Below are 288,358 nucleotides of genomic sequence, written 5' to 3' on the forward strand. Positions count from 1 at the left end.
AAATTGTAAACATTATAAACCTTTGACCCTTGTCCTGAAGTAAAATATCTAGTCTTTAAACTGAGTACTTTTGATAAAACATAGGAGGCAATTTATATTTTTAGATTTGAAATGAACAGTCTTAAAATTTTAAAAGCTTCAATTAAGGTCAGACGTCAAAACATTCTTATTACTTTTCATTGCGAAAAAGGAAAAATAAATTCCATGCAAATTTTTAAATTACAGATGCCCGATCGACAAATACCCGTTCTACATGCTGATCGAAACTTCCGGCAGCAACATGAGTCATGACGAGGAGAAGCTGACGACATTTTTGGAAAACACCATGGAAAAGGGATTAGTCCTCGACGGAACTGTCACAAACGAGACCACTAAAATGAGAGTAAGTATGAATCCGCAAACATATATTTCAGAAAAAACATAGATAAATTTTTTATTTATCATTTTTTTTTCAGAGCATCTGGCGCTTGCGGGAATCTATTCCGGATAGCTTGCTGAAGGACGGTTATTGCCACAAGTACGACATTTCTCTGCCACTGGATAACTTTTACGACATCGTGCTGGCAACACGGAAACGGGTCGGTTCGTTGGCCACCAAAGTCACCGGCTACGGTCACGTGGGAGATTCCAATTTGCATTTGAATGTAACGTGTCCTAAATTTTCGCCCGAACTCTACAAACTGTTGGAACCATTTGTGTATGAGTACACCTCGAATGTTCGGGGTAGTGTTAGTGCCGAACACGGAATAGGATTCCTGAAAACGAAATACCTGAAATACTCTAAACGACCGGAGGCACTGGCTGTGATGGCACAAATGAAACAAATGATGGACCCGAATGGGATTCTTAACCCGTATAAAGTGCTTCCACAAATTTGATTTTAATAAATTTAAGTTTATATGAAAAAGTTTTGTTTTATGTTAAGATCTATGCTTATTCCGAACTTCTAATTTGTTACTTAATTTATCGGTGAAAAGTGATGTCCTTTTGAGTAAGGACATCTGAGGATTGTGAAATTTTATATATGGACAGAAAGAAGAAATGAAAGAGGATGCAATGAACGGGTAGAATTTATTTCAGGAGCATTATCAAGACATATCAAATTTTTGTTCAGCACGGGCCAACTACTATGAAGTGAAGTGGTAGATACAGATAGAGTTGCATTAACCATCACATATTAGTAGGCCAAGCGTGGTTCGCCCCATAAGCAGAAAACTTGCAGTGCGAACGAACGAACATAATTTGGCATAAATCGAATTGATTACGTATAGGTATATTTTATCATACACTGAAAAAAAAGTTCCAGATATTTATGAGAAAAATTCAAGTTTATGTCTTAAACGCCAAAATTGTGATCTCCATTCTTTGTGAAAAATGAAAGGCTACAAGCTCCAGTTGTTTGGACTTCCTAAATAGAATATATTATTGTTGGAATTCGATGGACTAAGCATTTCTACACTAAAAATACCGAGAGTTATACTGGTTAATGGTTATACGGTTGTACTGTCGCTCCCGATAAGATTGCCTCGTATGTAAAAAGATGAATCGAAAAAACGGTTTTGAAGATTATTAAAAAAAAATTCTCGGTTTCTGGGATTACTGGGTTGAAACTTTATCTTTATCTGTTTCTCTCTTCACAGATATAATTGTTGTAAATTATCGTTCATTGTTTTTTATGCTTATCCGAGCCACCAATTTATACAAAATGTTTTACCACCGCGATATATTGTTAAACTCTTAACTTTTTTTTAGAAAAAGTTTTCAAACATTCATGGGTTTAATTGTTCCCAAGAGTTCAAAGAGATTTATTTTTCTTTTAAATGGATTTCGTTCGTTGTTTAGCACGATAGATACCTATATTCATCGAATAACTTATATTAATTTAGTAATTGCCTGGTAAAATGTGCTTATAAGATTGATGTTGATACTATGACTTAAAAGACCTATTGTCTTTCTGTTTGGTCTGATTTCAGTCAAAGGTAAGGGTGGAAAAGGAAAAGTGTTCTATTTCGTCTATTCGGTCAAGTATCTTTCTGATGTTTAGATTATAGAAACTAGGAATAACGGCAATTAACTTCATTCCTCCAAAACGATAGGATTTAAATAAAAAAAAAGGTCAAGTCTCCTCATTCTCCCCTACTATTTTAACATTTTTTACATTTACTAACAAAATGGCACTGTTTTATGGAGGAGGCAGCTATCTTAAATCCCCCTCACCGACGAAAAGCCTTTCCAAAATTATTCCTACCATCTCTTAAATACAAAAGTTTAATTTGTATAACTAGTCATAATGTTTTTGCAAATAAAATCAAAACAAATTAAAATACTAGGGTGAGTGTTCCTAATTTCGCATGTGTGCCTAATGTTAACATACCGTTTGATATTGACTGTTTGTGATACTGTTTTCCACTCATCACAACCATTTAAAAAAAGATAATGTAAAGGATCATGTGAACTTTTAAAAAAATATTTTCTAACTCACAGGATTTTTAGAATAATTCGGATTGTTTCAAAATATGTCCAAATTGAATGGAATTATTAGCATTTTTAGCAGTTCTTTAGAAATGAAAGATTAAAGCCGAGTTTGTCAACCAATTTTTTTGAAATTTTTCGTGTGATTGTTTTTTATCATGATTTTAGTAATTAGTATGTTGGAAGCATGTTTTTTTCATGTAAAAACTAAAAAAAAGGTTATGTCCACAATTAGGAACACAATTTTCAATGTGTTCCTAATGATGGACATAGTCAAAGTATTCCGTACTATATCAAAGTGAAATGAATATAATTGACGTAAAGTTGATAAAAAACTCAATTTTCTACGAACTGTTGAAGTAAATTGTTTTTACTTAAAACATGATATATTTCCTTTACTTTAGTATATTTCAATATTCCAAAGCTAAACATGTCGAAAATATATTTTGGTCAGGTTGTATAGAATGCACCCTACGCGACAGAAAAGGAAACCATCAAGATTCAGAGAGCTTCTCAAGAACAGATTCGAAAGAAAAAATTAAAAAAAAAATCTTAATAAAATACGTTGTATACCGTCAACTGGGGCACCATGCAACACTTTTCGACTTCAACGGCTTTTGAAAAATTTATTATCCACAAATAATCATACTGCTCGTACTAACTTAGTAGCTTGTACTACTGCTACTAAGAAAAAGGAGTAAGTTGCATTAAACTTTGCTTTGATGAAAAATTAAATGAAAACGTTTGAAAATTTATAATTTTGATATATTTGTGATGTACTAATGTACTTGTGATTTGTAAAGCATCAATTGCATATATTTCTGGTTTCGTTCGAATTAAATTTTAAAATTTTGATGTCAAAAATGTTTTTAAAGAAAAGGCATAAGGGTCCTGCATACGGAGTCAAATGAGTTTCCTTAAGGAAGAGCAGGCTTTGGTAAAGTGGAAAGGAAGCGTTTTTTTTTCGCATGTCAAAATGGTGAAAATATTAAATTGAAAAATTATTAAGTTGACGACTTCGGTGATTATTTATGATGGACCGGGATCCACAGGAACAGGCAAAATGTTTGAAATATGGCGCGAAGACATTCAACTGGAAATGATCTGAAAATACGAATTCATGAAAAGCGAAAAAAGGCAACCATAACAACAGAGCAGTACATTCAGCCGGATGAAGAAAGATAGCTGGATATTTGGAATGGAGCATATATTTCCTTTATAGGGATGTTATTACCGAATGGTTCAACGACAAATCGAAGTTAAGTATCGTTTATTTATTTTCATTACTTGAATGCTGGCGAGCCTTAGTGGAGGTGCATGGGCACAAGACTTTTGACTGATTAGGATCAACAATTTTGGTCAAGCGTTTTTTTTCTTTCAATGTGCCTGGGCCACAGGCGGATCTATTTTGCGAGATTTTGTACATTTTCTGTTGTCTGTTAAAGGTCCATTTCGTAAAACAGATTGGAGAGCACTTTCAAATGTGTTGTTTTTTTATCCTAATTGTTTCTCTTACTTTGCCTCTTTTTAAAAAATTACCAATGAGATCCAACTTAGCAAATTCGTTCTAGTATATTATTATCGTTAATTCCTATTTTTGTTTTAAGTAGATCATAGTTGATAGAAGGGTTAACCATTTTTAAGATTTATTTTTTTAAAAATATTTTGCTTTTTGCATACGATTTTTTTCAAGTAAATCAAAAATCAATGTTACACCACAAAAACGAAAAATAATTGTTTTATTATTTTATCGAAACCTTCTAAAATAGGTTTTTTTCACAAAAAAATTGAGTTCTCAGAGCTGATTAAATCTAAAAATCGAAAAACAATCACATTTAAATATTTGGAATCAATATCTTCACATTTAAATGCAAAATTTAACCATTTAACCATCATATATTTGCTAACAAAATTTTATTGTTCAGGTTGAATAACAAAAGTAATCTACGCATCCCTCTTAAATCTGAACGAACTTAGGAATTGCCGATTTCGTTAAATTAGTTAATGAGTGAAATGCAGAATAAAAGTTCATTATATAGTTTACTAGCTGATCCCATACGAACTCCGTTTCGCTTCAAACTTGGAATATGTTATGAACAGTTTGTATGAAAGTCAATTGCCAAGCATTTTCCAGACGTATTTCCGAATGCATTGTTAAGTAATAATCGCAAAAATATTAGACGATCACTTTTCTGACGTCTGCTACTTAATTTGAAATCATGAATCAATTGACCGTGGCGAAAACCCCCGTGAATAAATTTCGACTCGATCGTTGCATAACAACGCAATTATTGCCAAAAAAGTAAACCCCTTTTGGTGACCTCTTATACAATTTTTGATATCTGAAATCGATTACCCTTCCCTCAAAACTCCCGTGTGCAAATTTCGTAAGCAATCAATTGCACAATAACGTCAATATTGCTAAAAACATTGGAAATTTAATTACTGTGGACGACTCCTTTCGTCGACCCCTGACAAAACATTTGACAACTGAAATCGATTGCCCGTCCCTTAAAACTACCGTGTGCAAATTTTCATCCGAATAGTATGTAAAATAACGACGATATTGCAAAAATATGGAAAGGTTAATATGGACGACCCTCTTTGCCGGCCCCTTACACAGAATTTCATACCTGAAATCGATTACCCGTTCCTCAAAACTCTCGTGTGCCAATTTTCATCTGAATCTGTTGTATAATAACTACAATATCGCTTTAACAGTGAATTGTTAATATGGACGACCCCTTTGGCCGACCCCTCATTTTATTTTGGATAAGTGAAATCTATTGTTTGTCCATAATAACTCCTATGTGTAAATTTTCATCCCAATCCGATGTATGAAAACGTCACTATCGCTAAGATATTGAAAGTTAATATGGACGACCCCTTTGGACGACCCCTGACTCCGCATTTAGCATCTCGAATTGATTGGTCGTCATTCAAAACTACTATATGCAAAGTTTCATCTCAATCTGATGTATAATAACGCCAATATCGTAAAAACGATAAACAGTCAATATGGACGACCCCTTTTGCTGACCCCTGACACAAAATTCAATACCTGGAAACAATTCCCCATGTCTCAAAACCTCTATGTGCAAATTTTTGTCATAATCCGACGAAAAATAACGTCAATATCGCGAAAACAATATTAGTCTTGTATGGACGACCCCCTTCAGAAGGGGTCATCCGAAAATCCGAAAACATTTTTCATCATTCCTGGTCCTAATGAACATACATGCCAAATTTCAGCTCTCTAGCTCTTAAGACGGCTGAGTCTATAGAGGACAAACAAACAAACAAACAAACAAACAAACAAACAAACATACAGAAATTGCTTTTTATATATATAGATATAGATAAATTAAAGTTTATTATATTGTTCATTTTTTAAGTATAATTTGGATATGATGATTTCAATTTGGATATGATATGATGGTGGATATGGATATGATTTAAAAAACTGACGGAAGTGGTTTAAACAAGTCGAAATAATTTCTTCAACTGTAAATGATTTTTAAGATGAGCTTATTGAAAAAATGAAAAGATCTCCATGACATGTCCCCACGAATTCATTAATTTTCGATACATAAATTAGTTAGCTCACCTACAATCAAGAAAGAAAAAGTCAAATAATGTGGACTAGTAATCGAAAAATTAAGGCTTTTAAATAATTTTAACGATTAGACATTTCTTTTATAATGGCCCTTTTAATTGATGAGAAATATGAGATATTTTTAGGAAATTCTCAAAAAATAAATATTTTTTTTGAATATTTTGATTAATAAAACACCTATGTAAAACAGTGTTGAAAATACAAACAATTAGGCAATAAATTAGGGTTTCAGTTAAAGCAGATTTACATGGTTTACTAGATCGCACTGGTCAAAAGTGTTTCATGATCATATCCTTTAACCCACACTCCCAAAAAATTGTTTGCTAGGATGCAGAGGTGACCTCGGTCCTAAAGCACTAATTATTTCTTTTATCCCTTTCTCTCTTTTCCAAACTATCTTTTGACTACTAGGACGTGGCCGGCGCCGTTATTGATGATTAAAGAGAGAGCATCAGTTTTGGGCATTGTGAATGTGCTGTCAGTCCCAGACACCATTATTTGACCTTTGAACAAAATTGGTGGCCTCGGTCAATCACGGAGTAGCAACCATTGGCGATGTGGAATTCGTTCTACTGAGCCACGCCTGCGATCATGGTTTTCGAAATGCATTTATTTTAAAACAATAAAAGATGAACAATCATATCACTAATAAACTATTAAATGACGAAAAACCATTTCTATGAAAATCTTTTTTTTAAATAGTAACAGAGCATTTCGGGTTCACTGATTCAGGTGGATGTGAGTAGTCAATCAAGCTATCAAGCTAAGCTAAGCTAAGCTAGAAGGCATAAGGGTCCTGCATACATTTAGGGGTAAAAACTTCTACAAAAATTTTACTAGTTGAAATCATGAAGATTTATGATCTTTGAAATTTACAAACGCGTGATGCAATACAACCATATTTCTACATATGGAAAAGAGATTTAAAGGTGAATCTTTGATTTGCTTTTAGATGCACTGGTAACTGGTAACTGGTAACTGAGAACCAAGTTGGCCGTGCTCGAATACGGTCGCATATTTTTCCGCGGTCGCGTTTTGTTTCGTAAATCCTCGGAATAATGAAGTTTTACTAATTCGATCAGTGCTGTGAATTGTTCTACGAAATTAATCATTCCCCGATCGGAAATATAAACGTTCATGGCTTCGACGGCTAAAGAAATCAATTGTTGCAGTACATTTGTGTTATTCTGAGGACGAAATGCACGTTTTTTTTTCAACACTGGCTCGTGTAATGCCGTTTCTATTTTCGCGTCGCTAACCTGAGGACAACATAGACGGAAATTGGAATTTGAAAGAAAAGAAAAACATCCTTGTTTTGTCCAGAAGAACTAATGTGTGTGGTGAAATTAAAAAACGTTCATGTGATTTGTAGTGTTCAAAAGAAGATAATCCGATTGAAATGTCTACAATAATGCGAAAAACATCGGGTGCAAGGACGACAAACGCACGAGAGCTTGGTGAGAGCTTTCCGATTTTTTGCTAATCCATGAACATTTTACTCGACTATGTGAACGCGGCTTTGGCTGTTGTATTTTTTAAATTATGTTTAACACATTGATTATGCCAACATCGTATAATCAACGTTGTCCCTGATAAATATCGTAAAGTCTGTTTCTAGAAGCTGGTGTCATCCCAACAGACTTCGATTGCTTTGATTGTTAAAATTATGTACATAACTATTTTTTATGGTTTTTATTCTGTTTGAATGGAACATTTTCTCGACAACCTCTATGCAATTTTTATAAATAAGTACTAGCTGATCCCATACGAACTCCGTTTCGTTTTCAACTTGGAATATGTCATGAACAGTTTGTGTGAAAGCCAGTTGCCAAGCATTTTCCAGATGCACTTCTGAATTCATTGTTAAATAATAATTGCAAAAATATTGGACGATCACTTTGTCTGTTGTCTGCTACTAAATTGGAAATCAAGAATCTTTTGATGGTGCCAAGAAACCACGTGTATAAATTTCGACTAAATCATTGCGTAACAACGCAATTATTGCTAAAAAGCTAAACCCCTTTCGGGGGCTCTTATACAATCTTTGATGACTGAAATCGATTGCCCTTCCCTCAAAACTCCCGTGCGCAAATTTTCAAATCAATCCATTGTATAATAACGTCAATATTGCTAAAATCAGTTTAAAATTTATATGGACGACCGCTTTTGTCGACCCCTGGCAAAACATTTGACATCTGAAATCGATTGCCCGTCCCTGAAAACTACCGTGTGCAAATTTTCATCCCAATCCGATGTAAAATAACGACGATATTGCAAAAATATTGAAAGGTTTATATGGACGACCCCCTCTGCGGCCCCTTACACTGAATTTATTACCTGAAATCCATTGCTCATCTCTCAAAACTCTCGTGTACCAGTTTTCGTCTAAATCCGATGTATAATAACGACAATATCGCATCAACAGTAAATAGTTGATATGGAAGACCCCTTTGGCCGACCCCTGATTTTAGTTTGGATAAGTGAAATCAGTTGTTTGTCCCTAATAACTCCTATGTGCAAATTTTCACCCCCATCCGATGTATAAAAACGTCAATATCACTAAGATACTGAAAATTTAATATGGACGACCCCTTCTGCCAGCCCCTTACACTGAATTTGATACCTCAAATCGATTGCACGTCACTTAAAACTATTGTGTACCAATTTTCATCTGAATACGATGTATAATAACGTCAATATCGCAAAAACAGCGAACAGTTGATATGGACGACCCTTTTGGCTGACCCCTTACACAAAATTTGACACCTAAAATCGATTGCTCGTCTTTCAAAACACTCATGTGCAAATTTTCAACACGATTCGATGAAAATTAACTTCAATATCGCGAAAACAATATTTGTCTTCTATGGACGACCCCCTTCAGAAGGGGTCATCCGATAATCTAAAAACATTTTTCATCTTTCCTGGTCCTAATGAGCATGCATGCCAAATTTCAGCTCTCTAACCCTTAAGACGGCTGAGTCTATAGAGGACAAACAAACAAACAAACAAACAAACAAACAAACAAACAAACAAACATACAGAAATTGCTTTTTATATATATAGATTAAGTATTTATAGTTTGAGCTTATTAAATGGATAACTGATGAAGAAAAGCTGCGTTAATGTGAATTATTGTTTTTAAACAACAAAGAAGAGCAAATAGTTCATAGTATTAAATTTTTATATATTCATATATTCAAAATAGCTTAACTCTATTCAAGGGGATTTGTGGAGGGTTGGACAGGGCATTGAACGATCGGAAAACTGATATACAATGGATTGTGGGTTGAAGCCAGCCGGAGTATCTCGGCAAATTTGGAATTCTGATAAGGATCCATTAGAACCTTTTTAGAAATCTTTATTTGTTCGAACAGTTGGAAGGGAGTGAGATGAGCCAAACCTGTCCCAAACCAGTGGTAACGGACCCCTTGGTAGTGCTGCAATTATTGTTAATGAGTTAAGCATGAACAATATTTGAATGTGCGATCGAGACTTCCCGTACCGCCTCGGGTCGAAAGACCTATCAGCCACTGGTGGGTTCAACTACATACATACATACATACATTTTAGCCCAGACTGGTAACCGAATTTTAAAAGTATTTATTCAAAAAAAATATCATTAACAGGTTGGTACAGAATAATAAAAGCAATATAATTTTTTAGGTGATATCATTAAGCCAATCCGTCATACTGAGTAAAGTTTTTCACGGCATTGAAAAATGAAAAAAATGTACATCTATAGCCGATTTTTTTAAATTTTCTATGAGAAGCAAAACTTTCTCAACGATGATCTATGGCATCATCATTTTGTTATTATTAAATGGTAACTCTATTAAATTTTATTAAAATAAAAATTTGATAAGTATTGTGGTACACAAATGTTGCATCATACCCTGCTGTTGCATGGTCATTTGACGGTATTTATTTGTATCCATTACATTGAATTTTCAACTTATTGAAATATAATAAAAGGAAAAGGTAAAATTTAAATTTTAAAAAGCTCAACATCCACTATTTTCTTCAAAACTAGCATACACGAATATTGTGTAGGATTTTAATGGTCCTTATTTCTCTATTCATGCTTCAAAAACGTTAAAAAGTTATTAAAAGGGATTTTAAGGATTTTTCTCATAAATGTATTAAAAACCAGACCCATTAGCCAAATCAGGAACAAATAGGTTGAAATTGGGTACGCGGATACATTTTTCCTCATATGTCCATAATTAGAAACACCCATACGTTAACATTCAGAACAATTAGTGCCAAATTAGGAACATCGAAAATCATTAGAAAACATGATATTTTTCGTAAATGGAATTTCTAAGAATAAAAAATTTTGCCTATTTATACCAAATCTGAAATTCTCTGACAAAATATAACGAAATTAGACTCATCCACCCTAGTGCCACTTTGAAAAGAATCAACCTGAATGTCCCATTGCGGTTTTATGAATCATGAAAAGCTGTAGGTAAAACATATATTAGCGATCTTGGACACAATGACTTTTTAATTGTATTAAATTAGGCTGGAACAAATATCAATTTCTTCTATCTTCATATGTATGCAAACCCGTAAAATTAATGATATAATATAAGGATATAAATAAGAAACTGGAAATGAATTCCCTATATTACCTTCAATCAAGGCCTTGCGAACGGGGTGGGGGGGGGGTTTGGAGTTTAACCCCCCCCCCCCCCCATTAAGATTTTTAACAAGTAAAATTTTCACCAAAGTAACAAAAATTACTTGATGTTAAAATGTATTTGAAAAAAAAGTGTTAACAAGCAAGGCAGAAATTTAGTCTTAAATCACCCTTAACTTGAGACATTTCGATCTACGATACTATCCGACGTTTACGAATTGAAGCTAACTTTTGTTCTGAATTGCAATTCAATTATTCTTTTTTATAGGAACTCAAAACTTGATATACAAAAACCCTACCTCGTCTTCAGAATTGGTTTTTATTAAGAAGTGTAACTAAATATGAACAGAGTTTGAAACGAACCATTTTTATATTTAAAAAAATCGTTATTTTAATTTACAAATATTATGCTGATATGAAATATTCTTCAAGAAACCAATTTCGACTAAATTTTTTAGGTGTTTTTTTGTTTTTTTTTAAATGCTCATCACAACACATAATTTACACAAGGCCACAAAATCTACATTTTTCGGAGGAACAATGAATTAAAAAGGTAATTTCGACTAATTTGGGTACCTTGAATCTTAATATGCAATATTTCGATCAGCTTTATGTATTAAAATGACTTTTGAAAATAATTAAAAAGTATTTGAGTAATTTCTATATTGTTTATAAAAAAACTCAAATTAAAAACATATCATTCAAAAATAAAAGTGTTTAATGAATTATCAACTTTCCTCAAGAATTCAAGTTTTTTTGAGATCTTCGAAGTGATAGAAGTTTTATGTTTTTTTTTTTACTTTTTTTCATTTATCAAATTTTTAAGAAGTTTTAAACTAAACTGAATTTTAGATATTTTTACGAAAACATGTAACCTTTTTGCAGGTTTCAAAAAATGTGTTGAATGAAATCAATTTTTTTTTTACACTTTCTACAGTTATGTCAAAAGTACTTGTAATGATATCTTTCCATTTTTTCAATTGTTGAATTTTACATTTTTAAGATCATGCATTTTTTTCATCATAATAATATCCCTTAATTGTATGAAGTAAACAGAATCAGAATCAGATTTTTTCGTATATGTAGGTTTTTGGTTAATCAGTTATCAATATTTGATTTTACTTAAAACTGATACATTTCGAATCTCCTTATCACCAAAACTCAAAGTGTTCGACCAAATTTGATAAAAGATTCGATTTCATAACGCTAAAATTTACTAAATCAATCATTTAAAGAAAACATCAAAATGATGTTGCCTTGAGACATCAATTAAGTTATGTAAATTCTCATGGTGAAATGTGATCTCCTGAAATGTTTTAAAAAGATTATCTTTTTATTTTCATATTTTGTTTGAATGTTCATATAAATTAACGGAAATTCAAGGTACAGTATTTTTTCCAATTCTTTTATTTGCTTGCCGAATTTTTTAGTCGAAATTTTTAAATTTAGAAATAATTTTAACAAATTTGTTATATTTTATTCTGAATTTTTGTGTACTTGACACATAAGCCCTTAAGTCTTAATTCAATTTAATAAGAAAATCAAAGTTTCAACCTTCTGTTCTTTCTAGGACCCAACATTTCAATCGAAAGTGAAAAAATACTCTAAGCTTGTAATTTTAAACTTTAAAACTTGTGATTGAAAATTTAAAAGCTATTCATCAATTTTTTAAAAATAAAATCGTCTTTTTTGAATCAATCATGATTTTTAAAATAATCTTCAAAAGTTTGAAACATGATTTGAAATGGGTCGCAACTTTGAACTTAATTTTAAAGCGAAATGTTAACTAACTTTGTATTTGCTTTGTACTTACGTTCGTTGTAACTTGGAATTTCTTATCTTTCAATTTTTATCTATTTTCATTGATCATTCATGAAATTACGCATTTCCTAACATTTTCTTGTAAGTATAATTGAACATGAAGTTATTATTTTGAACTTCAAAAATGAACTATTCAAGCCATTTATTTTTCTATGGATAGGTTTTTTCTCTGACTTTTTTCACTGGCACTTTTCAAATAATATTAAATATATCTATTCTTCTTTTTATCAAATTAATTTAAACCATCAATCATTGAATAAATTCTCCAAAGCTCAAATTGGATTTTGCAGTTATCGAAATTTCACATTTTTAATCGCGATATAATATTTTTTTGTCAAAATTGAAAATACTACAGCAGAATTTTTCAATCACCTTTTAGTTGAAAATAAAGAACTAAATTTCAATTAGGATGAATAAAAACTAACAATTATTATCATTTTCCTAAAAACTAATCATGGTTAATTTTTTACCTGATTGGATATTTATTTAAGAATCAAGATTTCTTTTAAGCTCTGTGTTTTGGAAACGTTTATTTTAAATTGTCTTAGAAATTCTTTTGAAACAAATTTCTAGTTCATAATAAAGAACATAATTTTGAAAAATTATTTTATAAATTTTGTTTTTTACTATCAGTCCAATTTATTTTTAGTTTGTGTGGTAATCATGAGTGAAAAACGGTGTTAGACATTTCTTTCCTATTTTTATTGCATTATTTTTGGTATTGCTATTATGTTTAGCTAAATTTGAAATTCGAAAGCACCCCCCCCCCCCCCCTCCCTTGGGCGGGTCCTTCGCACGGGCCTGCCTTCAATTAGCCATTATGTCTGCTTAAAAGGTAATTTCTGGTATCTTCAACCAATAATTGTTAAAACCACCTAATCGAAAACAAAAGCTTTGATTACAACTGTAAAATGTAAATGTAAAATTCAATTCTCAATTTGCTCAAAAATTTAATCACCACCTTAATTTCTCCGTTTCAGTAAAAAATTAGAGATTAACACATTTATCATTCCACCATTGCATTGATCGCTTGATGCTTCATCAAAAGCAGGAATAAATTTTCCTTTAATGATAATTGGGTGGTAACATAAAGATTTAAAAATAGGAATCCTAAATTAAAAGAATAAAAAAAAGGAATAAATTAATATTCTATGGGGATACAAATATAAGAGTTCAAGAGTAAAATTCAAAATTCAAAATTAATAATTGAGAAACAAATTACAGTATGTTCAAACCAACGCGAATTGAACAAATATTCGAAAAACTAATTCTAGATGGCTCGGGTTGTTTCATTTTATTTCCAGCTCGAGTTCGAGAAAACTCAAAATTTCAAATAATTTCAATATTCTTCTTCACTTTCTTAAAAATTATTTTTTAACTCGTATAATACACGACATTTACTCGGATATTGATAATTTTAGAATGTTAACTTTAAAGTCTTCTAGTTATTTTAGGTAAACATGAATTAATTCAGAAATGACATATTTAAAAAAAATTGTACTTATTTTCAACCTATTTGGTACTGCAAATCTTATCACAAAAACTGACAATTAATGAAATTTATTCAAAATTAGTCGAAGGTTCAGAAAAGTTACTCTACCGTAAAAGCCGTTTTTTTTAAATAATCACTGGACTCTGCTTAGATTTTGCTGAGGATTGTGTGTTGAAATTTTTTAAATGCCCATATTTTGAGAGATTTTTTAAAAAAAAGTTAAGATTTCTAGAACTTAACACAGTAGGTTTAAAGTAATGTTAAATTTTTAATTTCCTCGGGGGGCCGGGGCATGTCCCCCCCCCCCACCTCCCTTTAATCAGACCTTGCCTAACACATAACATAAGATCTATTAACTCTTCGTTTCATAAAATAACAAATTTGCAACAATTAATGTATGGAAAATGTGAAAAATCGTATTTTATTTTAATTTTTTTTCTTGATGTTCTCATCATTTCCAACTGTTAAAAATGATTTTTAAGGAAAAATAAAAATCATGAAATTAAAGGTTAAAGTCATTTGGAATCCAGATGAAACCTTCGATTGTCCAATATCCTTTCTTCTCCATAAGGTAATTGTTGAGGGTCTTAAATTGAAAATTCAAGTCCCGAACCAAGTCCGATTGAGATATAATTTTGCACAGGTCAGTTTTTGAAGCCAATCACGAAATTTATTCAAATTAACAATGTCCTCCACTTCCAAACGAATAACTAATTATCATGATTTAAACCACCATAATCAAAGTCAAAATCATTAAATGACCCCTCTGGACCCCCCTGGAATCCCTCGATTTGCGTTTGTGTATAGCTTTCATTAACAATTTTCATTTTTATTGCTCATTTTAGTGTCCTCAAAAAGGCATTTGTATACTAGGTATCATTACAATCAATGTTCATGTTTATTACAGGCTCAATGAACCCAACACACAGACTGTTAATGGTGCGAACAGTCGCATCACAAATTTTGAGAAAAAAGCTGCACGATATTCCATTGTCGAAGGTAAATAATACGTGAACAAACGATCTGAACAATTAATTTCTCATGCTAAACTTTGAAATAAAAGCTTAAGATTCAACACTTAAAAATTAGGAACTAAGCATTCAAGTTTGAAATTGCACTCCAGTTATGAGTATTTAGCTAAAATTTAATAGTTCCGGTTTCTCAAAAGAGAGAAGTATTAATAAATTTAGGAATTTCAGAATTTTTTAAGATAATCTCTTATTTGAAATAAACCTGATTAATTGTCTATCAGGCATTCTAAAGCTGGAGAAACTAGCTTTAGAATATATTCTTAAGCTGAAGAAACTAGCTTTAGAATGCATAATGTGTGACTTGCATAGATAAGGTTTGATAAAAGAATTTAGAACTGGATTCTCCAAACAACTATTAAAAATCTCAAACGGTGAAACGAATCCTTATTTTTTTCATCGGAAAAATTGCACAAAACAACCAAATATTGAAACCAGACTTGAAAACTTTCAATAAAAATTATCTGTACATTTCCGCAGGACCGCTACAACCTGAGGCGTAAATCTTATGCTACAATAACCGGACAGGACATCAACTTTTTCGAGCGAACTCTTCCCACCAATAATCAAGTTCTTCGAGGTGAAACGGAAGCAGCTGGCTATAATCGTGACTACTTCCGGTACGTTCGAGGCATGTCGTCTCTGGTTCTGAAACCACGATCAGCCCAGGAAGTAAGTTCGATTTTAAAATACTGCAATGGACGCAGATTAGCGATTTCGATTTTCGGAGGCAATACCGGCGTGTGTGGAGGATCTGTTCCAGTTTTCGACGAAATTGTACTATCTCTAGAGCTGATGAATCGAGTCGAAAGTATCGATAGATATTCGGGGACTATGCTATGCGAGGCCGGTTGTATCCTAGGAAAATTGGAACAAAATTTGTCCGAAGAAGGTTTGATGTTGCCCCTCGACTTGGGATCGAAAGATTCCTGCCAGATTGGAGGAAATGTGTCCACTAACGCCGGTGGCATTCGATTGATGCGTTACGGAAATCTCCACGGTTCGATTCTGGGTTTAGAGGTTGTTCTGGCCGATGGAACCGTTTTGGATTTGATGAGCACTTCTAGGAAAGACAATACCGGTTACCATTTGAAAAACTTGTTTATCGGAGCAGAAGGAACTCTGGGTGTGGTCACAAAGGTCGCCATTTGCTGCCCACCAGCTACTGTTACCCAAAATGTGCTATTTTTGGGACTTAAAAATTATGAACACGTGCTTAAGACATTCCTCGAAGCAAAAAAGCTATTGGGAGGGATTCTAACGTCTTGTGAGTTGATGGATCATTCGGCTTTGGATTGCTGCATAAAGCATCTCGAGGCAGAGGCTCCGTTGGGCGAGTTTCCGTTCTACTTGCTCATAGAAACTACTGGTCAACATAAGGAACACGATGATGAGAAAGTGGAAATGTTTTTGGAACAGGTTCTGTCAACAGAAATAATACAAGACGGCATTATGACAAGTGATCCCTCGAAAATAAAGGTAAGTTATTTTTTCCAAATATGTGTTATCTTTTCAAAACTATTTTTTAAATTACTTATCAGACAGAACATTTTTTTGAAAACATCTTGTAGCAAGGCTGAGTAAAATCCAAAACGATACATGTATTTTGCAGACATCAGTTTGGTTGACTCAAGATTAACTTTGCTTAAAAAGTAAGCCGAAAACACGTGCTTTATTAAGTTCAATAAGATTTTTCCTCAAAAACTGGTTTTCACTCATTTTCACGCGTGTCAAATTTTGGTCAATACACTTTACACAGACGCTATCTCAAAAACTACTTCCCGAGCAGACTTTTATGGCAAATAAATACTTAATTTTGCTATCATGCCTTGAAAGTAAAATTTGGTATCATTTTGCCCGAATAAAGGTGGTACAATGCCAAAATTTGGGTCTCACTTTTCATGGAGAATTGGATACCTCAATAATCCCAAGTGTAGGTTTCACTGAAACCTCAATGATGCCTTGTTTAGCAACATTTTCAAACGAGTTTTGAGAGCATAATGATGCCTCTTTAGGGTATAATTTACGGTCAAAATTTGACATCGTTGTGCTTTCAAATAGGATGGTTAAACAAGGTATCAAAATGGTGCTTCCTGTGAAACCAAAATTTGGTTGAACTGTGCTGTTCGTATAAAAATGAGCGCCAAATTTTGTCATTGTAACACAATTTTTCGAAAAAAATTATACCTGATTTCACAAAACAGGCATGATAGCTAAAGAACTGATTCCAATGGTTCACTCCAACTGGCCGCACATATGGTTGCATAGATAAAGGCGATTTTGACACCTGCACGTCAGCATTTCAAAGTGCTGGAAACATTCATGATAGGTTTTACTGTATTGTTGAATTATCTGGAACGAAATAGTAATTTTCATTTAAAATAAATCCAAGTCAAGTCAAGTTATTTTTCAAGGCGTGATAGCAAATTTTTGCTATAAAATTGCCTTAAAAATATGCTCGGATATATTTCCGGATCGGGATGTTATGAATTTTGCAATACATAACATGAATATCGCCTTCAATATTCAAAACATACGTGAAGGCGATTTTCACTATGCACATAACCACCATACCATGTTAAACTTCGGGTGATAAAAAGCACCTTCATTTATGCAATCACAAGTGGTGATTATATTCAAAATACATGGCGAAGTTCATATTATATGAAAATTTGCGCCTTTGTTTATACTACGAATGAATGTAGATGAAAATACACTTGCTTGGTCCGTTTGTTTCCTCAGAAATAATAAGATCTGGCTTTTATCTGGCGAGATTTGAGTCGAATCATTTGACGTTTGTTTTAATGTTTTCGACTTAAGAAACAGCACTTCTACAAAAAATGGACTTTTTGTAAAATCTTGATAACTGGAAGTGAAATAGTTGATCTAAGTATAATAAAAAAGATCGAAGAAAAATATCATTTCGGTAGAAATTTATGGAAGTGCAAAGTTTGGTGACCTGTGTGAGTGCGCCCGGGTACAGTTAATTTCATGCCTTACTGTATGTACCTATCTTAAAATAAATTTTGAACGGAATTTGTTAAGGTAACACAAATCAAGATGATCTAATTATTCGTTTTATACATAAAGGCGCAATTCTCATATTATATGAACATGGTCATACAATGAACATGAAGCTCCTAAAAATCGTTGGAACAATTTTTGGTTATTTGGAGGAGAATTCCAAACGCATTATATAATAAATATAATCTCGGTTGTAAATGTATCTGTAAAATTTGCGCTTATCAGTCAAAACCTCTGATAACTATCGGCACTATCGTCGTTATTAAACTCTGCCTCATTGTTGCCTATCTGCCTAACGAGACGCTCGCCGAAACACTGAAGGCCGTTGGGCACTTGACGCGAGGGCACGGATACTGCGTGCGAGCGAGAGGAGGCCGATGCGCAATGAGAGATGAACATATATTGCAGCACTGACGGTCAATCGAAGGTTGATGCTAACGTGCAAGATGCACTGCGATAAATCCACACCTTACATTCTCCCTCTACTCTATTAAAAACAGAAAAAAAAGAAACTATGTCAAGTTAAATCGTGTGCAAGGGAGTACGAATGACTCATTAGGCATAATTAATCTTAAAAATGGCAATCAGCAATAGCTTCCTAATTCGTAAAGCTGGGATGCTCATTGAATTGTCGTCAGTTATAGTGTATCAACTTATAAATTGGGATTGGGCCTGCTAAAAAGAATAAAGCCTGCTCTTTACTCTTACATAGATTTCCATAAGAATGACAGCTAATCGGAGTGAAATTGGAGTGAAGGCTATTTCTTTCTCTGTTTAACACACGAGAAATCGTATATCGGGAATGCGAGCGCGCCCATCGCCTATAGCATAGAGAAGATTAAATAGCTATACATGCATCTATGCCAGCTTAGTCCATCCTTTACGACCCTCTTCTCTTCAAACGGTTATTTACAATAAAAATGCAATGGTTGAAATAAAACTAAAACATTCAATTCTAATTTTTAGTAAAATATTTAATACCAACTGGTTAGTAATTATCATTTTTGAGAGTGAAATATTTTTCCTGTGTTTTTTTACTGGGTGTATTTATATCAAATTCGCATACTTTGGGTTTACCGTGAACAAACGTCAACATCAAAATAAACAGGAGATCGTTCAAATCACGTTCACATTCACGGCAGCTGGGCAAAGCAAAAACTGTGCCTCTATCAGCGGTGCAAAACTTGTTTCTTCAGACCGAAATCGGGTACAAGAGTTCCTGTGGATTGTACCGTTTCCCGCAGCTTCATGTGTTTAATCAACGGAAACTTGCATACGATATCGAACCCGAATTTGGTATTAATTTGGTGTTTGCTGTAAGGTTCCTTGCTAGATGCTCAGAAGTGTCCTTCCGTTCGCTCGCTTTTGCTGCCCCAAGACAGCATAATCAAGATGCCAGACTATGCACTCAAATCTCTGCAATCTGCGCCCCAGATGGTATTCCGCTCCAGTGGCTAGAAACTTAGGAACTCCATTCATCATTTCTTGGTCTACGATCCACAATCTTTAATATTCCTGCGCAAATCGGGCCATTGAAACTGTCCCTCCAGCAACTCATTTGAACCAGACAAAGTACAATCCGCTAGCACGCTTCACCTGACGATAAGCGATGTCACAAGTGTCCGCCATCAAATTTCATTGATTTAGGCTGTAGCCCAAAAGCAATCGTTTCAGCATCTCAATGACTGCATGGGTCCATATAGCGGATATTTCCCTTTCACGAAAAATCAATCCAACCCAGGGAATATGTGGTTGTGAGACCCGGCTTCACAATATAAAGTCGATCGTCATATAAGTCAAGTGTCCTCGAGCGTCGAATTCACAATAGCACCAACAAAACTTAAAACACACATTTTAGCTCCAACTTCTTTATAAAGAAGTACACTTCTCAAACCAAATTCATTTCTCAAGGTTTTACGATAAATCGCTTCCAGTACATCAATACGAATTTATACCTGTGCATGCCAAACGTGGCTTAAAGTGGCGTTATGCTGTTTCTGGGATCCCAAACTGTTCGAGTTCAAACATTACTCTTAAACAACTTATCAAGAATTACTACAAGCCCTTCCTTAGCTTATTCGGTTACGTATTAATGCATTATTTCTCCAATTCAGCACTTGGTAACTATAGGAATTACAAATGAGGCCAAACATTGACTTTTGTTGAAGAAAACTCATACAAGGGAAAAACATGACACCTGTGGAACGAATTCAGTGATCACACTGCTCCAGTTATAGACTGGATGACTTGACCGCTTATTGGGTCCGGAAATGGGTTACGCACGAGAAGTGGTCAGACATTATCGCCAGTATCCCTTCCAAAACACCATGATGGACGAACGCTTTGTACATTTGTTTGTGAGAACAGCGAGTAAAACCATGTGCTGCCATCAAAAGCATACAGAAAGCCAGCTTTCAATCGTTCGACGAATACCGTGCGAGAAGTACAATTTTTACGCATGGATGCTACCAATTTTAATCCTTAAACACATTGTTGTACAAACTGGGCTTATTGCAATCTTTATCGAAGGATCTGGGAAAATTGAAGTGCTGAGCCCATAAAAACTCCATTCGCCACTGAATCGCCCCGGCGTAAGTTGCTCTAATGAGCACACATTTGTACCCGTTATGACCCTGTCGAGTTCGAAATTTCTTATAGCGTGGCAAAACTTAAGATCAGCTTGGTTAAAATATGCAATTGGGAAGTTCTGATTTTATTTTTCAGCAATTAGTTCGAATCAATAAACATGCTCAAAGATTCTACCGCTAATTAACTTCAAGGAAAACTTTATTTTTGCTGTTATCTAGACGTTTTGTACAATTTTTTTTATTTTTTAAATTATCATCCAAAGTATTCAGACGGAATATGCTATGAGGCTTGAATATTGTACACATTTAAAGGTCTACCTTAATCCAACTAGCTAACTTTGTTTGCTCGAGTTGTTGGCCCTGTTGTTCGAAACCTTGTAGGCAATCATCGCAAACAATCATTCCTCTCGCAGCTGGTGTATTTGTCCTTTCGCAAAGCCAGACTTAAAGGTTGTATCGACTGACTAACTTGCTCGACTTAAGTTAGAACCATAGTTGTCATACTCGCCTAAATTAAAATTTATTCAACAATAAAACTTGCCTTACCCAAAACTAGCTAGCATATCAAGCTACCATCGAAATTAAACTACAGTACTCTATAAACAATTCAGTAAATATTCAACTTTCGCTGGCATACTCGCCTGGTTGGAACAAGCTGGCGTACTTGCCTGATTACAATTAGCTGACGTAGTTATTTATATACTGCAAAATTTCAAAAGTTTCGGTTTGTAACAATATCTCTAGGGCCGGGAAGAAATGGAACGCCAACTCTTGTCCAATTTAATCTCCATTGTTTAATTTTTCGAGGGGAGAATTACTTCAATACGAAAACACCTACACCAACCACACTGGATTTGGATAACGGGTCGTGTCACAATTTTTTGAAAACTCAAAATGCGCTACCGAGAGCTAACTATAACCTGTGCTATAACTATAAGCACGTGGTATTGTTAACGTAAATCTAGGCTTGAACATTATTCTTGGAAATATCTGTTCACTACAAAAGCATTGGTTTATAAGCTGTACTGTTAGATCTCCAACCTATTTAAAGTTTTAAATTTGCTTGCCAAGAGGAAATCTTATATGAAATCACTTTTATAGCTAATACTTCGCGGTAACGTCTGATAATCAGAACCACTTTTCAAGTGAAAACGACCATTCGCTGTCGATCATAGCCAAATACAAATTTCATATTTTTAAAATCATTACCTGGCCTGGCCGGCTGGCCGTCTCGGAACTAGCGTGATCCACCTGAGCTGGTAGACACTGGTATTTCTAGCAGACGTTGGAGTTTTCGTATCAGAGCTTTTTTGCCACGGATGCTGGCGTTTCCGCCTGGGAGCTGATATTTGAGCCGGGATGCTGGGGTTTCTGCCTGAAACCTGGAATTCCTGCCGGGACGCTGGCGTTTCCGCCTGGGACCTGGCATTTCCGCCTCAGAGGTGGCATTTCTGCAGGGACGCTGGCGTTTCCGCCTTAGAGCTGGCATTTCTGCCTCGGAGCTGGCATTTCTGCCGGGACGCTGGCGTTTCCGCCTGGGAACTGGCATTTCTGCCTCAGAGCTGGCATTTCTGCCTGGGACGCTGGCGTTTCCGCCTGGGAGCTGGCATTTCTGCCGGGACGCTGGCGTTTCCGCCTGGGAACTGGCATTTCTGCCTCAGAGCTGGCATTTCTGCCGGGACGCTGGCGTTTCCGCCTGGGAGCTGGCATTTCTGCCTTAGAGCTGGCATTTCTGCCTCGAAGCTGGCGTTTCCGCCTGGGAACTGGCATTTCTGCCTCAGAGCTGGCATTTCTGCCTGGGACGCTGGCGTTTCCGCCTGGGAACTGGCATTTCTGCCTTAGAGCTGGCATTTCTGCCTCGGAGCTGGCATTTCTGCCTGGGACGCTGGCGTTTCCGCCTGGGAACTGGCATTTCTGCCGGGACAATAAAAAAAAATAGATACCTGATAACATAAACAACTGCCATTTTGGTTTTGGCTCCTTTTCGAAGTGATCGGTAAGTTTTCTCATTTAATCACTAGAAAAACTTTTAACAGTACACTTCACTATTAAAAATCTGGCAGGATCGCCAATGTAAAATTTGCGCTTATCAGTCAAAACCTCTGATAACTATCGGCACTATCGTCGTTATTAAACTCTGCCTCATTGTTGCCTATCTGCCTAACGAGACGCTCGCCGAAACACTGAAGGCCGTTGGGCACTTGACGCGAGGGCACGGATACTGCGTGCGAGCGAGAGGAGGCCGATGCGCAATGAGAGATGAACATATATTGCAGCACTGACGGTCAATCGAAGGTTGATGCTAACGTGCAAGATGCACTGCGATAAATCCACACCTTACAGTATCTTATGTAGGTATTATGAATATAGAATCATCGCACCACTTGGATAATGGACGTTAGAAATATGAACTTGTATAACGAATCTGAATTGTGAATTCGGAATCTGAAAACCTTGTGCGTCAAAATCTAAAATCTATTACTTAGGTGAAGTTTTTTGTTTTGAATTATCATTCGAAATCAAATTACATATAATTATTTTGTACAATTTTCAAATTCAATTATAAAATCTTAAATATATCTTACTTAAATGGATAGTGAGAGTTGGCAGAATACTTTTGAAAAGCAAATTGATATCTGAGGTAGTCTACGTGAATTGTTAACAAAAGTTCGGATTTGCACAATTAAATCTCTAACTCGTTCATCTGCCTCTGCCCGCAAAATTGTTGCGATAAGGATTGAGCAATTAGGATAATATGAAATTTAAATCCATTGCTTATTTATGATACTGTTTTACTGATACTAAATTGTTATTTCAATTGTTTTAAACAATTATTTTGTAGAAAAAAGTTGAAGAAGCTCCAAAAAATTAAAATAGCCTATATAATCAAATTTGTTTGCATAAGGTCAATTTTGTGTATATACCTTTTTCAAAATCAATGTCGATATTTGAATAATGTAATGGTAAATTTTTTACTTACTTGAACTCAGTGTTTGAACTATCGGAAATTTTCATTATAGATCTTCGGAACTTCTACGGTAACATTCAATTCTAGCACTTCTAGCATTCTAGCAATTTTCGCCGTAGGAATGTAGTTCTTCTCCATCATCTATCTGGAAACTGTTGTAGCTCTCTTTTTGGCGACGATAATAATGGCCTGACTGTCGGCTCCTCCTGCTAGAGTAGAGAGTGATATGATCCTACCGATACTTTTTTACCCGTGGGTACCTCTGTTTGAATAACGGATGCTTCATATTGGCAGTTACCGACGCTGATAAAAGTTTCCCTTCTTGTCCATATTTGGGTGTTGCATTGGAGTGATCGCCAGCAGCAGCAACCTGTAGAAAAATACACTAATCACATTCTTTCTATCCAACTAATAATCCATCTATGATTAGTTTGTTTCCGTACTCACCTTCTTCCTCATCGGCCAATATTGGTCGGAACAAATCCATCCCCAAGTAACACAGATCAAGCCAATTGGCTTTTTTGAGTTTTAATATTGTTTTATGAAGACTTTTCGATGGCATTCAATTTTTAAAACGGTTTTATTGTAACATAGGAAATGCTTCATTTATCGTGTGTTTTAAAAGAGCCCTGAAAGTTTTGCTAAAACTTGATTAAAACACTATCTTAAGAGTGTTGTAAAAAAATTGCAAAAGTATTGCTAAAGATTCAATAAAACACATATTTTCCTGTTTTTATTAGAGCTTTGGTACCAGTTTTAATAATGCGCTCAATGCGCTTTTAAAACTAGCGTTCAAGCCAAGTTGAAAAACTGTTTTATTGGAACATTGGATGTAGGCATGATAAAACTAAGTGACAGATTATTTGACAATCGAGAAGAACGTATACACGCTTAAACTTTTTTACCTCTTTTTGAGATAGCATAACCTGTTTTGAAAGGATTATCACTCAAAATTGAGAAAAGCGTGCTATCAAAATGATATAAATTAACACAGTCTAATTCATCTGAAAAATAAAAACAACTTTGTTGTATCCGCATTCATATTTCAAAACAACCGCAAATCAGTCCACATCATTATTCGCTCAATTCGAATAAAAGCCTACTGTGAATAAACGGTTTTTGTGATTCGATAAGAATAACTGTATTAGAAAATTCATTTACAAGTATGCCTTTTAAACTACTTGTTTTATTTATCCATCTCTGTCTCTCAATGCGAAGTTGATCTTTATTTACGTCATCCAATCTAGAACTAACAAAATTATTTTCAGATCAACCGTCCTTGAATATTTCTAGAAGACTGCAGAAACCGGCTTAAACTCAGCAAAAACGGAGAAATTGAGTTTCATCTCAAGCGAAAATGCTCTTTGTAAATCAGCCTCAACAAGTTTCAGATGATATATTCAGAATGAAGACCACTAGCATTGGCCGATCATTGAAAATAACGATTTATTTAAAGCGTAATGCAGTTCTGGTAATAGTAAGCAAAACATCCGAAGGACGTTTTAAAAAATCGTTTTATCGCTTCCAATTGTTTTCCCATACAACTGTTTTAACAGTTTTTAACTGTTTTACATAACCTAACTACACATTCAAAATTCAATCATTTCGGAATTCACGATTCAGGCAATGTTTTTACAATTTCAATAATCGTTTTCTAAACGTTTTATTGCGCTTCAAAAATCATTTGATTATAATCCTCATTTATGCGGGTTATCATTTAGCTTTGAGGCCAGGTTTTTGATGACAGAAAATGTTCTATTCCAAAACAGTTTGAGATTATTTGATAGCAATACCTACTTTTCATTTAAAGATAATTGACCATCCTCTAATCATAGTTAAAAGGAAACAAAACAAAAAGTTGCATGAATGCCTTTTGCCAAGCAACAAATCGAAATGTTCTCATTTATTGCGAAAAACTTCTCTCTCTCAAAAATGGATAAATCCATCATGAGCGTGTATTCCATTAAGAGAAACGTCAAACGAAGCTGTGATTCAAGGTCTCTTAAAACCATTTAAAAACTGTTTATTGAAATTGTTTTATTACCACATTTTTCTAACAGGCATAAAACCATTTTAACACTGTTTTACAACTGCCTTATGATTCTCAATATTAATTTACTGAACGCCATGTTGATTTTGAAATTGAATCGAAATTACTGACGCCAAGTTGCTGAAAATAATACTTTAATAATAAAAACTAGACATTTTCATCAAATTTGACAATGTTGGCGGTACTATTTGTTGTATAGGTGATGAATTTCAACGCAAAACTAAAGTTGCATCTTTTGAGCCAATTTATTTTTTTCCTTTAATTATAATTTTTTTATTTAAAAAATGCTTAAAATATGGTCAACCTTGATTTTCTTTGAGGCGCGCTTAAGTTTTGATGCTATTTCGTATATACTTCACCAGAAATCTGAGGTTGCAGGAAGTTTCTTGCTTAGATATATTGAAAATGAGAATGAGAATATTTTTAAAATATTTTAAATGGAATCTTTACCTACCATCAAATGCTTGGGAGAGTAAGTGATAAAACGAGAAAAAACACGGAACAGAAAGCTCCCACAGTAAAATTTCTATTAGATTCCACAGCTGCCACAGTAAAATTCCTATCAGATTCCACGACGTAGTTTTAAAAGAGCTGTGGATAGTCTGAAGAGGGCTCTGAAAGGTTTCTTAAAGCTATGTCTATAAGGTCGAATAAAACTATTCTGTTGGATGTTTTATTATAGCGTATAGAATTAGCTTTAAAAACGTTAACAAAATGGGCCCTTTTGGCCATATGTTAGCTTTAAAGTAGTTGTGCCAAAGCGTAGAATGCGCTTTGGCTTATAAAGTAGCTTTAGGAAATAGTCTTAAGCGAACTGTTAAGGTTGGAATAAAACTTAAATTGTTACTTGGGATCATTTTGCTGTAATTACTGCCTTCTTCTTCTTCTTCTTCTACTTTGGCTGTGAAGCCATGGTTGGATCGGTGACGGTGACCATATATCCAGCGGTATTCGGTTTATAATATTGTCACAGCGAGGCTTATAGAGGTTTTAAGAGGTTTTGTGTTTTCCACTAATAGTCTATATGCTCATATTGGAAGCTTTAAGGAATTCAATTATTTCTTTGAAGTGCAATGTATTTTTTGTTTTCAGTAAATCTGCAATAGTTTGGAATTTACAGTCAAAGTTGAATTTTGTTCGGATTGTGTTGTATCGGTGGCAATGAAGGATAATGTGTTCGGCGGTTTCAGGTTGATCGCAAGTTTCACAATTAGGAGTATCTGCTAGTTTCATTTTGTGTAACCAGTATTTACTATAATCGTGTCCGGCCATTAGTCGATTCAGTGTTCGAGTTTCTGTATTTGTCAAATCTAACTTGTGAAACCAAGGCTTCTCACAAAATTGCGGTTGGATGTTATAAAATTTGAGTCCTTTTGAATGTTCTTCGGCGTAGTTACGGTACCAGTAGTTTGTTTGAGTTTGTTTTGATTTTTGGAAATAAAGGTAGGAATCTTTTAAAAGCATAGAGTTTTGTAGTTTTTCAACGTTATTTGATTCCGCTCCGTTTTTGGCCAGTTCGTCAGCTATGTCATTACCCGGGAGATCTATATGGCTGGGAATCCATTGGATGTCTATATTTAGTTCTTTGCATGCTTTGAGGATGTCATCTATGATTTTGCTGCGGCTTGTTCGATTAAGATTGTTTTCCAGTAATGTGCATGACGACAGTGAATCTGTTAGTATCACAGATTTGTTCAGACGCGCTCGTCGTATTTCGTCGGTTGCGACGTTAATAGCAATCAGTTCGGCAGTCATGATACATGTCTCTCTATCCAGTGCTAAGGTCACCTTCCGTTTGTTGGACTCAAGGTAGATTCCTATTCCGCATCTCTCGCCAATCTTAGATGCGTCTGTGTAGATTCTATGAAAACGATAGTAACGACTGTTTAATAAGCCTAAAACTGTTTGTTTTAGCACTCGAGGATTCGTATTTATCTTTGAGGTATGGATTCCTATACCTGTAGATACATTTACATCTGTTGTTGTAGTTTTGACCATAGGACTGATGGACTTAAAGGTTTGTTCATGTTTCAAAAATAGTTTTTCCATATAGCTCATTTTTTTGGGGTCGCATTCGAGTCCTATAACTTTTTCTAGTTGTTCGTTGACTGGGTTTTTGTAGTGTACGATTCTTGCAATTTCCTTACAGGTTACGAAGTCACTCCTTATCTGCCATGGTTCTTGACTAGCGATAGCGAGTAATGTATTTCGAGGTGTAGTTTTGCTACACCCAGTAGCTTTACGCATAGCGTCGTTAAGGGTAACTTGTACTTTGTCTTTGTTGGTTTTGCTTGAATTTCCTACTACTGAGGCTCCATATTCGGCAGTACTGCGAAGAAGTGCATTGAAAACAGTTGTCATAGTGGTGGGGTGACCTCCACCACGTATGCTACAGATGACTTTCATTATTTTTAATCGTTCTTGGATTTTTTGGATATTTTGTTTGACGTGACTGCCGAATGTTAAGGTGCAGTCTACAAGGTTTCCTAAGTATTTATGGTTTCTGACCATTTCCACTGGCTCATTGTTTATTCGTACATGTAATTTTCGGTTTCCTCCAAGAAAAAGCAATGTTTTTGTTTTTGATGGATTGATTTGGAAGTTCAATTCATTGGCTTTTGACACAAACTTGTCTAACAATTCCTGAGTTTTTTGCTCAACCGCTTGCAACGACTTCCCTCTAGTTATCAGAGCAAAGTCGTCAGCGAATTGAATAAGTATCGCGTTTTCTTCTTGTATCAGGTGGAGCTTGGATGTGTAAATATTGAATAACGTCGGAGACATCACATCTCCCTGGGGTAACCCATTGCTTATAGTTCGTGTTACGCAGTTTTGACCAACTTGCATGGTTAATTTCCTGTTTCTAAGGAATGAGCCGACCCACACCACAAGTTCTGGTAGAAATCGTCGTTCACCCATGATGTTTTCAAGGATTTCGGTTTTTACAGCATTAAATGCATTAGTTAAGTCAATGAAGACAGCTGCTGTGATAAAGTTATTTCTCTTGTTTTCTTTCACGGTATTAACCAGAAAATTTACACAAGTTGACGTTGATACTTTCTTACGGAAACCGAAAGAGTTTTCTGGAAGAACGTTGTTATTTTCGATGTGGGTTTGGAGTTTTTCCAAGACCGCACTATTTAGAATTTTTGTTAAAGTGGGGACAAGTGAAATTGGCCTTTTACCTTCTATGCTGCACTGATCTTTACCATGTTTTGGTATGGCAATAACTTTAATTTCCTTCAACTGAACAGATAGCATTCCAGCTATGAACATTCTGTTCAAATCTTCAATAACTATGTCTCTGATTGAGGAGTTGAGGTGTTTGAGCATACCATACGTTATCTTGTCGCTGGACGGAGCAGATTTGCTTTTTTTTCGATGTAGAATTTGGTTCCATAAGTCTGAGTTTAAGATGTTATATTGGCAAGTTCGTCCATATGTCGAAGGAATGTCCATGTCAACATCATTACTGCCAAAATGGAGATCCATGAATTTTTCCCCCATATTAATGTCCTCCATTACGGGGTTAGTGACCTTACGTTTCTTGTTGTTACCTGCAATTTTGTTAACCTTCTCCCAAAGTGTTTTTGAACTGATCTGTGGATCGAGACTTGAAGCGAATTTTTCAATGCTTTTCTTCATAGCCTCCCTTTTAGTTCTAATAAATAATGCTCTCGTTTTCTTCACTAAAATCGCATTCTCAATTGTACTTTGGGTGTTGAAGTTTCTGAGGGCATCAGACTTCTTCTGCCATGCCTCTTCAACTTGCGGATCCCACCAAATTTTAGGTACATATTTGCTCTTTTTCCTATTGTTCTTTATTGTTCTGTTAATAACTTCCTTGAGGTCATCCAATCCTGATACTTCCCAGCTATTCAGAGAATATATATCCTCGTAAATTTTAAGAGAGTCTGTGTAGAAACGAGCGTCATTGGACTTGCAACATGTTAATTCCATTTCAATCAATAGGTGCTGACTGCAACCAATCGACTGATTATGAATTTTCCATGTGACTTCATTGAACAAACTCGCAGAGCACAACGAAATGTCAATTGCTGTTGACCTTCTACCTGTTTCCAATGGTACATAAGTTTTTTCGCCTGTATTTGTGAGTATTAGATTTGAACAGTTGATTTCACTTATGAGGATCGAGCCTTTTGTATCAGCCCTATCGTCACCCCAAGCGGGGTGGTGGCAATTAACATCTCCGCCTAGGATTACACGTGGGTATTGACTTAACTTGCGGAAGATAGATTGAATATTGGTCTCAAATTCATTCCTATCGATGTGAGGAGCAATATATATTGCTGCAATAACTATATCGAATTTTGTAAGTTTGATAGCTGCCATTTGAATTAAATCGGAATTTACATTTAAAGAGATTTTCAGGTAATTTAGTGAATGTTTCAAAATATCCCCACTCCACCGTAACCATCTTGACGGGAAACAAGGATTCTGTGAAAACCGCTGATGTTGTACTCTCTTTTATTTTCGTCCCCTGGTTTACTCCATGTTTCTGACAGTAATGCAATTTCATAATTATTTCCTGATAGTACTCGGAATACTTCTTCCTTGTTTTTATTCAAACTTTGTATATTTGACTGTATAATTTTCATATTACTATTGCGTATTATTTACATTGCTTGATTTGTTCATGAATTCCAGACTATTAGGGTTTAACTTACCTCTATCTATCATGCCTGTGACAAATGACGAGAACTTTTCTCCTTCGTAGAATGCCTTGCCGTCAAGCCGTTGCTGTTTGCTCGATGACGGTATGGCTGCAGTTTCTTCGGATGACCGGATGGTGGATGTCTTATTTTGCTGCATTTTCCTTAGGTTAGCCTTGAAGCGCTCTGCGTCAGTACTTCTGTATTGATTAAACAGCGCCACTCCGTTACTTGGATTACTTTGGTTCGCCTGCTTCGAGCCATCTCCGAATACGCGTACTGTGTCACTTATAATCGGGGACTTCGATCTTTCCGCCTCTCTTTTACGTCGAATTGCTCCTCGCTCTGACTTTCGCTGATATTTTCCTGCTGTCATGCTGGCATATGACTCTCCCGGCGTCGGCTCTTGTGTAAATTCCACTAGAGCTTCATAGTAGTTCTGTGTTTTGATTGGGAGTTGTTCTAAAGCTTCAACCGTAGTCAAACTGGTACGAGCCAAGATAGCTTGAATGTTATTTTGTCGATTTCTTTCTGGGCATTTCGGGTCCGTAGTGGCGTGGTCAGTGCGACAATGGAAACACTTCACACCTAGGACGCAGTTCTCAAATTCCTCTGCAGTCTTGTGAACCTGGGTACATTTTTGGCATCGTTGCTTGCTCTTACAGTTATCTGTGCGATGGTTGTATCGCAGACAGTTAGTACAAAGTACCGTTTTCCTGTAAAAGGCTCTTACATGCACTGAGCAATGAAATATTTTAATCGATTCAGGCAGTTTTTTCGATCTAAAAAGGATGCTAATCCTTTGTGTTGGTTCTTTATCTTTATTGACCCAGCGAGTTAAACGTTGTACTTTTAGGACAGGGTACTCACATTGTATTCCGTCTAAGAGATCCTGCTCCGAAATGTCCTCAGGGACTCCAGCAACGACACCAGATACAGCAATCAAATGCTGAGGTATGTATGCCCGATAATTTTGTTCTTTAAGTAAACTATCATTGGTTAGGCGGTTAGCTATTTGAAAGTTGTTCAAATACACCATTACTTTATGACGACCGACATGTTTAAGATCCAAAATATGGGCCTTATAGACAATCATTTTCCGTAGGACATTGGCCAGAGCTAGCTTGTTGATCTGGTTTTCTTCTGATTTCTCAATAATTTCCACTAGCACTCTGAACGGACCTTGTTCACCGGCTTCATACTGGTAGTTGGTTTTTTCTTTACGAACTGATCTTTCTTTTTCACCGAATTCGCGATTTTTGGGGTTTGTTTTATTGGGACGTTCCATTTCCTGATCTTTTTCATTAGAATCAGCCATCTTCTTTTCTTAATTTTTCCACGTTTTCATCGTAGAAGAAATTATAACCTCACTTTTGCTTCCCAATATCACTGGCGTCTATTTCGCCTTGATGGCAATTTGAATTGAAAAAATGCACTCAACTTTGGTATTATCACTCAATACTCGTTTTCCGATCCTCCAACACTTTTATTTTCCCGGCAACTTAAACAAATTCGAACGTCCACTTCACTCGCATAAAATTTTTCAGAACACGTACGCTCGCCTCGACGGTTTAACCGAAAAAAAAGTGGTAATTACTGCCGGAACTGCTTTTTGCTAGCGATAAACGAAAGAAGAATGTTTGTTTACATTCTTTAGCGTTTTCGTTGTGCCAGGGCGAGTACAGCTACGGGTGCAAGCGGTTTAAGCAAAAGTAGGCAAAGGGTACCAAAAGTTTCTCAATGGTGGAATGGTGGAGACGGAGCACTAAATTGTGACAGCCAGTTGTTTGCCTACAAGCCTTCGCTGGTTTGTACTGTAAACATTACAATTACCTGTCACAAGATGGTCGATTCCGTGTTCTGGTATCCTAACACACCCGTAGCTGTACTCGTCCTGGTCGTGCATCAAGAGTTGGATCAGTGAAACCGAATATATGCCTAAATGATTTGTTTGACAGAGAGTGTTGTGCGATGGCACTGACCATCAGTTGTGATGGGTGAATAGGTAAACGGTTTCCAATAAAATTTTGCATACAATTTATTGTAAACAAAAATATTACATAAGTAATCAACATTCGAATGAGGATTGTTAAGTATGAATTGTAAAAATTTAATAGCTTTAAAATTAAAAAATTAAAATGTTACGGTAATTTGAAAAATGTCTGTTACAATATAAGCATTTCGATAACGAATTTTTAAAGGAAAAATGTGCCAGAATCTCTTTTTCGAGTAGATTGCTACTGACGTTTATCGGCTTCTCAACCATCAAGCAGAAATATATTTTTTTTTGTCTAAATTTCTGTTATTCTAAATAGTCTTCCGTAAGTTTATTCGTTTTAAATGAACGTCTTCCAAAGTACTATTTTACCGATAACGCGCGGGCGCATTCGCCCTTTTAAAAATTTGGATCGATAAATTTGTCTATCGAATAGAACAGTCAAATGCCAACCCAGTTGAATGTTCGATTAATTTGTGAACACATGTTGAAACAAGCTCTTAAATTTTAAAATTGGCGCTATTGTTCTGTTTTTTTCAGAGGTGCATTTGAATAAGGTGATAAAGTTGATTAATGGAAAAAGACTCATTTAATATTTTCGGTTAAAAATTTCTAAGGTACGTAATTATAAACCTAAAATACTGTATTTTTGTATTTTTTATAAATTAAGGAAACCCTATTTATGCCTATTTATTGTTAATTTTTGTTTTGCAAATTAACCTTGTGTTTAAAAAAGTAACAAATTTACAACAATTAATGTATAGAAAAAGTGATAAATCGTATTTTATTTTAATTTTTTTCTTGTACTCAAATCATGAAATGAAGGGTTAAGCTATAATGTGGTCTAAGTTTTTTATTCTTAATATTTTAGAATACCGAAATTTTTGTATCAAATTGAATTCTACAACAAATTATTATCCCAGTTTGTTGTTGATACTCAAATATGGTCTTAGTTTCTATCCAATAAAAAATGTTGAAACCTATGTCATGCCTAGTTTAGCTATCGTTCAATAATTCATAGGGGAAAGTCGGGTAAGACGGACACCCTAAGGTAGAATCGCAATAGAAAATCAGATATTGCTTTTTTCATCGCAGTTTTCATGCAGATGGGCAGTTTAGGTTGTTTGCTATCGCATTAACCATTAGAATTTGTAAACTTCCTTCATCAAGACTGTTTTTATAGCAATCTAAAACATGCTTGCAAATTACACTTTTCAAAAATGTTCGGGTAAAACGGACACTGCTCAGAAAAGGTACATTATGTTGCAAACATTGCTTTTTAAGCAGGTATTTGTGTGAGTTAAGTATTTGAAAACGTTTTAAAATCGAAATGGAACCAACTGGTCCGAATCCAGAAGCGAAACAGTGTGGTTTCGTATTCCGTATTTTATAGGCGCTTTTTTAACCGGAGGTCCTATTTTTACAGTTTTTATGGCCTGTTTGACATGCCGAGTGCTTTTCGACCGACAATTGCTCTTGCCAAGGTCTTTCGAAGGCGTATGGATGATCAAAACGATGAAAAATTCAAAATATCTGGAGTAACTTATGTATCCGTTTTACCCGACCTTGAGGTGTCCTTCTTACCCGCCTTAGCAACTTTTTTTTCAAAACGTTTATTGTTCAAGCCCTTTGACGGAAATTAGCTGATTTTCCTCCAGATGGTTAAAAAGAAGCCTAACAAACACTCTACCTTTGAGAACGGTTGAAATTTTCGAAACTTTTGCGAGTTATCAACTATTAAATGAGGAGAGAAAATAACATCAAATAATGGATCCTCAAAGTTTTTGTTTGTTTTGTTTACTGTTATGGGACCTTGCTTGCTATAAATAAACAATGAGTCTCGAAAGTGTTGATACACTTAGGCGAACATATTCTCATCATTAGATTTTTGCCAAACATTGTAATTTTCGAAATATCGAAAGTGTCCGTTTTACCCGCTGTGTCCGTCTTACCCGACTTTCCCCTACCTATAACTGAACCTAGCAATTTGCTGTTAGCACCTAATGTAGGCGAAGCTTCAAAATGATATAAATTGAATAGTTATGACTATAATGATGAAAATTATTTGGAGAAGATTGATCGTTCAACTGATATAATTGTGATGCTGTGAACTTGATGATGCCTAGTTTTGATATTACCGAAATGTCAAACCCCAATTAATGGCCACACTATACTGTTAACTAAATTGTATGTTTGTTTTCAGTTCGATTAAATTAATTTATTTATCGCCGAAAATGGAACACCAAATCATGATACCATTTTCATCTCGCTTTTCTACTTGATGAAAATAATGAAACCTTGGTGATGCCTTGTTTTGTTATCTTGGCAAAAATAATACCAAATAGTGCTTTCAATTTGCTCTCAAGGCCATATTTAGGTATTGGTTAGGCATCATGTTTCGACATATTGATGCTTAAACGGAACCTCATTTTGCCATCGGTAAAAATGCGACACTAAATTATACTATCGTTTTGGCATTGATAGCTCATTTTGGTCACTGTTTGCTATCGATTCAGGCATCAAAGTCTGCTCGGGAATTGACAGATCGCCACCAAATTCTACACATGTCAACACGTTACTAGATAGAATCACTGAAAATTTCACTGAAAGTTTTGCGCTTTTGTTGAACAGTATTTTCAGGAATCACAGCGAATTTCTTTTTGGAATTATTTTCTGCTTTATCGGTCAGAATTAAAGAGTTGAAATGAATGGCAGATAGAACATCAGAAGTAATTGAAAATGAGTTTTGAAAAGAGCGTAGAGCATTTGAAATAGAGGCTTGACCACATATTGAATTCATTGTCCCGAGATATAGGGGAGGGGCGGGCTATATGCGCCTATTAAGCAAAATACTGATTTAATCAAATACTACCTACATCGAATATGTGTACAAAAACCATATACACATGAGCAGACATCTGTTTTCTATACATTGAAGTAATTTTGTTGTTGTAATCTCTTTACGTTTTTGAGAAATTGATTTTATTATAACTGTTGTCAAAATTGCCGTTCCTCAAACCATGTGGGCTAAACGCGCCTATTTATGTTTAAGCTAATATTTCTGTTTTTTGGCAATACTTCCGTATAATTTCATTGGAAATGCTAGAAATTGATAACTTTCATACAACAAAGCTAAAGTTTTTTAAAAATCTATGTCTCTTATAACTTTATGGGATAACCAAAATTTAGGGTTGCCAACATATGGAGCTATTTCATTCCTAAGATAAATTTTATCAACTCAGTTTTAAGATCTTCGATTTGCTCTTAAGATATTACTTAGAGCTTAGATTTGAAGTTTTAATGATAAAAATCATATATTTATTATATTTCACCTGTTATTTTAGGGTAATGGCATTTTACAAACATGATGTGGGCATACAAAAACACTCTCTTATGCCATTTTCCCATCATTATGAAACCATCATAAAAGCTTAAATTAGTTTAACTTCTAAGGTTCATTTGAATAAGAAACAAAAACCACCCAACTTTTTGTTTTGAGCTTCTTTACGTATTATTTTAAAATTCAAAATATTACATCAAAAGGTATCAAAACCTTGTATGAATTTTCAAATTTTTTTGAGTAGGTTTATTCATAAAATTCTTCTTTGCCTTATGTTCAAAGCGTACCACCCTCAAAATGCATTGATTAGTCTTGTCAGTCATTTCGTCAAACGGCCGAAGGCGCATTTAACCGGATGGGCATATTTAGGAAACCTTTCCCCTAGTCTTACGACACTATCCACTACCTCCCCTCATTCCTACGCTAGTTTATTAAAGACGTAGGAGGAGTGTATTCGAAAAAAACTGCAACACTTTGTATTGTGAATAACTTTTGAATGCATTAATGAAAAATAATAAAATTTTCAGCGAAGTTACTTGGTAATGTAATATTTACATATGCAAATTTTTGTTTGTGATGTTCTGTCAAGTTTTTTTTTGAGATAGCTTCCTGTGAAGAAATTTTTCGACTTTGATTTTTGAGCAACACTTACGCTATCTATAACGCATACTAAGAAACACCTTTTTTTAAATCAAGGCAATTTTTGATTACGTTTGCTGTTTCCTGAAGTTTCCTGACTTTCAAAATTTTGAATTTGGTCAAAGTTATAACAAATTTAGCCGATTGTTCTCCTTCGGCACAAAAACAACATTTTTGACTTTTTATCACTCCATCACAGTTTTTGCGTAATGGCATGATTCCAGATCCAACTTAAACAGAGTATAAACTTTGTGGGAGCTATTGAAGAGCTTTGCAGAGAAAACTGTCGCATTTGGAGACAGTTTTCTTTGTATATTTATCCATTCGCCGTGTCAATCGTTATGAAAGAATCAGTAATTTGCAGTTTCCGCAGATCGTTAACCTCCTCAAGTACTAGACATTAAATTTTTCATTTTTTTATCCTTGTTTATCTCCGGAAAATACAAGCAAGACTTGTTAACAAAAAGTTTCTAGTTGGAAACCTGCCAGGTGACTGTTAAAGAGTTCGTTTTGCTGTCCATTAAAAAAATTTTCAATATATCTCTCCACAAACAGTTCAAATATTTTAGGCACGATTTTACCACCTTATTTTGTTTATTTCACCGGTGAGCAGCTTTTTTACCTTAGAGAAATGAATTCAAGTTTTTTCATAGTTTTACCAAGGTCTTGCATGCAAAATTTTTAAAAGGAAATTTTATAAATTACTGTTTCAACTAAGCTCTTCGATAAGGGGTATTTGATAAATATTTTTAAATTAGGTTCTAAAATCGTTAAGAATGTTGTTGATAGGGTAAGAATAATCGACTACACCAAAGGCGTCTTCTTCTTCTTCTTCTTCTCTTCTTCTCACACCAACATGGCCAAAACTTGTAAGCATCCTGGAAAATGAAAAACTTGCGTTCTTGCGCATTTTTCTTTTCAACATAGTATCTGATACATAGAACATGCATTGCAGATACTACTACGGCCAGGCCAACCATGAGATGTAAAACGCAAAAGATACAGGTTCAAGGGAGGAATGAAGCGTGGAGTTCCCTACCAAACGCTTCATATGATTATATAGAGTTTTAGTTATTTGGGAGAATAATAAGATAAAAAAAAAACAGAATAAAAATAATACAGAACGAGCTCACCGAATCAAAGGGAAACGATGATTACGGATTATTCCAGACGCAGAAATAGATTCCACTCCTGTAAGAATTTCCGGGAACATAACTTGACTGGATCAGGTGATATTGGGAAAACTGCCGGCTTCGCTTCTTCGGAGGAACCAAGGCTAGATAGTAGGTCTTCTTTTGGGAGGGGCACTGGTCGGTTCCATTTCTCGTATTTCAACCACCATAAAAGCTTCGTTTCTCAAATTTTTCACCAATATCACAAATTTAAGAAAACTTTCCTATCAACAAAAATTGTCTGCTTTCTTCGCCTAATCGACTACACCAAAGGCGTCTAAAGACATAATTTCAAAAATGGTAGATAACATAAAAAACTAATAACTTACCTGTTAGATATTCCGGAAATCAAATTACGCTCCATTTTCTGGCGACGTAGTTCCTTGCTGAGTTTTTGTAATGTTACTGCTATTCAGGTCATCATAGCATCATTAATTACATTTTTAGCTCGGAAAAGGAGAAAATGAAAAAAAAGGTTTATTAAATTTATTCAAAATATCAATGAAAACTAACGATGAGCAGAGAGATAACAAGTAAAAAAATTCTTAGAATTTTACTTTCTTTTTTAGAAAATTTGGCAACTCAGAGAACATATCCCGACGGCCATTTATAGCAACAATTTTTGCTTGACCTACGACCTTTCGTTACCGTTACGTCATTTCTACGACATCGTTCCCGAAACCAGACGCTTTGTGGGAGATGCGGCCAGCCTGGTGTGTGGCTTCGGACATATTGGTATTAAACTTCAATTTACGGTTTACAAGTTTCTCAGTGTCTTTTTCGATTGTTTTAATTCCAGGAGATTCTAACATCCATCTTACAGTTGCTGGCGATGAACTGACCGACGAAATGCATCAACAAATCGATAAGTTTGTGTACGGATTCACTTCCAACCTTCGAGGAAGCATTAGTGCGGAGCACGGAATAGGTCTGCTGAAGACCAACTATTTGGAGCAATCAAAATCGGCTCAATCGATAGCGCTAATGAAAGATATTAAATATACATTCGATCCCAATCATATTCTGAATCCCTATAAAATATTCAACTGACAACTTGATTTGATGTTCGGATACAATAAACTGAAGCATTCCATAAATCTAACAATTTATTGTTCTTATTTTTTGTCACCCCCTTAGTCTACAAACTAGGTAAACTTGGCATAAAGAAAAAAACGCAGTGTTCAAAACGAGCTTTTGTCATCAGAATGACGTTCGATATAATGTGTAATACATACATAAACTACTAGTTGTAATTGATCGTTTCTTAAAAGATTTTAATTGGTTTTTGTGGCTTAGCAAATTTTCCTTTCGAAAATTGAATAAAGAGAAGCAAAGAAAAACTTACGTTCCAGAATTATTTGAGTGATGGTTCTGCAATAGCTCGCCGTTCAATTACCACTTTATTGTAACGATCATCTACTTAACTACCCCCAATAGGTTGTCATTCGGTCGTCACCATTCTAGGGCGATTGTGAGCTGCCACTTTGTTCGATGACCAGCTTGTCTGTTTGGTAGAGCTGGCTGACCAGTACCTAAAAGAAGAAAATTATTTAGACTTCCTTGATGATTAAGTAGGATTTATTTAGGGCTTTTGACAGTTAATTTGAAAATATCAAGTTTTGAGGCTAAAATTAAAATGATTAAATTGAATTATGAATCCGGAATTCTATCAGATTTTTTCAATTAAGAATTTGAAGTCTTGGTCTATAGGTAAATAGATAATTTTAAATGTTAATGCATAATTTAAAACATGAATTCCAGAGGTGAAACAGCCTGTGGCTGAAAACCTCTTAAATAAAGACAAAAAATATATATATATAAATTGACAATTTAAAAAAAATAAAATTCTGAGTCTTAAATGAAATGCTTGAATATTGAAGTCTGAATCGAATTATGAATTACAAAAATTTTAGTTGAACTCCTTATATGGATAATTGAATGCTAAATTACTAAGAGATAGGAAAGAATAAGTTCACAATTTTCGTTTTTCTTAAATGATGATTGTAATTTGTAATTTATTGTTTATCAACTTCTACGCAGCCTAAATGATGATATGAAATTTTTCTTATCAGATGTACAACCTATGCGTAAAGAAGCTTATTTCCTGAAGCGTTCAAGCCGTTTGATAGCGACTGATAAAGCCACCCGACTAGTGGTTGTTACATCACGCACGTAAACAACGTGGAGATCGTTGAACCACTGCCATCGTCTATCTTACCTGTCGCCTAATCATCTCCAGATTCTTCTGTCCGAATTGCAGCTGGCTCTCGATCAGTGCCGAATCATTGAGCGCCTTATTGTCCCGGAACGAGTCCCGAATGCGTCTCAAGGCGTAATTTCTGTTGAAAATTAACAAAAATGAATAAAACGAATTTCAATCAAATCAACCATCGCTTACCGGAAATTGTAGGAGGTGAACTTTTGCGATTCACGAATCAACTGTCTATACAACGAAAGAACCTTCATTCTGGAGATGCTTCCGCTGGACATAGCGTCCGGCAGTCGAGGGTCGCAAACGTACGGGCGAATAACCGGGAGAGCAACTTGCGAAATCACTGTTATCGGCAATCACAAACAGGAGATTACTTGCGAGAAATGCAACCAAAACAAACCGAAGGATGAAACTATTTTGACATCGCGACGACGAAAACCGGCATGTGAACCGCATGAGCGTCGCCATAAGAGGGAGCTTCAATTGTTAGTTCTGATAATTGACACGAGAGGCGCTTCGGTAGGTAGGAAGAATTTTTATCAGAGGTATCAGAAGGGTTTTAAAAAGACTGTAAAAGCAAACTATTTATCAAGGTTTTCAAATAATTCTGACACTTATCATCTGTAACTGTATTCTTCACAAGTGTGGTTCATTATTCTTTTATATTGGTTTGGTGATTCTTGTGAATTCAACTGGATAAAACAAAATAGAACAAGAAAAAATAACACAAGACACGAAAAAAATCAAGATAAAATAAAATAGAACAAAAGTAAACAAGAAGACAAAACGATCAAACTAGAAACAACAACATATACTAGTAAAACAACAAACAAAAAGATAAAACATCAGAATATAACAATATAAAACAAGATAACACACACATGAACGAACAAGATGAAAAAAGAAATAATAATATAAACTAAATAAAACAGAAACTAAAATAGCTCGATAAATCAAGGAACAATGAAATGGAACAAGATAAAATAAAACAAGTAAAACAAAAAAAGAAAAAAGAAGACGAAATATGATAGTGACAAAAAGGTCTACTAAAGAACAATTCCAAATAACAGCAGATATTACATGTTTTGCATTTTTAATTATTTTGGCATTGAAATTTACATTTTTTTTTTTGATCAATCAACAAAATTTGAATAGCCACGGCCATTTTAACGGTCAACCTGGATTGTCATCATTAACAGAAACATAAAAAAATCTTTAATGAATATTCATAATGAATTTTATATAAAAAAAAAACAGGAAAGAATTTTGATTCCTAAACAAATGAACAACAATAAATTACGCAAATTGAGTAGTACCACAAAACACTGATGGGTAGTGGGAATGTGTGAATGACAGAGGTTCTATGCGCCATTTCCTTAAGCCAAATAGGTACTGGCGGAAACGTTTCCACCCTTTCCGGTCCAGTTGGTGTGCACGAATTTGCCTTCCTTGCCGAGAATTTCGTAGGTATGGGCTCCGAAATAATCACGCTGAGCTTGCAGCAAATTGGCAGGAAGCCGTTCCGAGCGATATCCGTCGAAGAAGGCCAGGGCAGCGGACAAAGCTGGAACCGGCACACCCCAGAGAACGGCCTGGCTGACAACCTCGCGCCAGGATTGCTGATTCTTGACGATGGCATCCTTGAAGAAGTTGTCCAGCAGCAGGTTGGAAAGTTGAGGATTGCGCACAAAAGCATCACGGATGTTTCCGAGGAAGACACTTCGAATGATGCACCCTCCTCGCCACATCAGAGCGATACCACCGTAGTTCAGATTCCATTTATACTCATTCGCAGCTTCGCGCAGCAACATGAATCCTTGAGCGTAGGAAACGATCTTGGCGCAATACAGGGCATTGCGAATGTGCGTGAGGAAAGCCTTTTTGTCAGCGACCGAAGGCTTCACATTGGGGCCGGCCAACTGTTTGCTGGCTTTGGCACGCTCTTCCTTCAATGCCGACAGGCATCGCGAGAACACTGCTTCACCGATCAGAGTTACTGGCACTCCGTGGTGCAAAGCAGCGATGGCAGTCCACTTACCAGTTCCCTTCTGTCCAGCAGTGTCTCTAATACGCTCCAACAAATAACCGTCTTCATCCTTGTAGTTCAAAATATCTCTGGTAATCTCGATAAGGAACGAGTCCAAAACACCCTTGTTCCATTCATCGAACTCCTGCGCCATTTCCTTTTGGCTCATTCCGAGGGCCAACATCAGATGGTACGCTTCGCAGATCAACTGCATATCACCGTACTCAATACCGTTGTGAACCATCTTGACGAAATGTCCGGCACCACCTTCTCCCACCCATTCGCAGCAAGGATCACCGTTGGATTTGGCGCAAATGGCCTGAAATTGAAAAAAGGACATAAAATAGTGAAACTCTTCTTCACAGAATTACTAAAAAACGAACCTGGAAAATGTCCTTGATCAGCGGCCAAGCATCCGGATGACCGCCGGGCATGAGTGAGGGGCCATATCGTGCACCTTCTTCGCCGCCACTGACACCGGAGCCCACATACAGGATACCCTTGGCCTTAAGTTCCTCGTAGCGGCGGGCCGAGTCCTGATGTTCGGAGTTGCCCCCATCGATGATGACGTCTCCCTTCTCGATGAATGGCAACAGCTGGTTGATGAAATCATCTACCGCACTTCCGGCTGACGAAGATAGTAGGAAAAAAACTTATGAGCCTAAGACAAGATCAGGGATTCAGTTTTCTGATATCATATTCATATTTTAGAAATCCTGAATCATTAGTCAGTTTTCATTATTTTTCCGACTATTTTTTTTAATTATAAAAGGGAATTTTTTTTAATATCTAACACTTTGAAAACTTTATCAAAGTTAAAAATTTGAAAAAAATAAAATAACAGTTTAATTTGCAATGTTTTTATGAAAAGATTTCAGATTGATGTAACACTTAGGTAAATAGCGATAAAAATTAAAAATTTACCGGCTTAATTTTGAATTCAGATTATTCCTTTTCTCGTTACGTCTTTGGTTTTTATTGTAGGTTCCTAATGCCGAAAATAAACCCCATTTTATTTAATTGATCAGAACAACGAATGTAGGTATCATACAATATTTTAAACACGCGCATATAAAATTTAAATTCATGCTTATTGAAGTCTGTATTGCAGATTTTTATTGCGAATCTGAACTAAAGAATGAATTTCCAAGTGGGCGAAGTGCATTTGATTAACGATGGCTCCAGGCTCCAGAGAAAAACATCAGGAGCCACTTTTGTTTTGAAACACATCTGAACTGACCAACACCAAATTAAATTGAATAAAGGACGCACCCTACGCGACAGAAAAGGAAACCATCTAGTTACAGAGAGCTTCTCAACGAGAACAGAATCAAAAGTATACATAAAAAGAAGTTCTAAATAAAATACGTTGTATACCGTCACCTGGGGCATCATGCAACTCTTTTCAACTTCAATGGCTTCTAAAAATCTAATGTCCACAGATAATGAATCATAATGCTTGTACATCAAAAGGTCTAAGGTTGATGGGACATCAAATTGACGTAGACAGAATAGTTATTGTTTTCACCATCAATTTTAATTTACTAAAACATGCGAGTTTCGCCCTACTAAGAAAAAGGGGTAAGTTGCAACAACCTTTGTTTTAATGAAAAATCAAATGAAAAAGTTAAAGTTTTTGATAAATTTGTGATTTTATTACGTATAAAGCACCATCTGCAGTTCATAGTTTTTGATATATTTGTGATTTCTTCTTATTCTTCTTCGTTTTAGTTTATTTTGGCCAGAGAATGGAACTCTATAACACCACTTTTCACTACTTTGATTTTAACTTGCACGGTTTTAACTTGAGTATAGTGTTGCCAATTTTGTTTCTAGATTTTGAACTTTACTTTTTCTAGAAAACTTAAAACTTCTTTCATTCTTTTTTTGTCGAAGTCTCGAATAAGTTCGAGAAGATTGCTGAATTTTTCCCAATCGTAATAGTTTCGTAAGTGATTGTAGTTTATGCAGCTTAAAATGGCGTGTTCGCTGGTGAAAGGTTCTTCACATAGCTCACAACTCGATGTGTCACGTACTCTCATAATACCAAGCCAGTAAGGTGAGAAATCGTGACCACTGAACAGTCGATTCATTGTTCGAACTTGAATATTATTCAATTTGGTATTCCAATACCATGGTTTTTCGTGAAAAGCAGATTGAAATCGATAGAACTTCGTTCCTTTATTCGTGATGTTGGTATATTCTTTCTACCATTCGTTAATTGAAGTGAACCAATCTTGTTTCGTTTTGAGTGTTTTATCACTTAAACGAAATTTGTTTATCATCACACGTGGACTTGATAATTCTTGCTTTGCTAAGTAGTCTGCCTTCTAATTTCCGTTTATTTGGATCACTGTATCGTCGTTTTTTTTAACTCAGAAAGAGTTAATATTTTAAAAGTCAGTTCATCAAACTCATTCGTTTCTAGATGTTTTTTTAAAATCATACATGATGCTTGGGAGTCTGTCGGGATCAAATTTCTGTTTGTGTTATCAGGCTCGATGACTTCCAGTGCTGTTTTGATGGCAATCAACTCAGCTGTAGTTATTGAAACTGCATTTGCCAACTGTATGCTGATTTCTTTATTGTTGTATTTTTTTTTTTAAACTCCTATTCCACATTTATTCTCGCTTTTAGATGCATCCGTATAAATTAAATTATAGCATGGGTATTGTGTATTGAGCATGTTCATAACTTCTTTCCTCATACCATCTGCTGTCTGTTGTTTTTTTTTCGTATTTGTGTGTTTATTATTTGATCCTGAACTGATACTGTAAATTTCCTGTTGGATTTTCTAACGATTGTACCTAGTTGTTGTGCAATAAGATCGTTCCGATAGATATGATGCATTATTCGTTTTTTTGCCAGGTATTCTCTTTTCATGTATAATGGACCTTCTCCTGCTATTGCTGCCAAAGTGTTTACAGGCATCGATTTGGTACAGCCAGTGGTGATTCGAAGGCATTGTCTGTTTGTGATTTATAGTTTATTGATGTAAGTTTTATTTGTTCCTCCGTAAATTGTTGATCCATAGTTTAAAAAAAAATTCCCATATAGAGCTTTATGGTATAACATCATTATACGGGGGGTAGCTCCCTTTTTGATGGTTCCAATAATTTTAAGCATGTTCTGTCTTTCATGAACTTTTTTAATTATTGTTTTCACATGTGTGCCATATTTTAGTGGTTGATCTAATGTTATGCCCAGGAAATTGTATTTTCTGACCGTTTCCAATAACTCACCATTTATCTTAAGATTTAAAGTTTTATCACTGTTTTTGAATATCATTGCTTTTGTTTTTGCGCAATTAATGATTAGTCCTAGTTCTGAGGCTTTCCTAACAAAAACATCAATTTGTTGTTGCATTTTTTCTATAGCTCGTTTTTCATTTTTAAGTCGAACTAATTTGAAAAAATCGTCGGCGAATTGCAGTTTTATTTCGATTGGGTCTAAGTTTGTTTCATGGAGGCTTGAGGTGAAAATATTGAAGAGGGTTGGGGAGAGAACATCTCCTTGTGGTAATCCACTAGAAACTACGAGTTCCACTCGTCCTTCTTCCGTGTATATTATGATTTTTCTATTTATTAGAAAATTATACATCCAATTTGTGATTTCGTTACGCATAAAGCACCATCTACAGTCAGGCTTCGAACGCACTCAAGAGACCAACAAGTGCGGTGTAAAAATCTGCTCCACTCTTTAATCTACATTTTGAGCAGAGCGAGAGTGGTCGATTGAGTGAAAGTTACAATACACACAAGGAGCTTTTTCCGGCACTCACACTACACTCAAAAACGAAAACTAAAAAGTGCTCTGAAAGTGTACACAAAGTGTTGTCAACAAGTTGCTGGCGTTGTTTTGCGTTTCTGCTATGTCCAAAGGCTTTTTATTTATTTTTTAAATGAATCAACTGAAAGACATTGATGTAATGTCGAAATTTTCTGAACGTCAAGGAATTGACGGGAAAAAAGTGATGATATGCAATTTATATGGAGATTCATCCAGAATTTTCACATGCATTTCTAAATTCAATCTGGCTCGGCATTTAAAAAGCAGCCACCCCAAAACTGCTGCAGAAATGGGAATGATGGAGAAAGAAAGTCTCACAGTGAATTCTCCTTCACCAAAGAAAAATTAAATTCCAGTGGATTTGGACCGGGAGACATATTATTCTGCACTGGTTGGTTGGGTTACTGAATGTAATATCTCGTTGATTTTTTTAAATAAAAATTCTAAATCGATTGGATGAGGGCCTAAAACTTCCTCACACAAATAGCACTGACCATACAAATAGTAAGAACATATCCAAAAACGTGGAACTGGTTGCTTCAGGATTGAAGCACTTCATCGAAGAAAAGCTGAGGAATAAAAGACTACAGTTAATCTACAGTTTTATTTTCGATTTTGTTCGAATAAAATTTTATATTTTGTTTGTGTCAAAAATTGTTTTAAGAGAAAGCATAAGGGTGCTGAATTCATTTACAAAAATTATACAAAATAACTTACTACCTGAAATCAAGGTTGCTGAAATCATAAAAATTAATGTTTGGATGGATGAAATTTTGAAAGAAACAAACGCGTGGTGCAAAACAATCAAAATATAATGATTTGCCAATATTCTGCTCCAATATTCAAAACGAAAACTTTGGTGTTCGCTGTTTTTAAAAGCCTGAAAAGAATTACCTTGTATGTACCCTTCGCAACCAACGATCTATACGAACCGATTATACTATAATATTAATCTCATGATACTTTTGCTTCGTTATTGTCTGGTTTTACCAGCAGAAATTCCATTAAAAGCGTTTTTAAATGGCTTGAAAATAATCAAGTTTAGATAATTTCGAAACAGCTGTATCCACTGAATTGCCCTCCGTTTCTTTTAAAAGAGATGTATTGGACCGAAAAGTAGCAGAAATTGAAGGAGAATGATACAGCCACCTAGAATACAGATTAGAGGAATTAAAAGTTGGAATAACTGACCAATATCTGAAAAAAGTGTGCGCCAGCCGATGGGAGATACCAAGAATAAAGTAGAACTTTTTCTTACAATAAACGATAAATATTTTTTTCAATTTTTTTTGGAATGCACGCATTCGTAACTGCCTGACAATTTCTAAAAGAATCAAGCCTTACCAAATCTGAAAACCTCTGACAAAATATAGCGAAATTAGGCTCACTTACCCTAGGTGTTTTTTAAAAGTACGGAAATTCTACTGTCACCCTGTACATTTAAAATTAACTGTTTTGATAATGAAGATCCATAGCAGCTAAAACTTGCTTCATGTAGGATTGGAACAAATTTTTGCCCATACAGTGAGCGAAATAAGAATAGTACCACTATGTGTTTTGCTTGTTAAAAAGGATTGAAAATCACCAAAGTTTTCTTCTACAATTTGTTATGAATTGTTTAACGGATAAATCAAGCATAAGTTTAAGTTTTTGTGACTTAAAACTAGAGAAATAGTGTTTGACTATTTTAAAACATTAGTATTGTTGAATTTGAAGCCTGTTTTTTTTGGATTCAAATTCAGCCTCAAATCTATATTTGATCATTTTGCATCATATTTATTGATGTTGATGAAGAAATCAAACAGTTTGATTAAATATTATAGCTCAAATATCAAATTCCTTAGTTCTAGAAGAGAATCTCTTTAAACCCTTTTTTAAAACCTTTGAAATTCTAGAAAACCCCTTAAAATTCAGTTATCTATTATTCTATTATTATTCTCTTTTACATAATTAATTTTTAGAAATAATCTTGATTTGGTCGAAAAACACAAGGCGTACTATTCTTATTTCGCACCCTTTTTTCATATTTTTGGTCCTCAACGCTAATTGCTAAGTCCAAAAAAAAAGTAAACTTATGCTTGAATTATCCGTCAAACAATTCATAACAAATTGTAGAAGAAAATTTGGTGATTTTAAATCATTCATATTTTAACACATAGTGGTACGTGGTACTGTTCTTATTTCGCTCACTGTATTGTGGCGCTCCTGGTGGACGGATTTGAAAGGTTTTGACATTCCGCAAGTCGATTGTACTTTGTAAACAATGGAAGACGAAAAAAAAATTGAGCACAGTTATTTGGCAAATCCTGCATCTTAGGTAAGCTAAACAGCTGAAATTGCCCCGAAATACCGTATGGCGCTTTATCAAACGGTAAAAGAAAACATTGACAATGATTTGAAGACCGGGAACTGTGCGGTAAGATTTTGAAGACGATTCAGAGAAATTCGACTCCAGGAAGGAATCAAGTCGTAACGAGATAGCAAACAGCCAAATCGGACCATAAAACACAATAGTATGGCCAAAATCCGTGCTCGGAAGCTTTGGCAAGCTGTCGTTACAGCAAAGTCGTTCAAGAATGGTATGCAGAGAAACGGTCCAGTTTCTTACGAAAAACCTTAACCCACCCAACTATCCCCAATTCCAATTCTATGTTCCAATTTTATCTGAAGCAAGCTTTAGATATACCCGATAAGCTTTCAATAAATTTCTAATAATCTTGAGGAAGACTTTTTGGTCATTACATCTACCCTGTGGTTTCATACAGAATAGAATTGTGGAGGGGAGACACTCACATGATCCCGCATAAGCGCACAATAATTCATTTAGTGAAAGGTTAAGACTGCGTTTCTCACGACGATCACTTGATCTTGAACAGGTCAAAAATCTTGGTAATACCTACTCGAGGCCATACTAGCTTTGAAAGTAAGCTTATTGAAACGTCACCATTAAGCGGCAACAAAATCTACAGAGGTACCTACCATTGCAGGCTTTAAGGTTCTAATTTGCTAATGAGTACCTTATGCGTGCAACAAAGTGAGGTAGGTACCATTCGCGTAACGGCATTTTATTCCTTTAGCCAGTAATCAATTGCTACAAAAAAAGTACCGATTTACAATAATCGAAAGATTTTAAGCACATTATCACATTAATATTTACATACTGTGTGTTCCTAATTGAATCATTCTGATCCAATTCCGAAGCTGATCGCGTGAGCTCATCACGTGACCGCCAGCCGGTCTAGGAGCCACATCGCGATGTGAAGGTCTCACCAGGTGACGTTCGAATCCCATCGGGCAAACCTAGGGCCTACAACCTGTTATGCAATATCTCTGATCGAGGGAGTCACAATGGATAGACAGGTGAAGCAGGTACTTACTAACTTATTGTTGATCCACAGGCAGTCCAACCAGGCTCAGCCAATCGACTGACCTAGTTTGTTGAGTCAATTTTTTTTTGGCGCGCATGGCTGGGTTTAAGATATCGATCGCTCAATTCTATGACGGGTTATCTTGATTTGAAACGTTTTAAACTCAACTCAATAATAATTAATTAATCGTTATTGAATTGTCAAGAGCGTACAAAGTAGAAGAGCATCATTTATTTTTAAATTCGGTGATACCTAGTTATGGAATACAAGTAATATCAGGCTCTTATGTCGCTCAACAGTTGAGGGGGTGATTCAACTCGCTGTTTATGTCATTAACAATCTACTGTAAGCTGCTGATCATTGGGATTGGTCACATTTCCAATCTTCATGGTCATCCGTTCGAATATTTATTATGTTTATTATAACATTTCCAATCTTAAAATTTGTATTGAGACTAATTTTAGTTTCAATTTATAAGCTTTGTATGAAATCTAGAATATTTTGGCGTTGAACCAGGCTGAAACAGCGATGTTCTACGGTAATTTGCCACACTAAGCTATAGGCTGACGACGCGGCGTCTGGCGTTGGCCTTGCCTGGATCCTTTCAAAAAGCCGGTTTCTCGCATGACGGAAGACGGAATCAACGTGAGAAAATCACTATTATTTTTAAATCTTAAAAAACAACAAAGGTTTCGATGTTTACTTATTGTGTTCTAATTTGAAGTTTTCAAAAAGTAATCAAATTTATTCCTGAATTTCGGTTAATTTTGTGTGTTCTTTTGATAAGTGTGAATATTTATTAGTCATTAACTTGAACGATTTTTTTCAACAAAAATGATGCGTTATCAGTCCAGTCCTGTTTTGCAACAATAAGCTGCAACCTACTATCTTGCCGAAGTTACTGGCGTATCGTTGCATAGCTCAATCGAGTTTGTATTTTTTTTTCTTCATTCCATTCAACCTCTAAATGACATTTAACTGCTGCAGCGAAGGAGCGGTCACAACGTTGTTCAACTTTCGAGTTGTGTTGCTACATGTAACTAGAACACGAGACCCACGACTCCACTTTCTTGCGGCGGCGGCGAAGGCCTTGTTTGCTTGAATAAAAATAAATCGAATCGCGCAAAAATCTTACCTTTGACCAGCAGCATGATTTTGCGTGGCCGCTTCAATTTGTTCACCATATCCTGCAACGAGGTGGCTCCGATGATTTTCGTTCCCTTAGCTTCATTGGCGAGGAAATGTGTGACCTGGGGAATGAAATTAAAAAAAAATCACTGTTTAAAACTCATCAAACATGCTCCTTATCTAAGGTTAGAAATCGTGCCATGTAATGGTCTGCCGATCTTGTGTCACGTCACTTCGCGTTGTTAAGAAAGTGAGTGGAATCACTTCTTATCAATTGATCAACTACCTAGGTGAATGAAATAATTCATTATTGTTGGGATTTAGAACTCACCTTGTCCACCGTTCGGTTGTAGGCGCACACAACGAAGCCCTTTGAGTCCATGTTGAGAATCAAATTTTGGCCCATCACGGCCAGGCCGATCAAGGCGATGTCAGCTTTCCTGTGGGATTTGAAAATTATTTGGGTAAACTGTGCTACCTATATATAATTGTTTTAATCGAATCAATGCTGTTCAAGAATTACACTCGGCCCAGATTCGATACTCAATATAGAAGTTCTCAGCGAAGCTCTAAGCAAATTTTTACTTCTAACGATATTTCGTTGTTGTGTTAGTTAGGATTGGTTGATCAAGATCCAAGGATCGATCTTTGAAAGAACATTCCTTTCAATTTTCAATTTTGGGATAGATTCTTAAGCCTTAAAAAATTGATTTGATCGGTTAGATTTTCTATTGCCTCTTTGTATTTCTTAAATGCAAATGATTCTGTAAGTGGAATTAAGTTATTTCATATTTTTTTAGAGGACCCTGTCCCTTGCCCTTGAATGGGAGCTTGAAAATTCGAACAAAAGATTCAACGAATTTAGTATTTCTCTTGACTTTAAAAACCCAAGCATTAATTTCAATTTCTCTAGGCCTTGTACGCAAGTGATGGCGTTTTATGAAGAATTCTTTGTTGTAAAACGTATTTCAATAAAACCCTGTATAAATGCCATTCATGCCTTCTTTAAAACTAATGCAAAAGGGTTAAAAGTTCTTAAACCCTCATCCGTCCCAGAAAATTTTATCCGTTACAACTATACAGAAAAAATGTATAGTTTACATAGAAATATGTAAAAAGTACATCAAAACATAATATCAAATCAGCTTGTCAACTTGAATGGGGATTAGTCTTTTAAAACTTAAAAGATTGCAGGAAAATATTTAGTTATTTTCTGGATGCAGTTATATTTTTTATGCAAATTCAAAGACATGTTTTAGAAAAAAATGTTTTTGTTTAGATACAAAACAATGAATAACTTTAGTAGTGCCCTAGTGATTTGAACTAAGGATTCGTAAAAATATAGAAAATTGTATATAAGACAGGGCTGAACTTTAATCGTTTGAATGTAAGATATTATTTTGTATCAGGGTCAAGACCTTAGATTTCGACAGGAGCTTCTTTTCGATACAATTTTTACATAAGACATATAAACGAGAAAAAATGTTCAGTCTTTTGGACTCTCACTTATCCAGGTTCAACTGTAGTTAGTTTTGTCGATACTAGTTTCATTATTTAATTAATAACATTGGAGTTATGCTGGTGAGTATAAGCACACTTGCGGAGATCTTATATTGCCCCGCAATTTGTTGAATGTAATGATTGAAAATAAGCGTTAATAAGTTTTTTGGTGTGGGGGAGTGTGGCGGGCCATTAAGGAAAAAAAAAGTTACCGGCCCAAGGGCTAATGATGGCTAAAAACTTTTAATTTACATCCTACCTTAACCTATTTCTTCTGCTGAGCACAGTGGTAGAAATAGCATAAATTTGAATTGCCTTTGAGATTTTTTTATTGTATTTTTTTTAATCACATTCTTTAAAACTATTTTAAATAGGTAGAAAAAAAGCGTTTATGAGATAAATCTATATCAAGACTGTCAAAAACTATACATAAATTTAGAAATAATTTTGAAAATATTTTCCCGGTGAGGTGCCGAAATTCCCGGTTTTTCCCCGGTTTCCCGGTGACGAGATGAAATTCCAAAGTTTTTCCCGGTATTCCCGGTTTTCCCGGTTCGCTAGCAACCCTGTTAGATTTTTTTTGGTTTTTTTTTGTGAAAATTGTGAAAAAATCCGGGCAATATCCGGACTTTTTTCACGATATCCGGGCAACCGGGCCGGACCGGACTTTCTCGAAATTTTGTATCAAATATCCGGGCAAACCCGGATAAAACCGGACAATCTGGCAAGCTTAACCATGGTCCTTTAAAAAACCGTTTTGGTATCCGACTCCTCACGCTGCGCATTCGAACTTGAAAGACGTTTTGTCCTTCACGCTGTCGCGTGGCGGACGGGGCTAAGAGATCACCTCTAGCTTTCACGCAGACCTAGGAAGCCCCGGCAGACCTATACCAATGTCTTAGGGCCGCCGCTTCCGACGGCGGGTCGGCGGCCACCTCGGATTTGGGAGCATCGGCGGTTTGTGCCGCCTCGGCCCCTTCGTCCTCGTTGGTTGTGGCTTTGCCGCAAAAAATAGTATTATGAGAATCCAATTTTTGTGGAAAAAAAATAATTTTAATTTTTTGAATTTCAGGTTGGATAAATATATTAAATTTTCTGGGAAATGGCAATTCTGGCGAAAATTTTTCTGGGAAATGGTTCATTCTGGTAATTTTTTTTTCTGGGAAATTGTTCATTCTGGGAAAAAAAAATCTGGTTAATGGTGCATTCTGGGGAAAAAATTCTGGGGAAGTGGATTTCTGGTGATTGAAATTCTGGTATTTTTTCATTCTGGGCAATGGTTTTCGGGGAAATGGAGTACAACCTTCTCTTGTTACCCAACCGATTTTTTACAGAATTTATAGTTTTGGAAACCTCGTAACGTAACTCAAATATGTTTTTCAGGCAATATTCGGTTATAACTCTTCAGTTTTCCGTTATTCAAAGTTAACCTTCCAAAGCCGTTCGCTAAATATCCGTTTCGGGGAAATTTGAGTTGTGGTTTGATTTCGTTCTCCTGGCTGTAAATGTTAACCGATTTTGATGATATTATATTCATTGTGTAGGTAATTTATTCTAATTACTCAACATTTCAAAATAAGGTTGAAATGTATTACCAGGTTATCAGAAACTGGGTAAGAAAGTAAAAAGTCCGAAAAATCAATTTTATTTTTGAAATACTCATAACTTTTGACAGCTTTTCTGCATTTAAGTGTTTCATTGATGTTTGAAATCGTCTAGAATCCATCTATCCGACAATATACAGATATTTTGGGGTGCAATGAAAGTTTTTACCGCTATCTCAGATCTTCCGGCACAAAAAAATGTTACTTAAAAAAAACGACATTCAATTTTGGCTTTGCTTAGCTGTATTTCATTTCCCAATGAACCGATTTTCAAATCTCAAATTTTAGTTTTTTGTCGTTAATTTGATCATTATTTTCATAGAACATACTTGGTCTGTCAAAATTCCCAGTTCTTCAGTATATTGGAATGATGATAAAGATGTTTGAAATGTGCGCTTCGGGTCATATTGACCCGAACAGCTTTGGAGGGTTGAAGAAAAACAAATCCGAAAAAAGACTGTAGATATATCAGCTACGGAATCTGAAGTTAGAAGCTACACGTTGCATACAAAATTTCTTTTTTTTTTTAATTTTTTAAGATCAGGACCACAAAACTGCAAGAAAGTGGTGTATAACCGTATTTCTAAATCACTAAACCGTCAAAATGGTTTAAGTCACACCGGATACATTTTGAAAAGAGGATTGAAAAGTTGACGTTATTTGGCACAGATTTCCGCAATAAATTTGTATTAATCAGAAAGGCAATTTAATACCAATTATAGTGATGTAATAACAGAAGCGCTGCGTTACTTTACAAAAATATATTAATAATAAAACTAAAATTAACGTATTTGAGTAACGAGGCTTCTAAAACTATAAATTTTGTAAAAATCGGTTGAGAAACAAAGAGAGTATAGCGGTTTTAAGCGAAAGGTGTCAAATTGACACTCAAGGCGGGAATAGGGAGTGTTTTTTCTCTGGGCTTTCAGGGTGCGTCCATAAAAAAAGTAATGATGCAAAATTAAAGATTCCAAGAATTCATAGAGGGTTCCCGAAGATTTTTTTTTTAAATTTGAATGCACCCGAATCAAGTTACAAGCCACCAGAGCAGACTTGAATAGCAAAATAAAACCTAGTTTTGCTATCATGCCTTCAAAGTAAATTTTGGTATCATTTTGCCCGAATAAAGGTGGTACAATGCCAAAATTTGGGTCGAAATTTTCATATACTCAATTGTTAGAAATAGTTAAATAGAAGAAAGGAGGTTTATATAGTTGTATCTTCAGTTTTCAAAATAATGATACCTTAATGATGCCTATTTTGGCAATCACTGAAAAATTAACACTCAAAATGCGCGTACTATGCCAGTAACGAATAAATTAGCTGTTTGTGTTCAGTTCGATTTATTTTTTAACACCAAAATAAATCAGATTTTTCATCATAGTAAATAGAATACCAAATCATGCTATCATTTTGATCTCAGTGTTCTGTTCCAACCTTAGAAAAAGAAACCTCAATGATGCCTTGTTTTGTTGTCTTGGAAAAAAAAAAACAAAATCAAAAAGTGATTTCATTTTGATCTCAATACCGTATTTAGATATTGTTTTGGTATCATATTTCGATATATTGATGCTTTGATACCTAATTTTGTCATCGTGCCAAACTTCCAACAGTGTCATATTAATAATAGTATAATATTAATACAATTAACACTCGAGAGCGAGTTAAGGTTAGAGTTCGGTATGTATAATCAGTTTTCAGTTTTTACTACCAGTAGTTCGGTGAAAATTACCGAACATCCAACGAATAATATGATTATTTCAGTTTGTTCGGCTAATATTGTGGTATTTCGGTAATAAAACCAACAAGCACCAGTTACTTTTGTAGATTTTTCAATGATACCTTCTTTACCGAAAGGATTAACGAACTAAATTACCGAACTGATTGATGTACTCCGCATGAAAATTCGTCTAGAAACTACCGTTTGCAGGGATCCCGTTTATTGTGTACTTCCTGAAAACACGCTTGAAATTGGGAGCTTTTTTCATTTTTCAAAAATATTGAAAACAAAATTTAAAAGTATTGTTAAAACATGGAAACTCACATTTGGGATTATTTTATAAAAGCGCCAGCACTAAATTTTACTTCGGAAGTCCGGACTTCTGACTTCCGAAAGACTTCCGACAAAGAAAAATTCACAATAACTAAAAATTGATCGTTATTGCACTTACATATTGCATATACTAGAAATGACTTCATGAAAAAAAGCGAGCTAAACCGAATAGATCCAAGATCAAGTTTGTAAAAAAATTTCAAAAACAAATTCACCTTTCTTGAACTCGATTATAATTTTAAAAATATTTTTGAAGAATTCCTGTATTTGTATGGGACTACATCCGAAATGTCTTAAACTCGCTGTTGTATGCTCAGCATTAAAGTCCGGTGATCACAGAGCTATCAACAGCTCTCGATCAATATCTCTCTTCCTTTAGTAATGTATTTAAACATTGATTAACATATGACTGTTGAAATTTCTTTACGGCTAAAGCTTTCTTTATACTCACCAATATGATCCGTAAAGGAGGGTCGAATTGCTATAATGGAACTTGTTAATAGTATTTCACACTACTCAAACCAGAAAAATGAAATACCTCGTGCTTAACTTCTTGATCTGTCGAAAGCCTTTGATTCTATCCAAATATATTCAAATTATTAAAAAAAAAGAAGTTTGGCAAATGACTTCAGACTGAGCTATCTAAAAAATTTGCAACAAGTGGTTAACACATTGCGGACCAACTACGAGATATCTCGCTCGCCGGAAGTGTGTTGCACTGAGATTTGGAAGCAAAACTAAAATTTAAATTAAACTGTATTCGACTAAATTGAACATAATACTTTTCGTAATTCTAAAAAGCTAACTTTGTGGACTTGAATAAATGATTTCTGAGATATAGAATGTCTAATTTCGTTGCTTCTAAGCTTAGATTTTTTTTTCTCGTTCCTTAATGTGTTAAGATCAAAGAAACAGTGAGTTCTCAATTGCCTATAAAAATAGGCGTAGGGGAGATGAGGGCATAACGAGCACCCGAGGCATAATGAGAACTACGCTTTTCTACGAAAGTGCGTATTTTCTTAAATAAATTTTCATGAGGATTTGTTTCGTACTTCCTATAGTATTAATTTTTCACAAAAAAAGGAATCTCCTTATCATTTTTACAGAGATATTTAAAAAAAAACTAGCTTGGTTCTCAAGTTACGAAAATATTATAATTTTTGAGCACCACGAAATAAGCTTTTATGATCTTAAAATAACCTTGATCTATAATGTACGCACTGCAACATGATGTACACATTGTTTCTCAATTTTTACCATCAGAAAATTTTTGATTTTTCACTTTTATCAATTTTAAAACACGTTTTTACTTAAATTTGTTGACTAGGGGCATATAGAGCACCATATTATCGAGGCATAATGAGCATTTTCTGCCGTAGAATCTAGCAGCGAATTAAAATTGATTTATAGCGCCACACCTTGACTAGTTTTCATCCGACAATTTAGCCTGTTGGTAAGGTGTCGGAGAGGTAATCAAAAGACTAGAGTTAGATTTCTGTTCGAGGTGATCTTTTTCCATTCACAATTCATGATCGATTTTTTTATTGTTACATTATACGGCTAGTAGCATCATCCTCCGAACAAAGCACTTAATGTATGAGCGTGCGTGAATTGTTTGTATTCTACAAACAGACCTAGATTATTTTGTTATTGCTTTGTTTGATGATCTACGACTCACCTGACTTCATCGAATTGAATTCGCTGCTAGATTCCCCGGCAAAAACGCACATCTTGCTCTGATTAATGGTGCTCATACTGCCTCAGGGGGGGTTCTCATTATGCCTCCACAGTGGCTGGTTTTCAGCTTTTGGCAAATTTTTTTAAAATGCATTTTTTAACGTTTTCATCTAGTTTTTCACGTTTCAGCCCGTTAGGGAATAGGCTTTTCAAGTGTCTGAACACGAAACAATAATGTAACCTCCATATTATAGCTATTTTCTATGGTTAAATAACCGTTTTCCTTAAGGTGGCCATTATGCCCCCATCTCCCCTACGTCAAGGATGTCATCTAGGATCTCTTCTTTTCCTCATTTATGTGAACGATCTACCAAAACTTACTCTTTAACAGCATCCCGAAGCTTTTTGCTGATGATACTGTTCTTGAGTAGGATTGAAACACGATTGGACTTAAAACAAAAAAGTTATTGCAGTTGAGAAATTGTATTTTGACCGCAAATTTATTGTTTAAAACGCATTGCGTAAAATGTACTGTGATGACAATTTGCGGCCAAAATACAATCTTTGAACCGAAATAACTTTTTGGTTTCAAGTAAAATCGAGATGCAGTCTTGTGGTAAAATATTTGTCTCAATTTAGGCTTAACACGTTCGTCGCCAAGAGTGGGTGACGCAAAATACGTCTAAATTTGAAAAGTCAAAACACAAAATTGGAGATATATTTTTTATTCAAAATTATCTCGGATTGTAACCATATTCTTCTCCGTTCTCTAGCCAAAATTTGGAGCCGAAACGATATTTCCTGTTGATGATATGGCCTTTCAAAGTTGGACATTTTTTGAGTGGGTGACGCTTGGCGACGAACGTGTTAAAGAAAATTTTAAGTAAAATTAAGCGACCAGTAAAGAAAAACATTATTGAAAAACCAGTATTTTTTGCTTGTCCCGAATAAAATACCTTAAAATCCCATTCCCGTTTGAGGCACAATCCCTTCCCATGGTCAGATCTGGCTGGATATAAACAATACTGTTGATCATACGTTAAAATTAAGTTCAGACTATCGACAGCCCATTTGCTCACCTCCAATATGCAAAAAGTCATGCAGTTCGAGATACACTGAGGTTTTTTTTACGCGGTATTTCGTCCCGCGTAAAAAAAAAACCGCGTAAAAAAAAACCGCGTTAATTCGAAAATCCGCGTAAAAAAAAACCGCGTTAATTCGAAAATCCGCGTAAAAAAAAACCGCGTTAATTCGAAAATCCGCGTAAAAAAAACCTCGTTAATTCGAAAATCCGCGTAAAAAAAACCCGAAATTCGAAAATCCACGTGAAAAACCATTTTAATTAAAAAAATCGCGCAAAAAAGCACGTTACTAAAAAACGCATAAGAACCATGATTATTTAAAAATTTGCGTACAATGATAGTTTATTTTTAAGATGAAAAACAAAATCAATTAGATTAATAGAATAGTAGAATATAGTGAGGCTTATTTGACAGTGTGGAATTCAGATCGTCTCATGTCTCAGGTCTCATGTTCCATGTCTCAGGTCTCATGTCTCATGTCTCAGGTTTCATGTCTCATGTCTCAGGTCTCATGTCTCATGTCTCAGGTCTCATGTCTCATGTCTCAGGTCTCATGTCTCATGTCTCAGGTCTCATGTCTCAGGTCTCATGTCTCAGGTCTCATGTCTCAGGTCTCATGTCTCAGGTCTCATGTCTTAGGTCTTATGTCTCATGTCTCAGGTCTCATGTCTCATGTCTCAGGTCTCATGTCTCATGTCTCAGGTCTCATGTCTCATGTCTCAGGTCTCATGTCTCAGGTCTCATGTCTCAGGTCTCATGTCTCAGGTCTCATGTCTTAGGTCTTATGTCTCAGGTCTCAGGTCTCATGTCTCATGTCTCATGTCTCATGTCTCATGTCTCAGGTCTCAGGTCTCAAGTCTCGGGTCTCATGTCTCATGTCTCAAATTTCGAGTCTCATATTGCAGGTCTCAAGTCTCAGGTCTCAGATCTCATGTATCACGTTCTTAGTCTCAGAGCTAAGATTTTCCCAACTACAAAAAGATTCTAAGTGTTTTCCTTTGAAAAAGTCTTAGAATATTTTCTCTCAAAAACCGCGTTAATTCGAAAATCCGCGTAAAAAAAAAAACCGCGTTAATTCGAAAATCCGCGTAAAAAAAAACCGCGTTAATTCGAAAATCCGCGTAAAAAAAGCCGCGTAAAAAAAACCGTGTAAAAAAAAACCGCGTAAAAAAAAACCTCAGTGTATTTTAATATAAGTTCATGTACATTTTTTGATTTTCCAAAATTTAATACTTGGAGCATAACTCAAAAACTGTTCTACTGAAGTTTTTCGAATATCATTTTTGGATTCAGCGCTCGATTTTACATTGAAAATATGTGTCAGTCAATAAAGTTTAAATATAACATAAATACGTTTTTTTAGGTTTCAAAATTGAAATTCAATAAAAAGAATGATCATTTGAAGTTTCTGAATAATAATATTAAATTTTTATTAATCCAACTGAATGAAGCTGATTGTTTTGCTAAAATCTTTAATATGAGAACAATTAAAAATGAAGGTGAATTTCGTTTTCTCATTAAAAATTATCAAACAAACCTTAAATTTTCAATCAAAATTTAAATCATTTCTAGTAATGGTTTGTATTTGCATAACCACGGAGTAACCACCTAAATTTTTGAAATAAGCAAATTGTCACTGTGCGAGAAATTGCTTTCCGCATTAGAACCTGTTTTTTTAGGTAGCCAATAAAGGGATTTGTATGTTTTTCAGATAAACTTGCTCCAGTTGATGTGCTTATATGGAAAAGTTTTTAACTTTTATAAAACAAAAAAGGTTTAATCCATACATTGTTGTTTTCTTGCAAGGCATCAGCTCAACAGATCAACTAACTGTCAAAAAAAAACTTCTGTATGGAACAAGTTCAAGGGTTTGAAAACTCCCTTCTTCAGATAATCTGTAAGATTATCTTTCATTAGAATTATACATACATCTAACAAAACCACGCGTTTTTTTGCTTACCAAACACGACAGAATCATTGCACGGTACGCTGAATGCGTAAACATTGAAGTATGACGACATACAATTTTGACCTCATCACTCTGTTTTTTTTTTTCGTCACGTTTACTGATAAACGTTTGCAGAAATCTTCGATCATCAGCAGCAAGATTAGCTAAGCAATCAGGAATTGGGTTTCCGAACCAACAACAGCTCAAATGACTTGAAATAATGCCTCTATCACATAGAAAAAACTGTATTGTAAAACGCTACGTCAGACTGCTCAAGTTCACTCGAAAGAGGCTTCGACGTTGTATAGTAAGTTGGTGCACCACAAAGTCACTCGAGGTGACTGGACAGAAATCGAACTGCGTCTACTAACTCAAAGCTAACACGACACTCCAGTTGCATAGATTATTTTGTGTACTTGAACATTTAAGTTTCCGGCTACAGCAAAACAGCAACCTGGGCCCGAGGTCTTGAACTTGATTCCGGGAAGTCACGCCACACAACGATATACTTACGGTTCAGCCATTCTACTGAATAATCGGAGAAATTTGGCAAAAATGGTTGCGGCTTAGTAGGATCAACTTAGGCAGCGAGTAACAATTACGAAAACACCGGTGCGCGAATCGGTGCGGAACCACTATTTTTTTTCTTTAGGGGTGATGTTTGAAGGTGAAATCGATGGGCGAACGAACGCGGATTCCGAACCGAACAGAAGCAATCTCAAACGCAGACTAAGCTCCAGACGTCGTACGATACCAACGGAGAGCCTCGTGTGAAAATTTGTTAGCTCTAGCTGGAGTCCTCGAACGATCGTCCACCAAACACAGATAGCTTTATTTACACCGGTTAGCTTCTCAAGCAAGCGCGGTTGCATTGCAATTTCGCGTTTCCAGTTTGGTTCGCTATATGTGTTGATGGAAGCGCGATGGTTTGGAGGGGGTCGTCAAGAACTGTGACACTAGCTAGGAAAGAGATTTTTAATGGGTTGAATTGTTTAGCGTAAATAGGTCTTAGTAGCCTTCTATAATTCATTGATAGATCTGTGCCTTGGTTTATGGAAGACACTGGTTGATACATAAATAAATTATAGCTATCATAAAACATGTCGCGCAACGCGAAATACGGAGGATATTTTTAATTTTGAATTGAAAAGGGCGTGAGTGCCGATATACTGAATATCAAAAAGTACAAATGTTCATTGCTAAGACTATTGAAAATAAATAAAATAAAACCAACAATTTTATTTCAATAGCCATAATTCGTTTTTTTCAAGAATGTAGCTTCAAGTTTCGTAAGAATCACAAAAGCAAATTTCAAGAAGAAAATCTAAAAAAATGAAGCTCGAATTTTGCCGCAGCCTTCAAAGGTTCATGTTCATGAACGTAATAAGACTTTGTACGACGATATGAAAAGCTAAAGCACATATCCGCCTTTAGACAGGGATCATTTCAATCGGCATAAAACCAAACCAATCATGGTTTTAACTTACTTTTTGTGCACATTTTGTAATCTAATAATCCAAATTATTGGCAACTGTTTTATAAGCATCTGTAAAGAGCTACAGCTTAAAGAAGCTAAAAAAACATGAAATAACTGGACATGCCCCAATTTTTTATTTGGTAATTATTAGCTTCATGAAAAATTATTGACAGTTTGTTCTAAAACTTACAACCATTCAGGGTTGGGTTTCGAGAAAAAAAACGTAGCTAGGTAGAAGAGACGAAATATAAACCACGTCTAAAGAAGGGGTTGGAAAAAAACGACAACCAATTGGCAAATATGTAAAGAATTTAATTTTTGTAACAGTTGAAATATCTCAGTCAATAGTAGAACAATTTTAATAAAAAAATTCTGAACTATAGCTATAAATGTTTTAAAACTTGGGAAAAAAAATTGTTGAAATGTGTAAAAATTACAAGCGAAAAAGTACCAAGAAACTAGTTTTTCAGCCCCTGTGGTTATGCAATTTTTGAAAACAAAAAAAAAACTGTTGAAAAATTTATTCCAACGATATTTTTTTTCGTAGAACAAAAGTTGATTTAAAGATTAAACTGAATTTTTGTTAATTTTTCAGCGAAAAAATCTGGCTTTTAGATTTTTAACCTTCTAAAAGCCAGATCTCGTTATAATTCTCGTACATTTTTATGTTTCTTGAACCTATTTATTATACAGAACTGAAGCCGAAAATTCCACTAAGGTTGACTGCAAGTCAAAATGCATCAATTGATGTCGCGGAGTTGATGATGTCAGACTTTCTCAAATTATCGTTTAGTTGCCTAAAGGAAATTTGCGTTCTAAAAATTGATTCTAAAGATAAGCCAACTGATCAGTATTTAACACTGCAGAACAAATTTCGTCGAGAACGCAGTGTGCTATCAGATTTTACAAAACATTTCAAACACACTATATAACGGAGGAGTTTTTCTGTTTTAAACTTTTTTTCATCGAACAAACAAAACTTTACTACAAGAATAAGAAAGGACAAGATTTAAAGAATTATTCGCATAATTGCGCATCAATCCCTATATCAAAAAAAATTATTTAGTTTAAGGGTGGTCCAAAATAGAAACTTGGTGGTCCAAAATACCGACCAGAGTAATGGTCGAAGAAACGAGTTTTTAGGCTTAAATCTTGTCACAGTGCAACAAACGACGCTATAGTTCGGTAGAAAAAGTATTGATCTTCGTAATGAACGGATAAAGCAATCGAAAATTGTGACATGTTCTTTTTTATTTCAGAAAATAGCATAGCCACTTCCCAAAGCGGCCCAAAATAGGTCCGTTACCCTATTTGAAATTGAAACTGCACAGTGAAATTCTGATGTTCTAATATACTGAACATCAGATTTTCACTGTGCAGTTGCCCGGAGAAAAAACAAAACAAAAAATGATGTTCAGTATTAAAAAAATGGAAGAATTTTTTTTTTCTAAACGTCAAAAACCTTAGAAAATTTTACAGCTCCTATAAAGTGGTTTTAAAACCATTAACTCTCTAAGACCTAAGATATGTGTTTAATTACGCTAAGGCCCGATCTCAGAAAAAGTGGGAATGTCAGATCTCGCATTCTAAACTACTAAACTGATTTTAATAAACAAACAAACGTCTCAATATAAATTAAGCAATTGATTTTTTTTGTTAAACTTCAGTATTTTGAGCTGAATTGTGAAAAATTTCGAGGCTACTTTTCTGGTTGAAAGATATTTTTTTTATTTTAGAGTGATTTTTCAAGCTACCTTACATGGCGTAGAAAAACGGTTAAAAGTGTATAGCAATTTTTTTTTTCAGTTTTCATATCCAGAGAAACATTGATGTTAAGAAGGAGTTTAATATTTTATTTGAGCTAAAAATTTTAAGTAAAAATAATATTTAAATGTTTTGAAAAACAGATTTTCGTCGACAGTCCGGATTTCGGCGGCTAAGCTTCGCCGCCACGAGTTTCTGGGTCTGCCTTTCCTTCGACGCCCCTCTGGATTCCATTCAAGCATCTCTCTGCAAATCTCGTTCTCATCTCTTCGCAGCATGTACCCAATCCATCTCCACTTCCCGAATCTCGATTTCTAGCGCCCTTTGATGACCAAACGATGTAGTTCCGAATTTGAGATCCAGTTGCCAAGCCACCACGCGCGGATGATACTCCACACCGTCACCGCATATGTGCACCAAGTTTCACACCCGTACAAGAATGCGCATGTGACGTTTGAGTTGAAGATTCGGTTCTTAGTTCGTAGAGAGATCTGGCGTGAGCGTCAGATGTTTCGGAGACTCGCAAACGCAAATCGGGCTTTTCTGATCCGGGTTTCGATGTCCTTCTTGGTACCTGTGTAACTTGTAGCTCGCTCGAGGCTGGATAAACGGGAGACACGCACCCATCCTCGCTCAAGGTCGTACGTAGACTGACGAGACGACAGCTTACGACACGACACGACGGCTTAGCCGTTGTGTGTGTGTACGTGTATAGACGAAGATGGAGGGAGATAACGGACTCGGAAAGGCCTATCGCCCGAGAGCGTGTCGCGCTTCCATCTATCGGCTACACATCTCCCCTTTACATTAAAAAATGAATGAAAACAAGTAGCGAAGCTTTGAAAATGGCTCAACTTTCATGAGGCGTACTGTATTACATTCAAAGATAATACAAAATCATAGCAGTCAGTTTTCAATTTCCCTTCCAACTCATTTAAACAAAATCACGCGTGAAAACATAGCTCATATCGATTGAACCTTACGATTGTGAGCTCAAGAATTAAACTTTTAGAACAGATTCCTTAGAGCTGTTTCATCTGACAATGTTTGAGCTAGGATGACCAAGGATGTACAATTTCCAGACCAATAAATCTTTCCCATTCTCTCACGAACGGTTTCCTGTAACATCCTCACAAAGAGACTGGATACTTTCCATTCAACATCGATAGAGGTTGAGAATTGCCCTGGATTGGCTCCTTTTTCACCTTGGATCCTTCTCTAAAGCTCAGCATTTCTAATCAACTAATTATTTCACAAGATCAAGAAGTATTTGTTTTCTTTGTCAATGGAACCTTGATAATCTTCCAACTTCAACAATGTACAAGATTTTCGATTGCCAGCCTTTTTTTTATATTTGTTTGATTCTGTCTGAATCTTCGCAATAAAGTTGGCCGGATTTTTCATTTCCTCACTTGCTTCAATTTCCCGTTCTTCGAATTCCAAAACACTTGCACTTTCCATAGATTTACTGATTTTTTTTAAGATCGCTATTCATAAAATCACAATAGTTCCACGAACCGCGAACATCACGACAATTTCGAACTATTTTATTTAGCGTGGCTTAAAACAACCGTTTTGTACTGGACTGTTGAAATGGTGATCCATAAAGTGAACCTTCAGAATATTCTTCATGTTGGTCCTCCCGATCCAACGAAATTCCATAAAGTGAACCTTCAGAACACTCTTCATGTTGGTCCTCCCGATCCAACGAAAATTCATGAAGTGAACCTCCAGAACACTCTTCATGTCGGTCCTCTCGATCCAACGAAACTCCATAAAGTGAACCTTCAGAACACTCTTCATGTTGGTCCTCCCGATCCAACGAAATTTCCTAAAGTGAACCTTCAGAACACTTTTCATGTTGGTCCTCCCGATCCAACGAAAATTCATAAAGTGAACCTCCAGAACACTCTTCATGTTGGTCCTCCCGATCCAACGAAATTCCATAAAGTGAACCTTCAGAACACTCTTCATGTTGGTCCTCCCGATCCAACGAAATTTCCTAAAGTGGACCTTCAGAACACTTTTCATGTTGGTCCTCCCGATCCAACGAAAATTCATAAAGTGAACCTCCAGAACACTCTTCATGTTGGTCCTCCCGATCCAACGAAATTTCAGAAAGTGAACCTTCAGAACACTCTTCATGTTGGTCCTCCCGATCCAACGAAAATTCTATAATAGAACATTCGATTTCACACACATTCGCCAAGTTCTAATATACTTTTTGTTTTTTTTTTAAAGCTATTTCATTTTTTTTTAAGAATCGACAGTACAATCTCATTAAACGACCATAAACTTGACTAAAAAAAATACAAAACTATTACGTTTTTTCAGTTGTTTAAAACTTTTAAAGGCGATATGCTTTTACATTTAAAATTTCTTTTATTCGTAATCAGTAAAACTTATGGCTTTACTCACTCTGATGTACCTTATTCATAATTTCCACTTTTCGGAATAACAAAAAACATTTTCCCTCCCCCAATATGTACTCATTTTAAACTGACTTGATGCAATCGCGCATCTGTATAAAAACTCATATTGCCATTTTGGCAGAACGATTTCACTACCACCAAGCTTACAGCCAGCGTTGCCAACCTTCCAGATTTTTCTGGATTCTTCCAGACTTTTTGGACTTGTGCCAGAATTGTTTTCAGGTTTCCAAACTTCCAGACTTTTGTCATTTCCTCCAGACATTTCCAGACTTTTGAGTTTCGGCATGAAAATTCAAAATTTTCGTTGCAAAATGGTAGGAAATGATTTGAATTAATAATTGAAGAGTGAGGAATTCCACGAATATGATAGTAAAACAAGAGTAACGAATAAAACGTAGTACCGCCGATATCACCACATTAATCTCAGACATTAATAGTGTATAGAATGTATGATTGTTATGAAGTAATAGGTGTTATTCCCTAAACTGCAATATTGCGATCTGGCGACCAAAAAAAAAGGTCATCACTTATAAAGTTCGCCATCCAGACTTTTCCAGAATTTTTTTTTAAATCTTCCAGACCTTTCTGAAAAACAGTTGGCATCCCTGCTTACAGCAATGAGAGGAAACACCAGCGAACGGCTAAATCTGCGTACTCAAAAGCCATCTCGTTCGTTATCCAAATACAGTTCTATGAGAATGCATCGAGCCGTGGTTGAAAGTCGTAGGGACTTAAGAACAAAAAACCAACGCGAAGGTGGTGTGGTAATGTTCGCTAAGTTTATCAATCAATGAACATTCGTTTGAATATTTTTGTATTCTAATGTACTCGCATACTGCTTGGCACAGACCAGAAAAATGAGAGAATCGTTTTTATTATGATCTTGTTCAAATGAACGGGAAGAGGAAAACAAAGTCAGAATTCTTCAAAATTCCACTTCCAACGAAAATTCCAGCTTAAAAAAGTAACCAACTAACTGCTAACACTTCGCAGTTCGCAGATAGAACATGGTTCAAACACAGCAGTTTATTTTCCAGCTGCTCAGATTCAATTCCACTCTCCAGGAATAGCAAATAAACGCTTTGAATAAGCTATGCGTTAATTTTTTTGTTTACACCATTTTCTTCCAAATTCTATTCTACATTTACTTACCGAATCAGTCACAGGTCTTGGTACACATTTTATAACACACTTCGTTTTAAAAATTCTATTTTCCACTACAAACACTTAAAGCAACTTGAAAAAACGCGCATCTCCCGTTCAGCCGAATAAATTTTCTTCCGGCAGGATGCGCCATTGTGTAACTTGTAGCTCGCTCGAGGCTGGATAAACGGGAGACACGCACCCATCCTCGCTCAAGGTCGTACGTAGACTGACGAGACGACAGCTTACGACACGACACGACGGCTTAGCCGTTGTGTGTGTGTACGTGTATAGACGAAGATGGAGGGAGATAACGGACTCGGAAAGGCCTATCGCCCGAGAGCGTGTCGCGCTTCCATCTATCGGCTACACAGTACCACCATCAGGCGTAATCTGGCTACCAAGATACTGGAAGCACTCCACTTTCTCAACTTGTTGCCCAGCTACCACGAAATTGGAAAGATTTCCTGTGATGATCTTCATCGACTTGGTCTTTCCGACATTGATTTTGAGACCTGCTGCTTTTTAGCTTCCGGTGAGGTCGTCGAGTTTGCTCTGCATGTCTTGTTGTCTTTGTGCGAGCAAAACAATATCATCTGACAGGTCAAGGCCGTTCAGCTGCTCCATTGTCGAAGAATTCCACGGCAATCCTCGGTTTGGTCGACAGTCAATCGATCCTGTTAAGATCTCATCCATTACGATGAGAAAGAGTAGCGTTGATAAGATACATCCCTGCCTTACTTCAGCAGTTACCGGGATTGGATCGGACAGAACACCGTCGTGCAAGACTTTGCACGAAAATGCCTCGTACTGTTCTTCGATGAGATGGACCAGTTTCTCTGGGACTCCTCGTCGTCTAAGAGCAGTCCAGATGTTTTCGTGGTTCAGTCGGTCAAATGTTTTTTTTCGAAATCAACGAACACCAGCAGGAGAGAGTCCTGGAATTAGTTGATTTGTTCCAGTTCGTAGCGTTGTGATGTGGTCCCCACATGATCTTCCGGTTCGGAATCCATCTTGTTGCCGTCGGAGTGTAGCGTCGATTTTCTCCTGGATCCTATTCAGGATCACAGATCAAAGTTATGCTTCGCCAGTTACCGCACTCTGTCAGGTCTCCTTTCTTCGGGACCTTTACGAGGATACCCTGCATCCAGTCGGCCAGGAATGTTGCAGTATCCCAGATGTCAGCGAAAAAACGGTGCAACATTTGTGCTGACAAGGCAGAGTCGGCTTTCAGCATTTCAGCAGGGATGCAATCGATCCCAGGTGCTTTGTTGGATTTCATGTCCTTGCTTGCCGCTTCTATTTCAGCCAGCGAGGGCGCTTCCGAGTTGACACCATTTATGCGACTTACTGTTGGCGGTTCGCGCTGCAGGTTCTGTTGGCCATCGCTATTCGTGACTCGGAAGAGTTGTTCGAAGTGTTTAGTCCATCGTTTGAGCTGATCTGTTCGATCGGTCAATAACTGACCTGCTCGGTCTTTTAGCGGCATTCTAGCATTAGTCCTTGCACCACTAAGGCGGCGAGAAATGTCATAAAGTAATCGAATATCTACATTGGCGGCGGCTCTTTCTCCTTCTTTTGCTAAGGAGGGAGTTTATCCAGGCTCTATTGTCTCGTCTACAAGCTCGTTTAACTGCCTTTTCCAGTTCCGCATATCGCAAGCGGGCTCAATTTCGACTTTTGCCTTTCTCTGATCATCGACTATCCTCCAGGTTTCCTCAGACATCCATTCACTTCTTCTTCTACAAACTTTGCCGAGAATACCATGGCTGGTCGTTATAACGGCATTCTTGATTCCACACCACTGTTCTTCGACTGTTCCATCTGTCGGCAATTTCGAGCCTCGGGATTCTAGCTGTTCAAAGTAAGCCCTTTTCGCCTCTGGTTTCTCCAACCGGCAGACATCTTATCGACATTCGACTTTCTCCTCTCGCCGCTGGACATGCGCAACTCTCAGTCGAATCTCGCCAAGGACGAGGTGATGGTCAGATGTAATGTCTGCGCTTCGTTTGTTGCGGACATCAAGAAGGCTCCTCCTCAATTTTCGGCTGATGCAGATGTGGTCAATTTGATTTTCTGTTCGGCCATCTCGGGATACCTGAGTGACCTCATCTGTCCTAGGTCATGGCGCCGCATGAGGCGCTCAAGGTCCTGATTGTCGGAGCCAATCTTTGCTTTGAAGTCGCCCAAATGGATTTGAACGTCACCCTTCGGAATTTTCTCAACCACGCTGTTCAGTTGACTGTAAAACCGCTCTTTCTCCTGCAAATCGGCAACGTCAGTTGGCGCATAACACTGGACCATTGCAAGGTTTCTAACCCGTGTTCTAAATGTGGCTACAATTATTCTTTCGTTTATCGGTTTCCATCTTATGAGGGCTGCATGGGCCCACGGGCTTAACAGTAAACCAACTCCTCGTTCCCGAGTAGCGTAGTAGTTCTCCTCGTATTCCAGAGTAAAGCAGGACTTGCCCGTACTGTGTCTTGTGTTCTCCAGTGTTAGGCCAACTGTCTCAGAAATTTGAATCTTATGAGAATGTATTTCATAAACTTTTCATTAATGCTTTTCAAGAAAATAAATTGATTTTCAAGAATTAAATTCAATTTAAAAACTGGTTTTATCTCACCGTGTGAATTTAGGTTAGAAATTAATTGATGGTTCCTCGTTGATTTTATCCATACAACTGTAATAGTACCTAAGTTAACATTTCTTACGTCTTAATATTTCATCTGAATAATAATAATATATTTTAACCTCATCAGCATTTTTCGAGAAACTTCATTTAATTAGTTCATGTTCAACATTTTAGCTAGGACATTCCGCAATTATTTTAGAGATGAATCATCCGACAGGATGAAAGTTCCAGAAAAATAAAATCTAGCCCACAATAAGTTAGAAACACTATTAAAACTTTACTATATCGAGACTGCCGAAAACTGCATTTAAATTTAGAAATTAATTTTGAAAATATTTAAATTCTTCGAAAAATTTACTAACATGACAATTAGTGGTATGAATAAGGTTTAGCAATTGCTTTGGTAGCTTTTACTTAGCTCGAAATCTATCAAAGCAAAAGTCCAAAGCATTTGCTTAGTTTGGTATGAATAAACATTTGCTTAGCGGATGTGTACTAAAGTAGGCTTCCCAGATACTTTCAGAAAAAAGCGGGACATTTCACGAAAAAAAGCGGGACACAACCAAAAAAAGCTGGACATTTGAAAAATTCTTTAAACATCCTTAATTGTTTAGCCAAACTTATTCGTATAGAAAGTGCACTAAGGTTTTGTTACACGGATTGTTTTTTTCTCAGTTGTTTTCTGACATGAGTTCTATTTTCAGGGTTTTTTTTTGCCATAAGCACGTTTATTTTCGTCCTCGCGGATTAACACGTTATTTGGAAAAAAAACTTTCAAGTCCTACATAAACTCGGCAGATTTGATACAGCGTATAAAACCTTCGTGTAATAACAAACGAACTTAAAATTTCTTTAAAAAAATTTAAAACTTAAGAAAACTACCATAATTGTATACTTTGGACAATTGAGTCTAAAAAGATGGTGAATAAAATAAGGCAATAATTATTATTAAAGATTACGTCGAGAAATTAAGATCTATAATCATTTGGAAGCAACTTGAACAATATTTTCTCCATACCAAAGTTAATTTTATTGCATTGTTGAACATTCTCTAAGAGCGCCTACTAAATCAGAATGTTACTGCAGGGCTCAGAACATTAGTGTAAATCTAGTATTGTCTAATATAATCTTTTAAAAATGCTGCTTATTTTGAAGAAAAAGACGTATTTGAAAGATTTCTGTGTTGAACCCGTCGAACCAATGAATTCAAATTGAGGCTAGAGGTTGATTTTTACTAGTGTAAGTCAGTGTACTTTGTAAAAGTATTCCGAGAAAAAAAGCGGGACATTTTAAGGAAAAAGCGGGACGGCGGGACATTCAACAAAAAAGCGGGACATGTCCCGCTTTTGCGGGACGGATGGCAACCCTATACTAAAGTCTTAGAACATAGCTTTTGCTTCGAAAAATAGAGCTATCCAACCAGCAGAATCTGAAGTTTTCTAAAGTAAAATGAAAGAAGACGATCAGAAAATTGGAAAGTACGGCTAAAGTAGCCTTGAAGTCGACGAAGCGGGTGGTGCTTGTAAGAACGACCGGATTTTTTTGTTAATGCGTGCTCGTATGTTGATGTTTAAAGAAAAATGAATACATATTCGAATATTGTCACACAAAAAATGGCCTAACTTTAATATTTATCATAAGCTCTCCCACATGTATTCGGATCGGGATAATCCGATGTATAAAAAAAATTGGCAATAGGCGCGCATTTTAATTTAGATTTTATCTTAGGATTATAAAAAAATATATAAAAATGAGAGATCTGTATAATGTTTTAAATTATTACAATTTATTTCTTACTTTGAGCCAATTGGGACTTCTTCCACTATAGCCGGATTTTTTTTTATTTGAAATATTTACTAATTGATTTGTTTATTGTCATCTTAGACGAATGATTTTATACAACGACAGGAATATGAAAAAAGTTGGATTATCACTTCGACTTTTCTTTATCCATGTTGAAAATACCTTTTTGAATTGTTTTGAAATGAAATATTGCTAATTTGATAAGTTCATGACGTTATTAAAGAATTTTTTATTGGAAAAGTCTGCTACCGAGCATGCTTAGAAAATAAAGCAATTGCTATGAGATTTGTCGAGCAATTGCTTCAGATTTGAGCTTTATTCATACCAAACTAGCTTGTTCTAAAAGTAAAAGCTCCTGACTGAGAAAACAGCTGTCAAGAAAAACTTTATTCATAACAACCGAAGCAATTGTTTTAAGCGACTGCTCGACTGCTGGATTCAGTTTAGCAAAAGCAAATACTAAGTTTTTTTCATACCACCCAATATTCCCGGTGATGTACCGAAATTCGCGGATTTTCCTGGTTTCCCGATGATGAGATGAAATTTCAAAGTTTTCCCAGTATTCCCGTTTCGCTAGCAACCCTGCACAACCAATGAATTTATTTAGTAGGAATATAGCCAAATGTGTTCTCAATTTTCTATTGCAATAATTACAAAATTCTTACCAAGAGTGAAATATATATTTGTAAAAACTTACATCAGTTGTCACCGCTCATAAATCCATCCTAGAAAGTCCTGAAATGTGGCATGGAGAGCTGTAGCTGGATCTTAAGCTGGATCCCTACTTGGAGTTTTCTAATGCTGGACAAATCTGGCCACTGTGAAAAATAAACAATAATTAAGTTTGGCCCATTTATGGATTGAAACCCGAAGTAATATCAAAATTGGATGTGTTTTTTCTTGAAAAAATCACGGAATTTGCAAGATCGGCTTTGAATTTTAAGCAAAGTTTTTTTTTAGTTTTATTAACGACACTTTACTATCCTTATGGCATTCGTGTCGAGATTTAAGCAAAGTATGTATGCCTACTGGTACGGGATTTAGTCAATTAAAAATGATTTCGAAGACCTCAAGTCTGGTGTACCATAAGGCAGTCATTTAGGACCTCTTCTTTTATCACTGATATCACGCCGATGGCTTCTTACCTTAAACAATAACGGGCAACCCTACGTTTAACCTTCTTACCATTGATCTTTGCGGCCGGTGCTTTTCCGGCAGTTTCCACCATCGTTAGTTCAAGTCAGGTCAATTCAGTTGCTATGAGCAGGACTGCTTAACGTGTTTCAGAAGTAAAGTAAACAAATTATGGGTCACGATTTAATGATTAGTATAGTCAAATAGGTATTATTAACCGTTTCCACCAACAAAAATGACAACCCACCAATGTCAGATGCGAACCTGAAGCGATTCTTACTGATAACGTTGAACAAAAAAAACCGTTCAGACTTCCCACATTCAGTTTTCCGCAATTCATTCCGTGTTAGTGACGAAAGAGGATATGTGGCGACAATCGTACATATATCGCATGTTTTCTCTAAACAAAATAGACACTTGTGCTGAATTGAATCGACATTTAGTTTAGTTTATTTACTTTCCAGTTTGTTTCTCTGTCATACAGTGAGTGTAGGGAACATGTTTCACATAATTTAATTGGTCACTACTGTTTCTTGGATTGGATTGGTTGGTTTGGAGGTTTTTAGTTTGACTGGTTTTTCGTTTGTTTTGGGTTCGGTCCAATACTGTTTGGAATAAGATTCTTTGCGTGATTGTACAAGGGTAAAAAGTGGAACATTAAATTCTGTTATGTGTGAATATATATATATTAAAATCTTAAGAATAGTATTCTATCATTAGGATTTGTTTTATACCCTTATGCGTTGAACATACTATGAATTTAATGACTATGAGATATCTCTGATCAGTATGTTTCCAAATTTATAATGTCTTATTCAGTTCATATGTTCGATGCTTCTATGTAAAGACCAATCAATATGCAATCAAAGTTAAAACCAACCAATTTAAGGTACAATTTAAATTTAAAGTTTAACATAACAATTTCAGAAATTGATCACGTCTGATATAAATTTACTAAAAAGTCTATTGTTAATCGTATTCAAGATCTATACACTCATGAAAAATAGAAATAAGTTAGAAAAACAAAATTCATACAGTAAGTAGTTAAGGAAAACTGGTTCAACTATTATTAAAAACTGTCGATTTAATGTGACATTTTTTTTTCTCAATAAATGAACAGTTTTGTACCAGTATTTCTTTCTCGTTACAGAACTTTACCGTCTAATACATGTTTTCAAAGAATTCAGCACAATTCTATTTCACAGAAAGAACAATAGTACCGTTCAGTAACATTGTTGGTCGGACCAATTTTTTTTTCATCCGACCAGCAATGCCCATATCAGATTCTACATTTACTGCGCGTAGGTTTAGTTTGGTAGATCCAACATTTCGTTGTCTTTTTTTTAACAATGTATTATTTGCCGATAAATTCAAACTACATCCAAACATTGTACCACTACGTTTGTTGCTTATGCCGTTATTTTGCTATGATTTAGATTACTATTGGATGCCAAAAATAAACCATACATGGGTTACAAATAGTTTGTTTCTTTTTTATTAAGATTTTGGCTTACAAAGACCTGGAGTGAAGCTTGAACCCCATGAGGTTCAGTAAAGGTACAATCCTAGCTCAGCCTAACAATTGATAGGAGCTGTGTTATCGCTACTTGATTTGAAATGCGCACTGCGGGAGATTTTTAAAACAACTAGTTGATACAGGTGCTTCACTCCGTTTTAAAAGACGATACAAATTTGCCATTTAATATGCTTTACTTGATGGTTGTGTTAAAACTTGCTCTCGCTAGAGATAAAATCGAATAGTGCCTAATCAATGGTTCAAATTTTAAAGAATACTAAAAATCATGCTACTTTAAAATGATAGATGCAAAAATACTTCCGAATGCAGATCTTGCTTAAGAAACTAACACAAGTCATTTCTTTGCAGCAAATTATTAAATTACTAGTTACTTGTGTGACAGTGCTTTGTTTTTTTTCCAGTTACCATCTATCATATATTGTTTCATCAGTGCTCATTCTAGTACCACCTCTGCAAGGTACATCTTCTTGAAAACTGTATTATATAGGCAATCAGATTAAAAACTTTAAAATGTAATCTTCGAGAGCTCGCGAGGATTTTTTTTGCTGAATCGGAAATGCCATTCTATTTCTCAAATTAAACCGGCAGAGGTTTTACTTGGCGGTTGCGTCAGAGTTAGTAGTAGCATCAGTGGCGGCAGCAACAGCAGCAACAGTAGTAGAATCAGTTACGGCAGAACTTGTATCGGTATCAGTAGTAGTAGAAACTGCATCGGATTTAGACTCGGCCGACTTGTCGTCAGCCACCGATGGTGGTTCGGTAAGAATTTTGTCAACGTCCTGCGGGAAGAGTAGTTTGTGTTTGTGTGAGAGGGAGAGAAAACGGTGAGTTGAATCCAAGTGGGTTTGGCGAATCGCGGTGTAGTTATCAGAACATGATGAGGGTTTTTTTTAAGAATTAGGAACTTAATGTAAATTGATCCAATCGAAAGATGGAACTTCTCGCAAACCGTGATATTAGAGCATTTGAGAGTAAAGATACTATTCAAAAATTAGTCACATGGGATGAACTAAAGAAGTACGTTGATGCAATCGTTCAAAATTACCTGAAAAAGATTAGTCAATACCGAGCTTGTGTGATTGATGATTATTGCTTTGATATCGGGAAAATCCAAGCTTAGTCGTTACTGTTTCAAAACAAAGTTGAACGAAATTGTAACTTTTTAGAAAGGTAGTAGATGTGTAGAGAAATATGGTAAAATCACACTTGTGCTACATCTGGGAAGCAAAAAAGTGTTTTCAAGGTGACACTAGAATTTATTTAATTTTAATTTATCATTTGATTCAAGTACCTACATAATAAAATAACAGAAAACGTTTAAGGGAATGATTTCTCAAGGCATGTCAGAGTTCCCTTGACAAATGATTGTTATCCAGCTGAGTATAGGTAGATATCTGATTTTTTTTTTTGCTCAACTCTTCTTAGTTATTTATCTTTAAATATGCAATTTTTCTAATTGTACCATGAGCTCGTGTGCATAATTTTGCCATCTAAGCATTTTAGCTGATCATTTTGATGATGAATTTATAACGGAGATCAGGATTTTTCCACATTTGATTTTTTCACCTGACCATATATCAGGGTTGTTAGTAGCGATTTTTTGTTTTGAAATTTAACTGTTATCCAAAACTTATTAACGGGTGTGAAATCATGACGAATACTTCAACGAATTGTAGCTAACACATAGACTTTTCATATCAAATTGACAGGTTTTCATAATATTTTGAACGAATCCAACAAAATTCGGTGTTTTTTTTAGAATTGGACTAGAGCTTAGCAAAAAAAAAGTAAATCAAGAATATTGTAGAGATCTAATAAATAACATATTTTCGATCTTTTTCCTCTTTTCCGTACAAAAATCTAAGATATGATTTGTCAGCTAACTTGAATTTTACCTAAACATTACCTGTATACACGGAAAATAATAAAAAGGTAAAACTTACCGAGATAGCAAGGTGAACGCTCGTGAAAGCCAAAAGGGTAACTTCTACCTCCTCGAAGTGAAACTCACCTCACAGCGAGGTAAAATTTACCTTAATCGAGCTGGAATAAAAGGTACAATTCACCGAGAAAATAGGTCAATTCAAAAAAGGTAAATCTTACCTCGTAGTGAGGGGAAGTTCACCTGAATTGAGCCGAATAAAAAAGTACAATCAACCTAGAAAAAAGGTGAATCCAAAAAAGGAAAAACTAACCTCGTAGCGAGGTGAAGTTGACCTGGATGAAGCTAAACAAAACGGTACAGTTCATCTCGAAAAAAGGGAACAATTTGCCGAACCCGTTTATTGAGGTTAAGCTGTTTTGTTACTCAGGAAAAAGTTTTGCTTCGTGCGCCAATATATGAAAATCGGAACAAAACGGTAAATGTTTTCTTGATTTCTTTGGTAGTGCTGGTTCTCGTCAAATACTTTGCTTTTTTTACAGATTGGCCGACAGAACTTCCAATTATTTTCCACTTTATTCCGGAACATCCCACAGATCATTCCGGAGAAGCGGAACCTGACCGGTTTAATCAAAGGAGAAGGACATGAATGTAAAGGCAATGCAAGAGAGGATTCAGCGGCCAAGATAGCTCGGAAGAACGCGAAGAAGGTGACCGTGAGGAAGCAGGAATATTTGTTCGGCAATGAAGTAAAACGAAGATTACTGAGCCGAATTGCCACGAGCCTGGCGAAGGAAGTTAGCCTGGATTTGGCTCAACAATTTTTTTATAAATACGGCGATGCATTCCAACAATTATAATGTAAAAGTCCCTATTATCTTAAATAAATACCGATTTTTGAACTAATTTTGTTTTAGATCTATTTTTATTGAAGAAACCATCCAAACCAACTAGCATTTACCTTTTAAATCAGAGGATTGGATAACGGTATTATTTACTATTTTGCTAGGTGAATGCGAAAAAGGTAAAATTTACCTTTTTGCTAGGTGAATGAAAAAAAGGTAAAATTTACCGAGAAAGCTGGGTGGAAAAAAATCACCTCGCAAAAAGATAAATTTTACCTAAATTCCTCATATAAAAAAAATTGAAAATGGTTATTATCATGGATATTTTGCATACCACATTGAGTAATTCTGCTTAAGAACATCTCACGATGCAAAGTTCCTTTTGCTTGAAAAAATAAAATGGTACATTTGTGTCAAAAACTAATTGAATCCTTTGATGTCGAAAACAAATCATGATTGTAAAAAAATAGGTCACAGAAAATGTTTTATCTAAAAAGCGATTGAAACTTCGTAATGAACGAAAAAAAGTTGGACATGTAGAAAATTTAACAAAGAATAATTTGTTATGCATAAGCTTGACAAAATTAGTTTTAAAAAAGTTGTACAAGTTAATGAGGTAGACCTATTTAGAGACTATTGAAAACTGATGAGTCGAAATTTACCTGACATGAGCTTAAAATCGGGTTCTAGATTTTGTCATTTTGGCTTGAGTCCTACCTTTTTTGGAACTAAGCATTAAACAAGCTTTCTGAAGCTTTAAATAAAATTTGCAGGCTTTCTGATTCTTTTGCCGACAAATTTTAAAGTACTTTAAGAGTTTTTTCCATCTATTGCTTGAATTTTTTCTCGAAAATGCTTTGATATTGCTCTAATTTTCCTGACATTGCTCGAGTTTTAGACTGAAAATTTTTAAATCCAATACCCGGTTTCTGTCAGGTTTTTCATTAAAATTGTCCATAATTACCCGATGGATGCATGGGAAAAATTTATAATATGCTTAAGTCAAATCAAATCACACAAGCCGGCCCAAAGTAATTTATAAAAATCAATCGGGATTCCCACTTACCTGTTCCGGATGCTTGCCTATAAACTCCAACCGGGCCGCTTCGTACATTTTGACAAACTTGTCCAACTGTTCCTTGTACTGGGCAAACAGTACGTCGTCTTTGTTCCCCTTCAACCGGTCCGCGATTTCGACCTTTTTGTCATGCTCGGCTTTGATTTCTTCCGTTACCCACGGTTTGTCCAGCGGGAATTCTTCCCTGGGCTTTGCCGGTCGTTTCGATCGTAGTTTGTTGTTCCCGCCAGGGATTCTGTTGATCGGAGGCTTTCCGATACCACCGTTCGGTTGAGTTCGGGGAGGAGCTCCTTTGAGTTGTTTGTTGATCTGTGGTTTTCCATTGGGGTTCCTTCGCATTCCTCCGGGGCCACCATTGGATCGATTCCGGAGTGGTGGAGGCATCATTCGTCCCATGGGACCCATCATTGGACCTCCACGCATCGGAGGCATCGGTGGCATTGGCCTTGGCATCATACCCATTGGCCCAGGTCCCATCGGAGGTCCACCGAAACGCCCTGGAGGAGGCATCATGGGACCATTCCTCATTCCACGCATACCCATCGGCGGTCGAAAATGTGGCGGAACAGGTGGAAATGGTCCATTACGACGACCACCCATCATCGGAGGAAACATAGGAGGCCATGGAGGTCCCCAGAATCCATTCATTCCCGGTGGCATCCGGCGCATGTTTCCATTCTTTGGTCCAGGCCTTCTTTGGTTGGGAGGTTTGCGCTGATTTGGACCCTTGCCTCCATCGGTTGCCACACTGTTGCTCCCGCTAGCTTCCGTACCCGATGCGGCTGCACTTTTTTCCGGAGCAGTAGTCGCCGGACTGGGTGTCGGAATTTGAACGTCGTCATTAAAATCCACGAAACCGGGATTGTCACCCAGCTGGTTGGCATCGAACATCACTCCCATGCTGCGGGCATTCAGATGTTTCGGTCCACCGCCGGGTTTGAAGCGCTGCCGATTCGGGGACCCATTAAATCCGCCTCGGCGTTTATTATTCTGGGCAGCAGTCGATGCGACTGGCTTGGTGGCGACCATCTTGATCCTTACCAAATTTCCGGAGCTATTGTGTGGACACTGCACGAAACCGTATCTAGATCGATGTGTTTTGATACCCTGTTCTCGGTTACACGTAGAAAGCAACGTTTTAAACTAAACTTTTTGTAAAATTTAAACTTTTAAATTAAGATCTGAAGAAGGAGTGCGTGCTAGCTGATTCTAGTTTTTTCCAATTTTTCAGACTTTTCAGGGCTGCCAGATAGAAAGTTTTGTCTTCGTTCGTTACCGGTTTGAAAAAAAAAAATGTTTAGACAGTGGCGTCGTTTTAATTAAATTTCAAAAATTCTTTACTAATTGAGGGCCTCAGGATCAGAAGGGTGCAAGTGTCAAAATCATCTATTTTGAGTTATAAGTATACCTAACGATTCTTCATGTTTCAATGTACATCTGGTGCAAAACTCAGATTTATTATAATTTTTTTGAACACTTTTTTGATTGAAGTAAGACTGCTCGAGCATCTTCACAACTTTGAAGCACACTTTCTCGAAATTTTCATTTCGGTACTTGCACCCCTCTGATCCCAAGCGCCTCAATTTAAAAAAAAATCAATTTTTAAGATACTTTTTTTCTCGTTAAGTATTTCACGAAAATGATTAAAATTTCTGATTAATATAGTAAATTTTCCTTCTTTGACAATGCATATTCAACTGTTTGGAAGAATATTTTTGTTTGTAGACTCATATTTTTGTTTATTAAGCTACAAAACGTACAAAACCCAATGATGTTTTGAAGAAATTTTTAATGTCCGATCCAGGGGGGTGACAGCCCTATCCTTTGTCATTGATTTTGACAACCATCAAAATTACGGGCCCACGATTTTGTGGGCCCATAACAAACCTGACATTTTGCTGTCAAGGGACCGGACTAGATGTCAAATCCTAGAGAATTATGAATGATTGCACACTAACACAACAATCATTCTGGTTCCTCATTGATTGAAATTTTGACTTTTTCAACTCTGTACTGCTTTGAGAGGAAAACACCATAAACGTTTCTCCCGATGGATAGAAAAAAAAAGATTCTTGTTCGCAAGAAGAACCAGATTGTCACCCCCCTGGTCCGATCAGTAAAATTGGGAAACTGTACAGTTGGCACCCCTAGTTTGTACTAAAATTTGACATTTAGTGGTACACGGAAAATAAAAAAAAGGTAAAATTTACCTTTTTGCGAGGTGAATTTTTTCCACCCCTCTTTCGAGGTACATTTTACCTTTTTTTCATTCACCTAGCAAAAAGGTAAATTATACCTTTTTTCAATTCACCTAGCAAAAAGGTATATTTTACCTTTTTCGTATTCACCTAGCAAAATAGTAAATAATACCGTTTTCCCATTTACTGATTTAAAAGGTAAATGCTGGTTGGTTTGATTGGTTTCTTCAATAAGATTTAAAAATATACAAAATTCTATCAAAAATTATATTTATTGGAGATAAATAGGGACTGGTAATTCGGCTTCGCGTTCTTCCCAGCCGCTGTTCGGCTAATCCGGTCAGGTTCGGCTTTTCCGGCTGGAGGATAACGTGGAATACACCTATAAGCTCTATGGGTCGATCTGAAACAAAAGCAATGTATTATGACGAGAACCAGCACAGCAAAATGATATCTAAGAAAACACTTACCATTCTATTCCGATTTTCACATATTATGCACAAAGCAAAACTTGTTCCTGAATGACAAAACAGCTTAACCTCAATAAACGGGTTCGGCGAATAGTCACTTTTTTTCGAGAAGAATTTTACCGTTTTGTTTAGCTCAATTCAGGTCAACTTCACCTCGCTACGAGGTTAGTTTTACCTTATTTGATTTTACCTTTTTTTCTAGGTGAATTATACTTTTTTATTCAGCTCAATTCAGGTGAACTTCACCTCGCTACGAGGTAAGATTTACCTTTTTTGGATTCACCTTTTTCCTCGGTGAATTGTACCTTTTTTCCAACCTCGATTCAGGTAAATTTTACCTCGCTGTGAGGTGAGTTTCACCTCGAAGAGGTAGAAGCTACCTTTTTGGCTTTCACGATCGTTTACCTTGGCTATCTCGGTAAATTTTACCTTTTTATTATTTTCCGTGGACGAATCTTTAAAACTACTATGACGTGCTTAGAATACTTATTTCTTTTATAAAAGGTTTAAAGGGCTTTTAAGGTTTCTAAACAATGATAAATTAAAAAAATATGTACGTCAAACCAAAGAATTTTTAAGCTTTTAAGAATCATAGACTCGGATGTGCTGGCTGTGAAAGACTTGAATTATATGTTCGAAATTTAATTTTTCCTAAAAACTATTAATCTTCATCTGTAATTTTTTTATTTTCATATTTCCTTATCTGTATTCTTTTTCTTAAAAAGTGAACGTTAAATGAAAGCACACAATTATTGTAATCAAACAAAACGAATTTGGCTTCTTAAAACCTATAGGTATAAGCCGATTCTAATTAAGAATTTACAAAAAAAAAAGAAACAAATTTATTTTTATTTTACCATTTGATTGCTTGAACAGGAAAATAGGAAAGAATATTTGATAAGAAATGTACATATACGAAAATAATTTTATGTAAATATCGAAATTTTTGTTAATTTTAGGCACATTAAATAAAATATCATTCAAATTTGATTATAATTGATTTATTCAATGCTGACCATTTAAGAATTTTTAGAATAAGTGAAACGCGCAGCAATAAGACAAAGTATTTCAAGAAAAAAATTGACTTTATATTTTCTAAATTTTCTTTTGGAATGACAAAACTCAATTTTGGAAAAAAGTTAATATATTTTTCAGAAACTTTTATGATACATTATTTTTTGCCTTTTTTCTTCTCCCGGAACCGATCCAGCACGCTGTTCGATTCCAACGGTATGAAGTCAGGCGATTCCTGTTGCTCCTCCTGACGCTTGAGCGATTCCTTTGCCTCCTGGATACTTTTGATCGCCTCCTTTCGCATCGTGTCCTTGACGATTTGTTTGTTCTTGATGCGTTTAGCCTTGGACATCCGATTTTTGGTGCGTGGTTCAAAGTTGATTTTCGGTGGTTTCATGGTCAGCAGTTTGACCTTTGCTTCCATGCGTGTTTTCATCGTTGGGACATCCACTTCGCCGATCTGGGCCGGATTGAGGGTGATGAACTCGTATGGTATTTTCTCCAACAGCTGGTGGACTTCTTCTTCGCGACGTTGCGACAGGGTTTGGAATGGATTAGCTTCCAGGGTGTCGAAGTTGGGCTCACCGGAACCAGGAACGATCATTGAGGTGAAACCGGAGGCTGTCGCTATTCCTAGGATGTCCTCATAAGGACAGAATCGGAAGTTGGAAATCGTTGAAGGGGCTCTTTGCCTTAGGTATGGTTTAACGTTCTTCTGAATGAGAGACGGTTTTTTGTAAACTTCACAAATATTGCCCATGGAGATCGCCATGAGACCTTTTTGAGATAGATCTATTCCAGAGGCAGCGGTTTGTAGATTGTATGTAGCAGTAGGTCCCTCTAATCGTCGTATGTCCCAGATTTTGATGGTACGATCAAGACCGGCCGTTGCTAAATTGGTACCAGTTGGATCGACTGCGATAGCAGTGAGTGGCATCGAATGGCAAAGCATCTTGGCCAAGGGTTCTCGAAGTGTGGGAGACCACATTGAGACTACTCCTTTAGCATTCCCAATACAGGTCGTTGCATTCCAAGGATTTTGACACATCATACTGATTTTACCCATCCGTGCATTGTAGTTCGCAACCTTTTGACCAATGGAAACGTCCATCCACGTCAAGAAACCATCTTCATTGGCAGTGTTCAGCAGGAAATGGTACGGAAGATATTCCATCCTGCTAACTCTGTTCATAGCCTTGATGCAGTGTAGTTCTGTACCTTTGCCATCGTACACGTGCACCCAATTTTTCTGTGCTACAGCAAACATAGTCTGATTCATAAGCCAGGTCACATCGTGCACCGATTCCATTACATTCATTTCACAGAGCAAAGATTTCTTAACCCAATTGAAAGCAGCCACATGACCCTTCTTTCCGCCTAAAAGCAAGTTTGCTCCGTTTCGAGTATATCTCATTCTATAAGGACCGAAATCTAACTGTAAGTTAAAATGTTTTGCGGCCGTTGTAATGTCCACATTGTCGACAATTTCTGCTTGACTAACTTCCATAGTTTCCTCATCATCATCGACTTCCAAATAACCCTCTTCCTCGTTCAGCAAAACCTCGGCCCTAGCGGCCTGTTCAGCAGCAAACTCAATATTGATCTCATTACGTTTCTGTCGAATTTTTTGAAACTCCGATTTAACACCGGATAAGCTGAGACCCTTTCCCCTGGAATGTCTCTGGAGTGCATCGGGATCAACGGGAACTTCTAGAAGTTTCTTCCTGTTTTTACTTTTCTTGATGCCCCAGTAATCATGATGGGTTTTCTTATCGTTGACCCGGATTACTTTCATGTCCAATCCATCGATGTCCGTTTTGCAGTCCTTGATTTCTTTTTTGATTTTTGCCACATCTTCTTCCCGTCCAAATTTGTTTCGTTCCTTTTTAATTTTTGTTTTTCCATCCTCGCCGGCGCCGGCATCGAAATAGCGTTTCGTTTCTTTACCCTGAAGAATGGGATGTTTATTTTTATGAAATTATAACACAACTAGGCTTATAGTTACCATTTTTAGGATTTTCGAAGATCTATGTGACTGATTTCAATAAGAATTAAGAAAATAATAGAAACTGTCCAAAACACTGTTCGACCATGCTGTTTTGTTTACATTTTTAAAGGGTTTTTTTGGGTTTTTTTTTAATTTGACGTTTCTGTAAATTCGAGCAGATTTATACACTGGAATAAAAAACGATCTGGTTTATGTTCTAAAAAATTGAAAACCATTTTAGTACAAGTTTTAATTTTAATTTTAATATTTGAATAGAAATTTAATTTCGATGACTTTATTAAGAAATGAAAAGAATTTTATTGAGAAAAATAATGGGCTTTATAATTTGGTTACTACAAACATCTATATACCTTATTTAAGTGAATATGCTGCCTAAACTGTTTGTTTTTGAAATCATTACTGCCAATAAAAGCTTTCTCTATATATTTTTATGTTAAGCATAATTTAAATAATTGAGTTATTAATATTTTGAGGAATACAATTTTTATTGAATTTCCTCATTTTACAAACATCAACGTTCAATTTTTTTGGGTGTTTCTTGAAACTGCTCGAATTTTATAATCTGCGTGGGTGTCGAATGTAAACAAACAATATTTATATACCGCTAGCCGCAAGCCACAAGTTATCAAAAATTGGTCTTTTTCATTGGTTTTTCTACATTTCTCGAGTGATTAATTGACCTCGAAGCCCTTGATCAATCTTCAACATGCAGCGCAACCTTACACAGTCGAAGGAAGCACTCCTGAAGTCATACAACACTCGGCTAAAGGAAGATGTCCGGAGTATGCTGGAAAATTTCGAAGGTGAGGTTTTTTTTTCTTTTCACAGTTTGTTATCAACTATTTAATTTTTTAATTCGGTTGCATTTATTAAAGAATGCCTCATTCAAAGCGTTTCAAGTGCGCTGGTTGAAGCTTTACATTATTATTTACATTGATTATGATGTCACAAATCACGCAACATCTGTGCAACAACGAACACTCCTTGCTTGCTTCCTGTCAATCAGGCTACCGTAAGAACTACAGTACAACCACGGCCCTATGTAAAGTTACTCACGACATATATAGCAAGTTCGATGATAACAACTGCACAGTGATGGTTCTAGTGGACTTTTCGCTAGCATTCAACTGTGTAGACCATCATAAACTAGAGCAGAAGCTGATGAACGAATTTCTTTTCTCACAACCTGCCTGTGACCTCATCCAGTCTTTTCTTGGCCAACGAAGTCAGGTGGTACACTGCAATGGTAGTTTATCCACCGAATGCCAACTTAACGATGGTACTCCACAAGGGTCATGTCTAAGCGCTCTTCTGTTCAGTCTCTACATCAACAGTCTGCCTTCGTCTTTGAAATGCCACTACCAACTGTATGCTGATGATCTTCAAATCTACATTTCCGGACCAGTAACTGATATAGATAGACTGGTAAATACTATTAACGAAGACCTACAATCAATTAAGGTATGGGCAAATACGAACAAGTTGTATCCCAACCCGAAAAAAACCCAAGCAATTATCTTCTGCAAAACCGGACAAATAAGCCCAAACAGTTCCATCCTATTCTGTGGGGAAACTATCCCCCTATCTAGCAAGGTAGTAAACTTAGGTTTAACAATGGACTGCAATTTGAACTGGGCACCTCACGTGAACCAAATTGCCATGAAAGTGTTCAACACGCTTCGCACCTTTCGACGTTTTGCACCGGTCCTACCACAACTTACCAAACTGAAATTGGTACAATCTGTAATTGTACCGATATTCACCTACTGCGATGTTGTCTTCTATCCCGGACTATCTGGAGCTCTACGAGAGCAACTTCATCGATGCTTCAAATCTTCAGTGAGATTTGTTTTCAACCTCAGAAGACGAGAAACAACAGCTAACGTACGCAAAACGATCTTAGGACATGACTTATTGTATAACTTTGAAATCAGGATCCTAGATTTCATGTGGCAAGGATACCAAGGCCTATTACCCGACTATCTCCAACAACATCTGCAAAGAGGGCAGCTAGAGAGGTCCCGAAGCTTCATAATCCCCAGGCACACCACGTCGAGCGGGAAAAGTATCATGGTGCACGGTGCGTCATGCTGGAACAGCATCCCCCTAGAAACAAAACTTAAACCTACCAGGACCAGTTTTAAGAGAACTGTTAAAAGTTATTATTCCAGTCTAAATGTGTTGTGATTACGTTGATTCTCCTGTGTAATACTTTCCCTGTACTCTCCTTAACCTTATGTATTACCAAAGAAGGCTATCGTTACTCAATAAAATTACAATTACAATTACAATTTACCTTAATTTATTCTCCAGAAATCGTTCGTCTTGCCAAAGGGGAAAACGAAACACAACTATCCAAAATGACACAATGCGAACAGGACACCTATGAAATGCAAGTCCGCGCTTCCAATATAGGTAATTAAAACAAGCTTTGTTTTAACTCGTTTAAAGAAAAAAAAATGTCATAAACGTATTTTTACTCAGTCCGCGCAGGAGAATCGCTGATGAAGCTTGTTTCGGACATCAAACAGTACCTGATACTGAACGATTTCCACTCGGTGAACGATGCCATCTGTACAAGCTCGCAGCTGTATCGGAGCACTCAGATGGATCGGGACAACAAGCTGATGGCCGTGCGGGACGATATGGCGGCGGATCTGTACGATCTGGAGGAGGAGTACTACACTAGTATCTATAAGTAAAGTGTGGTGAAGTGTGCAGGAAGCTAAGGTTCGTATGCGTGATTTATCATATGTGTTTGCGAAAGTTATCGCGATTGGGAGACTGAAATGATTCAATATTATTATTTATCCATAAACTTTGATTTGTTCCTTTGTAGAAATTGAAAGAACAATCATTTATTTTTTGTTTTGATTAAGTATAGGAATAAGACGTTTTACCCTGATTATCACCGGAACTACTTACAGCAGTACTATTTTCCTGAAACTTTGTTTAAAAAAACGTGTTTTCAGGAAGTTTCACAGGATTTTTTATCCAAAAACTGTTTTGAACACTGATTTACACGCGGGTTTTTTTTTTCATCAAACTTATGAATACTTATACGCTTTTTAAAAAACCACTTGAAAGTTCGCCACAAAATTTTGCACATGTAGGCATTACATTGCTAGGCAGTATGCATCGCTGAAAATTTCGTCAAGTCCACGGATTCAAATTTATTAACAAAAAAAATTATACACTTTTTTCGAACACAATTTTTGAATTCAATTCGACTCGTTTTTTAAAATTATGGTTAAAACATTCCAGCTGGAAGGGAAGTATGAAGGGTGAAGTGTACCTAAAACATTGAAATGTGTTCACTTATTCTTCATCTTTAATTTGCTATTATTCGCAAATAGCATGATTTAAACCGGCCAAACCTTGATTTTCAAAATTCAATGTTTTCGGGTCGTAATTATTTAGGACCCATTAAAATTTACAGGTTAATCAGAACACAATCACCAGTTGTCATGGCACAAATAGTATATCTCTGTTAACCTACTACCAACTGATTATTCTTCCTTGTATGATATGTATACCGAATAAGTCTGGATTTTTTCAGAAGGTCTGTTTTCAGAATGACACTATGGTTAGCACCTTCGAAGCTATAAAGGATTGAATTGGTAAGTTAAGGGCCAACACGAAATTATTGTGACACCGAAAATTTCATGCCAATTTTTTTTATAATGTTTCGAATCAAACAAAAATTTGAGGGTAGTTTTATTCATATATTTACTTCAAAAATATAAAGAAAAGCTTCATTAGTTCCCAGTACTGCTCCGGATGCAGCTCCAAACCGTTTAGCGGGTTCATGTCCTTTGGAACAAAATGGACAGAATTGGCCTCATACCACTTCAGGACACTTTTAGAATATTGGCATGATGCCAAATCTGGCCAAAATAGCGGAGCTTCATCGTGCTGCTGCAAGAACGGAAAAAGGCGCTTCTCGAGGCACTCAGATTTGTAGATCTTGCCGTTTACTGTGCTCTTTGTCACGAAAGGCTCACTTCTCAGTCCGCAAGAGCAGATGGCCTGCCAAACGAGGTATTTGGAGGCGAACTTTGACATTTTCTTTTTCTTAAATTTGTCGTCCACAACGAAATTGCTCTTGCCGGTGAAAAACTTCAACCTCGGAATTTGCTTAAAATCGGCTTTTATACACGTTTCGTCGTCCATCACACAGCAGCCATATTTTGTCAGCATCTTCTCTTTGAGCTTCCGTGCCCTAGTTTTAGCCGTCGATTGTTGCCGCTCAGCACAGTTTGGGAAGTTCTGTATCTTGTATGTATGTAGTCCAGCTCTCTTCTTTGCATTCTGGACGTATCTCTGCGACACGCCGGTCTTTTTAGCCAAATCACGGCTTGAGACGTTGGGATTTGCTTCAATCATCCGCTTCACCTTTCCCTCCGTCTTTATGTTCTCCGGTCCCGGTTTTCTTCCAGCTCCTTTGCCGTGGTCCAACGTCAACCGCTCCTGGAACCGCTACAATACTCCGGAGACGATTGAATGGTGGATGTTCAACATTTTTCTCAACTGCTGGTGCGACAGGTCAGGAAATTCCAGGTGTTTGGAAGGAATTTGTTCTCTCGACTGCGGAGTCGTGTTAAAGCTCTTCTTTCGGAAGTGCAGGATCTATCAATCCATCTCTGTGTCGTGTTTTTAATCTCTCGCAACTTCCAGCGATTGTTCGCATCCCATTCAATTTCCCAGGCTTCCAATATCTGGTTTTTAATGGTTCAAGTGGTGTCGGATTTCGGGATGGGAATCGTATGAGGAGTTATTTTGTACCCGGCTGAGGCAAGTCGATCGGCTGATTCGTTACCTAAAATGCCGGAGTGGCCCGGTATCCAGCAGAGTGTGATGTTTTTACTGGGATCTAGGTAAAAAATAGATTGAATCCAGGGGTGTTTTATGTTGCCAGCTGCCAATGCAGAGAGAACAATGGCCGAGTCTGAAAAGATGACTATGCCTGCGGTAGATTTCTGAACGGCATCAAGCATGGCGTAGGCTTCTGAACTAAAGACGGAGCATTGGCCCGGAAGGGGCAGACTTCTATTGCAGATTCCGTCATGTATGCCACATCCCACCCTCCCAAGCAACCAGAATTCCCTTAGGAAGGTTCCATAGAAGCTTAATCAGCTCTCGTTTGTGTCTGAAGAGAATGCTAATCAGCCCAAAATTTAAATTCTTAAAGCTACTTTCAAGTTCGTTTGGGTGGCTGTAGAGAACGCTATTCAGCTTCTAAGAGAATGTCAAGAAACTTCTACGCGCCGAAAAAAAAATCCGATTCACAGATTGCTCTGACAACCAGATGTCAAATTGCTAGGTTGCCGGTCTATCATGGTCTATCTCATTGGTTTTAATTATATTGTTTTGACTGCAACAGCTTATGCTTAGAGAATTGAACCGCTGCTCACTAGATTGCAATGAAACTCACCATAGCCTCTCGACCAATCCAGCAATAGTTCATTGCCATTGTAATAATTAGTATTTAAACTTAATGTCATTTGAGATGATTGAATAGGTTGGTCAATAGATTGTACCTTATTTCGTTTAAAGGACTTTCAGTACACAAAATGAACAATAACAAAAATTCGCATCCTCAAAAATTTATTCGAATATCTTAACATTTATAAGAAAAATTCGAAATAATCTTGAATTCCATTTGTAAATATCAGTACAGATATATATAAACAAAACAAATACCATGACAAGAAATTGACAGACATTTTTGACATGTCGCTTAGAATTCCCATATAGGTTCTTTAAAACACCTTCAAATATCTAAATGGAGCGTTTTAGAATGTTACGCGAACGTTATCGACCTTCTTGAAAGACATTTTTGACATGTCGCTTAAATTTCCCATATAGGTTCTTTAAAACACCTTCAAGTATCTTAATGGAGCGTTTTGGAATGTTACGCGAACGTAATCGACCTTCTTGAAAGAAGTTCCATTAAAAGCGCTTCGAAGTTCCGTTACCGATAGTTTAACCTTTCAAAGGGCGATGGAAGTAGCTTTTACGCGACAAGAGTCACCTGAAGTTCCCGTAAAACTTTTTTTTAGCCAAATGTGAACTTCGGAGTTCCATCTTTAAGTAAAAACGTGACTTTTGGTTGCTTGGGCTTCCATCAGCTGTTCTAGAGCTGTCGACCGTCGGTATAGTTGTGTAGGGAGTTCGAGTTTTTGTCTTCGACGAGTTGATAAAAGTATGGCAGGGCGATTGCTGAGGCTTTGATTACTTTGCCTAGGCTCAGATCTACTTTTGGATTAGTGTCGTTCCAATATTTAATTGATGGAGCGTTTCTTGTACAGATAGAGGGAAGGGGCTCACCAATAAGCTTGACTTTGGTGATCAGTTCTTTCAACTAGTGGGGTATCTCTGGAGCCACCGTTAGCGAGTGACCTTATCTAAAATCTATAACGTGTTTAGTGAGGAGATAGATCAAGGGCAGTTGCCTTTTAAAAGATTCATCGAATTTCAACTACATTTGAGTAGTATTGCTTTACCGACAAGGGCCTCTTCACCGGGACGCAAAGAACTAGGCACTACGGAGACCTCGGAGCCCCTCGACTCAGTCGCGCAGCTTCCTGCCAGCGTCAGCAGTCGTCCCGGCCCTGAGTTCGATCGTGGCGATGAGGTTCTCCAGCCTGCATGCTCAGGCAAGTACTCTGCTTCGTCTAGAACATTATTTTTGCGTAATAAATTTCTGCCCAACAGAACATCACTCGATTGTAATCTCCAAGCTGCGCTCGTCAATACTTCGGTTTGTTCTTCCTCGCATCCCGAGAACATCACGACTTCCACTGGGACTTCATCACCGGGACGCAACGCTTTGGGCCTTTCGGAGACCCCTGTGCCCTTCGACTCAGTCGCGTTGATTCCTGCCAACGTCACCAGTCGTCCCGGCCCTGAGCTGTAGCGTAGGGGTTCTCCAGCCTGACTTTCCTCTCCGTGATGGATTTTCCAGTTCCAGTGTACAACAACCCGGTTTGCATGGCGGTAAACGTGATTATATCAATCTCTACTATCAGAACGTCGGCGGCATCAATGCCTGTGTTAGAGAATATATGCTCGCTTGGCGCGAAACTTGGCTTAAGAACAGGACCCTTACCAGTCAGGTTTTCGTCTCGGACTACACAGTGTTCCGTTGTGATCGAGGTCCCCACAACAGCACGAAATCTACTGGTTGCTATCAGAGCTACCTAATCCGGATTCAGTGTGGTTTTAAAACCAAACCTAAATCTTTCTGGCTGTACATCAAGGGCTTACCATCATACATGTTCTTGGATGATACGTCGGCGATATCGGACCGTGAAATCTGTAATCTCTTCGCACAGAAATTCCGTAGTATTTTCGACTCTGGCTTAATTTCCTCGGAGCAGTTAAATAGTGCAACAGTGCGACGGTATACCAGCCACTTTTTTGAAGCGCTGCATATCATATATGCTAACACCTATAAAACGAATCCAAGCATCGCTCAACACGCCTACGTTCCCCTCTATATGGAAAGAAGCCTACATGTTTCCGGTCTACAAGAAAGGCGACAGGAGGAATATCAACAACTATCGCGGTATTTCTGCCTTATGTGCTATTGCCAAGTTATTTGAGCTGGTTGTTTAAGACCCTATCTTATCGTAATGCAAACCATATTTTTCTTATGATCAACATGGCTTTATGCCTAAGCGCTCTACGACCACGAACCTGCTGGCGTTTACGTCTAAGGTGCAAAACAGTTTTGCTTCAGGATTCCAAACAGACGCCATCTTCACCGATCTGTCAGCCGCTTTCGACAAAATGAACCATGAAATTGCTATCGCCAAACTCGATCGCATTGACTTTTGTGGGTCTCTACTGGAATGGTTTCGCAGCTACCTGCTAGGTCGGAAACTTATTGTCCAAACAGCAGAATCCTTCTCGAACCTGTTTTTCGCCTCAAGGGAGCCATTTAGGACCAATACTATTCTTGATTTATTTCAACGACGTGCTGCTGCTCCTCGATGGTCCAAAATTAGCTTACGCAGACGACCTGAAGTTGTTTTATCCCATCTCCGGCCCTGACGATGCCAAGTTCCTGCAGGACCAGTTCAACCTCTTGAATCGTAGTAAATGCGCAGCAAATTCTTTTTCCCGTAAGCGGTTGATGAAAGCCGCTTACGGGAAAAAGAATTTGCTGCGCATGCAGTGTATTTTCTCGGCGACGAGGCTATTGCTCGAGTTGAGCACGTGAAAGATCTTGGTGTTATTCTTGACAAACGGTTGGATTTCATGATTCACACCAATTACATCGTCGATAAAGCTTCTAGAAGCCTAGGTCTACTGTTCCGCATGGCGAAAGACTTCAAAGATATTTACTGTTTGAAGAGTCTGTTTTGCAGTTTGGTTCGTTCGACCCTTGAATACGCCTCTGCTATCTGGTGCCCTTATTACCAAAACGGCTCCGAGCGTATTGAGGCTATCCAACGAGAGCCGCTGTAGCTTAATCGACATCGACACGCTGCAAGCCCGCAGGACCGCCGCACGAGCCTCTGTCGTAGCTTATTTGCTTTCATCCAGAACTGATTGTCCCGCACTGTTGGAAGGTCTTCAACTCAACATACGACCACGTGGTTTGAGAAATCGTGATTTCCAGCTCTACGTCCCTCTTCGTTTGAATAATTATGGGGCTAACACAGCACATATTGGTGTAATCAAGACATAATCGCTACTCCGAACATTTTGATTTTGACGTTTCGAGGGATGCATTCCGAAGAAAAATCCTTAAAGCTTCAAGTTTTGTGTAGACAATTGTATTTGTAGTGTCTTTAATTTTAATTTTTAATTTTTTTTTCCTTACGATCAATATGTGATCTGTTGATGTACAAGAAATAAATAAATAGATAATAAATAGTTGACCACTTTTGGCCATCAGTGATGGGATTGGACTTGATCTGAAGGCGGAGCTTATGATTCATTGTACAGTGGTTTTAGCTTTTTTTTATCACTTCCCACAGGGAAGTTGAGGGAATAAGCCAGCCGTGGAGGAACCGGAAGAGAGAGTCACGATGTGCTACGCTGATTTTGTTGGTCAGAATACCGAGGATATTTATTTAGTTGACGGCATTTTTACGGATATTGTTCAGATGACATAGGAAATTAAGGCGGTCATTGATCCATACGCATGGGTACGTATACGCCCAGTAGGCGGGTGGAACGGGCCAGTGGGATAGTTTCCCTCGACATCGTAAGGGGTTGCAGTTTATTTTAATTTCTTCCTATTAGGGCCAAGGTGATGAAGGGTTGACTTTTTGAGGTAGAATTGGAAGCCTTTTTGGGGGCCACTTGGCGACCAGGTCCACCGCATGTTGAAGTCTGGGGAAAGGGAAGATAGATAACAAGAGGATGTCGTCGGCGTATACATATTAAAGTTTTTATGTTGTCGGATATTGTTTCGAATAGGGTGTTAATGGCAATTAGGAACAAGACTGGTGCTATGACCGAGCCTTGGGGAACGCCGCCCGGAACAGGCCGTATATGAGAGCGCACGCCGTTTATAAGGACATGGAAGTATCTTTGGGACAGGAAATTTTTAATGTATAGGTTCATTCGGGCGCCAATGTTCCAGTTGACTTTTTGGTTGAGAATGGCTGTGCGATCGACTCGATCGAAGGCCTTCGATAAGTCGAGTGAAAGGGCCTCGACGGGGTGTTTTTGATTTAAGATAGTGGTCGGTCAGAATAGATTCGAGATCATCAAAGTAGTCGTCTACTGACCTGCCGGGCGCGGAAGACGAACTGTCGTGAGTCGAGGAGCTTTTAATTATCCAGGATAGTATTAAGGCGTCGATTGATTATCCTCTCCATAAATTTGCCGGAGCAATCGAGGAGGGTAATGGGTCGGTAGCTATCTACTGAGTGAGAGTTTTGTTGGGGTTTGAGTAACGGGATTACCAGGCCTAAAGCATAGATCATTCAAAATCTGGACGCACTGTTTATTATACCATAGCGCTCCTAGTTGTCGGATCTGGAATGTTTTGACAGTACTTTGTTCGGAAATGTTTCCTCTATCAGTGCTGAAAATTTCATAACGATTCGTTTTGTTCCAATAAAGTTACACGTAATGTAGGCGCGAGGCTAAAATTAATTTTGGACACCCACATCAAAAACCCGACGTGGTCTGGTCCAAAAATCGTGGAATCTGATTTTGGGCGGCTTCCTGGCCAAAAATTTTACAAAACCACTGGTCGGGGTCATGTCCCTGCCAAGTTCAAATTCGTTTTTGCCGATAAGTTGGCGAGAAAGTGCTTGATTTGGCAAGGTATTTGCAGCTGCGGACGAAAAACCCCGGTTTTTGTGAAAAACAAGACCATGGACTCCGAAATGTACAAGGAGGAGTGCCTTAAAAAACGTTTTTTTTTTCGTACATTAGATCTCATAAAGGACCAGTAAAGTTTTCGCCAGATTTGGCAAGCTGCCTACTACTGTAGGAGGTACTACAGTGGTATTGGGCCAACGGGTGGATTTTGTCGAAAAGGACATCAACCCACCCAACTGCCCTCAATTCCGCCCCATCGAAAAATTTTGGGCAATTGTCAAGTAGAAGATGAAGAAAAATGGTAGGACGACTCTGAATACAATAGAGATGAAGAGATTGTGGGACAAAAAGGCCGCTGAGGTCAGTGAATAGGGTGTCCAAACTATGATGAGTGGTTCTAGACGAAAAGTTCGGAATTTCATCAAAACAACATCGAAATAATTTTTTTCTTATTTTTCCTTTGAAGTGCAATAAAAACCCTACATTTTGATTACAAAACTTTTTTTTCCGTTTACATAGCTTCGAGATGAACCCGTTTTAATGCGTCCAGATTTAAGATGAAACATTCTTTGTTCTTTGCATGCTGGTATCCAAATCATTCTTGAATTAAACCATAGGCGATGGAATCGCTGATGAGCTACCGAGGTGGTTTGTCATTAACGCAAATTACACAAAATTTATCTAAGTTTTGACAGATCATATGGGTTTTTCTAGATGACTGAAAAATAGAGTCTTGTTCCCAACGCCTTTTGATAATAATACTTTCAATAGTTTTTAGAGATCAATTGTTGCAAAAGTTATATTAAAGTTAAGAAAAAAGTGTGACGTTGACGGAAATGCTGTTTCTCAATTGGTTAAGCCAAATTCCATGCTTTTGCTGTCAGTTTTGGTCAAAATCGAGGTGTGTGTGTACCTACATTATGTTCTAATGACCCTGGTTAAAACATGTTTAATTTTCTTCATTGATGCTTAAAATTATTTTATTCCTCGTGTACTGCTGTCAATAGTTTCTCAACCCGATCATCAGACGTGTTACTTAAAAAATACAGTGTGGCGTGATATCAGATGAAAAAAAAATGAGAATGCATAAGAAATTGTTTGGGGTTTACACGTGCTTCCGCTTCTATGTCAGATATATGGTTTCGAACGTTTTATAATAATTTGTAAATTAATTTATTTACTAATAAATATCCAACACAAAATCAGTGCCATCTCCCACATTCCATTGCTATAAAACATGTTTAAAATTCTGTCACTTGTATGAAGAAATCTTTCTCATCAAAGAACCCATTGGACCCCGGATGATAGGGAGTAAAAAAATTGAAAAACGATGCAGTGACTTTCGTTGTTGTTAGCTTTTCCCTCCATCCCCCTCTAAATTAATCACGTAATGTCGAAATCCAAATTCCCCATTTATTTTTTCACCAATGGGCAACCTTTCAAGCCTCCGTACCGGGTTCTGATTGATCGACAGAAGCTGGAAGAAAACCAGATCGTAGAACGGATTAACAGGCTGCATTACTACAATGGTTATGTGTAAGAATTTTTTGTTTGGGTTTATGTGTGAATTTAAAGTGTCTTAATGAGGAAATTATTGATCTTTTACTCAGGGTGTACACACTGTTCGGTGAATTGCTCCGCTCGATTAACGAAATCCACGAGGATGCTGCCTTTGTGGCTGTGCCTAGAAACGAATGTTTCCAAGGTGGTCCGTATGTGAAGGTTTTCAAGGAATACATCTCTCAGAAGTTGTGAGTACATACTTCGTAAAACTTCGCTACAAAATTTTGTTTCTTTTTCATCGATATGTATTATTTTTTTTTAACTTACTGCAGCCCTGCTTATCAAGAACCTAAGAAACCTAAAACAAAGAAAGCTATCACAAGTAAGTAATGAATGTAAAAAAGTGCTAGAGAGAATCAGAAAAAAAACGATACTATTTGTATTTTAGTAAAAACTTAGAATTAAATTTTTCGTAAAAGCAAAAGTAGTATTTAGAACCAGAGTTAAAAAGAAAAGCTCCGGAATAAATTTCCACAATTATCCTGAATTAGAAACATGAATTTAGAAAAAGTGTTACAATTTTGAGTTCAAATTTCCAATCCAGTTTAGAAATTAAATTCAGTTTCAGTACATTTTGAATTTTATTTGAACCTTAGCGAGGTTATTTTATCCCGAATATCATTTTCAGAACCGCTGGCAACAAGCTATGGTTGCAAAGCATCCGGCCCCAAGCATCGTTTCAATCATGGCTGCCGGCACGTTCATGTAGCCACCCGTTGCCAGGACTTCGGCGCCAAAACGGCTGCTCGTGGCAAACAGGATGTTTGTGAGTGCGCAAAATATGATCCCCACGGTGAGTGCACGCCACTTCCGGTCGGCCCCAAACGGTTCGTCAATAAGAAAAAGAAAACCGGTGGAGGTGGACTGAGCAGTTGCTGCCGAAAGCAAGAGGAAACGAAAGAGCCTGTCTACCGGTTAAGGAAGAGAGATATAGAGTATATGGAAAAGCAAAGGGCCAAGCGTGAAAGGAGAACTCGTAGTAGAGAAAGTCAAAAGCGAGATTCCTGTAGCTGTCGAAAGAAGCCTTCCAAAAATGACCAATATCGCAAGGAAAGAGACAAAATGATAAAACAACGACAAAAGCGAATGAAACAGGAAGAGCAAAAAGCCCTGCAAGAGCAGAAAGCAGCACAAAACAAAATCAAAGCTAGAAGAAGAAGAAAAGCTTGCATGGCAATGTGCTGTCCATGCTGCATTACAAAACCGGGGCCAATATGGAGACAGCCGACACCTCACAATTGCGTGGAACACTTGAAGATAGCTCGCGACCAAGCAATCAAACGACGTCGAGCGCTGCAATTGCAGGAGCAAACGTCCTGGGAAAGCATCACCTTCCCACCGAAGTTCAAAAAGAAAATTCGAGGAACTCAAGTCACCAAAGAAGACCTCAAAGAAGCAAAGAAAGCGGCCGGAGGAGGTTTCAGTTGTTTCGGTAAAAAGAAAAAGCCGGAACCGGTTGAAGAAACTGTTTGAGTTTTTCTTTTGTACAAATACTAAAGATGCCATATAAAATATCATAAAATAACTGTATGAGTTTGTGGTTGTAAAACTGCATTGTCCCTGGGCACTTCACGATTTGGCTTATCGACCTAATTCTATGAACACACTTCTAACTAACAGTTGCCTTCCCTACTCCTCCTTGCTAAATCGCCACGGGTTGGGCAGTCCGTTCGGGAAGTGTCTGCTTTGATCCATCCGAGCGTACGTATCCGAGGCGATGGTTTTAAGAGATTCCGATTCGGCTGGGCCCGTTGCTTCCACCATATCCCGCAGGATGCCTCCTTCATGCTGCAGCAGCACATGTGGTGCATCAAATTCACGGGCCTCCCCAGCTTCCATCACCAGGATCCGGTCCGAATCCATGACCGTGTGCAGCCGATGGGCGACGGTGAGGACCGTGCACTGTTTGAACTTTTCGCGGATCGTTTTCTGAATGAGGGCGTCGGTTCTGGAGGATAAAAAGAGATTTTATTTTATTTTTTATAAATTATAATCATTGTTCTTAAAAAAAAAAATGTAACACTTGCGTGGTTTAAATTGATACAATTTTGGGTGAAAATAGTTTGTAGTGTATTTTTTACATGAATAAAAGTCATCACAGTCGGTCAATTGGTTATTGACTGTTTTCTAAGCTGGAAGTGCTTTGACAAAAAATGATAATCGTGCCAGAAGTGTTTCAAATCCTTTTTCAGCGTACCCTCAATGACCTCTACCTAATTAAATCTTATCGATTTCTTGTTGTCCATATTTCCGGAAATGTACACCGTTATTCGAATTCGTTTCTCAACATAGCCGGACCTGTGTGCCGTTTGAACAATCTGATTCTGTATATCCGGACTTGACTGCCATCAGGACAACCTGTTCCCTTGAAAGCCGGACCTATGTACCGTAACAGATAGCTGTCCTAACAAATCTGGACTTGACTTCCGTCAGAATTAATTGTTCACTCCCAACAACAAAGATAGGAAAAGGGAAGAATGCCACGGTGTGGTAAATTCCAGGAAAAAAAACTGCCTTTACCGACTAAAGTTTCAATATCTCCTCATAATATGTCGAGATCTGATCTTCTACTCGTCGTATTTCGATCTAGAGTAAGTTACTCTTGTCTTAAGCCTGTCACATCGGGACTTTAGGCTTCGACTCGGATGATTCGCGACCAACACCGACTCAACTCGTGTTGAGAACCATCTGATCCGAGCGTATTTAAAGCCAAAAAAGTATCCCCTCTCCATACGATGTCCATTGCGGAGAAGTCGGTTCACAACTGCAATCATAGGAGACGCTACTACTCCGATGCTCTCCAACGATGAAGAAATCCTACCATTGCTTGCGCCGTATCAAAGGGTTTCCGTTTCCACCTATGACTTGTAGATGGTGCCTTGTAGCTTCAGCCGCGAAAATCGACGCACTCTGCTCAATAGCTCCCCGGTGATAGAGTATTCAACCGTGGGCCAACCCATCGCTGACCGCGATCGGAGCGTTTGCGTGATCGCACATCCTCTGCATCACATTATCGAGTGTTGTAACGGATCCTGCCGGAGGCGACAAGTACGTTGGAGTGTGCTTCCTTAAACGTTGAACAGTTGAACAGCTCGTGTTTAGGTGTCTTATTTGTGTCAAGTCGGGAAAAGTAGCCAAGTGTCCAGATCAATACTGGTATATAATGAAGTATCCGTGATCAGCTATGAAATGCGCCATTTAGTAGCACAGTGTGTATTCGTGTTATCTAATAAATCAGTTTTCGACGTTAGGTTTCAGAACCTTCATTACTCATTACAACGGCTGCCATCCGGCCTTTGAGACCTCCCTACCGTACCGCAGGCTAGGCGTCACTTCATTTTCATTTATCATCTAATACCTCCCTTTAACAAAACTAAGAAGGGCATGACGCTACACGGACGGGTTCAGAAAAGGCAGACCTATATTCGTCAATAGCCGACAGCTTCAACAGTCTGCTTATTCTCTGCAAGATCCATAGCTTATCCTAAGCCGCTTGTCAGGCGACCGAAGCGTATCGAAAGATTGACGAGATCACGCTCGTTCATTCGGAGCTCATAATGTCGGTTTTAAATAGCTACTTGATCGTGCGCTTGGACTCGATATCGCACTACCCAACTGCTATATTACCTGGTCGCATTAAGAACAAGTAGGTGGTCAGTACTTTCTTGGGTTTGTGTCGAGGCAGTCGCATGCTCTAAGAGCGTATCCAATTTTCCGCAGCTAAACTTTTTCTGGAGAAAAGCCCGTCGTTAAAAAGACGACGTCATCCACGCATCTCACAAGTTTGATTTGCTTATCCTTTGTAGATCGTCAAACGTAATGTTCAACAGAATTTGAAGTACTCTACCTCATCTGACAGGACAGGGTGTGTTAAAAAAGTTTTGCACTTTACTTGTAAAACCTCTTAGTTGTATTTCCAATCAGGCCTCAGAACAACATCAGTTTCCTGCCACCTGGAAAAGATCCTTCATGAGCCCAATTTTTAAAAAGGGTTATAAGCAAGAGATGCGCAATTATCGAGGTTTTACATCGCTAGCTGCCTGCTCGAAGGTCTTAGAGAGAATTGTCTACGATTTTATGTTTTCAGCCTCCCGGAACTCTATTTCGGACAATCAACTCGGATGTTTTTCCGAAACGCTTGGTTACGTCAAAGCTGACAGTGTTTACATCATTCTGCATATCTCATATGGATATTGACAAACAAGTCGACGCAATTTACACGGACATCACTGCGGCATTTGACTCAGTGAATCACTTAATTTTACTTTTAAGGTTAAAACGCTTGGGAAACGCCTGGGTCAGACGCTATATAAGTAATCGTCGCCTCGCTGTTAAAATCGGATCCTCTGAATCTCCAGACTTCATTCCGACTTCAGGGATACCACAAGGAAGTAATTTGGGCCCTTTATTGTTCACCCTGTTCTGTACTGATATTAACACGCTGCTTGCGGACGATTTGAATTTTTTTTTATCTTTAACAGCTTGGGAGATTGTCAGATATTACAGCGATTTCTTGATACGGTTGTAAATTGGTGTGCTGTTAACCTATTGGCCTTAAGCATCTCTAAGTGTTGTATCACAACATTTGGACACAAGAAATTTCCATTTTGATACGACTACAATATCCAGGGTGAATTTCTACATCGTGCTGATCAAATGAAGGACCTTGGCGTTGTTTTGGATAGTCATATGACATTCAAGCGTCACTACTGTGCTACACTTGAGAAGGCTAACCGAATGCTGGGATTTGTCATACGTCTGAGTAAAGAATTTACAGTTCCTGTTTGCCTACGAGCTCTGTATTGCTGCCTGGTCCGTTCAATAATAGAATCTGCAAATCTGGTGTGGTGGCCGTTTGAAACTACATGGGTAGCGCGTTTTGAAGCGGTTCAACGGAAATTCGTTCGTTATGCTCTGCGTGGTGTACCGTGGGATAATCCTCGAAACTTGCCACCTTATGCACAACGTTGCCCTTTGCTTGGCCTTCACATGCTGTCGGATCGGCATTCCATCGGTCAATCGCTATTTGTGGCGAAAATTCTCTTAAACAAAATCGACTGTTCTTGAATACTCTCCCGCTGTAATATTTATACCCCAGAAAGAGCTCTGCGAAATCGTGACTGACTTTCACTGGAATCGAGAAATACACACTATTGCAGCAACGACCCACTACGTTCCGCAAAAATTAGCTTCTTACGCCATTATGCTCTCTTTGACTTTAATGTCTCAACTGCAACATTTAAACGCTTGATCGAATCTGACTTAAGTGACCAGTTAAGAAACAACTAATTAGAAAATTCAGAATGTACGTTAAGGTAGACCTAGATTTAAGTAAACCATTAAGACACTTACGTCAGATGCTCTTTTTTTATAAACAATAAACAGAACTGGCCCAGTATTGGTTCTTTTGGGACACCCACTGGGGCACGTTGGTCATATACGGTAGCTAGTATATATGCAAGTCGCTTCTACAGAGATACACCGGGAAACATATTCGAATAAGCGATGCAATCGCTGCCTATTGAAGGCATATTTTATGTTCAGATTGACAACCGTGCTGAAACGATCCCTTCTTTTTTTGGTCAGCCTGGCTTTAATCACTATGCTGATGATGGAACGAATAGCATCTACTGTGCAGTAACCTTTCTGGACCTTGAAATGCTTGTCGAGAAGTTCACCTTTACCCTTCGGTGTTCATCCGTATCCGACTCTGGATAATCTTCTCTAACACATTGTGGTAGTGTAATTTTATTTAGTAGTTTTAGCTGCCGGTATGCCGACGAGTACTCTGGTGGCTTCTCCGTGTTTCTGACAGAAGGGTCAGTTTTTGCCTTTTCAATGCATCTGTCAATACTCTTTCCGCCAAAAAGTGTTGCAGTGACATTCGCACTATTTTGTTTGGGTGTAGTAAACTAAAGTGGTAATCGTGGTAACCTAAAATACGTAAAATTGATGTGGTGGCCGAGTTTAGCCAATTGGTATCCTAAGCTGGGTTTAAACTCATAGCAATCGATCTGTTCTGCGTTCAGCCCAATGCTTTTTTAATTTATTTGGTGCTCCGTCTCACGACATAACCTGATGAACAATATTCCTCCAATTCGCTCGGTCCAAGACAACCGTTCTCCAACTTCTTGGGCATCCCACATATGCAAGATTACGCTCCACTTTGTCTAACCACCTCGCTCGTTGCGCCCCTGCTCGTCTCATTCCTACTGAACTGGCAGTGAACACCTGTTTCGCAGGACAGTCGTCCGTCATTCTTGCAACATGTTCTGCCCATCGTATGCGTCCATACTGGGTTCGCCGTAGAGTCGTGCGAGCTCGTGGTTCATCCTTCACCTCCTCACTCCGTTCTCCTGCACGCCACTAAAGATGGTTCTTAACACTAGTCGCTCGAATACTCCGAGTGTACGCAGGTCCTCCTCGAGCAATATCTACGTCTCGTGCTCGTAGATGACAACCGGGCTAATGAGCGTTGTGTACAGGTTACACTTTGTGCGGGGATTAAGTCTTCTCGACTACGGTCCATAGAAGGCACTACTTCCTCTAATTACTCCCCGTCGGATCTCACGGCTGGTGTCACTGTCTGCGGTCACCAGTGCGCCGAGATAGACAAAGTCTTCGACTATCTCCATCTCATCGCCGTCGATCATGACCTTGTTATTACTGCACAAGCGGGTTCGTTCGTTCTCGGATACGCAGGCCAGCATCTACTTCGTCTAGGACGTATTAATCATCAACCCAATCCTTCCTGCTTCCCGTTTCAGTTTGCGATAGATCTCCTCTACCGCCGCACATGATCTGCCGACTATACCAATGCACAGTGGTCCAGATCAAACATTTAGCGAGACAAAACTAATAACACAAAATCGGTACGTTTTAGACAAATCATTTGTTCTACAAAGTTACTTCATATAACAAGCGTTTTCTTTTTAAAAGGTGAATTATTAGGACGTGTCAATACCATGGAAATTCGAGATACTAATTTCTTTCGGTAAAGAGATAGAGTATAGAAATGTTCTAAAAAGCTATAGATTGTATCTTTTTAAGAAACTTTGCTGAACATACCAAAGTCGTGAAATGGGACGGTATCGCTCTATGATTTTTTCAAGATTGAAAAAGTAGGGCGTGTCTAAAAAAACGGTTTTATGCTTATAACTTTTTCTATACAAGTTCTACAAGTTTGGTGTGTTCTAAACACTTTTTTAACACAACAAAACACATATTTTTCTTGAAGACTGTGCATGGCTATCTTATTGTCTTTTGAAGCTAGGAGCATTATTGTGTGAAAACTTATCAATTTTTGAGCTACTATATCTCGAATTGGGGCAAACGAAAAAATCTGCTTTTTGCTGCATCAACTAGGTTGTAATACAAATATTAGATACAGAAAAAACTGGAGATGCGTTTTTTGTTTAACTCGAGATTTTTAATTTCCAACATTTCTTATTTTTATTTTTTTTTTCATACAAAAAATATCAAATCCTCCTCTTAACCCCCTATTTTCCCGGCTGAAAAGTTATTAAAATTTTTCTTCAGCTTTTGTGCAGATAAAAGTTACAGAAAGCGCAGGCGTGCTATTAGGCATGTTATGTTTGGCGAGTTTGAATTTAGAGATATATTCGATTTGGCGAAATGGAAGTTCCATACAGTGTTTTTTAACAGTTAATTGCTAGTAGAAAATTACCTAAAATGTAAGGCAAAAAGTCAAATCACTGACGAGATCGCCAGACGCATCCTCGCAAGCGTCTGTACAACCCACGGTAGATTCGTGGACGCCAGAGGAAAGTTTGGCGTTTCTTATTATTACGTCCAAAATGTTTGTTGTTCAAGAATTTATTTGCCAATATCAAAAGCGAACTTCTGTTTACCATGGCTGATACAAAAGTAATTAATTTCTCAAAATTTTTAAATTGGTAAATCATCTATGAAAAAGCTGAACAAACCGCAACAAATCGACGAGAAAAATCCTAATAAATATTGTTATGGTTTTTCCCCATTTCATGCGTACGTGTGATCCATGGAGTTGTTTTTAAAAGTTTCCTACATATCCTTCTTGGCTTGTTCGTAAGTTAAAATTCGACTTACGAAATGAAATAAGTTCTTGTTTTAATCTTTTTTTTTTCAGTTAGAAGAAACCCAGTTGTAGCGGAGAGAGAAGCTAAAATTCAGGGTCAAAGAAATTCAACTGCCTGAAGCTGTGCACAGTATATTTAAAAATATTTGATTTTCACATTTTTAACATTATTGTTGTATGAAAATGCATTTGTTCATATAAAAAGTATTTTTGGCTACAGTATTTTAATAAAGGGCATATTTGAGAATGGTGAAAAATAAAGCATAAATACTCTCATTCGACCGACTGAATGTGATTTCAATAAAAATAAAAGCACGAAATTTGTATACGGGCTTTTTTGTTTCTAAAAACATAAAAATAAAAAATATTGAAAATTAAAAATCTCGAGTTAAACAAAAAACGCATCTCCAGTTTTTTCTGTATCTAATATTTGTATTACAACCTAGTTGATGCAGCAAAAAGCAGATTTTTTCGTTTGCCCCAATTCGAGATATAGTAGCTCAAAAATTGATAAGTTTTCACACAATAATGCTCCTAGCTTCAAAAGACAATAAGATAGCTATGCACAGTCTTCAAGAAAAATATGTGTTTTGTTGTGTTAAAAAAGTGTTTAGAACACACCAAACTTGTAGAACTTGTATAGAAAAAGTTATGTATGTATGTATGTATGTAGATAATCCACCATGGGTGCACGGATTCACCGTAGTTTCGCCAACGTATGCGTTAATTTGCATCCTTTAGATTTTTAGTTCGGCCAATCTTCAATGCAAATCATCACATACCCGACACCATGGCTTCGTGTGAACTGACATGAAATAAATATGTTTCGTGTAGGTGTATGTCTTACTTGTAGAACGAGCAAACTGTTTCGCAGCCGTATAAAATTCATAACATATTTAGAGTTAAGAATCTACGACAGGTATTCCGCATCCGTGTAGATACCTGCCCAGCTGGCAACTTTTTGTACGTTTTTTATATGATATATTTACTCAATGAAATATTTGTATGGTAAAATAACCTTACCTTTTTACCTGTCTTACCTCTCGACACTCTCAGCTTACCTGTAGCTGGAACTCACCTTGTTAAATTTCATAACCTGTTCACTTTCCGTCCGATCTAAAACAAACAATTTTTATATTATTACAAATCACAGCTGTTATTGGTTGATACAAAGATATAGAAAATATTGAAAAAAAAATTTATGAAGAAAATACGAGATTGCTTATCAGACCTATAATAAAAGTATCGTTAGGTATTTCTTAAATAGTTGAAAATATCGTATTATTTGCAAAGTCCATCCATGCTCCGACACTACCTGTATGGAATTAAAGATAAATTTTCATGTTCTACCATGTCGTTTATGCATTATTGATATAATGAGTAGGAATAAAAAATAAACACAGAATACACGATTGAGAGCCAAATATATAAGGAAACAAGAAATTAACGATAATGAACATACAACAACGACAACTTTGTTGAAAAGAAAGATAAACAATTGGATTATATGAGCAAATTTGAAATAGCCCTGGAACAAAAATTGTTTCTTAATTTTTCAATAGAATATTAATAATATCTAAAGATCAACACATTAATTTTATAATTCAGTTTTCAACACATTTTTCGGAAGCATTATTTTATTATAAAGGAAATTGGCGGATTTAACACGGTGGGTAATAAACTTGAAAATGACCTGAAAAAGGAAAACTGCACTATTTTATAGTAAAGTTTTAACAGACAAATGTCCATTAATCTGCTAAACTTATAACTTAAGTGGAAGGCATTCCCGTTCTGATTTTACTTAAAATGTAAATCGCCTATTCGTCTATCTCGATAGCTGGAAACTACATGAATTTCAATGTAACGTAATTTAAAATATAATAAAAACACTCAAGAAAAAAACGATGAATTTGTTATACCATGTACAAAAAACCAGATAAATTACAGTAATTACTGAATCAAAATTAAATTTGAAATTTTAATGAGCAATGCAATGAATGGAAATAAAGCGGAATAATATATGTATGTTGGAATTACAAAATATGCCAACTAAAGCAAAAAGAATCATCCAGTTATCGAGTGAAAGACCAAGACTAAGTCATGTCGCCTCATCTTTTGATATAAACCATGCTAAAAATATTAAAAAATTAATTATTGTTAAAACACAAGCCTGTGAAAGAGAAATTTTGAAAATAATCATACAATTCTAGATGAAACATGGAAGAAATTTACGCATAATTAATAATTATAAAACATCCAATGAATGTTCCCAAAATGTGCTAAGGTGGCAATAAATATCAGACAATGATAAAAACTTCGGCAGTAATCTGGTATTCCAATGTGCTGAAATATAAAAAATGTCATTTCAAAGCCAGAAAACATCAAACATGGAAAAGAATTTTAAATCCCCCCTCCCCCCCCCCCACACACACACACACACACACACACACACACACACACACACACACACACACACACACACACACACACACACACACACACACACAATTCGTGGAAAAATTGAAAAACCCGCGGACCGAATCACGAAGAGCCTTCCGTGATATAAACTCCAAATAAACCGTTCAAATACTTTACGCGATTTATTTAACCATTCCTACCTTGAAACAAGGAACGGAATTTTTGTGGAAATGTTTCCAATGCAACCTGATACAATTTGCACCTATTTTATAATGTTCATTATCGATAAAATGAGTTAAACTGAATTATTAGGTTTATTTAAAAGTTCAAAATATAATATTTAAAAAGCGAAAATAAGTTTTAAATTGAAGAACGATTGATACTTTTTCATAAGATGCAACATTTTATTATTTATTATTCCACATATATCACCCAAAAGTCTGTAATATGAAATATGAATATGAAATCTGTGATGAAATCGTATGTTCAGTTTTGAAAAAATGTAAATCGTACTTCGGAAAAGACCATCTTTGTTGGTGCCTTTTCATTTTGTTTAGGTGTTGCGATAATCTTGAGTTTCCCGAGAAACAAATTTCGTCACGCATAGAAACTAATAAGCCGATGACACTCCGATGCGTTCGGCCGGCGAACATAATTAAGAAACGCACATGTGAAACGCGTCAATATGCCATACGCAAGAGATAATTGAGCCACTATTCACACGTGGAATATTGAGCTAAATGAGAATAGATGCACCCACACATGACTATGTTAGAAAGGAAGAAGAAAAAAAGGTTTGACTGGGTAAAATTTGTCCCCGCTTGCTTTGATCAGAATGCATTGGACACATGAAGAGAACATAGGGTAAATGTACCCGAACTTGGCCCCTAAGGCATGGTTGACTATATTTCCAATGATTGTAGTCTTCCTGTAATATGTACCTTCAAAAGTCCTTCGACAAATATGTTTGCTTACTAGCCTGAAATGTAGTAAAAATATGTCCTTGCTTTAAAGCGGTGGATAATTTGATATAAACCTGATCAAACTATTGATTGAAATGTTCCTTATTGTGGCCCCCGTTCCGAATTGTGGCCATTTATGAGTTCCTTAAATTGGCCGCCTCTAGTAGAAATTTGCCTCACTAATACAACAACAGCCCCCACGAATTCGTTGATGATATCCTGGAAGGAAGCACAACAATGTTCTGTGTTGTTTTCAAAAAGTCGAAAGTACGAAATGTCAACCAATTTTTAGAATTGATATTTGCGAGCAGAATTATAATCTTACGTTAAAAAAGTTTCATTTGTTTGTTTCAGTTTTAGGTGTGTTTAAAATTTCTATTATCAGAATGACAATCTAGAACAAAAAGGTTCCAAAATATTGCATTGGTTAACATAAATGTGTTTATTAACCGAGCAAACAAATCGTTTGTTCAATTTTTTAAAATGAAATCATGATAGATCTATTTCCATTGAAGTTAACATACGATAGTGAATGTTCATATTTTTTTTATTTCACTCCCATAAAAAAAGGAGAGACATTTTAAAAACCATTATGACCGAGGCAAGAAGCAAGCTAAAGCTAAAACTCAAGTAAGCAAACGATTCTTTGAATCATACCTACATATTTAAAATGTCGCCCTTAGGAATTTTCTAGCAATCGTTTGCGTACACCCGGATAGCAAAACAAGACAAACTATCGCTCACTCCAGCCAGCCTGATAGAAATAGATTGCATCTCATTCGTTCGTTTGGGAACTATAGCCAATGGAAGCGAACAACAAATTTACAAGCTGGGTGAAATTCAAGCTGCATCCCACTCGCACTCATGCAAAATCATCATCCAAACTCGGCAGCGCTTCCTTCGCATATTCCTTTCCTACGGAAAACAAACGTCGTCACCTCTGCTGATGCACAGTGATCCATAATTTAAAACAAACTTGGTCAAAATATTATTTTTGATTTCAAATGAAATTGAAAACAATAAAATTTAGCTCTTAATAACATAATTTTTAAACATTGTAATGCAACTACTTTTTTTTAATAAACATAATATTTAGAATGTCATAATTTGAACTTTGTAACCATTCCTTTCAAAGCGACACATAAACAGCAAATGTTCATCTCCAGCCAACCCCCTGGCAACTTGACGTTTCCCATACAAATCGCGTGTGCCAGTTTTTTCTGGTTCTCTGGTTCTGTCAAATCGAAAATCAAGCGACTTAACATGTCGGAAGGACGCATATTGAAATATATTCTCTTTCAATTGATTCAACAAATGAAAAAATGATTCGAATTAAAATTTTTTTAGCTCAGTTATGTAAAAACGATCTGTTTTCAAAAGTTAAGTCGATGCAAACGACTCACAGACGTAAATCTTTGTGTCATTTATTAGGTCTAAAACTTCTGGACTGATCAAAATAATCCACTGATAATCGGCAGTTTTTCGGAACAAGTATCCCTTCCACCGAAACTATTGTGGGCAATCGTACACAATAAATGTAAAACAAAACATTACCACAACAATAATCAAGTGATTTTCATAAACTGTGATACATATGAAAATTTTAGAATGGCAAAACTTTCACATTATAGCAGAACATTTCTTGTTTTATGGAAAAACTGTTTCTATACAATAAATGAATAGGTAGATTATTGAATGTGTATAATAATTTCGGTTGAATCTTTTCTTCATTCATTCGAAAGTTATGAATTTGCCTGATTCGCACCACATTTGATGATGGGCCCTTTCCATACGCATGGCTCGAAAAGTACGTAAACAAGCGGTACACATGCGACATCTGCGATTTTGAATCAGGCACACGAAACTCGCCAGAACTGTCAAGTTGCCAGGGGGTTGTCTCCAGCACAAATAAAATGAAATCAAAATACGTTGAACCTTATTTCCATTTGTAGATTTCTTTTTTGGGTGTGGATAAAGTTACTTCAACGTTGAGATCCAAGATATCGATTCGGATCCGAATCCTGTTGATTTCGTGCTCAGAAGTTGAGAGGAAAAGTTCTAGAAATTTACCAAAAAAAAGGCAGCTAAACTTTTAGTATTATAATTCCAACTAAGATGATTATAGTCCATAATGCATTTATGGTATTTTTAAGTTATTTCAATTCAATCATTCTTTTTATTTTCGACTGGTTTTAAATTTCAAGACCACTGTGCACTAACGGCCGACGATTCGGCTGCCGGCTGCCGGCTACCATCTGCCTGCTGATTTCGTTCTCACACATACATACAAACCTCAATTAGTGAAATTTCATGCCAAGATTAGGCGAAAAAAATGTTTTTATTTTTTTCAATTTTAGATCAAATATGTACGTTGTTTGGAGTAGGTTATAATTTAATATTTTTTGCCACGTTTTGCTGTAACCAACGGTATTTTTTAGGGATTTTTTCATAGGGAAGTGTGTTTTTTAAATCGATCCGAAGGTGGCAGATGCACTAGCAAGGTAGGTTTGTTTCAGATTTTTTCCGAAAATCGTAATTTTACTTCGAGTTCGTCATGTGAAAAAAAATTTATTACGCAGTTATTTAGATTCAATTGCGGACAAATGCTATGCAGAATGTAGACAAATGCGATTTTCTTTTATGTTTGATTTATTTTATATTTTTAGGCATATGTTTGACATACAAATGACCAAAATGCATTTTGGCATGCCAAGATAAGGAGCATGCCAAGTTAAGGCTCACTTACCCTAATTAAAATCACGACAAAAGGGTAGACGTACATAACTTGTACATGCAAATCAAGGCTTCGTCGTTGTCCTTAAAGCAATCTTATAATATTGAGTTCAAACTAATTAAAATATTATGAAAAAAATGTAAAAAGGAACAATCTCACCGGGGTCGCTTAAAGCCGCTAGCTCGCTGTTGCCACCATACATGTTCCAGCATGTTCTGAAGCCCGACATTTCGACACTATTTAGTTGGTTTCACCCTTATTTTCCCAATCGGTACGATAAAAAAATTTTCATGGGATTTTCAACTAAAATCATCTGCAACTAATTCCACTTTTTCATTCAGCTCTCAATCACAACTTCTTTTTTAATATATATCTTCGATTCTATTTGAATATCCGAACCCGCCAGCACTTAGAGAAAGGTTTTACACTCGCGTTCAAATTCATTTGTTTGTGGCAATCGAACCGAGTTTACTTTCTTTGCTCTAGCATTTTTCTTCTACCAAACGCGATCAAATTAAACGAATTTATGAAACATTCTCTTCTGGTGCAAAAATTCGGAAAGCTTTGAAATCTATTTTTTCCTTTGTTCTGCCGAATCACACTCAATGCCCAATCAGACCACCACCAATCACCAGAACTTGTATAGAAAAAGTTATAAGCATAAAACCGTTTTTTTAGACACGCCTACTTTTTCAATTTAAAAAAAAAATCATAGAGCGATACCGTCCCATTTTACGACTTTGGTATGTTCAGCAAAGTTTCTTAAAAAGATACAATCTATAGAAATTAGTATCTCGAATTTCCACGGTATTGCCACGTCCTAATAATTCACCTTTTAAAAAGAAAACGCTTGTTATATGAAGTAACTCTGTAGAACAAATGATTTGTCTAAAACGTACCGATTTTAAGTTATTAATTTTGTCTCGCTAAATGTTTGATTTGGACCACTGTGCAATGTCGTCGGCAAAGCAGATCTGTTGAAAATTGCCCACCGTATTTCGCCCACCGCTCGTCGAATAACACCTTCTAGCGCCACGCCATCATGGAAGATAGACCATCGCCTTGTCGAAGCCACCTGCGCAATTTGAATGAACTCGACAATTCACCCGAAATCCGCACACAGCACTGCGGCCCATCCATAGTTGCCTTGATCAGTCTGGTCAGCTTCCGGGAAAAGCCCAAACCAATCGGCAAAACGACAAGAGCCATGCCTGCTATTAAAATCAACATTCTTGACTGAATGTAGCAAATTATGAATAAAAACAGATTGTTTTGTATCGTAGCTGGAAATCCAGAAAACCCGAAGAAAATTCGGCCAAAAACAAATCAAAAACTACTAAGATTTGAAGAAATAGGAGATTAAAAAAATTGTACGAGATAGATGTCACAAGCGAACTTTACACTCTAAACTAGTTTCGCCAAAATCTCGCTCAATTTTAACCAACGCATTTAAAAGTTATACGGGTATACTAAAAAGAAAGTATCGCTCATGTTTCATGCGAAATCAAATACTTACTGAGGATCCACATTAGCGGTTGCTTCATCCAGCACCAATATTTTGTTATTTCGGAGTATGGCTCTCGCTAAACAAATCAACTGACGCTGCCCAACACTGAAGTTGGTACCACTTTCAGTCACCATATAGTCCAGCCCATTGATGGCCGACTTGAGCTCGACCTCGTTGATTGCTCGCCAAATACTATCGTCATCGTACAGGTTAAAGGGATCCAAATTGTACCGAATGGTGGCACTGAACAGAACCGGGTCCTGCGGGATGATCGAGATCTTCGATCGTAGAGATTCGAGGCACACAACGCCGGTATCGATTCCATCCACCAGGATTTTTCCTTCGATCGGAGCCAACCGGAAGAGAGCACCAATTAGCGAAGACTTGCCGGCTCCCGTTCGACCAACAATTCCCACCTTCCAAGTTGGCTCGATTGTTAAGTCCAGGTTTTTGAGCACTGGGGCCCCATCAACATCGTACCGGAGCGACATGTTACGGAATTCTAGCTGCCCCTTCCAGGGCCAGTCTTTTGGTGGTATTTTGGGAGGAGCTTTCTCCGAAGGAATTTCCGTATACTGCATAATTCGTTCCACCGATGTCATCTGCTGAATGGACTCCGCCGTCTGACGTATTCCATACTGAACCATCCCGGTGAGGATCATTGCCTGGGATATGGCCAACCCGACGTTGGCACTGAGGATGTCTACGACAAAATTAAAAGTTAACAATTATCAGTAGATTTTTTAAAACTTGTTACCTTCATGAAGAGCAATAAAACTGAACGCTACGCAAGCTACAAAACCGGTGCTCACGCAATCGAGCCACAGTCCAAGTGCGGCGTTACTGGACATAGTCAGCTGCCACACCGCCGAGTGAACGTTCTGTAGGGCGTCGAATTCTTGGCTGATCTTTTTCTGAGCCGCACTTGCTCGAATGGTTGATAGACCGGATAGAGTCGCCGAAAGGTGAGAGAATACTGGACTACGAGCTGCAACATTTTAAAATTGTTAAAACAATCTTTAAAAAGTGTTGAACGTAATACGTACTGATGCCTTCCAACCGCTTCAAATCCTGTGCTGGTCGAAGATACAGCTTCAAAATGGCAGCGAACAGGATAACTGCTCCAAGTAAAGCAAGTAGCAAAATCGGGTTCATGATCGCGATAACCACCAGAATACCAACCATAATCAACAGTACTTGGACGGCATCCATAATCGCTTTGGGAAGCAACTCATCGATGGCTCCCATATCCTTGGAAAACCGATTCAAGATTCGTCCCGAAGGATTCGTGTCGAAGAATCGCATTGGTGCCGCCAAAATTTTGGCAAACATGCGATCATGAAGCGTTCTCGAAGCCCGCATGCAGATGTTGAAGAAGAGATACCCTCGGAAGGTGGTTATGAAGATAACCCCAAAAATGATGACTCCATAACTGATGAGCAAATCCTCCGTGGAGTACCTCACCGGTAGGTCCCTAACCCGGCGCTCTTCCTGCCGGGTCCAGTAGGTTACAAAGTAATCCGATCCACTGATGACCACTTGTGAAAACAGTAACACCACCAATGTGAATAGTAGCAACAGCACGTTTCCACCGGCTCTGAAGTAGGTTGTCCAAACTTTGAAGGACAGAGTGCCCTCGGCTTGATCTTCTGCTGTCGCACGGCCGAGGTTTTCCTCTATACTTGACTGTGAGCAAAGATAAGTTTGGTTAGTATTTCACCAATTCGTAGTATTAAGTAAAAGTTTGTGTTAGCCTACTATCCCTAATCATGACTTTAACACGAGCCTTCAATGCAAACTTACCGCGCAAGAAAGTGACGTTCGACCCTGAATTGATTGAGCACTTTTCAGCAATCGATAACTTTCTGCCCTGGCGCCATCTATGAACGGGATTTCTTCATCCGCAATCTCTTCCAACTCTTCCTCCTCAATGTTTTCGGTTTTTGCTTCCATCGAGCCCAAAAGTTTGCCAAAGTCCAGATTACTATTCGACAGTTCCTGGTACGTGCCTTGGGATAGAACCTTGCCCTGTAACCGAAAAAACTTTAAAGAACTGTTACTCAAATAATCAGTAGATATCTTACGTGTTCCAAAATCACAATCCAATCGGCCTCCTTCAAGAAATGAACTTGATGGGTCACCAAAACCCTGGTAGCCTGCTGTTTGGCTAGGTATCCCCGAGGACCCATAACTTCGTCGAATAAATGTCGGCCCACGTGCGTATCCACGGCACTGAGAGGGTCATCCAACAAAAATATCGAAGCATTTTTGTAAACCGCCCGTGCCAGATTAACTCGAGCCCGTTGACCTCCGGATAGGGAAGCTCCACGTTCTCCTACAATAGTTTTGTCTCCATCCGGTAGCTGATCGAAATCGGTTAGCAATGCACAGTGTTTGACCACTTCCTGGTACCGTTTTCGATCGTACGGTAGACCGAAAAGGATATTGTTACGTACGGTGCCGGTGAAAAGCCAGGGTTCTTGGGACCCATAGGAAATATCTCCGTTGATGTTGACCTGGCCGTTTTGAATAGGAAGTTCACCCAACAATAACTGTAACAGTGAACTTTTTCCAGATCCTACTGGACCAACAACTGCCATAAGATGTCCAGTTTTAGCTGTGAGCGTTATATCCTTCAGGGTCTTTTCTTTATTCTCTTCCCAACTGGCAGAAACGTTGGTTAGTTCTACAGCCGTTTCCGGACAACTTTTAACGATTTCGATCTCATTCTTCCTGAGTCCGGGATTCTTCTTATCCTGTTCATCCATTTCCAAAAACTCCTGGACCCGATCCATCGATACCAAAGCCTCGGCCCCGAGACTTATAGCCAAGGGATAGAAAATGGCAGCCGTCAGTTGTAAAATATTGAAAAATTGAGCCATCGGAAAGACGATGTCCGCTGTAATCGTTCGGCCTTCCAGGAAACACACCACTATCGCCAAGAACAAAGTCGATCTCTCAGTAAAAATCATCGTACTCAAGTAGATCCCTCTTATATAGGAGGCCCACCGAATTTGACGGACTTCCTTTTTCCTAGCCAACGATACCACCGTTTGGAAAGGTTTCTCCCAAGCGTACATCTTGATGACCTGAATACCTTGAATGAGCTCGTTCATAATGCCGACCCGCTGATCGGTTCGGACGGCAACGCGCATCCGCAGCACCGACTGCAACCTTCCGAGCCCGGTTTGAACTGGGATTGTTTTCAGCAGCAGGCCCAGAACACCGACCACTGCTGCCCATTGAACCTGCAGCCAGATGAGGTAACACGTGAGGATTGCCTGTTAATAAACAAAAACAAATAATGAGCTAGAGCAATATCGCTAGCTGAGACTATGGCGACCGCTAAAAATGAACTGAAACAAACTATAGAACTTTGATCACACGGGTTTAATTAAATTTGTGTTTTTATCCAAAAGTAAAAATGGAAAAAATACCTTTTAAACAGTGAGGTAAATTATCTGATTTTGGTGAAAAGACACTCGATGACATTTGTTTGTTGTCAAATGATTTTTTTCTAAAATTTTTCATAAACTTTTTTTTACAGGTTTTATTAGTGATACTTCACCATTCTTGTGGCATACGTGTCGAAGATGGAATTAGCGCTTTCCTTGAGATTTCCTTAGAAACTTTTAATAAAGGGTGAAAATCCATAGCTTTCGAGAATCGACCCGTAGCAGGTCCTTAAGAGTGGTGTAGGCAACTGGAGAATCCGCAGTTAACCTGATCGACAAAGCTGAACGTGGTGACCATTGCTGGTTTGGCGGAATGATTAGCCGCAAAACTGTGGTTCGTGATGGTTAGTGGGGGGCTCGTGAACGGTAGATAAGTATCGTGGGTAGTGCGTGAAAAAAATCGGTCGTGCGTTCAATTTCGGGAATATTTGGTTCGACAAAAAGGGTTAGACCGTTTTGGTCACCCGCGAATCGTGACGGGTAAAAGTGTTGTACCGGAAGACAAAACGGGCGGAAATAGATCGGCAAAAGTTGGCCGCAGTGCGAACTATTGAACTCAGTTCTTTCGAATGCGTGCGCGTATTGAAGTGGGAAGAAAAAAGTTGGTGTCTGAGGAAAAGACCTCTTTGACCTTATCGGTCGAGCTGTGTCCATGAGGAATTCGGCAGAGCAAGAGTCGTTACATTGTTCGAGTCATACCCAGGAAGACCATGTTTAGCGCTTAGTTAAGCGCAGAAGGGAATACACTAAGGTTTTTTACGTGGTTTGAATTTGTTCAGTTTTTCTAACACGACATCTTTTTACACGACTTTTTGCCTAGGACACGCTTCAAAAATATTACAAATCCTATGCGTTAGTGACAGATTTCATAACGCGTAAAAATATATATAGTGTATTAGAAAATAGAAGAATCTGTTGGAGGATTTGTGATGTTCCGTCACGAATATCACAGGACAACACCATCGACATCGCCTCCAACAACGCCGGGGGCAAATGGTGTCCATGCATCTACGCCGAATAGGCCACGTCGACTAGGCAACGATCGAAGAAGGTAAGAACTAGCTATTCTCTCACTCCTATCATATTTTGTTTTCGCTCTACCATAAATCGGGTCAAAACCCCCAAGCCTTAACCTCTTTAAAATTGCTCAAAAACAATCGAAGTCGATATTCCTTAGTTTAAAGCATTCCAAAAAATCATGTGTTTATCGATAGTCCTAAGCCTCATAAACAAGATAAAGAGTAAGTGAACAATTCTTTTTTAGAGACTGATGAAAAATTTGTACTGTTTTGTACTACCACAATCTGTGCATAGTTTTTTTTGTGCATTTATAATTTTCCTGGATTAGTTTGCCTTCTCTTTTTGGTCACAACAACTATCTTATCCAGTTTCGTTCATTTGTACATTTGCTAGCACAATAAGACTGTAGTTTTGAATACAAAAGGGCTTAACGATAAACTAAGACAAAAATATATAAACAAGTAAACATTTGGGAAAAACAGTCACTGGGCGTCAAATAATAGATTCAACTATACATTTCTGGTTGACCTCTAAGATTTAACTATAAATATATCGTCTAACTCCCGCGTATGTCCATCACCGTACAATTTTATATCTGATGTATCCTCAGATCTTCATCACTTTTATATGATCCTTTTTAGGATTGGTCATTATTTCAAAATATCTGCTTAACGTCTGTTTCTTGAAAGTATTTATGTTTGCACTATCTTTGATGCTCCGTGGTAAGCTGTTAAACATTTTCAGTCCGTTGTAGAAAATTGATCGTTTAGTTTTGAAGTCTTGGGCTCTTCTTGTATTGTAGCTATGTACATCATTGCCATACAGCAAACCGTCTAGTAGATAGGATGGTAACATTCCGCTCTTCATTTTATAAATAAAAATCAAACTGTTATATGCAATCCTCTGTTTGACTGACAACCATTGGAGAATATCGAGCATTAGTGTACTTGGAGTGTATCGGTTGCATCGTATCACTACTCGCATTATCTTATTTTGAATTCTCTTCAGCCGTTTCGTTTGTGTATCTGATGCATGAAGTAATATTGTAGCACAGTAATCGAAGTTCGGCATAATAACAGATTTCACGTAGATTATTTTTGACCAGAAAGTCATATATCTATTTACTCTACAAAGTACGCCATATTTCACAGCAATTTTCTTGATTGTGTAGTCTATGTGGGCTATGAAGTTCAATTTTTCATCAACTTGTATTCCTAGGTACTTGACTTGACGAACTCTTTCGATATCACATCCATCAATGAGCAACTTTGGACTAACTCCTATTTTGCGATTTCCAATAATCATCCAACAGGTTTTATCGAGATTCAGGCACAATTTTCTTTGTTTCAAAAAATCAGCAATATTTTTCAAATCTGCATTTGTTTCTTGAATAACGAGTCCTATGTCCTTTCCACTCCAATAGGAGACTGAATCATCTGCAAAAAGTTTTAGATGTCCGTGATGTAAACATGTTTACATGTCATTGATGTATAGGATGAATAACAAAGGGCCTAATACGCTTCCTTGGGGAACTCCCAAATTGTTTTCCCTGTATCGTGAGTACGATGAACCATATTTTGTTCGTTGCATTCTGTTATCCAAATAATTCTTGAACCAATTTAGAACCGTACCATTGATGCCAATTCTAACCAAGACTTCTAAGAGTTGTAGCCGATCAATAGCTCAAATGCTCTCTTGAAGTCTAGAAAAACAGAAACCGTGTAGATCCCGTTCTCGATGTTTATCTTCCAATTCCGGAGTATAAAGTTCACTGCGGATTCTGTTGAATGCTGCTTTCTGAATCCAGACTGTTCAGCAATCAATATGTTTTCACACTCAATAAAGCGAACGAATTGCTTTTTTACTGCCAGTTCTAGCACCTTTTCTTGAATTTCCAACATATATATATGGGTCGGTATAACGTCACCTCCCGTGCATTTTTTTTTTGTTTTTCGATAGGAACTATAGTTGAACACTTCCAAGTATTAGGTATTATTGCTAACTGCAAGCTAGTGTTTATAACATGTCTCAAATGATTGGCTAATGTCGGTAAGGAATCCTTAAAAACTCTTAGAGATACATTGTCGATACCTGCTGTAGGTTTCATATCGTTCACTATTTCATCACAATCTTGGCTACTAATTGTTTCGAATGTGTGAAAAATTCCAGTATTGTACATAATCTGATTCACGCAGCCATTAGAGCTTGTCGAAATGCTGTTATGAATTTCCATGACGCTATCAATGAAGAAGTCATTAAACTTCTCTGCAATGTTTTTCTCGTCTGTGATTTCCACTCCGTTAAATGTGACCGAATTAGCAATTGTACTATTAGACTTCATCAATCGTTTTATAGTTTTCCATAATTGTTTTCCATTGGATTTGTTTCTCTCTAGCTCGTCTTGAATCGATTTATTTTTAGCCTCTTTGATTTTGAGTAATTATTCGTTCCTGACAGCTTTGTATTTCTGCCAACTTCTTTCGCATTTCGTTGTTTAAAATTGTTTGTAAAGTTTGTCTCTACATTTTTTGATTTCACTAAGGGTTCGGGAGTACCATTTTTAGTATCTGAACCAGTACCATTTAGCACTAGTTTTTTACGAACAAGTGCATTAACACTATCTTTAAGTAAAAGATCAATACGTCTTACCAACTCATTAAAGTCTGCGCATCTTAAGGTTTGAATACCTGCCTCAAGATTCTAGGTATTGAACTACAAATAAAGTAAATTAAACTTTATGAAGGATTAATCACCGTAATTTATATTTGTAGATTTTATTGATCGGCCTAGCGGTGAAAAGTGATGTCCTTTTTAGTAGGGACATCTAAAGATTATGAATTTTTTTTTATATAGGTGGATAGAAGGTTAGATAAAATGAAAGAGGTTGAAAATGAACAGGTAGAATTTATTTAGAAGCATATCATCACATATCAAATTTTTGTTCCTCACGGGCCTACTACCATGAAGCGGTAGATACAGATAGAGTTGCATCTACCACCACACATTAGTAGGCCAAGCGTGGTCCGCCCCACGAGGGAAAACTTGCAGTGCTGACGTTTCTTCCTAACGACCATTCGGCTTACCCACTATTTGTCCTAACGATCAAGGGTGGCCACAAGACCGGGAAAACCCGGAAATTAAAAATCGCACCCGGAAAACCGGAAAACTGGGAATTTAGACCCAAAACCGGGAAAATTAGCAAAAGGAAACTGAAAATCAGTTTTGGTTTCAAGATCAGAGGTTCAACCCAAAATTCAAAACTCAGAATTATAATTTTCAATTTCCAAATCAGAATTCAACAGTTTAAAAAATGAACATCATAAGTTTTGAAATTTATAAACTATTCTATATTTTTAAATTTCCAGTGATAAAGCTTAATATTTTTCTGTATCTCAAAACCATTCGTTTGATCGAAATACTTTCTATGAAGGAAATGAAAGTAATCTTATGATAATTCATGAAAAACTTTGAAAAAAAATATCATTTTTGTAAGAATTTTTTTACTTTATTCTTGGTACCTCCTATCAGCCGGCGCATACTTTTTTTCAGCCATGATTTTGATCAGTTTTTTCATATGTATACTTCGTCTAATCTGCATTTTAAGTGGCTACATCTTTCTCCTTCACTTTCTGCTACTTTTCCGTACAATACCTCTCTTTTAAAAGAAACTAGGCAATTTAGTGGATACAGCTGTTTCGAAATTAACAAAACTTGATTATTTTTGAACCCCTTTAAAGCGTTTCTAATGGATTTTTACGTCATAAATATCATAAATATAAATATATCAAAAACGCGTAATTTTTAAATTTTGGAAAAAAATAGTTCTAAAAGTACTTTTCACAGGCAACAAAATGCTGTCAAAATTTTAAATGTTCGATTACTAGTAAATGAGCTATTAGCAAATGAAAGTGTCCCATATCTGAAAGAACTAAGCCTTAGTGTTTATTTCAGAGTTAAACACAAGACAATTTCAAATCAAATTCTTTATTCACAGAGCATGTGTATAATTTTGAATCAAGCGAACACAAAAATTGAGCTGTAGCTAACAGGAAAATCGAAGTTTATCATCTCCAAAAATATAGTTTTTAAACAGCCTCTGTAATGTTACCCAACAACGTAACACTCATCAAATTTTATTTTTTAAGCACTCGCAATCACTTTTTCGCCCTTTATGAAAATTGATCAGATGAAATGTTTAAAAATCGTATTAGAATTAATCAACCATTTCTAAAAATATTTACAACTTCGACGCATAACAACAAAAAAATATTGGAAAAATCTCCTCAATCCTATGTCATTAGTTGAATTGATAATGATAATTTTTATGTATCTTAATATAAATTCCTCATTAGTATTCCAGATTTCCCGGTTTAAAAAACGATTTTAACCGGGCTTGTCCGAAAAAAAGAATATTGAGGTAAAAGGCCCCGTTTTTTCCAGAATAATTCACAATTCTTTTAAATATTCATAATTTTAACTTGTTTTTTTTTCGAAATAAATTTGCATATATTTTTTGAAATTTTGAGAAAAGGTTTCGAACGCCACTGAAGTGCTTTGGTGAAATCATTCTTTGTATGTTCATTTTTCAGTTTTCTTCTTGCCGTTTTATGAAAAAATACGTAGATTTTATCTGGACTTTCCCGGATATTACCCGGTTTTGAGTTTAAATTTAGAAACCCAATGCCCGGATTTGCCAGGCCTGGATACATACAGAAAAAAAAACTGAAAAGCTTACTCAATAAATTACGGGTTAAAAAGTGAATAGATACATGAAATTCAAATACAGAATTTCAATACTAAGAATTAAGTATTACAAATTCAAATTTGGTAGCTTTTCGGATTCGAATGAGTTTTTAAAATAAATGAAAATTTCAATCCTGAAAATCTTTTTGAAAACTGATTTAATCACAGGCTAAATACTTGTACCAATAAATCAATTGACCTTAACACCTCGAAGAACTTTTTTTTTTAAAATTAAATTGTTGTTGTTGATATGTGATGATAATGCTTCTAAATAAATTCTTCCCGCTCATTTTCACCGTCTTTCATTTCTTCTAACTTTCTATCCATCTATAAAATTTCATAATCTTAAGATGTCCCTACTTAAAAGTACATCTCTTTTCACCGATAAAGCCGATAAATTAAAACAATATTAAATTGTATGTTTTTGAAAAGAGTATAAGTATAACTTTGAGTTTTTGAACACATTTTAAATTTCAAGGGAGATTCCTTCAGCCATTTTTTATCAAAAGCACACAAATTTTGAACGAAGTTTGAGTAACGGACATATTTTTTTTATTTTTGGTTAAGAGTTCATCACCGTAGCTTTATTTATATTAAATTTTATGTCAATGCTTTAAAAGTATCCTTGAACTGATATTGCCAGTTAAAATGATCTGTTATTTTATTATTTGTCATTAATTTTCTATGAAGGCTACAAAATCACATCACATCTTTTTCCCAGTGAGCTAAGCTTTGATAAATAATCTACATTCTACAATGTATTGAAAACACGTCCGCTTGATGTCAGGATTTTTGAAAATTCCACCAGTTAAGTTGTCAGGAGCATAATTTTTGAAAATTAAAATTTTCGGCAACATAAATTTAAAGTTGAATTTATCCTCATTCTGGAAAGGATTAGCTAAATAATCTAGGGAATGTTTTTAAAAAGCTTCATAATTAAAAACAAATTATTTCCCTTTACTTTGTAATTTTTGAAGCATTTCTTCACCAGAGAATGTTCAAATCTTTCACTTCACATCATGCCAAGTATTCATTTAAGCTTTATATGTATTTTATGTTTTGTAACTCGAAATTTGTCAACGTATTAAAATTGATATAAAATAAATCCATAATGGAATAGTTGACGATCCAGCAGAGAACCTATGTACCTTGATAATTAGAAACGGATTTAAAAGAAAATCCAAGAGATAGAAACAAAAACTGTAATGGATTTAAAGTTATTTTTCAAAAACTAATGTTCCTTGATCATTCAGATATTTTGATTTTTATTTATTAAAAATAAAAACAAGAAATATTTAATGTGGCTCTTTCAAACCCTGAAATTTTGGAAATTTGAAATTTTTGGCTCTTTCGACTCAAAAGGGTGCCGACCACTGGGCTAGTACAAGGTCTCATACCAAATTTGGGCCAGATCGGAACACAGGAAGCCGCTCAATGAGCCTATGTAACTTGTCTGCCATATTTTTTATTAAACTTTTGAAGTAAAAATTCAAAATTAAGATCGTAATACCTAAGCTCTGCCATTAGAAATTTGAAATGATGCAAAAAACAGTGTTTGGTGAATGGTTTCTAATTAGTTATTTATTGTCGCAAGTTGCAAAAAGACGATTTTGTTAGCATGATTCGCAAATTTATCCAAAGGGCTTGCCGAGCTGGATAAAAACGTCGAGTGTTTAAAAACTAGTTTTACAAAGAGTGGCATACACCATTTTATGCAAATTCTTAAAATTCCTTTGAAAAGCATTGACCTACAAGAAAAGCATCTGGACAAATAACAACATGTTAGCGGCCATGTTAAATGACTGAAAATTTCTGATCAAGTAGAATGTACCTTGGAGGGCAAAAATCAGTAGGTATCGAAAATTTTCGCTTTTCGATACTGTTTACAGTGCTTAAGTAGGTATTTTAGTTACAGTGCTTAAGTAGGTATTTTATGTAAATTTGGAAAAAAAAATTAAATATCCAAAAGATAACAAGACCGAAAAACAAATTGTGGAAGATGGGAGTTATTTAACTTTTTATATTCTTGATTTTATTGAATTTTTCGTTAAAAAATTTATTGATTTATAAGTTTTGTGCAATGATATAGCATGCAATTTTGTTGTATACGAGCTTTCAAGCGTGCAATTTATTCCAATTTATTTGTTTTTCGCATTTTTTTTTTATCCCTCCTTCGCGATGTTCCAACTCGAAGTGACGAAAGAAGGATTTGAAATTTGTTCCAGCCTTATTGGTTTTTTTGAATTAAAAACAAATCTAATGAATTCTGAGGAGAATCTTTTGAAAACTATTGAAATTTCTTCGAAAAATAATAGGTCAACTGAGGTTTTAATGAACAAAGACCTTTCTTTTTAGTTCTTATGTCTGTAGAGTGGGACGGAATCTAAACACTGCGTCTAGATAGGATTTGTGGTTTTCGAAACTTTACCCTTAATTGGTTATGGGAATTTTTGTATTCACAAAGAAACAGGGAATTTGTCCAAGAATGTCATATCCACAGATTTTAGAAACTGATAAAGCTATGTATAACGGTTTATTTTGCTAATTTTCCACAAAAATGGGCAATCAAAGTCTGGAAAACCTTGAAGTTTTTGGCTGGAAAATCCAGGAAATAACCTGGAATTTCAAAATGCTCAATCTGCTTCCCATTCATTCGGACTACCATCCTTTCGACCAAACAGTCTTCGGTTATATAACCTTTGGCCGTATGACCAATTCAGCTTAGTAGCCAAAATAGCTTGATACCTTATTCGGTCTAACGTCCCTCGGAGGAATGACCTTACAAATATTGCTGGAATTATCCAGCCCCTTTACCGAGCTATGCGCCCGAATGATATTCAAATCAGGGGCAAAACGATAGTGTTTACACAGTATTTCATGCAACCCGAGGTCTCACTTTTCCGATTTGCTATTTCCCCCACTACCTCGTATAAAGAGGGTTCTATTCTATGAAAAGTAAAAGCTGTACACTGAAATTGATAATATTTGTTAGACACGAATGCATTATGCTAGTAAAGTGTCAAAAATAAAACCTGTCAAAAGGCATTTAAATGTTCATTGATGTTATTATTGAACTTAAAACCTTTACGGGACAAAAGTTTTCATGGTTCTAGAGTTTTGCGAGAATTAATGATGGTCACCCTGATGATTGGTCAAAGTTTAATAATATATGTATAGATATTATTGAAGTTTTACCTGAAACGGTAGCACCCAAACGTAGTGCACAAACACAAATCCATAATCCAGGCGGCTGACATCGTTCGACAGTAAATTGATCAAGTATCCAGCCGGCGTTTGACCTGCCGCCTTCTTGGACATGCGTAACGTCTTGCGGTAGATGGCGGAACAGCAGGCGATTCTCATCCGGGCCCCGACCATTCGCTGCCTCAAATCCGAATGATGATAACAGAAACAGCCCAGCAGTGTTAACAAGGTTAACAACCCGGACAGCCAATACGCATCGTTCCAGGCGTACTGGAAGAAATCCCCGGCACTACTTAACCGTCGAATCTCGGGGGCGTCCTGCATCTGGCCCTCATCCTCCGCGACTTCGTCATCCTGCCCGTCCGAATAATCTGAAACCGAAAGCATCCATCCATCGATGAGACGTAAATCAATTCCAGTCAATAAAACATCCAATTAAGATTCTATTTGAGCGACGATTGAGTGATACAAGCCGCCTCGTGGGTACATAACTCAATTAAGACAATTTTTTGCAAAAACAAAATGTAAACGTTCTCTCACCCAATCCATTATTGTAGTCGTCCCGTTTTGCATCCGAATCTCGATCAGGCAAATTCAGAACATTCCTGTTGTCGTCGATGCTGCGTCGAAGTCGATCTCCTTCGCTATCGGTCGCATTATGATCTTCTTCTAGATCGTGGAGAAAAGCAAGTGTAGTGGCCAGAAAAGGATCAGCGATCGATGGCGTCGAGGAAATGTCCGACACGGACACGTGAGTGGTGTTCATCGGTGCTTGGAACTGGACGAGTAATTGAGCAAGCACTAACGGGAGGATGGTCCTAGAAAATATTTGTTCTTTAGCAAGGTTCGATGCAATCAATTAAAGTAACATACTTGATTAAAACGAATAAAAACACCAACAATCCGTCAAAAAGGCACTGGCGGTAAAAGGTGTGAAACAAGGCGTTTCGAAGTTTCGGTTGACGATTCTTTCGTCGCGCTCGGGATATCTCTTTTTCCCATTGTCTGGAATATAAAAAAGCATAGAATAAATAAAAATAAATTCTATATCAATGCAAAATTGGTCTTAACGTTTGAAATTTTGCATCTCATGTCAACGCAAAATTGGTCTTAACGTTTGAAATTTTGCATCTATATAAATTTTAAACTCTTTTTTTTTCTCCAGAAATATTATTTATATTCAATGGGTACAACAATATTTAAGCATAATTTGTAACCAAAAAAAAAAAAGAAGTTTCTGAAAAATACTGTTTTAAAATTCTAATAACTGATTTTCAAGTTATTTAACTCGACGGGTTTAACCTTCTAAAGCTGTTCGGATTGATTTGCCTGAAGTGCAAATTTCAATCATCATAATAATCATTCCAATATACTGAAGAATTAAGATTTTGAGAAACTATAGACTGTTCCAGAAATTATAAGCGCACCTTATGTTTACGGTCATTTTGAATCGAATTTTTTTTTTTCGAATTCTACCGGCTGCGTCCTTTTGTGTACACATTTCTGTAGGTGATAACATAAAAAAATACATTTAGTTTGTGATTACATTTAAAAATGCGTGGTCTTACTCCGGAGAAGAGAAAAAGTATCGTGCACAAGTGGTGTACTGTGAGTGGAATCTCATTGAGAAAATTGGCCAAAGAAGAGGATGTGAGCGTCGGGGCGGTGCGGACAGCTATTGAAAAATATGGTGATCATTGTCCATTTGAAGATGAACCGAGGAGTGATCGAAAATCTGGTCCTGTAAGTACTGCTATCGACAAAAAGGTTAGGGGTGCCTACAAACAGAAACTATCGGCTTCCGATCGGGATAAGGCGTGAAAAGTCGAGACCTCGACGTCTAACGTGATGCGTGCTAAAGAACGACTTGGGCTCAAGACGTACTGGAAGCAGAAAAACCCAAAAAGGAACCCAAATCAAGCCGCTTTTGTCAAACCAATAGCCCGGAAACTGTATGATTCAATATTTTGCAAAAGTTCTGGGTGCATTATCATGGACGATGAAACGTAAGTGAAATTGGACTATAAAACCCTTCCTGAGCCACACAACTTCAGAGTACGCAAGGACAAGGATATCCCCGAAACAGAAAAGGCCATTTTCACGGAAAAATTTGGCAAGAAGGTGATGGTGTGGCAGGCAAGTTGCGAGTGCGGTAAAATATTTAGTCCGGACGCGGAACGGAGGTGCGCCACAGAAATCGTGTCCGAACAAACTGCGTGAGATCGTCAACGAACTGTTCCCACAGCACGGGGAAGTTACATGGCCGAGGGTCCCATACGACTGGGATATGAGTGAAGAGGAGCAAATTCCGCTGAAGGACCTGCGCGACATCGCTAAGCCTCTTCAGTTGAACAAAGCTCCGGGTCCGGATGGCATCCCTAATGTAGCAGTGAAGGCCGTGCTCATGGAACATCTCGAAATGTTCTGGTCATTACTGCAACAGTACGTGGATGATAGGGTCTTTCCAGACGTGTGGAAGTGGCAGCGATTGATGCTCCTGCCAAAACCGGGCAAGCCACCAGGTGATCCATCAGCTTATCGCCCTATCTCCTGGATACTGCTGAAAAGGTGTTAAAGAAGGTGGTACAAAGCAGGATCTCGCTCTACACCGAAATTGCGAACGGCCTATCTGATAAACAGTTCGGTTTTCGGAAAGGCCGCAGTACGATGGATGCAATTCGACGTGTCATCGAAGGGGTAGACGAAGCCAGACTGGAGGAGAGGAGACCGGTTTTGCGCAGTGGTCACCTTGCGACATGAAGAACGCCTTCAACAGCGTCAGTTGGGCAGCGATTGCGTCGTCGCTCATTAATATGAGGATTCCGGCATATACCTGTAGGATGGTGGAGTGTTTCTTCTGTAATCGCCAACAACAGTATACCAGCGAGGGACTGGAAACAGTAAGTGTCTCGGCAGGGGTTCCACAAGGGTCGATACTTGGCCCGCTATTGTGGAACATTGTCTACGACGAACTGCGGAAACTGCGTCTCCCCACGGGAGTGAGACTTGTGGGATTCACCGATGACGTGGTTCTCCTGGCATCGGGCTCATCAACCGGAGAGGTTCAGCTACTCGCCACAGTAGCTATTGAGAAGGTGGAAAGTTGGATGCGCTCCAAGAGCTTGCGTCTGGTTCACCACAAGACCGAGATGGTGCTGATCACCAAGCTGATTTCATCACAATAAGGTCGATTGCAGCTGGACCGTGCGCAATCGAATCCGGCTGAGCTTTACGGCCCACGTCGACTACGCCTGTAAAATAGCGACAATGGCGACAGCAGCCCTCTCGCGGGCCATGTCCAATAACTCGGCGATCCGCTGCAGCAGAAGGAGGGTCCTGGCGAGTGTGACCTCGTCCATTTTGCGGTACGTAGCGGCAGCCTTGGAGGCTGCCTTGAGCTGCAGTGTGCAGCAGCTGATGAACCTGCGAGTAATCAGCGCATACCGAACGGTGTCCTTGGTTGCTGCTGATGTTGTGGCGGAGGTCATGCCCATCTCGGTCTTCCTAGAGGAAGATATCTGTGCGGAAACATGCCAGAGAGGCCTCGATGTCCAACTGGCAGCACCAGTGGGACAGCTCGGAATGTGGCCGGTGAACCCATCGCTTGATTCCTAACATCGAATCCTGGATGGACCGACACAGTTCTTGACTGGTCATGGATGCTTCATGCAGTACCACCATTGGTTTGGACACTTGGCCTCGCCATTTTGCCCAACCTGCGCCCAACACCAGAGGACTGTCCGAGGTTCGAAGAGGTACGCGCTAACATGCTTGCCGCCCGCGGACCAGACACGACAACCGAAAACATCGTGCAGAGGATGTCTGAGGTTGCCAATACTTGGCGCGTGGTCAGCGATGGGTTCACCCGGATCATGACCGCTCTGCAGAGAAGTTTGAACCAGCACCAGTCCGCGATCGGTGTAGGGTGACTCCTTCGTCGGGGAGCATCTGAGTAGTGTGCGTCCGATCCTGGCAGTAAAGCATACAAAGATAAGACTCTACCTTCTGCGTATGCCGAGCTGCCTGGTACGTCGCGCGTCTGTCTGTAGGATACCTCTAACGTTACCGTCGCGGAGTATCCTAGTCGAAGGCAGGGCGACGGAGATGTGGGGATAAGACATGACCTTCTCCGGAGTCGAACTCGTAGGGGGAATAGTATTCACGTCGCGGAGTACTCTCGGGTTGAGTGGTCTCACGTCGCCATCGGATGAGCCACTCGAGTCGGGTAGGATGACATCACCGTCGGAATTCATCTGAGTTGCAAGCGTTAAAGATTCATACGTGTGCTGTGACAGGCGCGAGTCTAGGATAAGCTGCTCTCGATTCGGCACACGGCGGGCGTAAAGCCTAGGGTTGCCAGCCAAAAGGGAGGAGGAAGACCGAACCACGGTTGAAGTAGAATGCCCTTTCGGCGGGGGGCATTCTAGAAGTGTACGTATAATCCTAGCGTAAGCCGAGCTCTTAGGTACGTCGCAAACGTTGTGTAGGATACCTCCATCGCCGCGGATTTTCTGAGTAGAACGCGCTGCCTACGACGGAAGCTGCGGGGATAGGACTTGACCTTTTCCGCAGTCGAACTCGTAGGGGGAAGAGTATTTACGCCGCGAAATACTCTCGGGTAGAGTGACTTCACGTCGTCGGCGGGTGAGTCACTCGAGTTGATGTAGGATGACGTCTTCGCCGGTAATCATCCAAGTAGTTTTTCGAAAAGCCCCGGACGTGTGCTGTGACAGGCGCGAGTCCGGGATAAGCTGCTCTCGATTGGGCACACAGACTGGAAAAGTGGAGAGGGCCTCGAGCCAAACCAAGCTGAGCCAAGACCTCAAGTCGTCATAGGAGAGGTCTTTAGTCTTGAATCGTAACAAGAGGCAGGGTACATATGATGGAGTTTTTTTTAGTTGGTAACCACAGGTGGTAAATCCCGGTTTACGGATTGTATTCCAAGGCACGGCGAGCCACCGCGTCCCCCCAGTTTGCTACTCTGGGTCCATAGGTACAATGGGAAGACTCATGCTATACTCCGTGTATACCCCTTACTCCCTAAACTCCACCTGGGGCGGGATTATGGAACTCGAAACAATCGAGTTTCGTTCGATTCGACCGACTTTGGCATTACCGATCTTGAACGAGCTCGATTCGAATGGAACGTTTCGAGATGATCTACTACCCGATTTACTCGAAATTTAGTACGTTTAAATTTAGAACTCGAACGAAATACGTAAAACGATTCTAATTCGATTCGAGTTGAAACTCGATACGAGTATCTCGAATCGAATAGGATTCATAATTTCATCCCTGGTTCCCACCTTGAACTGTTTAGTACACTATGCTTCAATAGTGGGAGGTATATTCGCGCTAATGCGCTCCAAAACAATACTCATTAACGAGACCACTTTCAGCAAAACCTCTCATCCTTACGACTCGACGCCTGAACGCTCCTCTAACGACTTGAGAACCGACATCTCCTCGCATTGACTCGAGATTCCCACACAAACCTCTCCTCTTCGCGACTTGAGGCCTGATTTCTCCTCTAACGACTCGAGATCCGACCCCTCCTCGCATCGACTCGAGGTTTACCTCTCCTCTGCACGATTTAAGGCCCGACCTCTCCTCTAACGACTTGAAATCTGACATCTCCTCGTAATGACTCGAGGTGACCACTTGTATCCCTCCTCTTGTTGATAAGGGGCCAGAACCCTTCTCTTACGACTCGAGACCCGACCTTTTATCATAAAGACTAGGGGTTGACCACATAAACCTCTCCGCCTGAAGATTTGAGGCCTGACCTCTCCTCTAACGACTCGAGGCCCGACCTTTTATCTTCAAGGTTTGAGGTTTGTCACCTTGCTCGTCGTGTGCCTGCACCCGGCGTCGAGAGCCACTCTACCCCTGGGTATTCCCCGAACGTGGAACCCTTTCCCAACGATTTCCACTGCGAAGAAGGTCAAGTCTTATCCCCGCAGCTTCTGTCGTTGAGAACCGCCCTACTCGGATACTCCTCGAGTAATTTATTATTTTTAAAGTGTGCTTATAATTTCTGGAACAGATTTGAGTTTTGAAAATCGATTAATTAAAAAAAGAGATACAGCAAAGCAAAGCAATAGTTGAATGTCGTTATTGTAACTATAATTATTTTTCTACTGGAAGATCCGAGATAGCGATTGATACTCACAATGGATCTCCAAATATGTAAACATCGTTGGAAAGATTTATTTTTGACAACTCCAAAAAACAAATATATGAAAGCTGTCAAAAATTCTAAACATGTTGAAAATAGTTAAAATCTATCGACAGGTTGGGTAGTCAATAAATTGATTTTCAGCGATTTCAGTGTAGAAAAAATCTTTAAGAAGATTTTTTTTTCTTCCACCGACGTTTCGGCATCTATTATGCCTTTATCAAGGAGTCTATTAATATGACATAATGAAATAATGTGTTTAAAAAAAGTGAAACAATATTTGGTGTACTTACTGAAATTTCTCGTTTTAATTGTCCAAAAAGGTTTTTGAATCTGCTAAACTGCCTAATCGGAAAACATAAGTCCAGATGTCTGTGGTGTATAGCAAAAATATTCACAGTTTAAAAAATTTGAGCTTTCTACTTGTATGCAATCTTCCTTGGAATCTGTTCTGCCTACTATTGATCTAGATGAAATGGATATAACACTTTGAATAGTTTTAAAAAGTTAAAACGGATATCAAATATCCAGTTGTACACCAAATATTGTTAAACTTTTTTTAAACACATTATTTAATTATGTCATATTAATAGACTTCTTGATAAAGGCATAATAAAAGCCGAAACGTCGATGGAAGAAATAAAAATCGTTATAAGATTTTTTCTAGACTGAAAACGCCGATAACACTAGTTTACAGCATTTTTGAACTCAGTAAACTGAAGGACATTTCTTATGTGAAATCGGGCGCTGAATCCGAAAATGAAATTCAAAAAAATCTCAGTAGAACCGTTTTTGAGTTATGCTCCAATTTTGAAATTTCGGAAAAATTAAAAAAGTTATTGTACTTAGATTGAAATATCTCGGACGGCATAACAGTAATTTGAAATCCCTCTTTTGCATATTGAAGGTGAATAAATTTTCTATCGATCATCTGAACATTGTTTTTGCGTTTGACCAACAGTATTGTTGATATTAGTGAATTTATGAGACAAAAAATTATAAAAAACGCATTTTTTTAAAGAAAATTTTGATTCAACGAAAGTTTTAGACTCGATGGTAGCATTTAAAAAATCTTATTTTCTTTTACGCTTGAATGTCAATTTAAAACAAAGATTTCAAGTGGTTGTTTATCAAAATCGGTTGAAAATTGAAGAAGTTATGGCTTCTTTACCATAATAGTATTTTTTGTAGTTTTTCATAATTTAACGAACCGCAGTACACTTATAATAGTATAGGAAGAATGAAACATGATAAATCTCACTCGCTCCAAGTCAAAATTATTTATTAGCTAACCAGAAGATCACATGCCAAGTTTCAGGAAGATTTGACCATAGGGTGGGGTTGCTTGAGTCTCAAACGTGAATACAATTTTGAGGTATTATGCCCGGAAAGAACGAAAAATACTGGTTTTTCATCAATAACTTCTTTCATCACTAGCTGATTGTTTATTATGGTTGATTTTCTTAGAGCCTAAGTTGAGACAAATATTTCACCCGAAGACTGTAACTCGATTGGGTTTGAAACAGAAAAGTTATTGCGGTTCAAAGATTGTGTTTTGGTCGAAAATTCTCGTATAAAACGCAATGAGTAAAAAGTACTCATTGCGTTTTGAACAAAATTTGCGGCATTTGAACTGCAATAACTTTTTTATTTCAAGTCCAATCGTTTTGCAGTCTTCGGGTGAAATATTTGTCTCAACTTAGGCTTTAAGAAAATCAACCATCAAAAACAATCGGCTTGTGATGAAAAAAGTTATTGATGAAAAACCAGTATTTTTTGTTCCTCCCGAGCAGAATACCTTAAAATTTTATTCACGTGCAAGACTCAAGCAACCCCTGCCTATGGTCAGATCTTCCTGAAACTTGGCATGTGACCTTCTGGTGAGCTAATAAATAATTTTGACTTGGAGCGAGTGAGATTTACCATGTGTTATTCTTCCTATAATATTATAAGTGTACTGCGGTTCGTTAAATTATTAAAAACTGCAAAAATTACAGTTATGGTAAAGTAGCCAGAACTTCTTCAATTTTCAACCGATTTTGATAAACAACCACTTGAAATCTTTGTTTTAAATTGACATTCAAGGGCAAAAGAAAATCAAATTTTTGAATGCTACTATTGAGTCTAAAACATTCGTTAAAGCAAAATTTTCTCTAAAAAAATGCGTTTTTTATAATTTTTTGTCTCATAAATTCACTAATATCAACAATACTGTTGGTCAAACGCAAAAATAATGTTAAGATGATCGATAGAAAATTTATTCACCTTCAATATGCAAAAGAGGGATTTTAAATTACTGTTATGCCGTCCGAGATATTTCAATCTAAGTACAATAACTTTTTTATTTTTTCCGAAATTTCAAATTTGGAGCATAACTCCAAAACGGTTCTACTGAGATTTTTTTGAATTTCATTTTCGGATTCAGCGCCCGATTTTACATTAAAAATGTTGGTCAGTTAATCAAGTTCACGATTTTTTTTAAATTTTGTAAACTAGTGTAATCAATTAATTTATTTAAAAAATAATTTTTTTTCTGATTTTTTTTTCATTCGAAACCAATTTCTGATTACCTGGTAAAACATAACGACTTTATTTTGAAATGTTGAGACACTAGAATCAATGAGCTACACAATGAATTTAAATTCAACAAATCTGGAATTTCTAGAAGCTTAATTTTGAAATTCAAATTTTAATACTGAAGCAAAAATCTGATACTAGATAAATCGTTTTTATACTCACTCTTCTAGCCGATCTCCAAGATCCTCGGATTTGTCCTGTTTGAGGCATTTGGTCAGATCATCCTTGTTCAGACCATGGAGACAGCCACGGCCAAACAGCGGAAGCAACCATCCGAACAGAAGCTGCGACAAACAGAACGCTCCCTTCCGGGGGTTCTTCTTCTCCGGCTTACTCGAATTGTCCATCTTTTGATGGATATGTTTTTAATCTTGTTGCACTTAATCACTATTTTTGAAGGCACTTTATGTTGTTCCCTTATTTAGGTTATTTTTCACTTTATTTCGTCCATTGCTTTTTCGGGCTTCTGCTGCAACTACTAGGAAATTTTTTTGATTGTGATTTTGGCACTCACGATTCGGTCATGGTCAAGCACTGCTTTTGTGAATTATTTTCGCACAGGTAATTTTCCCCACCAAGACCCTACAATTGGTTCTATATTCAAAATTCAAAAAAACTAAAGGAAGCGGGCTGTAAAATCTTCAACGAACGTTCCACTCCGGTTGATAACCTTCGACTGTTTTGTGAAGAGGAGCCGCCGTCTCTATCGAAGAACCGTTCCAGTGATGGGCAGGATGAGCGCAAAGTTGTACTATCAGCACTTAGTCAGTTAGTTTTTATTTTTTTACAATAATCGCGGCTACCGCTTCCTGTAGATCGAACTGTACTGCGTGCGACGGGACAGTTTCCCTGTAAGATTATTTTCATTATTGCGTTAACTAAGCTTGTAATATAATATGAGAGCAATTTTTAATGTCGGAAAAAAGTTTCAAGTAAGGATGGAATTTTCTGATTTTGAATCTTTGTCTCTTCAAATGATACCAAAAATTTAAACCATCTAACAAATTTCAAGTTTTAACGACTGAAAATTTAATTGATGGACCTATTGCTCACAATCGTTCATAAAAATGTGTTCCACCCTGTTGATACTTAAACCGTTAAGTTTAAGATAAATTTAGCACTCGTCTTATCAAATACGTAGCGCAAATGTCATCCATTCTGTTCAAGGTAACGCACGCAATGTCGACACTTCAAGTCCACAAGATAAGCCAGTAACTGCAGGATGTCAACAAGTTTTAGCAAATCTGTAAAGCTGCTACGCGTGCCGTTTGTTTTCGGGAAGGGTAACTTATGTACTAAATATTAAGAGGACTGTTTGTTTACAGAACGTATTATCTAATCTACATAGCAAAATTTGTCCTACTAACCGAAATCTAGAGTCTAATATTTTAATTGGGTTGACTACTAAAGAGTTTATCACGAAAATTGTTGAGGTTGTGCTCTGTACAGGTTTGTAAATTCATAAATATGATACTGAACAATAGCTTCAACAATCAGCATTGTACTGTACGTTGGCTTTCGTAGTTGTTCACCTACATTCACAGTGTAATCAAATGGAGACAAAATCTCAGATAAATAATCTTGAAGACTAACCTGAAATAACGCAGAAGTTCGAGACCAGCTTAGAACTGCATTTTATACCTGTCAGTCAAGCTAAAGTTCTGAACCATTTGCTCAGATGATACAATTCCGTTAATGAATTTCATCAGCCAATTTTGAACTATCCTCAGAAATCATAACCTTGATCCAATTTCCTGTCACAAGTGTTTGGTTATGGATTTTTTTTTATCAAAACCAATTTAGGGAAGTCACAAGCTAAAAAGTACGACAATTTAAGTCCTAGTTATTCGTAGTTTGATTGAGGATCGTAACTAAATTTCTCTGGCTCTGAGATCGAGAAAGTTTTTTATGGTCCAAAATTGATTTTGATTTTCAGTTGAATTATAAAGTTACTTTTTCATTAGTAAATCGTAACTTTGCGGATTGCGGATTTGCGTAGCAAATATTAAATTAAGTACTTATAATTGAAAATGATTTTTCTTTTTTCCCTTGGAACAGAGCCGAGATTTGTATCATCTTCGACATATATTTTAGAACACCCTTAGCATGATAAATTTTTCTTCTGATATTGTTAAACTTCCGACTTATTTGAGTAATGGAATCTTTGTTGAAAGTCTGTTTAAAAGAATGTAAATTCAGTTTTGGGGAATTCACAGGTCTAAAAAATGTACCTTTTTTGAGGGTTAAAAATTTAGGAGCTAATTTGGCGAATTTGGGTGCGCTGAAAGGTGTAGTTTATTTTTATTCTTATCTCTTGAAGTTATTGTGAATCAAGGGTTCACTTTAAAATGTAGAAAATTCATGCGAAAATTTGAACTTTTTTTGGGCAAATACTTTAATTATAGGTTTGAAATCGATACTTTTCTCCAAAACTGTTATTTTGAGATCTGAGAAAAAGTGTAAATTGGTTTACGTTTTTTGACGTACAATTACGGCTTACTGCAACAATATAGGGGGACAAATTTAAATTTGCGAACGAATCTCGCGTCACGAAAATAGCCTCATTAACAGACATCACATCTAAAGGATTATGACGTCTTCACCAAGCAAAAAAAAAAGAGAAGAAGAAAGAAAACACGGAAACCTCACCTCTTTGATTTTCCCTGCCTACTTAAGGTATAAAAGAAAGGGCTCGTCAGTCGACTCGTTTTATTTCTCTGTTTGCCGTCGAGCTGAACGGACGCTTGCTGCGCTTTGATCAAAGTTTAGACCCCACCAGCAGGGTTGCCAACATTTTTTTTTCAAAAATCAGGGAACTGGTAAAATAAAAATCAGGCAAAACCAGGCTACGTTAAAGTTACGGAAATTTCGCTCAGAGTGATGACTTTTTTTTGGTCATCACTCCACATTATTACTCTAATATATGTTGTGAGCCTACTTGGTTGAACAATTCTACTGAACCAAAGCAATCGAAAGATTCCCTTTAATTCCCTTATTTAAATAAGAATTAAAGAGAATTTTTCGATTGCTTTGTTTCAGCCATATTTTCACTTTTTAACTTCAGCAATGGTACCTAATCCAGTTTATTACTACCCATTTTTCATCACCATCACAAAAATCAGACATATTTAAAAAATCAGGGAAATTTAATGGCTTATCAGGTTGTCAGGCAGAGCCTCGAAAAACCAGGCACATTGGCATCTCTGCCCACCAGTAGTAATCCAACTCAGATATCAATTTGCAGTAGTTCAGCGGCAACCGGCAGGGATCCGCATCCTACTTGTCGCGTTGTCAGGATATGTTGCATTGCCTTATCACAAAGTCGAGTTATGTCACATAATCGGATTATGTCACATGGTCGATTATGTTGCATGGTCAGATTATGTCACACAGTCGATTTTGTTGCACGGCCGGATTATGTCACACAGTCGATCATGTTGCATGATCGGATTATGTCACATGGTAGATCATGTTTCATAACCGGATTGTGTCACAAAGTCCGATTATGTTGCATGGTCGGATTATGTCACATGGTCAAAATGTTGCATGATTGGATTATGTTGCATGGTCTTCCAAATGCTATAATCACCAGAAGGAGAGGCGAAAAAACAAAATTCGACGAATGATTCGAATCTAGGACGCCATTTTTTCCTAAATCGGTTTCAAAATTTCAGTTTTTTGTGTTTCGGACTTTATAGAAACTTTTTCATGTTTATTTTATCGTACTGTATAGTATGTTTTTTATGTATAATTATTTTTTTTACTACAAACATTGTGAATTTTTTTTTATGTGTTTTTTTAATGAGCTTTTTTATGTGGATTTTCAAAAAACTCTAAAAAAGTTGGACCACTACTTTTGAAGAGCTGAAATTTTTAATTGAGATAGGTGAATAGTTACTTTAATGTTTGTGTTAAATTGATATAATAATTGTTTTCTGGTTTTATTCCTGTTGGAATTATTCCAGTAAGGTATTAATGTTTCCGTCGGCCGAATATTCGGCGCCGAATATCGCCGAAAAACCGTTAAGCCGAATATTCGGCTCACCGAATAGTTGAGCTAAGTATTCGGCCGAATAGGCCGAATATCTTCTACAGACTTGTAGTTTTTTCAAATAATTTTTGATAATTTATAAAATATCCTAAAGTTATGTTGTAAAAGCTACACAACCATTAAAAACTTATGGTTTCAGCAAAACATCTAAGGTGTATCAGCGTATCTTTTACTGTAGATCGTACAGGAGGATTCTGAACGGTATCGCTTCATGCTTTGGCTATGGTTTATTACAGATTTTCTGGATATATTCGGGCTTGCCCATAAATCCAGTATAGAATCCAGATAAGTCAAACTGGACGGGATATCCAGATATTGTTTAAAACTTCCCGAGTTTTGCTCGGGTTCATTCAGGTTATTTGCTAAATCAAATAAAAAACTCAAATTCTTCTTTAAAATTTCTTAGATTTTGTGTTCAACTTTTCAAAAATTTCAAAGTATACCTACATAAAATTTAACCTTTTTATTTTTTTTTTTCAAAAATTCTGAATGCCCGACCGTCTGGTCATTTGTGTGGTTGAAAGTATGGTTTGCTTAATGTTAACGATTATCTATCTTTTCAACAACTATTTTAAAGATATGTTGCTCAAATTCGACCTTCATCTAATGTAATATCAGAGAAGCAATTTCAAATAGCTTGGCACCTGTTTCGACATGTTTTATCGCAGATTTCACAGGAACGCAATCTCTTTGATGATAAACGCCCTTGAAGCAACTAGGCATCTGATATCTTTTCAGTTATTGGTGACATTTTAAAAATCAGAAAGACCCCTTCTTGAAAAATATCTTGTGAAACATCATTCGATAAAATCATCTGGTTGAAAATAATTGACTAAAACACATGAGGACCGTTAATATGGAAGAAATAGAATGCATTGAAATAATCGCTTAAGGTTTATTCATTCAAAACTCAATAAAATATTCGACCGAATATTCGGCCGTTCGGTCAATATTCGGTATTCGGCCGTTCGCCGAATACCACTATTCGGTACATCTCTAATTATGTTTGTTTAGAGTACTGATTCTTAATTTCTTAAATTCTAATTCTGAATTTCCGATATTAATTTCAGTTTATATCTGAATTTCTTATATAAGTAGGTGATTTAGGGTTAAAATTGAAACAATATTTCTTTTAAAATGGGTTCAATGGAACAATTTATAGCTCTTAATCCGAACTTTGACGAGTTGGAAGTTTTCTTGAGTTTTTAAATTTTAAAACAAATTTGAAATAAATTTTTTTATTACACAATGATTTTATACGCGTTATCAAATCCGCCGTTTTCATGTAGGACTTGAAATATTATATCTAATTTGTGAGATCCGTGGAAATGAAACGTGCTTATGGCAAAAACCAGGGAAAAAAGAAGTCATGTAAGAGAAAACTGAACAAAATCAATCCGCGTGAAAAAATAACTTAGTGTAACTAAGAATCGTGATTTTACATTTCATGTTACAAAATAAAAATTCCCATGTTATTGATTTTTCAACTATGGACACAGTTGAAATGGGGTTCGGAAATTGAATCATCATTTTCGAATAAGATCTCGATATTCGATTATGTTTACCTCAATCGGAAGTCCTAAAATTCAATTCCTTATTTCATTTTGATCTCTTTATTTTGAAGATAGAACAGGAAAAGGACATGTTCGTTATAACTCAGTTCAATTTGGCTTAGTTTCTTGCCGAAATGATTATACTGAGTTTATTAGAAGTAATTATATTTTTTATGTATTTGTTGTACTTTCGTCAATCAATACAAGAACACATGTATTTTTCAGATTTCTAATATTTTTATTCTTCGAGTTAGATTCGTTTAGATTTTTTTGTTAATAAAATATTTCGAAGCCCCATAACTTTGTTATTTTTCAGCTGAAATTATAATATAGCACATCAAAACATTGAATTTTTTTCAGTTTTCCAAATAAAATATTTAAAAAATTAAAGTAATGCCCTTAAACATGAAAAATTGTAAAAAACCTCTAAATCGTGTCAAAAAAAAAACCGTCTGCATCAACGAATATTCTGCAAAAAATACCATTGTATTGCCCAATCTATGATGTAACCACCCCACAGAACCGGGAAAACCGGGAAAAACCGGGAATTCAGACCCAAAACCGGAAAAATTAATAAAAGGAAACCGAAATTCAGTTTTGGTTCTAAGATCAGGGATTCAAATCAAAACTCAAATTTAATTTCCAAGTCAGAATTCAACAGTTTAAAATATAAGAAGAATATCATTAGTTTGGAAATTTTTAAACTACTCTCTGATTTCTCTTCAACTACCTCTAAATTAAAAAACCTCACTAATTTTACCGCAAACTAAATCATATAAAAGCAAGCAAATTAACGTTCAATTTCGAATGGAAATGTAAAAAGATGCTAATGTTATAATTATCCGGTGATAGTGTTTAATTTAAGAGTTGAACACAAGACAATCATCTTTTTGCACTTCTCGGTGTTTTTTGTAGCCTTATAATAATAAATTTAATATCGCTCAAAATTTCCTTAGTTAACATGAAAACCATCTACCATCAAACGCACTGTTTTAAAAAATCACTTTTTTCGATCACTGGTCGTAATTAATCCAGAAAATTTCAAATTACACTTTTTAAAGCTTGAATATGTTAAGATTCCATTGAAAATTTGCGAAAACTTCGAATAAACTGATTTCTAACCTGATTCGTGACAAAAATTGAAATGAAATTTAGAAAAATCCAGTGATTTTTTCATAAGGGTGTGTTTATGTCGATTGAAGACACTATGTAAAATCTTCAAAAACTTAAAATGATTCAACATTACTCTTCTCCGCATAAATATATTTGTGTTTTTCACTCAAAATAAACATATTTGTGTTTTGAGTGACGCATTTAAGAAAAAAAATCCTTGAATTTGAATGTTTAAAAAATACCCAAAAATAACAAATTTAAATATTGCAATAATATTGGTTATTTTTTAGTTTATTTCTTTTCGATAGCACAAGTCAACCCAATCTACGTCCTTCCGTTTGCCCAGGAGGTTGAGAGCCAATTTTACTAATTTGAGGGCGACATATCCAAATAAGCAGTTTGGATTTTTTTTCCTGTTAGCTCTAGTTTTCGAAAATCAAAGGATAACTTAAGAAATTTTTAACCACATTTTAGAACTTTTCTAAGATACTCAAATCGTAGGTTTCGAATCAACGTTCAACTTTTACGTAGACGGTGACTAGATGAAACTTGTGAGAAAACTGTGGCGGCCTTTTAGTTTATTTTTCACAGTCTGGTGAAATATGAGAATTTGAGGGTATTTTTGAATATTTTTTTGATCAAAATGAATCAAATATTTTTTTAAAACCATAAGTCAAAAAAAATTTGAAGGCTTCAACAAACTTGTAAATAGAATATAAATTTTTGACATCATAAATGTTTTTGAATGATATCACAAGTAGTTACATTTTTTCTATTGCTTTTTTTAACTTGAGGATTTTTTTTCAAACATTGTTTCTTTGAATCTAACATAGTTTGGTAATATCTTAATCCTCTAACAAATGGAAGATAATAAATAAATTTAAAATCTGTTTTTGTGTTTTATATAGGGTTGTCGGTTTATTAGTTATCAATTATGTATTTTACTTAAAACTTTGTAATTTTTCAATTTTAAGACTGAATTTTACCAGAACTAGATTTGACAGAGTGTCAAATAATTCGAATTCAGGACGGCACAATCAATTTGCGAAACAAAGGCTTTACAAATTTGAAAACATGTGTACCTACATATAATGTTTTTATTGTATTCTGCATTTTATAACTTAGCTCATAAGTTCCTGAAAATTGTATGTACACAGTTGAGTTCCTTTTAATTTGTAAAACCTTATTTGTTTTTGCATAAATCCTTGAAATAGTTTAAGCTTAGCATGTGTTTGAATAAATTTAGAAGATTTGTTTTCCTGAAAAAATACAAGTTTTGCAACGAGTGGCATACACAATTTTATGCATATTTGGAAAATCCTCTGAAAATCGATTAATTGACCTACAAGAAGTGAATCTTGCGAATAATCACATGTCAATGACTATGCCAAATGACTGAAAATGTGTGATGAAGCCCGATCAGGAGACCATATCAAAATAATAACTCAAACGTATCTCACCAAGATATTTACATCTGATTCAGTTATAATTAAGTACACACAATTTTCGATTTTAAGTTCCTCCAATCTATATTCTATCTTATTCTGATTGACAGACTTGAATGGGGTTGAGCTCATTTTCAATGATGAAGTTTTTTTTCGGATAGTCCTAAAATAAAATGATTATATCTTATTTTGATATACGTACAACTTTTTATGAAACACGGACATCGAAGTCAACGGCCCAAACCGTGCATTAGTGAGTTTCGTTCAACAGATCCATGAAATTTAATCCAATTTTTGGGAAACCAAAAATAGAGCATGGTTTTAGCATATAATGTGGTTTGTTGACATTCCCCTAGAAATTTTTCTCGAAGCAAAGCTCTCATATCTTGATAAGTTATAGTTTGATAGGTTTTGTTCTGCCCAATATCAAACTATGCTATCTGAACGAGATATAATCTTGAAAAGAGCATATCTAAAATTAAAATAATTTAGCTATGATCGCATAGATTTTTTGTTATAATTTGAGATATTTTAACATCCTACGAGTACTGAATAATAACTCATTTAGATAGGAAAAAAAATAGTTTCAAAATATCTCATCTTGATATAATTTAGTTTTTCCCTCCTAATCGGGAGTAGATCGTGGACTGTACTTTTGCAAGCAAAAAACATTGTGTATTAAAAATTATCGCTTTTCGATTATGTTTTCAGTGTCTAAAAGTTAACTTTTTAGCACTGAATTGCATTAAATACAATCAAAATAACGATTCAAAAACTAAATAAGATTTTTTGTTGCAAATATTGACCTTTTCAGTATATAATAAATTTGCACTAAATTCTAAAGAATACTTTTTTTTTTAAATTTAGCTTATACAGAATTGGTATGGTTAACTAAAGTTATCATGAATAAAGATAATTCTTTTTTGTATTTATATCTGTTCATAATTACCCAGGTAAATATGAGGTAGTATTGAACACTGTTACGATTCTTGTTACGTAAAAATTTTAAGTGGCGGCAATATTTCTAGAGGAATCTAAACACTGCGTCTAGGTACGATTTGTGGTCTTTAAAAATTTACCCTTAATTAGTTATGAGGAATTTTTGTATTCTCAAAGGAACAAGGAATCCAGTCCATACAATCTCATATCCACTGATTTTAGAAACTGATAACGTTATATATAACGGTTTATTTTCAAGATCTTGATGGTTATTGGTATTTTAAACATTAAAGATAAGTTTAGAAAATCAAACAATGCCTAAAAAGTTGTTAATAACGTGTTTAGAAAATCATCGGCAACAATAAACAATCCTCTGTAAACGCTCCCAGAACAATTTAAAATTCTAGAGAGGTGGATTTTGATTATCACAATTGATATCTGTGGCACATAAAAAAAAAAATTAAACACGATTGAAAATTCAATAACGATTTAGTGTAGGATGATTTGTGATGAAAACCTTAAAATAGAATCGAATTCGTTCAAGTATTCAATTATTTGAGTGTTATGAAACAACCAAATCAATGAAATAAATTGAAAATGTTGCTATATGCAGACGAAAATGGACAAAGTCTGGAAAACCTTGAATTTTTGTCCAGAAAAACCGGGAATTTCAAAATGAAAAAGTTGTGGCCACCCTGTGTAACTTTCATCTCAAGACGCCATAATGGGCCAACAATTCCTTTAAGAGTTATGAAAGAACAATGACAACAAATCTTTTTTTTGCATGGAAATCAAACAACGGTCGAACATCTACAATCCCATATGCAGATGGCGCGCGCTTCTAACAACATAGGAACAAAAGTACTCATCAAAGCAGGTAAAAACACTATTTTTCGTGCTTTGTAGAGTGTTTGCAGCAAAACTGACTTCAAGTTTCGACCAATAATCTAATAACGTATTCGTTTTTGCTCAGTTTTGCACCAGGTGATTTAATGAATTGCGTTAAAAAATAACAGTGTATAGAGCTAATATGGTTTTATTTTATTCACAAAAAAATCTAACTGAATCAAATTTTCAATTTTGGGGAAGATCTTAAGACCTCCGGCACAAATTGTCAGATAATAAAAAAGTCCACATGTGTATTATATTAAATATTGTATTCAGTGTTTTTTTTTTCAATTTTGTTTGGCATTTTTTAAAATAGGATTAAAAATTTTTATTTGAGATTCTAGATTTTGGTAAAGATTAGTTTTAGATTTCTATTCAACGAAATGTGGAATTTCAACGAAATTAAATAATAAATCATTTAAGTTTGACCTAGGAATATGATTGATGTAATCTTGTTCTTAGAATACTGACAGCAAATAAACAAAAGCAAATCGTTAAACCGGGTATTGTCTCGCCCATAACTATGATGCGTTTTCGTAAGCTTGCAATCCGATTAGTAGCATCGAAGTTCTACTCATAAAAAAAACAAAAACAAAATAATTAACTGCAATCTTCTACTGTTGGCTTTTCAGTAGTATTAGTATATAACCACACAGCTCCCAAACGAGACACCCTCCTCCCCTTATGTAATGAGAATCAAAACAAAAATAATTCGACACGGGTAAAGAACAGTTTAAAATTAAAAGTCCCGAATCGGAAGTTTGCGGACTACTTAAAGCTCGTACAGCTACTTTGGATTGGAACTCATCACAATTTCACTTTTACGATGTTATCTTGGTTTACATTCCAGAAGTTCCGATACGTCGGCTCCATCAATCGATTAGGAAAGCCAATGACAGTCCAATCAAACGGACATCGCTCCTGAATTCCTTCCCCAGCGAAACGCAACAGGTTATTAACTCACGAACGAGCAGCACTCGTTATTGTTTAAACGTCATTTTGAGAACACAGAATCGCTGGAACGCCATTTGAAGTCTCTATCGGTTTTTATTGAACATAATTATCAACAGAAAGTTTTGCCTTGAGATTTTGTTGAGTTTAAAGACTTCTTCGGGTTATCTGCTACTGATTTATACGAGTGAACCATTTTTTGCAGTGGTGAGTGATACGTTGTTTTTACTCCATTGCCCTTATCTGCCACTTCTGTATTTTCGGCTTTTTAGAAGGTTGTCTATGGCCATGAACAAAGCCATTTGAATAATTTTGGACAGACTTCAAGACGACTGTTTTTTCCTACTTTCTATGCTAACACATCTAATGTTCTATCGTTAATTATCTACGGATGTTGAACAAAAAAGGGAAAAGCAAAGCCAATTGATAACCACACTGATTAGTACTGTGAACTGGAGCACAAAATCTCAAATAATTCATTTTATTTAACGCACAAATCGAACCGAAACACTTATATTCCACTAAAAGGGGCTGTGGAGATAAATAGGTCAAATGGCGCCGGTTTTCTTCACTCATAAAACCGTACGACGAACGAAGGGTAGGTGGAAGATAGAAAAATAAGACGCACCCGCGTGTGTGAGTCCATTGAACAGACCTTACCGGTGAAACAGATGTGTTCCCGATCGCGACTCGATTAAGACTAAGGGAACGAAAATTTGTTGAACGAATGATTCTCTTGGTCTCGCTTGGATTGGAATTGTCTTTACCCTACACTCACTCATTGGTTTTTATATTTATTTTCCCTATCTTCAGGGTCGCTACATTTATTTTGTGTCCAATACATGTTCGAGCTCGTTAGCAAACTTCACAACTGAATCATTATACATCTCTAGCAGACACTCATATTGATCCGAAAAAGATTATCATAATTTCAAGATATTTTTTTTTGAATTTTGTATAGTCTACGAACACTTCGATTGAAAGTCTTCAAGGTGCATAATTAGCAAGGCGTGTTCAAATCCGTTTTTATCATTACAACCCCTGTTCTATACTCGCTGTTGAACTTCTCAGTTACGGTTCGTAGCTTTTTTTTTCAACCGTTTCAAAAAAAAAAAATTACTCTCAAAGCCCTTTCCGAAAAACTTTTATGACCTTTCTTATTCTGTATAATATTCATTCCGAAAGGTGCTCCTCAAGGAAGACTTTTGAGTCTTACGTTGTTCAATGCATATCTTATGATCTTTGTAGATAAAACTCAACACGTTCCTCAATTGGATGTTTGTTTCTCTTTCTCTCTATGTGTCACACAACCATCGAAAGGCTTACCCTCCACAAGTGTCATACATCTGTTTTGTTTTCTGTTCGCATACACGATTCTGAGGAGCGACCCGGCTTTAATGGTTTTCATGTGTGCATCATATTTAATACGATTTCTCTGAGAAATTTGTGGTGTCTACTCTCAGAGATCGGCCTAATTGAAAGAGAGAAATGAAAGAGATTTTACACTCTTAATTTCGTTCGATTGTTTACAGGGTGGGAATTAATTCTGATGGATAATTATTTCTTAGTTCCGATTTCTTGTTCATATATGATTTTTCAAACAAATATTCAGCTCATGGTTATATTTTCTGATGTTTTAAAGCTTTCGTTATACAAAATTTGTTCAATCATTTTTTTTCTTTTCCTTATTCCTTTATAAAAAGAGAATTATAAAAAATCGTAAATATGTAAATATTTTTTTATTTTTTAAATGCGCGTTTTTTTTTCATTGGAATATTTTTTCAAAGTTTGTAGATTTCTTAAAACGTATGTGGTATACCTTTTTATACCGCCGGGGGTCAAATAATCCCTTACACTTTTTTCCGCCAAAATTTTGTGTTTCTCAACCGATTTTAACAAAATTTATGGTTTTGGAAAGCTTGTATCTAACGTGACTCAAATATGTTTTTACACCATATTCAGCTACAATAATTTATTTCAAAGTTATTGAATGTCGAAAAATTTTTTTTTGAAAAAACATGCTTCGGCAAAAGGTTGTAAGTCAGTTAATAAGTGCTCGAAAAAAAATTCACTTAGTTCCTGAGAAAGCTGAAGCTATATGTTGCACTTATAGAAAATTATTTTTTTTAATTTCTTAAGATCATGGCCACAAAAGTGTAAAACCGTACTTTTTATTGAATTAGTCGTTAAAGCGGTTCCAGTCACAATAATTTTTTTTGAATAGTGAATTGGAAATTGGACGTGATTTGTGACATTTTGGCATCTTTAGATTTATGAATCACGACACCCAAATTTGTTTACGGGTATTTAAAGGTAGCTGTTTTTTGAAATTTTTTTTTATCAATCTGCATTTTCTGAGACAATTCTAACAACTTAACTCGACTTTGCACAGCATTTTGAGTAGAACCATCAATAAACTACTTTTCCTGGTCGTTATTGTAAGGAGACATAAAGGCCTCTTCAAATTCGAAATTTATAAGAAGCCGACTTATACGACGGGGGTCATACCGAAGACTTCCAACCATTCGTTCCAGCGAGAGAGTCCCGGCCATTTTCACGTTCCCGGGAATCGGGAAATCTGGTTGCCTGTTTACCGGGAAATAATCAAAAATATACAAAATATATCCATTTTAATTGAAAAATGTAGCTTATCAAACTTTTCCTGCATACAAGCCCATCATTTGTTCAACATTTTCTCTTCATAAGGTTTTTTAAACTTATTTTTAATCAAATAAATCAAACCAACTATAATATAACCTGAACAGGTAAAAAAACATGTTATTTGTTTGATTTACCCAACCTTTTCTTCGTTTTTTTTCTGAACACTTTGCATAATTGTTTTTCATATGAAAAAAACGATGCCTTGGTCATTTTAAAGTTTTGCAATTCATTTGGCCTTCAAAGCCAGGAAGAAACAAATGCATGAATTAAGGTTGCCAGATTGCTCGGTTTTATCTGGGTTTTTCCGGATATTTCATGCAAAATTTGGGATAAGTCCGACCCGGTCCGGTTTCCCGGATTTCATTGATATATGCCCGAATTTTGCCCGGATTTATTCGCTTTATTTGACAAATTAATAAAATAAAAAAACAACAAACGCCTCCAAAACGAGTTTTTTGTAAGCAACTTTTACAAAAATTATCATGAAAGGTTTTTAGGGAGTCTTAAATACGATTCAAAATTTGTCGATAGAATTTGAAGACAAAACATTTTTTTCAATTTTTTTTCTTGATTTTTGTTGATGACCTTATTTCTGGATCTGCTCGGATTTTGCCAGGTTTTTATATAAAATTGCCGGGTTTGTCCGGCCTGGATACGTGCTGAAAAAATTCGGGAAACCTTAGCATAAATGTTACTTTCGAGAAAACACAATTTTTCTACATGTGCACGATTTTTCATATATTTTTCGAAGGGTTTTCGTTGAACGAAAACATGGAAATACATATAATCTTTTAAAACTTTTGTATCTATTTGAATAAAAAAAAATTGCACCAAATGGCTGCAAAATGTTTACTTCCACAGGAATCGGGATATTTTCAATGAGTTTTGTATGACTACATTTTCAGAAAGAACAGTACGAATGGAGGCTATCAGGCTTTTCAAGAGAAATAATTTCATACATGTCGGGAATTCCCGGGAATAAAAATATGATTCCCGAGTTTTTCAAATTCCCGGGAAATCCCGAGATGGGCACTCTAGTTCCAGCACAAGATGACAGCCTTCCATCATTACTAAACATTTTTATAAGGGACCCATTCTTCGACGAATACTATGACCCTCGTAGTACGATCCTGCCAGTAATTTCTTCGTGTGATCAGTCGGACATCGTCCTGTAGATAGGCAACATCGAGCCCGAAACCGGTCGAAAAAAAAGGTAATTTTGAATCTTTTTTTCCGTTTGAAAGAACGTTAAGTGCTGTGTCCTGTAATACGTCGTGTGTAAATTGTGTATCAAATTGATAGCTGACAAAACCTTTGATTATTCAAAGAATTACTGTGTGTGAGTGGTGGAAAAGTATGAAAACACTGTCAAAAATGTTCACAAAGTTCAAACCAAGCGTTGGAATGAAGCACATGATTGACAACTACAGTTGTCAAGGAAGTCAAGTCTCAAACCAGCATTTTTTAATTTGAAAACTTTGGTTTTTGTTATTTTAAAAGCCTGAATAGAGAAATCTTGTATGTACCCTCCACAACCTACGATCTACACTAACCGATTATACTTTAAGTTCAATCTCATGATGGTTTTTCTTCGTTTTTGTCAGATTTTGGCAGCAAAAATTCCACTAAAAACGCTTTAAAGTTACTCAAAAATAATCAAGTTTTATCAATTTTGAAACAGCTGTATCCACTAAATTGCCCTCAGTTTCTTTCGAAAGAAAAGTATTTAACCGAAAAGTAGCAGAAATTATAGGAGAAGAAGAAAGTATTTAGATCAAACGAATGGTTTTTGAAATACACGAATTCGTAACTGTCCCATTTCTAAAAGAACTAAGCTTCAGGTAAGAAAAAAACAATAATTTAGCTGATAATACCTAGAATTGGGTAGGAAATAGTGCAACACTACCAGACAACACCCAAAATAGAGTAGGTAGACAGACAAAAAAAGGTTTAGGTTTAAAAGGGCTACCTTATTTTATTTACATAGTATTCCGTCTCACGACATAACTTGACGAACATAATTCCTAAAATTCACTCGGTTCATAGCAACCGTTCTCCAATTTCTTGGGCACCCCACGTTCGCCAGATCACGCTCCACTTGGTCTAACCACCTCGCTCGTCTTGTTCCTACCGGATTCGTAGCGAACACCTGTTTTGCAGGACAGTCGTCCGGCATTCTCGCAACATGTCCCGCCCAGCGTATCCGGCCAGCCTTAACCACCTTCTGGATACTGGGTTCGCCGTAGAGTCGCGCGAGCTCGTGGTTCATCCTTCGCCTCCACACTCCGTTCTCCTGTACGCCGCCAAAGATGGTTCTTAACACTCGTCGCTCGAATACTCCGAGTGTACGCAGGTCCTCCTCGAGCAATATCCATGTCTCGTGCCCGTAGAGAACAACCGGTCTAATGAGCGTCATATACAGGTTACACTTCGTGCGAGGACTAAGTCTTCTCGACCGCAGTTGCTTGTGGAGTCCATAGTAGGCACGACTTCCGCTGATAATTCGCCTCCGGATCTCACGGCTGGTGTCATTGTCTGCGGTCACCAGTGAGCCGAGATAGACAAAGTCTTCGACTATCTCCAGCTCGTCGCCATCGATCGTGACCTTGTTATTACTGGACAAGCGGGTTCGGTCGGCCTCGGATCCGCACGCCAGCATGTACTTCGTCTTGGACGTATTAATCATCAACCCAATCCTTCCTGCTTCGCGTTTCAGTTTGCGGTAGATCTCCTCCACCGCCGCAGATGATCTGCCGACTATATCAATGTCATCGGCAAAGCAGATAAGTTGACTGGATCTGTTGAAAATCGTGCCCCGCATTTCGCCCACCGCTCGTCGAATAACACCTTCTAGCGCCACGTTGAACATCATGCAGGATAGACCATCACCTTGTCGAAGCCCCCTGCGCGATTCGAATGAACTCGACAATTCACCCGAGATCCGCACACAGCACTGCGTTCCATCCATCGTCGCCTTGATCAGTCTGATCAGCTTCCCGGAAAAGCCGTTCTCGTCCATGATTTTCCATAGCTCGTTACGGTCGATCGTGTCGTATGCGGCTTCGAAGTCGATGAATAGATGGTGCGTAGGGACTTGGTGTTCCCGGCATTTTTGGAGGATTTGCCGTAATGTGAATATCTGGTCCGTCGTTGACCGTCCCTCCATGAAGCCGGCCTGATGACTTCCCACGAATCTGTTTGCTTGTGGCGTTAGGCGGCGGAGTAGGATTCGGGACAACACTTTGTAGGCGGCATTGAGGACAGTGATCGCTCGGTAGTTCTCACAGTCCAGTTTGTCGCCCTTCTTGTAGATGGGGCATATTAGGTTTTTGCTACCTGTTAATAGCTTTCCTAACTCGGATAATTTAAAGGAGAGAACGCTCACTGAAGAAGATAGTAAATTGTAATCGAAATACCGGTATCAAAACTTTTCTTATACCGTGGTTGAACTAAAGGAAATCTTTCGATTGCTTTGATTCATCGGATTCAGATTTTGATCAAAATCCGGAACCCGAGTCTGATTCTGAAACGAAACCTGATCCTGACCCAGAACTGAAACTCGATCCTGACTCTGATCCGGCCCTAATGCTGATCCGAAAACTGATCTTGATCGTTATCGCGATCTTGATCTGGAACCTTCTCTCTCAGTTTGGAATCTGATCTGGATCCTGGTCTGAATCCTAGATCCTTGTTTCTGTTTCAAATTCTGTTCCTGGATGCTATCCTGGATTCTTATCCTGAATCCTGACACTCATTCTTATTGCAATTCAATGATACCTCAATCTGTTTTCAATCTTAACCCTGATCTGGCAGCTAATTCTCACCTTGGATCTCGATCCTGGATATCCTAATTCTGATCTGGAAAGAGACCTAGATCCTGTTTTTGGATGCTTATACTGATTCAGAAACTGACGCTGATCTAGAACAGGATCGAGATTTAAGCCCTATCTTGATGGGTGGTGTACTGCCCCTACTTTCACAACAATCCCATATGCAAAATCGAGCAAGAGAGAAAATCAGCTTGTTCTATTTTGGAATATATTTTTAAATTGAAACCACAACTTTCAGCATAAAATCGTTTATTGAAATGTGTTCTAGGTTGTCATAATAAATCGTAGGACCTGAAATTTTAAAAATTGGGCAATTGGTAAGGTCTAGAGCATCATTTTTGTTTATTGTGGGACTGTTATGCGAGCATATTTGAGACCTTTTTTAAAATCAACTCGCATAACAGTCCCACACAGACTTTTCAAAACTTAAATTTGATCAATTCTAAACTTCTGAAATCAATTTAAAAAAATAGAAACATACTTGTGAATTCCACATTGTAAATTGAATCCTGTCATGATTTTTAGTTGTTTCTGATAGTTTTTCTCATAGGAAGCCTCCTTCCTTCATTTTAGCCTGCCTTCAAAAACTAGTGTGCATAGTTCGACATCAAGTGAGTTGAACATTTTATAAATGACTTAAAAACGATAAATCAAAGATTATATCATCGAAAGAAACATAGTAAGGTAACTACATCCGTGGTATTTCACATATGGGACTGTTTTGCGGGTATTTTCCGTAGAGGACACCCGATCAGGAGGGAAAAACAAAATTCTATCAAAATGAGATATTTTGATACTTATTTTTTTCTATCTAAATGAGTTATAATTCAGTACTCGTAGGATGTTAAAATATCTCAAATTATATCAAAAAATCTATACGATCATAGCTAAATTATATCAGTTTTTGATATGCTCCTATCAAGATTATATCTGGTTCAGATAGCATAGTTTGATATTGGACAGAACAAATTATATCAAAATTATAACTTATCAAGATATGAGTGCTTCAAGAAAATTTTCTAGTGGAAGGTCAATAAACCACATTATTTGTAAAACCATGCCCCATTTTTAGTTTCCCAAAAATTTAATTCAATTTTATGAATCTGTTGAGCGAAACTCGTTAATGTAAGGTTTGAGCCGTTGACTTCGATGTCCGTGTTTCAGAAAAAGTTGTACGTATATCAAAATAAGATATAATCATTTTATTTTAGGACAATCCGAAAAAAAATCTTGATCATTGAATATGAGCTCAACTTCATTCAAGTTTGTCAATCAGAATAAGATATAATTCAGATTAGAGAAACTTAAAATCGAAATTTTGGAGTACTTAATTATAACTGAATCAGATGTAAATATCTTGGTGAGATACGTTTGAGTTATTATTTTGATATGCTCTTCTGATCGGGCAGTCACGAGTTGTTTTTTTTCGAAATTTGTAGAACAAAATCTCTTTTTTTTATTGTGTTATATTGAAGTTCAATGTTCAAAATGACGGACTGTCAGGTTAGATGAAAAATGACGAAAATTCATATGGGTCTGTTATTCGAGTATGGGCAGTGTATGACATTAAAAAAATTTGATATTTGCTCCAGCCTTATTCGAAATATTGAGAAAGAGATGGGATTTTTTTTTATTTACGACACTTTCATTTATTCATTTATTTAACATGTAGTTTAAGGTAATTCAATTCCTTTTTTTGTTACTACACTTCGTGCTTCAAAGTTATAAAAAAGATCATACTTAAACTAATTTTTCTCTTCGTGTTTGTTTTATTATTTTACTTACTGGTCCCCCCCGTTGAAAAAGCTATGACACTCTCTTCGAAAGACGTTAAGATTATTGCAGTTTTTTAAACTGTTCGGAAGACTATTCCAAACAGATATGCCCCTGACAAGTAATGTTCTACTGTAGCTTTCAGTGTGATGACGAGGTATTTTAAAATGAAGAATGCGTGTGCTTCTCAAGCGAATAAACTTTTCATGTAAGTAGGGTGGACTTTCTGCGGTTATGACTTTATAGATGAAGATAACAGTTCTTAGTTTATAGAAATTATCAAAAGGCGTACTCAAAATATGCGTTTGATGGTGACTAACTCCATGGTAACGAGATAGGTTAAAGGTAAATCGGATGCAGCAATGTAATGCAATTTTAAGTCGGTTCATTAGCATTAAAGGAGCACCAACTAACAATTCTGCCCCAAAAACGAAGTGTGGAAGTATAAGAGATTTAACCAACTTCATTTTGGTACTAACCGGTAAGAAATATGATGTCAGTCTTAGCATGCGTAGCGTTTTATAAATTTTTGAGCATTGGGCATTAACAAATGCAGTCCATTGCAAATTATTTTGAATTACAACTCCTAAATTAATAGCTTTCTCTACGTACCCGATAGTGTCGTTACCTATTTTAAGCGGTGGTAAATTTGAAGTGTTATAGAATGAGGGGAAAAACATAGCTTTGGTTTTGTCACTATTGATAGGTAATTGGTTCCTTTGGGACCATCTATAAACATTTTCTAAGTCCGAGTTCATGGCATCAAGCAGAAGTCCGGGCTGATAACTCGGATTCGAAAGATAAATTTGAACATCATCAGCGAACAAATGAATGTTGCTTCTCCTGCAAGACATAGGCAAATCGTTGATGAACATGGAAAATAGAATCGGTCCTAAAATTGATCCTTGTGGAACTCCCGAAATCACCGGAGCGGCGCTTGATCGCGAACCGTTACAAATAACAAACTGACTTCGATTTCCTAAATATGAATCTAACAACGATACGGCACTTCGCGAAAACATGAATTGGTGTGAAAGCTTATTTAGAAGTTTAACGTGTGAAACTCTATCGAATGCTTTAGAGAAGTCTATCATCAACAAGATCGATAGTTGTTTCTTATCAACTGCACTATGGATATCATCAATCACTTTAGCAACAGCGGTTGTTGTATTATGCTTTGTTCTAAAACCTGATTGATATTTACTGAGAAGGTTAAAAGTATTAAGAAAAGTTTGGATTTGTAATTTTAGTATACGCTCGAACACCTTTGAAAGAACACTTAGAATGCTTATTGGACGTAGATTTGAAATATCTTTGCTATTAGATTTTTTCTTCAAAGGCAATATTTTAGAAACCTTCCATGCTCTAGGAAACTTACTGGTCCTTATGATGGTGTTGAAAAGCTTACACAGGGGATACCTTAGAGATGGTAGAAGAATTTTAATGAATTTAAGCGGAATTTCATCTGGACCTGTAGCATTAGATTTAATCGAGTTTGCAGCTAATATTACGTCGTTAGTGTCAATTGTAGTAAAACGGAAACCATTTACATTCAATGGTAAAATCGGTAAAAAAGAATCCTCAGCGATAAAATTTGAAGCGAAGTATTGATTAATCTGGTCACTAGAATTACTAAAGATTTCATCACGATTGGGGCTAGGGTTCTGTATTAGCTTCAATCTTTTCCATAGTTGTTTTGGGTTTGATGTTTGTAGTCGATTTGAAACCGAATCTATCTTGGCACGCTTGATTTTATTTGTCACTAAATTTCGTAATCTCTTGTAATGCTCAAAATCGTCTTGCAATTTAGATCTAACCCAGCATCGATAAGCAACATCCCGGTTGCTCATAGCGTTTCGAATGTCCTGATTGAACCAAGGATTTTTCTTAGGGGAACTTCTCTTAAGCGGGACGAATTTCTCAAAAAGATCTAATATGAACCTGTTCATTATTTCGAGCAGGATATCGGGGTCATCAATCCGATCACAGAAAGACCAGTCATAAGAATCGAAGGTAGAAGGTAGGAGGCTTGCTGGGATTATGGAATTTAAGTTTTTTTTAAAGAGTATTTTTTCTTCAAAGCTATAGCATGGTTTTTTTGCTGCATTTGACACATGTCTAAAATAATTGATATCTGTAACATGTAGATACTACTCATGGTGGATTAGAATTGGATTTTTTTTATTTAATCTAACTTTTTAAATTCAATTGGGATGTGTTCTATAAATTGTTTTTTAGGGAAATCTTTTAGCATCCAAAGGATCTTCCATCATGTGATACAGCTGAGTTGTTTAACTCAGTTGAATAAAGGCTGTGTTATATTCATGATTTCAAACATTCACCAAACGCAGAAAAACCAATGCGATTCAAACTAAATTCACATCGATTCGACTTCGTATCTAACGCCTGAAACGCCTCGTTTTGATTAGCAAGTTGACGATTGTTTCGGAAAATTTGGTCAAATTCCTTCGTAAGCTTACTCCTTTATAAGCATGTTTTCGCTGTTCCCACATTTTCACCAACTATTCAATTTCTTCTACTCAAAGCGCTCAAGCTTTGATCTTTCCACCTATAATACTTTCATGTTCTTTCTAAATATTCTACCTTGAATTTTCACAACTCGCCGAAATGCCAAAAATTAAAATAAGAATGTTCCCATTAACGAATTCCTTGAGCGGAAACAAGTAGTTCAGTCAGATACCTCGTGGACAGAAAAATGCGATTGTTTGCCCCTCTGTAGACAAACGTGGAAATTTGGTTGACTCTATTTCATGTTCTGTTTTTCGATCTAACTTTTTTGTTTGATAAAATTTTTAGTTCTTTATATTAATTAAAATGATTTATTTCACCAACAAATGAACCTTTACTGAATGAAAAACATTTTCGAAATACACCAATCACTTTTCAAAGACGACTAGGAGTGGGTATTTAGCACTCAATCAACCTTCTTCTTCATTTGGTTCAGAGAAATCAAAAGATCATCAAAAAGAATAATTCCCGACCGAGCAAACTCTGAAGCCTGTATCGATCTAATATATAAAGATGAGTTGGACTATATATGTTTGTTTGTTTGTATGCACCTTATACAAATCCACACCGCTGAACCGATCAGCCTGAAATTTGGTACAGAGATGTATTTGGAACAGGGTAAGGTTTTAGTGATAGTTCTGAGCCCCTCCCACCTAAGAAAAGGGACCCTCCCATACAACTTTCGTTTTTATCTCCACAAATCAAAAGTCATGGCACCCATTTGGCAGCCGATTTTCGTTTCCTTTGGCGGGTTGTTTTAATCATCACCATGTGCTGAGCATTAGAAACGACCATCCAGAGTTTACGTGTACCTACTGGATAGCAAATCAAAGCTTGCTTGGCATTAAAAATTTGAAAGGGGAAATTTTGGCGGATGTTTTTTTTTTCCTTCTACTATTTGAAGCACGTGGAACCGGTCGAGATATTTGGATGCAATAATGAGCCTACATGTTGGACTGAAAAATACTACAAACCTGTTAGGATTATATTCACTAAAATTATAGTGGCTTTCAAAGTGCTCTTTACCACTGCTGGGGGGTTTTGAGGGTCTACAAAATACATACAGTGAACTAAACAGTGAACAAAAAGTTCACTTCTTCAGCTGAATAGCTATTTGGACTGAGTGCTGAAAAACTTATGATCCGATTTTTATAAATTCTAGCTTTCAAGAGCGAACCATTTTCATATTTTTGGAATTCCTCATAGAGAAAGAAACATTTATGAGATTCAAAGTTATAAGTCTAAGGCTACGATTTAAACGCTTCGATAGACTCCGAGGAATTGAAATGGGGGACTCGAAAATTGATAAGATAATTTAATCAGAGCGTTTGAGTTTTATACAATTCAATTTAATTGGCCAATTTCTAACTTTTGATTATCATTGATGACCAATGTAGTCGATTCTAACATTCAATTTTGAGAAAATTTATTGTAAAACTGTTTAGTACTGCGAATTCAAACAAATGAAATCTTAAAATTTTAACTTTGATTACTCTTCAAGATTATTAATGGGATGTTTGTGAATAGAAATGAAATGCAGAAACAGAACTCAAATAAAACATTTTTTCATAACATTGAAATGGTGATTCCGGTTCAGAGATGATTTGTTTTCGATAACTTCAAATAACTATTAGCGGAACCTTCAACATTTAAGGTAAACTAATAATAAAACTATGAAATTAAAAAGCGAAAAAATACATCCATTCAATTGAAAACATGCAAAGTGAGTTTTCAACATGGTTCAATAAAGTTCAGAGGTCTTTTTAGAAATATCAATGTAAATAAAATTTAAATATACCATTGTACAGGGAGATCATCCATCTTGAAAAGTGGGATAATCTCCAACAGAGATTTTCATTAGATAGGAGACGAGAAAGATAAAAACACAGTTTGATCTTTTGAAAATAAACATATAAGGCCAAATCTATTCAAGATTCTTAAAAAATGATGGTTGTAAAACATGTTTTTAATGAGAGGATGAATTGGCATTCAAGGAAAATTGTTTTGAATTTCGATTAATTAAAACCTCATAACTACAATTTACTTTTAATAAAATGAAAACGATAAGCACAGTGAATAATCTCACGAAAAACTTTAAAAAGGCTAACACAACTTTCATGGCCAAACTTAAGCCAAATTTCTTATAATGATAAATATAAAGCTTCCAAAATTTCGAAAGGTCAAACGATTCACTTTGATTTTTATTTTATGTGAACCCGAGCAAAGCCGGGTAAAATCTGCTAGTACCAAATATTAACTAAAACCAGCTACCAATGCCAAAATTATAGCAAAATTTAGTATCGAAATTTTTCTCGATGGTAAAATAAGTTTCCTTGAAGCATCTACATATATGTCAACTTAAGTATTCTATTTTTTGAAAAATCAGATTGATTTAATTAGGTGTTAAAAATAAAAACGAACAAAAAATTTGTTCGTTACGCATAGCGAGTGTTAATTTTTAAATCATTGCAAAAATAGGCATCATTGAGGTATCATTATTTTGAATACTGAAGTTACTTCTTTTCTTCTATTTAACTATTCCTAATAGTTAAGTTTCTGCGACTGTTACGGCCCTCTACTACCTTACTAACCTAGTGAAATGAAGAAACTCGGCACATAATATTATGGTCATCTTTTGGTCATGGGTAAAAAATAGAAATTATTTTAACGTCTACCTCATAGAATTATAATGTGAAATTTTAATTCTGGTTCTTATTCTCGGTGCTTCATATTTTTGAATAAACAACGATAGAATCAAAATCACCCTGATTTTGCTTGTTAGATATGACTGAAGAATCAAGTGTCCTGAATTCTCCCTATAGTATTTTAGTATTTTTTTTATGAATTCAAGTATTAGTTACGAATTGCAGTAATGATAATTTTGAACACCCCTAATATGCTCTTCGCGTCTCGATCCACACCTCAGACATGTCAGCATCATCATATATCATATGAATAACAAAACTAAATTAAGCTCAATTGATATGGCGGCACGCCAAACGTTCTTCCTTAATCAGTCAATTGCTTCGCGGCGGACAGCAAAATGATCATCGACTCAATATGTGCATCTCTCGCCCTCCCAGTGAGATCCAATTTGTCTACAAAGTTGATGCCACCAATATGGCTGACGCGTGATCATTTTGCGTACAATCGTTTTTTCGCATATGCCATAATATTATACTATGGAAGCTAAAGCCGGCAGCTGAGATGATTGGATAACCGCAATTTGCTGCCTCATGCTGATTTGACACAATTTCTTTTTCATGTGATTTGTTACCATTAAGGGGAATGGATTTGTTTGTAACAAGTAATTTGGCTCTTTATAAAACTATCAACACATTTATTCGGGAAATTACCATTCAGAGTTTAACAATATGTAACATATTTCTAGCTATAAATATGAGAAATATTTAATTGATACACTTAGATTGTTCACAGATTGTTTAAGTAACTACTTCTTAAGCCTAGTCCACACTAAGTAACTTGAATATGGATTTTTGTTGTGAAACGAACTTTGTTGTCTGTTATTGTTATTGGAAACATGAGACGGTCTCAAAGTCTCCCGAATAAAATGGGAGACATTGAGACCGTCTCGAGATCAACTATCTCCTAGTGTGGACTAGCCTTTAGTTCCGAGCGTTATTATTCCTAATTCAAAGTATTGGCTTTTATCCTACCAATCTAGATTCGAAACTTGTATAGTAAATAGATTTGTTCGGAATAATATGAATCACTGGTGATTGTGCGATCTTTGTTTATAATATAAGGGCACTTTTTGATGGGTTAAAAAAGCGAATCTCTTCGCTTCAGTGGGGAGAGAGAATCGAACATTCCCAAACCTGTATTCATAATACTTTAGTTGCAAGTATTCTTTTGTGGCTGATCATTGGCCGTGCTTTTCATCGAACTTTTGTTTGGCGATTTGGAAGAGTCTCTCCGATTCGGCCGGACCGGTGGCCAAAACCATTTCTTTGAACACCCCAACGGGCATCTCCAGTAACTCCCAGGGTGTGGCAAGTTCTACTGCTTCTCCAGCATCCATCACCAGAACCCGATCCGAGTCCATGATTGTGTTGAGACGATGGGCGATCGTCAATACGGTGCACTCAGCAAATTTGATTCGGATGGTCTCCTGGATCAGACGGTCAGTGCTAAAATAGGAATAAGGTTCAATAAATTTGATCAGTCAGAATAGATCAAAGTTTACTCACTTAGGGTCAACATTAGCCGTGGCTTCATCTAAAACGAGGATTCTGTTACTTCTCAGGATAGCACGAGCCAAACATATAAGCTGCCTTTGACCTACGCTGAAGTTGGAACCTCCAGCAGCAACGGCCATCTGGAGACCCAATGGTCCATTTGCAATCTCTCTAAGTTCGACCTGCTCAAGGGCATGCCACAGGTCTGAATCGGGATAGTCCTCGAAGGGATCCAAATTTCTTCGTAGAGTACCCGAAAACAGCACTGGGTCCTGAGGGATGATCGAAACTTTAGAACGAAGACTCTCCAGAGAGATTTCTCCTGTGTTGATACCATCGATTAAAATGTCTCCTTCGATTTGAGCCAACCGGAATACTGCTCCGATCATTGAGGATTTGCCCGCTCCAGTTCGACCAACGATTCCAATCTTCTCCTTTGGATGTATCTCGAAATTTAGATTTTTCAAAACTAAATTCGCCCCTTCATAGTACCGGTAGCTCATATTTTTGAACTCCAATCTACCGGCTTCGGGCCAACTCTTGTTCAAGACTCTTGGTTGTTCGGGTTGTTTCTCCGGTTTCAAGTCTCGATATTCCAGTAGACGTTCGACGGACATCATAAAGTTGGCGACTTCCGCACTCTGTCGAATACCCCATTGCATCATACCGGTCAGAGCCATTGCCTGGGTGATCGCGAGACCTACACGATCCCCTAGAATACCTGTCTCCAGGACCAAGAAACTGAACACCACTATGAACATGAACACCAAACACAGCAGATCCAAGGCAAATCCAAAGGCCGTACTGCTTGTTATAAACATGAAAAACGAGGCCGTATGAATGTCTTGATGCGAGTCAAACTCTTTGATCAATTCCTGTTGAGCTCCAAAAGCCCGAATCGTTGGAAGTCCGGCCAGTGACGCTGCCAAATGTGAGAACACCGGTGATCGAGCTAAAATGAATCATTTAGTTAATGATACGGCTGAAGAATCTTTCGATTTAATTTTAAACATACTTATCCCCTCGAGACGTTTGATATTCTTGGAAGTTTTAAGATAGACCTTCCGCAAGTAAATGAAAATCACCGCAAGGACCGCCAGTGGTACTAAAAACATCGGATTCACAACCACAGTAACCACAATTGTACCGATCATGCTGAGAATGATCTGTGAAGCATCCAGAATAGCCTTCGGCAGCAGTTCATCAACCGATCCCATATCCTTGGAGAATCGATTCAGAATACGTCCCGATGGGTTGGTGTCGTAGAACCGCATCGACGTCGATACGCAACCCTTGAACATGCTGTCGTGGAGGTTCTGAGACGCCCGGACCGATGTCTTGTAGAAGCTTATGGATCTGGAAAGAGAGTTGAAAATTTGGGTAAGAAATAAGAGTAGAGTAGAGTAGAGTAGAGTAGAGTAGAGTAGAGTAGAGTAGAGTAGAGTAGAGTAGAGTAGAGTAGAGTAGAGTAGAGTAGAGTAGAGTAGAGTAGAGTAGAGTAGAGTAGAGTAGAGTAGAGTAGAGTAGAGTAGAGTAGAGTAGAGTAGAGTAGAGTAGAGTAGAGTAGAGTAGAGTAGAGTAGAGTAGAGTAGAGTAGAGTAGAGTAGAGTAGAGTAGAGTAGAGTAGAGTAGAGTAGAGTAGAGTAGAGTAGAGTAGAGTAGAGTAGAGTAGAGTAGAGTAGAGTAGAGTAGAGTAGAGTAGAGTAGAGTAGAGTAGAGTAGAGTAGAGTAGAGTAGAGTAGAGTAGAGTAGAGTAGAGTAGAGTAGAGTAGAGTAGAGTAGAGTAGAGTAGAGTAGAGTAGAGTAGAGTAGAGTAGAGTAGAGTAGAGTAGAGTAGAGTAGAGTAGAGTAGAGTAGAGTAGAGTAGAGTAGAGTAGAGTAGAGTAGAGTAGAGTAGAGTAGAGTAGAGTAGAGTAGAGTAGAGTAGAGTAGAGTAGAGTAGAGTAGAGTAGAGTAGAGTAGAGTAGAGTAGAGTAGAGTAGAGTAGAGTAGAGTAGAGTAGAGTAGAGTAGAGTAGAGTAGAGTAGAGTAGAGTAGAGTAGAGTAGAGTAGAGTAGAGTAGAGTAGAGTAGAGTAGAGTAGAGTAGAGTAGAGTAGAGTAGAGTAGAGTAGAGTAGAGTAGAGTAGAGTAGAGTAGAGTAGAGTAGAGTAGAGTAGAGTAGAGTAGAGTAGAGTAGAGTAGAGTAGAGTAGAGTAGAGTAGAGTAGAGTAGAGTAGAGTAGAGTAGAGTAGAGTAGAGTAGAGTAGAGTAGAGTAGAGTAGAGTAGAGTAGAGTAGAGTAGAGTAGAGTAGAGTAGAGTAGAGTAGAGTAGAGTAGAGTAGAGTAGAGTAGAGTAGAGTAGAGTAGAGTAGAGTAGAGTAGAGTAGAGTAGAGTAGAGTAGAGTAGAGTAGAGTAGAGTAGAGTAGAGTAGAGTAGAGTAGAGTAGAGTAGAGTAGAGTAGAGTAGAGTAGAGTAGAGTAGAGTAGAGTAGAGTAGAGTAGAGTAGAGTAGAGTAGAGTAGAGTAGAGTAGAGTAGAGTAGAGTAGAGTAGAGTAGAGTAGAGTAGAGTAGAGTAGAGTAGAGTAGAGTAGAGTAGAGTAGAGTAGAGTAGAGTAGAGTAGAGTAGAGTAGAGTAGAGTAGAGTAGAGTAGAGTAGAGTAGAGTAGAGTAGAGTAGAGTAGAGTAGAGTAGAGTAGAGTAGAGTAGAGTAGAGTAGAGTAGAGTAGAGTAGAGTAGAGTAGAGTAGAGTAGAGTAGAGTAGAGTAGAGTAGAGTAGAGTAGAGTAGAGTAGAGTAGAGTAGAGTAGAGTAGAGTAGAGTAGAGTAGAGTAGAGTAGAGTAGAGTAGAGTAGAGTAGAGTAGAGTAGAGTAGAGTAGAGTAGAGTAGAGTAGAGTAGAGTAGAGTAGAGTAGAGTAGAGTAGAGTAGAGTAGAGTAGAGTAGAGTAGAGTAGAGTAGAGTAGAGTAGAGTAGAGTAGAGTAGAGTAGAGTAGAGTAGAGTAGAGTAGAGTAGAGTAGAGTAGAGTAGAGTAGTGTGGAGTAGAGTAGAGTAGAGTAGAATAGAGTAGAGTAGAGTAGTGTGGAGTAGAGTAGAGTAGAGTAGAGTAAAGTAGGGTAGAGTAGAGTAGACATCTCGTAGAGTTTTGGTGCCCTTGTCCCTATTTATGTAACGTATACGCTGAGAAACTCTTCGTGTTTCTCCAAAGAAGGATCATACCTGGTAATGGCAATCAGGAATATGCTAATCACCAGACCTCCATGGATGTACATGCATGTTTCCGTACTCAACAAGGATTGCCCGGGGATTTCGGACGTTAGTGGAGTATCATCAAAAGTTGAGTTACTTCTTTCGATAACATCAATGCTGTCATCGGTGTTATTGTGTCTCAGGAAGATTCGTTGCTCCTCTTGTGAAGTCCTGGAAGGAAATATGGATTAAAATGGAACAAGCTTTTCAAACAATCCTAAATAAATCTTACCAATAGGCCACCCAAAAATCTGCGCCACTTGCTGCTAGTTGAGTGCACAAAAATAACAAAAACAGTCCGAAAAGAAGAACTGGATTAGCTCCACTTCGAACATAATTAAGAAGAACAGATCCTTGAACAGTGCCTTTGGAGCTAAGCTCCGCATTCATATCCGCTTCTGGGGACTTTGATTTTTCTTTCACTTTGTGTTCGTTTTCGTCATCAAAGTCATCGAGAGATTGACTCGACGAAGCTATTGATCGAGATGATGCCTTGGAATCTCGTCGACTTCGTCGCTCCGAAACCATTATTGAACTTTCACTATCGCCAGCTTCTTCCTCCAACTTTTCTAACAGTTCGACAAAGTCGATTCCGTTCTGCGACAACTCATGTGGAGTACCCTGTAGAGTAATCTTCCCATCGTTCATAACTACAACCCAATCAGCTTCCTTCAGGAAGTGCACCTGATGAGTTACCAGAATTCTGGTTGTCTTGAGTTTACCCAATCGTCCTCTAGGCCCGATACAGATATCGAAAAGGTGCCTTCCTACGTGAGCATCTACTGCACTCAATGGATCATCCATCAAGAATATATCCGCTCTTCTATAAACCGCTCTAGCCAAACTGATGCGAGCTTTCTGACCACCAGAAAGAGCAGCTCCTCGTTCACCAATGATCGTCTTATCCGCATGCGGCAACTGTTCGAAATCTCGTTCAAGCGCACAAGCTTTCACTACTGCATCGTATCGCTCTTTCTCCATGGCTTGCCCAAACAGAATATTCTGACGAACAGTTCCAGCGAATACCCAAGGTTCTTGACTAACGTAAGCAAATTTACCCTTACTGACGATGGATCCTGATTCTAGGGGAAGTTCTTTTAGAATAGCTTGCAGAAGCGAAGATTTGCCTGCACCAACCGGCCCAATAACTCCGATTAAGATTCCTTTCCTGAACTCTATGTTTAAATTCGATAGAGTTGCTGATTTCCAAGACTCATCTGCTTCGTCCATTTTCTTGACGGTGTCTACAATCTTCGGTACTGGAGCAGAATTCTTGTCTTTTGGTTTCTCGCCCGGTGCCTCTTGTATTTTGACAGCACCCCACCGCGCAGTAACGTTCTTCATAGCAATCGCTATGTTGGTTGGAAGCTGGGTATCTGATTCGATGAGCTTTTGCTTCTCCGATACATCTCCATTGATTCCGAAATCCTTGAGGAATTTTTCCTTTGCATCGTTAAGTTCGCCTTCCTTTTCTTCATACTCTAAGAAACGTTGCAACCGCTTCATCGCGACTAAAGCTTCAGCAATTTCAGCAATACCTCTCACAAACATGGCAGACATCGTATTGGCCAATATGCCGAAATAGGTTGATACAACAAACACTTTAGCCGCCGTTAGATCATTTCCAAGTAGAACCATTGCCATCATTGTACAGAACAATGCCATTCTAGTGGTGAACAGCAAAAACGTCATGTACAACCCTCGAACGTAGGCACTTTTTTTAACGATCTTCAACTCAAGCTGCCGAGCAAGCCTGATAAGTTTTGCGAAAGGTTTTTCCCAAGCGTACATCTTGATCACCTGTATTCCGGAGATAATTTCGTCCATCAGGCGAATACGCTCATCTGTTCGTAAAGCTGTTTGCAGCCGAAACCTGGACGTCAATTTGCCGGTGTAAGACTGAATAGGTGTCACGATAAATATCACAATCATTCCAATCAATCCAGCAACCCCGATTTCAATGTACAGCAGGACTCCGATGATGATCGCTAGCAGCGGAGCAGACCACATCGAATGCAGAAAAACGGAAACGATGTCGAACCGATTCACATCGTTGGACAACAGATTCACCACTTTTCCAGGTGCTGTATCGCCCAAAGCAGTTCTCGATAGCCGCAGCGCTTTGCGATAGATCACACTACACATCGCTATCCGAACTTTCATGCCATTCTGGAAACTGCCTAGGATGTACTGATTGATGGTGATCACACTAAGCGCGTTCAGTAACACCAAAGCTGCTGAGTAGTAAATGGCCTGTTCTTTTGTAACGTCCGAATCCTTTCTGTGAATGATGAAATTTGAAATAACATTTGAACTGGAATTAAAAGTGTCTAGCAAGACCTACCGAAAGTACTGCAGCAGCATCCCGAGAAAGATCGGTTGTGCCAACCGGATGAAGATGTCGTTGATCACGGTGATAAAGCCGAGGATGGCGTACTCCCACCAGAAGGTTTTGAAGATGGCCTTGATGAGCGAGGGCCGCCCCGGGCCCGATTTCTGTTCGAACCATTTTCTGTACGGAGGAAGAAAAAGAAAAATCTGACTCAAACATATGTCGTCTCACTTGAGAAGCTTAAACTAAATGTGCACATGTATGTCATTTGGTTCTAAAAATGCTCTGGCCACCTTCCAGCGTGTTGTGAAAGTTAAGTTGTAAGGTCCGTTTAAGAAGTGTGATTGAGTAACCTATTGAAGTTTTTTTTCTTCAGAAAATTGTTGATATATTGAAATAAAAAAGGGGTCCATTAGCAAAACAGTTTGATACACTCATCCAAATCAAACATATTGTTAAGATATCGTTTCCAAAGTGTAAAACATCCACGAGTCCCAATATTGACCACTTGCTTCTGCAGTTTGTTTTCAATGCACTCCACAGGCAGTTGTGCTTTTTCCATCTCAATTCCAATAAACGCAATGCGATTCCCGTTCACCCATCAATGAAGAAGCATACAATTATATTATCGTTTGTTGCCGGCATGCTGACCTTCACTCCATATCGCCGGCATACAAACGTATCTGCTACACAGATGATGATGATGGTGATGCCGCCCGATGTCATCAACGTATTCATACGTGAATGAAATATGCAGCCAAATGGAAGAATATTTTCTCAATTCCCTTAATTAATGTTCCATTGGGTGGGGAAATTTCTTTGGAAAAGTTTGTTGATTGTTATCAAACTTCCCTTTTTCGAACGAACAATGTAGACAGTTGTATTAGTTTTTGAAGAATTAAATATATTGAGATGAGCTGAGCTCCACCATCAGCTGAGTAACATCAACCAGCCAATCAACAAGTTCCCACTGAAGGGGTATCATATTTCCTCCAGAGTAGATTGTGTTTTGATACAGCAAATAGCACATTTTATGGCTAATGTATGAAAATGCACTTTTTTCTTTCTATTGTTTTTCACTATTAATTATAATTATTGCTGCATTCTAGCACAACGCTGTGTGGTATGCATTTCTTTATCTATGAGTACCTTTAGCTTTTGTAGGTTTTAGTGAACGAGTGAAACATTGAGGCGCATGAAGCCATCTTTACAAACCATGGCTTAAGCCAGAGATACATAGAAGTAATTTTGATGCTTGGTCGATAGGCGATGAAAGCGCTGTCGAATTTGGGTGATAGTTTGAAATTGCAGTTTGCAGTACAAGAAAAAACTAATAAGAACTGTATTGAAAAGTCATCAGTAGATCCGGAAGAAAACCTGGTTCCAGCCAGTCCCAGTTGGATGCTAAAGTAGTCACTGATCAACGTCGAAAAAAACATCAATCCACCAAATTGTCCAGATCTCCGACCGATTGAACGATACTGGGCGATTGTGAAGTAGATCTCTAGGAAGAAGTTTCTCGAAGCACGGAAAAAATCGAGTAAAATTGGAAGGCAGCATCCAGGAAATGCACAAAAGCTTCTGTGCAGAACCTGATGGAAGGCATTTCATAAAAAGTGCGATCATTCTTTAGATCATAATTTTTTTACTTATGTTAACCATTAGATTGTTTCTAATAATACTGATCTTAAAAAAATAGATAAGGAAAAAAAAACAAATGTCAAACTTATTTCATTTTTATTCACAGAAAGATGTTGCTTAGAAGTTTTCTGTAAAGACCTTAAACTTTAAAACAAATGTATTTAATTTGACAATAGGTTGTTGGACCTAGGTTCTCGAACCGGAAGTTCTTGAATGATTCAAGCGGCGTGCAGCAAAAGTTAGGTCTGAATCATCCCCTTTAGTCGACCTCTGCTCGTACAAGCAGATGTGCGCTGAAGCTACCCTTTTGTCCATTTAGCATTAAAGATGCTCTCGTAAAGCTATGATCATTTAGTATCCGGGCACTTGTCTCGGTGATAGCTACGATACTAGAGATAAGATATGCAAAAATTTAGCAGCGTTGTGTTGGTTACAAAAAGGACTTTCTTGGCTATTTTTTCAGATTTTCAAATCTACGTGTTCTTGAGATATTTACGATGCCAAAAGACATGATAAAAATAATTTTGCACAATCGCCTAGGAAATTCTTCATTGTTGATTTGAAAACCCATGGACTGTTGATTTTTTCTGAATTTTTTTTTGGTCCGAATGATTAAGAAGTATAAGAAGGATGCTCACGAAGTTCAAACCAAGCATCGTAGTGGAATCCTTGATCTCAACTATGGTAAAAAGTCTATTGGGGAAAACGGAATGCAGACCCCTTTACTTTGCAGTAAATCCGTTTCCGACAGGCAAAAACTGTTGCCTGTCTAGTAGACACCCAGCAAATAACTAAAAATGAGCACTTTCATGGATCGCAATCTGTGCAACCGGTTTTTAGGCAATGCGACAAATGTGTTCTGATGGACAAAAAAATTTATGTTAAAACAGAATTTAAGAGGTCAAATTCTTCGAGATGCCTACTCATGAAAAGGTTCCAACCAGATTTCAATTGGTTTTTCCAGGTGAATTTGTGTAAAATATCGTGATTTTGCAAATGTTTTGCTTCTGTGGTGAAAATCAATGTGGTAATACATCAATACATGACTGAAAAAAGTGTGTGAAGATAAAAAGCTATTTTAAAATGAAGTAAGAATATTTGTTGAAATCAACGGAATTTTTTTTTTAATATTTTTACATTGGATATTATATTAACACCTTCATTTCCTACATAGAAAGTTTTTCGATCAAATTAATAGTTTTAAAATACACACGTTTGTAGCTGCCCGGATTCTAAATGATCACAGCCTTAATTTTACCTTCAAGCCATTTCAAGTAGTGCTCCCAGCTTACTTCCCTTTCAATGTTCCCTACAAATTTGAACTATTTCTTCAACTCGCTTTTATTTTTGCATCGTCTTAAACAGTTTTAACTTTCCGGTACACTCATACAAATAATTATTTTCAATTTCATAAGACACTTCTGATGAACCGTTATTTCGAGTTCAAAATAAAGTTTTATATAAGTCTTTTATAATTTATTTTTTTGATAATCAGTTCATATGAAAACAGAATGTGCTGCAGTGTGAAAATAAAATGAGCCCTTTTATCTATAAACGGCAGACGGATGAAATAAGCTTCTTCGTCATAAGAAACATATCAGCATGAAAAAATGCTTTTTGTGATTGCGACATTTGTTTACTTGATAGTGAGTTAGTATTGCAATTAAAATAATTTAATAAAAAAGTCAAAATATGTGTGTTTATGTTTTTTACATTCAGCTCTCGCTGACAAAAAAGACCGAGAAACCGGATGTTCAATCCGAAATAATTAAAAAAAAAAGTCATAATTTGTCAAAATCTGCTGTTATTTGGAATTGTTCTTTAGTAGGTCTATGTGTCACTAGAAACAGTCAAAATTCAACTCTTATTTGGTCTCGTTTTATGTGGTTGTTTCTTGTTTTATCTTCTCATTTACAATAATACTTTTCCCATAATAATATCTTTTAAAAATCAGCAACGCCTCATAGAAATCGGTGTTCATCCTTCGGGTTCATTTCCACTATAAGGCAATCTTATGAATATCATTATTTTTTTCTTATGGTGTCATTTTATAAGAGAATATTATGGCATACACAATAATATTTTTCTGAGTGTAGGGTCATTTGGGATAAGGCCAGAACAAATTTCTTTTGTCACTCAGAATTGGAACATCGCGGGGGGGGGGGGGACAATAAAAAACAATGCAAAAAACAAATAAATTGGAATAAATTGCACAAAATCTTGCATGCACAAGATTGCATGCTATATCATTGCACAAAACCTATAAAATAATGAAACTTTTTATTGAAAAATTCAATACAATCAAGAATACACATGGTGAAATTACTTCCATCTTCCAAAATTTCTTTTTTGGCCTTGTAATCTATCGGATACTTGAATTTTTTATCAAAATTTCCACGGAATACTAAAAACTTTATTTATTTCCCCCTTCGGGTTTTTTGGAATTTTCGAAGGGGGGGGGGGGGGGGGCAGACAAAAGAAAAGAAGAAATTGATATTTGTTCCAGCCTAATTATGAACAAAATTGCAATGATTTCTACCCAGCTTACATAAAATAGCTTTAGAAATGATAACTCAAATCGTTAACAATGTTAACGCGAATCGCAATTCCTACCTAATGAGTAAACGAGCGTAAAAATGGCTACTTAAAGTCGGTATAAATCGGATATGATAAAAAGTCCGCCATATTTGCAAATTTATTTTCCCGCGCGGGATTCAAGTGAGAAAACAATTTTGTTGTACTCTCAGCGATAAGCAGTGAAACCCGTTTGCTTAAAATCAGATGGTCCATTTGGAAAAATTGTCCAATGAGAGAAGCAGCATATATTGTCGCTGGCAACAGTTTGCATGCATTGAGAGCAAAACTTACGCTCTCTCGCATATATCCAGGATGTACGAATAAGGTGTTGAATATCGCCCAATTTCTATAATTCTTATCGCTTAAGCCAGAAGTTAAAAATATGTGTTTATATTGCCTCCACTTTAGTAGGTAAATGCTGTTTTTTCGAGTTTTATGCGATGGTTCTATAATGTATATGAAACGTATAACACATTTTGTTGAGAAATATACCTACAAAAATGTTTGCTGGGTAGTTGGTTTAAGTTTATAAACACCTATGAAGCTTATTTACCAGCTTCTATAATCCATAAACTGCTGGCATAAAACTAGGATAAACCTGAGAAACTTTTTTTTGTAACTTGCTTAAAACTATCAGTTGCTGGCTGACAAAGCGCCATGTTGATGGTCGAATGAAATCGAAATAAATGACGCCATTTTATAGTTTTTGTAATTAATTTTTGCATCGTTAATTGAAATAAAAAACTATAAATAAAAAATAGACAAACAAGAAATTTTTGAAATTTATAAAAAAAAATCATATTTCTAGCCTAAACTAAAATATTTTTGTAACTATTTTTATTGGTTTTGCTCATCTTCAAGCTTTGCTATTTTTTTGCGTATTTCGTAAAAGCTCAGTATATTTATCCCTGAAAAAATTTCATATTCCACTATCAGTAGTCAAACAATAGCATGTTTTACTTGTTAGCTTTTAAAAAGCTTTTTGCGTTTTTTATCGTACGGTTAATCAGCATTCAAATTATTAGTCAAAGACGCTAAAAAAAAATCTCAACATGGATTTTTTTCAGTTGAATTCGGGGTTTTTTCGCATCAAATGTAGAACAAAGGCATATTTATCACCCAAAGTTAACTTTTTTGGAATTTTCAGTGCTTCTCTAGTGATTTATAAGGGAATTTTTTTTCCATATTAATTTCAATACAATGCGCTATATTAGACCTGAATGAATCGCTTCAAAAATTTACAAAAAATTTTTTAGATACAAAAAGTTATGAAAGGTGTGATATTTTCAATTTTCCACGCAAAGCTTACAACGGTTTAATGGTTAGTTGGAATTTGGAAAAAAAAATCAATTTAATATTCCAGTTTAAGATCATTAACAGCAAGCATCTGTCGGTATGGATTGAAAAGCGTTTGCTATAAAAACTTTAAAATGAAATAAATACAACAATCATTTCATAACAACAGAAGTTGAACAGTACCAAGTTTGTGGGAAAAGTGGGAAATGCACACTAATTTTTAAAAATACGTACTACAACGTGCAAGATTTTCCTAAATTTTATTTTTATGCTTAATAAACCATTTTCATACTTTTTATCTTGATAATAGAAAAGTGTTTTTCAGCCTTTTTGGAGAGTCTTTATTCAGTGATGCTATTATTTCGAACAGCAGGAAAACTTTGTTTTCTTCAAATCCGTTTACAAAGGCGCAATTACAAAAAAAAAATAATAATAATCTTCTTTTTCAAATACCCACTAGAGTGCCCCAAATGACCCGATATTAGAAAAAGTTATGCGCTGCAGGCTTAAATTGATCCTAGACCTAGTGCAAGGTTTCATGCCAAATTTGGGCCAGATCGGATCATGGGAAGGGGTCGCTCAACGAGCCTAAAGTTAGTATGGGATTTCAAGACATTTTGTTCTGGAGGAACATGAAAATCCAGTTTTTCATGAATAACTTTGGTCCTCTTCGGCCGATTTCTTTTGAAAACGGTTTTTTGAAGTCTAAACTATGACAAATATTTCATCCGAAGGCTGCATTTCGATTCGAGTTAAGATTAGAAAGTTATTAAGCTAAGAAAAATATCTTTTTTTGAGGGTGATATTCATCACTATTCATGAGAGACACTGCTTCGAACATTTTGACGCAGCATTAACAGTGATGAATATCACCCTGAAAAAAGTCACCCCATTTTTGAAGTCTGGAAACTTTTTTATCATAAGTCAAATTGGAATGAAGTCTTCGGACGATCTTAGTAGTCTACGCTGCAAGAAGGACGTGTTTGACAGAGGCTCCGAAAATTTCAAGATATTTCATTTCGTGATACCAGGAATGACTCTTGCATCAACAAGGAACTTTACGGAACTGGACGGTATTTCCAGCATGGAAATGATGGAGGAATTTGGAGCTATCGAACCTGGATTAATCCTGCCTTTTAGGTTCCCGATCCCTGAATTGGACGATTTACCTCCCGGAATGCTGATAGCACAAAGCTAAGTACTTTTTTTTATGTTTAGTCTTTTAAAGCGTTTTCGTATATTTTCCACTGGCACGGAAGCACTAACAAACTTCATAAACAAACAAAATTGCCGCCCGAGACGATTATATGCGCCGTTCAGGGTGAAGATTTTGTTGTTTATGAGGAAAAAGTGTGCTCCCGTGCCAGTGGAAAGTAAACGAAAACGTTATACGGTCAGAATTTGAAAAGTCACAGTTCACAGTATAACAATTTTAGCGTTTTAGTGGAAATGGAAAATTTTGACTTTCATTTTCATCAAGTTAATCGATTTGAGTTAATTGTATAGTGTAGTTTCTGATTTACGGCTTTAGGTATCGTTATCATAGTAGGTCAGTTACATACATCATTGTAAAACTAGAGAACCTTTTTTTTTATCTTTCACAAAATTGGCTTTAAATAAACTACACAATTAATCGAAGTTGATGTGCATTTCAGAAAGTTATATGTCTGCAGTTGTAGTTTTCATTGGAATTCCAATTTTGGTGGGATCATTTATCCTGGATTCCATAACTTTGAAATTTTTCGAAACCCTGAACTGATAATAAACTATTTTAGAAACATAATACTAATTTTATTATAATTTTTTTTTTATTAGAGACATTTACCATTTTTATGGCATTCGTGTTTGTATTAAAATCAGTTTTGACAAAATTTTGAATTAATTATCTTAAACATATTTTTTTATTTGAATTTATTTTAAACGGAGAAACATAGTTTATACATGATGTTAAAATTTAATATGGTCATGGGTAAAGAAAATAAATACAACATTGTTTAACTCACAGATTTTTTTACACATATATGATTTTTATCAATTAGATGCTTCAATATTGTAAGTTCATGGTTTTAGAACATGATGCATTTTCAAACTTTCGAGTGTCGTTAAGAAAGAACAGGAGCGTAGTTGTTTTTCACATCATTACACTAGTCAAAAGTGTATCCTGCTAATATCCTTTTCTCCCAAACCTCCCACCTAAAATTGTTTTGCTAGGATGCAGAGGTAACCTCGGTCCTAAAGCACAAAATTTATCTTTCATCCCTTTCTACCTTTTCCAATCTATCCATTGACTACTAGGACGTGGCCGGCGCCGTTATTGATGTTCAAAGAGAGAGCATCTGTTTTGTGCATTGAGGATGAGCTGCTAATCCCAAGCACCATTCTTTTGACCTTTGAACAAAACTGATGGCCTCGGTCAATCACGGAGTAGCAACCATTGGCGATGTGGAATTCGTACTACTGAGCCACGCCTGCGACAATGGAGTTCGAAATGCTTTTAAAGGTAATGTGGAAGCAATAATGGAATCACTTAATGATTGATAAATAAACCTTACTATTGTATGTATTCATGATGAAGTACTTCGGGCTCCATAGTTCAAGGTGGATGTGAGTAGTCAATCCAGCTAAGCTAATCCAGCTAAGCTAGCTAAGCTAAGCTAAGCTAAGTCAAATTGGAATGAAGTCTTCGGATGAACTATTTGTCAAAGTTTAGGCTTTAAAAAAACCGTTTTCAAAAGAAATCGGCCGAAGGGGACCAAAGTTATTCATGAAAACTGGATTTTCATGTTCCTTCCGAACAAAATGTCTTGAAATCCCATACAAACTTTAGGCTCGTTGAGCGACCCCTTCCCATGATCCGATCTGGCCCAAATTTGCCATGAAACCTTGTACTAGGCCTAGTATCAATTTGAGCCTGCAGCGCATAACATGTGTTTTAAGCTCACTTTTGAAAAACTTCCTTATTTTCGAAGCATTGGAACTGTCCGTTAAATAAGATTCTTTAAAATTTCATGTTGTGTTCTTAACATAATGGTTTTTTATTACTTCAAGTTTCCAAAAGTTTTCAAGCATCCATTTGTACATCAAGCCTGCTTGAATTGTTTTTCGAACTACTTTTTCCGAATGAAAGGGATTTTTTTTATCTCTGTTTCTGATGTTCTATTTAAAGCTTGCAAAAACTTATTCCAAAAACATAAGTACAAACTTATTTATACACTCACTCTAAATTTTCCATATTAAAACATCAATATTCACTAGATATGAAAAGAAACGCGTGGGTTCTTTAATGACGTTTATGTTTCGTTTTTTTATGTTCTGATTTCAGGTCTGGTCTGGTCGCATCATGACGTGTTTGAAACATGCTTTACAGTTCATCGTGACTCTGAACACGTGTTCTGCTTCGATAACTTTCATTGTAGCTGAATATTATTTGCCAGTAAGTGTTACTGGTTCCACAAAAGTACCTTATTATTATTATTTTTTTGTATCTTAGTAGCATACTATTATTTTGCCTGTGCTATGATCATATAAATGTGTAAGATTCAAGATGTGCTCATTTAAGTAAACACTCATAACAGTTGCTCTCTTATCGAGAGATGACTTGCTACAAAGATAAAATTACTTACTTTTCTAGTCGATCCCCCAGCACATCGGACTGGTCCTTTTTCAGCGGTCGAAACAGATCTTGCAGCTCCAAAACTTTCGAATAGCCTTTTTTAAACAGATCTATCGTCCACCAGAATGTCAGTATCGAAAATAAATTTGCATCTTCCCGAGGATTAGGAGGTAACTTTCTTCGGATCGCTTCCATCACTACAGCATGCTGGGGTTCGGTTCTTTAGAATGTTCACCAACTTCAATCACTGATTTATTTCCGTTTCGTTTTAAAACCACGCGCGTTCACTTTATTTCACAATCACTCGCAAGATCTGTCGAAACACCAAAAAACCGTTATCCAGATGTTTTAGATAATTTCGGTAAATCAAGAAGGCGTTGAAACAAGCAACGTCACAGTTACGCTGATAAGTGAAGTGAATGGCTGACTGTCAGGCAGCGAAATAAAACCAATTAAATGTGATACTCTAACGACCGTTGTTGATAGCAGTCTGGTGGCTTCTAAGCATGAAAACCTACTGGAACTGGCTAGCCGGGAACGTCGGGAGAGCCAAAACCAACCGCGGTAAGTCCTACCTACTTGAATGATGATGATTTTACAAATCGTGTCTACTCCTGTCTTGTTCTCTATGGCGCGGGGTGCTGCTGACGGATTGCTACGTCATGATAGTAAATATATACTTTGTTACTTATTACTAGCAGCAGTCCGCGATAACGGGAAACCGGCGCTATTTTAAGCTATTGCCGAATTGACAAAACGGAGGCCTGTCGTCTTGGGGTATTTTTTTCTGCGATTATCTCGGATGTCTCAATGATTGATAAAAAGTTGCAATGGATTCATCGATAAAACAAACATGTTAAATAGAAATTTTTTAAATGATATAGGAACCGACCTTGTGATGACTTGCCATTAGCAAAATGTGTAAATAAGCCCCATTTACGTTCAAGCTTTTTGATAAGATAGTATATAAACAATCGTCAGAACATGTGCCTTATCTTCCCGGCCGGCTCGCAAAGTGTTCCCAGAATCGTGAACTAAAATATTTCGTTCACGAATGTTGATAATAATTGATGATTCTGGGCAATTGTAGGAGCGTTGACCTGCTAAAATGAACTAGTTGCACCTAACGTACATTTTCAGCAAGTTTCAGAGAAAAAATCAGGCTTTTCATTAGAATTTGTTGGTTCTAGTTGTTTTAGAACATAAACAGATTTAGTATTTTAAAAGGATCACTAGAAAAAAATTCTTTTATTCCAATTTGATTGCTTACCTGAGTTTGTATTTCACTAAACGAACGAACTTTTAAGTTCACATAAAGCCTAACAACTCAAAACAAACTTCAAAGTACTTAATTGGTTACTGAATTTCACGTTTATATAGTTGAATTTGAATAATCCTATAAGAAAAACTTTGTAATCTATGAAAGTGATGCCAGAAATATTTACAAATTCACATTTACGGCTATGAAAAAAGATATCTTTTAGGGACAAGTTTTTTTCGAGAAAGGTCTAGATTATTTTTTTTTATATACTGTCCCCGAGAACACAATACAGTAATGTTCCGACTTTGTCAGCTCCCGATTATGTCTACCCCCGATTTTGTCTATCCCCGATTTTGTCAGCATTTTATCCCGATTTTGTCAGCCTTTGAATTTAGTTGAAATTTTCTGCTTTTGAACTAAAATTCCCAGTCATTTAACACTGTATGTTTTTTGGGGGTTGTCCTGACTCACGTAGAGGACCACCCATTAACCACTTGGTATTTTGAGGGTTGGGGGTGATTGAAGGTTCATAAGAGTTTTCATTGATGACGAATGGAATGAGGCTGAAAGTTGATCACATTTCGATCACATGGTTTATGGATAGCCCTTAGGGATCATCCATAAACCACGTAGATTTCAGGGGGGAGGGTAGGGGGGGGGGGTTTGGCCAAAGTCTACGCTCCATACAAATTTTCGAAATTTTATATGGACAAAAGTATACGAGAGGGGAAGGTGGGAGGTCTGAAATGACCAAAAATGAGTCTACGTGGTTTCTGGATAGTTATAATATATGTTTTTGAAAGTTAAATAACATTTGAAAATATTCGAAAAAAAAACATAAATTTTACTGAGCTTTAATTTAAAATAAACGAAGCCCTAGGTGACTTTTTTGTGGAAAAAATCAATCAATATTTTTAAACTTCAAACTTAAAAATATAAAAAATGCGCGAGTTTGCGCGAGTTTTTTCTTTTGCAAATGATTATTGAGGTTATCAATTTTCAAATGATATCAAACATTTTGCCGAGACTTGCTGGGAACATAAACAAAAACGCTAATTTGTAAAAAAAAACAACGTTTAAAACAAAAAAATAATAGAAGAATTTTCAAAGCACTGCGTACTGTCTTTATAGTCATTGAATTTTGTCTATTATACTTAAAATTATTAAACATCCCTCCATTGAAGTTTTTCATTTCAAATTTTCATTTTTAGTCACTTAAGAAAGTTTTATTTATTGACATAACGTAGTCGCGCTGATTCAACGATTTGTAGAAAAATTCTATCTAATAAAAACACTACAGTTTTGACAGCTGCAACAGCTTATAAACAAATCAGATGTCAAAAAACTGACCGGTACATGATGCTAAATTCATTCAAGAACCAAATAAACATTGACATAAAAGTAACCAATGAAATTCAAATTTTGAGTTTTGACCAGGTTTTTGTGTAAAATACTCCTGTGTGCGGCGGATTGAAGCAGAAAGAGGTTGTTGAATATTGACACCTAATCATGAAGCATTTCTGTAATTTTGGCAGCAGTGAGCTGTCAACACGTGCTGATAGGTACAAGATGTATTAAGTTTAAAGTGATGTAACTTATGTGATCAACAAATTCAGCTGTTTTGCAATTGAATATCTATCCTTCAGCTACGCACCAACGGTTTTTCAAATGGCATGTACACAATACATTGCATGAAGGGTTTTTGTAAACAATCACTTAGGGTTGAGTTCTTGAACAGGTTCTCCATTTTGCTATTTGCAAGACCTTTCATTTGACGCCTCAAATCGGTCAAGCGGTCATCAAGAAACGTGTGTGAAATTATTCTGTAACATACACACAAACTTACGCACACATACACACATACACACACACATACAGACATGTTCCGATCTCGACGAACTGAGCCGAATGGTATATGACCTCCAAGCCTCGGATCGAAGTTGTTTTTTCAAGCGACATGTACATAACCTTCTTTGTAAGAAAGGTTAAAAATAAGGAAAAGGGGTTAATGTCACCCCTTATCACGGTATTGACATCAAATATCGAAATAACAAGTAGACGGACAGTTATCAAATCAAAATTGAAATTATTTTCAAGAAATTTTTTTTCCCGATTTTGTCAGGTACCCTGTTTTATCAGCCCTAAATTCAAGATGGGGCTGACAAAATCGGAACAATACTGTATTTTAAACATTCAAAGAAACTGTAAAGAGTTCGTTATATTGCCTTCAAATAACCATTATTTTTAATATGTTCAAAGTTCAAGCAATAATTGTTAACCCATCACGTAGAAACATTGTGGTAGAATTAATCAACTAATCGAAAATGAAAAAGCCTATTAGAGCTGTTAAATGCAAATATCAATTCACAATTTATTCAAAAACTCTATCACCACCCAAAAATCTCTGGATTAGAAAAAATTACAAATAGCCATTAAAACTTTTTTCATTTAATTAATCTTCACTTGGTATGAGTTTCATCGAAAGCAGAATAAATATTTCACTCATGACTATTGGGAAGTAAGGGGCCGTTCAAATATTACGTAATGCAATTTTCGGTGATTTTCGAACCCCCCACCCCCCTACGTAGCACATTTTTATCAGATTTTCTATTAATAATTCACAAACCGTAACAAACTGCTATACCCCCTCACACCCCCCCCCCCCCCCCCCCCTAAACGCGTTACGTAATTTTTGAATGGTCCCTAACATTAAGACTTTAAACAAAGTATCTAAAATAAAAAAAAAAAACAACAGAATCAAATTCAAATTCCATGGAGATACAGACAGTTCAACAGTGAAATTTAAACCCTGAAATCGGATTTTATTTAGACCCATAACTTAAAGTATCAAATTGAATTTACAAATCAAATTCAAGTACGAAATTGATCATCAAAATTACAATCAGTGGAAAGCAGGAATTGCCAAAATTTGTGTTCAAGTCCAAATTTTATTTACCTTTCATATCTTTAAAACACAAAAACAACGTGTTCAGGTGATGTGTTGAAATTTGAAACTTAAAATTATAAATCATTTTATTTAAAAAAAATTAAGAAGCTTGATGAGATCGAAAATATAGAAATATTCATGTTTAGAGAATCGCTCAATGAAATTCTTAATTGAACCATGAGATCGTTTTTTGATATTAATTATTTGAGAATGATCATTTAGAGAATGATATGTTGAATTCAGGTATTTCCTAGTAGAGGATAATTTAAAAAAAAATTATATCAGAATCAAAAGTATGAAATTTGTTATTATACAGTTGGAAAAGTTTCAATTAGAATTTCCAATCTCAGTTAAAAATGGAATTAAAATTCAATACCAGAACTCAGTTTTGTTGATTGATCCTATTTAGTCAACTAAAGTTACCTTTCCTTTTCTAAATTAAAATGGGTGTAGAGTGTATAAATCAACGCACATTTCAATAATGATCTAAATATTAAGATTAATCTTGCATTATTCATTCTCATACTTATGCTTACAAAGATTTTCTGGTTTCATTAATTTTCTTCCCAGCAAAGCCCAATAAAAAATACCATTGAAATGATTTTATGTGTTTCTTCACTTTCTTCACTTTTTCTAATTTCTGCTAATTGTCTTCCAAAACTGATAATTTCTGTATTTTTGAAATTTTGACAAATCTAAGAAAATGTTAATCTATCCCCCCTAGAAGTCGCTACATTTTTTTGAATGAGGAGAAAAAGTTTTTCTTATCATAAAATGATGCTCCATTCGCTGCAAAGTCCTGGAATATTTCGTTTATTCAATAAATAAGATTAAGCGATGTATTATAAATTGTAGGGTATGCATTCCAGATTCCCCAGATTTATTCGGACAACCCGGGTTTTCAAAGTTAAATGGACAAATAAAGCAAATTAAGGTCTAAATTAGGCCCAATTTTTCTATGCTTGTTTTACCCAAATTGTTTTTTTTTAAGTTTGAAAAGAGATTTGAACGCTGCTGACATGATTAGATGAAAAAAAAAATGAAAGTTTTTGGGGGTTTTAGGCATTATATTTATAGATTTATTTTTCGAATTATCACAAATTCTGCAAAGATTTGTCCGGATTTTATGTTGAAAAATTCGAGATCAAATTACAAGGTATTGTAAAAATTTGTTCAGCAAAAAATTGCGGAAAAATTCTGAAATGCTTACTCTAAGGGACTTCATTAGCTTATAGTAGAATAAAACTATTCGAGATATTATTTCAATTTTTCTCTCAATTGAAAGTGGCTATTTTCTGCATCCGGTCTAAACTGCATGTCAAATTTCAACATATAGTTCCAACTCTATCTGTATCTACCACTTCACAGTAGTTGGCCCGTGGGGAACAAAAATTGGATATGTGATGATAATACTTCTAAATAAATTCTATCCGCTCATTTTTACCATCTTTGATTTCATCTAACCTTCTATCCATCTATAAAAATTTCATAATCTTTAGATGTCCCTACTAAAAAGGACATCACTTTCCACCGATAAGGCCGATAAATTAAAGTAACAAACATAAATTACGTTGATTAATCCTCAATGTATTTTTTGTCTTTCAGCACAATATCAACATATTCTCTTTGATTTAGATATGAAAATACCGCACACAGCTATAGTACGTATAGTTCAGATCATAAAACGTACACCCATAGAAGAGGTTGCAAAAATCCAATGCCTATTTAGCATATCTCTGTGCCGATAATGCGCTGAAATGTGCACTGTGCCGAAGACGGTACCTATGTTCGTAACTGGCATGAGGACTCGGCTCCCAACCAAAATGATGACCACTACATTCAAGCAAAACAAGAAAATCATTTTATGGGATTTACTTACTATTGGATAGTTCACCCCAGAAACAAGAAAATAAGAATTAAAACCACAGCGCCGTAGTGAGAATCGAACTCAAATCACCAATTATATCGTTTTGCCAGTCCGACATTTAAACCAGTGTGCTATTTGAGGTTCATACAGGACGAGGTATATTTGTCATAGGCTGATGTCATGCTGAAGCTACAAGCAACGCAACGCGTTCACACGACAAACCAGCTCTCATTTGATCTCCATGGAAAAAGCGCAGACCTGTCATACTGAGCGCTTTGTAAAGCGCGACATATCCATGGAGATCAAATGAGAGCTGGTTTGTCGTGTGAACGCGTTGCGTTGCTTGTAGCTTCAACATGACATCAGCCATAGGCTTTCTGTCACCGATCAATCACAAAAAAACGCACAACGGCGGCTTCCCGGCGTTTGGCCTCCTTTCAATGCATTCCTTTGTCTTGTGGTGGAAACGGGAAAGGGAACGGGAGTGAAGGAACGGGAAACCCATTGAATGAGAACTGTGCTTTGCTTACTGCCTGCTATTACATACACACGTTACATATACACAGCTGCCAAAGCCGGGCAGCTTGGCCGGTGGAAGAAATATTTTTGTTGTTGCTTTTGCTACACATGCGCAGCTTAGCCGGTAGTTGTTTGCCGGTGGATTGAATTGAAGCAATGTTTTTTTTGTTGGTTTTACTACATACACACGCACAGCTTGGCCGTGGTTGTTTGCCGGCGGATTGAATTGAAGGAATATTTTTGTTGTTGTTTTTGCTACACACGCACAGTGCTCGGTTCGCTGGCTGCCTGGTGTTCGCCGGTATTTATTTCTATCCTTCTTCGTCTTGCGATGCGATAGGGAGGGACGTGAATTCGTTTTTATATTATTTCTTTCAGACATACGCAATTCGGTTAACTTGGGAGGTTAATGCCGGTGGGAGCAAATCGAATCAGCACCGGTCGCATTATCTTCTTGTACCAATGATGCCACCATTGGCACAGAGGCTGAATTGTGGGTGTAGGTAAACTGATATCGAAAGTTTCTAAATAAATTATATAAATTGTTTTAAAGGGTATTGAAGGAAACATCACTGATCACACTGACATGATCTTCAATACAGTTAATTGGTGCCGGACAAAGAATTTAGTATGTGGTCAATTCCAAATGCTCTTCGCTCTTTATACCACCTTAGAATTTTCTTCTGATCGTCTATCCGTATTTTATTTCAACTCCTTAACACTCATCGATAAAGCCGCAAAATAATTTCAAAAACAAATTCACGGTAATTTCCCTTCTTAAAATTGTCTATACATATATACAGTGTCGGACAATAGAATAGGACCGCTCTAATGCAAAATATTCAAATCACCTTTAAACTGCCAATTCAAATATAATAATATGCGACACCTAGCGACAAGCCCTTATTGTAGTATGACAACTTTGTATACTGCACGTTTGTTGCAATCAAAGCAACCCGTTTGTTCTACTCGACCAGAAAGCTGTCAGGGGGCGAAAAAAGTCGCGTCATAAAAAAAGACCAGCTCATCGGTTCGGCTGTTCCGGCATTTTCAGCGCTCTAGATTTGAAGAAAAGGTGTTGTTTGTCCATTTTCGTTGTTGAATTAGCTAATCGCCGCGATAAGTTGTATGTTTTTATTATCGACTTTTTTCGGCGAATAAATAACTACACAATTACTTGCCAGTTGGTCCGGACGTTTCGAGCTACTTTTGGCTTTTCACTCCTCTTCAGCGGACCTTGAATTAAATTTATTTTTCTATAATATACCATTTTACCATACTATTTTAAACTTACTTAATCTAGCGATCGTCTACACTACTGTTTGTAGTTATTTGTTTACTTTTGATGTTATGTTTACATTTGTCTGTCAGTGTTTTGATCTTAGGTAAAATGGAATTGTAGGCTAAAATTTATAGAGTCCTTTTGTTTATTAACAACGTCGTTGTCGCCCCTAATTTTGATGTGGAACATTTCTGCACAAATTCTTGTGTTATATTTGGAAACTTTTTCAAGAATATTCGTGTTTTTAAAGTCAAAAATATGACCATATTCTATGCTATGTTGGGCTAGTCCTGATCCTCCAACCTTTTTGTTTTTGACATCGTTTTTATGTTGCTCTAATCTTTTATGCAAAAACTGACTTGTTTCGCCAATATAAGATTTTTTACATTCTCCACATTTTATGTCATAAACATAGAATATGGTCATATTTTTGACTTTAAAAACACGAATATTCTTGAAAAAGTTTCCAAATATAACACAAGAATTTGTGCAGAAATGTTCCACATCAAAATTAGGGGCGACAACGACGTTGTTAATAAACAAAAGGACTCTATAAATTTTAAGTCAGCCTACAATTCCATTTTACCTAAGATCAAAACACTGACAGACAAATGTAAACATAACATCAAAAGTAAACAAATAACTACAAACAGTAGTGTAGACGATCGCTAGATTAAGTAAGTTTAAAATAGTATGGTAAAATGGTATATTATAGAAAAATAAATTTAATTCAAGGTCCGCTGAAGAGGAGTGAAAAGCCAAAAGTAGCTCGAAACGTCCGGACCAACTGGCAAGTAATTGTGTAGTTATTTATTCGCCGAAAAAAGTCGATAATAAAAACATACATTTGTCCATTTTCGTGTCCTGGTAAATATTTCCCATAAAATAATCATGTAAATCATGAAAACAAACAAAAAATAAAGATTTCCTTCCTCCTACTCTGTTTTCAGCGAAAAAGCGATGGGTCGAGCACAGCACTGCACGGAGGTCCAGCGAGCGATCATCCGGAATATGTACAAGGCGGGCAAAAGCCAACGCGAGATTGCCGACTACATAGGAAGGTCGAAAACTTTCGTTTTCAACGCGCTTCACAGCACCGGCAAACGAGAACTGACCGGCCGCCCCCGCAAAACGACGCCGAAGGACGATTCGGCAATCAAGCGTGCCTTGCAAAAGGACCCTTTTAAAGCGTCCAAGCAGATCAGAGACGAGCTGAACTTATCTGTGAGTTACCGGACGGTTCAGCGACAGTTGGCGGAGAAGGGACTAGGAGGAAAAAGTCCCCGGAAGGTGCCGCTGCTGACGCCGAAGCACTTGAAGGCGCGGCTGAAGTATGCGAAGGACCACTTCGATTGGGTCGGTCCGGAAAAGGAGAAACTATGGAGAAATGTGCTGTGGTCGGATGAGACCAAAGTGAACCTCATCGGCTCGGATGGAAAGAGTTGGGTCTATCGCCCACTCGGCTGTGCGTATATGCCCCAGTATACAAATAAAACATTCAAACATGGAGGAGGTAGCATCATGGTGTGGGGGTGCTTTTCTTGGTACGGGGTGGGTCCCTTTTACTGGATCGACCGGATTATGGACCAGCATCTCTACGCCCAGATACTTCGGGAAGTAATGCTGCTACACGCCGAGTGGGAGATGCCCCTAAAGTGGCAGTTCCAGCAGGACAACGACCCCAAACATACCGCTAAATCGGTTAAAAAGTGGTTTCAGGATGGAACGTTATGGAGTGGCCAGCACAGTCCCCTGATCTCAATCCCATAGAGAACCTATGGGAAATAGTTAAACGTAAGGTGTACACCGAAAAATGAAAAAAACAAGCAGCAGCTGTGGGAGAGAATCCAGGCGGTGTGGTACGCTATCCCGGTGAGAACGTGCCAAAAGCTGGTGGAGTCGATGCCGAACCGGGTGCGAGAAGTGATGCGTAATAAGGGTTATACCACCAAGTACTAACCCTGCAAATCGATCACGGTATGAATTTCCTTTTTTTTTTAATTTTTTTTTTACCATGAATTCTAAAGTGGTCCTATTTTATGTCGCGTTATTTTAGTCAGTAAGTATGTTTAAAACGCATTTTTAAATAAAGGACAATTGTTTTAACTACGGATGATTTTAATTTCTTCGAAGAATGGAATTTACAATTTGTAAATGGATTGATGCACTTAAATGGAATTTTTTTTTCAAAGTTTTTTCACTTTCTGTTTTGGATTGAGCTGTGGTCCTATTCTATTTTCCGACACTGTATCTTGAAAGTTGGGTGGCCCTTTCCAACTGAGATAGCATTTCACCAAAAGCGATCTTTGCGCACTCTGGAATTGATATTGCGTACTGCTGGGAAAATTATCCAACAAACGAAATCGAGTTTCCAGTCAGTATGGTCAGTGCAAAGATCATAAACAATCTTATTTCACTGTCGTAAATATCTGTATCTGAATCGTAAATTTTAACTACTCCAAGAAATAAATCACTAAAAAGTACGGAAAGCTTAGAGTGATAACTAAACATTTTGTGGTGACACTTAAAATGGGAATACTCCATAAACCATTCAGCTTCGAGTATGTTTAACATTCTCAAGTATTTCCGACTAGCACCCAAACAATTGGATAACAAAATCGATTCACGTTGTTATCTACACTAGGGGAGACTGATAACGTTTCAATGTTTGTTTCTGCAGGCCACGCGATCAAAATAATGTATTGCAAATCGTCAAAAAGCAGACACACTTTTGCTACCATCAACCGTTAACTGTAATTGAGTAATTCACACAGCCGCTGTTTTTGGTTGCCATTATTAAATTGATTAGAATCAAACAAAAATAAACACGATATTCGTTGTTGTGTTCCACATATCAATGTACGTTTCTACGTTGTTCTCACTTTCCAGCCAATTGCATTGAAAAATCAGTTTTTTTATTGCTGCGATGATCACTTCTTATTTACGGAAATTTCAAAACTGTCTTAGACAGTGATTACATTTTATTGCCAAAAAAGGAGCTCATTATCGCGAACCTTTGAGCGTTTTGCTCAATTCTCGCTTATCTCTTCTTGATGATTGGCAGAATATCAAAGGTCATTCACTCATTTTATTCAATTTTATTCACCGAGAATTGTGTATGACTGACCAACAATCAATTCATCAATACCAACTTTCTGATCTTGAACATTGAACTTCTTGATTTTCATTTAACTCAAGCACTGATAAAGCCATTTCTTCGAACATTTATTTTATCTTCGTCAGAATTTTTGATATTTCAACTTTAAAATTCTCTTCGAATTTTATACCAATCAACAATCAAATACCTCTGAATAAAAAGATTGATTTAGAACGTAATGATCTTCCGTTCACAAACACCAGAGAAAATATTTACATTCGATTTGGCACATTTGTTTCCACCGAAATAATGATAGACGAAAAAAAAATCACATCCGAATGAATTGACACGAGGAACGGGAGTGCTGCCTTCGTTGGATAATATAATAACAAAAAAAAAAAAAACACCGAGTAAATCCGACGAATCGCGTGAAGGCAAGACCCGATCCGACCCGACCCGAACGAACGATGGCAGAACACTGAATGAACAAATATTTTACAAACTAGGTACTAGAGGTAGTTAAATCGAGAGATAGAATGAAATGAGCGAAAAAATTGCCGAACTTGGAGTTGTATTTGTTTTGTTTTGATTATTTTGGCTACAAAACCGGCAGGTTAAAACGTCGGTATAGGTGAGCATGACTTGATAGGGATGTCAGGGTTGTTTACAACTTTTGCAATGTTTTAAGAAAGTGTATTAAATTTAAACAACAAAGAATGAACACTTGTTCAATGTTTGCAGTAGATAAGTTGGAGCTTTCTTGAAAGATGCCAAGTTATAAACACTAGGGTAACGGACTTATTTTGGACCGCTATCGCTTGAAATGAAAAATAATTTTGAATATAATTTTTGACTGTTTATCCATTCATTACGAAGATCAGCGTTTTTTTCTATCGGAACATATCGTCGTTTGTTGGAATTCAACAAGATTCAATGCTAAAAAAACTTGTTTATTCGTTATTTTGAGTACTCTGATCAGTACTTTGGACCACCTTTCATCTAAATAAATATTAAAAAATGTTGCTCAAATTTAACCTTTTCCGTTTTTTACTTTTCCAATAAAGTTTGGTTCACGTTATTTCATTCGTTAACCAACTTCCTTCAACTTTTCCTTAGCTTCTATTTTCACTTATTTGTTAAAGATTTCGTACTGTAACCATTTGTTTTTTTCTTCAACTATACGTCAAAACTAGAATTTTCAATAAGTAGAGATTTAGCAACTGAAGGACTCATCATTTTTTATCGTGCGTTTCAAGTATTTGAAAATTTAGAAAACACACTGCACAGTGGTCCGGAACGGAAATTTAGCGAGACAAAATTAATGACGCTGAAACTATAAGATTTAGACAAACGGTGTCTTCAGCAAAGTTGCTCATCAAATAATGCGCTTCTCTATAACATAATCAGAAACTAGGATGTGTCATTTTTTCTATGAATTTGACATAACTTGTTTAATTGAAAAGATAGAGTAAAATGGTCTCCTACAGAGTTTCAGCCATTAACTTTTAAAGCAACTTTGTCAAAGACATCAAATGCATATGATGATTTTTACAATGTTGAATGAAAGAGCGTGTCTTAAAAAACCAATTTCTCAGATGGAACTTTTTCCAATTTTTTATTACGTATGCGGTGTATTCTAAGCACTTTTATCAAATTAAAAATGCGCACCTTTTTGTCTTGGACGGCAAATGTCTATCTTGAAGCATTCGTTAGTTATAAGGATTTTTCTATCAAAAAAGCGTATTTTTCAAACTGTCGTATCTTAGATTGGGAAAAAAAAATAACAAAAACAGCGTTGTGTAGTTCGAATATCAAACTCTTATTTCAGGATTTATCTCAGAGGCGTTATTTTTTTTTAACTCAAGAACAAATCAAAAGTTTGTTCATTTCCGATACAAAATAACACATTCGGCTGACCCTTCAAAGGAGAGCCCTCTCATTTTTTCGTCGAAAAGTCGCATTTTCATCGTACAATTAATAGCTTTATGCAATAAAATAGTTAAATAAGTTTTTTAGCTCCATTATATTTTTTTCGCAACATGTATTGACTAAATACTCTTTTTCTGTACATTTTTCTGCAAGTTTTTCAATTATTTAAATTTTCCTCGAGGATCTTTTTTTTCGATACAAACGGTGAAAACCTATTTTTATTTGAAATTTCGCCTAAGAGTAGACGTTGAGCAAATGAACCAAAATATTTCCAAATTTACTGATTTTAAGTAAATTTCGTCAAAATTCCAGTTCTAAATCTTGATTTCTTGAAACCCAGGTAAACTTTTCTGCCATTTTCGCTTAGCTAAAACGACATTAGTAACCTGGGCTGCTGACTAAATATTGATCAATGAGCAGTAAACAAAGCGACGAAATGTCACGATTGGAATTTTTGATTTTTTGTCAGTGTCATTGCAATCGAGCAAAACCAAGCAGTCTTGAAGGCAGTCCTATAGCAGGGTTGCAAGCTCATTATTTTGAAAGGGATCAGATTGCGCCTCTTTGTTTACTATAGTCTCTTTAATAACGATAAGTTACTTTATCGTTTCCATTGTACCGAAAGCTTTTCCATATTTTCCCTTTCTGGATATCCATCATTCGTTTCTCTTTTAATTTTATTTAAAACCAAAATTGTTATTTTCATCATCATTCCCATTTGAAAATCTGAACACCTTTTTTTTTTTTTTAATCAATGGCTCCTCAGCGTTGGACGTTTAATCATTATTGATTTTTTTGTTATTTAGGGTTGGTGGCGGTGGTTTTTCTATACCCATAAGAGCAAGTTCACTGGTGTTGGGAAAAAGTGGTAGAAATTTTGTCACTTTTTGCACATTTTGAAAATTTTACCATGCAAAAACATTTTCAAGATCTGTGGCCTTCAAGTTTTTCAACACGCGTGTTTGTAGTTTCGCGTGCTGTGATGCAAAAATACCAATATTTCTATCACATACGGCTGAAATAGAAACAGAGTTGTAAAAAAATACAACGCCCAAAGATCTTGAAAACATTTTTGCATGGTAAAATTTTCAAAATGTCAAAATTTCTACCACTTTTTTCCAACACCAGTGAACTTGCTCTTAGTTGCTTATAAATGATCGAAAGTTTTATATTTTCCAGAAAGCCCAAATATAGTTTATTCCCTTATCTGCAAGTTTCAATTAAATTTTTAACATAGGTGTTATTGAAAGATTTACAAAGAAAGAAATGATCAATGTTCCCCACTTTTAACCTACTGTTCATCTTTTGGTACTGAACTGGTTCCTTTTATTGGAGTGATTGGACCAAGATCAAAAACACCTATAACCAGCATGATTTTTCGAGAAAAAATATAAAAAAAGGATTGAAAATTGAATTTGAAATCGAACATTACCAGGAAAAAGTATTCCAGGTTTTAAACGTTTTTAAAAATCACTAAAATTGCTTTTATGAATATCTCAAAAAATTCCACTATCAGTCAACACTGTCGGCAGCCCAGTAGTTAGAACACATTTGTGTTCACTTGTAGTTTATTTATATAAACCTGACAAAAAATGTTGGAAATGCTCAATAAAAGTTCTAAATCAGTGTTTTTCAAAGTGGTCCCTACCGCCCCCAGGGCAGCGTTGAGAGCTTCTAAGGGGGCGGTGAACCCAATTTTGAATTTTGGGCGCGTTGGAAGTGCTCAAGTGGGCAGTTATTTTATGAAGTTTTGTTGAAATTTTAAATCTTAGTACCGTTCATAATTCTATAAAAATGGAAAGCGAACGCACTAGCACTTCAACTTTTAACCTCTACTACTCCTTATTCTGATGATTTTTTTATATTCAAACATTCGTCCAAAATTATATAGAAATCGCATTTTTCAATCCAGCCCTAACATATTGTACATCGCATAACTTTTGATCCAATTGATAGAACTTTTAAAAAATTTCTCTCAAGCCAGCTTTATTTTTCACAAAAACACTTTACAAAAGTTTAATAATAGGGGTTGCGCAACTTCTGGGATATTGCAATTTGAGTGGAAAACCCTGAAAAAGTCCAATTTCCGTATAATTACTGTATCTCAAGTAATACATATTATAGAAAACATCACTTTTGTGAGATAAAAGTGTGATCTATCTAACGTAGAATATTTGAACAAATATATTGTCAGAAAAAAGAGTAATGGCCGTTGAAAATTGAAGAATCAGACATTTCTCTAAATTATTAACGGTACTGTAGTTGGTAATATTCATACGTAAGTTGGAAATTTCAACTGTAGTGGCTAAATTTTCACAAAATTTGCTGAGCAGCGGTGAGCACGGAAATTCATCAAAAGGGGTGGGGGGGGGGATAAGATTCGCACCTTAATTTATGAATGGTTGGTTGTTTAGATGATGTTAGGTCTAAATGCCCTATTTCTGGACCCTTTAGAAATTTTCAAGATTTTCCATTGATATTCTTATGTTTTAAGAAAAACAGGTAGTATAGATCATATTAATCACAGTGTTAGTGGTTCTTTTTTAAATTTGGCTTTGACAGATAAAAAACATGATTTTTTTCTTTTTCTCTCTGATTTCTCAAAATGCGCCCCACTAACTGTGCTATCTGTTTGAGCACTGAAGAAAAGGTACCTATATTTTAAAAATCGCTGAATATTTTGTAAGAATAATTACTTTTCATGGCAAAAATCGATATGATAGCATTGAGGGCGAATAAGAGTTCTTTTTGTGCATAGTAGTGTCTTAAAAGAATATCTTCATTTTACTTCCGTACATCGAGCTTGAAATTAGCTTACCATGATGACGTAGTTGTTATAACATTTTTCATACATTGCAAAGGAAACAAACTTATATCTTCGTTTTTTGTCATTTGCATTAAAAAAAATCAGAAATTAGTGCAAAGGGACTAAATTTGGTGATAAAACAATTAATTTCAATATGAAACATATTAAATAAGGGCTAAGAATCATTCCAAAACACGAATAAGAAAATAGTTTCGAGAAAAGATTATTTATTAATTTAATATTTTAGTTTTAACTAACTCAAAACTTGTGTGTTTAATGATTCATTAGGACTATTTAATGTGTCCTCTTGCGATATTTTCAATTTTTAAGCTTACAATATGCTTGGAAAAAGTTTCCAGTAACTACAATTTCAACGAAATTGTAGATATTTTTGCGTAAAATTCACATTTTATGCAGAACCGCAAACCAAACCGTATTTTTATAAGAAGTTCATAAATCTGGGAAGTCGAATTTATGAATTGGAGAACAGTGGCGTAAAATTTACTGACATAAAAAATAAAAACTGAAGAATTCAGTACATTTTTCATAACAACAACGCCATCATTCCGGGAATCTGTCAACCAATATGGCGGATGAGGTAACCTGTTATTTCGAAGAACTTTGGTGTCTTAAGCTTATGCCTGCGAAATGAGTTATTTCTATTTTTCAGCATTTTAGGTCCAAATAGGCTCTAGGTCCAAAGTAGGCTCACTCTCCCAAATTTACTTTTTCTTTGCGTATCTTGGAGAAACTTTCCCGAAATTTAATTTTTACGTCGAAGCCCCGATTTTTTTTATCTTATTGTACTAACAATCCTTTCCTTTTCCTCATTGACTACTCGGACGTGGCCGGCACCGTTATTAATCATATAAATCATATAAAAAGGGAGAATGGCATTCATTCTTTTGGACTTTGTGCAAAATTGATGGCCTCGATTAATCACGGAGTAACAACCATTGGTGACGTAGAACTTGTTTTGCTAAGGGGGCATCCGTAAATTACGTAACGCCCCTAGGGGGGGAGGGAGTAAGCTCGAGCGTTATGAGTTGTGACATAGGGGAGGGAGGAGGTATGCTCATCGTTACGTAACGATTGTCGTAACAGATGTCATGCAATTTTTGCAGAATAATAAGCAAACCACAGACAAACAGACGGGACACTCTATTTTCATTCTTCGCAAAACTAGCTAAGAAGCTAGGCAATGTCGCCACCAGATAGCTCTGCTTCACTTTTTTGGAAATCACAATTTTTCATCATGGTAGCCCTGTTTATTGTGTAATGTTTGTTTACAATTCCTTGCCGACCGAAAATTCCTTAAAAGCCAAAAATCCTTTTTGGAATTGTGAAAAAAGTGTGAAAAGATGGTTTGAATCGGAAGATGTATTAGCACAGACTAATACAGACTGGACACTCTTTTTCAGTTTTTCGCAAATGTTATGGGCAATGTCGGCACCAGAGGCGCGTCGATCGCGAAAAATAAACTGACATCATCGAAGCTGGCGATTTTAATTTGTTCAAATTTTCCAAGTTGAAATGCAAGTTGCCATGGAATGATTGTTTTTGTTTGTTGGGTCTAACCGAAGAAATTAGACGCGAGGAATATTGGTGTGGCAAACATCCTTCCAAAAACTAACAGGGCAACGAGTGTTGAACCAAATGTAGTGCAACCAGTTTGAGATGTTTGGCTTTAGGTATTTTTCCTGATTGATAAGTAGGTTTTAAATTTATCCCTAAACCAAATTTCCTTCCAGTTCTCGTATTCCAACCACTGAAGAGAAATGCTTCCGGCAGTCACTTGAATCACTTCTTCCGTAACCGTCTTTTATCCGATTTGACTAAATGCCGTCGATGATTGCCACCTGTACCTACTAGAAACGCAACGGGAAATGTTTGTTGAATGAAGAATGGAAAAGAGGCTTCTTATAGACCAATGAAATAAGAGTACATATTTCTTCTTTTTGAAGGATAGAAAGGATTACAGATAGAAGAATTCAAAACATGCGTTCATTCGAGGCCCGACGTTTGATTCCCAACTACTAATGGCATTCTGAATTTTTACGAAGCAAACTTAATTCAAAATAAATATTTTTATTAATGGGGAAATCGAAATCATAATCGATGATTTGTGAAAACACTTGAATCAATCGAAAATAGAATCAATTCTTACTTACAACTAGAAATTTGTTTTTTTTTCAATTATTTATATTCTTATTGCAGTTTTCTTTTTCAATCGATCTAATTGTATTAATATCGAGAAAGATAAACATTAAAAATCAAAATAATTCTAAATATTTAAATAAATTTATTTGATTTTTAAGGTGTGGAAAGTTCCGTGAGTTCCGTGAGTGAGAGCAGCCGGCTCCATCACAGGTGTCGTTTTAATCGAGAGTTTCTGTGTTATTTAAGTGATTTTAATTATTTGTTGATACTGCAAGTGGTTAATGGAACTTAGCACTATACGTGACAAAACAAGTTTGTGTGTTATGACTACAAGATATCCGAAAATATATGGATAAAAGTGAAGGCAATAAACGTTCAGCGGCGCCATTGTGTCGAAACATCTTCCAAGCATCTTGCTATGGAATCTCACTCGAGTGAGACATCAACGGTGGTTTAGCTCACAACCTAATCATCGCTGACTGGGTTCCCGCGGCATTGTGTCGAAATCCTTCTCCAAGCAACATGCTTAGGATCTCATATCTAGTGAGAACGTTGGTGAGCGAGCTCACAAAGAAAAAAAAAATAATCCCTGGTAAGTAGAACTTCATAAGTATCTCTCGAGGATGAGAACTGATGTTTGTGTGGAATGACATCTGATAGAACCCATTTTCTCTGGTCGATTGAGTATTGATTTGATACTGCAAATATTTAGAAATGTAATCCAAGTTTTGGTCAAATAACCAATGTGTACAAGTTCTTCTGGTTGCCTTTAATGACTTCAGCTTTCATAAAGATCCCGGTTCTGATTCAACAAAATGTGGATCAGGGTGTCTTCATCTAAGCACAATCATTTCGGTATCTTCAATAACTTATACTATACTTAGTTTAGCCCCTCCTGAGAAATCATAGTAGATAATGCGATACTCTGCAAGGGGTACTCTGCTCACCTATTATGGTATACTGTGGGTAACTCATCTTTTGGTGTGAGTTTTTATTGTTTCTCCTAAGGTAGTACAATTGTTATATGAACAAATTATTTGCTTTGTTCTCATACCAATCTGTTGCTCTGTCTATTTCATTGTGACTACTGGATAGATAGCAGCTCTGAGGATACGGATAAAACCGAAAAAGTAAAAACCGCGTGTTTAAATAAAATGATCCAGCCGCCTAATGACGACTTTGAAGACTTTCTTCTTGAAAGTCCCCGCAGTGATGCTGGAAAACGTATGGCCGTTTCACCCAAGAACAATTTGGAGAAAAGACTGTGTCCAGGAAACTCGGATTTAAAATTAACTATTAAACGCCGTTGTGCAGATATTGACGATACGTATTTTGATCGTATCAACATGTTACTGGTGAAAATGCAGCAACAAATTCCTGATACGGAACCTCAGCCGAGGTTTCTAAACTCAGGAATCCAATCAGGAAACGGTTGGTTTCATGCAGCGGATCAGCACAGCATGGATTGGCTTAAATCTTCGCTTGAAGCCATTAAAGCAAAAGGTGAGCCATCGGATTTCTGTGTAACGCCATACACACCAATTCAGCCACTACGTCGTGCCACAGCATTACTTCCTCCCATTCCATCATTGGAACGCGATGGATCGTCCACAATTCTGCGGATGATATCAAAACTCAACAGTGATATTGATACAAAATATTGGAAAGTGATTAAAATATTTCCTTGTGAAAATAAAAGACACAAGGTGGTTCTAGCTATCGATGAAGATTCTGTAGAGAAGATTCAAAGAAAGAAGAATCAAATATTTTATTCAATTTCCAGCTTATTTATTAAATTCTATCCTAAAAGAAATTTAAATATGCAATAAATAAAGCAATCCTTTCATGGCACTTAAATGTCAATTAAATAAAAAAAAAAATCTTTTTATTTATTCTGATGAATCAAAACTCTTGTTTTTTGTGACATGTAGTACGGTTAATGACCTTCCGCTTATTTGGTTTCCAGGTATGTGATGAAATAAAAAAAAAATGCGGCCAGGTACAATTTTCCCATTTGTTTGGTTAACGTGCCGCTTATGAGCCACCCCCTTTCTGATACCTGATACCTGAAGATAAACATTAAAAATCAAAATAATTCTAAATATTTAAATAAATTTATTTGATTTTTAAGGTGTGGAAAATCACACCAGGTCGACTAGTACAAAGCACAAATAGAATTACTGAACGTTATTTAGAAAAAAAAATCCCAATATATGTTGATCTAAATCTAAACCTGCATCACCGAACTAGACTGTGTGCGCAAATGCAACCTGCGCGTTTGTTGGTTGGATTGACCAGCTTTGGTGTCCCAGCTTCCATCGTTACCGATCGATCTGCCTTGTGTTCTTGGCATCACGCATGGGCCTAGGTAGTTTGGTGAACACTTCGACGAATCCTTCGATACGTTGCCAGTGATAGCTCGTAGTTAGTTTCAACCACTCACCGTCGAAGCCGGAATCCTGTGTAAACCTAAAAAAACGGCCGTTCAGCATTATGTGCATGACACTGCATTATACATGAGACTTGATCATTTAGGCCGACTTTTACCGAAGTTCTAGGTGCGCGTGGAACTAAAAGCCCATCCAAGCAGGAATCGATAGAATCGACCAGTTGTGGGTGGGTGCTACCGCGCTTCTTTCATCGCATCCAGGCGTCGTCAAGCATACCCCATTTGCTCCAACTAGAGCCATCCACCTGCAAAAAAAAAATCGAGCAGTGGAAACTTAAAATATTTACAATTATGGAATTCCTTTATCCTTTATTCCGGGGATGTTCCGCTTTTTCGAAATGAGTTCATTTTGAGGATTTTCCTCCTCGAGTTTTTGTTTGTTTATTTTTGACTAATCAATATTTTCCATGGCTACTTCGACAATTTTCGAGGTATTCAATCGTTAGGGGCAATGTCGATACCAGATGGCAGTGCAATAACTAAAGTGAAATCTTGCGAAAAATTGGAAAGAATTTTCTATGGAGAGTCATGTCTGTATTAGTCTGTGGTATTAGTATATCCGGTCCCTGATCGAAGCGTACCATACATAGGCGGAAAATTGACTTCGATTAATCATGAAATGCGGAAGGATTTCAAAAGATTTAAATCGTTTTCTAAGTAGAAACGGTAAGTTGTTCCTCATGATTTCTAATTCTTCAAAATTGAACATGTTCGTATGTTTTTTAGAAGTGATGAAGACAGGTGATTCGAATAAATGAAGGTCGATTCTTGTAGTCGGGAATCATTTGTTATTGCGACAGACTTCCAGGAAAATTTGAAGGACACCTGAAAAACTCACATATAGACTCATGATGGCACTTTTTATATACATGCAATTTTCCCTGGTGATTTCCGAGTTTGCCAAACCGAGTCCAGCCAGAAAGTTACGCTAAACGCGACCAGTATTTCCAGTATTACCTTAGTCTGAGAATTATTTTTGATATTTTCACTGCAGATCAACGAAAATCAATCGATGGAACTCCAACAATTTAGTTCGCACAAGCGCTTGTAAAAACCATTCAAAATTATTTACAAATTTAAGTAAAGAAAAGTATTTTACAAATCGATAAACTGAATTTTATTCAAATCTATTCCAACACAAAACAGTATTTTGTAATATGATTGAATCTGATATTCCCATCTCCTCAATTGAAAAGTTGTTGGTTTGTTACTTGAGTGGTTTGTTGCTATCATTCACGGCACAAATTTTTGAGGGCAAAAATCAAATTAAAATATGTTAACAAAATTTATTGAAGTTGTCAGCAGTAATAGAAGTTCCCCCCGCGATTGTCACCGGAAAGGGAATCTAATCAAGAACCGGGGCAGCACCAGAAATGGACCCATGAAGGATCCTCTTGGTAACATTTCATTATTCCTTTCCATAGCCTTAGCTGAATGATCAGTAATAGTAGCACTAGTCAGCTGCTCCTCGACGTGGGAATATTTTTAACGTGGAAATTCCGACAGACTGAAACTAAACAAAATATATTGAAAGGAGCACTTTCAAAAAATACGTCAAAAAAAATTACCAATTATATTTTTTTGCTTCTTAACGCTAGAAGCAACTGGAAGCCTTGAAGGTTCCTCTTGAGGGCAGCTGCAGCTCAGACTATATCGGTCGCAATTCCACTACGGCCAGTGGGTGATGTTTTTGGAGCAGTCCGACCGGCTCCAAAATCTCATCCGAATGTTTCATAAAATGGTCGTACTAATTGTACAATTCTCTCACACTTTCATGCCGCAGCTCCTCCATATTCATGGTAATTCCTCAAAAGTTAACGACTCCTTCGGTCCAACAACAGGTTTAGGATGAAAATTCTTGGCATTCAGCAAATCACCATCTTGTAGTCATCTCGATCCTTTTGACCAGGTTCATCAGGTAAGCTCGTTCCGTTAGTGTTTTCTCCAATCTCAATCACAGTTTTTTATCTTAAAAAACTATTTTCACCGCACTAATGTATATCCAAACATAAACAATATATTGGCTGGTTGCTATGCTTGAGTATTAATCATCTAACTTTTGCATGAGCTACCATGATCAAACTGTTTTATTTGGAATTATTGATAGGCAATGTCGGCAACAGATGGCAATGCCATCACTTTGCGAAAAATTCTGCCGATTTTGTTCTAAGTGTCCTGTCTGTTTGTTTGTGAGCAAACTAAAATCAGCTTCAAGTTTGTAAACTTCAACAAGATTAAAACTGATTTGTAACCTTTCCTCTTTAAAGATTCTGAGATAGACTCCATAAAATGTGTATTGGATATCCGTAAAATAACCGTTTGAAATCCGAATATTAGGTACATTTACCCCAAGAACTCAATCCAATCTTAAAACGGAAACATTACTATCTTTTCTCAACTGATTTAAAAAATGCAATTTTGATTATTCCGACGAATTTTAATAATTGGAGTATATTTTGCATAACAAGTTATGCTCCTTGATCACAATACAGTAAACAAGTTAAATCATCAGTTAACAAGCATAGAGCAACTCGTAAGACAACTAATTTCTTTCATAATAGAGTTATCATCAATGAGTACTATGAAGCTATTTGGATAGATATTAATTCTGTTTTGAAGAACGTTGAAAAATTTTATGTTAAAATCTTTTTTTACCTTCGAAAATCAGTATTTGAAAACATGAGAAGGTGGGGGGGCGTAATTGTCAGCGTTACGTAATTGTCATGGGGGGGTACGTCGAAGCGTTACGATTTGTGACATACGGGGGGAGGGGGTCAGAAAAGTGCATTTTTTGCGTTACGTAATTTATGGATGCCGCCTAAGCCACGTCAGCGATCATGGAATTCGAATTGAATAGTTTTAAACTAAATATAAAAAATGCAAAATTCCTCTAGAATCGATTTTAAAAGATCTTTAAATGATGTATTTCGAGTTCAATGATTTAAAGTGGATATGAGTAGTCAATAAAGTTAAGCTAAGCTAAGCTTAGTCCCGATTTTTTTTTATCTTCCAACCGATAAAAAACTGTTAAATAAATAAAAATTTGTTGTTCCACAATTTGTTTTCTTTTTGTTTGATTTGGCAAATACAGTGAATGAATCCGGTCAAAATCCGGGTTTATTTCAATGAAATCCACGCAACCGGGCCGGACCGGATTTTCCCAAATGTTGTATCAAATATCTGGGCAAACCCGGATAAAACCGGGCAATCGGGCAAGCTCAAAGCTTGCTTCAGATATAATTGGAACAAAAACAATTGCCTGTATTTCCGCTTTTTATTATAAAATGCCAGATCTTGTTTATTCAAATGTAGCGTTTTTTTTCATACTTTCCAGAAAAATATTGATAAAATTATTCGTCACGGTTTCGAAGGAATTCTCGAATTTATCCTGCAACACGGCTCATTAGGCGTCGCACACCTTGTTCGTCTATCGTTTTAGCTATCTTATTCCATCAGGTCTTCATCTGATTGATGTCTTAGACAACCAGCGGCTTTGGTGTAGTGGTTATATTTCAAGTAATCTACACAAATGTTCATTAGATCGAATCCACTCCAAGTTTCACTGAGATCCTATGTGTGTGTCCGTCTTTTAAAATCTTTCCCTTTGCCTTGAGTCGTGATTGCCCAGTATTTAAGGCAATAGGACGGAACTGGAGACAGTTAGGTGAGTTAAGGTTTTTCGGAACAAACTGGACCCCTTTCTCTGCATACCATTCTTGAACAACTTTGCTCTAATGACAGCTTGCCAAATATGCTCAAAACATATATAAAAATTCGTGTTTGGAGACACTCTTTTTGGTATAAATCCGACGTCGTTGTCTTAATTGTAAAGAAAACTTTTGTTTTTTGCCACAGCTGCAAGTGACCTGCCAAAGCATAAATTTTCGTGCAAATTTGTCGGAAAAACAAATTTAAATTTGGCTGGAACATCTTCCCCGAGCCGTTGCCAAGTAAAATTTTTGACCTGGGATTTGCCCAAAGTCAGCCTTGACATAGGTTTCATCGTCCATCAGAAGACACCCGTCAGACTTGGTCAGTACCTGGTCGTATAGCTTCAGAGCATTGATTTTGGCCACACTATTCTTTTTTATGGTCCGATTTGACTGTTTGCGATCTCGATACGACTTGATTCCTTCCCGCAATCGAATTCTCCTCACGGTTCTATAACCAAATCACGGTCCGACAGATTTGAATTCCTCTTAATTGTCTTCAAAATCTTGGCACGCAGTTTCCGGTCGACAGTTCCACTCCGATGATTGGCTTCTTGAGGCTTCTGACAGATATTTATGTGGGGTTGTGGCCTAGCTTAGCATGATAGGTAGTAATATAAATTTTCTTTTTTCCTTTTCAATACGTTGTTATCGTTGCAAAATTGTCAAGGCTGGCTCTAGCAATCAATTGTAAAAATATAAATCAGCGAATTTTTCTTTTTAATATGATCGCTTATGAGCTGTTTGATGTAGACAAATTCATTTAAAAAATAGTTTCAACTTTAAATTGGGGTATTAAAGGTTACTATAATCTCGTGTTCTCAAAGTTCACTCGGCACGTGCTTGACAGTTGTACCGGTGTTGATTAAATGAAAACAGATTAAATTTACCATCCACGCTGCAGGTTAGAATACTGTTGATTTATGTCGGTTGTTTTTGTTTGTTACCTACTTATTTCGCTAGAACACATATGCGAATCGGTTACAGATTAGGCTCTGGTCAACAATTTTCTCGCCCGTTCATGTTTACGAACTCATAAAACATTCGTCGAGAGAAACTTGCGGGAAGTTGTCAGTTTATCACTGGCCGAGCTAGAGCTCGCTTCTTTAGTAAAAATATTCGCGCTACAAACTACATTACAAAGTGTTCAGCTGCTAACACCTTCGCCAAGCAACAGCTGATTCGAGAAGAGTCTTTATCAGAGAGCCTCTCCACTGAGGAAGATTGTTTGGTATTGCGCAATCAAAAACAGATAATACCCGACAAATCGTCAAGTGATTTCCGTGTGCCGGTGCATTAGTGAAGTGTGGAGAATGCAATTTCTTATCGCCGTTCTAGGGCTAACAAGCTAATCGGTTGTAAAAAAGTTGTCCCGCGTACTTTGTGTGGAAGCAGCCGCAAAAAGAACGAAATTCCCTAACAATAATGGAAGCCCCCAAGGTTAACTTACTCGAGAACCCCCGGCAGGGTGCCAATCTGCTGTCGGCTCTCACGTTCTGGTGGTCGATTGACATGTTTCGGCTCGGCTCGAAGCGACCCCTCGGTGTTGAAGATCTGTATCGGCCGTTGGACCGGGACATGGCGAGCGAGTTAGGAGATCGATTGGAGAGGTAGTTAAAAATAATAATAAATTGGAGCAGATAGTGAAACGATTTTTCCAGGGCAAACTAAGATTTAAAAGATTGAGAGTAAAGAATTCTTTCAATTTCAACTTCAACCAAATCAAAAATCCAAAATGCACAAACTGCTTCAATAGTTGCATGAAGTTTATCAGCACATTCATAGCTGAATGAGTGACTGTTATTTAAGTACATCTTCGGTAGATAATTACTGATAAGCTAATGAAGTTCTTTCAATAGCCGATATGTAACTACTATCACATGGTAGAAGCTGTTCAGAATGGATTACAAGCATTCACAGGAACGAAATACGAAAAGTAATTGAATGTTATACCGACACCGACAAATCAGACTCCAATCCAATAATGAACTACCTTTGAGGTGGAATTATCGGTATTAGATTTGTACGGACGTAGGGTTCCGTTGTCTGTGTCCCACGAATTGGGTCCCAAACGGCTCGAATAATCCGGAGAAGCAGCAACAACTTAGGTCATCAATTTGACCAGCGATGGCGGAGCGAAACAAAGGCCGAGAACGAAACGAGATTTTCGGTGGCAAAACACGTCTGATGCTCACGAGTTAGGTTTAGAAAGTGAGCTTTATTGAAGTAAATAAATACATGTCACTTACAAGCTAAAGTTTGAATTCACTGTTCACTTTCTCGTCCAAATTTTCTCACTCTTAATTCTAGTGGTGTTAGTGTTCAGTGTTGGTAATTCATTTTCGTTTTGTGTGGTATATTGTGTGAAATAGTGTAAGGTGAAATTAATGTTTTGTGTTAAATATTTACATTTCATTTGTTCCCTTAGAACTAATACACTTGACATTCGTGTTCGATTAAATTTCTTTTCTTCATCAAAATGTATGTACTTCATTCTTGTGTCGGTGTCGAATCGCTGCATTGTGACTGCGTCGGAACATGCCGCCCCCCTTGAAATGTCCATTTCAACAGGACCTAGGATGGATGAAACGGCTCTCGATGTCGAGTTTCACGATGACTGCGAAGAATCCAACGGTATTCCGGTTCGCCATCGATTTGTTGCCGTCGTTGTCGAAACCAATCGTGTTGTCGAAAGCAGCACACATTGAACAGCAGCCGGATATGTAGATATCGACTGAAGAGCAATTATGGGAGATGGGTGGTGAGTGCAGCTCGGAGCGGAAGGCTGACGCTCGGATTCCGTGACTGTGGAGGATTCGGAGGCTTGGCAATGTGGGAGCGGGCACATTTTGCGGATCGAGCAACAGTGGATTTGGTTTCCATCACACAGCACGTCTGCCACTCCACCACACACATCATCGCCAACAATCGTCTTCAGGATTCGAGTGATGAGCCATTTCGTTGGAAGCAAGCTGTTGTCTTGAACCAGAACCATGTCACCGACGGATAGATTCGAATGTTGAGCGGGCCATTTTTGAGGACGCTGTAGAGTGGGCAGGTAATCGTACCAGCGATCCCAAAGCGCTTGGAGAACACGCTGTTGGTTTTGCCAGCGGAGCAGGTGATTGAAGGATAGTGTGATAGGGTTTGGTTCGGGAAGGGATTTTTTCGGACCACCGATGAGGAAATGGCCTGGAGTTAGGGCCTCGGGGTCTGTAGGATCATTTGAGCGGGAAGAAAGCGGCCGGGATTTTAAGCACGCTTTAATTTGTGTAACCGTAAGGGTAATTTTGTCTTGTGTCTAAAGGACAACAAGAGCCACTTGCAGATGATGTTTGACGATGTGTTTGTGGACTGTATTTCGAGTTTTGTTGGAACCATCCATCAAACAGTAACGACGAACTGTGGACAATAGATGCGAATGTCCCGCGTAAAGCATTTCTTCGTGAGCTTCGAGGTTGATGGGATCCGTTACGAAGTTCTGAATGAAGTACGGATTCTTTCGGTCGAATGGTCTCGTAACATTGATGAACAGTTTGCGGAAGAGAATTCGAAGAACACTGTACAAGTTGCCAAATGCTTCTCGGAACCGGGAATCTTGGTGGGTGCAGACTGCTAAAACATGAACAGATTTCCTCTTCTTGGTCCCTGCTTCTGGAGGCGTATGTAGCCACGTAGCGGTTGCAATAAGCTCCTGAATCTGCGAAACTCCATTGGCGACGAAAGAATTCCAATTCGTTGAATCACGCAAAATCCAGTGCAGGGCGAAGTTAGAGGACGACCACAGGTACTGATTGGCAAAACGAAAAATGGCGCAAGACTCTAGACGTGCAAGAAAAGATCGATGTTTCTCCGTTAGGGCGACTCTGGATTTAGCTGTCATCAGGTGGACCGTGACTGCATTCGTTGTAGTAATCAAACGAAGATGAATGCAGGAAATGAAAGTACGTAGCGACGAATCAGCAAACCCGTTTTTGGTCAAAATGAAAGAAGGAATCGAAGGCTGCGACAGGTGAGCGACGAGTTTGGGGTTTTTAACGATGTATTGTGCGGAACCGTCTTTGCGTGACTCGAAATAATTCCCACAAAGGCACTCCTTCACTCGAAATGCAGACTTTGACGGTCTTTTTTCACTAATACTCTGCTTGGGATCGTGAAATGTCGACAGATTGCAATGAACTCGATTTTTATCCTCTCTGGAACCACAGTCGTGAAAACCGGATACGAGCCAACCAAACACCGAATTCTGGAGCATCGGTTTTCCTTCGCCAAGCTTGGAATGGCCGCTTCGCAGGAGCTCGAAGAAAACCCGTGCACCGATCACCATGTCGATGGGACCACGCGTAGCAAACGAAGGATCGGCGAGACGAACGTTTTCCGGAATGATCCAATCGCTTACATCGGTAGTGCTAGTAGGCAGATCGCTGGTAACCTCATCCAAAACAATAAACTCCAGAGGAACTCTAAAGTTGTTGAGCCGCGAAGCAACTGTGGCAACAGTCGAAAACATCGAAACAGCAGAAATATTTCCTCCTATACCAGCAATCTCCGTGTTACCAGGAGTCTTTCGAGAATTTAGAAGACGACGAAATCTTTCGGTCATGAGGTTCGGCTGCGAAGCGCTATCAAGCAGAACCCGAGCGAGGGACGAAGTTCCGTCTGGACCGAAAACTTTGACGACAGCAGTGGCGAGAAACACTTGATTCGCAGGGGAGAGGTCGAGAATTTTGGTCCCCGAGTGCGTATGGGCGGAGAGGCTGAGAGGAGCAGGAACAAGATGCGAACGATCAACACCAGCGAAATTCGAAACGGATAACTGCTTCTCGCCAGCATTTGAGTCGGAACCTCGAGCTGTATCCAAATCCGGATTGTGCAGTAGTGAGTGATGCTTGGTTCCGCATATTCGGCAGGCTCCATACTTACAAGTAGCGAACGAATGTTTCCCAAAGAGGCAGTTAACGCACAACCCAGCTTTATCCACGATCACAGCTCGTTGAGTTACCGGCATTTGTTTGAACTGGTCGCAGAAATAGAGACGATGTCCCATCCCGCACGCCGCACAATTGTCTTTGGATTTGACGGTGGTTCCAGCATTCACGATTAGGGGAACAGGTCTGGAGTCACATACTGGTTGATCTGACTGCAATGTCTCTAGCTCCATCACGTACTCACGGATAAAAGTGATCAGCTCATCGTATTTCGGCATCCTCTTCTTATCCGCTACTCGCTGCCACTCGCGAAGCGTGTTGTGATCCAGTCGGGCTGATACCATGTAAATCAGAAGTGAACTCCAGCCTTTCGTGTTCTCGCCAAGCTTCTCCAAAATTCCCAAGTTGTTCTCGAAATCTCCAACTAAACTTGACAGTTCACGAGGACACTCTTTCCGCACCTTGTCCACCTTGAACAGTGCTTCGATGTGACTACGTACCAGGATATTCAAGTTCTGATATCGATCAGTTAGCATTTTCAGCGCCACCGAATAATTATTCCCCGTAACTGACATTTTCTCTACTAATTTCAATGCCTCTCCTCCAAGAGTCGACTTGAGGTAGTGAAATTTCTGCACATCCGATAAGTCCATATTACTATGTACTAGCGAGTCGAAAGTATCGTAGTACGAAAACCATCCTAGAATATCGCCGTTGAACTCCGGAAGTTTAATATCCGGCAATTTCAAGGCACGAAACGAATGACCCGTAGAGACTGACGATGGTGCTGGCGTTCGGGGTACCTCCAACGACGCATAAAATGCTTTGAGCGTGAAGTAATCCTCCTCAAAAGCTGCCATATCCATCGCGTAATCTGTCGCGGTATTTTCTTCCTCCTAAAGGCTCTCAAGGTTCATTGAAGCCTGGCAAAATCGCTTGTAATTGCTCTCAAGTGCGTTTTTACGAGCCAAAGCTTGTTCTTGTTGAGTCAATGGATCGAAATTGTGCATAAAGCACGTTCCATTGAATTTCGAGCATGGCGATAAATCACCAAGTTTTTCTTAAACTCCACTTCTTTCTTCATCGCTTAGCGGAAAAAATTCAAAAAAAAAACCGCAAAATACCGAAAAAATATTTTTTTTTGTTTTCAAATATTTTCCAGTGGTACTGAGAGGGTTAAATTACCCGAAAAATCGATAATCGCAATCGATTTGCAAAAATTCAAAAATAAAAAAACTTTCAAAAATATTTTTGAATTAGGCACTTTTTGTGCTACTGGGACTTGAAGGGTTAATAGTGAGTTCCAAATTTTTCTTCTATGGCTTACAGCAATGGCCGACGAACAATTTTCGGTGATAAAAAATTATCAGAATTTTGCACCAATTGTGCAAACTTTTCACTGGAACCGTTTCCGGCCAAAAAATAGTGGGCATATGACTTACCGGACCGGTCCAACCTACGGTTTGTTGATGTTGACAAATTGGAAAAAATTTCACCCGGGAAGTTTCCGATGAATTCTAACTCGATCTGTTCAACGTCGATTATCGTGTGGAAGCCTCAATTACACACTCGGGACCGATGACCAACCCCCCTGGAAGTCGAAAAAAGCGTAAGTAATTGTGTATACGAAATTACCACAAGTACTGAAACGATGATTCCTTTCAGGATTGCTGGTTGTTCCGCGGTAATTGATTGCTGCTGCTGCTGCTGCTGATGTGCACTTTCTGCTGGTGGTGAATACCGAAGATGATTCCCCAGGCCTGGCAGGTACGTGCCCGATTCAATCCGGCTCGAAGGACCATGTACGGACGTAGGGTTCCGTTGTCTGTGTCCCACGAATTGGGTCCCAAACGGCTCGAATAATCCGGAGAAGCAGCAACAACTTAGGTCATCAATTTGACCAGCGATGGCGGAGCGAAACAAAGGCCGAGAACGAAACGAGATTTTCGGTGGCAAAACACGTCTGATGCTCACGAGTTAGGTTTAGAAAGTGAGCTTTATTGAAGTAAATAAATACATGTCACTTACAAACTAAAGTTTGAATTCACTGTTCACTTTCTCGTCCAAATTTTCTCACTCTTAATTCTAGTGGTGTTAGTGTTCAGTGTTGGTAATTCATTTTCGTTTTGTGTGGTATATTGTGTGAAATAGTGTAAGGTGAAATTAATGTTTTGTGTTAAATATTTACATTTCATTTGTTCCCTTAGAACTAATACACTTGACATTCGTGTTCGATTAAATTTCTTTTCTTCATCAAAATGTATGTACTTCATTCTTGTGTCGGTGTCGAATCGCTGCATTGTGACTGCGTCGGAACAAGATTCTATGCCGGACCGGCATTACCAAGCTTTCTAATAACTGGCATTGTCCTCCCAGACTAAACTGCATTGCATAAGCAAAAAAAATCTTCGTTTCCAACTGACGGCAAAAAACCACTAGCCAAGATGAGTTGTGCGTGTATAGGTAAACAGGCCGGCAACAGAAAACAGTTTCTAGTTTCCCATTCCCTCCCATTACCCTCCCAGTCTTATCTCTTTCCCTTCAAAGACAAAGGTGGATGAAACAAAACCCACCGGCCGAATGGCAAAAACTGAACCAAATCTATATCTAGGAGTCTCATGTCAGTTTGGTCAGCATCTTAGAGCATGCTTTTGATTTTACACATATGGAAGAGTTGTTATGTGAGTTAAGCTTAACATCAAAGATGTTATCAATCACTAGCACAACAGACCTTTTCGGTATCTACCTGAAGATGAGGTCAAATGTTGAGCCGTCTAGAGTGGACTGGATATTGATCGGGTCTACTTACTATCGGATGCTATATGATACTCCCTATTTCGGTAGAAGGGAAAAGGGCAGCCTAGTTGTAAGAAGGTGTTCGCAATATGCCAGAGGGAGGTCATTCGATTGCTCAGTAAGGGACGATGTAACGCCCGAAGAAGGTAAAGCGACATGCTTCCATAACAACTATTAGTCGGGTTTAGTCCACGACAATCGATCTTAACATAGCCCGTGCCAATTGACTCAGCTGGGTTTTGTTGGGTTAAAGTCTAGTTCAATGTAACGTCATCATTCACTAGCACAACGGGCCTCTCCAGTATTCATCAATCGATTAGGTCAGTTGTGGGCAGTCCAAGTACACCTTCAATCGGATCCACTACCGGACCTCTACACAAAACTTCATACCAGAAAACAGCCTCATCTATAAATCGTGGTTTGGGCCTTCAATCGCAAGTTCTTTGAACCGTTTCTACTTAGCCTAAGGTTAAGCTAAATGAGACATTACAACCTGATCTTTCGGTTCAAGGGCAGTCAAAATGCGACACGCTGGTACCGGCCGATTTCAGCAATAACCACATACTTTTAAACGAACGGGTTCAAACCATGTAACCCTTTATGACGACTGCTTCACTTTGAATAAATATCAAAGCTGGAGAGGTCACTGGAAGGAGTCGAGGAGCGTGTCATGTAATTGACGGTGAAATTTACTTCTGGGCGAAATTATAAACGCGGTACTCTACCCTGAATTTTACCCAGAAAAAAGATCTTTGACTATGGTTTCGCTTTAGAAACAGGAATATACCAGTGTACTACATCGTCTGCCGAAAAACGGGTCGGGAGCAACTTTCATCAACATGCTTTCGACACAGGGTGTTGTATTTTCGTTATTGTTACTGTTTCAATCACTTCCATGATATATTTGTCATATTTGACTTTAAGAAAAACCGTATTCTAAAGAAATCGGCCTAAGGAGACCAAAGCTATTGATAAAAAACTTATTTTTTATGTTCCTCCCGAAGAAAATGTCTCAAAATCCCATACAAACTTCAGGCTTGTTGAGCGACCCCTTCCCGTGATCCGATCTGGCCCAAATTTGGAACGAGATCTTGTACAAGGCCTAGGAACAATTTTAGTCTGCAGCGCATAACGTTTCCAAAATTCGGGTCATTTGGGGCACTCTACTCTACACTCGTTAGAACGTTGGTTACAACATGGGCTCAAATGTAAACGCGATACTCAAAAGTGAACTTCAAACAAGAAAACACTACCACCGAAGATACAAAGTTAATTCTGTCTCTGCCGGTATTTTTCCTGCATCTCGAAGAAATTGTTTCGCTTTTCACCAGAAAACATACCGCATTCAAAACTCAACAATATTAATCAATCAGAAAGTACATACCTTGACCATAACGCTTAAAAATGACTCTTCTTATCAACCTTCTCCTACGGTCAGGAAATGGAATCAACAAAGGAAAGGATCCGAAAGGAAAAATCCGAAAACCAAACCCTCGCTGGTAAAAGCCCTTTTTCACACATTCTGGCGAGACTGGGTGCTACTAACGATTGTCACGGTGTTCGGAGAAATTGTCCTCAGAATAGTTCAGCCTATCTTACTCGGACGAGTGCTGCTGTATTTTAGGTATGCTTCGATACAAAATAATCGACCTAGAGAACTTTTATGTTGATCAAAAAATTTACTTCTTAGACGACAGTCGGATATCACAAGGGAGCAGGCCATCTACTACGCCGTGGCCATGATCGCTGCCAAGGCCGCAAGTATCGTGATGGAGAACCAATACTCCATCCTAACCTGTTTGACAGGATTTCGCAACAAAATCGCGCTCTGCAGTTTGGTTTATCGGAAGTCCTTAAGACTATCTCACAGTGCCCTCGGAGAAACTTCTCCCGGAAAGGTGGTCAATTTGATGTCCAACGACATCGCTCGCTTCGAAATGGCTGCCTTAATGGTGTCGTACCTGTGGTCATCGCCGGTTTTGGCGATTGTGGTCCTGGTACTACTGTACTACGAAGTTGGCTGGGCTGGTCCCTTGGGAATGGTTGTGGTATTTTTGGCGACTCCCTTGCAATGTACGTAATTCAATTACTTAAGTTTGAAACAAGAATTTTGAGTGAAAATTTAAATTTGCATAGCTCTTTTAGGAAAAACTGTTTCCAAGCTACGAATGCAGACGGCCTTCAAAACAGACGAACGAGTTAGGCTGATGGATGAGATCATCTCCGGGATCAACGTGATCAAGCTGTACGCTTGGGAGAAACCGTTTGCAAAGCTGATTTCGGAAGCTCGCCGAGCAGAGTTGAGGATTGTGCTGAAAAGTGGGCTGATTTGGGGACTGTTTATGACGTTTCAACTGTTTACCAGTAGAGCAGCGCTGTGTGCCACAATGGTGGCGTTGATCTTGACCGGAGAGGAGTTGACAGCTTCTAAAGTGTTTGTGGTTTCGAGTTATTTGACCATAGTTTCCCAAACGTTTTCCTGGTTATTTGTTAGAGCAGTGGCTGAGGTATCGGAAGTCCTAGTTGGTATTCATCGGTTTCAACATTTCCTAGAACATGATGAGGTATCCGAAGCGTACAGGAATGAGACGTCGAAGATAGTAAGTCGATTATGAATAAAATATAGTGCAAGTAATGTTATTATTCTCATTTTACAGGATGATGAGCAGATTGCTAGGTCTGCTACTTCATCTGAGCTAGCTTTGGCTTTGCGAAATGTGAATGCTCGATGGAGTTCCTTGAAAAACACTGCACTTACCTCACATCCTACACTTCAAACAATTAACCTAGACGTTAAGAAAGGTAAACTCGTTGGAATAGTCGGTCCTGTAGGTGCCGGCAAGACTTCAGTCCTCCAGGCCATATTACGGGAGCTTCCGATAGAATCGGGATCTATCGAATGTGAAGGTACGATCTCGTATGTCAGCCAGGAACCCTGGCTTTTTGCGGGAACTATTCGCCACAATGTGCTTTTTGGGCTTCCCATGGACGCTAAACGATATAGAACGGTATTGAAGGTGTGCGCTCTGGATGTAGATTTAGAACAGTTTTCAAACGGAGACGAGGAATTGATCGGGGAACGAGGTATTTCTCTTTCTGGGGGTCAGAAGGCTAGGGTCTGGTAAGTTATCGACCTCTAACTTGGATTATCAGTAAAATGTTTTAATTTCAGTTTAGCAAGAGCGATTTACAAAAAGTCAGATATTTACCTACTGGATGATCCGTTGAGCGCCGTTGATGCTCATGTAGCAAGACATTTGTATGATCTGTGCATTGGTGATGACGGGTATTTAGGCAAGCTTGGGGCTACTCGGATTTTGGTGACACACCAGGTGCACTTTTTGGTTGAATCCGATTGGATCATCATCATGGACGAGGTTGGCAAAGAGGGACAAACTTTTTACACCAAATCCACAAAATCATTTTCTTTTTTCAGGGTCGAGTTGCCCACCAAGGAACTCCACATGACTTGATCCAAAAAGGTATTCTGAATCTACACGAAGTTGAACATGATCAGGAGGAAAGCTGCAGTGTTGCATCGAGCTCCTATGATACGGATTCATCCTCTAACAGTTCTAGCAAAAATAACGAGAAACTTGAGGAAGAAAATGCCAAACAACTGGACCGAGCTTTCGAGAAAACAGGAAACGACACACCTTCCAGGATTTTATTCATGAACTATTTAGCTGGAGTTGAAAGTTGGATCATTCTCGCCATATTGGCGATCCTGTTCGTATTGACGCAGGCTATCGTGTCTTTTGCCGATTACTGGGTCGGGTTTTGGTTATCACAAGAAGATCGACGTACGTTCCTGGCGAATTCAAACGCAACTATCGATGATTCCGAGAACGTTCCACTCAGTACAGACATCTGTCTGTACGTTCAATGTGCTGCGATTGCTAGTATTTTTCTCATTGCTTTAACAAGGTACGTATGAAGATCGATAAACTCTGGCTTTGAAAGGGCTCACTACTTTTAATTTGATTTTCCACAGGTCATTCAGCTTCTACAAGGCGTGCAACAAGGCTGCACAAGCGATCCACGATTGGACCTTCCGCGGATTGATTTCATCGGCAAAGTATTTCTTCGACACCAACCCTTCGGGAAGAATCTTGAACAGGTTTGCCAAAGATATGGGTTCAATGGACGAACTGCTACCTCGATCCGTACTCTACGCAATCCAGGCTAACCTCACCATTATTGGTTCCATGGTAGTGATCTTGATTGTTCAGCCTTACTTCATTGTACCGATTGTGGTTCTGTCGATAGTTCTGTTCTCCACAAGAAAAATTTACATGAGCACTTCCAAAAGTACTCGGCGCCTGGAAGGGATCAGTAAGTATTGCTTTGAGCTCTTGAAATCAATCTTTGGTTGTAGAACGGTTAATTTTACAGCCCGTTCACCAATATTCACGCACATCGCAACAACTTTAACGGGACTTCCAACAATCAGATCTTTCAAGGTCCAGAAACTTCTTATGGAGGAGTTCGATCAACATCAAAATGTCAATACCGGAGCAGGTTTTATGTTTCATTGTGGTCGAATAGCTTTCGGATTGGTTCTTGACGCCCTGTTCTTCCTACTTCTTGCTGTGGTAACTTTCACATTTCTCCTGATCGAAACCGATTCCTTAGGAGATAAGGTCGGATTGGTGATCACCCAGATCATGGGCCTTGCAGGGGTGCTACAGCTTGGCGTTCGGCAGAGTGCAGAGATGTTTAACCACCTAATCGCCGTTGAACGGCTGTTGGAGTACAAGAACTTGCCGGCTGAAGTTCAACCGGTAAAAGATTCTGAAGAATTAAAACGCAAAGAGAAGTGGCCCACGAGCGGTCAAATACAATTTTCGAGTGTGAACTTCTGTTACCATGTAAAATCACCACTTGTGCTGAGAAACCTATCATTCAAAGTTAAGCCTTCCGAAAAGGTAGGCATTGTAGGAAGAACTGGTGCTGGCAAGTCCTCGATTATTGGTGCTCTGTTTAGAACCGCAATCGTTGAAGGACGCATCGCAATCGATGGTGTTGACACTGGAACCATAACCCTTGAAACGCTTCGTTCCAATATCTCAATCATACCTCAAGATCCCGTGCTGTTCAGTGGTACTCTACGCAAAAATCTGGATCCTTTCGAGATATACTCAGATGCGGAGCTATGGGCTGCGTTGGAAATGGTGGAATTGAAAGACATCGCCAGTGGTCCTCAAGGGTTACAATGCCGTATCAACAATGGTGGATCAAATTTGAGCGTAGGTCAACGACAGCTGGTGTGTTTAGCGAGAGCCATCCTTCGGAACAACCGAATTCTGGTGCTAGATGAGGCTACCGCTAATGTTGATCCTGAGTAAGAATTCGTTTAAGTGGTGAACTTTTCAGATGAATTTACATTTTTTTTTTAATTTTCAGTACTGATAACCTGATTCAACGAACCATCCGGGAACGATTTGTCGAATGTACTGTTCTCACGATCGCTCATCGACTGAATACAATTATGGATTACGATCGTATCTTGGTCATGAGTGAGGGTCAAGCCGTGGAGTATGGAACACCGGCTGAATTGTTGCGCATACCACAGGGTGTTTTCAAGGATATTGTCCTGGCCACCGGATCGCTGGAAGCGGAAAATCTTATGAATATGGTTAAATAGATTGTTTTAGATGTAATAGATTTAAATGTTTTATATACCTACGGATAAAAACAGTTATTATTATTATTATTATTATTATTATTATTATTATTATTATTATTATTATTATTATTATTATTATTATTATTATTATTATTATTATTATTATTATTATTATTATTATTATTATTATTATTATTATTATTATTATTATTATTATTATTATTATTATTATTACTATTATGAAAAATGAAAAACCTAATTTTGTCAATAACTCAAAAAAGCTACACATATTGGCTTTGTATAATGGTGGAATCGATGGGGAATAGTTTAGAGCTAAATTTTGAACCATCTGAAAATAGTAGCTTTTACTCTGTAGAAATCATCGAAATTAATAATCCACAAAAACACAATTAACTTGAATGTAGTTTTCCAATAAACTGAATTTTCGTTTCAAATTAACATTTTACAAAAAAAAAATTAGCTGAACGAATCCCATAGAAACATAAAAAATGAGCTGACTACTAGATCAATAGATTCAGCCAGCGTCATCAGTCGTCCCAGCCCTGAGTTCGACGAGGCTCTCCAGCCTGCATCTTCAGGCAAGTATTCATCTCGTTTGATATTTTTTTTTCTTGTGTGATGAAGATTCACCTAGCCACAGATCATGCATGCGCTGTCAACGTGCTCCGCCCGTTACTTCACCTGCCTCTACTTGGGTTCCAACATCAGGACGCATCGATTGGAGCCTTTTGGAGATCCCGGAGCCCTTCAACTCAGTCGCGCTGTTTCCTGCCTGCGTCATCAGTCGTCCTGGCCCTGAGTTCGTTGGAGGTGACGGGGTTCTCCAGGCCTCTTTTACAGGCAAGTACCAGCTTATTAAAAAGACAAACACCGTCTTAGCCAATTTAGGCTTTACAGACTGAATAAATGACGTGGACAACTTAAGATTAACATTTAATACCCAGTACCGAGATGAGAATCGAACCCATGTCATCAGTGGACCGTCGATTACCGTCTTACCACGCTAACCACTCGACCACCGAGACGTAGCTTATGTCTAGAACTTGCCATTCGCGTATCCTGTTTCCGTTCCACCACAGATGCATCCCGCTACATCTTCCGAACCTTGTTAATCCTACGACTTCTTACGGGCCTCCAGCACCGGGACGCAACGAACTAGGAACTACGGAGACCCCTGAGCCCTTCGACTCAGTCGCGCTGTTTCCTGCCAGCGTCATCAGTCGTCCCGACCCACCCAGCGCTTTCTGGCAAGTATGATATCACCAAGTGTTTTTCCCCGCGTGATGGAATTTACCTTTCCAGTGATCATCGATCCCGCGCTACCTTGGAATCACCCGAACCCTTCAAAATTTTCTACCAGAACGTCGGTGGTGTTAATAGTTGTTTGATTGACTACTTGTTGGCGACTTCGTGTTTCTGCTACGAGACGTCATTGCCTTCACCGAAACCTGGCTCAACGACCGGACCCTCTCTAGTCAGATTATCGGCCCAGATTACGCAGTGTTCCGTTGCGACCGTAGTTCTCGTAACAGAAAAAAGTCTAGTGGTGGTGGAGTGTTGCTCGCCATGAAATCTACGTTTCCAGCTCATCCAATTGAAGACGATTCCTGGGACAATTTAGAACTTGTTTGGATTCGCATTGATTTCGGAGATCGGAAACTCTACTTGTGCGTAGTGTACGTGCCCCCTGACCGTTCTGGAGACTTGGCTTTAGCTGAATCTATTTCGCTCTGCCTCTCTAAAGTAAGCTCGCTTTGTTCTCCGGCAGACGACATACTCATTATCGGTGACTTCAATCTACCTAGTTTGAAATGGTGCTTCTCCCCAAGCGGCTTTTTATTTCCGGTTCCTGCTCGTTCTTCATTCTCGGTTCCTCCATCATCTTCTTAGATTCCTTGAGTACCGCGACTCTTCGACAGATAAAAAAAAATTGAAAATGAAAACGGCCGTATGCTTGATCTCTGCTTCGTGAACGAAGGGATCAATAGTCCGGCGATTGCATCTGCTCCTGCTCCTCTTGTTAAAACTGTCCCGCATCATCCAGCCTTAGTGATTTCACTCGATATCACTGAAATACACGGCTCAGAAGAGAAAATCGCATCCTTCTATCACGATTTTAAGAAAGTTGACTTCGAAGCTATATCCCTCGTCCTGCAATCCGTGGATTGGGAGGCTGAGCTCGACTTCTCTAATCCCAATGCAGCTGCCGAGACCTGAATTATATCATCGATCGACATGTGCCGAAACGCAGCACGGCTACCAATCTACGGACCCCCTGGATTACTGGAAGTCTTAGGAGACTTAAGACGGCTAAGCAGCGCGCACTACGCAACTACAACAAGCACAAGTCTCTCTACACTAAGGACAAATATCGCAAATTGAATTCTGCCTATAAGAAAGCCAGTAAGCGCTACTAGAATTATATTAATCGGTTACAACAGAATTTCAAGAGCAGTCCGAAATCTTTTTGGAAGCACGTGAAAAATCAGCAGAGAGAATCAGGGCTTCCGTCTCACATGTTCCTGAATAGCGACACAGTGAACTCTGATCCCGAAATTTGTGATCTATTTGCCGAGAAGTTCTCTAGCATTTTAACAACGGGATTCATTTCTCCTGAGCAACTGGCTAGAGCTGTGAGAAATATATTGCCTATAGGTTCTTCGTTTAACGGTATCATAATCGACCTTGCATCCATATCGAAAGCGACAGCTAAGCTGAAAACTCTACATCTATGGGCCCGGATGATATACCTGCTACACTTTTGCTGTTTCCTATACGGCATATTTTCCAATCATCGCTGGATGTTGGAATCTTTCCCTCACTGTGGAAGGAAGCCTACATGTTTCCTGTTCACAAGAAGGGTGACAAGAGAGATGTTAACAACTACCGCGGAATTTCATCTCTATGCGCGATAGCCAAATTGTTTGAATTGGTTATCTTGCATCCCATTAATTCGTTCTTCAAGCACCAACTTTCCAATGATCAACACGGGTTCATGCCTAAACGATCCACGACTAACTTACTCACCTTCACATCTTTTGTGCAAGACAGCTTTGCTAGGAAAACCCAAACTGACGCCATATATACTGACCTTTCTGCTGCATTCGACAATGTGAACAACGATATCGCTATCGCAAAGCTGGAACGTCTGGTTTTCTGTGGATCCCTTCTGCACTGGTTCCACAGTTACTTAACAGGTCGAAAGTTATCCGTTCGTGTTGGTGACTCCTTTTCAAATCATGTTCTTGCCTGCTCTGGTGTGCCTCAAGGAAGTCATTTAGGACCACTAATTTTCGTGATATATTTTAACGATGTACTCTTGTTCCTTGACTGCAAAAAACTTGCATATGCCGACGACCTGAAACTCTTTCACACCATAAACAGCCAAGAGGACACCAATTTCCTGCAGCAGCAGTTCAATGTGTTTGCTCAGTGGTGTGACATGAATTGCCTGCCCCTGAATCGCAGTAAATGCTCGGTCGTATCATTCGACACCCTCTTTGTGCGGAGTACGTTCTCGAAGACGGAATCATTTCTCTGGTGGACCACATCAACGATCTGGGCGTTATTCTCGATCAACGCCTGGAGTTTAAGACTCACACAAATTACATTGCCTGAAAAGTCTTTACTGCTATATAGTTCGTTCCATCCTCGAGTATGCTTCAGCTGATTGATGCCCTTTCTACCAGAATAGGTCTGAACGAATCGAGGCTATCCAGCGTCGCTTCATGCGGTATGCCCTACGTCATCTGAACTGGCAAGACCCGTTCCGTTTACCAAGCTATGAGAATCGTTGCCGCCTTATAGATCTAGATACGCTTCAAGCCCGCAGAAACGCTACGCGCGCTTTAGTTGTTGCTGATCTCTTAACGTCCAGAGTTGACTGTCCCGTTTTGCTGGAAGCCATTCCTCTCAGCGTGCGTCCCCGAGGATTGAGAAACCAGCTTTTGCAGCTCTTTGTTCCTATTCGTCTCAACAACTATGGAGCGAACTGCGTATTTATCGGCATATTGAAAACGTTCAATCGCTTTTCTGAGCATTTCGACTTCGATGTTTCGAGGGACGTGTTCCGGAGAAAATTTTTAACTGTTTCAAGAACTTTATAAACCTGTGTTAATTTTTATCTTGCATTGTAATTAATATTAAGTTATCATTAGGATCTACATATGATCCGTTGATTTTATTCTAATAAAAAACATAATAAACAGATGAAATCAATATTAGACTCATAAGAGCAAGTTCACTGGTGTTGGGAGAAAGTGGTGGAAATTTTGACACTTTTAGCACATTTTGGAAACTTTACCATGCGAAAGATCTGTGGCCTTCAAGAGTTTTTCTCAACACGTGTTGTATTCACGCGTGCTGTGATGCAAAAATAGCAATATTTTTATCACACACTGCTGGAATAAAAACAGTGCTGTAAAAAATACAACGCCCAAATATCTTGAACACATTTTTGAATGGTAAAATTTTCAAAATGTGCTACAAGTATCAAAATTTTTACCAGTTTCCCCCAACACCAGTGAGCTTGCTCTAAGATCTCTTAAAAAACAATAAGTGTTATTTGGGACGGTAATTGCTCAAGTATCAATTTTGGTTCTGGTTATGAATAGCTGCAAGGCTGCTATATGACCTCTTAAGTAACTATTCAGGATTCGATGATGTCAATCTCGAGCGAACTCCGAAAACGGGCCCCTCGGAATTCCACATTGGCGATCCATGCCAGATAAGTTTTGATGTTCTTCCCTTTAGTGGGAGGTAGGAACAGGGCCAGTGCTTGTGGGTAACCCAAGCACTGGCTGTGCAAAGCTGCAGGGCAAAGAGAGATTCGACCGACCTTGTTGGCAAAGCTCAACAAGAGTGATTCGACTGCACAATAGGGCAAAGCCTAATATTCTTAGAGGAAATCAACTGCTCATTAGGACAAAGCCTAATAAGGCTTTAAGGGATTCGACTTCCCATTGGGATAAGTCTTTAATGGGCTAGTAAGTGTTTTTTATTTGAGAGTAATACGATGAATAAAATATGAATAGAATGAACAGAATGTATACAACTAATATAACAAATAAAAATTCGGTGAAAGGAATGAAAATAAAAGAGAGCCAGGTTCCAGCCCATGGCAATCGATCAATAATAAAACAGCCGGGTTCAGCCCATGACAACCGAAAATAAGCCGAGTTTAAGCCCCCCCCCCCACCGTAAAAAAAACAAATAATTATTATAATACATAAAAAGAAATCAGCCGGGTTAAGCCCATGGCAAAGTATCAAGATCAAAAATTGGATGAACTCAAAATAAATATTGAAATTAAAATAACATCAATCATTTTTGAATAAACGGAGAATGTGGCATCTTTGATATACCTCTGGCTCGCACAGCCAAGAATATTATGAAGAGTCAACCTACTCATCATCAGCGATAGCAATCGCTTGCACAACTGATCCCTTATGTAACTAGGAATTCGATGATGTCAGTTGAGCACCAGTCTCGAGAGAACCTCGAAAACGGGCCCCTCCGGGATTCCACAGTGTGGTATGTTGTAATTATGAAAATGTGTCCACATTGCCATAAATGTACTAGTAGAAATATTCGCAAATGAATTGAAAATGTTTGTTTACAAATGGTGTTTCGTTATCCAAACAGTGCATTGGGAATAAAAAAACATGGGAAAGAACGTCCAAATTCACTATAAATCTCAGGAGAAAGTATGTTCACTTCTAAAAGTTGTATCTTTGTTATTAAACCAGTTATATTTCTTATTTTGACATCCACTTATGTTCTACATGATATATGCTATCAGGAGTGTATCGAAAATTAACTATAAACATATTTGGGCCTTCTACTTACTAACGCGTGAACGCGCACAACTGTGCTCATCTGTATGTAGCAGGTTGATCTGTCAAGAGTGAACCAGCGCTTTGTTTACGTTTGAAACATTCGTTTCTTCCAAAATGTCGCGAATTAAAAAAGAAGTTAAAATTCGTGTGTTGGACACTTGGATGCGAGAGAAGGGCATCTCGAATCTGGATGAATGAAGTGGCGAAACGTTTCGGCATTCATCCGGCGAGTGTAAAATCCATCATCCACCAGTTAGGGAAACACTATACGTTCGATGATTTGCCAGGAAGAGGCAGAAAACCAGGACCATCTGACCCAAATCTGGACCTGGGAAAAAAGCTGGGACATCGATCGGAATGGTACAGCGGCTCAAGAAGCGGAACAACTTGAAGACATACAAGAGGCAGAAAGTGTCGAAACAAAAGGGCCCTTATTCTGCGCCTCGAGTGACGTGACGATAGTAGAGTCACCCAAGTCACTCTATTCCAGTAGTCGGTTTAGGTGAGGATTGTCACTTCGGATGAACTTTGTGAGTTCTTACCCTATTCTCGTAGTCACCGTGGGTGAGAATCGTCGCATTCGGGTGACAATTTTAGGTGACAATTGTCGGTACCTTTTCAGGTGGTGACGGGATAAAAATGTAAAGGAATATTTATGCAAAACGGAATAATTAGGCTCTAAACGTTTAATTACACTAAAGTGTGATAGTTTAAGAATCAATCATAACAAAAATCACTTCAATTTTTGATTTTTTCAATCATTTGTGCAACAACAAAAAATTACTAGGCAGAAGTTGGAAATAAATTGAAACATATAAAATTGAAAAAGGTTATAATTTCATTTTATACAACTTTATTTACATGCAACGAGTTTAAAATAACACATTTTTTGCACTTCACTTCATCTCATCCAATTCCCGTCGCGGGGGGATTTTTCACTTTCACCCGGTAATGTTGTTTTCGAACAAATTAATGTTACAGCTTTGAAGTCCTGTACTGGACCATTGTTTATCGACGTCAAGGTGTCGTATCCCATGTGTTGATCTGTATGCAAAGGACCAGTTTATTGGGGCAGCAGCCGTCGATTTCCGCTATTTTGTTGGATGTTTTTTCCCAAGCCGCTCCAGGAACCAAACATATTAGACCAAATTCTGTCCGATTCGCTTTATTCGCAGCTCCAAAAGTTATTCCAGCTGCTTGCTTAAACCTTGCAATCCGTTAGTGACCGTTTGCGTACCGAAATTTGTACATTTTGATTTTAAATTTAATTTTAACATTTGGAATCGCGAACGAAATAAAAACAAACCGAGCAAATTTGACACATGAGTTCATTCGGTCGCTCACCTAGAGTGAACCTCTGTCACTTTAACCGGATCGACTCCGGGAATAAGGTGACAAATCTCACGGTGACTCCGAGGTGAGGTGACAATCATCACGTCACGCGCGGCGCAGAATAAGGGCCAAGGTTGAACAAGAATCACGAGTCAAAACCAGAGCCCGGAAGCTGTATCATCGGATTTTGCTGAAGCCAGATGTGTGCATTCTCATAGACGATGAAACTTATGTAAAAGAGGATTCCAGTACTCTTCCGGGACCACAATTCTACACTACAGCTATTGGGGAGGATGTGAGTGACCACGAGAAGTCGATTGAGGTGGAAAAATTTGGCAGGCAATCTGCTCCTGCGGATTCAAGTCGGCGAGTTTCTTTCCAAAAGGAACAATAAATACCGATAACTACCAAAAGGAGTGTTTGCAGAAAAGGTTGCTGCCACTATATAAGAAACGGGTCGTCGGCCATTGTTCTGGCCGGATTTGGCGTCAGCCCACTACGCTAAATCCACTCTTAGATGGTTTGAGGATAACGATGTAGATTTCGTTGAGAAAGATATTAACCCACCAAACTGCCCCCAGCTTCGCCCCATAGAACTATATTGGGCTATCGTCAAGAAGGATGGTAAGGCCAACAGGACCATGGCAGGTTTCAAGAAAAATTGGAATGCTGCCGCCAAGAAGTGTGATCAATCAGCTGTACAAAACCTAATGAAACGCGTCAAGTTGAAAGTCCGAGAATATTAACAATAATTACTTTTTTACTTGTATTTCTTTATAAACTGTAAGAATAAGCTTTTTAAAACACTTCCGAACTGTTTCATTGTTTGAATCATCAATAAAATCAACACAATGAAAAAAATGTGTTTATAACTCATTTTCGATACACTCCTTAATAAAATCCATCAAAACTGTTAATCTTAATTTTTAATATTCAATATCAGATTCAGAAAATTATCAAATAGGTATCAGTGGCTTGTAAACATGTGTCGATACCAAGCCATAAAATTGAAGAGTCTTAAGAGGCCAAATTTTTGCCGCTCTCGCTCTCTCTCTTTGGAGAGAGTATTTCGGTTTTCTCTCTCTGAAACATTTGAGCAAAACAGATGTTTAGAAATTTCATCGCTCAGTCAGTCACAAAACTCGCTCCCGGTTGGTGTTTCCTGATTTTGTTTCTAAGGCCGGCCGGTCGTTCGGTCAGTCAGTTGGTCGGTTTTTTTGTGTTTTATTTGGGGTGTCATCCAGTCCAACAGCTGATTAGTCGTCAATTTATTTGCCGCGCGCAGTATGGTAAAGAATCGATTGTCCAGAAAAAATAAGCATCATCATCATCGTGGTCAAGTGTAAAGATAAGAAAATGTTAGAGTAGGTTCAAGCTAGAGTTTTCCCCGTTTTGTTTGAGGTGAATCAACATAACACATTATTGCTTAGTTTGTGTTTATTTCTAACATGAATGCATTTCAGCAGAAAGAGTTCTGCTGAGTGTCATTCGTGTTGCATTTTCACTCTTTCATAAATTTCGTAAGTTAATCGAAATAAAGTCTCATAGTTCTCAACAATTATTTGTTTTTTTCGTGGATAAGCAAGGTTTAACCGTTGCACATGGACTCTTTTCGGTGTGTTATTTCTTAAGTCACTATCTGCCGATGCGTTTCTTATCTTTGCTATTAAAACAAATCACACAAGATTTTAATCCTACAGTCCGAGTAGCTCAAAGGTGATCATGAAAAGCCTGTTACATGCTCTAACGGATTGACCCTATCTTGCAATTGAAAAATCTATTAAATAATTTGTATAATTAGTCGTTGGAAAAACTTACAAAATCTTCAAATAGACTTAAAGAATTCAGACAAAAACTTATATTTTCCCTTATTTCAGCAAATGCTTGCAACTGCATCTGGACGCGTCACGTTTGTTGATAGAGCATTTGAAGAAGTGAGTTAGCCGATTTATCTAATCAGGCCGCAAACATCAACCAGCAATGGAGGCTCCCAAAGTAACGCTGAGTCGGAATCCGCGCAAGACGGCGGGTTTGCTATCACATCTCACGTTTTGGTGGACCATAGATATGTTTCGGAAAGGCTCCAGTAGGACCCTGGAACTGTCGGATATCTATCAACCGCTGGATAAGGATCGATCCGAAAAATTGGGTGATGAGCTGGAAAGGTAAGTTTTTTTTTACATAGTCATATGAGTTCCATGTGTAAAAAATGCAACTGAGAAAAATGAATTCGAGGTTTCAAAATTTTAGATTTAGATTTCAAATTCATATTCAGATTTCACATTCAGGTTTCAGGTTTTTTATACAGATTTCGGTTCAAATTGAGATTTCAGATTAAGATGCCATATTTCAGATTTAGATCTCAGACTTAGATTCAGATGTCAGATTTTGGATATCAAAATACAGATCCAGATTTCAGATTTCATATTCGGATTACAGATTCATCAACATTCTGATACCAGCTTCATATTTTAAATTCCAATGAAATTGTTCAGATTTCAGATTCAAATTCGTATTTCAAATTCTCATTTCGATCTGGTTCCAAATTAAAACTTTATAATAGAATGACCCTTTTTTAATCATTCGTTGAAAATCTGTCGGAGCAATTTTCAGACCAAAAGGTATTCTTATGTCCTCATGTTGCCATTAATCGTTTGTTAGGTAAAAAAATCAGTTTCGAGTTTATTTATTTAAAGCTTATTTTTCTAACTTTTCTCCACAGGAACTGGAATCGTCAGCTGCGGAAAGCTAGCAAAAAGTCCAACGGTAGACCGTCTCTGATTCGCGCCGTCTCCTGGACCTTTTGGCGTGACTGGTTACTGCTCTCGGTAATCACATTTTTCAGCGAAATTGTTCTTCGGATTGCCCAACCAATTCTGCTGGGTCGATTGTTGCTGTATTTCAGGTATGTGTAACTGAAAATTCCAAAACAAGAAAAAATTAAAGCTTATATTTTGTTAAAGGCGACAATCAGACATTTCCTACGAGACTGCGCTGTACTACGCTCTAGGTATGGTCGTGGCAAAAGGTGCCAGTATAGTAATGGAAAATCAGTATTCTTACATCACCAGCGTTATCGGAATCCGAACCAAGATCGCCATTTGTAGTGTGGTCTACAGGAAGAGTATGCGGCTGTCTCAAACGGCGCTTGGGGATACCTCACCTGGAAAGGTTGTCAATTTGCTTTCCAACGACGTTAATCGCTTCGAGATCGTAGCCTACCTCTTGAACTACATGTGGGTAGGACCACTTGTAACGTTGATAGTGCTGATTCTGATTTGGGTGGAAGTTGGCTTTGCCGGCATCATAGGAATAGCTGCAATTTTTATTGTGACACCTATTCAGTGTAAGTATTACTTTGAAATATTATTGTGACAGGATCAAACACTTTTCCTCATTTTACAGCGGTTGTGGGTAAACTAACCTCAAAGTACAGACTACGCACCGCTCTTAGAACCGACGAACGTATTCGACTAATGGATGAGGTTATATCCGGGATTCATGTGATTAAGATGTATGCTTGGGAGCGACCTTTTGCGGCATTGGTATCCTTGGCTCGAAAAGCCGAATTGAAGGTAGTCCTTAAAAGTGGTTACCTCAGAGGGTTTCACATGACATTTGAACTGTTTACCATTCGCTTTGCGCTGCTCGCAGGAATGGTTACCCTAGTGTTAAGTGGAGAAGAAATTACGGCAGCCAAAGTTTTTGTTATGAGCAGCTACCTGCAGATCGTTTCGTTTTCCATGGCCGGGATGTTCGTTCGAGGAGTTGCCGAAATTGCTGAAGGTCTCGTGGCTACTCGTAGAATTCAACGGTTCCTGGAGTACGAGGAAATCGATGAGTACTACGCACTGAAACTCAACACTGGCAAAGCCAAAGAGGTACTAGATTATGTCAGCGTCGAATATTTCAAACAAACTTAAGTTACTTTTACTCAATTACAGACAAAAAATACCGAAAACAACGTCAAATTGCCGCCAAATGTGTCTATATCTCTCCAAGGTGTTTCAGCGCGGTGGAAGCTACCGGAAAATAAGGACAGCCAAGATAGTAAAATCCCTTTAACCCTGAACAATCTTACTGCAGATTTTCCAAAAGGCAAGTTGATCGGCATTGTGGGTCCCATCGGTTCTGGTAAATCTTCGCTGCTACAAGCGATCCTTCGGGAGCTTCCGCTGGAGGCTGGGCGCCTTCAGTGTAGTGATTCCAACATATCGTTTGTCAATCAGGAACCGTGGCTATTCGCCGGGTCCATAAAACAAAATATTCTATTCGGGCAACAGATAGATCGAGCACTTTATGCGAAAGTGATCAAAGCCTGTGCGATACAGGCTGATTTACTGCAATTTCCCGATCGTGATGAAACTTTGATTGGTGAACGTGGTATTTCACTTTCCGGAGGACAAAAAGCTAGAATCTGGTAACCCCTTAAAATCATACATAGTTAATTTTCAATTTCACTAAAAATTTTGCTTTTTTTCAGTCTCGCTCGTGCAATCTACAAGCAATCGGGGGTGTACCTGTTGGATGACCCCCTTAGCGCAGTGGATGCTCATGTAGCCAGGCATCTATTTGATCTGTGCATTGGACCTCGAGGTTTTCTGGGTCATCAGCATGCGACCCGAATTTTGGTAACGCATCAGGTTCACTTTCTGGTTGACGCTGATTGGGTGATTGTTATGGATGAGGTAATGGTTTGTTCTCTGGGTCCCATAGTTTTTATCACGATCAATCGATCTTATGAATGAGTGGTTAGTGGGTAGTTTATCCTGTTTACTATCATTACTATAATTCGAGTTCAGCCTTGAAACTTTATTCCCAAAACAACAACAAAAAAGAGAAAAAATGAGAGTGGGAAGGAACTTCGTTAGGAAGCAAAGTGCCCTTTGGAGACTGATCTGGAAGAATAAAATCAGAAGTTTGTGAAGAGCCGAAATTGACTGTGTATCGGAAAGTGTCGGAACTTATTAATGGAGCTGATCCGGAATGAAAAAGTCTACAGGAAGCTTCGAAAGGAGCCACAGAAGGAATCACAAGAAAAAATCGCTGGTCAGCGAGAGCTGATACTGAACATAATGCGTCTAACGAAACAATAAGTGGTCAAGTGCTTCGTACTAGCTGTCTAAAAGCCAGACGACGAGCTCAACGGGCAAGAAACGAAGCCGATAGAGCAACGAGAGGTGCCGTTTACCGAGCAGCCAGGGTGGCACTTAAGCGAGCTATTATATCAAGCAAAGAGAACTGCTACAGAGCGTTATGCCAGAGTGTAGATGATAACTCACAAACAATTCCGGATACTTTGAGAGTGATGCTACAAAAGTGTCACGACGAGGGATCTTTTCCCAATCCGTGGAAAACGGCGAAGTTGGTGCTACTACCGAATCCTGTGAAACCTTCAGGGCATCCATCACCATACAGACCCATTTGTCTGCTGGACACCCTTGGTAAGCTACTGGAGAGGATAATATTTAACAGACTTATTATCAACACAGAAGGCGAAAGTGGACTGTCGGACAGATAATTTGGTTTTCGGAAAGGGAGATCTATGGTGGACGCCATCCGAATGGTGACAGAGTACGCGAAGCGCGCATATAAAAAGAAGCGGACAAGTGTTCGTCACTGCGCCATTGTGACAATCGACGTTAAGAATGCCTTCAACAATGCCAGCTGGGAAGCGATTGCCAAAGCGCTTCACAGGATGCGTGTTCCCAATACCCTCTGCTGGATAATAGGAAGCTTCTTCGAGAATCGAGTCCTGACGTACGAAACCGAAACGGGATTACGATCTACTGCCTTAACAGCGGGTGTTCCGCAGGGTTCCATACTCGGACCTGTGCTGTGGAATGTCATGTATAATGACGTGTTAACGCTGAAACTACCAGCAGGCGTGCAGATAGTCGAATTTGCTGACGATATCGTACTCATGATCACTGGCGAAACAATCGAGGAGGTAGAAGACCTTGCAACGGTGTCCGTAGAAAGGGTTGGCATCTGGATGGAGGGAGTTAAGCTTCAGATAGCTCACCATAAAACCGAAGTTCTGCTCGTGACCAACAAAAGAGTTGTGCCACACATGGAGATTACTGTTGGAGGGCACACGACATCTTCGAAACAGCAGCTGAAATACCTTGGAGTAATGGTCGACAATTGCTTAAGTCTGGTGCGCATGTCAAATACTGTTGTGAATATGCATCAAAAGTCATAGATTCATTGGCCTGGATCATGCCAAACTACCATGGTCCAAAGAGTAGCAAGCGACGTCTCCTTGCGAGCGTAGCACTGTCGAAACTACGATACAGAGGAGCGGCCTGGAGCTCCGCGACAGAGGTAGAACGCAACAGATCCAAATTACGGAGCACACATCAGCCATGCGAGTTTCCTGTGCATACAGGACCATATCAGCAGATGCAGCTTTTGTCATCGCGGGCATGATTCCCATCGACATAACTCTGGCGGAGGATATGGAGTGTTACAAATCAAGAGCTATTAGAGGAGTGCGTAAAATTGAACGAGCAGCGTCAATGCTCAAGTGGCAGGAGCAATGGGACGCATCGAACAACGCAAGATGGACGCATAGGTTAATCCCGCGACTTTCAGACTGGGTTAATCGGAAGTGTGGAGAGGTCAACTTTTATCTGACGCAGTTCCTTTCGGGTCATGGGTGCTTTAATCGGTTTAAGCTTATCAGCTCGCCGTATTGCCCGGAATGCGTAGATACGGAGGAATCGGCAGAACATACTATCTTTGTCTGACCCAGGTTCATTTTAAGGCGTCAACAACTTCAAAATTTGAACGCTGAAAATATTGTGAGTGAAATGTGTCGCGACGAACAGTCGTGGCGTTCTATATTCGACGAAATCTCGCAAATCATACGCGATCTAATAAGAATCAGGAAAGATGATGAACGGAGAGAGCGAGATAGTCAACCAAATTTGACAAGCAAACGGAAGGTTTTGGGCCTCGTATGACACAACAATTCAAAAGCAACGCGATCTTAGCGCGCGGTATAACCCTAATCTGGACTCATACGTGTGGTGGGACTTAAAAGGTCTCACGTACTCAGCTACGATCTTTCCTGCAGCAAAGGGAAGCGAAGATACCATTCGGGGTGGTCGTGACGGGATTCTAGCTAGGTAGTTTCTCAAACGGCCATGCCTTGGTGGTTAGAAATCCTACGAGAGTGGATGCAGTGACGGACGCGAGTTACTTTGAAAGCGTTCCTAAGCGGTAAACTTTTCGAAGTCCCCGGGGTAGTGGATGCTGTGACGGGCGTGGGTTACTATGAAAGCGTTACCTAACCGGCACACGTTTCGGGGTCATCCGTACCAGTTTGAAGTTGGCGATAGAGGAAAAAGAGAAGGAGGAAAAAGGAGAAAGAGGATAAAGGAGAAAGACCAAAATTGAGAAAGAGGAAAAGGGTGAGATGTATAAGTGCATGAGGTTAGGTTGATTTTCTGGGATATTCCGAGAGCCTTTACTCAGCGGGATGAAGAACCCAACGACCATGTACATGAAAAATAAACCAGATGGAAAGATCAGTTTCCCCTTGAAGCTAGCGTTTATATTCCGAGATGTTACTATCCAGATGCTAACGAAGCTTTCTATATGAACCTGTGTGGCATGCTGAACATTGACTTAAGATTATCATGGAAGTGACTTGCGTAGGATAACAGAGTAGGAAAAGATTATGAATGTGTTTTTTTTATAAGGTCGAATCTTGAGATGAGTCAGTTTAGATCGAGCTGGTTTCTGAAATGGTTCACTTGAACTAGATATTTTTACAAATTCTGGCAAAGTTGCTTAGCTTACTTAACAGATTAGTATAAATGTCCTTTCATTGCGTCGAAGACTAAGGCAGCTTGTGTCGTGTGTTCAATTAGATGATAGACGAGGAACACCGTTAGAATTCTATTTCGATAACGGCTCGAACTTTCGTGGAGCTTAAAATATGCTGCAACAAGAAGTGTTTAACGTCGAAGAAAGACTGGAGATGGGCTTACAGAACTCTTACTTCTAACCATCGCTTAATCGAAACCTCCAGAGCTGTGAAACAGCCGACAATAAAGCTTAGATGGAAGATTGTGTTGAAAATGGAATCAAATACAACTTAAAGCCTCACCGAACAAAATGACTGGTTGAAACTGGACCGATTTGCGTTGAAGGCTTGATAATTATTGGTGTGAGTTAGGCAAATGGGTGTAAGAACGTTCAAACTCTTGGGAACTCACTAGTCTTTCAGATCAAGACTTATCCTTTTATCATCGTCACTCGAATGCCTAGCCATTAATGTACTCGAGTCCTTTGATTTTGATGTTCATGTTAGTGAAATATTGTGTCAAAGCTGTACAATATGACTCACCTTACTTCAGAGATGGAAGCCTTCAGAAAATCGTGTGAGAGGATCCATAGGTCTTCACTTGTACATATTTCCATATCAAATAGGGATCAAATCCAGACTGCTCGGTGGCCAAAGATACTTCGGTCAAAACTTCATATTCTCCTCCTACCTTTGTTCCTCCTTTGTCCAAAATCACTGTTGAAACTGCATTGAAGAGTTTTTTTTCAAAAACAGGGCAAAATCGCTGCCCAGGGAACGCCTCACGACTTGATTGAAGGCGGCAAACTTAACATTACTGAGCCGGAGGTCGATGCAGAGGAGCAGCAGCCTGAGGATGACCGAAAGTCCACCTCGACTCGTGGATCAGCCAGAAACTCCGTCTCATCGCTGTCATCGAAAGCCGAAGGCGATGATCAATCGAAGAACGACGCGCCAAGTGACAAAAAGATGCAGCAAGCGTTCGAACAATCGTCTGCCAATACGGTTGGTGGATCGCTGTTCATGAATTATCTGTCGGGTGTCGGAAGTTGGACCGTTATAGGGTTTTTGCTACTGTTGATCATTTGTGCTCAAACGGCCGTTAGTTTCGCCGACTATTGGGTCGCCTTCTGGGTATCCCAGGAGGAACTTCGAGCTGTTGCCGTTGTTGACGAGGAGGTTAAAGTTGATGAGGACTCTACTTTGAGCACCGATATCTGCCTAACGGTACAAACTGCAGCCGTCATCGGTATTTTCGTGATTGGAATGTTACGGTAGGTTAATACACCTCTTAACGTCTAAATTCATATGACAGTATTCTTTTACAGTGGCATCGGTTTCTTCAAATCGGTTGTACGAGCATCGCAAACCATCCACGATTGGTCTTTTGGAGGGTTGATAGCGGCAACAAAGTACTTCTTCGACACGAATCCTTCCGGAAGGATTCTAAACCGGTTTGCCAAAGATATGGGTGCTATGGACGAGCCTCTGCCAAAATCGATCTTCGATGCAACTCAGCGAATACTGATGATCGTGGGAGCTATGATTGTGATATTGGTGGTGCAACCGCTGTTCATCATTCCGATGTTGGTTCTGCTTGGCGTATTACTACTGACCAGACGAATCTACGTGCAGACATCGCAGAACAGTCGAAGATTGGAAAGCATAAGTAAGTAGAAATAATTTACCACTTAACAGCAGTTTTAAGGATTGATCAATCTGTTTGTAGCACGTTCACCGATATTCAGCCACATATCTACAACTTTGCATGGGCTATCAACGATCAGGTCCTTCGCTGTTCAAGACCTGTTGATATCGGAGTTCGATCAACACCAGAACCTCAACACGGGAGCGCTGTACATGTTTCATGACGGTCGAGTTGCGTTCGGATTTGTGTTAGATTTGATATTTTTCGTGTTCCTAACCGTTGTCACGTTTGGATTCCTTCTGATTCCATCGGAAACTCTGGGTGACAAAGTTGGGTTGGTGGTTACTCAGATTACCTCACTGGCCGGTATGTTACAGTTCGGTGTTCGACAGAGTGCGGAAGTGTTCAATCATTTGATCGCAGTCGAACGTCTGTTGGAGTACAGATATCTTCCCCCTGAGAGACAACCTTCAGCCGATTGTGCTGCCTTGAAAAATAAAGATAAATGGCCATCGGAAGGAAGCCTCAAATTTGAAGGAGTAAATTTCCGGTATAATGAGGGATCCCCATTAGTACTAAGGGACCTGAATTTCACCGTCAAACCAAAGGAAAAGATCGGAATCGTAGGTCGTACTGGTGCTGGAAAGTCATCGATCATTGGAGCACTCTTCAGGACAGCGATCGTCGAAGGCAAGATCGTCATTGATGGGATCGATACAAACGAGGTGACCTTGGAAACCCTCAGGTCTGGAATATCCATTATCCCTCAGGATCCGATACTTTTCAGCGGAACACTGCGAAAGAATCTCGATCCTTTCGAAAGGTATACAGACTCCGATTTGTGGAATGCTTTAACTTTGGTAGAGCTTAAAGACATCGCGAAGGGCTCTTTGGGTCTTCACAGCTACGTTGCCAACGGAGGTTCCAACTATAGTGTAGGCCAGAGGCAACTCATCTGTTTGGCAAGAGCTATTCTGAGGAACAATAAAATCCTAGTTCTGGATGAAGCTACTGCCAATGTTGATCCGGAGTAAGTTTGAGAAATTTCTTTGAAATTGTGACCATAACATTAACCACAATTTTTCTTTTAGAACCGATCAACTAATACAGCGAACCATCAGGGACCGTTTCGCAGCTTGTACGGTCCTTACGGTAGCGCACCGTTTAAATACGATCATGGACTACGATCGCATTCTGGTGATGAGTGATGGGTCGGTGGTTGAATTTGGGACCCCGGTAGAGTTGCTGCAGATTTCGGATGGGGTGTTCAAGTCCATCGTATCGGCAACGGGAGCTACCGAAGCTGAAGCTCTTACCAAAATTGCACAGCAAAAAGCAATCAGTTGATGAGGAGGTAGATAAGCCTAAATAACTCTTCACTGTGTGTACTTATTCTTATGAAACAATGTGCCGTTTTTAGATGAATTCTTTTTTATTTACATATAAGTTCCTATTAGAATACATTCAAAATTGTATTTTGTAAGAAAATTCAATCTTAGAATAAAATGCTGTTTACCTAATTGAGATTTTTATTAACTAGATGGCAAACTCCATTAAAAAATGAATAGATTTCGAAAAATACTTACTCTGAAAGGTTATGCCACTCAAAGTGTTATCGTAAATAAAAAATTAAATTTTGTTTCAATTTTTAATTTTTTATAATTTTTTTACCTTTGTTCATCGTGTTTTTTTAAGTCAAATTGACAGAATTGTTTGGATAACTCTCTAAATTTGGTGTATTTAGTCAAATTAGTAAATTTTGTGAATTTGGTCAATTATGTTGAATTTGCCAGTATTGTTAATTTAGTTAATTGTATCAATTTTGTCTCTTGGTATATTTCCTAATGTTGTTTATTTTCTCCATTCATATATTTTATCTATTTTATCATTTTTGTCAATTATGCAATTTTTTCATTATTTATTCGTCAATTTTTTAAATTTTGAATTGTTTTTTTTTTTAAATTTTGTCAATTTTATCAATTTTTAAATTGTTTCAGTTTGGTCAAATTTCTCATTTTTATTCATTGTGGTAACTTTATCAAATTGGCTAAATTTGGAAGTCCAGAATTTTTTACAAAGGTCGTCCGTGATCCTGGGAACGAAACCATCAAAAACTATCTTTAAAGAGTTTACGAGTCATCCATGCCTTTTGGTCGTTTTTATGATCATCATTAGTAGAAGCTGATACGAACCTTTGTAATGGAGCGTTATCTCACCCAGACATTAGAGCTTCTAAACTCCAAACACAGGTCGAAAATATTTACAGTAGAAAAAGAAGTTGAGGGAAAACTCCCTTTTCTTGATCTTCTTATCTCAAGGAAAGAGGACAACACTATCAAATTCGGAATATATCGGAAACCAACCTCAACCGACCGATACATAACAGCAGATTCAAAGCACTTTGGTGCGGAAAAACAAACCGCTTTCCATTTTATGGCGCACCGCCTGTACAATATCCCTATGGAAAAGGCAGAATTTGAAGAGGAAAGCATAAAATCCTTGAGGCCGGTTTTTTTAACGGGTTTGACAACGAATTTGTCCTCAAAATTCTCCAAAAACATGCCCGAAAAAAGTACCGAAGTGACGCTACCACTTTCAGGCCAGAGGAGGAAGAGCCCTATAGAGTTAGCCTGCCGTTCCCCCCCGAAACTAACTAAAGGGATAACAAAAACCTTTCTTAACACGTTCTGAAAACAGCATACAAGAGCAGCAACGCCCTTGAGGATCGGTTGGTCTCCTTGAAGGATAAGATTCCGCAGGATGAGGGATCTGGAATCTATGAAATTCCCTGTGAGATTTGCCTAGCTGTTTACATTTGCCAAACTCGTCGCAAATTTAAAGTTCTGCTTTGAGAACATTGGAATGCTGTAGATAACAACAGGGTCAATGAATCCAGCGTTATCGCCCACGTAACGGAAATGAATCACTCATAAACTGGGAAAAAGTAAATCTCATAAAGGAACCTTCTTTCGACGAATACTACGACACTCGTAGGGTAACGGACTTATTTTGGACCAGGGGACCTATTTTGGACCACCTTGTCTAGCTCTCTTATAAAGCAACTAATAATGAAAAAAAAAATTAGTGCATTACATTAAGTGCCCGGGTTTCAACAATATTTGTTAAAAAATATAAAAAGACATACACCGTCTTAGCCGATTAAGGCTTTACAGACTGAATAAATGACGTGGACAACTTAAGATTAACATTTAACACCCAGTACCGAGATGGGAATCGAACCCATGCCATCAGTGGACCAGCGATTACCGTCTTACCACGCTAACCACTCGACCATAGAGACGTACAAAAAATTTCGTGATTATTTGGTTTTATAAGAGAGCTAGCTAAGGTGGTCCAAAATTTTTTTTTTTTTTTTTTGTTTATTAAGGACCTTTTTTTTACATTCAGGTCCATCAATCCATTTTGTAATTACAAAGTTGTTTTAGATTCTATCGTACAGCTGAATTGTTTTAAGGAACTCTAACACTTTCTTTGCTTTTTCTTTATCGTCTGCTAACGCTTCTCTGATGTTTCCCGGAACACCATGAATGTGCCGGTCCGCGTCTAACTGGGCACAAGTTGCAATAATATGTTTGACTGTCATTGGTTCGTTGCATCTCGGACACCGTGGGTGATCAGTTCTGTCCATCAGGTACGCATGCGTTAATAGAGTGTGTCCTATCCGGAGACGTGCTAGAATAACATCATCCTTTCTATTTCCGGTAAATGCTGCTTTGAACGGTAGGACCGTGTTTTTAACTTCACGTAGTTTGTTGTTAAGGTTTGCGTGCCAATGCATTTGCCATTTGTTTATGGTTGTCGATTTTATAATTTTTCGGGTTTCTTTAAAATCAATAATTTGCTGATCATCCTGTGGGAGCTCTAAAGATTTTTTCGCCTCATAGTCAGCCATTTCGTTTCCAGAGATTCCAATATGGGCAGGGACCCAGCAGAAGATTACTTCTGCTCCCATTGCAACAATCTGGTAATGTAAATTTTGTATGTTGTCTTTCCACCGGGAGTTGATCTTGCACTTTTCCAAGTTCGTCACCACACTCATAGAGTCTGTGCATATTAGGTAGGCTCGAGCAAGTCTTTGGTCCACTATCCACGAGAGTGCTTGTTTTACGGCTTCAGTTTCAGCTGCGTAGATGCTGCAAATGTCGTTAAGCCGCTTTTGGGACCTAAAATCTTCGCTGACGATTCCGTATCCACATTTTGAACCCTGTTTGGATCCATCTGTATATACTGTTCTATAAATGCCATATTTCGTTTGCCGGAGTTCATTGAACAAGTGTTTAAGGTCCATGGACGTTGCCCCTTGGGATAGTTCACTATGAAGAGTTTTATCTACCTGCAGTTTAACTCGTAACCATGGTGGGCATGTTGGAGTTTTGAAGACAACTGTTCTCGGAAAGTATAATTCTAGATCGGACATCATCTCTTGGCCTCTGATTAGGGAAGAGTTTGGTTGATTTCTAGGTCGTTCACCATATCTTTCATCTGAGCTTGAATCATTGTCACTGTTGCTGCTAATACTGCCAGGATTACTCATGCTATCGTTTATTGCAATAACGCCAGGATCAATGTTATGCTCTATGTTGCTGACAGCTGTGGATCGAACTGTGTACTGCATGGTTCGCTGGTCTATTAGGGTTTTCAGACTTGGGATTCCAGTCTCTGCTTGGAGGCTTAATACAGGACTTGTTCGAAACGCACCAACGATTGCTCGTAATCCTGCATTGTGCACCGTTTCCAAAGACTTAAGAGCTTTACTGTCCATACCCGATAGTATTGGAGCTGCATATAGTAGTTTTTCTATGATAGTTGAGCGGTAAAGTTTGATCAGGGTATTCCGGTCTCCTCCCCAAGACCTAGCAGCTATGCTGCGAAGAAAATTAACTCTCTGCTGACAAGCTGCTCTTACTTCTTCGGCATGGGCCCTAAATTTCAGATGCTGGTCGAAAATGACTCCTAAGCATTTGTAGCTCTCCCTACGAGGCACGCTTATTCCATTAATTTTCAGTGTGTTCAGATTTTTCGGTTTTCTTTGATGTGGTTTACGAAATACTACGGTTGCACTCTTTTCGGCTGATATGCTAAATCCTGTTTTAGCTTCCCAGTTTTCAAGTTGATTAAAGGCTAACTGAAGCTTACCTTCTGTATTTTTGGCATCACAACCGGTTGTTATTAATATAACGTCATCAGCATATATCAGGCACTTAACATTGGAAGGAAGGTAAGTGGTGAGTGTGTTTATGGCTACCAGGAACATTGTCACACTGAGCACCGAGCCTTGGCACAGGCCGGTTTCCATTTGCTTGTCTCCTGAAGTTTTCCCGTTTATCATAACTTGGAACGATCTTGTTCGAAGCATTTCTTCTAGAAATCGCAGCATTTTCCCACCGATGTTGTAGTGCGCCAACTGATTTAAGCATAGTCTGCGCCACGTCGTGTCGTACGCTTTGCGTATATCCATGAAAGCAACTTGGACTATTTCGTTTTTGTTGAACGCCTCGCGAATTATCTCTTCGAGTGTACAGAGGTGATCAACAGTGCTCCTTCCTTTCCGGAACGCATATTGGTGATTGTAAAGCAGGTTTCTTGTTTCAAGGATGTGCACGAGACGATTATTGATCATTCTTTCAAATACTTTACTCAAGCAACTGTTGAGATAGATGGGTCGGTAGTTTTTAGGATCAGATCGTTGGCCTTTTCCCTTATATATGGGTATAACTAGAGATCTTGCCCATTCTGATGGGTAAACAGATTGTTCCCAGAGTCGATTGTATGTTTCTAGAAGAATAATTTTTCCATCCAGAGGGAGGTGTGTAATCATTGGGTATACAATGTTATCTGGTCCAGGTGAAGATCCTTTAAGTCCCTCTAGCGCTTCGTTGAGCTCATATAAACTGAATTCTCGATTATGTGGGCCTGTGTCTATAGGTATTCTTAACATTTCGGATTCCACTAACTGCTTATAGTTCAAGAAAGACTCTTCATATGCACAATTGCTAGCCACTTTTTGAAACGCATCTCCAAGTAGTTCGCACATATCTTCTGGATTTGTTGCTGTTTTCCCTTGAAATATGATCGAACTGATTTGGGTTCCACGTCTTTTTCCTTGGATTTTTCGATAGTTTTCCCACATTTCCGTTAAAGGAGTCTGTGCCGAGAAGCTTTCTGCAAGTAACCTCCAACTTTCCTTTTTTGCTGACGAGATGGCTTTCTTGGCTGTGTCATTTGCGTTACGGAACACCTCTTTGAGTTGTTCTGGGTTAGACCTGTTTGCTTTCAGTTGTCTTAATGCTTTCCTTCTATTTTTTACTAGTGTTGCTATTTCTGGGTTCCACCACGGTACACATTTTCTCCCGAGAAAACCTTTCGTTTTCGGGATGGCAAGGGTAGCTGCTTTCAGCAGGGAGTCACAAAAATTTTTCATCTGCCGTTCAACATTATCGTCTCTAACGAAATTGAGCGCTCCTTGGTATTGGTCCCAATTGGCGTCGTCGATTTTCCATCTGGGTCGACTGTTGTGTGGTAGGTCACAGGGACCAGGGAAGCTAATGCTTAACGGTATGTGATCGCTACTGTAGGTGTCGGGTAAAACGCCCCATTCTAACAGTCCAGCCAAGTCGTCTGAACATATAGCTAGATCTATGCATGAGAAACTTTGGTGCCGTTGGTTCACGTAGGTTGGTTCTCCGTTGTTCAGCACGACCATACCGTTTTCCTCAACGAGCTCAGCTATCATCCTGCCTCGGTCGCTAGCATGGTCCGAACCCCATAATGGGTGGTGCGCATTGAAGTCTCCGACGAGAAGGATGGGCATCGGAATTTGGTTGATTAGGTTTGTAAGTTGTGTGATGTCAACATTCTCATTTGGTGGTAAATAGATATTTAACACATTAACGTTAAATGGAGTCCCAATTTTGATAGCTACAGCTTCGAACGATGTTTCCAGATCTAATTCCTGGCTATCTAAACTCTCCTTTACTGCGACAACAACCCCACCAGAAGCTCGATTTCCCGTTTGGCGTGGTCTATGATATACTTTATACCCATTTATGCGTGGGTGGTATTTCTGGTGGCACATAGACTCTTGTAAGCAGATGATCTTTGGTTGGTGCTCTTGGATCAGTATGTCCAATTCGGCTTTTTTGGGTCTTAACCCTTGAATATTCCACGAAATAATACATTTAGGGCTTGTAGATCCGATCGTTCCGTTAGAATTTTCCATTGGGTCGCGTGGGTTGATATCGTCAGTTCCAGTCTCGTTATTCGTATGTCCATTGTCAAGTCCATTTTCGTTTGCAGTTTCGTTCACAGTAGGATTACTTTCTGTCTGGCTGGCCATTTTTGTTTTTTGCGGGCCGTCCTCTGCGTTTTACGACAGTTTCTGGCTGATCTTGGCTCTCATTTGTTTTGTCGGACTCGAGTGATAGTGGAAGCGAGTTTTGTGAGCTTAATTTTTGCTTTTTAAGCAATGGCGTATCTTTAGCTGGAGATGTTTTTGCTCGTACTGAAGATGACGTTTGCGTGTCCTCGAAATCCATCTCATTTTCGGATTCGCTTACGGAAATCTCTAAGTTACCTTCCACTGTCTTTAACTTGGCTTTGAGCAGATAAAATTCTTCAGCGATTTTGCGAAGGTTTTGTATTTCCTTTTTTAGATTTTCGATCTCTTCTTTATTACTCTCTTGAGGAATTTTTGCTTTTAGAACTGCGTTTTCTTGCATAAGTTTAGTAATTTGCAAATCTTTTTCTTGATCCCTCCGAGTTTGGTCTATACGTTGCTGGGCTCCACAAACATTCGCGAAGGAAGATTCGGAGTATTTCCTGGCATAATCTTTCCTTGCTTCGCCAAACGTTATTCCGTTGTCAACCTTAATTTTAATTATCGCTTCCTCTTTTTGATAGAGAGGACATTTTCGCGAGATCGGAGAATGGATGCCTTTGCAATTTTTGCAGAATGGTTCTTCCTTGCACTGTTCTTCATCTTCAAGTTCGTGGGCTCTAGAGCAGTTTCGGCATATCGCGTCGTTGCTACATTTGTCCTTTGTGTGTCCGTAAGTACAGCATTGGTAGCAGACTAAAGGTGACGGATAGAACAGGCGAGTTCTACAGTTTATTAAACCGACTCTGATTTCCTTAGGAATGACTGTGCCGGAAATTGTCAATACAATAGATGGAGTGTTAATTCTTTTGCTGTTTTCGGTGCGCATTATCCGACGAGCCTTTATAACTCCCTGGGCTGAAAGTTCTGTTACTAGGTCTTCTTCAGTGATATCAATAGCTTCCTTGCAACTAACAACACATCGACTTACATTGAGGACGGGGTGCGGAATTATTTGCACTTTTGTACCGTCAATTAGCTCTTTCATCTGAATTAGTTTGCCTGCTAGCTTGGAGCTACGAGTTTTAATGACATACTTGGATCCATTATTCTCGGTGTATGCTGCTTCGACTTTGCCAATGGATTGATCGATAGATTTGCTTATAACAAATGGGTTTTTTGGCAGTGGATTTTTTTCATCAGCTGGGCTTAGCGATAAAATAATAAGTTTTCCAAATGTGCCTAATTTGTCCATAAACTCAGGGAGGGTTCTATCATTTTTGTCGGGAGGATCGTCGGTTCTAGCTACCCCCGTAGGGGTGCTAGGTGCAGCCATGCTGGCTGCTGAGCTTGTTAATGCTTCCTATAAAGCTTCAGCACCGATTTTTTTTTTTCTCGAGACGGAACCAAAAATACAATGCGTTCACACCGGAGTGAGTAACGTCTACCCTTTAACCTGTAGTATCTTCAGTTCACCCAAGGGTTGAAGGTCCAGGTGACCGGATATGCGTTTCCGCCTAGACGGGTAACGACTACGCTTTTACCTTTCTAGCTACTTTGGCCAAGCGTTAAAGGTACGACCGAAAGTAGGGACGTTTTGCCCTTTTCCCAACGAGACTTACCCAATACGTCCAAAAGGTGCAAGTAAGCTCGGGATATCAACACTGGGACGTGTGTTTTCGAAAGCGCCTTAAGGTATACTATTAACCTTATATGATGTAGCCTCCAACGTTTTACACCAGGTGTCTCAACGAAGGCAAAGAGACGCTGTTGCCGATGGAGCTTTTTCGATCGCAACTAGATGGCTAACGTTAAAGCCAAGCAAGCTTCACTTGCACGCGATGTTGCATGTAGCTGCTGTCTAGTTGGCTTGTGGTCGGCTTTGCAAACAAAACAATACACCAGATTCCACCAGCTAACCGAATAAATTGTTCTTTAAATCGTCCTTCACTACAAACTGCGTGGAACGTTCACTTTGATCTGACACTATGTGTCCCGTAGATGATACTCTTGGTATAGTCACTTCTAACGCAACTGGTTTTCACCCGAATTTTACGATTAAAGCGCGGACCGATATCACTATGATAGTTTCATTACCATAGATACGAAACAGATGGTCCAAAATTGGTCCTCTGGTTCAAAATAAGTCCGTTACCCTAGTACAGCGGTCGGCAACCTTTTGAGGCGGAAGAGCCAAAAACTTCTAATTTTCAAAATTTCAGAGTTTGAAAGAGCCACATTAAAGATTTATTGTTTTTGTTTTTAATAAAAAAAAAATAAATGTATGAATGATCATTGAACATTAGTTTTACGAAAATAACTTTAAACCCATTTGATTTTGACTCTTGGACTAAAATCTTAACTTGAGCTTAAATGAATACTTTGCATGATGTTAAAGTAAAAGATTTGAACATATTTATAAAAGAAGAATATTTACATATAATTTCTAGGACAAAGAAAAGCTTTTAAAATAACAAATTAGAGGGGAATAAATTTTCTTAAATTATAGAGCTTTTTAAGACATTCCTCAAATTTAGATGATCCTTTCCAAAATCCAGAAGTATGAGGTGAAATTCAACTTAAATTTATGTAGTCGAAAATCTTAATCTTCAAAAATTATGGTACTGACAACTGGTAGAATTTTCAAAATTCATGACATAAATCTAACGTCATCAATGCTTACTAAAGTTTAGATAACTGGAAAAAAAATCTTTAAAAAAAACTTTAATTTGTAATTCTCAATTCTTAGTTTTGGAATTTTGAATTTGAGTTTCATGGAGCTCTTCAGATTTTTCAACTCTATTGAGAAGCCATTCCAGAACTTTTCTGTATCCAGGCGGGCTGAATCCGTGTATTGTATTAAGTTTCTTAATTTAAAATTTAAAACCGGGTACAATCCAGGCAAATCCTTCCAAAATCTACGTTTTTTCCAAAAAAAAAACCCAAGAAAAAAAACATTTTACCAACGTACATCAGCGGCGTTCAAATCTCAACTCACAAACGAGACAAGATGAAAATTTGGAATTTCGTGCAAATTGTGAATAATCCTGGAAAAAACCGAGACTTTTTCTTAGATATCATGGCAACCGGTCCGGACCTCTAATCTCCCAACTTTTTCTTTGAAAATCTGGGCAAACTCCGGGTTAACCGGACGATATGTAATGTTGATGAGGTGTCAATATTCAGATACATTACAATGACCGATTTCAATTACAATAAATGTGATAGAATTGAGGTGGTTTATTCAATATTATTATGTTGTTACGCGACAAAGTTGAAAATATTTTTCGAAAGGGTTGATTTAATACTAATGGGATTTTAGAAATGTCAACTGATCACTATTCATAGAGGGCAAACAGTGATTGTGAGTGCCTCAAATATAAAATTTGATTAGGGTTACGTTTTTTGATAACAAAACATTCTTTGCATTTACGGTAAATGATAAGTTAATGGTTCTAAAAAATAATATTTTGTCATTTGGTCCGGATGTTTTTACAGCAGATGCTTTGTAAAATTCTCTTCTGAACCTATGAAAATCCGTATGCCAGGTCACAAGACTCAAATATCGCTAAAGCACGATTTTCTAAATATGTTATTCAAAAATTTATATGATATTAGCGCAGTGACCTAAAGAGCCGCAGCTTTACATCAAAAGAGCCGCATGCGGCTCGCTAGCCGCAGGTTGCCGACCTATGCCCTAGTACGATCCTGCTAGTAATATCTTCGTGTGATCAGTCGGACATCGTCCTGTAGATGGGCAACATCGAGCCCTAAACCGGTCGATAAAAAAGGTAATTTTGAATCCTTTTTCCGTTTGTAAGAACGTCAAGTGTCGTGTCCTGTAATACGTCGTGTGTTAATTGTGTAGTTAAGTTCTTACGTTGGCACAAATCCGCTTTAAATGAGTGTAATAAAAGCTATCTCATCGTTTAATTGATGATATCCTAGCTCAATATTTGAATTAATTTTTGAAAGGCACAAAAGGCACACGTTGGTATAATTATAAGTTCATCTTATCTTGATTACAATAACTCCAAAACGAAAAAAATTACCAGTTTGAAAATGTTCTAAATTGAATATTAGAATACGCCCTATCTAACGGTCTATTCGCGAGAATAATTCATCGGGTGATCCCGATCAGGAGAGCATATCAAAATAATAACTCAGACCAAACCCACTGGGGGTTGCTATTTCGGTCGGTATTTTAGATGTTTTCACTGGTTGCGTTTTTAACTAACTTACTGATTTTCGCACCCATTGTTGCCATCCAGGTTGGTATTTGTGTTTGTTTATTTTCTGATAGCGACGACCGGCTGCGTTGCTACCGGGTTGCTACATAAACGCATCCTGTAACAACCTACTGCTCGAATGCTATTTCTCGAATCAAGTTAACGACTGTTGGTGGGTAGATAGGTTGATAGATATGTTGCTGAATGTACTCGATTCGAGGTTTAGCAACCATTGGTGGGCCTGGTCTCAAACGTATCTCACCAAGATATTTACATCTGTTTCAGTTATAATTAAGTACTGAAAAAGTTAGATTTTATGTTTCTCCAATCTGAATTATATCTTATTCTGATTGACAGACTTGAATGGGGTTGAGATAATTTTCAATGATAAAGATTTTTTTCGGGTTGTCCCGAAATAAAATGATTATATCTTATTTTGATACATGTACAACTTTTTCAGAAACACGGACATCGAAGTCAACGGCCCAAACCGTACATTAATGAGTTTCGCTCAACAGATCCTTAAAATTGGATCCAATTTTTGGGAAACCAAAAATGGAACATGGTTTGAGCAAATAATATGGTTTATTGACATTCCACTAGAAATTTTTCTCGAAGCATTCATAACTAGATAAGTTATAATTTTGATAGGATTTGTTCTGCCTTATATCAAACTATGGTATCTCAACGAGATATAATCTTGAAAGGAGCATATCAAAAACTACTATAATTTAGCTATGATCGTATAGATTTTTTGATATAATTTGAGATATTTTAACATCCTACGAGTACTGAATTATAACTCATTTGGATAGAAAAAAATTCGTATCAAAATATCTTATATTGATATAATTTTGTTTTTCTCTCCTGATCGGGATTCCAACAATTTTTATCTAAAATTTTGTGTAGAAAAAACACGTTTCTTCATTCAACGTTCTATCTTAATTTATTAAAAAAACATCAAATTTCGTATTTTTTAAGAATGATCAAAATTTCTGCCAAACTCAACAAAACCAAAAGTTGCGATTTTCAGGGAATATTTAAAAATTCGATTAAATTCGGATTTGAATAAAATATTTAAATTGAATAAAAAACTAATCGTAATAACCATACATGCTTTCGGCAACACTATAAACAAAATAGCTTTGTCGTAAAATGAGAAACAGTGTTGATTTCATATAGTTGATAGTTTCCAAGTTTTTATTAGCATTTTATTGTATCTTCTTAAATATCTTTCATCGGTACTTAAATATGAAAATCATTGAATTATTTTTTCAATTTATCTGTAATCAAATAGTTTTTACTGATATATTTATATTAATTAACCTAACTGAATGAATTTATTTCTTTATTATATCATTAACAAAATACAATAATCAATTTCTGCTACGACCTTGAGAAAAACCATCAAAAATGGTCGAATCGTCGGGCATTTCAAAAGCTAAGTTGTTTGATCGAATCCCAAGACCGGAAAATAGCCAAAATTATTACAAAACGTTAATAAAAATTGATGAAATTTCGAAAATAAAGATGTGTTTGGTTAACGTTTATCTTCTTCTGCCCCACAGTGCGTCTCTCGATAGTACAAAATCTTTCTCAGTTATTTTAAATTTATGCATCACCAGTCAAGTGTGTCGGTTAAAGTACTTAGTTTTTGAGTATTGGGTTTCATTATTGCTAATTTAATTTTTGTGCCTTGAAATTTAAAATAAAAAAAAAATAAAATTTCGTATGAAGTAATAGTGTTAATTGGCCGAGAAATTTACACTCTACTTCATAGGTATTGGATTTATGGAACCTCTTCTATGGGTGTAGATAATTTTCAAATTTTCTTCTAAATTTAACGTTTATGATAAAAATTTTGATTAAAAATCGTTTTATCCACATTTTTAAAGTTATTATTTATTTTTGAAGGAATATTTACACATCTTAGCTCAAAAATGTAAAAATTAAACTTCTTCGGAAAATTACACAAGTCAACAGCAGTTTTTTAACTAAGTAAGCTGAAGATCATGTATGAGGGAGCTGGTAGCACTGCTTATCAGATAAACGCGAATCGTTCCGAAGGAATTTAGAAACCTTATTTTTAGAAGTTTTAAGCGTGTAAAATTTTAAACTTTCCGTGCGATCGTTAAACAAAGTGTAAAGAATTACTTTTAGTGAAGTGTTTATAAGAATCATTCGATATTTTAGGAGAAAATTGTGTTTTAAGTTCGTGCGATTTGCAATTGTGATGACGCGGTTTTGACAGGTTTCAGACATATGCGAAAAATAAGTAGAGATGGCGCTTTATCGGGTCGAATCACGGCTATCGTTAGCGTTATGATTAAAGTTTTGCTATATAAGTGAGACAGTAACGATACGGGCGTTATTTTATTGCATGCAACATTTCATGTGGCTAGCCTGATGACAGTGGGCCCGAATGGATTTTTGGAAAAAAAAATTGTGACTGATTTTAACACGATATCAACGAGCTAAGCTGAGTATACACTTCCCTTTTTTTTTAAATCTATATATATAAAAATGAATTTCTGTCTGTCTGTCTGTCTGTCTGTCTTTCTGTCTGTTCCCTATAGACTCAGAAACTACTGAACCAATTTACGTGAAACTTGGCAGATGGGGGTATTGGAGGCCGGGGAAGGTTCCTATTATAGTTTGGGACCCCTCCCTCTAACAAGAAGGGGGGGAGGGGCCTTCCAAACAAAAGACAATTTATTGCATAACTCGAGAACCAATCAAGCAAATGGTATCAAATTTGGCATGGGGTGATATTTTTGAACGGAGAATATTTCAATGAATATTAGGTACCCCTCCCTCCTCTCAGTGGGGTGATAGAAAGGGGGGAGGGGGGCTACCTTACAATTTTTCATATAACTCGAAAACTTATCAAGATATTGGATCCAAATTTGGCATGGGAAGGTATTTTGATACGAAAAATATGTCAATGATTATTTGAGACCCCTCCCTCTTTGCAGTTGAAAGGGGAGGGGCCACTTTCATATTTTTTTACATAACTCAAAAACTAATAAAGCAAATGAAACCAAATTTGGCATGGGAAGGTATTTGGATACGAAAAATATTTCTATAATTATTTGAGACCCCACCCTCTTTCCAATAGGGAGATATAAAGGAGGGAGGGCCCATCTTTTTAATTTTTTACATAACTCAAAAACTAATCACGAAAATGGAACCAAATTTGGCATGGACGGATATTTGGGAACGTGACATGTTCTAATGATTGTTTGAGACCTCTTCCTTCCTCCAGCGGGGAGAAAGGAAAGAGGGAGTGAAGTTTTATACAATTTTTATTGCATAACTCAAGAACTACAACAGCAAAGGAAACCAAATTTGGCATGGAACGATATTTGGGTACGAGAAATGCTTCTTGAATTATATTTAACTGTTTTTACAGAAACTGAGAAATGGACAAAACTTAACATGGAAAATCATTTTGGTATGATTCTATGATTATCTGACATACCATCCTCCTTTCAGTGAGTAGGTACATAGGAGAAGGAAGGTGAGCCCAAAACAATTTGGTTAGCATAAGTTCTCAATTTATGCTAACGAAGCCAACAAATGGAAACAAATATGGCATGGAAAGGTTTTTGGTTACGAGATTTGTTCTACGATTGTTATAGACCCTTACGCTTTACAGTGTAAAAAGAGAAAAAAGGAGAGAGTTACATATTAATTTTGTTGTAAAGCTTAAAAACTTATCAACCAATGGAACAATATTTGATACAAGAAGGTTTTTGAAAAAGAAAAAAATCGGTATAATTATTAAAGATTACGATCTCCATTCAGCAGGGGGGAAAGGAAGGAAAGGGGGAGGCTTTTTTTTATCAGTTTTTAGCATATATCCTGAACATATCAAGAAAAAACAACCAAATTTTATCAGTTGGATTGTTTGCGTACGATTAATTTGACACCCTCCTTTTTCAGGGCGAAGCTTAAAGAAAGAGATTAAAATTATCAGATCTTTAACACAAATTTATAGATCCAGATTCAGAATATTAGTTTAAATTATTTTTGTGTTGCAATTCAAAACTCCAGCTGCAGCTCTCATTTTATAGCGGTTGCTTATGAATTATGTTATAATTTGGTTTAAAATATTGCCAACAAATCAATATAAATTTGAATAAATTCTGAAAATATCATTCGATTTTGAAAGGTGTAGCAAAGCACACCGGGTCAGCTAGTATTATAATAAAATAAATACTTTAAGCGATATTTACGAGTGTGTGTGTGTTCAGACACCCTATGCTTTATTAAATTCATGTTACGCACACTAAAATTAAATTTGCAATCAAGCTTTAGTTAAATTTTTTTTCCCCGTTTGCACAATGCGTTAGAACGTTTTTCGTTTGGTCATTCTTGCTCTTCTCATTTTAAGCGCGCGATAAAATTGTGCATTGTACGTGTATGACAATGCCACGTTAGGCCGTTTTTTGCTCTTCCATTTTAAGCGCGCGATAATCTTCGGTGAGTTGCACCGGTGCTACATGCATTGTACGTGTATGACAATACTTCGTTTTGCTCTTCTCGTTCTAAGCGCGCGATAAAATTCGGTGAGTTACACTTGTGCCAAGTGCATTGTACTAACAGTGCCACGTTAGGACGCTTTACTCTTCTCGTCTTAAGCGCGCGGTAAAATTCGGTGAGTTGCAACGGTGCTAAGTACATTTCAGTGTATGACAATGCCACGTTAGGACATATTTGCACTAAATAAAAAACGCGAAGTAATCGATAATGTGCGACGTGACGATCATTGAATATTTAACTTTGCTTTGATCACATCCCTTCCCAAAGGGAATCCAGATCTTATTTACCTTCCCCACTAACAAACCACCCTTCCTGTGACGACCGTGGAGATTTAGAGGTGTATTCGGTCTCTAGTAGCAACGGAAGTCGAGCTAACAATCCTTCCCTTTCCCCGATGAACCGTGAGGACGTGGCCGGCGCCGTTATTGACCATATAAGATAAGGAACCTTCGAAACGTGTACACAGAAAATGGTAAGCTAATCCCAAGCCCCATTTATTTGGATCTATGTACAATTTGGAAGGTTCTTGTCAATCACGGAGTAGCAACTACTGAAATGTACGGTTTATCTAAGCTCAAGCTCAAGCTCAAGCTCAAGTAAGCTGAAGATCATGTATGAAAAATCGGGCGCTTAATCCGAAAATAAAATTTAAAAATATATTATTAGAACCGTTTTTGAGTTATGCTCCAAATATAAAATTTTCGAAAAAAAATAATTAAAAAAGTAGGGGAGAGTGGGGAAACGTGGGCCACTTCAAATATCTCAGCTGTGTGTTGAGATAAAAATTCCAATCCAACTGTCATCGTCGTCGCTTTGCGTAAGCATGTTTTTCTATATGTTGTTGACTTATAAACGTATCACATGCTTCTTTTATGAAACTAGCCTAGATAAATGTACTTACATAATTAAACAAGCACCCGCAGAATTGCATCCGTGCGAGACCTCAAGTACATAACAAAAATATGCTCATACGCTTATGATCTTGGTTTTGTCATGTTCTTTCACGTGGAAAAGGAATTTTTGATGAAACAATTTTCAACCGGATATGGTAAAAAAAACACTTGAAATCTTTGTTTAAAATTGAAATCTACGTTCCATAAAAAGATTTTCAAAATGTTACCATGGAGTTTTTTTTTATTATTTTTTCTATCACAACTTCACTAATATCAACAATCATGTTTATCAAACGCAAAGCCGAAGTTTAAACGATCGATAGCAAATTTATCTACCTTCAATATACAGAAAAGAGATTCCAAATTAATGTTTTGCAGTCCGAGATATTTGAATATAAGTACAAGTACTTTTTATTATTTTTTCCAAAATTTAATATTTTGAGCATAACTCAAATACCGTTCTTCTCAGATTTTTTCGAATTTTATTTTCGGATTCAGTGCCCGATTTTACATTGAAAATTTGGGTCAGTCGAAGAAGTTCGCGATTTTCAAAAAAAAAAAAAATGAAACCTAGTGTTATTAGCGTGACGTGAAAATGTTGCTCCTGTATTTTATTTGCAAATCATCGAAAAAAAAAGTTGTTCAAGACCTCCCGATCGATATTTTTTTTCCTGAATTCTAGTGCGTTGGATAGGGGAGAGTCTTCTCTATAATCTGGCAAGTTTTCAATGATGCCGTTTTTTTCTTTTTAAAGGTCCAAAAAAGACACCGTGGATTGCATTGAAAGTCTGACTATTTTTCTCCAATTTCTTATTTCAAGAAGCATTTTCTACCCTTTTTGACATTCAAAAAAGGAAAAAAAAGTTTTCGTGGGTAGAATATTTTTCGACTCAACTATCCGCAAATTCGATAATCCGTTTGAAAACATTTTTGCGGTAAACGTAGAATCAAGTCCGGCCCATATTTGCTAATTTTCATAAAAGTTCAATATTTTTCAACATTGACGAGTTTGTACATGTTTTAAATTTTATCAATTTACTAGCTGATCCCATACGAACTCCGTTTCGCTTTCAACTTGGAATATGTCATGAACAGTTCGTATGAAAATCAATTGCAAGCATTTTCCAGATGCACTTCTGAAGTCATTGTTAAGTAATGATTGCAAATATATTGGACGATCAATTTGTCTGTCGTCTCCTACTAAATTTTAAATCAGGAATCAATTGACCAAAAAACCCCGTGTATAAATTTCGACTCAATCGTTGCATAACAACGCAGTTATTGCCAAAGAGCTAAACCGCTTTCGGTGACCTCTTATACAATCTTTGATATCTGAAATCGATTGCCCTTCCCTCAAAACTCCCGTGTGCAAATTTTCAAAGCAATCCATTGCATAATAACGTCTATATTGCTAAAAACAGTGAAAAATTAATTTATATGGACGACCCCTTTCGCCGACCCCTAGCAAAACATTTGACATCTGAAATCGATTTCCCGTCCCCGAAAACTACCGTGTGCAAATTTTCATTACAATCCGATGTCAAATAACGACGATATTGCCAAAATATAGAAAGGGTCATATGGACGACCCCTTTTGCCGGCCCCTTACACTGAATTTAATACCTGAAATCCATTGCTCGTCCCTCAAAACTCTAGTGTACCAATTTTCATCTGAATCCGATGTATAATAACGACAATACCGCATTAACAGTGAATAGTTAATATGGACGACCCCTTTCGCCGACCCCTGATTTTAGTGCGGATAAGTGAAATCAGTTGTTTGTCCCTAATAACTCCTATGTGCAGATTCTCATCCCAATCCGATGTATAGAAACGTCAATATCACTAAAATACGGAAAATTTAATATGGACGACCCCTTTTGCCGGCCCCTTACACTGAAATTGATAACTCAAATCGATTGCACATCATTCAAAACTATCGTGTACCAATTTTCAGCTGAATACGATGTATAATAACGTCAATATCGCAAAAACAGCGAACAGCTTATATGGACGACCCCTTTCGCCGACCCCTTACACAACATTTGACACCTTAAATCGATTGCGCGTCTTTCAAAACACTCATGTGCACATTTTCAACACGATCCGACGAAAATTAACGTCAATATCGCGAAAACAATATTTGTCTTCTATGGACGACCCCCTTCAGAAGGGGTCATCCGAAAATCTAAAAACATTTTTCATCATTCCTGGTCCTAATGAGCATCCATGCCAAATTTCAGACCTCTAGCTCTTAAGACGGCTGAGAGGACAAACAAACAAACAAACAAACCTACAGATAATTGCTTTTTATATATAGGGGAGAGTGGGGATACTTGATCCCCTTTTCTTATTTTCACCATATCTTTTTGGAAAAATTTAGCAACACACCGTCTTTGACATTTTCTGACAGCTTGTAACTTCAAGTTTCTATGCTCCAAAAATTAGAACGATACTTGAACCCGTTGATGAACTAGAAGCATTTTCGTGAGAGTAAAAAAATTGCGATTTTACTGAAGTTAGGGGAGACTTGATCCCCGATTGAAGGAGACTTGATCTTTTATTCAGGAAGCTCTAATCCTTGTATAAAAATCAAACAAAACCCCAAGATAGAATGTTAATTGACTATTTTGGTCATGTTTGTTTTCATTTCACAATTTATAGCAGACATGAGAAGAAAATTCTATAACCTTGTCTCAACGCTAATAACATTGCATACTTAAAGGCGCTTTTTTTTATAATTAAGAAAAAATTAATTATTTTTGCTCTTTTCTTCAGACAATTGTTTGATAAATATTAGTTTTTGGATAAATATTAGTAATTTCGTAATCAGCAATCAAAACGATCAATTCAGAAGAAGAATATGCCGTTTGGAAGGGGGATCAATTGTACCCAACTCTAGGGGATCAATTGTATCCATAATCAACATTTTAGAAAACTTTTTCTGAAATAAGTTGAGATTTTTCCATTACTTTGGAAACATGGCATTATGAAGTTCATTTTACGCTCGAACGATTGATACATTGGAACAAATATTTTTTTTCATAATTTTCCCATGTAAGGAACATTTTACAGTGATGAAAAAAGATCTTCAAGTTACATTTTGTGAAATTTTTCAAACAAAGTTCAATTACTCAAACAATTATTTTGTTAAAAATTTTTAAACTACAAGCATTGTTATTTTGCTCGTTTTGGCACATTTTTCTAGAACATTTGATCTTTGTAAGACATTCCAGTTTCGAGATATAGCTAAGGAATCAAGTATCCCCAGGGATCAAGTATCCTCATTCTCCCCATATATAGACTAGCTGATCCCATACGAACTCCGTTTCGCTTTCAACTTGCATTTTCCAGATGCCAAGCATTTTCCAGATGCAATTCTGAATTCATTGTTAAGTAATAATTGCAAAAATATTGGACGATCACTTTGTCTGTCGTCTGCTACTAAATTTGAAATCAGAAATCCTTTGGCCGTGCCAAAAAACCACGTGTATAAATTTCGACTCGATCATTGCATAACAACGCAATAATTGCCAAAAAGCTTAATCTTTTCGGGGGCTCTTATACAATCTTTGATGACTGAAATCGATTGCCCTTCCCTCAAAATTCCCGTGTGCAAATTTTCAAAGCAATCCATTGTTTAATAACGTCAATAGTGCTAAAAACAGTGAAAAATTAATTTATATGGACGACCCCTTTCGTCGACCCCTGGCAAAACATTTGACATCTGAAATCGGTAGCTCGTCCCTGAAAACTACCGTGTGCAAATTTTCATTACAATCCGATGTAAAATAACGACGATATTGCAAAAATATTGAAAGGTTTATATGGACGACCCCCTTTGCCGGCCCCGTACTCTGAAACTAATACCTGAAATCCATTGCTCATCTCTCAAAACTCTCGTGTACCAATTTTCGTCTGAATCCGATGTATAATAACGACAATATCGCATCAACCGTGAATAGTTATTATGGACGACCCCTTTGGCCGACCCCTGATTTTAGTGCGGATAAGTGAAATCAGTTGTTTGTCCCTAATAACTCCTATGTGCAAATTTTCACCCCAATCCGATGTATTAAAACGTCAATATCACTAAGATACTGAAAATTTAATATGGACGACCCCTTCTGCCGGCCCGTTCCACTGAATTTGATACCTCAAATCGATTGCACGTCACTCAAAACTATCGTGTACCAATTTTCATCTGAATACGATGTATAATAACGTCAATATCGCTAAAACAGCGAACAGTTAATATGGACGACCCCTTTGGCTGACCCCTTACACAAAATTTGACACCCGAAATCGATTGCTCGTCTTTCAAAACAATCATGTGCAAATTTTCAACACGATCCGACGAAAAGTAACGTCAATATCGCGAAAACAATATTTGTCTTCTATGGACGACCCCCTTCAGAAGGGGCCATCCGAAAATCTAAAATATTTTTCATCTTTCCTGGTCCTAATGAGCATCCATGCCATCCATGCCCTTAAGACGGCTGAGTCTATAGAGGACAAACAAACAAACAAACAAACAAACAAACAAACATACAGAAATTGCTTTTTATATATATAGATTAATTTTGTCAAAATTTTCATTTGTTATGAAGAGATTAATAATCGCATTATATTTTTGTTGTATTTATCGGCCTTACCGGTGAAAAGTGATGTCCTTTTTAGTAAGAACATCTTCAGATTATAAAATTTTATAGTAGTATTGAAAATATGAAGAAATGTTAACTGTGTCAATTATTTCGATCTTTCAGTTCTGTCAGCTTAGATTTTTTTTTCTTTTTGCATCAGTCGATTTATTGTGTCAGTATGATTTGTAGATTTTTGCCTTTTAATTTTTTTTTGTTTTTTTTTTAAATTTATGAAATTGTTGTGATTTTTGATGTTGTTGTCATTTTTGTGGTTGATTTAATTTGTACTATTTGTTTTTTTTTTTGTTTTAGCTTATTTTGAAACTCTTATTATATCTCCTTATATATCCTTATTTGAATAGAAAAAAACAATAATGATAAAAACAAAATGATAGCAATTAAAAAAATTACAAAAACATTCAACAATACTTAATAAAGCTACAAATATTACAAAATTTAAAACATACAAAACTTTCGAATTTCAAGAATGTAAAAATTCCAAAATTTACAAAAATGTCAGAAATAAGAAAATTTCTTTGAAGTTTTTTTTTGAAAAATACAAACTTTGCGTTACCACTACCACCAAATTGAATAAAAAATATGATATAAAAAAGCAAATTACAAAACAAAAATTGAAAAACAGCAGAAACTACAGGAATGTTAAATATATATGGGTTATTCCAAGCCAAGAGTGCACAGCGAAAAAAAAATCTTATCAAAAATTCGCCAAACTTGGCCAAAAGACTTTCTGAGGCCTACAAAAAATCCTCAATTTTTGAGAATGGTACTCCCACTCCTCGTTCCAAAACCCTCCCTTTTTTTCAAGATTTTGAAAAATTTATCATGTTTAGAGTGCTACTATATCTCCGGACTGAAAAATCATACTGAAATGACAAAATACGCGTTATGTAGATTTTATAAGAATCTATCGATTAATGTTATTTTTTTTAAAGTGACGTTTTAAACGTTAAAACACAGTTCTAAAAATTAAACGTTATTTTTCTCAAGTAAAGTATATTTTTTTCTTGAATTTCATAATTTTATAGTTTTTTTTAGATAATTTTACGTAAGGCCCAACCAAAATCCCAATATAATGTTTGTTTTCGAGATACGAAAGATTGAAATTTAACTGTTCATAAAATATTTTCTTGCATTAGGCCCTTTAATTTTTTCTGGAACAATTAAATTAAAAATCAGCATTTAAATCATTAAAATTTAATGTATGTATGTATGTAGATAATCCACAATGGGTGCATGGATTCACCGCAGTTTCATCAACGTATGCGCTGAATTACATTCTTAAGATCACGAGTTCGGCTAATCTTCAATGCAAACCACCACATACCCGACACCATGGCTTCGTGTGAACTGTCATGTAATGAATGTGTTTTGTGTATGTGTGAGTCTTATTTGAAGAACGAGACAATCAGTTTCGCAACCGTATAAGATTCATCATATTTTCAGTGTTATGAATCTACGACAGGTATTCCGCATTCGTGTATATACCTGGCCAGCTGGCAACTGATTGAACATTCTTATTATATAGTCAGTTATATAAGAGAAAACACATCTTACCTGCCGGCCACTTATGGGATTTGAACCCAAAAGTTTTCTTGCCGATACCGGGAATCGAACCCAGTACGCCTGGCATATCAAAACCAGACTCGCGCCAGCTTATCTGCTAGACCACATCGGGGCTCAGCATTTAAATCATTAAAATTTAATCTTACAAAAAGAAACTGAATCACCACATCTTGACAAATTTTACTTCGTTGGTACAGAAATGATTGATCAATTGAAGGACATACCGTCAACTGGGGCAACATGCAACAATTTTCAATTTCATTGGCTTCTAAAAACTTTATGTTCACAGTTAATCATACCTTTTATGCATCAAAAGTTTCAAGGTTGATGGGACATCAAATTGGCGTAGTCAGAAAAATTATTGGTTTCTTCAGTTATTTTTAATTTTCTAAAAACATGTGATTTTCATCCTCCTCAGAAAATGGGATAACTTGCAACAAACTATGTTTTTGATAAGAAATCTTATGAAAACGTATGAAAATGTATAGTTTTTGATAAATTTACGATGAATTCAAGATCATTACGCATGAACACACCATTTGCGGTGGTTTTTTTGTTTTGTGAAAACTTATTTTTACATTTTTTCTGAAAATTAGGGTGCTGCATACATTTAGGAGTAAAACAAAAGTACTAAAAATTGAAAAAGCCGAAATCATTAAAAAAAATGTTTGGATGATAGAAATTTCAGTGTTGACAAACGCGTGATGCAAAACAATCATATTGCAGCATTTGGATATGAGATTTACAAGGTGTTTCTTTGATTTGCATTTTGTTGCATTTTACCCCACACTGGAAACTGAATTATAAAAATATTTATTTAAAAAAATTGAGTGATTTTTTGAAAACTATTTTTACATCAAAAGTGTTGGTATAGGATGAGGAAACCAGTATAAAGTTTGTAGGTGATATTATCAAGCCAATCCTTCATACTGGGTATTGTTTTTTACAGCATCGAAAAATGTTAAAAATTGTACATTTATTGTTCGATTTTTTAAATTTTATATGAAAATCAAAAACTTCGAAAAACTATCTCAAGTTGCTAGAAATTATGTCATTATCATGTTGTAATCATTAAAAGATATCTTTATCTCATTACATTAAATTAAAAATTGAATCAGTGTGGTGTTATCTAAATGTAGCATCCAACCCCGCTGTTGCATGATGCCCCGTTTGACGGTATTTGAAAAAGTTGCAAATGTTGAAGACAACACGCTAATACTGTCAGTGTTGCCCAAGTCTAGGACCATAATTCATATTAAAGGTATTAAAAAAAGCGCAATCAGTTGTAATTTTTTTTTGCTGCGAGTAAATAATTGTTAGACAATAAAATTTCAATCTTTCATATCTCGAAAACAAGAAATATCATACTGAGGTTTTGGTTGGTTCTTACGTAAAACTTTCTCAAAAAACGATGAAATCATAAAATTCAAGAAAAAAAAACTTCACTTGAGAGAAATAACGTTTAATTTTAGGGCTGTGTTTTGATGTTTTAAACGACGCTATTTAAAAAAATAAATAACATTAACCCATAGATTTTAATAAAATCTACACAACGCATGTTTTGTCATTTTGGTACCTATGATTTTCAGTCCGGAGATATAGCATTTTAAAAATGAAGAATTTTTCAAAATCTTAAAAAAAAGCAGGGAAGGTCCTGGAACGAGGCGTGAGCGGATCATTCTAAAAAATTGAGGATTTTTTGTATTTAACAAAAATTTAAAAAAAAATGTGAAAATTAAATTAAATTCAAAGTTTACAGGAACTAAAAAAAAATTCAATATGTAATTCAGTTTTTTAGTTTGTGTGGTTTTCAGTTATAAATTTTTGTGATTTAATTTTTTAAATTTTTTTTAATTGGAAAAAAATTATAGATTAAAAAAAAATAATCCAAAAATAGCGAAAATTTAAAAAATCCAAAAAACTACTCAAAATTTTAAAACTACAGAAATTTAAACTGGATATTTTACAAAACTTATGGAAATTGAGAAAACTACGTTTATATTCAAGTTATAAACAAAAAAGACATAAATATAATATATTTTTGGTATTTTATTAATTTCATGGATTTGTTTTTTAAAAAAATATTCATTTATGTGCCTCAAGTTTCTTTTTTTGATTTATATGTTAATTTTTCAATTGGTTTACGCAATTATTGATTTTTCATTTTAAGAATTTTTTAATTTCCGCTTTTATTTGTTTTTTTTATACTCAGGTTAACAATTAGTTACGTTGATACTCCCCTAGACCCTGTTGATTTATAACTTCACAAGATTCCCCCCGTTAGTATTTTAAAGTTATATCTACTTATATGCAATCCTTGAGTCTGCCATAATTCAAAAATTAAAAATGTTAATTTCTGAACTCGGGAGTTAACCATTTTGAGGTTCTGTTCCAGACTGCCGAACAACTGACCTGATAGCTGGCTAGACTCTGGAAAGGTCAGTTGTGCTTGTGATTGCACAACATATTTGGTTGAGTTTGGCTCTTATACATTATCTGTGCATATATCAAGATGCCACATTAACATCAATTATTTAGTTTTATTTATTTAGTTTTTGTTTCACGACATAACTTGCTGAACACATAATGCTTAGCATCAAAACAAAGTTTTTTTTTTTCTTTTTTAGTGTTTGAAGTCAAAATAGGAATCAAACTTTCGTTGCATGTTCGGGAACCGAAAATTTTGATGAAACTGCAATAAGAGTACATCAAATAATAAGAAAAAATAACAAAACAAAATTCTTGAAGTTTAACAATTGATAATAATTTATTTATAATTTATTTAACAAGTCGTATAACAAACAGGAACAACAATAATATTACAGGATCTATCTAACTAACTCATACAAGCAATCGCGCAACTATTGCACACACTTTGGAGTCCCTTCTATTTCAGACACTTAGCTACTGAAAAGAGACTTTGAAGGACTTAGAGCACCGCTTAGAACCCGAGGAACGGGAACATCGGCTTCTTCTTCTCCTTCATGATGACGACCTGAACGGGGACCGGCTTCTCCACGTACACCGGATGCTGCACGTAGATCGGGTAGGGTTTCTCAACATGAACTGCAACCGGCTTGGGGATCCGGATGACGCTGACATCTTTGTGGATTGGGTTTTCAACGGGGACCTTGACTGGGTAGGGCACTGGACGATCTACGTGGTAGGGCACCTGCTTCTCGACGTAGAAGGGCACTGGCTTTTCGATTACCAGAGGTTTGTCCTGATGAGTTGGGATCACGTGGTGGTGACCTTGATGTTGAGGTTGATGAACCACCAAGTTCATGGGGATCTGGGTGTGCTTCTGGAACTCAGCCGTGTAAGGCAGCTTTTGGGGTAGGGTTGAGTGCTGATTATGGTTTTCTTGCTGAGGAGCAGCATAGTGATAGCTGACTGATTCCTTCTGATGATGAACAGGCTTGGTCTTGTAGACTGGTTGATGAGGTTGTTGCTGAACCAAGGCCTGAGCTTGTGGGTAGTGATGATGGACCTGATGATGTTCTTGATGCTCGGAGAAGTGGTGCTGAGGCTGAGCGTGATGATGGCTGTGTTCATGCTGAGCTTGATGGTAGCTATTCTGATGCTGAGGTTGGTAATGAACCTGATGTTCTGGAACATGACTGTAGTGCTGCACATGATGATGATGTTGATGTTGCTGCTGTTGATGATGGTGATGCTGCTGATTATGGTGATGTTGATGATGAGTAGGTTCCGAGTGTTGCTTATGAGATTCCCATTCTTGGTGTTGCTGGATCAAACGCTGGTATTCCTCGGCCTTGTTTAGGGATTCATCAGGTTGAGACCACTTTTCATCCTGCTGTTGATGATGTTGATGATCGTGCTGAAGCTGGAGTTGATGATGATCATGATGATATTGCTGATATTGCTGATCATCTCCATGCTGCTCGTGGTGCAGCTCCTGGTGCTGAACCTCGTTCTCCTGTTGATGAATCTTCTCCAAGTCTGGATGTAGCACGTGATCGTAATAGTCGACTGTTTCCCCGATGCTTCGTTTGTCGATTGGGCCAGACTCTTCGGCGGCTGGAGCACCCATTACCGAAACTATGGCCAATGCGGCAAATCCGATCGCAATGTACGCCTGTAATCCATAAATTAAATAAGAAAACAATAAGATACAACAACTAAACCAAAATAACCAAAAAACCTACCTTCATGTTGACCTCTCCGAAATATGTGTGTAACTATATCGGCAAGTGATCACAATCGAATGATGCTGTCCTGTGGTCGAGGGGCCGGTTTTATACGACACCAATTTATGATTGGTTATACACCCCAAAAAAAAGAGTATAATCTTTATCTAAAGTCATCCGTAGAAAGAGATTACTCACTCACTAGCTAGCTACTCTATATTCCGTCGCCACGCTGCGCTCGCTCGTTCGCGGTAGTTACACTTTGTAAAAGGTAGTTAAGGGGTGTGTGAAGACAACAACAAAAAAAAACACCCGAAAACGCGCACGCGAGATCGAGATCATTTACCCGAACTCGCGTGGCTCGTTCGTGTGGAATATTAGCCGCCCTATGGCTTCGACGTTTAGCTAGATTTACTTCCACCATAATTTGTAACAAATTTTAGTCGTGTTTGGAAGGTTTTATCAAAGATCGGTCAAACCTATGAATACTTTAAAAAATACCGTAGTATTGATTTTATGAAAATCAATTAGTTGATTCTATAAATGTTTTTGAAAGGTGATGTTTAAACTGTCAAATTACAGATTTAGAATAAATACCGTCAAACTGGACATCATGCATTAGGGGTGTTGGATGCAACATTTGGATACCCCAGCATTTATTTAATTTTCAAATTCGAATTTTAGCATTTTTCGATGCCGTAGTATGACGGATTGGCTTAATGATATTCACAAAATTAATTAATTTAATTTATTTGAATAGGTTTTAATAAAAATACTTAGAATTTACATAAGTCGATTATTTTTGGCTATAAGTTTCTAGCCAGTGATTTTGCTTTCATGTAATTTATTTTAATATTGATTGTTTTTGAATACTAGGTAAATAATTAATGATTAAAAATGACTTTTTTACAAACTGATAAATTAATATACGAAAAAGGTTAACAATATTAATTAAATTATTTCTTAAACATTATTTTTTATTTTTAAACATATAAAAGTTGATAAAAATTTTGAAATCAGAAAATTCGTCCTAATTTTGTCGAAATTTCCTCTCGATCCAATGCATCGTAGCATAATTATTGCAAACACATTGAAAAGTTAACGCGAACGACCACTGTTTCTGTCATCTGATTCAAAATTTGAATCCAGGAATCAAATGGCCATTTTGTAAAACACCCGTGAATGAATTTTAGTTAGGATCCCATGCATCATAAAGTCCTAATAATTGCAAAAACCATGAACAGTTAATATGGACAATCCCTCTTTTGTCATCTAATAGAAAGTTTGAAATCAGGAATCGATTTTCCGCCTGTGAATTAAATTACTTGTGCTGTAAAACTGCATAATCAAGACAATAGGTGGTATGAAAAAAAACTTAGCAATTGCTTTTGCTAATGGCGATTTGCAGCAAAACTTTTTGACATGCAACGCCAACTGGATTTCAATTACGGTACTAACAAAAGGGTGATGATAGCTGTTTTCTAACACGGGAGTGAATGCAAATTGTTTTAAATTTTTTTAATTTTACAAAACCCTGCTGATTACAAACAATAAAAATGGCTAAATCGTGTACAAAAATCATCAATTTATTAGTTCACATGATTTTTGTAAAACAAAATTTAATTTATGAACGTTTTTTCATAATTTTTGAAATTTTGCGATCAAGCACAGGCTATTCCGTTAGACAACAGTTTGATGAATGTGCAAGGTTTTGTTGGTGGTTCTATCCGATGGATTCGAGAATGGTTCAGTTTTGGAAGCGAAATTTGTTCATTTATGCGCTAACCTAAAAAACGAGAAAAAGGGAACTCAGCTTTATTAATCAAACTTTGGATTTCAGAGAGACGGGATATTAAATACAAACTTTGAACATTCTTTTTTTATTTGGTGCTATTAAACCCTATCAGTGAATGCTTTTCTTAAAAAAGTTGCTTTTAAGGCTTCGGAAAGAAGAAATTTTGACTGGAAGGTAGCTGGTATAAAAATTACGATATCAACTTTGAGCTCTTGCTGCCACTTCTCTTATTTCAGATTGATTTTGAGTAAGAAGAATAATTTTCTCCGATCAAGCATTCTCTAGAAAATCTTTTCCAACACTTTTGAAGGTGGCAGTGCTTTTTTTGACCGATTTGATTTTTTCTTCTAAAGTCTTCGAGTGTCTGAAATATTACGTTTCAAAGATTAATAAATTTTTAGAGACCCGGTCAATATTGAAAATGATGGAAAAACTGACTGGAAATGAAATTGCCATCTTCCAATTACTTCTAAATAGTTAGCGGTTTCTAGTCTTTCAAAAAACTTTCTCCATTCATAACTATTCGGGGTTCCAAAGGTGGTACTGGAAAATGTTTTACACAGGGACTACGGGGTGTTTTGAATTGGCTACACGCAAATTTTTCAGAAATTTAAAAATTATCAGAGGAAGAAGAATAAACTGGCTTTACAAACATTGAACGATTACGTAAATCACTTTTTCTTACCTTTTTCCCAAATCCATGCTCAGCTAATATTTCTTTGAATACTGAAATTTTCAAAATTCCTCTTGTGCTTTGAAAAAATACTATGCGTTATGACATTTGAATCCATAACATCATCATTTCAATCGCAGTGCCCTCTGCGAGTCGTTTTGAACTGCAAATCGCCAAAACCAAATCGAGCAGTCGCGTAGTCATTTGAAGGAATTGCTTCGGTTGCTATGAATAAAAATTTTTTTGACACCTGTTTTCTCTGACAGAATATTTTACTTTTAGAACAAGCTAGTTTGGTATGAATAAAGCCCAAATCTGAAGCAAATGCTCGACAAATCTCCAAGCAATTGCTTTATTTTCTAAGCATGCTCGGTAGCACATAATAAAAAAATCTTTTATAACGTCATAAATTAATAAAATTGGCAATATTGCACTTCAAAACAATTCAAATAGGCATTTTAAACATGGATAAACAAAAATAGAAGTGAAACCCCATTTTTTCATATTCTTGACGTTATATAGAATTATTCGTCGTAGATTTGATCAAATCTAATAGCAAACATTCCAGATAACCGGGAATAGTGGAAAAATTCCCAACTGGCTCGAACTTGGAATAACATTTTAATAATTTTAAAAGATTTTTTTTTAAGTTTTAACGAAACAAAGATTTTTTAAATTGGTAAAACAATTGGTTTTTCAGGTGAACTAACTGTTTCCTGCTTGCTAGATCAATTGGAATTATCCTATTAACAAACGAACATTTCAACCTGCGCGTTTTAGAGATTTTCATGCATTACCTTAAATACTTTCCGATCGTTCTTACCCGCACTGCTGAGATCGTGGCTATTTTAGCCGTAATTTTCAATTTTCTGATCGTTTTATTTTAATTTACTTGAGAAAACTACAGATTCTGCTTGTTGGATAGCTCTATTTTTCAAAGCAAAAGCTATGTTCTGAAGTTTTAGTACACATCCCCTAAGCAAACGTTTATTCATACCAAACTGAGCAAATGCTTTGAGCTTTCCTTTGCTTGATTTCGAGCTAAGTAAATGCCACCGAAGCAATTACTAAACCTTATTCTTACCACTAACTATCGCAAATACTATATTTACCTAACTACCTAAGGGTCCAGCGCCGATTGACTGACGCATAGGGCTGAGATAAAAGATCTCCACTGCTGGCGATCCGGAGCCAGCGTCTTCACTTGCTGCCAGCCAAGGTTCTCGTCAACTGTGCGGATTTCAGCGGCTAGATTTCGCTGCCACGAGCTTTTGGGCCTGCCTCTTCTTCGATGCCCATTCGGATTCCAGTCAAGCGCCTCTCTGCAAATCTCGTTTTCATCTCTTCGCAGCGTGTGCCCAATCCATCTCCACTTACGTTCCCGAATCTCGATTTCTAGCGCCCTTTGATGACACCGGCAATGAAGTTCAACGTTTGAGATCCAGTTGCCAGGCCACCAAGCGCGCATGATGTTCCGCAGGCAGCGATTCACGAAAACTTGCAGTTTTCGCGTCGTCACCGCATATGTGCACCAAGTTTCACACCCGTAGAGCAATACGGATTTGATGTTTCAGAGACTCGCAAACGCAATTCGGGCTTTTCTGATCCGGGTTAGATTCCACGGCAATCCTCGGTTTAGTCTACAGTCAATCGATCTAGTCAAGATCTCATCCATTACGATGAGAAAGAGTTGCGGTGATAAGATACACCCTTGTCTCACTTCAGCAGTTACGGGGATTGGATCGGACAAGACACCGTCATACAAGACCTCCGAAAATGCCTTGAACGATGAGATGGACTAGTTTTTCTGGGACTCCTCGTCGTCTAAGAGCAGCCCAGATGTTTTCGTGGTTCAGTCGGTCAAATGCTTTTTCGAAATTAACGAACACCAGAAGAAGTAAGTCCTGGAATTCTTTGATTTGTTCCAGTATGATTCGTAGCGTTGTGATGTGGTCCACACATGATCGTCCGGATCGGAATCTAGCTTGTTGCCCTCGGAGTTCAGGATCACTATGTTGTACAGATCAACGTTATGTCTCGCCAGCTACCGCACTCTATCAGGTCTCCGTTCTTCGGGACCTTTACGAGGATACCCTGGATCCAGTCGGCCGGGAATGTTGCCGTATCCCAATTGTCAGCGAAAAGAAGGTGCAACATTTGTGCTGACAAGGCAGGGTCGGCTTTCAGCATTTCAGCAGGGTTGCAATCGATCTCGGGTGCTTTGTTGGATTGCATGTCTTTGATTGCCGCTTCTATTTCAGGCAGCGAGGGCGCTTCCGAGTTGACGCCATTTATGCGACTTACTGTTGGCGCTTCGAGCTGCGGGTTCTGTTGGCCATCGCTATTCGTGATTCGGAAGAGTTGTTCGAAGCCCGTGGTGTAGAGGATAGCCTTGCAGTCTTCTAAGCATAGTACACTTTCTGTGGGTTGGCGGTTATAGCATTTGTAAGATGTTAGCCGTCATATCTTTGAATGATGTACGCTTAGATATAAGTAAAAGGAATCTCTTCGAGGAATCATAAAGTTTCATTGAGATTCTCTATGTGTTTGTGTTCGTTTTTAAAAGTGATCAGTCCATCGTTTGAGCTGACCTGTTCGATCGGTCAATAACTGACCTGTTCGTTCTTTTAGCGGCAATCTAGCATTAGTCTTTGCACCAATATGGCGGCTAGAAATGTCATAAAGTAATCGGATATCTCCATTGGCGGCGGCTCTTTCTCCCTTTTCAGCAAGGAGGTTTGTCCAGGCTCTCTTGTCTCGTCTACAAGCTCGTTTAACTGCCGTTTCCAGCTCCGCATATCGTAAGCGGGCTACTGCTTTGGCTGACCCGGTGAATGCCTGCTCAATTCAGACTTTCGCCATTCTCCGATCAACGACCATCCTCCAGGTTCCATTCACTTCTTCTTCCACAAACTTTACCGGGAGTACCATGGCTCGTCATGATAAGGGCATTCTTGAGACAACACCACTGTTCTTCGACTGTTCCGTCTTTCGGCAGTTCCGAGGCTTGGGATTCAAGCTGTTCAACGTATGCCCTTTTCACATCTGAATTCCCCAACCGGCGGGCGTCGTATTGACACTCGACTTTTTCCTCGCGCCGTTGGACACGCATAACTTTCAGTCATATCTAGCCAAGGATGAGGTGATGGTCAGATGCAATGTCAGCGCTTCGTTTGTTGCCTACATCGAGAAGGCTCCTTCTCCATTTTCGGCTGATGCAGATGTGGTCAATTTGATTTACTGTTCGGCCATCTCGGGATACCCAAGTGACCTTATGTGCTGGTCGACGAGGGAAGAGCGACCCATCGATCACCATGTTGTTGTTGCCAGAGAATTCTACAAACAGCTCGTTTTCGATCATCTGTCCTAGACCATAGCGCCTCATAATGCGCTCAAGATCCTGATTGTCGGAGCCAATTTTTGCGTTGAAGTCACCTAAGTGGATTTAAATGTCACCCTTCGGAATTGTCTCAACCACGCAGTTTAGTTGACTGTAAACCTGCTCTTTGTCCTCCAAATCGGCAACGTCTGTTGGCGCATAACACTGGACCATTGTAAGGTTCCTAACCCGTGTTCTAAATCTGGCTACGATTATTCTTTCGTTTACCGGTTCCCATCTAATGAGCGGGCTTAACAGAAAACCAACTCTTCGTTCCCGAGTAGCCTGTTTTCCCCCACACCAAAAGGCTCCGTTGCCTTGTCCGGACTGTGTCTTGTGTACTCCAGTGTTAGGCCAACGGACTTAGCTCAGTCCCTGAATTTCAAGCTTGAGGCGGCTAGCTTCTCTAGCAAGCTTGCATTGTTGAGCATTGTTGTTCTAATTCGTGTCCGTGTTTTCATGCTAAAAAGCGTCGCCAATGTTCCAGGTCGGTCGTTTCTTTCGGATTCCGTAACAATTTAATAAATCGGGAGCAGTAGGTTGATAGCCTTAAGTCCCTATTCCACGATGGGGCTGCCATCTTGGATTTAGCTGGCAGAATTCGGATTTCATAAATTCAGCCGCTCGCTGCGAGACAGACGCTGTTAGAGCCCTGACCTGGAGAACAGACACGACCTGGAGAACAGACGCTCAGTTATTATTGCAAGCCGCCCTTGACGTGGGGAACAAACGCGTGCGGCCACCTTCTTAGTCTGCATGCGACCAAAGCACCCACAGGGGTTGGTTACCCGATCTCCACTTAGGTTACTCACATCTCAGCCGGTATCACGGGGATGTTGAGATAGGAGTTGTGAATAAGAGGTGATATAACCACTATGGGGCCTCGTTTTGTACAGTAACCAAAATTTGCCAGCCAAACTAAGATTAGAACATCATTCAATTACAAAATATGAAGTTTTAAATTATACAGAAATATTATGAATTCTAGATTTTAACTTTTAACGAGCATATTATACGGCTGCATCACGTTAAGATTACAATTTTTCTAAAACTAATATTGTAAGCTTTGGTTTTAAAAAACCTGTGAGTTTCTTAGGGTTTTTTTTTCAAACCGTTCAATCATGGTAGCTTAAAACTTTCTTCTTTGACGAAGGTCGAATCAGAGAAAGCATGGTCATCATTTCTCGTGGAATCGTTTCTCAAAGAAGCAGATCTTTCATATAGTTCTTCATGAACTCTCTGGGTCCATATGTGCACACACTTTACACTTGCCAAGTTCGGTCGATCTCCTATCAAGCCCCTCTTCTCGAACCTTTGGCTAACCGAAAAAATTTGGACCGTTTATTTGACATCGTCTCCACCTGATGGTTAGGCATTGGTATGTAGTTGGGTCAGCTGAGCGTAACATTTGACCGCATGGCTTCAACCTAAGCGTTATGGAGGCGCGTCCATTTAAATGCAAGCTCATTTTCCACTCTAATCCGTTGGTGGTCCGCGTTAGTTTGAACTTCGTTGTACGGTTGTTGGTATTCGATTAAATAATTTCCCAAATTATCATGATCACGTCATTTCAGATGTCAATACAGTTTATTGTGTGTGTTTTTGTTTTTATCATTGCATTTTTTTTTAGAATATACAACGACTTCTTAAAGCTTTCTTCTATCTAACAAAAGCTTAAACTTCGTCTTCAACAAACTTGATAATTTAATAAAATAGGTATGAAGGTACTGTGAAAATATGTTAACCGAAATAACTTCGGTACATCTGATGATTGATTGAAGCGTCATATGTTTTCCGAGTGACTAAGAGTTGAAAAAAAAAACAGCAAAACGCAGCCTAGTTTTCTTGTCGCTGCCAGTCGTCGCCAATTTGTGGCGTACCGGCACAAGTTTAGTTGTTGAGTTACTGTCGTCGACGGATTACGTGTGTCCAGTCCATAAAGCAAACGAATGGAATTGAAAAACAGTTTGATATAACAACAAACAGTCGGTATACTACCCCAAATATTTATTGGTGGCGGAACAGCGGGATGCGCGCATAATAGCCAATAAAGTGCTCCAAGAGCAACAGCTAAGGGTTTGAAATTGATGCGTTACAGCGAGCAGCTTCAGCAAAAATTCGATTCCGAGATGAGTGAAGGCAATAAGTAAGACATATCGAGATCAGTGAGGCGGTGTTGCTCCAACATGCAAATTATCATATTAGTTTTATTCAGTAACTGACATATTGCCATGAGAAGCACCTAACTTTTCTCTTTGACAGTTATCAACACATTTTTTCATATTGGAGTATCTAGACAAAATTAACAATTTTTAGGATTTTGACATATTTTTTAAAATTTTTGACAATGTTCATTCTGTAAATTTTGTTATTTTGACAATTCAGCAAAAGTTAAGAGTTACAACAATTTTGACAGTTAAAAAAAAATCACAACATGACAATTTTGACAACTTTGACAATTTTGACAATTTTGACAGTTTTGACAATTTTGACAATTTTGACAATTTTGACAATTTTGACAATTTTGACAATTTGGACAATTTTGACAATTTTGACAATTTTGACAATTTTGACAATTTTGACAATTTTGACAATTTTGACAATTTTGACAATTTTGACAATTTTGACAATTTTGACAATTTTGACAATTTTGACAATTTTGACAATTTTGAAAATTTTGACAATTTTGACAATTTTGACAATTTTGACAATTTTGACAATTTTGACAATTTTGACAATTTTGACAATTTTGACAATTTTGACAATTTTGACAATTTTGATAATTTTGACAATTTTGATAATTTTGACGATTTTGACAATTTTGACAATTTTGACAATTTTGACAATTTTAACAATTTTGACAATTTTGACAATTTTGACAATTTTGACAATTTTGACAATTTTGACAATTTTGACAATTTTGACAATTTTGACAATTTTGACAATTTTGACAATTTTGACAATTTTGACAATTTTGACAATTTTGACAATTTTGACAATTTTGACAATTTTGACAATTTTGACAATTTTGACAATTTTGACAATTTTGACAATTTTGACAATTTTGACAATTTTGACAATTTTGACAATTTTGACAATTTTGACAATTTTGACAATTTTGACAATTTTGACAATTTTGACAATTTTGACAATTTTGACAATTTTGACAATTTTGACAATTTTGACAATTTTGACAATTTTAACAATTTTGACAATTTTGACAATTTTGACAATTTTGACAATTTTGACAATTTTGACAATTTTGACAATTTTGACAATTTTGACAATTTTGACAATTTTGACAATTTTGACAATTTTGACAACTTTGACAATTTTGACAATTTTGTCAGTTTTGACAATTTTGACAATTTTGACAATTTTGACAATTTTGACAATTTTGGCAATTTTGACAATTTTGACAATTTTGAAAATTTTTACAATTTTGACAAAATTGGTGTGGGTATGTGCGTATGGTGGGTATGTGTTTTGTTGACAATTCTTTTCATTTGCTTGAGTGTGAATCCTCAAAGAGTATAAAAAATGTGAAGGTTCTTCAGCTTTGAGTTATTTTACAATAATAGTAAGGTGAAGGTTGCCAGAATTTATTAAGCACGTTTCCGGTTCTGACGAATTCGGACAATTTTTTATTAAAACCTGGCAAAATTCGGAAATTTAATTTAAAAAATGACGACCAAAAATCCACGCAAATTCGGTCGGAACCTAAAAATTACTCAACAAAATTAAAGAAAAACATGAAAAAAATGTCATCAAAACTCATCAAAAGATTTCAAATTGGCTCCCAAATAACCTTTCATGATTATTTTTATATAACTTGCTCAACAAATTTTATTTTGGAGGCCTAAATAAAAAATATTACGACTAATTTCCGTTTTTTATTTGATATGTCCAATACAGTAAAAAAATCTGAGCCAAATCCAGGCATTTTTCATTGAAATCCTGTGAACATTTTATCAAAATTTAAATCTATATTTTTCAAAGAACGAATTCTTCAAAATTAATCTAAATTTTATTTTATATTTATTGTTTATTGTTTATTGTATAAAAATCAACGGATCAAATTTAGATCCTAATGATATCTTAATTATAGGTTAAATATAAAAATTAACGTAAATCTACAATTCTCTTGATTTGTTCAATATGTTTCTACGGAAAACATTTCTGGGAACGCCAAAGTCAAAGTACTCCGAAAAACGGTTGAAGGTTTTTAGGATGCCTATAAGAGCGCTGTTAGCCCCATAGTTATTCAGCCGAACAGGAACGTAGAGTTGCAGATTCTGGTTTCTTAATCCTCGCGGTCGCACGTTGAGAGGGATAGCTTCCAGCAGCACGGGACAGTCAATCCTCGATGTGAGAAGATCCGCAACAACCAAAGCACGTGTGGCGTTTCTTCGGACTTGAAGCGTGTCTAAGTCTATCAGCTGGCAACGATTCTCATAAAGCTTAGTTCTTTTAGAAATGGGACACTTTCATTTGCTAATAGCTCGTTAACTAGTTATTGGATATTAAAAATTTGAACAGCATTTTGTTGCCTGTAAAAAGTACTATTCGACCTATTTTCTTCAAAATTTAAAATTTACGCGTTTTTGAGATATGTACGATGCTTGAGAAAAAGAAAAAAAAATTTTTGCACAGATTCCTTTAAAATTCGTCATTATCAAATTGATAGCTGAAAAAACCGTTGATTATTCAAAGAATTACTGAGTTTATGTGGTGGATAAGTATGCAAACACTGTCAATAATGTCCACAAAGTTCAAATCAAGCATTGGAGTGAAGCAGATGATCGGCAACAACATCTGTTAAGGATCATCAAGGAATGCAAGTCTCATACCAGCATTTTTAATTTTCAATAAACGAAAAGCTAAGGGTAGATCGCTGAAATGTCCAAAACAATTTTCTCCGATAAGCTGAAAGTGTTGCCTAGTGATGACTCATTGAAATCCAACCTCAAACAGCCATTTTTTGATAGTTCCAAAGCTCTTAAGCTGTAAAACCGGTACCGAAAAAAAAACGTTCAAAAATGTGATAAAAAATAACCAAATTTGTTCATTTCGAAACAACTGTATCCACTAAAATGCTTCCAGTTTCCAGTTTCCAGAGAAGTATTGGACCAAAAAGTATCAGAAATTGAAGAAGGAAGGTGAAGCCACCTAAAATATAGATTTTACAAAGTATAAGTTGGAGAAACTGATCAATACCATGACAGAAAAAAGTGTGCGCCGGCCAATGGGAGACACCAAGAATAAAGTAGAAATTTCTTTTACAAAAAACGGTAAATACAGTAATACCTCGATATAAAGCAACTTCTTTTTAAAGCAACCTCGATATAACGTAACCCAATATAAAGCAACTTTTGCCTCTATATTACGTAACTTTTAAAAATGTTTCTAATTTGAATAAATATGTTTAATTTCAATATTTTTTGTCATAAAAATATAATAATGTTGTTTATGAGCCATGCGTTAAATTCTCAGAGGCATAATGAAAAAAACAGAGCTACAGATTTTGGTTGCCAGAAAGATCACGAACCTATGTAAACACAAGACGACAGAAATCTGTCTATTTAAGGGTCTGGGTCGGAACCGCCCGTACTTTCCTGGTGAAGATCAACCGAACACCCTGAAGAGGTGTAGATCAATCAATTTACGTATCGAAAATAGTTCTACAGCATGTCCTCGAACTGTGGACACGTCCCAATTTTGGTTTTGGTTGGTGGTTTTTCAGCAGAACTTCACATTGGCTTACCAAGCAAAGAGGTCCCGATTTTTGTGTGAGAATTTTTTTTTTCGAGGGTTAATTTAGAGTACGGAGTGGTCGGAGAGTTCACCGAACCTGATCCCTATGGACTTGGCTGTCTAGCGTAGGTATACAGAAATCTACTCCACAAAACATGACGGGTTGGAAATTCTGAAGCGCCATCTACTTGAATCCTGGGATAACATACCACAAAAACCACCTGCGGGCTTTTTAGAATATTTGCCTTGAGCTTCTGCAACGAGTAGTTAAGTTCAAGGACAAAAAAATCGACGAAAAAAGACACCAATGGATTTTGAAAATATGATCTGTTTTGATGTAAATCGTATTAAATTTGAAAGAAAAAGTTTTTGTTTTAATCAAATTCTAACATATAATTTGATTAAAACAATGTAGCACTTCAATTGCTGGACCCTGTAAAATTGTGAATAATATGTATGTTTGTTGGAATCTTTACTTTAATTGTTTCTGAAAATGTTTGTTGAAATTAAGTAAACAAAATTTTTGAGTTTGTGAGAAAAATATTATTTTTTTACGTTTCTTAAATCCGTACAAACAGAATTTAGAATCAGCTTTTTCACATTTACGATCACTATCGATGCTCCAAAGGACCATTTTAAGTAGTGTTTCGATATAACGTAACTTCGATATAAAGTAACGAAAAAAAAAATTTCGTTGCTTTCTATCGAGGTATTACTGTATTTTTTTTCAAATTTTTTCATGAAATATCATAACATTGCCTACTTTTCCTTCATAGAAAGTATTTCGTTCAAACGAATGGTTTTTGAGATACAGGCATTTATAACTGTCCCATTTCTAAAAGAACTAAGCTTTAACTGGGCAAACGAAAAGGATCTTGCCAGTTCAGGTGTCGAAGGGCATATCTCAAGAAGCGCCGCTGTATAGCCTCGATTCGTTCAACTCCATTTTGGTAGAAAGGGCACCAGACAGCAGAAGCATACTCAAGAACGGAGCGAACTATGCTACAATATAAGCTTTTTAAGCAGTACACATCTTTAAATTCTCTAGCCACGCGAAACAAGAAACCAAGATTTCTGGAGGCTTTGTCTACCACGTAGTTCGTGTGAGTCTTAAACTCAAGCCGTTGATCGAGAATAATACCCAGATCATTGATTTGGTCAACCCGGGAGATTATTTCATCCCCGAGAATGTACTCAGCATAAAGAGGGTGTCGCTTGCGAGAAAAAGTTATGATCGAGCATTTACTGCGATTTAGCGGCAGGCAGTTGTTGTCGCACCAGTCAGCAAAAATGTTGAACTGCCGTTGCAGGAAATCGATGTCGTCTTTACCATTGATGGTGTGATATAGTTTCAGATCATCGGCATAAGCTAGTTTTGGACCATCGAGAAGCGAGAGAACATCATTAAAATAGATGACGAAAATTATCGGTCCTAAATGGCTTCCTTGTGGCACTCCGGAAGAGCCGAGAAACTGTCTCGAGAAGGATTCTCCAGTATGAACGGACAATTTTCGTCCCGTTAAGTAACTCCGAAACCACTCCAGTAAAGATCCACAGAAGCCCAAGCGACCTAGCTTTGCGAGAGCAATCTCGTGGTTCACTTTATCAAATGCAGCAGACAAATCTGTATAAATAGCATCGGTTTGGGTCTTCATGGCAAAGCTTTCTTGTACGAAAGATGTGAACGTCAGTAAATTTGTGGTAGTTGATCGTTTAGGCATGAAACCGTGCTGATCGTTTGAAAAGTGGTGCTTGCAGAATGAAAAAATGGGATCCAACACAACCAGCTCAAACAGTTTTGCAATAGCACACAGAGCTGAGATACCGCGGTAATTGTTAATATCTTTCTTATCTCCTTTTTTGTAAACAGGAAACATATATGCTTCTTTCCACAAAGCGGGGAAGATAGCGCCGTCCAGTGATGCTTGAAAGATATGCCTGATAGGTGTTAGCAGATGAGGCATAAACCGTTTCAAAAAAGTAGCTGGGATTCCATCCGGGCCCTTCGAAGTAGAGTTTTTGAGTTTGGCGGTTGCTTTTAAGATAGCTGCATCGTCGACAAGAATACCATTTATTGAAGAGCCTAGAGGTGAGACATTACTCACAGCCCTGGTCAGTTGTTCTGCAGAAATGGACCCGCTTGTAAAAATGCTCGAAAATTTTTCAGCGAACAGATTACAGATTCCGGGGTCAGTGCTAGCAATATCGCCGTCCAGGTACATGTGGGACGGAAGTCCGGATTCTTTTCGCTGGCTTTTGACATACTTCCAGAACGACTTCGGACTGCTCTTGAAATTTCGTTGTAACCGGTTCAGATATGCTAGGTAGCTAGCTAGGTATATTTGTGGTTTCTTCTGGTCTGTGTTTCGTTTTCAAACTGACTCTGATTAAATATAAAATTAAAATTTCGGAATCCAAAATTAAAGTTAAGAAACTACGATCTCCTGTAATTTGAATTCTTAGAGAAATATTTACTCACAATGTTATGTTTATCTTGATGATTTATCTCAACTTCGAGGTGAACCTGAATCTGAATTTTTTATTTGAATTCCGGTTCTGAATCCTGCCTTTTGAACCTGAGTTTAAAATCTGAATTCCGAATCAGACTATCCGAATTTTTATTCTAAGCTTTCTGATAATAATTTCTTGAAATCATGAACCAAAAAGCGAAATTTGTGTCAAAATCCTCAGCCAAAAATCTCTTATTTATATTCTAACTTTTCGTCTTCAAAAATGAATTCATTCTTCAGTTATTTATTTAAATTTCAATTTGAAAATCTCAATAAAAATTGCGATTGATGAAACTCTTTCGGATTTTTTTCAATAACAAAAAAAACTGAATAAAGAATCTGAAATCTGATCATAGACTTCGAATTTTAATGCTCATAAGCAAATTTAGTGTCGTAATTTTACGAATCTCATTTCAGAGATTCACTTTGACATGTCTGTCGCTCACAAGAATAGATTAATGACTGACTTGGTTTTGTTTGTTTTGCCTAGTGTTACCAAAATTACAAAAGTAGCCATAGAAATTTATTTTATTTTATGCATCTTTAGTGATGCCGAATACAACTAAACTATTTTTTTGAAATTTCATTCATCTCCTACATATCCTTCATCTTATCTCTACATTACTTCTCACCTCTATTCTCTTTAAGCTCAGTCCACACTCGGCAACTTGAAGTGTGATTTTGGTTGTCGAGACTTGTTTATGTTTGCATCTTAGTTGCTGAAAGTCTTCCATACTTGTTGGGAGACTTGAGACGGCAATCTCATCAAATGTAAACATAAACAAGTCTTAGAAACCGAAATCGCAGTCCAAATTGCCTAGTGAGGACTATTTAGGTTTTATACTACATTCCATTGTAAGCAAAATATGTTGTTTATATCCTTTCACTTAATTTTACAATCCATTCTTATCACAGGCTTTTCAAATCTACAAGATTTTATTTATGTTCTGCATATCCTTCTCTCATCTTTTCGAAATCTGCGCTTCCTAAGCCAATCATTTATTTTCTCCGGATTGCCAAATAAAAACAGCCTGTCAGCCTTAAAAACCTGCGCTTCTAAAGCCAATTCCATCTTATTCCACCGGAAGGCCAAATCATTATAAACAATCAGCAGGAGCAGCCTTAAAAATCTGCGCTTCCATCCTATTCCATCGAAAGGCCAAATCAAAACAATCAGCAGCAGCAGCCTTAAATAATCTGCGCTTCCAAAGCCAATCCGTCTTATTCCACCGGAAGGCCAAATCAAAACAATCAGCGACAGCAGCCTTGAAACTCTCGCTTCATGAGCCAATTCCATCTTATTACACCGGAAGGCCAAATTAAAACAAACAGCAGCAGCAGCCTCAAAAATATGCGCTTCATAAGCCAATATCGTCTTGTTCCACCGGAAGGCCAAATCAAAACAATCAGCAGCAGCAGCCTTTAAAATCTGCGCTTTTAAAGCCAAAATCCATCTTATTCCACTGGAAGGCCAAATCAAAACAATCAGCAGCAGCAGCCTTGAAAATCTGCGCTTCTAAAGTCAATCCGTCTTATTCCACCGAAAGGCCAAATCAAACAATCAGCAGCAGCACCCTTAAAAAGCTGCACTTCATAAGCCAATTCCATCTTATTACTCCAGAAGGCCAAATCAAAACAATCAGCAGCAGCAGCCTTGAAAATCTGCGCTCCTAAAGCCAATTTTGTCTTATTCCACCGGAAAGTCAAATCAAAAACATTCAGCAGCAGCAGCCTTAAAAAATCGGTGCTTCTAAGCCTTAAATATCTGCGCTTCTAAAGCCAATTCCATCTTATTCAACTGAAAGGCCAAATCAAAACAAACAGCAGAAGCAGCCTTAAAATTTGCGCTTCAAGGGCCAATTTCGTCTTATTCCACCAGAAGGCCAAATCAAAACAATCAACAGCAGCAGCCTTTAAAATCTACGCTTCTAAAGCCAATCTCGTCTTATGTCACCGAAAACCAAATCAAAACAATGAGCAGCAGCAGCCCTAAAAATCTGTGCTTCTAGAGCCGATTTCATGTTAGTCCACCGGAAGGCCTAATCAAAACAATCACCAACAGCCTTAAAACTCTGCGGTTCATAAGCCAATATTCCACCTTATTACACCTGAAGGCCAAATAAAACCAATCAGCAGCCTTGAAAATCTGCGCTTCTAAAGCCAATTCCGTCTTCGTGACGTGTGGTTGTTTGTTGCTATTTTTTTTGTAAATTTTTCGTAGACATTTTATACCAAAACACATCAGCCAATTTCAGTTTCTAAAAATCGATCATGTTTATTTTGATAAAATTTGCTCAACAAATTTGGACATATACGTAGCTAAATTTTTACTGATTAAATTCGAATTTTCTTTTGATTTTTCAAGTAATGTGAACAAAATCGGGCAACGTCTGGGCAATCAGGCGATCTAAGTCTTATGTTATTCGAATTCGATATTCGGGACTCCATTTCTATCAACAAGTGGGATTTTTTTTGAAAACTGTAGTAAAATTGTGGACCTGGAATAAGATTTCGAGGTTTTGGCTTTTGTTCTGAGTCAGATTATTACTCTTAAATCGTTTTAGTCGTTTATCAAGATTTGAATAAGAATTTGAAATTTTGAGTTTGAAGAAGAACATTTGGAACCTCATGGCGAAACCCTTCCGTTCCTACGGCCATGGGTATAGACAAACAATTTAAAAATAAAGTTTTGAATTAATTGTCAGAATTCTGACACGGATTTTTAATTTTATTTCCTACTGCTGATTCTGATTTTGGACCTAACCCCCGTAAAATTTAACTCTGGACTTCAAATAAATATTTAATTACGTAAATCGATCTTGTGCCTTTTATAATATTCTATTCATTCTTTTTTCTATACTTATACTGAGTTTTAACCTGATCATGAGCTCAAAATCTTAGTCCTTAAGCTGCATTTCTGTGCATATAAAATTGATTTGAATAAATAAAGTCTGCTTCATTTAATATTGGAACAAATTCTTTTGCTCATTGTGGCGCTCCTAGTGGACGGATTTGGAAACTTTTTTCACCCCCGTGTCGGGAAATTCATTACCTTTCACCATGTATTTATGTCATAACAACAAACGATAGCATTTTGTAAACAACCGCCATGGAAGCCGAACGGAGAGATCAAATTGTGCACAGTTTTCTTGAAAATCCTTTGTTGTCGGCATCGAAGCTAGCTAAACAGCTTAAAATGCCCAGAAATACCGTATGGCGTGTTATCAAGCAGTACAAGGAAACATTGACGACGACTCGGAAGCCGCATTCGAAGCGTCGGAGTGGAACTGTCGACCGGAAACTGCGTGGGAAAGTCATCAAGGCCGTCAAGAGGAATCCCAATCTTTCAGACCGCGATTTGGCCAATAAGTTCCAGGCCGCTCACAGTACGGTGCGACGAATTCGTCTCCGGGAAGGAATAAGGTCATTCCGAGCCAGCAAACATCCAAATCGGACGCTGAAGCAGAACAATGTGGCCAGAATCCGTGCTCGAAAGCTGTACGACCAAGTGCTAACCAAGTTCGACGGATGTATTCTGATGGACGATGAGACCTACGTGAAGGCGGACTTTGGGCAAATCCCAGGTCAAAAATTTTATTTGGCGACGGCTCGGGGGGATGTACCTGCAAAATTTAAGTTCGTGTTTGCGGATAAATTCACCCGCAAGTACATGATTTGGCAGGGGATATGCAGTTGTGGACAGAAAACCAAAGTCTTTCTCACTGACAAGACAATGACATCAGAAGTCTACAAAAAAGAGTGCCTACAGAAACGGATTCTGCCGTTTATTCGTGCCCACGACCGTCCAGTAATGTTTTGGCCGGACCTCGCAAGCTGCCATTACAGCAAAACGGTTATGGAATGGTACGCAACGAACGGGGTCAGCGTAATACCGAAGGACCTCAACCCCCCAAACTGCCCCCAGTTCCGGCCGATAGAGAAATACTGGGCAATCACGAAGCGGAGGCTTAAGGCAAAGGGAAAACTTGTTAGGAACATGACTCAAATGAAGAACTGGTGGAATCAAATCGCCAAAACGGTGGACGAAAAGGGTGTGCGCCGCCTAATGTGCCGTATTACGGGAAAAGTACGAGAATTTCTTCGAAACAGCAATGAATAATTTTTTTAATTTTTTTTTATGAAAAAGTAAAGAAAATGCTACATTTGTATGAAAAACAAATTATGAATTCGTTAATAAATGACTGAACTACACGCAATTGTTTGTGTTCCAATAATAAATGAAGCAGACTTTAACGAACTCGAAGTCTTTTGGGAGTAACTTTTCGGCTATCAGTCAACTTAAATAGCATAGACGACTATTTATTTAAGATCTTAAATAAATAGTCGTCTTTGCTATTTAAGTTAACTGATAGCCGAAAAATTACCCCCAAACAACTTATTTAACAGTCGAAAATTGATACCGAAACTCGAAGTCGGAATTCGGAATTGTTAGTCTTATGACCATCATCATGAACATCGGAAACCCAAATCAGGTTTTGCATTACAAATCTGGTAACAAAAACAAAATTCTTGTTTTTCATTTATTTAATTCATTCGTTCCTATCCTTAATGATGTTTGAAATATCATGAAAGTTCGAGTAAAAACGGGGAATATGGCAAGTTCAGTTTTGAATTTTACTTCACTTCGAAACATTTGTCTACCTCCGAAAACAAAGTATAAAAATTATAACAATTTTAAATTATTAAAGATTAAAGATTAAAAATTTGCATTAAAATTTCATGAGGTCTTGTCCGACTGCTCAGATTTCGGTGAAAAAGGCCTGGATTTATTTACTTTTTTGCCAAATTTTACAAAACTTAAATTGTGTTTTATAAATTTTTTGTGTGTACTTTTGAGTCTAATAATTTTTAACAAGCCCTATAAAAATGAAAATGAACGGTGTTTTGGAAGCCTAAACTATAAGATTAAAAATCTGCTTATGTGCTATGATAAAAATACAATGATTCAAGTTTTTTCTTGTTTTTTTTGCCTAATTTGAATAAAGAGATTAAAATTTAGAAATTAAGCGCCAAGATTTTGTCAGATTTTTAGATGAAATATCCCGGATATTCCCGGCCTGGATACGAGCGGAAAAAATTCTGATAAACTTAGTCTAGACCTGACCATTTATTTAAAGTTTCATGAAATGTACATGTATTTGTTAAAATTTGTCATATTTTTTTTCATCTTTTGTTTGAATTATTACATTTTACAAACTTTCTATGCAACTTCAAAGCAATACAATTTGGGTTGAAAATACGATTTCAAAAGCATGTTTAGTATAAACATGAATTTGATCCATAGGCAATTTGAAATTAACTTTTCTCATTATGATTGGATAATTATTTTTAACGCAACTTTGAATCTAAATGTTGAGTCGCAAGTGTTCATTCTAGATTTTTTTGTTTTCTCCAAAAAAAAACCACGCTCAGAGAAGGTGATGCATTAACAATGGCAGGGGAAAAATCTTAAAATCCATCAACTCCTGGAATAAATTTATGAAACATTTTCAAATACCTGATTGGATAAGAGCTCGTCATCAAAATAGTTCTTCAAGGTTCCGAGAAGTTGAACTTGTCCTACTTGAGCAAATTATTCATTTGAAATAAACGACTTTGTTTTGCGAATTCTATGGAAACAACAGAAACCTGTTGAGCTCAACCAACTTCCCTGAAAAGCGTAACCATGCGACGATTTCGGTTTTGAGGTTTGTTTATAGATGTTTTTTTCTGGAAGATTCAGTTTAATAAAGACAGCGTTTGCGATGAGTCGCTTTTCAAGAGTCACAACTAATGCCATCTGCAAAGTTACAACTGCCATGTAGAAAGTAAAGTGTGAACGTACCCATCAGCGAAATGTGTTCAAGTTTGATAGTTTTAAAAAGTTTATCAGCTGTTCGATTTGTGAAACAATCGTCATCATAGTCCATCGTTCAGTAGATAGGAGTGATGTTGTTTTCGTCGATACCAACGTTGCCATCGATTTTGGACCAATTGTCCAAAGATGCCGTTCTGCTTCGAAGGACACGCATGTAAGTACATTGGACTGCGAAGTTTTTCAAAGCCCACCGACGGACGCATGTTTTTTTTGGTATCATCTTCACATGAACCCAAAACTAGACACGTTAATAGCTTCGACCAGATTTAATGATATGGACTTTCGACAGTCGATTTTCCCCCTCTATGAGACACCGTTACAGGTGAAGGTCGTTTATCGATCTTTCGGAAAATAATTGTCCCCCCTTTGATGAAAGTAGAAACTGAAATAGATACCTACTCATTGCCTTGGAAGCACGCACGACCTGCGATAGGCTTTTGATAGTTGGTTGAGGAATTAGTTTGTTCCGCTAAATAGGGAAAAAAGTCCTTGTTTCATTGATAAATATGGGTCATGGTCGAGATCCAGGGGAACTGGAAATTTCGAGCTGGATTTCCATTTTTGATCAGCCGTAAATTGTTTGTCCTGAGGTCTTGGGGAAGATACACCCTTCCCGAGCAGACTGTTATGACAACATTAAACCTAATGTTGCCATCATGCCCTGCTAGTTAAATTTTGTATCATTATGTCCAAATGTACAATACCAAAATTTGGATTTCAAATTTCTTATACGGATACGGATTTACTGAAACTTTAATGATACCTTGACTAGCCACCGCTTCAAAATTGGTTCTGAGAGCACAACGATGCTAATTTGAGGAGTCAGGTGCAACCAAACTTAGGCATCGCTAACCTCTTGAAACTTCTTCAGAAATGGCGGCTAAACTGAGGCTGCTAGAATTTTTTCAGCACGTATCCGGGCCGCACGAAGCCGGGCTATTTTATCTACAAACCTGGCAAAATCCGGGTATTTGATTTCAAAAATGATGACCAAAAATTCAGGCAATATCCGGGCAAATTTGGTCGAAGCCCAGGAATAACTATAAAAAATAAATAAAGAAAAAAACCTGAATAATTAAACCTGTTTTTTTTTTGCATTACAATTCACCAGCAGATTTTATATCGTTTCTAGGTTTCTTCAATAGCTTTCATAATTATTTTTATAAAATTTGCCAAAAATTGTTTTTTGCTCCGGATCACCAGCAGTGGATATCGCCTTATACGTCGGACGATCGGCATCGGACCCTTTGGTGGGTAGCAAGGCCGTTCGAACGGGGGGGGAGGGGGTTTTAGGGGTTTAACTCCCCCCCCCATGAAGATTTTTTCCAAGTAAATTTTTTACCGAAGTGACGGAAAATTACTTGATCTTAAAATGTATTTGAAAATAAGTGTTAATAAGCAAGTCAGAAATTTTTCTCGCCTCCGGGGGAATTTAATCTCAAATCACCCTTGGCTTGAGACATTCCTATCTACGGTACTATTCGACGTTTACGAATTGAAACTATTTTTGGTTCTACATTACAATTCATTAATCTTTTGTATAGGAACTCAAAACTGTTTTTTGTTTTTCTAAATCTAAATGTTTTTTGTTTTTCTAAATGCTCTACACAATACATAATTTACACAAACCCACTAAATCTGAGGTGCAATGAATTAAAAAGGAAAATTTGACTAATTTGGGTACCCTTAATCTGAATATGCAATATTTCAATCAGCTTTAATTATTCAAATGACTTTTGAAAATAAGTAGAAAGTATTTGAGAAATTTCTGCATTGTTCATACAAAAACTCAAATCAAAAACATATCATTCAAAAATAAAAGTTCGGGGTGATCACCCCCCCCAAGCGGCAAAAAACCGTTGCAAAATACCCGTAAATGCTCGAATTTCTAAAAAAAATTTGGACTTCCCCTAGTATATGTGCTTTTGAATTTTTAAAAATTGGGGGTGTTTAATCAACAAAAAAGTTTGTTTATTACTTAAAGGCTTAATATTAAAGAAAAGTCGGTCTACCAAACTCAAGCAGCTGTAATTTGCAGTTCCCTGGACCGAATTATACCAATCAACTTCTGTTGAATTTCTTAGAGTGTTGACTTTGAATTTCCTAACCATTTATCTACTTAACATTTGAGCTAGGTAATGAAATGTAGGGACATTTTTTTTACTTGTCACTAATATGCCTAAATTTACATAAGCAAATTGTGATAAATTTTGTATTTGTTTCAAAATCTTCATTATGTTTTGATTTTGTTGGACTGACAAATTTGAAAAAGTGAAAAAGGGGAGTGTATATTGTTATAACACTGAAATACTTGATTTTTTTTTTCTGAAGTCATACACTGATTGCCTTTATCATGCAGTTTTACTTCAAGAATAAAAAGCTAAGACGAATCTGAAATTGAAAGTATAAATTAGAATTTCCCATTCTGTATTTTTTCTTCTGTTTACAGTTGGTTTATTGAAAATTTAAAATCTGTACAAAGTTATGTCTAACTTATTCCAAAATCCAATGCAGCACTATTCTCACTTGCGTTTACAAGGAATTCATAATTACATAGATTGCAAAATAACAGTTGAGTTTTTGAATCACAGTAGAATTTCACTTGTGCGAATTAATCTCTCCCTCGATTTTACATCATTCAAATATGAATTATAAAACTTCAAACAAACCTTTATTAAGAAATTCAAAAAAATTAGATCCAATTTAATTTAACTCGGTTTGAAATCTATCACATCGACCGTAAAAAGAGAACAGAAATTGAATATGAAAGTTTTAAATGTAAAAATTCCTTTTTACAAACCTTTTAAAGATTTCTAAATTCAAGTTAATGCATTAATAAAACACAAGAGATTCCAGAGCAACAATAAATCAAAAGAAAAAATTGTGGGCAGTATTTGCAATATTTGCATTACCTATGAGTTTTTGAAGCCAATAAGGGATAAAAACTATTTATAAAAGCTGTTTTAATATGAAGGGTTTGGAGTTTTGGAATAGAATTTTAAAACATCTCCAACACATCTGAATGCAAATTTGTATTTTTTGTATCTGCTTTTTTTTCGGTATAACTTTTAAAAACACAACTTTAAAATTCATTGAAAAAATTATGCACTTTCTAGCAAAAGTGTAAAGTATCAAAATGATTTAGAAAAAAATAGGTTCTAACTTCATGATAAATTTTTCTGAAGATTGTGAGTAATTACCGTGGCTTCTGGACGACAAAATTTCAGAATAGAAAAAAAAAATGATAAATTTATTTTTCCAAATCGTTGTTTGAATATTAGGAAAAAAAAATCTTTATCGTTTTTTTCGAGAATTTGCCACTTAGTGGCATTCTTCCCTAAAATCTGCATCGTTGAATGAATAAAAGATAATTTATAGATTCAAAATAATTATCTCTTGTTCAAATTTTTCAAATTCAGTTTGCCTATGTTTTATATTTTCCCTTGTGGACTAAAACTTTCCCGTTATCAGATAAATACTCTTCACTGAATTAACCCTTCATGGCTTCATTCCATGTTTTTCATTATAAATCAATATCATTTCAAGAGTTTGGAATTATAAATAGGTACCTACATGAAAAAAAAACGATTTTTAACCTTCTTTATAATTTATTTGTTGCTATTTCAATTGTTTCAGTATAATTAAAATTGAAAATTTTGTATTTTATCCTGAAATTCAAGAGCAAATCATTTCAAATTAAGTTCCAAAAGCTTTATATTTCAGTATCTCATTTTGATCATCTTATTATCAACTAAATTTATACATAGTTGGAGTGTTGATTTTTTATATTGAGAATTTGAAAAATCAAAACCAGAATTTTAAACGAAGATTCTGTATCCAAATTGGAAAAAATATTACGAAATTTCCAAATCACTATTCAGTAAATTACTTCAATGAAAAATTTAATCACCGTTAACCAGTTTGAAATTAATTACAAAAATTAACTAAAACTTATCTCAAAACTAAGAAGTATAGTTTGGTCTAGCACTAATAATCAGAAGCTCAACAACGTGTGTATCATTTTCATTTGTAAAATGGAATTTATTACAAGGAATTCTTTAAAGATCCTTGAATGTGAGAATTTAAAACTACCAGATAACAAATTATGACAATTTTTTTCTTATTAACTTTTTTTTTGATTGAATATTATAGATTTGCTGGTTGTTCTATAATTATTAAAAAAGTTTGTTAGAAGATTTCATAATTCTTCTCTTGTTTCATATTTTTCGAAATACATCTGATTTTGTTCAGTGAAATTGAAGTGGGGGAGGAGGAGGAGCAGTGTGCAGCTTATATTTTTTATTTATTTATTTGTTTATTTATTTTATTTATTTTTATTTATTTTATTTCGTCAACCTCATTGTACTCATTTAAAAAAGGCAACACTCATCTCCACCCCCCCCCCCCCCTCACCACCCTCACCCTCTTTTCGCTTTTTCAAATCGATCGATTTTCCACCAGATATTCCTTCATATTGACTGATTTTTGAAAATTTGGAAAATCACCCCCCCCCCAAGAGCCAATTCTAGGACCGCCCCTGGTCAAAAGTACTTGTAATGATATCTTTCCATTTTTTAATTTGTTGAATTTTATATTTTTTAGATCGAGCTTCATTTTCATCATAATAATATCCCCTGATTGGATGAAGATGGATGGATAAACAGAATCAGAATCAGATTTTTTCGTTTATGTAGGTTTGTTAGTTAATCAGTTATCAATGTTTGATTTTACTTAAAACTGATACATTTTAAAACTCCTTATCACCAAAACTCAAAGTTTTCGAACAAATTTGATAAAAGATTCGAGTTCAGAACGCTAAAATCTACCAAATAAATCATTAAAAAATAAGCACTAAAATGCTGCTGTTTGAATCCAGGTTTCTTTTAAACTCTGTGTTTTTGAAACGTTTATCATTTTGAAAAAAAATTTCAATGATTTACCGAAAATTTCAAACTTTCACTGTGATGTGATTTGAAAATTTTGTTTTTTTATCAGTCCAATTTATTTTTAGTTTGTGTGGTAATCATGAGTGAAAAATGGTGTTTGAATTTTCTTTCCATTTTGTATTGTTTATTTTTGGTATTCCTAGTATTTTTAGCTAAATTTGAAATTTGAAACCCCCCCCCCCCCCCCCCCCTGAACGGTACCTACCGGGCCTGGTGGGTAGGTATTGTTGATCGAACCTTAAAAAACAACCTTAAAATTTCCCTATACAAACCATGGAACGAGGAGCGGCAGTTTGGAGGCTAACAATGAGGGTTCAAATTGTCAAGCGAGAAGTAATACATACTAAACATTTAAAATTTCCTTTTTTATCTTATAACAATCTCGATGAATGGTCAAGAATTCCACAACAACTATTTAATAAATTGATAAATAAATGAGATTATAGATCGATAGTTCAAAATTCAACTATAAAAATCTAAACTTTATATCTGTGTTCAGATTTTGGATTCTGTATCATATTCCAATTCGAAATTCAGATTATTGATTTCAGGTTCATAATGCATACTGATTTTAAATTCTAAACTCAGATTCAACTCGTAGTAAAGTTTTATTATCAAGATTGGAATATTAATATGACAATTTCGTAGAAGAATTCAAATTGTAGGAGATCGCAGATCCATAATTCTGATTGTTGATTTGAAATCCGAATCTTCATTTTTCCTTTAAAGCATGACTTTTTTTTAAATAATTTATTGATTCAGTGAAATAAAAAACATTTTAATTTGAATAACACAACTGAACAGGTTTGAAGTCGTTATTTTGAGTTTTATGAAAGTTATGGCCCCTCAAATTTAAGAAATTTTTAATTCATTTCATTACGATTTAGCAAATTTCTTCCAAACCTTGTTGATTGGGTGCAGGAAGGTGTTTGTGATTGAGTGAGATTAAAAAACTTGTTAAAATTTGCAAATCTAAAAAAAACAGCGCCTTTCCAAAAACTACTTTGTTTGAAAAAAAAAATTTTTTTTGAATTTTTTTCGCATACTGCGTTCGATATTTCACATACATATACATAAAAATATCGCTATATAAATATCATGGTCTAATTTTTTTAATCATCAGAATATTTTTTGTCAATACCTCACCTAAAGTATCCATGCGTTTCCGAGATATTTGCATTGCATTCCGAGATACACTATGCATTAAAGGGTTAAGAGTCAGTTTGGATACATAACCCAATTGGAAATCATAATTTAAAATAAGATCTGAATTCGTTTTGAAGATGTCGTTCTTTGCAAAATTTAGAGGTGAGAAAATAAATCAGATTTGAACCGCAAACTTTCAACCTCTTACTTTTATTGCTGAACATTGTTGATACATTACATACTTTTATTGCTGAACATTATGGCTGATACATTTTCACCAATTCACAGTGAATAAGAATATGACCAATCTGAGAAATCCACACGCGATAGAAAAGCATTATTTATTTACATAGTATTCCGTCTTACGACATAACTTGACGAACATAATTCCTAAAATTCACTCGGTCCATGGCAACCGTTCTCCAATTTCTCGGGCACCCCACGTTCGCCAGATCACGCTCCACTTGGTCTAACCACCTCGCTCGTTGCGCCCCCGCTCGTCTTGTTCCTACCGGATTCGTAGCGAACACCTGTTTTGCAGGACAGTCGTCCGGCATTCTCGCAACATGTCCCGCCCAGCGTATCCGGCCAGCTTTCACCACCTTCTGGATACTGGGTTCGCCGTAGAGTCGCGCGAGCTCGTGGTTCATTCTTCGCCTCCACATTCCGTTCTCCTGTACGCCACCAAAGATGGTTCTTAACACTCGTCGCTCGAATACTCCGAGTGTACGCAGGTCCTTCTCGAGCAATATCCATGTTTCGTGCCCGTAGAGAACAACCGGTCTAATAAGCGTCGTATACAGGTTACACTTTGTGCGAGGGCTAAGTCTTCTCGACCGCAGTTGCTTGTGGAGTCCATAGTAGGCACGACTTCCGCTGATAATTCGCCTCCGGATCTCACGGCTGGTGTCATTGTCTGCGGTCACCAGTGAGCCGAGATAGACAAAGTCTTTGACTATCTCCAGCTCGTCGCCGTCGATCGTGACCTTGTTACTACTGGACAAGCGAGTTCGGTCGGTCTCGGATCCGCAGGCCAGCATGTACTTCGTCTTGGACGTATTAATCATCAACCCAATCCTTCCTGCTTCGCGTTTCAGTTTGCGGTAGATCTCCTCCACCGCCGCAGATGATCTGCCGACTATGTCAATGTCATCGGCAAAGCAGATAAGTTGACTGGATCTGTTGAAAATCGTGCCCCGCATTTCGCCCACCGCTCGTCGAATAACACCTTCTAGCACCACGTTGAACATCATGCAGGATAGACCATCACCTTGTCGAAGCCCCCTGCGCGATTCGAATGAACTCGACAATTCACCCGAGATCCGCACACAGCACTGCGTTCCATCCATCGTCGCCTTGATCAGTCTGATCAGCTTCCCGGAAAAGCCGTTCTCGTCCATGATTTTCCATAGCTCGTTACGGTCGATCGTGTCGTATGCGGCTTTGAAGTCGATGAATAGATGGTGCGTAGGGACTTGGTGTTCACGGCATTTTTGGAGGATTTGCCGTAATGTGAATATCTGGTCCGTCGTAGACCGTCCCTCCATAAAGCCGGCCTGATGACTTCCCACGAATCTGTTTGCTTGTGGCGTTAGGCGGCGGAGTAGGATTCGGGACAACACTTTGTAGGCGGCATTGAGGACAGTGATCGCTCGGTAGTTCTCACAGTCCAATTTGTCGCCCTTCTTGTAGATGGGGCATATTACCCCCTCCTTCCACTCCTCCGGTAGCTGTTCTATGTCCCAGATCCGGATTATCAACCGGTGTAGGCAATCGGCCAACCTGTCCGGGCCCATTTTGATGAGTTCAGCTGCGATGCCATCCTTCCCAGCCGACTTGTTTCTATTCAGCTGGCGAATGGCTTCCTTAACTTCACTCATCGTTGGGAGTGGCTCGTCTTCGTCGTTGGCTACGCCGGCGATGTACCTTCCCCCATCGTCTTGATCTCCTGCATGTGCGCCGTTCAGGTGTTCATCGAAGTGCTGCTTCCACCTTTTCATCACCTAACGATTGTCCGTCAGGATACCCCCGTCCTTATCCCGGCACATTTCGGCTTGCGGCACGAAGCCTTTACGGGATGCGTTGAGTTTCTGATAGAACTTTCGTGTTTCTTGGGAACGATGCAGCTGCTCCAGCTCCTCGAGCTCCTCCTCCTCCAGGCGGCGCTTTTTCTCCTGGAAAAGTCGGACTCGCTGCCTCTTCCGCTGTCGGTGATTTTCCACATTTCGACGGGTGCCTCTCTGCATTACTGCCGCCCGCGCGGCATTCTCTTCGTCCATCACCCTCCTACACTCCTCGTCGAACCAGTCGTTCCGTCGAGATCGCTCCACATAACCGCTGACGTTCTTCGCAGCACTGTTGATGGCTGTTTTGATGGTATCCCAACAGTCCTCGAAAGGGGCTTCGTCAAGCTCGCCCTCTGCCGGCAGCGCTGCTTCGACCGATTGCGCGTAGTCTGCCGCGACCTCAGGTTGCTTCAGTCGCGCGATATTTAACCGAGGCGGGCGCCGGTTTCGCGTGTTGTTCACTACGGAGAGTTTTGGGCGCATCTTCACCATCACCAGATAATGGTCCGACTCTATGTTGGCGCCCCGACAGGATCTGACGTCGATGATGTCCGAGAAGTGCCGGCTGTCGATCAAAACGTGGTCGATCTGTGATTGAGTTTGGTACGGTGATCTCCAGGTGTACTTGTGTGGGAGGCGGTGCTGGAAAAAGGTACTACGTACGGCCATTCGTTTGGAGGCCGCGAAATCAATAAGTCTGAGGCCGATTTCGTTGGTCAGCTGGTGTGCACTGAACCTTCCAATTGTCGGTTTGAATTCCTCCTCCTGGCCGACCTGAGCATTGAAATTCCCGATGACGATCTTGATATCATGTTTTGGGCACCGGTCGTATTCACGCTCCAGCTGCGCGTAGAATTCGTCTTTGTCGGCACCGGTACTTCCGAGGTGAGGGCTGTGCACGTTGATGATGCTGATGTTGAAGAACCGGCCCTTGATTCTCAACCGGCACATTCGTGAGTTGATCGGCCACCACCCGATCACGCGCTTTTGCATCTCTCCCATCACTATAAAAGCTGTTCCAAGCTCGTGTGTGTTGCCGCAGCTCTGGTAGATGGCACGACCATCTGGATACGTTCGTACCGTGGAGCCCTTCCAGCATACCTCCTGCAGCGCTACGATGTCGAATTTGCGGCTCTTCAATTCGTTGGAGAGGACGTGGGTACTGCCCACAAAATTTAGAGATCGGCAGTTCCATGTTCCAAGTTTCCAATCGCTAGTCCCTTTTCGTCGCGTGGGTCCATCCGAAATTTGTTGTTCGTTGTTCGTTGCTTATGTTTTTTGTAGTCACAGGCTCGCAAGGCCCGCAGCTAACCCCACTATCTCGCAGGAGGACCGTCGTGATGTTGCTGTTTTGGGTCCCGAACACCACCAGGACGTTGTTGCACTCCGCACGCCGCCCCTAACATGGAGAACAGACGCGTACGAAGCCCCCTAACTCATTCTGCATGCGACCAAAGCATCCACCGGGGTTGGGTACCCGATCTCCGCTAAGGTTGCTCGCACCCCAGCTAGCACCACGGGGAGGTAGAGAATCGGAGTTGCAGACTAGAGGTGATATGACCACTACCCGAAGGTTGGGTGTATGGGGTCTCGAGTTGCACATTGTCACTAGCCAGCGACAGAAAAGCACTCAAAGGTAATTCTTCCATCGAGGCAAATTATTACTCCGTTTTTTTTAATCATGGAACATGTAACAAACTTGCAAAGCAGATGATTTTTCGCAGCTCTTGAAGTTACCTCAGTCACCACGAAAATAAGAAATGTCGTAACTACAGAAAAATATTTTCTTGTTCTATCAGCTGGAACCTGCATTAACAAACTTACAAAAGCAATGGATGCAAACAAGTAGTTTGAAGAGGAAAAAAACAAAGGATTGAAGAAAGACTCAAAAATATCAAAAAAGTAAACCATCATGTTTCAGAGAGCTTCTCAACAAGAACAGAATCGAAATGAAAAGTTGAAAAAAGAGTCTGAATGAAATATTCAAATATGATAAATGTTACATGAAAAAAAAAGTTGAAAAAAGAAAGTTTCATCTGTCCGAATTGAAAAAATTAAAAGTTTGATTTTTTATAAGCTTAACATCCACTTCTTTCTTCAAAACTGACATAAACAAACTTGTTGTAGAATTTTAATAGGCATGTTTTCTCTGGTCGTATTCCAAAAAAAAAAAAAAAATAAAACTTTTGATAAAAACGTATATTTCAAGAATTTTCTCATTAAACTAATAAGAAAGATAATTATATGCAGAATTAGGAACAAATATTGGGTACGCTGATAACTTTTCTTAATATGTTCATAATTAGGAACACTAGAGTGCCCCAAATGACTCAACATTTGAAAAAGTTATGTGCCGCAGACTTAAATTGATCCTAGGCCTAGTACAAGGTCTCATGCCAAATTTGGGCCAGATCGGATCACGGGAAGGGGTCGCTCAACGAACTTAAAGTTTGTATGGGGTTTTGAGAGATTTTGTTCGGGAGGAACATGAAAATCCTGTTTTTCATGAATAACTTTGGTCCCCTTCGACCGATTTCTTTTGAAAACGGTTTTTCTTAATGCCTCAACTATGACAAACATTTTATCCGAAGACTGCATTTCTATTCGAGTTAAGATAAAAAAGTTATTAGACTTCAAAAATGGGGTGACTTTTTTCAGGGTGATATTCATCATTATTAATGAGAGACAGAGCTTCGAACATTTTGACGCAGCATAAACAGTGATGACCGAAGAGGACCAAAGTTATTCATGAAAAACACGATTTTCATGTTCCTCCCGAACAAAATCTCTCAAAACCCCATATAAACTTTAGGTTCGTTGAGCGACCCCTTCCCGTGATCCGATCTGGCCCGAATTTGGCATGAGACCTTGTACTAGGCCTAGGATCAATTTAAGCCTGCAGCGCATAAGATTTCACAAGCTTGAAATTTCCCATACAAATTTGGGGCAGTCTAATGAACACATATGCTAACAATAAGGAACAATTAGTGCCAACTTAGGAACATCGACAAACTTTAAAAAACATATTAGTTTTCGAAAATTTTAAAATGTTTATTTAAAACTTCAACCGAGTGCCTTCAAGAATTTGGAACTTAGTAACCTAAAAATTCTAGATTATGCAATTGAAGATTTGGCTTACTCTTATCAAATCTAAAAACCCCTGACAAAATATAGCGAAATTGGGCACACTTACCCAGAGTCTAATCAAATATGTTACCTGATGCTTTAAGCACTTCAAGTTCAATGATTTAAGGTGGATATCAGTAGTCAAATAAGCTAAGCTAAGCTAGGTATGATGTTTTTTTTTTGTAAAAAAGTCAAACCAAGTATTCCAATGTTACCTGACGAGATTAAACCTTTCTTGAATATTTAAATTTGTGATTCAAGATGAGATACAAATCCAAAATTCTCTATGATTCTTTCTTCCATACGAGCAGAACGTCGAACGTGTCTGCAAGTAAAAGTCAACCGCGCGATAAAATCCTTCGACTTCACATTCCGAAAAAATCAAACGATTCTTTGAAGTTAGGATCACTTGCAAGTCCGAATATAAAATCAGTTGAGCTGAGCAGAAAGACTCATTTCCGAAGATTGCGACATATCTGCAAGTTGGTTGCTTGCTGCGCTGCGCGGTGATGCGATGTGATGTACGTTTGCAAACTTGCAAGTTGCAAGTTACAGAACCATGATGAATCTAGTATGGTGGTCTCACTTTGGCAAAAAGTAGATGAGGGTTGGATGCGGCGGTGAGGGCGAAACGCAGCCGAAATTTGACAGCTGGCTGTTGGCTGGCTGGGATACGAGGTGCTCTAATTTCTGTAAACCACGGAGTTTTGCCAATCATCAAGATATTGCGGTGCACGATTTTTAACAGATCCAGTCAACTTATCTGCTTTGCCGATGACATTGATATAGTCGGCAGATCATCTGCGGCGGTGGAGGAGATCTACCGCAAACTGAAACGCGAAGCAGGAAGGATTGGGTTGATGATTAATACGTCCAAGACGAAGTACATGCTGGCCTGCGGATCCGAGACCGACCGAACTCGCTTGTCCAGTAGTAACAAGGTCACGATCGACGGCGACGAGCTGGAGATAGTCGAAGACTTTGTCTATCTCGGCTCACTGGTGACCGCAGACAATGACACCAGCCGTGAGATCCGGAGGCGAATTATCAGCGGAAGTCGTGCCTACTATGGACTCCACAAGCAACTGCGGTCGAGAAGACTTAGCCCTCGCACGAAGTGTAACCTGTATATGACGCTCATTAGACCGGTTGTTCTCTACGGGCACGAGACATGGATATTGCTCGAGGAGGACCTGCGTACACTCGGGGTATTCGAGCGACGAGTGTTAAGAACCATCTTTGGCGGCGTACAGAAGAAGGGAGTGTGGAGGCGAAGGATGAAACACGAGCTCGCGCGACTCTACGGCGAACCCAGTATTCAGAAGGTGGTTAAGGCTGGCCGGATACGCTGGGCGGGACATGTTGCGAGAATGCCGGACGACTGTCCTGCAAAACAGGTGTTCGCTACGAATCCGGTAGGAACAAGACGAGCGGGGGCGCAACGAGCGAGTTGGTTAGACCAAGTGGAGCGTGATCTGGCGAACGTGGGGTGCCCGAGAAATTAGAGAACGGTTGCTATGAACCGAGTGAATTATTGGAATTATGTTCGTCAAGTTATGTCGTGAGACGGAATACTATGTAAATAAGCAAGATATTGCTCAGACAAAAATTTCGCCTTGATTTTTGCAAATAATCCGTAGAAGCGAAAAAAATCTTCCGGCTGAGTTCCGGGCTGTGAGTAACATTAATTTTCCATTACTTAAACAGATTTATGCTTATTAAACATTATATATATTTTCTTCCAAGGGTGTCTGGAAGCAGCAGAAAGTCATCGAATCGGTTGGTAACATGGCGAGGTAAGACGTTCCATCGTCCGAGAAGCGGCTGGACTTCCTGCAGGAACATCTGATCTTCATAGAGATGAAACAGCTGCTTCAGGAGGACCCCGTCTGTTGCCATCGCTGCTCCAGAAGATCCAATCGAGTAATCCGGATCTGATGGGTATCATTTCGAAACGAGGGAACCGATGAGCTGAAGGGTGGTGGAGGGGGCGGCTTCGATGGTGAACACCCTGTGTCCGACCTTGATGCCATCGATCGGACAAGCAACAACCGGTTTAGGATTATGGTTGTTTGGTCCACCCTTAAAAGATCCTTCCTATTATCACGGCTAATCACAGCTATTTCGGAGCATCCGAAAAGTGCGAAGTGTATTGTAATTTAAGCATTTAAGATACAAAAAAGAGTTTCGAATAAAATGAATTCATTGAATTCTCGAATCATTTCCTTATTTCCGGAAGTCTAGTTTAAATAAAATAAAATGAACTATAAACTCAGTTTGATTTTAAATCTTTTGATTTTTGGTCTACGACATGCACAGACATGCATAAACTTTTTTTTCCAAATTTCTCTGATTTTGTATCTCAAACACATGGCATCTGTGGACCCCCTTTTTCGTGAACACTTCAGCCAGCTGTCAAAACTTTTTTTTCAATATGGCTGAACATGCGATTTGGCATGTGAGACCACCAAACTAGATTCATCATGTACACCCCGTTGGCCCGGGGTGTTAAACATTTTTTTTGTTTCAAAAATCAGGGAACTGGTAAAATAAAAATCAGGCTAAATCAGGCTACGTTAAAGTAACAGAAATTTCGCTCAAAGTGATGACATTTTTCCCGTCCACATCGCTCCACATTTTCACTTTTTTTTCCTAATCCTTATCAAGTTTCTTACTACCCACTTTTCATCACATTCCTAAAAATCAGGCATGTTTTCAAAAATGAGGAAAATTCAATTGCTTATCAGGTTGTCATGCTGAGCCTCGAAAAATCAGGCAATTCCTGAAAAATCAGGCACATTGGCATCTCTGTGGTGGACTCGTTCTTGTGCGGTTCGATTCGTTCCATTCCACTAACCTAAGACCATCCGAACCGAATCCACGGAGGAAGAAAGTAATAGGCCGAAGAACCACCACCACCGACCATCAATTCAGTTGCCGTCAGAGATGCCAATGTGCCTGGTTTTTCAGGATTTGCCTGATTTTAAGAGGCTT

The 288,358-nt window shown here is 37.4% G+C and overlaps 11 protein-coding genes and 1 long non-coding RNA gene across 21 annotated transcripts in view; 4 read left to right on the forward strand and 8 right to left on the reverse strand.

Moving 5' to 3' along the window:
* The window catches only part of LOC129754221 (D-2-hydroxyglutarate dehydrogenase, mitochondrial-like), a 117,244-nt gene extending 78,640 nt beyond the window's left edge, over positions 1 to 38,604 (forward strand). For 3 of the 4 annotated variants that reach the window (XM_055750134.1, XM_055750137.1, XM_055750136.1), the window contains exons 4-5: positions 226 to 382; positions 456 to 878. In XM_055750134.1, the coding sequence (XP_055606109.1) occupies positions 226 to 382; positions 456 to 878 (580 nt within the window). Of the gene's footprint in view, positions 1 to 225; positions 383 to 455; positions 879 to 14,953; positions 15,046 to 15,554; positions 16,554 to 38,093; positions 38,260 to 38,323 lie in introns of those variants that run through there. The other variant, XM_055750138.1, reaches the window with a different exon arrangement.
* A 13-nt stretch (positions 38,605 to 38,617) lies between these two features.
* On the reverse strand, positions 38,618 to 40,169 carry LOC129754231 (LYR motif-containing protein 4-like). The gene is made up of 3 exons (XM_055750162.1): positions 39,923 to 40,169; positions 39,743 to 39,863; positions 38,618 to 39,056 (listed from the first exon to the last, which is right to left on the reverse strand). The coding sequence occupies exons 1-3, from the start codon at positions 40,012 to 40,014 to the stop codon at positions 38,985 to 38,987; spliced, it is 285 nt and encodes a 94-aa protein (XP_055606137.1). The 5' UTR covers positions 40,015 to 40,169; the 3' UTR covers positions 38,618 to 38,984.
* Positions 40,170 to 40,950: 781 nt separating this feature from the next.
* On the reverse strand, positions 40,951 to 60,658 carry LOC129754222 (6-phosphogluconate dehydrogenase, decarboxylating-like). Its single transcript, XM_055750139.1, has 5 exons — positions 60,425 to 60,658; positions 50,379 to 50,487; positions 50,055 to 50,169; positions 42,146 to 42,390; positions 40,951 to 42,081 (listed from the first exon to the last, which is right to left on the reverse strand). The coding sequence occupies exons 1-5, from the start codon at positions 60,433 to 60,435 to the stop codon at positions 41,113 to 41,115; spliced, it is 1,449 nt and encodes a 482-aa protein (XP_055606114.1). The 5' UTR covers positions 60,436 to 60,658; the 3' UTR covers positions 40,951 to 41,112.
* A 12,064-nt stretch (positions 60,659 to 72,722) lies between these two features.
* Positions 72,723 to 78,876, reverse strand: LOC129754223 (DNA-binding protein K10-like). Its single transcript, XM_055750140.1, has 2 exons — positions 77,630 to 78,876; positions 72,723 to 74,615 (listed from the first exon to the last, which is right to left on the reverse strand). Exons 1-2 carry the CDS (start codon positions 78,668 to 78,670, stop codon positions 74,430 to 74,432), a joined length of 1,227 nt encoding a protein of 408 aa, XP_055606115.1. The 5' UTR covers positions 78,671 to 78,876; the 3' UTR covers positions 72,723 to 74,429.
* A 2,559-nt stretch (positions 78,877 to 81,435) lies between these two features.
* Positions 81,436 to 83,438, reverse strand: LOC129754219 (WD repeat-containing protein 46-like). Its single transcript, XM_055750132.1, has 2 exons — positions 83,329 to 83,438; positions 81,436 to 83,271 (listed from the first exon to the last, which is right to left on the reverse strand). The coding sequence occupies exons 1-2, from the start codon at positions 83,329 to 83,331 to the stop codon at positions 81,481 to 81,483; spliced, it is 1,794 nt and encodes a 597-aa protein (XP_055606107.1). The 5' UTR covers positions 83,332 to 83,438; the 3' UTR covers positions 81,436 to 81,480.
* Positions 83,439 to 94,893: 11,455 nt separating this feature from the next.
* Positions 94,894 to 96,892, forward strand: LOC129754225 (uncharacterized). The gene is made up of 4 exons (XM_055750141.1): positions 94,894 to 95,157; positions 95,232 to 95,372; positions 95,457 to 95,506; positions 95,813 to 96,892. Exons 1-4 carry the CDS (start codon positions 95,012 to 95,014, stop codon positions 96,655 to 96,657), a joined length of 1,182 nt encoding a protein of 393 aa, XP_055606116.1. The 5' UTR covers positions 94,894 to 95,011; the 3' UTR covers positions 96,658 to 96,892.
* On the reverse strand, positions 96,641 to 143,669 carry LOC129754213 (ATP-binding cassette sub-family C member 4-like). The gene is made up of 11 exons (XM_055750118.1): positions 143,655 to 143,669; positions 132,222 to 132,908; positions 124,178 to 124,309; positions 123,845 to 124,122; positions 123,296 to 123,675; positions 112,967 to 114,163; positions 112,686 to 112,910; positions 111,929 to 112,568; positions 111,640 to 111,870; positions 110,892 to 111,585; positions 96,641 to 97,132 (listed from the first exon to the last, which is right to left on the reverse strand). Exons 2-11 carry the CDS (start codon positions 132,404 to 132,406, stop codon positions 96,814 to 96,816), a joined length of 4,281 nt encoding a protein of 1,426 aa, XP_055606093.1. The 5' UTR covers positions 132,407 to 132,908; positions 143,655 to 143,669; the 3' UTR covers positions 96,641 to 96,813.
* Positions 143,670 to 157,114: 13,445 nt separating this feature from the next.
* On the reverse strand, positions 157,115 to 184,111 carry LOC129754214 (ATP-binding cassette sub-family C member 4-like). 5 transcript variants are annotated; one of them, XM_055750120.1, is made up of 8 exons: positions 183,926 to 184,111; positions 172,687 to 172,989; positions 163,562 to 163,729; positions 161,450 to 163,498; positions 161,188 to 161,388; positions 159,007 to 159,347; positions 158,004 to 158,943; positions 157,115 to 157,943 (listed from the first exon to the last, which is right to left on the reverse strand). In XM_055750120.1, exons 2-8 carry the CDS (start codon positions 172,869 to 172,871, stop codon positions 157,676 to 157,678), a joined length of 4,152 nt encoding a protein of 1,383 aa, XP_055606095.1. In that variant the 5' UTR covers positions 172,872 to 172,989; positions 183,926 to 184,111; the 3' UTR covers positions 157,115 to 157,675. The 5 variants fall into 5 exon arrangements, with proteins under 5 accessions (XP_055606095.1, XP_055606094.1, XP_055606098.1 ...); XM_055750119.1 differs by having other exon boundaries at positions 183,858 to 184,111; XM_055750123.1 differs by lacking the exon at positions 183,926 to 184,111 and adding an exon at positions 183,705 to 183,816.
* LOC129754216 (ATP-binding cassette sub-family C member 4-like) lies at positions 173,218 to 210,615 on the forward strand. Of its 3 annotated transcripts, XM_055750127.1 has the most exons (11): positions 203,087 to 203,240; positions 203,297 to 203,636; positions 205,866 to 206,051; positions 206,118 to 206,500; positions 206,564 to 207,027; positions 207,085 to 207,548; positions 207,600 to 207,804; positions 207,864 to 208,354; positions 208,422 to 208,762; positions 208,823 to 209,771; positions 209,834 to 210,613. In XM_055750127.1, exons 4-11 carry the CDS (start codon positions 206,167 to 206,169, stop codon positions 210,072 to 210,074), a joined length of 3,489 nt encoding a protein of 1,162 aa, XP_055606102.1. In that variant the 5' UTR covers positions 203,087 to 203,240; positions 203,297 to 203,636; positions 205,866 to 206,051; positions 206,118 to 206,166; the 3' UTR covers positions 210,075 to 210,613. The 3 variants fall into 3 exon arrangements, with proteins under 3 accessions (XP_055606103.1, XP_055606101.1, XP_055606102.1); XM_055750128.1 differs by lacking the exons at positions 203,087 to 203,240; positions 203,297 to 203,636 and adding an exon at positions 173,218 to 173,240 and having other exon boundaries at positions 209,834 to 210,615; XM_055750126.1 differs by lacking the exons at positions 203,087 to 203,240; positions 203,297 to 203,636 and adding an exon at positions 197,786 to 198,313 and having other exon boundaries at positions 209,834 to 210,615.
* On the reverse strand, positions 194,085 to 195,061 carry LOC129754233 (uncharacterized). Its single transcript, XR_008738987.1, has 2 exons — positions 194,562 to 195,061; positions 194,085 to 194,506 (listed from the first exon to the last, which is right to left on the reverse strand). It is a non-coding gene; the product is annotated as an uncharacterized LOC129754233 (long non-coding RNA).
* A 7,772-nt stretch (positions 210,616 to 218,387) lies between the features above and the next one.
* LOC129754215 (ATP-binding cassette sub-family C member 4-like) lies at positions 218,388 to 228,156 on the forward strand. The gene is made up of 11 exons (XM_055750125.1): positions 218,388 to 218,535; positions 219,124 to 219,411; positions 219,969 to 220,151; positions 220,210 to 220,592; positions 220,652 to 221,127; positions 221,191 to 221,666; positions 221,730 to 221,934; positions 225,819 to 226,336; positions 226,391 to 226,731; positions 226,792 to 227,740; positions 227,802 to 228,156. Exons 2-11 carry the CDS (start codon positions 219,227 to 219,229, stop codon positions 228,055 to 228,057), a joined length of 3,972 nt encoding a protein of 1,323 aa, XP_055606100.1. The 5' UTR covers positions 218,388 to 218,535; positions 219,124 to 219,226; the 3' UTR covers positions 228,058 to 228,156.
* A 24,631-nt stretch (positions 228,157 to 252,787) lies between these two features.
* On the reverse strand, positions 252,788 to 254,161 carry LOC129754226 (putative cyclin-dependent serine/threonine-protein kinase DDB_G0272797/DDB_G0274007). Its single transcript, XM_055750142.1, has 2 exons — positions 254,110 to 254,161; positions 252,788 to 254,039 (listed from the first exon to the last, which is right to left on the reverse strand). The coding sequence occupies exons 1-2, from the start codon at positions 254,113 to 254,115 to the stop codon at positions 252,882 to 252,884; spliced, it is 1,164 nt and encodes a 387-aa protein (XP_055606117.1). The 5' UTR covers positions 254,116 to 254,161; the 3' UTR covers positions 252,788 to 252,881.
* Positions 254,162 to 288,358: the final 34,197 nt, after the last annotated feature.

Source organism: Uranotaenia lowii, chromosome 3 (genome assembly GCF_029784155.1).
Source record: "Uranotaenia lowii strain MFRU-FL chromosome 3, ASM2978415v1, whole genome shotgun sequence".
NCBI classification, from domain to species: domain Eukaryota; kingdom Metazoa; phylum Arthropoda; class Insecta; order Diptera; family Culicidae; genus Uranotaenia; species Uranotaenia lowii.

Bases quoted from the DNA above. Each gene is read 5' to 3' on its own strand.
- LOC129754213 (XM_055750118.1), bottom strand. From the start codon at position 132,406: ATGGACAATTCGAGTAAGCCGGAGAAGAAGAACCCCCGGAAGGGAGCG. The intron at 114,164-123,295 runs GTAAAACTTCAA...GTTTATTAACAG, and splicing joins TTTGGGTGCTACCGTTTCAG to GCAATCCTCACGTGTTACCT. The intron at 97,133-110,891 runs GTAAGTATTTGA...TTTATCCTCCAG, and splicing joins ACCGCTAATGTGGATCCTCA to AACCGACGCCCTCATTCAGA.
- LOC129754216 (XM_055750126.1), top strand. From the start codon at position 198,129: ATGGAAGCCCCCAAGGTTAACTTACTCGAGAACCCCCGGCAGGGTGCC. The intron at 206,501-206,563 runs GTACGTAATTCA...AAATTTGCATAG, and splicing joins TTTGGCGACTCCCTTGCAAT to CTCTTTTAGGAAAAACTGTT. The intron at 207,028-207,084 runs GTAAGTCGATTA...CTCATTTTACAG, and splicing joins GGAATGAGACGTCGAAGATA to GATGATGAGCAGATTGCTAG.
- LOC129754214 (XM_055750120.1), bottom strand. From the start codon at position 172,871: ATGGAAGCGATCCGAAGAAAGTTACCTCCTAATCCTCGGGAAGATGCA. The intron at 158,944-159,006 runs GTATGTTTAAAA...GATTCATTTTAG, and splicing joins CAAACGTCTCGAGGGGATAA to CTCGATCACCGGTGTTCTCA. The intron at 157,944-158,003 runs GTGAGTAAACTT...TTCCTATTTTAG, and splicing joins ACGGCTAATGTTGACCCTAA to CACTGACCGTCTGATCCAGG.
- LOC129754222 (XM_055750139.1), bottom strand. The intron at 42,391-50,054 runs GTAAGATTTTTG...TATCTTCGTCAG, and splicing joins AATCATGCTGCTGGTCAAAG to CCGGAAGTGCGGTAGATGAT. The intron at 42,082-42,145 runs GTTCGTTTTTTA...TTTCAATTTCAG, and splicing joins TGATCAAGGACATTTTCCAG to GCCATTTGCGCCAAATCCAA.
- LOC129754223 (XM_055750140.1), bottom strand. From the start codon at position 78,670: ATGGTCGCCACCAAGCCAGTCGCATCGACTGCTGCCCAGAATAATAAA. The intron at 74,616-77,629 runs GTAAGTGGGAAT...CTCTTCCCGCAG, and splicing joins TAGGCAAGCATCCGGAACAG to GACGTTGACAAAATTCTTAC.
- LOC129754231 (XM_055750162.1), bottom strand. From the start codon at position 40,014: ATGTCCAGCGGAAGCATCTCCAGAATGAAGGTTCTTTCGTTGTATAGA. The intron at 39,864-39,922 runs GTAAGCGATGGT...AATTTTCAACAG, and splicing joins TTCACCTCCTACAATTTCCG to AAATTACGCCTTGAGACGCA. The intron at 39,057-39,742 runs GTAAGATAGACG...TTCTTCTTTTAG, and splicing joins TGGAGATGATTAGGCGACAG to GTACTGGTCAGCCAGCTCTA.
- LOC129754215 (XM_055750125.1), top strand. From the start codon at position 219,227: ATGGAGGCTCCCAAAGTAACGCTGAGTCGGAATCCGCGCAAGACGGCG. The intron at 219,412-219,968 runs GTAAGTTTTTTT...TTTTCTCCACAG, and splicing joins TTGGGTGATGAGCTGGAAAG to GAACTGGAATCGTCAGCTGC. The intron at 226,337-226,390 runs GTAGGTTAATAC...ATTCTTTTACAG, and splicing joins TTCGTGATTGGAATGTTACG to TGGCATCGGTTTCTTCAAAT.
- LOC129754225 (XM_055750141.1), top strand. From the start codon at position 95,012: ATGTCGAAATCCAAATTCCCCATTTATTTTTTCACCAATGGGCAACCT. The intron at 95,373-95,456 runs GTGAGTACATAC...AACTTACTGCAG, and splicing joins GAATACATCTCTCAGAAGTT to CCCTGCTTATCAAGAACCTA. The intron at 95,507-95,812 runs GTAAGTAATGAA...TATCATTTTCAG, and splicing joins AACAAAGAAAGCTATCACAA to AACCGCTGGCAACAAGCTAT.